This window comes from Haemaphysalis longicornis, unplaced genomic scaffold, assembly GCF_048455015.1.
Source record: "Haemaphysalis longicornis isolate Haplotype H1 unplaced genomic scaffold, Haemaphysalis longicornis Haplotype H1 scaffold_2, whole genome shotgun sequence".
Taxonomy (NCBI): Eukaryota; Metazoa; Arthropoda; class Arachnida; order Ixodida; family Ixodidae; genus Haemaphysalis; species Haemaphysalis longicornis.
This window is the reverse complement of record NW_027526295.1, coordinates 97,432,383-97,720,740: the sequence shown is the minus strand read 5'-3', so window position 1 is coordinate 97,720,740 and position 288,358 is coordinate 97,432,383. Positions and strand designations below refer to the sequence as shown.

The window sequence follows — 288,358 nt, the reverse complement described above, 5'->3', positions numbered from 1 at the left end:
GTCTCGACAGAGTGTATGTTTCGTCAGAGATTCTGCCGGAGTGTGATAGCTACCGAGTCTCCCCTGTTTCCTTCAGCGATCACTGCCTTGTGACCGTAACCGTTGGTAGAATTGCAAAACCAGGCAACGCGTTCTGTTGGGGGCTTTGGAAGCTTAATAACAAGCTGCTGCAGGATGAACTTTTCACTGAGGCCGTTAACGCATGCGCACGGACGTTTTTCTGTGGTGAAGAGAACCTTAACTTTACGCTCAATTGGGAGCTCTTCAAACAAGAAGTTAAGTTAAAGGCCATTGAAAGATCATCCGCAATCAAATACGACGAGAAGCAAAGAGAAGTCTGGTTACGAAGTACCCTGGACGTTTACGTTAAGGAAGAGTGTGAATCGCCTGGGGCGTTGAAGGATGACATTAGAGGACTAAAAGCGCAGCTCGAAGTAATAGATAAAGAGAAGTATGAGGGTGCGCTTGTGCGCGCAAGAGCTGAACGATTTTTGCACGGGGAAGCGCCGACTAAAAGAGCGTTCAGCGCGGAAAAAAAGTATGCTCGCAGAAATGCGATAGTGGAAATTGAAGCCGAAGGTGTGGTTTATAGTGACCAGGCTAATATAGAGCGTTGTTTTTGTGACTTTTATAAAAATTTGTTTTCTCGTCATCCTGTCAATGCCGTCAAGTTTAGAGAAGAGTTTACGTCTTTGTTACCGTGCTTAGACGAGGAAGTTAAGGCGCATCTCGAAAGAGATATTACAGTAGAAGAGATACGCGGCGCTATCGACGAGTTGAGCCCAGGGAAGACGCCGGGCCCTGATGGCCTGAGCGCCGCTTTCTACAAGGCGTTTAAGGGTGACATCAGCCCGGTTTTATGTAAAGTTTACTCTGAGGCGTACCACATAGGTGTGCTGCCACCTTCTTTTCTTGTGTCTCACACTGTGTTTATACCGAAATCGGAGGAGGTTGCGAAACTCAGACAGATCCCTGGGTATCGTCCTATTAGTCTGACAAATGTCGACTATAAGGTTTTAATGAAAATATTGGCTAGCCGCTTACAGACTGTCATAAAGGACGTGGTAGGGCCGCATCAAACGTGCGGGATCAAAGGGCGGTCGATAGTTACAAATATTCATACTGCCCGAAGTGTTCTCGAGTGTTGTGACGCCATGCAAGGGACTTTGGCAATGCTCCAGGTAGACATGGCTAAAGCCTTCGATCAGGTGTCTCACGAACTTTTGTTAAATATGTTGGAACACGTGAATGTTGGTTCTGTTATTCTTAATGGTGTGCGCATGGCGTACACTGGGTGTTCTACGAGGCTTGTTATTAACAAAACGATCGGCACACCCGTTCCTGTTCAACGTGCCGTTCGTCAGGGTTGCCCATTGTCTCCGTTGCTTTTTTGTTTGTACATTGAAGCCTTTTGTTTAAGTGTAATCAGGAGCGAAGACGTCAAAGGTTTTAAACTTCAGTCGTGTGAAGTGCGGGTGTTAGCTTACGCTGACGACATTGCTCTCTTTTTTGTTGATAGGAGAAGCATAAGTATTGCTGTAAACACCTTGAAAATGTTTTGTAAGTACAGTGCCAGTGGTGTTAATTGGCAGAAATGTCTAGGCTTCTGGCATGGCCAGTGGGACAGTACGCCTAGTGTTTTCGAGTGTATCAGCTGGCAGACGACGCCGGTGAAGTACTTGGGAGTGCCCCTCGAGAACTATGTAGACAGCGACCCTTACTGGCGCAGTCAAACAGTCGAATTGCGTGAAAAGGCCGAGAAATGGAAGGGTAGCGGACTTTCAATATTTGCGAGGGCCTCAGTGTGTAATGTGTTTTTAATTAGCAAACTGTGGTACGTTCTACAGGTGTTGCATTGTTCGCGGGCACATGTACAGGCCTTGCACCGAGTTTTTGCGGTGTTGATTTGGGAGTCGTCATGGGAGAGAACCAGCCGTACGAACCTGTTTCGGCGCGTGCGTCTTGGTGGCCTGTCATTATCGCATCTGTTTTTGCGTCAAGTGGTAAATCGTTTTTTGTTTCTTCGGGATGTGAAGGACCCCTTTTTGCGCACTGTGTGTCAGGTGAAGTTGGCCAGAGCGCTTCCTGATTTTGTTGTAACGTCAGCTTCTTTTTCGTTTGGCGCAACGAAAGGCTACTTCCGTGAGGTGGTACAAGCCACCATGTTTTTGCGTGCACGCTTCACGCTAGAGTACTTATCTAGTGTGACGCGTAAAAGATTGTATAATGACCTCGTTGATTCCGTACTTCCCGTTCCATTGTATAGATCGCTCTACTGTGTAGGGCCAGGACAGGATGTGCTTAAGCGTGTGAAACGTATGGCGATTGGCCCATGGGTTAAGACGTTTTTCTTTAAACTTCACGTGGGCGTCCTTGATGTGAAAACGTGGCAGAAGGAAAAGGGAATGTTTTTGCCGGGTGGGGTGGACTGCTACCCGTGCAGAAAACCCGAGACTGTAGAACACGTGTTTTTGGACTGCTGGGACGGGGTCTTCTTTTGGGACGTGCTTCAGCGGACCCTCAAAAAAGATTTCCCTCTGGACGCTCACGGCATTAGGTTTTTACCGATTGAGAGTGACGAAATACCTTACGACCTCGTGATGGTCCTGGCCCTACATGCAATTTGGAAATCCCGCATGGCCATACGCCATAGGGACGTGGACGCTAAATGGTCAAGGGAATATTTCGTTGATTCAATGCGCATGATTATTGAAGTGTGGAGGGCTCAGCCTGAGCCTCCAGAGTGGTTGCCTGTGATGGAAACACTGACCAACCTCAAACAATTTTAATCGTTTTTCTGCTGGCAAGGTGATGACTAGCAGTTTTATCGTTGCAGTTTTTTTGTTTGATGGTGCTTGTTTTGTGCTGAAATATTGCAATAAAAAAAAAAAAAAAAAAAAAAAAAAAAAAAAAGGGCTCGTAGCTCAATCGGTAAGACAACGGGCACTCGCTTTCTTAGTCTATAAGTTCCAGGTTCGATTCCCGGTGGTTCCAGTGAATTCTGTTATTTGTTTTTTTAAACTGAAGTTTTCTGGTGACAACAACGGTCGCGAAAGAACCCTTCGAGGGTAGAGGTAAAAAGCTTTGCTTTAAAATGTTTTTACCCAAAGTACAAAAAGGGCTCGCGACTGAGTCCAGTAGAACCTCGATAAACGGAAATCGCCTAAACGGAATTACCGCTAAAACGGAGCAGTCAGCTGTAAGTTGGTTGGTTTTGTATTCAGATAACGTAAAAAAAAAACTATCTGTAATCTGAACTGAAATTTCGCGTCACCGTGCAGACGGAACCAGAAATGGAACTTCTTGTGAAGCCCATTGGCACGAGAATCAGCTTTTTACGGTTTCGGGTGTTTCGTTTTTTGTTGTTGTTGTTTTGTTGTTGTCTTTTTTCCTCCACATTTTTTTTTTAGCCTCGTCGGCCTCGTAAGCCTCGTCTCGTTAGTGGTCAGCCGTGTTAGCGCAACGAATGTAAAATCGCAGTTCTTGTTCCAGTCGTTCGGTCTCGATTCAAGGCGCCGGTGTTACAGGGCTCAGCTCCTGCCGCCTCGTTCGTGCCATCGTGGTGCTATTCGTACTTCGTTACCACGTTGCCTTCTTTCAAATTCGGTGGCCTGTAGGAACTCGCGAGGTTGAGGCCTCTAGCCTCCGTGAAGATGCAGTTGCAAGGACTTAAACAAAAATAATTGATGCATTTTGTAGTGCACCGTGACTCATTCATGCCAAATAAACTTTGTGAATGCTGTGCCTAAACCTCTTGTAGTTTTCTTGCTTTCTGAAAAACTATCAGCTACATTCACCTTCTAGTGCTTACAGCTCCATGAAATGGTATTGAAAGTGTGTACACACAAATTTTCACTTTCACACATGTCTCAGTATACGGAACTCCTGTTAAACGGAACTAATTTTTACGGCCCCTTGAAGTTCCGTTTATCGAGAGTATACTGTATACTCCTCGTGTTGGTATATTCCAAGTCCAACCGAAACGAAATCTTCCAATAGATGGCGCGCAAGCCGTGGAACGCGGTAACATTGAATTGACTTGAGCAAACCTCCACTGTGTTTATCACGGGAGGAGCAAGACGGGGCGGGGGAAAAGCGTGAGAGAAGAGAAGAGAAGACAGGCCTTTGCGCGGCAGGAGTGGCAGAGGACTATCATCTTTCGACGACATTTGCAGCGAAGTAAGCAGATATGCGGCAAACATTTTTACTGCTCTGGCTTCTGTTTTAATAGCGGAGCTGTTTAGCAAATCGTAATTTTCCGTGTCCGCAGTTAAAAATACCGCGACATTGCCGAGTGCGCGCGCGTCAGCGTGGGCCTCGTGGCGACCGCCCGGCAGCTAACAAAACCGAGAAAATGCCGAGTCCTCGTGTGTGCGTGCCTCGCGGCGACCGCCCAGCGCCCCCTACGCACGTTTCGCAAGCCAACCACACCAACTTACGGAGATTGGCCAAGATTTGCCATAAAATAAAGCCCCAGCGTTCGCCGTAATCGTGGCAACACTTGCTCGGAACGAGAAAGACACGTGATAGTGTACGCTCCTCAAAGGTGATGTCCAATGATTATCACTTTACAAAAAATGAAGGAAGCTCACACTTACAGCAACAGTGATGGAGTGCAGGTCGTTGCGGCAGCGAAAAAAATGCAAATCAACTGCAATCGTGGACTTAAACCGTTGTGATGGTCGTGAAGGTTGCGTACAAGTCTTACGCGTTAGTGTGAGCTCCCTTCATTTTTTTTCTAATTAGGCGGCTTTCAGCATCTTGTTTACGGCGCTTTACGTTTGGAACGTTTCTCAATCTCGGCACGGTACTTGGTGAAGTTTCGAAAGTGGCGCCAACTGACTGTCCGCAGCACCGCGTGATGAGCGCGTGAACAACTTGATTGGTGTATCGTGCGGCGCGTGCAGTTTAGTGTGGAGGTTGCGCGAAGTGGTCTGCAGGGTCTTGGGTTGTTACAATTTAATCTGCGCTTTACACCGCTGCTGTTGAGGCGGCATGCAGTCTACGGGGTGCGCCGTACTCTGTATCTTTGGGAAGAATTATGCAAAAATTTTATTGCCCGGAGAGCTAATTCAGGGGAGGAGTAGTGACCGGAGGAGGAAAGTCTCCGGCTACTTTGGCTACCCGAGCGACGATGACTTCTTGCACCGAATCCGAGCTGCCCAACGCCCTCACCACCCCACAAGCGGGGCAGTGGGGTGAGGAGTACAGAGCGGGGTAGATGCGAAGATATTTGGCACTGATTCTCCCTTTTGAACTTGCGGATTGACTTAAAACGCAACGGCACGCCTTGCTGAGGTTTCAGATGCTCGGGACTCGACGTTTTTTGCACGCCGGTGATGTGTCTCGGCCGCGCACCGTGCTAACTGTGATTTCTGTTCTCCACAGGCATTGCATGTCTGTCGCCCCTTGATTGTTCAGTAGCCCCGTCACCGTAATTTCCATTTCTGCGTCTCTTGCCTTCTACTCGTCCCTGCAATTTCTTACTCCATTTTTCACTACTCATCAAGGCGTACAGAAGATGACGCGACACGTCCAAACGCGCTGGAATTGTAGTTTGACATTTTGAGGATAAATATCATAGAAGTTGGTCGATATTGGCGTCCTAGTCCGAAGACGAGTAACCCTATTGACCATTACACCTAATGGTTAAATAAAGGTCCGTACTAAAGTGATTCGGAGAGAGTAGATCTCAGACACTGATGCACAAAATGGGCAGCTAATTTAGCAATAAAGATAAACTGCGTCCTGTTAAGCACAGGGTCATAGGCTGTCGGGAAGATGTCCAAGTGCAGTATGTATGCGATAGGTATAGTTAGCAGGGGCGGAACACGCGCTTGCAAATATGCATTCAGCATGGCCGCACTCTTAGGTAGCTCCAAGCAGTGCTGAAGAGCTCGGCGCTCTGGAAGAACGAACCGCGGGCGAAGTTTATATGCAGCAGCCCCAGAGAATGATGCACTTGCAAACTCTAAAACAAGGGGAACGTATCCGTATTTTCTGTCAAAAAATAGGAGAGTATCTGCGAATACCTTCCTTTCTGTGTCTCATCCGCCGCACCATTTCAAGAATGCGTGCACCTTTACCACCAATGGGTGCTACATGTGAGTTCAAATGTTCCGTGCGGGGAATTTTGGGCTGCAAGTTTGGCCAAAAGGGAAAAAGGGTACCCTTAATTGATGCAGGGAATTTTAGGAGTCATGGAGTAAAACGGAAAATAATGTCAGCACACCGGACCGCGTCATCTTGTTTTCCTTTAAAATGTTTTATGAACACTTCGTTCGATTTGTGTTCAGATATCCGCAGTCAAGTTCCCGCAAGCCATAAGCATGCAAGACCACTTCCAATGCTGTTCATAAAACAGGAGAGAGCATAAAATAAAGAATGCTCCGTGAGAAAGAGTTAGTAAAGCGTGAAGTTGTGAAGCAACTGCTGAAGCAACTGAAGTCACGACTTCCTTTTGAAAACCGGCTGATGAAGGAAATGTCACTCCTTCAGGCCGACGTTGCCTTGTCTTTCCAAGGCGGGGGGCAAGTGACTAAAGCTAACACAGAGCTGACTAAAGCTTTCGCAGAAAACATAAACAAGCATAATGGGCAGCTTGAAAGGAGGCAGCTGCCAAGAGTTTCATCAGAAGCGCGAAAACTACTCTCTGTGCTCTGGACACAGTGGTTATCTGGAGGGAAATTGGAGACATATATGACTTCAACGGATTTTGTAACTGCAGTTCCAAAATATTGCGAAGGGTGCACAACTTTGTCTCTCGATCCCACAGGTAAACGCAGACGCAGAGCGTATTTTCTCGTGGGCTGTGCTAGTGAAGACGCGTAAGCACAATATAAGGCTGGCGAGCGAGACTCTGAATTCCATCATGGTAGTGCGCTCCAGATTCTACTCCAATAAAATTTGCTGCAAGAGCTTCAGAGTTACGTTAAAGCACATCGTTCTTCACACACAAGAGAAAACCCGAGTGGGCTAAATGCACAGTTCATTTAATTCGGTACTACGTCAGCATAATACTGAATCTAAGTCAATAAAAAGCCTTATTTCCAGAAAAATGTCCGGTTCTTTTTCATGCGGGCCATTTTAAACTAACGCTTTAGCTAGCAAAGTAAGCATGCTGTTTGATACAAAACGTGAAATGTATTGTTAATGCTACTGAGTGGCAGATGTAGAGGAATTTAGTTCACGCTGAAACTCTGATTCCATGAACGGCGTCTGCGTCCAGAAGGCTACGGAAAGTAGACATAGGTGATGCTGGCCTACCCCCAGAACCGAACAAGAATCCACGTAAAGATCTATCAGCTTCAAAAAGAAAATGCGTGGTATTTTTCGGGGAATTCTTGAAAAACCTTCGGGAAAAAGTCCTAAAAATTTGGGATTTTTGAACCTAGAAATCGGACATTTTCTGCCGAGGACGGAACATCACTGGTTCAATTAGGGCCAATGATGTGTATAGAACCCCAACATATTTTAAAGAATCATCCTGAGAAATGACGCACTGGCGGTAACAGAAAGTTATGTAAAGTGTGGTAGGGGCCGGAAAGGGTAGGAGAGCTTTTACTATCATTAATGGAAAAGCGAATACGGTGCACCCAATAGTCAAGAATATTCAGATATGACTGCATTATTTAATCAGCTCGAATGTCAGACGCTGATACGATTAAGCCACTAGCATCGGCACAGACACGAGTATAGAGAATACAAACCTCAGGAACCATGCACACTAGACAAGACGTTAGAAAGAGTGGGTGACACAACTGCCTCTTGCGGCACACCTCTTGTTTGTAGACGGAAATTTTCACCCCCCCCCCCTTAGCACTATATATAGCAAATGTTGCTATTTTTACGTGAAATTCTATGGATGGCTGCGCACAGAGCAGCTTTACAATAATCCCTCTCCTTTGATAAGCGCAGCGTGCACGGTACCTGTCAATACAAGGCACGAGCAGTCTCTCCTGCAGGCATAGGCATGATAAGGCGGTATGCAGCGGTCGGCCCAGGTGCAAGCCCAGCACGCATGCCACCGTATAGGGACACCGACGCCAGCATGCGCGGTAGGAGGAAAGAGTGAACGGGCTATGCTTGGAGGACGACGCGCAGCCGCTCAACTCGTTCGTCTTCCGGTTTTGTACTGTGACCACGATTCTTTTCCTAATGAGGGTGCAATGCTTCCTGCCACCCTGGCTGCCAGAGCTAAACAGCTTCTCGTTTGACTCCCCCCATCTTGACTCGGGCTGCCGCTGTCGGGCGCTAACAGGGTGTCAGAGCATTCCTCGGAAATCAAAGGACAAGCCTTGTCCGCCCCTCCGCGACAGAGCTTGCGAAAGCTGCGTAACAGCCGCCAGTTCACCGATGGCGCCGCAGTTCGGTGAAGAGTTTTCATGACACTGCTCCAGTCGGCCAGTTGATTAAGGTGTGAGCGTGTTCTCTCCTCGGGAAGGAAGGGTACCCGGACGACTGGAACGCAGAGACTATTTACCCCTTGATTTATTTCGTCTTCGGTTGTTGCAAAGAAAAGGCTCTTAAACAGCCCATGATTAGATGTTTCGATCAGGGCGGATTATCCATGGTTCAGAACATTCAAATGAACCGGGAACCCCGAACTTAGTCTCCCCCCCCCCCCCCTCCCCACACTTTGAGAGCTAGAAAAATATGGTTGACTTCATGGTTTGGTGCGAAATAGCTTGTCTCCAGATTTTTCCTTTGATTGGAACAGAGATTTCAGTGATGAATGCTTCGAAAAGGCTCCTCGTTGCATAATGTGCAAATCCTGAAATCAGCTCACGGTAAAAAACTTAAAAAAGTTGTACGTTGCACGGACCCCAAACCATGTATCGTGTGAGTGACGGAGCTGGCCTAGCTAATGGACACGGAGAGCAGCCGGACTTGGATTTCTTGAAGGGTCAATTTTTAAGATCTCATCAATAAACTTTCACAGCAAAAGGGAGGGAAACGTGTCTTGAAACGCACATTTTTTTTTCTTTTCTTACAAGATGGGTAAAAAGAGAAAACATGGTAATGCATATACCGTTTCAAAGTTGAATTTCTACGACAGGCATAACCTATTTTTTCACACTTTTTTGAGGTAGACAACATTTCTTAAAAGTAAATTTATTTCGTAGTTTAATAACAGAAAAGGCGTGTGCAATAAAATAAGTTTCTTGCTCTTATAAAACTTGATATTTCTTGCAAAAATGCAAATATATTACCTGTATAAAGTGAACAATCTGTGCATAAATGATAATATGTATGATTGTTTCTGTGTATAAATGAAAATATGTATGATTGTTTATTAGAGAGTGTTATTAAAACATTTGTGAAAGTTCGGTATCGATCTCGTTTTCTATAGGCGCCACCTTTACTAAAAGATTTCGCTCTGCGCATGATGAAAACGTTTGAATAATAAACCATTTACCCATTTGCTTGCTCAGTCAGCATATACAATATACATAATTTCACTGTTTGTATGTAAAGGATGCCATAGGAGAGCTTTAATTTGTGTTGCTGTATGAAATCACGAAATATCTCGACGATTGGTAGCATATTTACTGCAGGGTTGCGCGAACAGTTTCTGAAAAAGGCCCACCCGTTTACTCCGGCAGTGCTCACACGTAGGCAACCAAGGCGTGCGCTGCCGAATTAGGGAAGCAGATAGAGGAAGCCATTTTTCGCGAATTCGCTTCCTGATTTTTGAGCAAAGATGATTCCTTCTGAAACAAGGGTAAACTGCGCTAATGGTTAATACGAGTGGAAGAAACCGATAGGACACTTAAAGTGCCCGTCTAATTAACGGTCGAATCTATTTCTTCCTTTTGTCTAAAGTTATCGCACAGTTTACCTTTCTTTAAGTATGAACCAACTAGCCTAAGAAATCTTAATGTGCGTCTCTTCGTACCCTTGTATAATTCGACTCCGACGGAAATTCCCTCTACGTGCTGTGGAAGAAAGTAGACGCCCAGGCGATGTTCATAAACACTCTGGAGATTATGCGAGTGAATACGGCATGTGTTGTGCGTAGCAAATTCTAAAAAGCCTCAATTCTCAAGAATGACCAGAGGGTAAGGCGGGGGGAGGGGGGTCCCCCTTGTTTTCTTGAAACGGGCCCTCAGCACTGTAAATCCGGCCCTGGTCTCCAGGGTCTGGGGCCTTCGACATGTACCAGCAGTCCTTTGCTATAGTGAACTGGTCAGCAGCGCGAGCTTATATGGTTGCGTGCTGTGTCTTATAACCAGTGAAATATAAAAGATCCGGTGGCTAATTGAACCTGCCAATTGGCGGGATATTATGCTCATGATAGGCCCAGTAATATAAGCCTGTATTAGCTTACCGAGCTGGCAGAATTGCTGTACCATTATGCTCACGGTGTTCCAGTGATGCAAGCGTGTACCAGCTAACTGAACCTGCCACCTGCCAATTTCCGGAATATTATGCTCACGATGTGCCCAGTGATGTAAGCGTTTATCAGCTTATTTAGCTGGCAGAATTTTTGTACCTGATGCTCACGATGTTCTCAGTGAAGCAGGCGTTCATCAGCTTATTGAACCTGCTAATGTCGAGAATATCATGCTCACGATGTGCCCAGTGATGTAAGCGTTTATCAGCTTACTGACCTGGCAGAATTGCTGTACCATTACGCTGACGCTGTTCTCAGTGAAGCAGGCGTTTATCAGCTTATTGAACACGCCAATTTCCGGAATATCATGCTCACGATGTTTCCAGTGATGTAAGCGTTTATCAGCTTATTAAGCTGGCAGAATTTCTGTACCATTATGCTCACGATGTTCTCAGTGGTGGAAGCGTTTATCAGCTAATTGAACCTGCCAATTTCCGGAATATCATGCTCACGATGTGCCTAGTGATGTAAGCGTTTATCAGCTTACTGACCTGGCAGAATTGCTGTACCATTACGCTGACGCTGTTCTCAGTGAAGCAGGCGTTTATCAGCTTATTGAACCTGCCAATTTGCGGGATATTATGCTCACAATGGGCCCAGTAATGTAAGCCTGGAGCAGCTCACTGAGCTGGCAGAATTTATGTACCATTATGCTCACGGTGTTCCGTTGAAGCAAGCGTGTATCAGCTAACGGAACCTGCCACCTGCCAATTTCCGGAATATTATGCTCACGATGTGCCCAGTGATATGAGCGTTTATCAGCTTATTAAGCTGGCAGAATTTCTGTACCATTGTGCTCACGATGTTCTCAGTGAAGCAGGCGTTTATCGGCTTATCGAACCTGCCAAATTCCGGAATATCATGCTCACGATGTGCCCAGTGATGTAAGCGTTTATCAGCTTACTGAGCTGGCAGAATGTCTGTACCATACGCTGGCGATGTTCCCGGTGGTGCAAGCGTTTATCAGCTAATTGAACCAGCCAATTTCCGGAATATTATGCTCACAATGTGCCCAGTGATATAAGCGTTGATCAGCTTATTAAGCTGGCAAAATTTCTGTACCATTATGCTCACGATGTTCTCAGTGGTGGAAGCGTTTATCAGTTAATTGAACCTGCCAATTTCCGTAATATTGTGCTCACGATGTGCCAATTGATATAAGCGTTTATCAGCTTATTGAGCTGGCAGAATTTATGTACCGTTATGCTCACGATGTTCCCAGTGATGTAAGGGTTTATCAGCTAATTGAACCTGCGAATTTCCGGAATATCACGCTCACGATGTGCGCAGTGATGTAAACGTTTATCAGCTTTTGAGCTGGCAACATTTTTGTGCCATTATGTGCACGATGTTTCCAGCGACGCAAGCGTATATCGGTTAATTGAACCTGCCAATTTGCGGGATATTATACCCACGATGGACCCAGTAATGTAAGCCTGTATCGGCATGCTGAGCTGGCATAATTTATGTACCATTATGCTCACGGTGTTCCAGTGCAGCAAGCGTGTATCAGCTAACTGAACCTGCCACCTGCCAATTTCCGGAATATTATGCTTACGATGTGCTCAGTGATGTGAGCGTTTATCAGCTTATTGAGCTGGCAGAATTTCTGTACCATTATGCTCACGATGTTCTCAGTGAAGCAGGTGTTTATCAGCTTATTGATCCTGCCAATTTCCGGAATATCATGCTCACGATGTGCGCAGTGATGTAAGCGTTTATCAGCTTACTGAGCTGGCCGAATTTCTTAACCATTACGCTGACGATGTTCCCAGTGATGCAAGCGTTTATCGGGTAATTGAGCCCACCAATTTCCGAGATATTATGCTCACGATGTGCCCAGTGATGTAACCATTTACCAGCCTATTGAGCCTAACAATGTCCGCAACATTATCCTCCTGATGTGACCAGTGATGAAAGCGTTTGCAGCTTAGTAAGCTTGATAAAATTTCTTAAAACGTATGCTCATGATGCAGAAAGCGACCAGCGCCTGTTGCTGTAAGCTATGTCCTTCGACAGGTACTGCCAAAACATGGGGGATTTTGCGGCTTAAATTATCGCTATGTATGGCTCGGTTACCCACATGTGTGCGTTTCAAAATCGCTCATGAGGGTTTTTAAAGGGGGTGGAGCAAAAGTGAAGCAACTGGGTAAGTTTAAGTGTATAGTTCTGACTTTTAACTTCACGGAAAGGTTTTCACTCACGGACATTGTCGCGGATAAAATTAAACCGCGAACCCAGTTCCGCATCGACACGAGAACACGTTTCAAAAGCATTCCAAACAAGACAAGAAGCGTAGGACGACAAAAGCCGCATAGCTAATGCTGATTGAAAGTTGTTCCTTGGCCAATTCCCTGGTCGGTCACACTAATCTTTGATATAAGTGAAACATTGCCAGCTTTTTGAATACTGCTTTGCGGGGGCACGTCTCATGTAATCCATTCCTGATGCTGGGGTGCTGTTCATACTGTCTCAAAGCCCACGTGAAGTCGAGCTACTACTATGGAATGTAACTTCTAATTTAATTATGCAATCAATAATTTCTGGTAAGAATAGGCGCAATCTAATGGTGGTAATTTCTTGCAAGCATTGGGGGATGGCTGATTCTCGGTGGACGCCGCCCTGACATTTGATGCTAGAACACGAAAAAAAAGTGAGTGTAACTACCGCCCTTTTACGAATTGTCTATTGCTCAAACTCGGCAGTTTAGCGGAAGGCGTTGTGGACATGAAGGTAACTGCATTGTTACATATATTTTCATGTGAAACAGCCTCGTTTTACTAAAACATCACATGGCGAATGCATCGTTTACCCTACCACAAACAAAGCGATTAACAACTTTAGTAGGTTTATTTGGCTTTATTGTAGAAGCTCCGGCAGCCGGCAGCATTTTGTGGTTCACGCAAGAGCTTCTTAAACGCTCTTTCATTCAGTTCCCTGTGTGTATATTCAGTTCCCTGTGTGTATAAATACAGGGCATGGTGGCAGTGGGGCCAAAGGCGTGGTTAATATAAATATGACCCATGGTAACAGCAACCACGAAAGGCTTTATTCGAACTTTCGGCCGGTGTCCGTATTTTGTGACTTCTTCAACTTATTAAGCTGCAGTTTCGTTAAGTACCCTGCCTAATACCTCTTTTCGTAGGTTCGTGCACATCGCAGGATAGTTTAGCCTGAACTGGTACCAGTCGAGAGTAGTGTTCCTTGCGTGTGCGCGAGTAACAAGTAATATAACAGGGATGCCACGACAGAAAGAGCGAAACTTCGCGCACATTCCGCATCGCGGCAATTTTTCAACGCTTCGCTCCTTGCATTGATTCGATATTCTTTCCCTGTACAATGTAGGTTTCTGTACATCCCAACCCATTGCACCATTGCTTTGTCGCACTCATGAGGACAAAATGAAGAAAGTGAGCTTATTTTACAACGTAGTGTTATTTTTTACTGTTTGGTCGAAGCAATATTGTACACCAGAAATTGGGATTTCACTAGTGCTATCTTAATCTCCTCGCCCTGCAGGGTGCCGTGCATAATCTGCGCCCTCCATTTCTCCTTCGGGCTAATATCCACATGTTCAGACACCAGGCCGTGCCTGCGGCCGACCGCGTGCTACGAGAAATAAGCACTGTAAGGTTGTGTTATTCAACTGAACCTGTAGTGAAGATCACCGTTTATCCAATGGTAAAATTCGATGAACAATTAAAAAGTTGTTAATACTTCATCCATGCGAAATCCACGTTGCTTTGGCCCTAATGCGAAATAACAACCACCCGAAAGCCGGTCGTCTTATTAAAGATTTTTAAGCGTGCTGACGTTAGTCGCCTATATCTTTTCACAGAGAACCATTTCACCAGCGAAAAACGGACAGGGACCTAGAAGGAAGTAGATGGGACAATCACTAGCGATTTTGTCGTCTACTTTTAGGTCCCTGTCTGTTTTTCGCTAGTAAAATGGTTGTAAGTCAACACCAACTAGCCCAACTTTCAGCCTTAACTTTTCACAGAGGCTATTTTCCTAAGAATGAGCACACGAACGAACATTACGAGAAACGCGAAAAAGTATTTTGCATAATTTTATACTCACGACGAACACAATCCACAGAAATAACTAAACCAGTGACGTTTGAAATTCACATTAACGGCCACAACTGACAGCCGGTGAGCTGCTGCTCGTAGATAAATCCCAAGAGTTCACTTCATCGCATCATAAGCCGCCCACCGCTTTTCTGAGTGAAAACGCGGGTAGTCTCGTCTCTTCATTCCACGTAACCATCGCTCCAATACAGTTCATCACAGAGTAATCAATCACCTTCACTGGAACACTTTTTTTTCGCTGAATACCAACTCACGCGGCACGAGATGAACAAATCCACCAAGGAATGCTGTCACCAGGGAGCGAGTCGTCGATGCAAGTAACTACGACGAGCGTTTGATGCCTCAGACCATTTCACCATCCTCAACCGTATTCCTCTGGACCACATCATGCCTGGTGCACAACCCGGCTATTCCGAGACCGTGCACTGGATCGCACCTTCTGTCTTCGTTTGCGGAGTATCCAACTCGTTGCCTGTTCTCAAACGACCTTCTGGAGCGGCACGCCCGCAAAGACTCCAAGACACACGACAGGGCTCTGGAGAGTCACCTGTCCGGGACACTGTCACCCGCACCATCGTACCATGTCCCGCGACTGCAGCAGGCGGTCGTGCCTAAAGCGAGGCTTCTCAAAGTCTGCGCTCTCGGCGACCGAGAGCCGCTGTCTCGGGAGCATTTCTGCAGAGTGCGGCCGTCGCAGCGATGGCGGAGGATTGTGGCTCTCCTTTGTGGAGTCCTGGCCATTCAACCAGGTACACAAAGGCCGCTGCTCTCTAGGGGTTCTCGCTTGCCGCTGCATGGCGACATTCACTCGGCCACCACAAAAGGCACGCCGCCGCCCGCTCTCAGAACCAGTGGCGGAAAAAAAAAGCCGCCTTCCACCTTCCCCCGCCGAGAAAAAAAAAAAGGAAAGAAGACCTTCCATACATGGCCGCATTGCCTCCATGATGCGGCCACTGCAGTCACCGACACTCGGGCCCCTTGTATGCCTTGTGTGTGCACGGGGGAATCCAAGGTACATCCTCCCCATCCAGCTTCGAACACACGTACTCTCCCCCCCGCCCCCCTCACTTCTTTTTCCTTAGCCCAGACCCCCGTTCCATGAGGCTCTATTATTCTCCTCCTTCAATACCATACCCATACACATGCGCACGCGAAAACGCGGAGCGCTGACGGCACAAAACGCCATTTCTTTTGAATCAAAACTATTCACGGCGACGGCGGCACAACGCGCGGCGGCGCCGTCACGTTTCTGTGTATACCCCCGGTATTATTATATAAGAGCCCTCCGCCTTCCTTTGACTGCCTCCATTTTCGGCGGCGTCCGCCAAGCGAAAGTGCCAATTCACGGCACAACATGGCGCCGGTGCGAGTCAAGTTTTCCGTTTCCTTTCTTCTCCCCCTCCCCTCCCCCCGGGACGGCTTTTCAATTGGCGGACCATTGGTGCATCCTCAAAGCCGCCCTTAGTTGAAAGAAAGTGACTAATTTGCGTGTCCCTGCCCTTCTGTATACGTAAGTGCACGCAACTGAGTCCACGGGACCCAACGGGGTCTGCATGAATGGTGAGAGATAGAGGAACTATTACTCTCTCTCTCTCTCTCTCTCTCTCTCTCTCTCTCTCTCTCTCTCTCTCTCTCTCTCTGCAGTTACGGGCATCGAAGAAGTGAAGCGTGATGGAGAAACGCGTGAATGAAACCCAACCGTGCGCATCATGGCAGAGACAGTCATTGAGGTATCATCAAATCTTGGGCGCAAACTTGAGACCCGGACCTGAAAGGGAGCAGAACCAGCTTTTTCATGTCTGTGTCTGTTTGGAGCACCCTGAAGTTTTGAAGATGCTTTAACGCCAACAAGCCCATCTCTCAGTGCATTCTACTTCAGTCGTACGGAGCAGAGGTGAAACACCGTTTAAACATATTTGGCTGTGCAGCCTTCTGTTGCGTTTGTCGCCGTCAGTTAGAAAAAATTTAAGAAAAAAATAAACGCACGACCGTAGGAAGGGTGCAGAATTGAGGGAGACCATTTTACATAACATACCGCTGATACAGTAAGCAAGCAAGCCAACGCAATAAACTTTCTCACACCCTTTGTGGCCATAAAGGATGTAGCATAAGTGGAAAAAGCGTGTTGGGAGTTTATTACACTCTTTTTCTTCAATATCAACACCCGTATTCGTAGCTCTACATCTTTTTTTTTTTTTTTTGTGGAAACATTCTTATGCCGCTTATCTTGCAGGGGAGTTTTTTCCAGCCCAATTTTTTTTGTTTCTAAATCCTGTCCGACCATTAGCGTAAATCTCCATTTACACGTGCACAGTTGGAACTTTTTCGAAATCTGCATTATTGTGGAAATGCATGGCGTTACTGTTCGCCAGTTTTCGCATTTATTTGATATTTTTTATTTTTTTTTAGTTTTTTTTTCAAAATTACGTTCGACCAGCTACCTCCATTTACGCTATTATAACGATTACAAGTGGAAATGTCGCGAAATCTGCATTATTGTGGAAATGCCATGCGTTATACGTTTTGCCATTTTTCCTAATTTTTATGTTTTTCTTATTTGTTAGTTTTCAAAAAAAATTTCCGACCAATTATCTCCATTTACGTTATTATAAAGATTAGAGCGGAACTTTCGCGAAATATGCAGTATTATAGAAAGAGAAGAAACTTTATTTAAGAGTCGTTAGTTGCGAACTCCACACTGGACGGAGGTGGTTCCCTGTTCACGGGAATTCATATGCTGCCCTCGCCGCCTGGCCCCTGGTGACCAGCAGTAGCTGATCCTCCAGGGCGTGGCTGGTCAGCAAGATCCTCCATCTCTCGTTAAAGGGTTCAGTTGGGTTGGTGGGTAGAGACTCGGGTAAGGGGGGCGGGTGCTTCGGGCTAAACCTCCACTCTCCTATCATGTGCTGGAGAGTGCCTAGTTTTTTACAGATTGGGCAAGCTTCTTCGAATTGGTTTGGGAACATGCGGTTGAGTAGACTGAGTAGACGGGGGTGTGGAAAGGACTCTATCTGGATTTGACGGTATATCGTTTGCTGTTCCTTCGTGAGTGGTGTGTGTGGTGCTGGTAGCGTCCTCCTTTCGTGCCTGTAATAAGTGGTTATTTCCCTGTAGGTAAGCAATTGTTGGTTTTTTGCCTCTACTGCGGACGTGGCCCGGTAAGTCAGTGCTCGGGCCTGCTGGTGGGCAAACTCGTTACCCTCCACCGCAGAATGGGCCGGTACCCAAACTAATTATATTGTTTCCTTCGGAGGTTTTTTCTCCTTGAGCACTCGGAGGGCCAACCGGGGCACCCAGCCGCACTAGAAGCTCCTGTAGGCTTGCTGGGAATCCGTGACCACCTTGGTCTTGTCCGGTAGAGTAAGGGCCAGAGCAATCGCCAGCTCCTCTGCCTCTTCAATGCTCTGAACTACAGCGGATGCACACGTCAGCATCTCTTTCGTGGTTGTCACCGTTGCTGTTGACCGGTTCGTACCGTCATTCATGGAGACGTCCGTGAAGATAGCCCCTTCTTCTTTTGCCAGAAGCCTGTTGAGAGCACGAGCTCTTGCCTCCCGCCTGCCGCCATGGTACGCTGGGTTCATGTTCTTGGAGATGGGCTTGGCTTTGATGGCTTCCAGCCATTCATCTGGCAGCTGGTCTCTGTCCTCAGATAGCGTCGCCTTCCAGCCGATTTTCTGCAAGATGCGTCTGCCCGCTTTTGTTTGGCTCAGCCTTTGTTTCTGATTGGCGAGATGGGCCTCAATGAGCTCGTCGACCTAGTTATGCAAGCCCATTTCCAAGAGTTTGCATGTAGACGCGCTCATAGGAACTCCAATAGCTTGGTTGACGGCTTTGCCGATGATGACGTCCAGCACCTGTGTGTCCGCTTTGTTCAAGAGGAGGTAAGGTGCTACATAAGTTATTCTGGTTACCACAAACGCTTGGACGAGCCTAAGTGTGTCCCTCTCCTTGAGGCCTCGGGTTCTTGACGCCACCCGTCGGAGCATATGAAGGATTTGTTCCGACGTGCGCTTTAGTTTTGCAACGGGTATAGATGCCCTGTTGTCGGCCTGGATGACTAATCCGAGAATTTTTGTGCTGGGGCGTGGGAGGATGTATTCGTCGCTGACTTTTATGTCCTCTTTTTGTTTCTTAGGCGCCCTTGGCCGGATGATCACCAGTGCTGATTTAGCTGGGAAGCATCTAAGGCCACACCCTTTGGCGAATTTGTCCACAACATCTGCGGCTGCCTGCAGCGTGTCTTGAATCCATCCTAAGAGCCTGCTTTCGTCGTCCAGAGCGAGATATCGTCGGCATATAGCGCATGCCCCAATCCTTCGATCACTCCGAGCGCCTTTGGCAGGCCCAGGAGCGCCATGTTGAACAAAAGGGGTGACAAGATGGATCCCTGGGGGGTCCCCTGGCTACCGAGTTTCACAGGAGGGGATACCTCTTCCCCACTCTTTGATTCTCGCCTGGCGGTCAGTCAAGAAGTCCCGTACATAATTGTATACCCGTTCTCCGCATCCGGGGGCCCTGGAGGTTCGATAGGACGCTGGCGTGAGAGACGTTATCAAATGCGCCCTTGAGGTCAAGCGCCAAAATGGCTGTGGGCGAATGTCTCGTGGCCTGCTTCATGACCTCCTCTTTTACTTGTAGCAACACGTCCTGCGTTCCGAGGTGCTTTCGGAATCCAAACATGGTATCCGGCATCTGATTGGTGTTTTCTAGATGCTTTTCCAGCCTATTTAGCATCATCCGCTCCATCACTTTACCCACACAAGACGTGAGGGAAATGTGCCTTAGATTTTCAATGTGCGGGGACTTTCCCGGCTTCGGTATGAACCTGATCTCCGCCTCCTTCCATCGCCTCGGTAGGTTGCCGCTCACAGGCCTCGTTATTGTGCCGCAAGAGATCCTTCCTGGCTCTGTCGCTCAAGTTTTTAAGCAGCCTATACGTGATGGTATCTGGACCCGGGGCACTATTCTGACGGCTCTCGGCAATCGACACCTTAAGCCCGGCAATTGATACCTGTTGCGGTTATGCCTGCCGGAGGCATGCCAAAATGACATTTTAAAGCGGCAGAGGACCCGTGCACGAAAATCCGCTGGTTCGGGCCGTTTTATCAGTCCGATGAACAGTCTTCAAGGCACAGAGCAAACCAGCGGTACTCTCCAACAGGGTGCATGCGTGTTTTGACAAGCTGCACCGACGTCTTGTCGGGCGGCTTAGAAATAGAGTTTGAAAAATGCGTGCCAATCCAGCCTGTGAATGTAGTTCGAAAGCAAAGCTTTAAACGACACCCGCAACGATTTCCCGTGCGGCGTCACTTAAATTCACTCACTTGGGCACCACATCTCGCTTCAATGGCTACCAGGTCATTCCGGCATCCAGGGGAACGTCATCTCTGACGCAGCAGCGAAAGAGGCGCACAATCTGCTTGTGTCTATTGGAATCCCTTATTCCAGACAAGACGGAAGTGCGGCCGTGAATGCGCTTGGATGGAAACTTCAGTTATCAGCTTGGCAGGACCCTCTTAAGATACCCTTGCCTGTGCACGCCATTGACCCTCAGTGCAATTTCCAGTTTCCGCGAGGTCTGCAAAAGAAAACTGAGGGTGTCCTTCACCGACTACGCCTGAACGTTGCCTTCACTGGTAGTTTTCTTTTTAAGATAGGCTGGGCGGACTCGCCATTGTGCTCTGTGTGCTCTGTGAGAGACGACATACAGCATGTCTTGTGTTACTGCCCAAAGCATACAACTCAACGCGAAACAGCTAAAAGAACTCTGGTGCGACTGCTACGAGGACACTCTTTAGAGCTGCGTCACTTTCTTGGTCCGTGGCAAAATCACGCTGACGCGGCGCGAGGGACAAAGGCTCTCTTAACTTTTCTGTCTGACACGGGACTAACCGATGTTCTTTAAACTTGGGATCCTCAGATTTTTTTCTCCTAGTGCTGTAAATTTTTTCTACGTTCTGAACTGATTTTATTTTCTTCTCCCTCTTATTCATTGTTGGTGCGCACTTCTTCCCCTCTTTTTTTTCACCTCACTATGTTCACCCCCATCTGAAGTAGCAAGCCCCGCCATTTGTGGGGCTAGCCTCTTCAGTGTTCATTAAAGTTTTCTCTCTCTTGGGTCTACATATACCTAGTAAAACTAGAGAGAAGTGAAATGCACTTAACCACACCATTTATTACTTCAAAGAGATAATGTTTCCTACGGTTAAATCAATGCATGATTCATGAACAGTGGTTGGTTGAGTTGTATTGGTGAAGCATATGAGTTGAAATTCTGTTTTTATCAAATTAAAGGAAGCTCGAACCCGGTGTAAGACAATTTCACTTCTCCGTCGCTGCCGCCGCCGGCGGAGGCGACGAGATCGGCGGCAGAGACGGAGGAAAAGGGAGATGTTGCGGGTTGGTGTGAGCTTCCTTTAATTTTTGCAACTCCTAGTACATGCGCAAGGAGCGATCACGGCCGCTAAACGTGCCGTGGCCGGAGCGCAAAGCGGCGCAAGGGGCCGCGTGACGCTATCCCTTGGCGAAATGCCTACGCTGGAGCGCAGTTCCCTGCGAACACGGATATCGACACAGGTGCGCCCGCACGTTGGGTTCAGTACAAAAGCCAAATATCCCTTCTGAAAAAATGGTAAACGCACACGCATACGCTGATTGAGACACAACGGTAGCGTAGCAATAAGTAAATTGTTAGTTTGAGACTACCGACATTTATCCGACCCGCCGCGGTGGCTCAGTGGCTAAGGCGTCGCATTGCTGAGCACGACGTCGCGGGTTCGATTCCTGGCCGCGGCGGCTGCTTTTCTGATGGAGGTGAAAAGCGAAAACGCGCGTGTGTTCGAGATTTTGGGGCACGTTAAAGGTCCCCAGGTGGTCATAATTAATCCGGAGCCCTCCACTACGGCTCGCCTCATCGTCTGCGTTGCGTTGGCGCGTTAAACCCAAGAATCAAAATTACGCCCATCTTCCCGCGAGGGAACCCTGATGTGATGCGACGCATCAGGGGGGAGCGGTTGGACTGACACTGGTATTGGATTGCGTCAGTCCACTCGCTGAAGGGACTGTCGCTTCCATCACGTCTTCATCGGAAGAATCAAGCCAAGCAGGAAGTCCTCAAGCAAGTCACGCGGAGTCGAACGAGAGCGAGCGCTGACTGAACCGCAGCAGCGCGCTACCCGCCTTATATTCACAGCGCCTGAAGGAGAGGAGACGGCGGAGGAGAGTCGCGCATGCGCGCACTTGCGCGACGGGAGCGGAGCGAAGCGAGTGAAGCGCGCGCACGCAGCTGCTGTTTATGATAATGAGACGGAGTTAGAGCGTTGCGCACAGCTGTCGGAGAGAACAGCGGAGGAGAGCCGCGCATGCGCAGGTGGCGTGCGGACGCCGCCGACGCCGACGCAGGAGGGACATGCCTCAGAGCAAGAGATGCGTGGCATCTAATAATCAATCAACATCTATCGGCAAGCGGCGCCCACACATGGTTGCGCGCATACAACCTTTAGAACTCGGAAACCTGTTTAGGGCCCATTAACTCTGATAGACCAAAAATGTGGTGTCGTGGACAAAATGGCCCACCAAATGGCTGACAAATGGACCCAAATGACCGAAGGCTCGAACAATAGAGACAGGTGAAGGAATGCTTGAACACGAAGTATATCAAGACGGCAACAAGCTGCTAAAACTGCTGGCACGGCTTTTACGCATCGTTGGATGCATGGGCTTTTTTAGGCAAAACATACTCAAGAATAGACAAAGACGGGAGCTGTGAAACATACACATACAGAATGTGCACGTATTTATTCTTTCTGATCATATTTAGTAATGGCAGTGAGGCTTTCCTATTTCCAATGGAACTTTGAAGGGCTCGAATTTTATCCGAGCAGACGAACCTGGGTCTGTCTGTTTACGTCCGTATACGCTTTTTTTCTTTTTGTTGTACTGGGAACAGGGGTGTTCTGCCCCGAACAGCATGACGAAACACTGGACCTGGGTTCCCGCAAACGTGAGGAGAACAGCCGCGGATTGCTGGCCCACGCGTCGGCAGACGTAGTCCTCGAATATGTTTGATCGATGTTCGATAATATATCCGCTTAGGTGAACTACTTTCGTACCCCTCGGATCACTCCCTTGACCGAGTTGTGAGGCGCTATATCAGGACAGCGGCTGTGGTGTTCTCGATATTAATTTGGGTGAGTCGGTGTAGGGCCTTGGCCGCATCAATGGATGGCGCATACTGATGGTCGCGGTCTTCTGCATTACGCCGACGCGTATTTAGATTGACGTTGGCTTGGCACCACGTCGTGTTGCTTGCATTGAACAGGGCCAGTGAAAGCGTAGATGGTATACATCCCCTAACTTGAGGCCGTCACTTACAGCCGTTTTTACTGAGAAGCAGATACCTCTACCAGCCAAGGGTTCTGTCGCGACCGTCGGCGTCAACAGAAAACTCCCGAGAACAAATAGAAGAAATCACTGGCCCCGCCGGGAATCGGGCCTGGACCCGAATATAGTTAAGGAGCGACAGCCCGTCGTCTTACCGACTAAGCTACGTCCACACGAGGAGACAGGGGGACAGACGATGCATCAACGAGCACAGCGGCGGCCCTACAACCTGAGTTCATACAAAGCCCTCGTGTGAAGTGCAAGCCGCATAATGTATGATAACGGCGTTCACGTGGTTTTGATTAGCGGCGGGCGAAACAGCGTCTGGTGAGGGGAAAGGCGGGAAGGGCACTTTTTGGCGGCGATGCATGAAACACAAGTGAGAGGAGGCAGTGAGAGAGATGACGGCGTAGCCACGCGTTCCACCACCCTCCTCACCCTTTGCCAGACGGTCCTCTCCCTTTTAGGTGCGGAGTACCTTAGGACCGAACAATGTCCGTCCGCATCCGTGCGTATAGCATTTACAATCGCAAAGCATCGTACAGGCACCGGCAGGATTTGAGCCTGTGTCTGGCCGACCAGACAGAGTTAGCGTCAGTCGTCTTACCCATTGGGCTACGACCGTGAGTTAGTACCTGAGAGTCAAACGGCTTACTCCCTCGCCTGTAACGGTGCGCAGTACCTTATGGCCTCCCAATGTCCGTCCGCGTCCATCCATGCGCACACCATCATCAAGCGAAAATCAAGCGAAATTCGATTTGAGCCGTGACTTGCAGTTTCATTTAGGGAATAATCAGGGTGCACCCGTTCACGGCTCAAATCGAATGACGGTCGGGGCGCAAATCGGATGTCACTCGGGGCGCAACCTGAATGTCATTTCGAGTCCCCGTATTCCGCACCCTCGCCATCATCTACGGAGTGGAGATGCTACCATTTTTCTTTTTTCCGTCGCTGCTTCGCGTTCGGTCGTCTTTGGTTTCACTTTTTGTAGAGCCAGGTGTGTGAACTCAGTTAACGTCGCATGGGTAATCGTTGAGGATGTCATTTGCAACTTCGCAGTCCAACCACCGTCACAGCGTGGATTGGAGCCAATTTTTTTTAGATGCAAAGCAGCTTAAGGTCGAGCCTGTTCCCTTCGCCGTTGTGTGGGCGCCGTTGTGTGGCGTCCACACCCACACTGCGCACGCATCGCCAGGCACCGCTGATGATGATTGTGGCAGGATGCCCCTAGGGATTGGCCAACCAAAGAATCCATCACGGAAGAGCTTCGCGTTCAACCACCGTCGTCATCTTCCCGTAGGGGAACCCTGAGTACCACACCCCCACTGCGCATGCCTGGCCAGGCACCGCTGATGATGATTGTGGCAGGATGTCCCTAGGGATCGGCCAACCAAAGAATCCATCACGAAATAGCTTCGCGTTCAACCACCGTCATCATCTTCCCGTAGGGGAACCCTGAGTACCACACCCCCACTGCGCATGCCTGGCCAGACACCGCTGATGTTGATTGTGGCAGGATGCCCCTAGGGACTGGCCAACCAATGAATCCATCACGAGAGAGCTTCGCGTTCAATCACCGTCGTCATCTTCCCTGGGTAGTATGCGAGGCATTCCTCCTCTCCTCTCCGACGCTCCTCTCCTCTCCGGCATTCCTCCTCTCCTCTCCGAAGCTCCTCTCCTCTCTGGCATTGCGCAACGAATGGCAACACCTGCGGCTCCGCGCGCGATAATGCGAAGCAGCTTAGGGTTAGAGACGCGACGGTAGCCGCTACATACTCCCCTGCGGGCGCCACTGCAGCTCCGCGGTGTAAATGACGCGCGCGCGCGCTCCGCTCGTCATAATTGTCATGGCAGCAATGCGAGAGGGCGAAGCTTGCGTGGGGGAGAGGTGAAGCGACCCCTCATGCCGGTTAGATTCTGCCACACCCCTCCCCGCCCCCTATTCCCGCCCAGCTTAAAGGGACACTGAAGTGAATATGTCAAGCTCCCGTTTTTGCTTGCACTGTGTAGACTGGCTCAAATTAACACACTATTCATCGTTTATCCGGTTGACAATTCGGTAATTATTTTACAAAGCGCGAAAGAAGAAAAACTACTATGCGCGGTTTGCGGCGGCCGCACCAACAAAAGGCTGTGACGTCAGGAGGGGGGGGGGGGCACCGTGATTGGACGATGCCCAAGGTTAGCAATCAAAAGTTTCGGTTTCGGTTTCGGTTCTGAAAAACAACATGCTTGACATCTGATGGCGTTGTTGGATGGGCATTCTCGATTTCTCAATTATCGCCGTACCGCGCTTCTGCCATGTTGTCGGCTGTCAAATATCTAAGATAAACCTCCCAGGGCGGCTTGGAATCGTAGAAATCACTAGACGAGGCCTACGCAGTGGATGAACGCCCTCCGCGTCACCGCAGACTCTCAAATGCCATGCGCTTTTCCCGCATATTCGGGGCTTGCCTTACTCATGTCTGTTCGTAAAAAGCTAGTTCGCACCAGGCCAAGGGTGTGCTGATTCAGGCCTGGGACCACTGCCCGCAAGCAGTCGGTGCTTGTGGCAACAGCACGCCAACGAGAACTCGCTGGCGCGTCATTGTCAGTGTGCGCGCGTTCTGCGATCTCGCTCGTGGAGCAGTGAATGTTACGGCCCAAAAATGGTGAACTCAGTTCAGAAAACATCGGCCGCACACGAAAAAATCAACTTACAAAAAGAAACTACATACACCCTCGGGGATTCGAACCTGCGACTTCAAAACAAATTCCAGCGCCTCAGACCGCTAGGCCACGAGCCGGCGGTGGCCGGTTTGGATATATAAGGTTTATAATGTATGACCACTTTACACTTTTATTTATTTCAAGCATTTTAAGTACTTTATGTGACTATTTGTTGTATATCACTCCTGCAGTAAGTGTCCCCCAAACTTCCACAATATCTCACGTCTAGCAATTGCATTTCTTTGACGGAAAAGCGTTCGCAGATGTGCGGTCGTGCTGCTGACCGCTGTGCTTGTTTACCCAGCGCAAAAAGTGCTTCCTGCTCCCTAGTTTTGCGCTGTACGGTAAAAGTTTCAGGTGATTTTATTTTCTTAGTACCTATATTGACTTCGCTGACTCTTCTCCCGCCTTCAATTGGCCTTAGAATTTCCTACTAGCGTAAAGTCAGCGAAGCGTCGCATGTGCACTTGTGTGGAGCGACCCGGACCCTGAGTTTGACACAGTGTACAAACTAACAAAGTAAGGAAAGGCACATTCTTTCATTCACAAAGGTGTTGTGGCTTAGTTTCAATTGAGCGAGCGAATAGCGACGACCCGTCGGCGGCCGGCGGACGAAACGCTGGGCCGACTGACTCGATCGGTAGGTCGGCTGGTCGGCGAACCGTGCAGTAGCGCAGCCATTTTCCAGCTCATCTCCTGCTGACGTCACACGAAAACGCCACAGAAAATGGGCGAGCGTAAAGAGAGGAGGACAGCATTTTCGAATTGATTTTTCTACTAAATAAATTCGCGTAAACGCGGCCAGAGTGGTCGAAACAATGCCTACGGACTCCGAACTACAATTTGCGCTAGTAATCCCGCAATGTTTACAAATCACTTCAGTGTCCCTTTAAACAAGAGTATCTGCAAGCTACTGCTACCACGTAGTCCGTCTTTCGCTTCGCCAATTCCACAGTCTACAATGCTTGAAGGCCTCACAAGAGTCACGGAATTATGCAGCTGAACTTTTGGGCCAAACAAAAATGAATCACTCTACAAAGCACGACACGTTATCACCTAAACAAGACAACCAGCCCTTCGCCGACCCGGACAGTGTTCGCGCGGAGTAAGTGAATAAAACTTACTTTGCCCAGTTTAGCGGGGGGTTGCTGAGCTGTCTGATGCGCCCTCCCGGTCATAACTGCTGAATCCGAGTCGAGGAACACGCACATTTGATGTCCTTAGAGAAGTGTATACCTTTTATTAAGGAACCATTTATTTAAACAAATACTCCCCCTTCTAACGACGACGATCGTTGAAACACGAAGCCTTGTTGCATGCAAAAATCATATGGCGAAGTGCCAGTCAGAGCAAGAAGGAATGCACTGAAGTAACCGCTGACGGCAGAACTTCAACATTTTTAAATAAAGGCACGTATTAGAGAGATTGCCTCTATTGAATCGAGAACTTTTCATCATGTATACATGTTGGTACTTGCATCGACGATTTTTCAATTGCACAGCATGGAATTGTGATCGCTGTACTTCGCTTTATACCATTGCGCTCCGTGTCGACCGTATGCGAATGAAATAATTGACTTAGACGTCGGCTTCACAACGCGAGAGGCCTATAGGTTCTATTCTGTTGTGTTTGTTTTGTTTTGTGGTGGCAAGCGAAACCAGCTGCACGCGCACCTATTTCGTTTTGGCCCTGTGCGCCTCGTTTCTACCCGAATCTGTAACCCTTTTTGGACAAATCCATCTAGACTTTGCTCTGGATGCCAAGAGTTGAATAAGCGCTTGTCGCGATAAAAGGTGTTGTTCTCCGCCCGACCCCCGTCCATGAATGGTGCTAAGCCGTGCGCGCTCGGGTTACTACAGATTCTGACCACGTGAAGTGTTTTTTAAAAGACGATTGTCGTCAACGTTGTCGAACAGGAACAAAAAAACATTACGCAAATATGAGGCAGAAAATCAGTACACATGTGATACTTGCCGTGTTGCTTTATAAAAAAAATCATGGATGCTTCATTCCTGTGATAGCAAGTGAAATACTGCATCCACTGCATACAAAAATTTCACTCCGTCGCCTGCTATCGTCCGCACCACTACAGCTTCTAGCGAAATTTCACGAAATCAAACGGAAACAGTTACGAAAGGTCCCACTAGATAGGTTCCATGTTCCGCTTGGAACGCACGTGGAGAAGGGCAACGTGGTTAAGGGCGCCTCGATGCACGCGCGTCTCCGCCGTATACGGCAGCGCTGGCATCGAGGCAGCCGGCCTGGAGCAGTGGAACGCGGTAAATTTAAATTGGCTTGAGCAAACCTCCAGCGCCTTGGGAGGAGCGCGACGGGAGAGGAACAGCATGAGGGGTGAGCGGGAAAGCGGAGGGAGGCATTTACGTTGCAAATGTTGACGTCGACGTCTTTCGTCGACATTTGGAATGAAAGGAGCAGATACGCGGCGAGTTTTTTTTTTTTTTTCTTGAGGAGCTTGTGTAAAGTGGGCTTTCCTGTAGCGCATTTTGCCGTGCGCTGAACGCCATCGGTGAGGCACAGAAAACTTCGCTTTAGAACAGTGTTGAATCTCAAGTGAATCATTTTTACTGAAGACATAACTTTCGCTGTTTTACTATGTGCACGTATTGTTTCGGAAAATCAGAAACACAGAGAGAAGTATTCTCAAAGCAGCGAGTTAATTTATCGGTTACCTCAGTTACTTTTCAAATTCTAGTGTTTAGAATTTTGCTCTGTTACAATTTAGCCCCCTACGCTGCAACTTTTGGTGACGTGCGATGAAGGCAAAGGGGCGATGAAGGCAAAATACAAATTTTCTCCATTTGAAAGAACCAGCTTTGGTAACTCACTCAGCTTCTTCCTAGCCACAAAAAACTTTTTCTTTACCGAGAAAATAGGCTACATATTAAAAACCTTGCAAATTACCCGCTACCGTGACGTAATATTGGCAGGAGTGACGTAATATGGGCTAGAATTAAACACAGTTACAAGTGTGTCAAAAGGAGTACTGACAGCAAAAATTTTTGTTACTTTTTTGTTGACTTCGTCAATGCTTAACGGCCTAGAGAACCCGAATTAGCACTTAAAATACTTGAGCGGGCGATAATTAATTACATTGAACGGCCTGAAAATCATCCGTTTTGGTTTCCCGTGCTTCCAGCCCGGAAGGCGCGTGTGACAGAATCACGGAATGCCCTAACCGTTTTGTGCGGGCGTCAAAACACTGCAAAGGCTGGAGCAGACGTTGTTTCGACAGCCCCGCCGCCGGAGCTGAGCGGATGAGCTATATAGCTGAAGGCGTTAGGCCCAGCATTGCGGTTGAAATTTGATGACCGCTTTCAATGAATCAATTAAAGACCTGTTGGCGGCTTCTGTTGCGGTTCTGGGCTTTATTATCGGCTCCTTTCCCGCGTGTGGAACTTAATTTTTGGCAAGAGTGCCTTTCTGGGCAACGCTTATGCCTGTAGCTATGGCTACGTGTCTCACTTCATGAACGCGCCAGCGCCCAAACGCCGCGCGCGTGAAGGGACGTCAGGAGTTTCTGACGAGCGGTGGACGCAGACGGCTACATACGTCACTTCCCTCTCAAGGAGTGATGTCACGCTGATGTCCATTCGCTGCGCACCGCTCCGCGTGCTGTTCCGTCGCCGCGATAAATCCAAGGAGGTTGTATAAAACTTCAACCTCCTTGGATAAATCAGATCAAATTGAAGTACGTTTCACGCGTCGCAGGCCACTCACATTTCGACCAGGGTGTTGATTCTGTTGAGTAAAGGAAGCGAACTGTGTAATAATATGAACACCAAAAATTGGCGTCAGTACCCCTTTAAAGGAGCCATGAAGAGAAAATACAACTTCGTTTAATTTGAAGGAACTAGGATTCAGTATCTCACTCAGCTCCATTAGAGCCACAAAAGATGTTTTTTAACCAAAAAAAGCAAGAGGTATTTAAAAACTTTCCAATTTCGCGCCACAGTGAGGTGTTATGAGCAAGAATGACGTCATACGGGCCAACAATAAAATATAGTTTGTTTTCAGTGCGTTAACTGCACGTTAGCATTCAAGTGATGCGGTCAAATGGAACTAGAGGCCCCATTAGAGACGTCCAGTCGTGTGTCGTCGCGACAGGTCAGTTAGGCGGCAGCCAATCGCACAAACAAGGTTCCGTGACGTCATAGAAAAGTTGCCAAGGAAATTGGCTAGGAGGTCGCCACGGCTTCACACGTTTTCTTTAATATCTCCGTTATTTGTTCGAAGATTGCGGTGATATTGGTGTCATTGTTATCGGGACTAAACAGTCTTTCTAATAAACCCAACTTGTATTTTGTCTTCATGGCTCCTTTAACTGCACGTCAGCATTGAACTGATACGATCAAACGGAACTACAATCGCTCAACCACCTTTCTTGGGGGTGGCCTACAGGTCGGCGGCCGACTATCGCACAAACAAGATTCTGCGACGTCATAGAGATATCGCCCGAAATTGGCAGGGGAGTCGCCAATGGTTCATATGCTTCCCTTAACACCTCCATTATTAGTTTGACTTTGCGATTGGGTTTCCCACAAAGGAGTCATTTTAATAAAGCAAACTTGTTTTTTGTCTTAATGGCCACTTGAAATGCAAAGGGTAAGAGCTTGCCGTAGCTGGAGCTTCCACCGTGCCCGCTTACAATAAGCTTGTAACGAGTCTTGCCTTTATGGATGGTGAGGTTAAAATGGGTGGCCGATTCGCGAGTATATCTTTAGCGGTGCTTGAATTAACGCAACGCGTTGCAGTTATGCCGTAAAGATTTTTCGTTGCGTCAGCGTTGGAGGCTCAAACCGGCCGGTTTCGTTTGTCGTGGTCGGCGAAGCCCCCAGAGCGGGGCAGCGCGCCCGGGTAGTGGGTGGGCGTGACGTCCCCGGCAGAGCGCCGGCGCGCGGGCCTCGCATCTGAAGCGCGCTGTGCGCAAGAGTATGACGTCGCGTGGCACGCATGACGTCGCGAGCGTTGGTCCTCGTGTCGGCACGTTCGGCGAAAGGGCACGAAAATTGCAGAAACTCCCAAAAGGGCATTGCCGAATAAATGTTTCTCCCAGTCCGCTAGACACTGAGCCCATTTAAACATGGCTTTACTACTACCCGCACGCCCATTCCTAGCGAGACCTTCCTAAGTCGTTATAGTACATTATGAAAGTAAAACACCCAATGTCATTGAATTGATTGATTGATTGTGGGGGTTTAACGCGCCGACGCAACGCAGGCGATGAGGCGCGCCGTAGTGGAGGGCTCCGGATTAATTTTGACCACCTGGGGATCTTTATCGTGCGCCGAAATCTCGTACACACGGGCGTTTTTGCTTTTCGCCTCCATCAGAAAAGCGGCCGCCGCGGCCGGGAATCGAACCCGCGACCTCGTGCTCAGTAGCGCAACAATGTCATTGAATTATTGCCTCCATGAGATCCCGTGCATTCTATGACACAGACACACACGCGTGCGTGTGTGTTTGTCTGTCTCTGTCGCGACGTCCTGGGCGTAGCTTGCGTCAAGGAAAGCTAAACAACGCCGCAGCCGAGAATAAAGAGCCGCGAGACGCCGGGCAGAGGGTGCGCGAGTATGCGGCGGCTGCGCAGCCCGGAAAACCGAAACAACGCACGGTGCGAGTGGGTGGGCGTCACCTGGCGACCACGCCTATTCGCGGCTCAGCGGGAACGCCCACCGCCGATCGGGTCTCCACGGCACCGCTCGGCACGCGGGCACCGGCCAGCGAGCTCGGCCGAGAACGAGGACGGACGAGGGAAGAGCGTTGCGCGTGCAGGGATCACTGAGAGGGAGAGACGCGTGATGAAGAGGCATGATATCTCGTCTCATCTTTCTCTCTTTCTCCACCCCCCACTCTGTCTCTAGCTCCATCTGTCTCACTTCCTCGTTCCAAAGTCCTCCTCACCACCAGCCGAGCCGGGGGGTGGCAAGGGGAACCCGGGCCTCCGCGATGCGGGTCGCCTCTAATGAATTTCCAATATTATCTCACCGCTCGTCGGCGGGGCGGGAGGCGCGGGGGCCGAGGAAGGCAGTGAACTCGCCCGACGCAACACGGAAACCGCATCACGGAGGCGGCGGCGAGGCACCGAGAGACGGGAAAATAGCGCGCAGAAAGTGAGGAGGACGGATGACGGGGAAGGGAGAACGGCGGCCGAGATGCGTCGTGTAGGGCAGAGCGATCCGAGCCACCGTACCGACGGCGATTGCAGCCGACGAGAGCGCTGCGGCGGTCGTTCTCTCGTGCTCGCTTAGCAGCGACGGTCGGCCGATGTCCTCTCGGCAAAACACGTCACACAAAACAGACCGCCCTTCTTTGCCCCCTTAATTTAGCGGAGAAGAGAGGGCTGTGCGTTTATCGCCCCCCCCACCCCCCCAACACCCCCTTCAGCGGGGCCGTTGTACGTAGCACCGTCGAGGCAAAGTGAGCTCGTGCGCCGGCAGTGAAAGAGGGGACGCGAGGGGGAAGGCAGCATTACGCCGACGCAAGATTGCGGCGGCAGATCAGAGAGCAGCGGCCTATTAGCGGACCATTACCCCTCGTCGCGCGCAGCGTTGCACTTCCACGCTTCGTAAGTATTGTATTTACTTGCCCGCCACCATCTCTTCTACATTTCGGGCCCCGCAAAACAGCGGTGGTGCGCGCTGAGATAACTGGCGCCGATGTGCCGACAACAATGAGGAGGTGCTAACGCGCGCCGAACGCTATAACGTCCTAATGAGTTCCCCCGTGCTTTAAAGAGGAAACAAAAAAGTGAGAAAGTAAATCGCGAGAGGAGCGGGAGGACGGTAGAGAGGGGGAGGAGTCGGGTCAGACGTCGTCTGAGGTGTTACAGGGCCGCTCGCTCGAGATACGGCGGCTGAACTGTGAGCGACGCTCTGTCGCTGCTGTATAGTCACTTCAACATCGACGTTGCGCGTGCATGTACGGTACAGCATTCGGCGCCCCTTTCCGATTGCGGACCGGCGGCTGGCTGTCATTTGTAAAGCAGGCATGCGTGTATCCTCCACCTTTCTTTCCTTTTTTTTTTTTTTTTGCGTTTGGCTGGGTGAAAGGTGGCTTCACAGTCAGGCGTCGGATGGTGTCGATGGGACGGGTTCAGTTTTTTCCCACTTTTTCATGTCGGCGGGAATGCGGGTCCTGATCCTGAACGTTCCTCCCTGCCGATCGGCGCTTCGAATTATAGTTTCTTTTTTTTTTTCTTTTTTTTTTCTGGTACATGTACAACTTGTAATGCTAAAAATCCGCAGTGTAAAAAATATAGGTCAGGGGGGCCACGTTTGCCGTTAGTTATTGAGTTCCCGCTGCACGCCGTATTCAACAACAGTTTAACGAGCGCACAAAGCTTTGAGCCCTATCTGACCCTCATTTCCGTGTACCTGTAGTACATGCTCGTATCACCGCCGCTACTGCCTTTCATTTTCTCCTCAACACTGGAGTGGGCAAAAAATCCGAAGAAACCTGAACACTTCTTACGAGGTATGAAATTGAAAGGTTTCACAATGTCCAGTTGGAGGCCGCTGAGTGCCCCTTCTTGTTTTGAGCTGTGAGTAATCGTGACTCTTGCACCGCGTTGCGCTGGGTCAGCGGGCCGCGTGCTTGATTCGCCGCAGAACGCTGCACCCCCGCTTTTCACGTGACCCGGTGTTAGCTAACCGCGTGGTTCTTCACTTGTGTTTTTATTCTATTGCGAAGATCGCGCATTGGGACGCCTCGTGCTGTGGAGCGCCACATGCTTTGGAACGTTCCTCAATGAGCCGTTTTTCTGTCCAGACGCCAACGCCGACGACGGCTTTTTCGCCCAATGGGTCGTTTAATACTTTCGATTTCAAACATATGCGTCCCAAACAAAGCTTGTTGCTGAGCTAGTTGATACATACTTAAAGAAAGAAGGAAACGTGACGCAAACTATAGACGTGGACGAAGGCGACAAGAAACAGCAGGTACAGGCTCTTAAATATATGTGTGCCCTTGGGAGCCCACTGAGCACACGTCTTATGAGCTTGTTCGCGATTCTCACCAGCGTTATATAAGCGAAAGCGTGTACTACGGGCAGTAGCGGTCCCAGAGATTTGGTTGGGGGGGGGGGCGAATTTTTTTTTGAGGTGGGGGGGGGACGATAAAGAACCGCTTCCCTCCTTGCGCCAGTTCTGCGGAGGAGGTGATAACCATGCAGGAGTGTGCGCGTATGCGGTGTAACCCGCTTGTGCACAAATCACTTAGCGACACAGTAGTGTTTGGCGCCCCTTGGGCGGTGTAACGGCTGGCTCGAGTACTCATTTCTGACGGTCGCAACACGTTTGTGACCTTGCGCAAGTGGGATTTAACCTCGCGCAAGTGTAATGCTTAGAAAAAACAAAAAAGTAAGAAGCTGAGGACCTCTTTGGGGGGAGGGGGCGATCGTCCCCTTCGCCCCTCCCTTGGGACCGCCACTGACTACGGGTGAGAAACCTTCGCGTAATATGCTTTTGCGGCCCCTGGAGCACTTATGACGGTGCGGTACGGGCGAAAGATTATATTCATGGCTTTCTAAAGGCCTCATGAGGCCAGTTTGTGAGACTCCTTTCCACTTTCTTTGTGTTTGTGTAGGGTGTTTGAACTGGAAATTCTCTTAAATTTTGTTTTTGCTCGCGTTTATGAACTCCTTTCCACTTTCTTTGTGTTTGGGTAGGGTGTTTGAAATGAAAATTCTCTTAAATTTTGTTTTTGCTCGCATTTATGGTTGCGGTATTTCCACCAACCATTTGGTAGAGCTAGACCAGGCAGTAGGCTACTAGTGTTCCTCCTCTGGCAGCGTACACAAGCAGCGCGGTGGTAACGAACCAGGGTCCTACCCTGGAGACCAGGGTTCAATTCTCATACGAACTCAAATGTGTTTCGTGTTTACTCTTTGCAGAGTCAGCCATTTTCTATGCTGACCAACAACTGCAACAGCAACAACTCCGGTTCCTTGAACTCAATCTGGACACTCAATCCGGCGCAGATGAGCTCAGCAGAAACAACTGGAACACCGTCTGCAATTTTCTTAACGCACACTGTCCAAACGCACTTGAGATATACTTACGATCGCTAATGCAACTACAGACAGACTCAGGCCAACAATATCGGCAGCTTGGCTGACAGAAAACCCATAGCACAACAATTCCAGCATGTCCTGCTCCACGAGTATAGGTTCTTAAAGCAGACTACCCAACTTATAAGCAGCATACTTTCAAACCGCATGAAGGAGATACAGCGCTCACTTTGAACGAAACAAAACGTACCCTATAGACCATTTCAACGAGGGCGGCGCCATCTTGAGTGCGCAGCGCCCCATGGTAGCTAGCCTATTTGCTGGCTTGGGCGTTTGCTCCGCGGCGCATGGGCGCCAGCGGCGGCTCGGTGAATTTTTCGTTGTAGCGCGTTGTATGTTCTTTCCCGTAACATACTTTGAATGGGAAGTTGTTGCATAGGACCAGTTCAAGAGATCGGGTTTAAATTGGCGGATGTTTGGGCCGCGGTGGAGCTGAAATTCGCCTCGTGGTAGCGTGGTCCACGGTGGGTAAACGATGCCGTGTGTAACATAAGTTTGCAATACTTCGTCAAATATTTTTTTGTTTTCGTGTGTGTGTCCGGGATCGTGTGTAGCGGGTATTTTTATCGCTTTACAGCAAAGACTGGTGTTTGTTAAAACGGTATAACCGTGATATATATACCCTCGACGCCCATGGGCAACAAGCAGAAGCGCGTGTAACATACTTCTGGCTTCATATCCTGCGGGGTTTAATACTGGGAGTTTTGGGTGCACTAAGTAGCTATTTAAAATTTTGCATAGTTTGTATTAAATTTTATCGATATATCAACACCTCACCCTCAGCCACCACTGCCGCCCACTATAAACAAAACTTCCTCTCTCTAGAATTTCAAGCTGTCCTCAGAACAATTTAGCCGTGCAACTAATGTACAACATAAATAAAATAACACAGCTCCTGGAGAGCGTCATATACGGGCTTATCAAGCGTCCCCGCCGTCGGGCAACCAGACAGGCGTTCGATTTGCGTTGCTTAGTTTGATGTTGCCGACAAAGAGACATCACATTCGGGTCATAGACTGAACTCTTGGCTGGAGTGAATGAGTGAGTGAACCTTATTTTGCCCGAGTCGGGGATGGAGGAAGAAGGGAGGTGGAATCCCCTTCAGTAGCCCCCCTCCCCCCTTTTTCTCAGATTAGCTGGGGAAACGGACAGCCTAGAGAGGGAGTAGTCACTGTGAAAATCGCCAAGGCCTACGTGATACTTGGAGCTGGGTATGCCGCAGTGTGACCGCAGCAACGGTGGAGATAAAACTAATACCATCTTCGACGCAGGTAAGTTTCAGTGACCCATTTTAGATTGGAAAGAAGGTACAAGAATTTTCTGCCAAGGTGTATACAGAAAGAACTCAGAACAAAATTGCCAACAATCTTGTGTGCTTTAAGGTGCGCAACTCACAAGCTGCTAGTCTGGCTCATTTATGAGCAACATTAATTTAAAATACTGGGTATATTAGTGCTAAACCCGAACGCACGATGCCTACAAAACGTAGTCAATGCAAAGAAGCAGCCGCGCCAGGCCCGCCGTGATCGGCGCGCGCACACTGCAGAGAGGGGGAAAACCGGGCGCGCGCCGGGACCGCTGAGTGAGAGAGTACGTTTCCCCTTCGCACGATGGAACGGCCTATAGTACACCTTAAAACAGCAACAATATTGTAGGATCGGATACCTGGAAACGCGCTGAAGAGAGTTCAACAAAATGTTGGAAGCGGAAAAAATAGGCGAAATCGACTCACCTGCGCATAACCATCGTGTCTACTTCACAGATTTCAGCGTGTCCCTAACCATTGCAAGCGGTAACCTGGTTGTGTCCCATCATTTGATGTCACACGTGTTTTAAGTAGCGGGAGCGACCAAGTGAAACGAGAGATTTGTGAGGCCTTTCATATTCACAGAGAGACAGATAACTAAAAAGCGTGCCTTCTATCGGAGCTATAGGCGTTCTGCAAGGGCGAATGCGCGAGACGTAGCTGGCTGAGTGCTTCACGCGACTATGACTGTACATTGGTTGTTTGTATATTTGTTTATATTTCAATTTTATCCTCGATTGATAGTGTTATCATGTGTTACGTGCGCCAAATAAACTTTTCAGTTGGAGTCTAGCGATCGTCCTTTCTGCTTCTTCTTGGTCCGTGTATCTTTCGCTGGTAATATGGTCTCCTTAAACAGCATCACGGGGAAACATCGAGGGCATCCACCACCTTCATTCCATAAACCAGCCGAAGCTTTTTCCTTGTCGAACCTGAGGCCAACTTCAATGACAGGCTCACGGAAAAGGTAAGGTTGAATTGGTTCAACCCAAATGAGACGGACGCATATATACTCCGTTCATAAATTTAGAACCAGGTCTGTCTCGAACAATTCAAGGAAGAAATCCTACATCATAATTTTGCGGTCCAAGTGAGGGTATAATACTCGGCCTAGAGGCCTCGCTACGGCCTTCTATAAACCGTGCCATATAAGCACATCCTGAAACAGCACCAGCCCATCTGAAATAGACTGCGTGCTGAACAAAAATATGCAACTATGTGTGGAACCTCATCATAAACCCCAAGGTCACGATTAGAATGCGACGCTAAAGATCTCTCTCCCAGTTTGACGGTGCACGTCTGAGGGCTCCACTATGTCACCCACCCTTCACAGCCTTGCTATGAACAATCTACCAGATCAACTAGAAATACCATGACAGGGCATAATCCCTCCATCACTTCATCACCCTGCGGGTGCACACAGCCTTCCAACCACCAATCAAAATTACACTGCAGCTGGCACTGCAGGTCACACAGGCATACACCACGAAGACTCACCTCGGCTGTGAAGCGAGAAATGTCTCAGGTATACCCTTGGTATCGCCCTCGCGAGAGAAGTCCATCAGCCTAAATCCCAGCCCTGTCTCCACCTATATGAATATTACGTTAAATACTAGATCTTATTATACAACATGGCCAAACTTAATCACCAACAAACTTATGATCAAACGAAACAAATTTAGACAGGAAATTTCTGCGTGCACACTTTTCATATGTGTGTGATCTTTGCCATGTAGTCCACACTTTTCGGGCGCAAAGAGCAATATGGCACTCGAAGTTCATAAACACCCCAACCCTGTACACACACACTCTTCTCTGGCAGTTCTCGCGAGCGGTTTACGTTTTGTGCTGTGAGCAAAGTTTTGTTCGCGCCGCAAGGGAGGCGTCGAGCCTTACGTGGGATGAGTGATGGCGCGAAACTACTCAGGAATGCGGCCAATATGTGCGGTGAGGCGAGACCGTCGAGGAGCCGAGCTGGGAAAATTGGCCTGCCCCATGGCTGGCGCACACCTTTCTTATTTTATATGCTGTGCGCTATGCAGTTCCCCTAAATAGGAGCTCGAAAGTTGTGCATCTGAGTAACACGCGGGGCAACGCTGGGCTGATGCCCCGAACCACAGGAGGGTGCACAGCAGAGCCAGCAATTAGCGGCGAAAGTCGATTGATTGATTGATTGTAGGGTTTTAACGCGCCGACGCAACGCCGGCGATGAGGCGCGCCGTAGTGGTGGGCTCCGGATTAATTTTGACCACCTGGGGATCTTTAAAGTGCGCCGAAATCTCGTACACACGGGCGTTTTTGCTTTTCGCCACCATCAGAAAAGCGGCCGCCGCGGCCGGGAATCGAACCCGCGACCTCGTGCTCAGCAGCGCAACGCCTCAGCCACTGAGCCACCGCGGCGGGTAGCGGCGAAAGTCGGCGGTAATGAAGCGAAAACGGGTGCTTTATTCGCGCCTGTAAGGATAAACATATGCGCAGGATTACAAGTGGGAAGTTGTAATAATACAATGCCTAAAAACTTCACCATATATAGGTACTCGAACACATAGAATATATAGTCAGAACTCGATCTAACGAAACCCGATATTACGAATTTCCCGATGTAACGAACAAATTAAGATTCCCCCGCAGTTGCCTATACGGCTCAGACTCGACTTAACGAAATAGATCCATCGCCATTCCCGATTCAACGAAGTATTTCCAGGGAGAGATACATTTAAAAAGGAGAAATTTTGAAAGTGTTTCTTTAGAACGCCACGAAAACTGTTGCGCCACTTCGGGGGGAAAAAAAGGAAAATAGCATATAGTTTCGTTTTTACTGAGCTCTACGAGATAAACTCAGCACTCTCGTCGCCGCAGACCACGGCGTCCCGGCCAGCACGCTTTCCACAATTTTGAAAAGACGCCATCATACCAGCCCGCACGAGGAAGTTGGAGGAACTTAGACACGATGGGCATGTCAAACACGGTGGGGAATGTCAAACACGGGCATGTCAAATATGGGCATATCAAACACGGTGTCAAACATGAGCTTGGACCTGTCTCTCACCGTTTGCAGGGACTTGGCTTCCCCCGCTTCCGTTCGTCGCCACGGCCTTCTCCCTTTAGTTCCCGCTCTGGTCAACGGGAGCTTGCGTGCCCGGGCATTAAAAGTTGTAGTCCTCCACCGACTAGCAGGAGCTCTCAACCCAACTCTTGGCAAGCATCATGTATACAGTCGAGTCCACTTATAACAATATTGAGGTGCCATGAAAATATCATTGTTATAACCGATTATTGTTATAAGCGGGTTATGCCGAAAATAACAAAGAAAACGTGACAAACAAGAGCATTTAATGAGGGGAACATGATAAACAAGAGCACTTAATGAGGGGGAAGTTGCTTAAACTTTTCACTTTTTAGCAGGTAGAAAACCGTAAGCAGTCAGCTTCGACTGCTTACTGGCCATCTTATTGACATCTTTTTGCAAAGCGTCCAACTGCTGCGCGTGGCCGAGCGGAAGGTTTTTAGCAAACACAAAATCGCGCAGGGAGTCGATGATTTGCCACGCTTCCTGATGCGACACAGCCTGCATGGGTTCCGGTTCCTCCTCGTCGTCACTGCTGTCGTCTTCCGCGCCGGTGACCGCAGCGACGATCGCCTCGTCGGTGAGGTCCTCATTTGTTGCTACTGCGTCGTCGGCGTGCAAAAACTCCTCAAGTCCCGACGCGTCTCCATCACCACCGTTCACCGACGACCAAAGTTCGGTCATTTCTGCGTTCCAGGGTTGGTTCCAGTGCCCACATTTAATTGTTATAACCGATATTACATCATGACAGCATTGTATATAAGCGGTTTATTTTGCCATAGAATACAATGAAAAGCTGACGGTGCCGCGGCTGTCCATTGTTATATCCGATATATTGTTAAAACCGGTATTGTTATAAGTGGACTCGACTGTATATGTATTCTAATATTATTCCGAATCAAACCCTAAAATTGATTTGTTACATCAACTGCACCCTTTCTGTAGTTCAGGGGAAATCTAGTGAGCTACCTCATAGGGTAGCTCTCCTACCTTATATGGCCATTCGGCTCCAGCAATTTACCAGGAATGTATGGCAATTCAGGTTCACGTATTTGCATGACTGGTGACACAAACATCGACCTTTTAAAGAACAAAAACCACAATGTGGTAGAATATCTAAACACTCTGGCGTAAGTCGGTGTCGAAGCTGCCATTAATCTTCCTACCCGCATTGATCTTTTTTGCGCGAAAAAGTTGTTTCTTCCTGTCTTGACCACGTTAATGTCCGACAGCATTTATTGTCGAGCAAAAAATGTCTGATCCTATTGGCTGTCATCTTTTATCTCCTACCGTGGCTACGTGACAAGGCTCCTTGCACTCCTATAGAGTAGAAATAATTGACAGAAAGCAATTCGACTTGGCAGTTAAGCACCGTGATTGAAATTCCCTCCGGTATACATCCCCAGTTGATGAACTTTACAACCGGGAGTGGCTAAGGCGTTCCGCTGCTGAGCCGAGGTCGCGGGTTCGATTCCCGGCCGCGGCGGCCGCTTTTCTGATGGAGGCGAAAAGCAAAAACGCCCGTGTGTACGAGACTTTGGCGCACGTTAAAGATCCCCAGGTGGTCAAAATTAATCCGGAGCCCTACACTGTATACGGCCCGCCTTATCGCCTGCGTTGCGTCGGTGCGTTAAACCCTACAATCAATCGATCAACTTTACAACCGGGTTGTAGAGGTCTTTCAGCTCATTCAGAATTCGTCGAAAAAATCAATTTATATTAGACAAAGACAAGTTGAATGTCCTTGTATTAATATTGCTGTGCCATCTGCCATTGCAGAGCGCGAATCGGCTTGGGCTCTATGTAGTCATGCTCCAAACAATGCTTACTTAAGATCGCTACACAGAACCGCCCGCAATAGAGCAAACGCCTTGATACGTGCAAAAAAGCGTAAGCATTGCAACACAAAGTTCAGGCTTTCTAGAACAAATCCGATTAGAACGTGGGCCACCATTAATGAACTGCGCGGCACAAAATCCAGAGACGCATGCGCTACCTTCGCTCGAAACTTCGGTGCTGCGTCAATCACGCTCCCTGACCAATTTAATGATGTATTTTCCTCCGCTAGCCAAGCAACGTATGCGCATTGCCAACCCGTTAACAGGCTGCACTCAATATCTTAATCCGCGTTTTTACCCTCCTGTACCGAAGATTATCTTCGTTGCATCCTATTTAGTTTAAAAACAATAAAGCTGCAGGAATTGACAGCATTTCTGTTGCAGTTCTCTGTAGGCATTTTGATCGCCTTAAACATGTATTACTCGCTATTATCAACAATATCATTGATACACAAATTGTACCTCGGTGCTTAAAAAAGGCTCTTGTATGTGTCCTTGACGTTGAATGACAAGCATCGGAACTTCCAGTAAGCAAATAAACAACTGCTTTAATTGGACTAAACGCTGCGCATACAAATTCACATCTTCTTCCGTCGCGTTCCTTTTTGCCTCTGGCCGTCCGTCCTACACTTCCCTCGCTCTCGGCCAGGGCTCAGAGTCCGATCGCCGCCGGGCGGCGGGCTCTCCCTCTCTCTCTGGGTCATGGGGCCCGATTTGGGGGCTGTGCGCGAGACGTTGTGTTTAGGCGACGGGCCATGTTTTCAGCTGGTCGGAGGCCCCTATTTGGGGGCCGCTTTCGATGTCTTGCGCGGGAACTCCAGGGGCCGTATGCTCAAGATTGTCTGGCGCTTCGTTCGCGACACATTCCCCCCCGAAATGACGATGTCATTTCTCTCAGTCTCTCATCTCGAGAGGGTAGAGCACTTGGATGGGGCGCCTGACTGTCGATCCCCTGGATACCCGCACCGTACAGGATCGCACTTTTCCGTCGCGGCCAGGGAAGGTGTGCTCAACCCGTCCCATTTTCCAAAGTTGTCTGGGCTGCAGGGACTCTTTCAGTAGCACCAAGTCCCCACTCTTCAGGTCCCTCGGTGTTCCTCGGTGAATTTTAGATCCCTGCAGTTCGTTCAGGTATTCTGATGCCCACCTCTTCCAGAAGTCGCTTAGCAGTTTGCTTCGACTGGTCAGCATTTGTTGTAGGTTGCCGCAGGAAACTTCGGCGATCTCCTTGCGCTGTAGTCCTGGTAAAGATGTTAGCCGTTTTCCGGTCAAGAAGAAAGCCGGACAGAGGGCATCAGGCTCAGATGGTTCGGTGTAGACGTGGGTCAATGGACGGGAATTGAGCATGGCTTCCACTTCACTCAGCGTTGTCGTGAGTTGCTCGAAGGTGAGGTAACTAGTACCCAACGTCTTCTTTAGGGCTTGTTTAGTCAGGCCAACCAGGCGCTCGTAGAATCCACCCCACCACGGTGCACGCTCCACGATGAATTTCCATTCAACACGGGTGTTTGCGATAAAGCTCCTCACATCGTCGTTTCTTATGACCCTCCATAGCATAGCTAGGTCCTTGCTGGTTTTCTTGAAGGTGAGGGCGTTGTCACTGTAAACGGTACTTGGTACACCGCGGCGGGAAATGAATCGTCTGAAGGCGAGAAGAAAGGAGACCGCTGACATATCGCTGACCAACTCAAGATGTACTGCTCGCGTGACACCGCAGGTGAACAGCGCAATGTAGCACTTTGTCGTAGTGGCACCCTTGACCAGCAGTGGCCCTGCGAAATCAACACCTGTCACCTCGAAGGGGGCTGCCTCAGAGATGCGATCGGCTGGAAGCGGCGCGGCAACCTGAGTGGCCGGCCGTGAGCTAAAGCGCTGGCATGTTATGCATTCCCTCAGTGTCTTCTTAACGAGTGGCCTCGCTCCAACCACCCAGTACCTTTCTCTGAGCTGCGCCAACGTATCACGGATGCCTCCGTGAAGCACTTGACGGTGGCACTGGACGACCATCTGTTTTGCGAGGCAGCTCTGTTTAGACAGTATAATAGGGTGCTTTGCGTTGTAGTCGAGTTGACTTCGTTGTAGTCTTCCATCGACTCTGAGAAGGCCATTGTCATCCATCATAAGTGACACGTTCTTTAAGGGTGAGTCTGTAGGCATTTTTCTTTGGTTTTTGAGAGACTCGATTTCTCTTGGGAATCCTTTTCTTTGTTCTTGAAGGACCCAGTACTGTTCAGCCCGGTCCAACTCTTGTGCTGTCAGTGGTCCAGGTTCGTTATTTTCTCTCTTGACTTTGCCAACAAAACGAAGCACCCATGCAGTGATTCTCAGTATCCTCGTTAACGAACTGTAGTTCCGCGCGTCAATAATGGCATCTGTAGTCGGTGGTGATGACGCCGTCGGTAATACATTCGCTTGCTTTTTTTGCTCAAGCTCTGAGTCACTGAACACAAAGTCGAGAACATCATGAGGCCACTCGCTCTCCCCTAGGCATATCCAGGACGGCCCTGCCCACCACAGTTTTGTCGTTTTCAAATGGGCCACCGGCAGCCCGCGAGTCAGGAGATCCGCTGGGTTGTCCTTTCCAGGGCAGTGCCTCCATGAAAGATCGCCGGTCAGTCTTTGGATCTCGACGACTCGGTTGCGCACAAACTGCTGCCAGCGGTCCGCGTTCCCAAAAATCCAGTGTAAGGCAATGGTGGAATCTGTCCACAGGTAGGCCGTTGCCGGTCGCTCGTCCAGAGTGTTAAGGATGTAGCGGCACAACCTGGCTGCGAGAAGACACGCCATCAGTTCCAGTCGCGCCAGGGTCAACTCTTTCACTGGGGCAACACGTGATTTGCTCATCACGATGGTTGACATGGTACCTTCGTCGTTAGTGACTGTGATGTAAGCCACTGCTCCGTAGGCGGCTGGGCTGGCATCTGCGAAGACATGTAATGATACCGATGTTTGTTGTCCTGAGATGTCCGCTCCGTAAAACCGCGGCACCTGGATTTCAGGGAGGTGTCGTAGTTCTTGGATCCACACGTCCCAAGCGTCAGCAATGGCACTCGGCAAAGGGTCGTCCCACTGGATACACTGGCGCCACAGCTGCTGGAAGAGTATCTTGGCACGTACGATGAAGGGTGACAACCAGCCAAGCGGGTCGAATATCCGTGCCGTTGTTTGCAGCATTGAACGCTTAGTGCTGCACCCAGATATGGCGTTGTCCAAGCAAGGCGAAAATGCAAGTACGTCCGTTATTGGATCCCACGTCAGTCCCAGGACCTTCAGCACACCGGACAGATACCCGAGCGGCTTAGATCCACGAGAATCTTCTTCAAACTGCGAACGAAGCCTTTCGTTGTTGGATGACCATTTGTGGAGCTTCATGGAGGCGTCAGTGAACATCTCGTTAGCCTCGTTGTAGAGTTTCAAGGCCGCTTCCTCGTCGTTGGCTCCCGTTAGGAGGTCATCCACATAGAGGCTGCGTCTCAATTGATGTGCAGTGAGGGGAAACTGCTCCTCGCAGCCACTCAGGTGGTGCTGTAAAGTGGCCGACAAGAGAAATGGGCTTGCCGTCGTCCCAAATGGAACACGTGTCATTCTCCAAGTGTCAACCGGAGGCATCGTGTTGCCAGGCTGGGGTGTCTCACGGAACCACATAAATCGGAGGGCATTTCTGTCGTCCTTCCTGACGCCTATTTGCAGGAAAGCTTGTTCAATATCCGCGACGAGAGCTATTCGATGTCTGCGGAAGTTGAGTAGCAGTCCGACAAGGTCGGCCGTCAAGTTCGGCCCAGTCTCTAGGTTTTCGTTGAGGGACTTCGAGTTCTTGTGGTGTGATGAGGCATCAAATACTATTCGGAGTTTTCTGGACTCACGAATCACTGCCTGGTGTGGCATATAGTAGACGTTCTGCCCATCGTCCACTTCTCCTTCGACGCGTTCTACAATGCCTTGAGCAATGTATTGTCTGATGACCGCATCATATTCTTCAAGCAGTTCTGGCGACTTCAAGAGCCTGTTTGTTAACTGCTGCAGCCTTTTCGTAGCGATTTCCTTGTTGTCGTCAAGAGATATCTCCGTTTTCCAAGGCAGTGCCACTTCGTACCGGCCGTCGACCTTCGTTAATGTCTGTTCGAAGACCTCCATCGCAGCGCATTCGCCTGGCTTGCATTCTTCCTTGTCAGTGATTCCGATGGATTCCAAGGTCCAAAATTTGCTCAGGACATCTGCCGTCTTGTCTTCAACGACCGATGTCCGCAAAGTAACAATCTCAGTACACTGGTTTTGCTGAGATGTCCCTTCTATTGGACCCTGCACGCTCCAACCGAACACCGTCTCAACAGCCCTCAGACTTTCGCCGAGTTTTCTCGTTCGGCCAGTTGTGAGGCCCCAGATGTACTCGGAGCCGATGAGTAAACCAATGTCCTCAGGAGCGTCGCCGTTGGCGAGGTCGGCGATGTCGCAGTCAAGGTGTCCAAGCTGATGCGCGACTGACTGTGGCGGAGCCGGTATTTTATGGTCGCAAATGACGTCGGTTTCTAGCACCTCCAACTTGAACCGGCGTCCCTGTTTTGTGTTCAGCGTCACCGCTACTCGCTGGAACATCTTTTCTTCTTGACGACCGCCGAACACGCCAACTGTCAATCTTTCGTTTCCCACGACTTGACATCCGAGCCTTTTCGATGTGGCAGACGTTATAAACGAGCGTTGGCTTCCTCCATCAAAGAGCGTGCGGATTTCAGCGTTGTAAGTTTCTCCGCTGCACATAACCTTCGCTGTTGGAAGCAAGACGACCGTCGTCTTAGCTGCAGGCACCCCATCATGGGTTACGGTTCCTAGGCTCACGTGCGAGTTGTTGACAGGCTCCGTTGATTCGAGCGACTTTCTCGCTGTATACGTTGGATCGCACATGGTGGTGGCATGCTTCTTGTTGCATTTCATGCATTTTACGTTCACACGGCATGCGCGTGCTTGGTGCTTCCCCGTCGTGCAACGAAAGCATCGTCCGGCAGAAAGCAACATCCTCTTCTTTTCCTCGATAGACTTTCCAGAGCTGCAGTTCTGGGTGGAATGCGCGTTGTCGTCGCAGAAAAAGCAGCATTCTTGACGTGCACTCTGGGTCAACGTTGAAATGGAGGATGCATGCCTCTGAGGTCGCTGTTCAGGTTGTTTCTGGCGATCTTTTTGCTCATGCTTCACTTCCTGCCTTACGTCCATGCGACGGAGAGCAGCCAGGTTCTCCCGACTTTCCACTTCTACTCTCAAAAAGTCCAGAAGCCGACAAAAAGACGTCACGGTACCTTTTTGCGAGTCAGTGGTAGTCTCGGGCACACCCTCAGTGTGAGGCGTTTGTCGGCTGTAGTGGTCGTCGTTCGATGTATCGAGGACGCGTTTCCGACTATAATCGAGCAGTAGGTCCCCTGGCAACGCCCTCTGTGCGATGGGTAGCAACATAGAACTGAAGGTCTCCAGCTTGCGCCCGAGTGTCTCCAGGCCTCTGATGTGGGCTGCCAGGGTGTCGTGCAGTCGACGCAGTCCGCGCACATCTTCCGACGACCGAACAGGCTTCAAATCAATCAGCTTTTTGAAGTGCTCTTGTATGAGGAGTTCCTCGTTTCCGAATCGTTTTTTTAGTAGTTGCACGGCATCGTTGTAGCAACGAGCTGTCGGTGGAAGTCCAGCGATGGCGGTGGCAGCATCTCCAGTGACGGACGCCCTGAGGAAGTTGTACTTGTCGATAGACGAAAGGTCTTCATTTTTGTCGACAACTTCCTCGAAGAGCTCCCAAAAGTGCTGCCACTCGTTGCTTCGCCCGCTGAACTTGATCAGCTCCAGTTTTGGCAACTTGATCTTAGACCGTTGCGTTTGCTCTGTGCTGACCACCTCGTTGATGACCGTTGATGGGGCAGCACTCGGCACTGAGTCGCCATCTATGCGTTGCTGGAGTCTTGTGAGGCACGATAAGATGCGGTCGTTGTAGTCCAGCACCTGCGCGCACTCGTCCTCGAAGTCTTCATCTGGCACGAGCGTCTCGATTTTGTTGTCGAGGGTCTCCAGGTTTTTCGTTACTTTTTTCAGCCGAGCGTGCAGAACTGCAGCTTCGCTTCTTAGGAGGTCCCTCTGCATAGCATCTTGGCACTCGTTCAATATCCGGGTGACTTGAGAGCGGACAGCGGCACGTTTTTTGAGGCAGCGTTCCATGGCGTTGAGCCTACCAGAAGGTCCGATGTCGTTCGTTGGCGGAGCGTCCAAATCGTTGTGGAGACACGCAGTCTATTGAAGCCAATAATTGGACGACTCCCGGGTTTCGGCACCAAAGTTTTTGTCCTTGACGTTGAATGACAAGCATCGGAACTTCCAGTAAGCAAATAAACAACTGCTTTAATTGGACTAAACGCTGCGCATACAAATTCACATCTTCTTCCGTCGCGTTCCTTTTTGCCTCTGGCCGTCCGTCCTACACTTCCCTCGCTCTCGGCCAGGGCTCAGAGTCCGATCGCCGCCGGGCGGCGGGCTCTCCCTCTCTCTCTGGGTCATGGGGCCCGATTTGGGGGCTGTGCGCGAGACGTTGTGTTTAGGCGACGGGCCATGTTTTCAGCTGGTCGGAGGCCCCTATTTGGGGGCCGCTTTCGATGTCTTGCGCGGGAACTCCAGGGGCCGTATGCTCAAGATTGTCTGGCGCTTCGTTCGCGACAGTATGAAAATGGCCTGAAAAATTTCGTTACGAACTATCGGGGTATTTCCTTGCCCTCATTTTAGAAAAACACATTGCTACAGTGATTCTGAGTTTTCCTGATGCACATGATATGATCTCACCCAACCAATTTGGTTTTGTCAGAGGGCGCGGAACATAAAAAGCCCTCGAAGAAGTTTCTTATCTTTTAAACAATGGTTTATAACATTAGGAATTCGCCTGTGTCATGTTTCTGGATGCTTCAAAGGCATTCTATTCTATTAATCACTCCGTGTTATCTGAGAAAATGTTCCAGTATGATGGGTTCAGATGGCTGTTTCGATCTTTAATTAACCAGTACCTATCAAATCGTTCTCACATTGTTGTGTTGCGTTCGATCAGGAGCAATCCACCGCATTTAACCTCAGGCGCCCCTCAGGGGTCTACTCTTGCTTATATTTTATTTAGTATATACGTCAATGATCTCAGCAGTTCTTGCACTCCTTGCAGAGTGTTTCAATATGCGGCCGACACGGTTCTTGTATCCAGACATAATAACTAGGAACGAGCAACGGAATACATGCGCCATGACTGTATGCAAGTAATGCGGCGGTACAGCGATAATTTAATTAGAATAAACGACAAGAAGTCACAATTAGTCTGTTTCCATAACCCAGCTAAGCTTATTCCTCACCACGTTACAATTTATTTGCATACTAGTAATTGTGTCCACTGTGCATGTACCCCTATTGCCCAACTATCTACTGTCAAATACCTATGTTTATTGTTTGATTTTGATATGTCTTGGAAAAGCCATGTAGCGCACCGCAAGGGTGCTTGCCTCCTGTTTACCATTAAAGCCTGATGCCCGGTATACATACCTAAACAAATACCCCATGCTCTTTCTTATAGCGTCTTGCGGTATGGCATTTGTAGTTTTTACTTTTGTACCGCCTTCTGGAAAAACAAAATCAACTCTGTTGAAATGTCTGTAATGCACGGTGCATCGCTTGAGTCGCATGTAGGCGTTTTTCAGTTGTCAAGAACGCCCGATTTCTTTGTGTTGTTTAAACAGACAGTGCACAGTTGAAATATATTTGGTCCCATGAGCACTGTATACTGTACACGCCGCATCGTGACTTCCGTTTACGAGATCGCTTTGTTGTGCCGAGGGTTCGCACTAAGTATATGGTGAGCGGCTCCTTACTGTTTATGTCCCTTCTATCCTCAACTCTCTTTCCTCCGAACTGTTTTCTCTTAGCTCCCATGCTCAAGTTAGAGACGCTGTTTTTGTATTACATGGTTGAGTGTTGAATGGTTGAAGCTGTTGAATTTATTTTCTGGTGCTTTTTTATCCCCCAACTCTTTTTTGTACATTCTTTCTACTTTCTTCTTCTCTCTCTGTTTTCTTTCTTTCCCTTTCCTTTACAGACGATATAATGTTCGCATCGCTGCGTCCGTGATGTGTAGCATTGGCGGGCACGGCCCCACATGTGTGGGCTTGGGCTGGCCCACACATGTAATCAGTGCCTCGTGAAATAAAGATTGTTATTATTATTACCCGGCCCACACATTGGCTATAATATACCATAAACATTCGTGTCCACGAGCCTTCACCAGGCAGAAAGAAAATGGCGGGTACACAATGGAGCGGCCGAAAGGTGCTTTCCACTTTAACCCAATGAACCGCTTCACTCACTCCCATTCAAAACATATACACCTAATGTGCTGCCTATTGGCCCCAAATACTTGAGGAAATCGAACAACCTATGATTAAATTTAATCATAGGTTGTTCATAAGCCTTATGTTCAATATGCCGAAGCGCTGTTAATTGTGCAGAGAAAGAGGGAAAAAATTTATTTGCCCTTTTGGCTAAGACCTTCTCCTCAATCCAGGGAACCACTGGATTTTTTTTATTGGTGGGTCTTCCAGGGGTCTTGCCTGGAAGGTGGGATGCCTGTGATCTTCTGGAGAAAGCCCGCCACCGTTATATCGGCTGCTGTAGCGTCACCGGTTCAGTCAGCCACTCCTTGCGAATATTGCTTCTGTCAGAACCAGGCTTCCTGGACTAAGGCACCTGGCGGTCAGTCCAACAACATTGACTGCTCGATGAAACGTTTATTCCTCCTCCTACATTGGGGCGTAGACATAACATGTTCTCTTGATTTATACGTCCGTGGCATACATCACACAGTCGGGGAAGCTTTTATACAGCCTAATACTTTGTCGGCTGTGAGAAGTGTTTGCGTTTGCGCCAGCTTTATGGTGGTTTGCTGTTGCCTGGGCAATTTCTTGTGTGGAGGAATTTGCCTCTGCTGCCTGCATATTTTTAGCGTTGTTTTGGCAGGGCACAGGCTCTTTTGGGTTTGGCCGCAGTTGGCAGGTGCCCGGAGAAGCGCTTCGCGGGCGAACAGGTTTGACCTATCGTTTCCTGCCAAACCAATGTTCCGATACCCAGTGTACCCTTAACGTAGCTTTGAGGTGTTTAATTTCTTCCAAAGCCGGTTTCGGAATGAAGCCCTGTGTGAGAAGGGTGCAGACTTTCTTGCTGTCAGTGTATATGTTAGTGAGAGTGCGCTGTCTTACAGTGCAGGCGGCTGCCTAAACCGTGGCCCATGGCCTGGACTGCTCGTGAATGCGATGATAGCTACAGCCTTACACTGCTGCGTGGGTGCGAACATGGATCTGGTGCGCGTCTCTGGTGGCTTTCTTGGCATAAAATTTGATGAGCCAGATGGGTTGCGTTCCTTCTCCACATTTCTCGGGATTGGTGTGGTTTGAATGAGGTGCAACAGTTCTGGTGGCAGTTCTCCGGTCGTGGATCGCCAGGGGTTGTATACCGCAGCGCGTATAGAATGTGCTGGCCTTTGGGGATTTTTGCAGTCGATCGTTTTGATTGTGTTTGTGGACTGCCAATAGAGCCAGGAAGCTCGTTCCTTGCGTCGAACTAAAGGAATACATTCAAAATGGTTTGGAATTTTCGCACAGTCCAGCAAAGCGGCGAACGACCTAAAAGGCCACGGTTACGCATGAAAATCAGAGTTCTCGTAGAGATTTGTAGCGCACTGCAGCAGAATTTGTGCAGTATTTTGCGCTTTTGTGTCAGTCTTCTAACACCTGAACGTTCTCACCCAAGGGTGGACTGGGGCGCGAGCCCGATGTTTTGTTAACGTCGACCATCCACATTAATTTCCCGCAGCCTTGATCTCGATCAGCGGGTGTATTGCGTTCGAAAAACATGACTCGGACTTTCGAAGGAGGAGCCAACTGACCCCTGGCTTATTTGTACGCGGCATCAGACTACAGATCAGCATCGAACGGACAACGATAATGCGGAAGCGTTAAATGGTCCACTGAGCAGAAACGCCACCGTCCGGGGTCTATAGCAGCAAAATGCCTCCTAAAAGTGCTGAAGGCGCATAGAGATCAAAATAAATTGGAAAAATGTGGGACTGGGTGAGAATCGAACCCGGGGCATCCTGAATGCGAATTGCGCAAGCACTCCCCATACAAGCCTGGACATGACTCTAGCTGACTAAATGCTATAGAGAACGCGATGCGGTCTTCGAGTTAGATAATGTCTACAAGCGGTTTACACGCAGCTCCAGGTACAACGAGTTTGACGCTGCTTCGCACCTCGTTAGGCTAACCGTTGAGGTGACCGCAAACGTTAAGACTCAGTATAGGCCCCTGGCAACATATCCACTGAAGTGGATTGGTCGGTTACGATGGTAGCTGGTGTCAGCGCTAGGCGCACGGCCGATTCACCAATTCCAGTTGGCAGCGACTTCAGCGTATACCCACAGCATGGAGAACTCAGGGACGTTAAAGTGGACATCAATTCTTTCAGATTCACAACTAACAAGATGTGTTTGGATGTCCTCGGGCTGTGTACATTTGGGAATAATACCCGATATAGCATTACTATGCGACACTGAGTGCCTTGCAGACACGTATACATGAGGCATAATTTTCTTGATTTATTAGGCGCAGCGAATGCACTCATCACGACGAAGGGTCTTCGTTTCGCACAACGTCAGCGCATACATATATATCCAGGTTTGGTGCCAATGCTATAGGGCGAAAGCAAGAAGCGACCATCTTGCCAAGAGTGAACGACAACGCGCGTGATTTTCTCCACCGGTTAACATATATCTTCATAAGATGAAAGCCCGTCCAGTTGCCCTGTCAATAAGCACAACAAAACAAGATCAAAAAGAAAAGACTAACGAACACCTGTCCCTGCAGGTTTCTTTCCACCTCGCGAGAAATCTTCATTCGATTTCGAGATTATCCCTGATTGTTTGTTTCTCTCACCATTGCAGCGGGTACGCATACACACAAGGCCGCTTGTCTAAGCCTGTATCTCCCCTACCCTCAGTCCTGTTCCCCCTACACTCCTCTCTATGTTCGCCCATCAGTTTTCTCACATCTGCTGTGCCCATATATAATCCCCGCCAACGGGGATTATATATGGCCGCTGGACATATGAAAGCCGAGCTCTGCGGGGAAATCCGCGAGTTCATATATTAGAACGCATTCGGCTGCGCCGTCGGGCTGTGCGCACACTGTGTACGAGTTGGCTGACCACGTCGCCGTCTCCTCCTTCCTTAATCCTGATGAAACGGAAAGGAATTACGCTCCACTTGTTCCGAGGTCTCTTCGCTGCGTCCTTTTCGTGTGGCGCGCACCCCTGCACACGTATCTGCAAGTTCTACAGGCGGAATGTGCTGACGCGAGCCAAAAAGAGGACAGGCCGGAAAATGAAGGAAAATTTGTAAGCTGAAAGAAAAGAAGGGAGAAAAACTAACCGCCCACGGAAAAAGTAGCAATGCCCCCAACATTCGAAAACCGGTCTACCAGTGGCTTAGATTCCCAGAACGTTTTTTTTTTTCTGTTGGTGTTGTTTGTAGAGCTTATATCCAGTCGAAGTGGGCGATTCCTCAGTATTTTTGCCAACATTTGCCTTGGTAGAACTGTTCAGTCTCAAACCGAAGATTAGACGGAACGTTGTCTTGCGGACGGGAGCGTCCACTGAACTAACAGTACGTAAATTCAGGTGCTCTCGAGGAGCATCCGAGAAGAAAGAGTTGAGTCACTGAAGAGACGCAGCTTAATTCGGTGCTTCCAGTTCGTGGTGTAAATCAGGCTGCAAAAATTGTAATCTCTGTCGTGGCAACATACCGAACTAAAACCGCCGGTTTCGCGCATATATTGCCTAAAGGCCGTTGCATACCGTTACCCGCGAGGTCGAAAGTTTGAATTTCGGCCGGAGCTCAGCATTATAGATTGCAAATACAAAAAAAGTCCTTCGATAGTACTTGGACGCACGCCAAATCCCGTCTTTCTGAATTATAATTCGGTCACAGGCCGGCTCGATCAATAAATAGATAGCACAAGTGGGTGCACTTTTGCGCATTGAGCTCCAATTTCAAACTAAAATTTGAACCGTACTTGTAGGATCCACTCACTTGACACTACCCGCAAAAAGCGTGGCCAAATGCATGGGTCACGCTGTATGTCGTCGCTATGGACACGGGAAACAGCACAATCAAACATCGATCTATAGCGAAAACGATGTGAGGGCAAGGCACGCAGAAATTTCGTCTCGTAAAATTAGTGTTGCAGGCTATATAGGGAGATATTCTGACGCCAAACAAAACTGGGTGGACCGGCTCGCGAGGTTTGACCTCCATGCTGACAGAGCGGGCACGAGAAGCTAGCAAGGGACATGGGAATCCCAGACTTTAGAGGACGCACGCATAGGGCCGGTGCTCTCGCCCATACAGTTTCATACAATAATATCTAGAGATGAGTGTCAACGCTAACTCCGAAACACCGCTTACGCTTCCATGGGAACGACTAGTGGAACCGGATTGGCTCGAAACATTCCTATGAATCGGCATATTGTGTTTTTTTTTTTATCACAAGAGCGCAGTTTGCTATTTTCAAATTACATTGTGCACAGGAAAGCCAGTCGCTGAAGACTGGTATTGTACTAAATAAAACGGCGCGTTTAAAAAAAGCAGACGCCGAGTCGAGGAGGTTTGCGGAGTGCGTTTGCCATTTCCCGCCAACTACAGCGGGACGCGGATTTCTTTAATTAAAAAATATTTGTGAATGTTTCGGTGCTTGTAGTTTTTATTATTAAGAAAAAGTTTGGTACTCCGAAATAGAAAGGAACCGTTTACTTTTGGGAAGTTATTTTAACCCGAAGTAGTGACATTCAGCAATCTCCGTCAGTTTCGCAAGTACACTGCTCTACCGAATGAGCAGCGCTGCAACTCCTAATTCGCAGGCAACTTTGCCGCTTACAGCATCGTCATTTATGTTTTCGTGCTCGCTGGGCCGGCAATGAATTGATAACCCACCCGATTCACAACTTTGGTCATAGAACACTTCCACTCCGTGCGGCGTCAGCGACTGCGCGACCTTTAGTCAAAGGAGAAACGTATTTTTAAACGCTTATTCGCAACACCCCGCCTAGGCAAAGGCATTCATGCAAGACCGCGAAGAAAACGAAACTGGCTGCACTATCTAATCTATAATACTTCCCGCGAAGCCAGTGAGTGCCAATCCGAATCCACTACCACCCATCACGTCCATCGCAGCGGACGATCGCAGCGCCAGGTTCCTCTCTAGCTATTATTGTATGAAACTCAATGCTCTCACCGTCTCGCCCCGACTGGCTATTAAGGATGTTTATTCTATCCCTCGCCGCATTTGGCCCGTATACATTCAAAACATGCAACCCTGCTTGGCGCACGTTTTTCCACGTGGTAAACGATGTTCATTTGTGCTGATGCTGCTGGAAGCCTCCGTGCACAACGTTATTTTCAGCTACGCGTAACAGGAGCTCTTCGAAACCATCAATCCCTCGAGCAGTTATTTTATTGAAGCTGCGATACGAGGGGAAACAGAAGAGCCCGTGGCAAAGAGCCTGAAAGCATGCATGTAGGGATATCCGGTGACCACTGTCAAAATTGAAATGAAAACAAAGATAAGCATTTCGCCGTAAGACCCCTTGAAACTGAATCCTGTTTCCCGTAGGCCTGCAGTGCGGTGAAAGTTTCGTTGGCCGCCACCAACAAGAAGGAGCTCTACGTATCGAAGGAACCGTGAAAGCACGCTCAGCGCCGTAATAAACGTCTGTCTGTCTGTCTGTCTGTCTGTCTGTCTGTCTGTCTGTCTGTCTGTTTGCGTGCATGCTTGCGTGCGCGTGCACGTGCGCGTGCAAGTATTCGTCCGCACGCAGAATGCGCGCGGGCAAGCAGTTGTTAGCACTGTTACAATTGAATGCGTTGGGTTGCCGTCGCTAAACGTCGCCATAAAGCTTTCCGGCTATTTAGGAGAACGAATCGATCTCAGTTGTTTCCCATTCACGGCGGTTCCTAGTGTGTAAAAGTTGCTCAAGTGGGGACAGTGCGTCAACTTATCGCGGGAAAGCGACATGTAGGGACTTTACTTTCAAAACGGCCGCTTTTATGACAGCGCTGGGGGTGGTTTGCGAGCGCAGCTGCGCAGCCCAACACACAGGACGTCATTCCTCATACGTCCCATCTCTATGGCGGCGTTCGCGACGGCACCTGTCGGTTAGTTCCTTGGGACGTCGTATGTGCAGGTACGGAACCTTTTCACATGCATAGCCCAAAAGTTAGGAGGAGCCGCTATGTCTGCCTTTAATGCCTTCACGTTTCTTCACCGCCCCCTCTTTTTCTCCTGGTCGTGTAAAGTACTGCTGGCAACTGTCGCGTGCCATAAAAAAGTCTTACGGCTTTTGGGCGATAGCCCACACGCTATGCAAAGAAGGCGGCACTTCCCTTGATGTGACAGCGCACGGAAGAAAGAGAAATCGGCAAAAATGACAAAAGCAGCAAAATCATATACTTTAGGAAAGAGAAAGACAAGCAATAGGTTCGTGCATCGCTAGCTTTCTAAAGTGAGCCTTCAAACGCCAGCACTAAAGAAGCCGCCGAAAGCCGCGGCATTCTATAACTGCTGCAATTTGAGCTTATTTTCCACTTCTGCCTCCTTAAAGAAGCCCATTCAACTCTTTCGACGCGGCGCTTTGGACGCGACAGGAGTGAAAAGCCGACAACTAGTTGAACGCCTTGCGGCATCCCAAAGGCACGACGGCGAGGACAGCGTTTAAATTTACGCGCTTACCAGCGCCCTATACCGCTTTCTTCTTCTTCTTCTTCCCAATCTTGTTTCTTTTTAGCTGCGAAACATTTACCCCTAAATTATCCTAGTTTACAACGTTTGTTAGAATTGGAATGTTCGCACTCCTGTGGAACACACAGCAATGATGTGGAAACTGCGTTCCGACCTCCACGTATACCACGTACGCATCCGTCCGCATACATGTTTGAGCTTCGAATTGTAAAGCTCGTGTCCTGCATTGACGAAAAGAAATTAACTAAAGGGATGCGGAACATAGCTGGCTGAACACTTTGAAGATGACAAATTTTATTGATGAATTCACCTGGTATAGTGTTTGAGCAGAATTTGCCGTGCCGTCTAACAAAAATTATAATTTGTTACCGGGGTGACAGAGAGCGAACGTTCTGAGCTGCCAAACGCAACCTCTATACTGGTACTCACAGCATTTCAGTAGTTTTGCGTGCGTGAAATATGACTCTTGTTGTCGATAAACTATGTAGAAGCTGTCAACACGTACACGTTCACGTTCACGAATTAGGCAGCGCGACGTGTCTTTCTTTCTTTTTTCATGATAGAGGCATGACTAGGCAACTAATCAAATATTTACGGTTTGCATGTGCCCATGTGTGTGCTTCAGCGTCGGTATTTGTGTCTCTTCGGGTGTATTGTTTATGTGCTTGCAGAAATTCCCTAACGCCTTTAAAAGTGGTTGCAAAGAAGCATCACAAACCGTTAATGACAAGTGTAAACATGCGCGTATTCCAGGTGATAAGCCGGTAACGACAAAAATAAATTATGTACTACTTCTGATATTCCTTATATATGCTGCGTCGTTTATATGTGAAATGATCCTTGAATTGTGTATCCAGCAGCGGGCTACAGGGTATAGCAAATCTAACTAAGGTTTTAACTTGACCTAGTTGGTTCTTTTGCATATTTTGACAAGAAACAGCGCGTACACGAGGACGAAGAAAAAAATTTACGAACTGCACTGGTGTTTGTGAATGTCTTTCTTCGTCCTCGTGTACTCGTTGCTTTTCGTCAAAATATGCTAGAGCATCGAGTAGGAACTATAGATAGTATACGCTACCTATACAATCGGTGCTATCGGTAGTTCATTTATAGTCTTGAATTACTGGTGATATTCTGTGTTAAAACTCCGCATATTCCTACAGGTAGTCCTTAATGGTCAAACTACCATTTGTGTACTATCGATTGCCGGCTGTTATACAGATATATGGACCCTGTACTACGAGTACAAAGCCGTAGAAAATCTACAATTATGGCGACCATGATACACAAATAAGGAAGTGAGGTTCGTACCAAGAAAGTATCGCCTCAGGGATACATACTGGTAGTATTATATGGTTTCATGACAGTAGAATATTGCACCAGCAGAGCAAACGTCCACATAATGAGTGAGGAAGATTGTGACGATCATCGAACAGCTCATAAATGGTAGAAATTAATTTTTCGTAATACACTGATACCTTGTAATCGAAGAAAACTAACGCTTGTGAGTAATTTATAACATTTATGATAGGCAACATCTGCTCAGCATATCTTTGTATGAACTCTCATGAAGACACCATGTTTCTGGAGAGCGCGAACTACGAACAGGGACAAAAGAAAAAGAGGACGACGACACGAAGTGTGCGTATGGAGAAGTGTGGCAAAATGAGTTGTGGTTCCTGTGCAATCATTGTAACATGCTAGAACAGACAATCGACAATCGCGCCCGTCATTCCTGCGTCTGAAAAATTATGAGTTGTCAACTTCGCGAAACTTAACCAAGAAAAACAAAATGTATGAGCTGAGATGCACAATGCCCATGCACGCGCACGCACAACCTACCTTTATCGCATTATCTATCGACACATATTTACAATAACAAAAGTTTTGTTAGTAGAACCTCTTTAAAAAGCCCGCGTGGCCCCGTGTGATGTTACGGGGAGTTCAACATTTAATGAAGGCGGAAGAGGCAAGCCTAGTCCTCCCGAGGGGTGTTGATATGCACTGCCAGGAGGACGGTGCGCAACAGCGTGAGCAAGGCAACGTTTTAGGGAAGGAATATTTTAAGCCAACCTTCAAACAATTATGCAACATCCCCTCGTACGCCTAACACCCGCCGCCTGTCGTCGCTATACTTCTCCCGGCCGTCTAGAAAAGTTGCTCGTCTCGAAGAGGGCCTTAATTAAATCCCGCCACGTGGCATCTTTGCGGGCCCGGATTCGTCACAGCTGACGCCTTCCCGTTAATCCTTTGCGCCGGCGGCGGCCGCGGCGGCACAGCCGCGTGGCTTGACTGTTGCAATAAGCGTGCGCAGGAAGGGATCTCTTAGCATGACAAACGTCAAGATGGCGACTCCACGGGCCCGGAGCGGGCGAACGGAACCGCGAGCACGCTCCGACGGTTACTGCTACCCCGACGCTGATCGGCCGCAAAGCCCAAGGCTAGGTGCTTTGCAGCGACGAAGTAAACCAAAAACAAAAAAGGATGCCCTGCGAAGGCACAGTTAACGATTGAAAAGGCAGAAAAACGAAAGATAAAAAAAAACGTAGCGAGCCACTCGAACGGGCCTTTGTCAGTGCGAGACCACGGTGGCAGCAGCGCTCCTCTTCGAATCACAATGAACTCGCCACAGCTGCGGTTTCTAATAATCGCATTAGCGACGCCCGGGCGGGCTTTTCCCGCGCTTTTGTGATGCAAGGTGGCCGCCGCCAGGGGGTGTCTATGAACACGCCACTTCGGCGGCGGAGGGAGGGAGGCGCGGCGTCGGTTGTTTGTAGCGTTCGCACTGCCGCGCTCTTCCCCGCGTCTATGAACTCTCGACGCCAACTCAATTAGTCAGTCTGGCCACCGTCTGGCCCGCTGGCATGCAAAGGGGGCCGCCCGCAAGGTGCGCGTGTTCTGCTTCTGGCGGTATTTCGTAGCGTTGCATGGGTGTGCGCGTGCCGCAAAGGGCTGCTGCGGGCATGCAGAGTATACATAGGCAGCAGCTTGCCGTATTTCCGCTCTCTGCCGTCTCCATAATTAATAGGCAAAGATTTCCAAGCACGTGGCTATGGTAGCTTATAGGGAATGGGTAAGCACGAGAACATCGCGACATATATAGTGCCATTATTTCCTTTCACTCTGGGATGTGTTACTGAAGGAGGCAGCTGAAACTTGCTGCTATTTTCGGCATTGTTCCTGCTGCTGTTGTTGTTAGTAGTGAACAGGCTATAAAGAACGTCTATGTGTGAAGCAGTTAGACCGCAGCCTCCTTAACCCTAACTCAGCCCCTGGCTTGGACGGTATTACTACTGCTATGACACAGCTTTTAATTACCCACATTTCCGCTTTCCTCCTAAATCTGTTTAACGTCTGTCTTCAGCTTGGGAATTTCGCGTATCAGCGGAAAATCCCCCGTGTTACATCCATTTCAAAACCTGGATGGCCACGACATCAACCCCCGTACACAGGCATTATAGGCTAGAATTTTAGTGCGGGAGGGTGCAGATGCTAGTTTTCTTTTAAGTGCGAATGCACTTCTTAAGCGACCCTGAATCACGCGTCCACCGCTGTCCGTCCGTCCGCACCACATACCCACTTAGGGCGATTGGCCAAGAAGAGTTCCTAATTTCTTTAGCACATACCCACTTAGGGCGATTGGCCAAGTAATCTGAATCACGCGTCCACCGCCGTCCATCCGTCCGCACCACATGCCCACTTAGGGCGATTGACCAAGAAGAGTTCCTAATTTCTTTAACACATACCCACTTAGGGCGATTGGCCAAGAATCGGGCGTGAGAAGGGCTAATGCACCCGCTTAAAGGAGTACTGACACGAAATTTCAAAGCTGAGATCCGCTCTAGCAATCAAGTACAACGACAACACAAATAGGTGTCTGTGCATGGCACATACCCACGTGGGGGATTGGCCAGGAATCGGGCGTGAGAAGGGCTAATGCACCCGCTTAAAGGAGTACTGACACGAAATTTCAAAGCTGAGATCCGCTCTAGCAATCAAGTACAACGACAACACAAATAGGTGTCTGTGAATAAATTCATCTTTCTTTCTTTGTAGTTGTGTGTGTGTGTGTGATCTCTCTTTCGCGAACATTACCGAACCGCGCAAATTCAACTCCTGCATTCGCACTTTCACATTCTTCCCCTCGGGGAAATGCGGGGAAATTTTTTAGAAACCATAACTTACGTAAAGCGGAAGTGGTAATGTCAGATATGTGGGTTGACCAAGTTGGCTTGCTTGTGAAAGTGACCGCCAAGTACTTATATTTGTCTACATTATTTATGTTGGTGACTCTTAGAGTATAGTGGAATTTAAGTATATGTATATGTATATGTATATGTGGAGTATAGAGTATAATAGAGTATATGTGGTTGAGTATATGTATATATGTAAAGAGTATAGGTGGTTGAGTACAACCACTTAGAGTATATGTGGTTGAGATGAGGCTCTTTCGGATTGCTTTCGACAATCATTTAACCTTTGTCGCGCACGCCAATCACCTCCGAACCGTTGTTGAAAAGCTTGCGGTGTCAATGATACGCTTCAGTCGCACGCACATCATTGTACATTCACAGCACCTTCGCTTATTACATCATTTGGTTGTAATGCCGGCCGTTTCGTATGCAACTCATGCGTGGTGGTATACGAAACAGCATTCCATTCTTCGGTCAATAGTACGCTCGCTCCTCAGATCTACACTGTTTGCGATCACAGGGGCGTACACGACCACAAGAACGGCTGCTCTAGAGGTAAAAGCTAATACCTTGCCTCGAGAGAGAGAGAGAGAGAGAGAGAGAGAGAGAGAGAGAGAGAGAGAGAGAGAGAGAGAGAGAGATATTTAATGAAGTCTGGCGATGTTAGCTGGGCTAAAATGCCTAACTTGCTACGCCAGTTGATGACGTGATGAAGATGATGGCGATGATGTTCAGGAACTTGATGCGCCCAGAGACGGCGAGCTATTCACAGTGACTGGTCTAGACCTGTGTGTTGCAGGTACCCTATCAGAGCTTTGGTAGCCCGTAAAGCACGTTTGGGACAAGTCCATGGCCCTAAAGCGTCCTTTAGCTGCATGTCCACGGAAAGCGGCAGTTCCAAAGCCACTGCGAGGGACACTCTTTGAGCACTGAATCGAGCACTTTCACAGAGCAGGTGCTGCAGGGTTTCTCGCACATCACAGTGTGGGCAGAGTGGCGACGTAGCCTGTTTTATCTTAACATACCCCTAGACATTCAAGTTCATATGTTTCTCTTGTTTTCTGAGCGACAATCCATCATGTTCAACCCAATTAATTGTGAACCTTTCGACGTAGAGTTTCCCATTGGCTCGCTCACTCATCCAGCCAGATTACTTCGAATTTGCAGCGAGCGGCTCACTGCTGCCGACGCTAACCAAAGATTTCGAATCCCTGGCCTACACGCCTATACAGGCACATCCCATACCTCTACTTCAGCTGGTGTTGGCTTTGTTATCATATCTGGGCCTGATTCCATTACAGCAAAGCGCCGTTACCGGCTCGTTACCCCAACCGTTTTGTTCGACGCAGAAGCAATTGCGCTGAACAAAGTACTTCAGCTTTTACATGATAATCCACCTTCTCCGGTTCACGTCTACGCCGACAGCCTCTCTGTCTTAACCGCTATTGCTAACCCGTTTAATCACTTGACCGTAGTTCGCCAATTGAAAATAGCCATCCTTCCTCTCGCGAACACTGTATCTGTTCATCTTTATTGCGCACCGGGACAATCAGGTGTTTGGGGTGACGAGCCGGCGGACATGGTGCGGCAAGTGCGGCTACGAGAGGAGAAGATGCCCGCAGTAAACTGACCAAACGCATGATCAGATAGATATTAACGAAAGAGTGTCACTTGCAATGGCAGCGAAGGTTGTCGATGGAAAATACCGACACAGAACTACACAGATGGATACCCACCATATTGGACATTCCCTCCTTCTTCCCTCCATCAAAAAAAGCTAACGCATATATGATCAGGGGACATGGACGGTTCCCACATTATTTTTGTAGGTTACAAGTGACGGCAACCTGTCGATGCTTCTGTGGTTAGGACGCTTCTTCCGTTTCTCACTATTTACAAGAGTGTACAAGAACAGTTTTCCTTCGACAAATCCACAGCGTAATAAGACAAGCCCTGGAACCACCTCACTTACGGACAGTATTGAACGACAGTGTAGCAGTTAAAATTCTAACGTAACTGGTTGAGTTTATTTCGAAGGCTGCCTGAAGTGTGACAGCTATCACCATGAGCCAAGAGGTACTTTAACGCGTATGACGTGCCTAACTTTTTTTTTTTTCATTCATCAAGGAAACGTGCCAATGTGTAATTTTTAGTGTGAGCGGTTGTTGTTCTTAGCAGTGTGTTGGGCTGCAATACCGTATGAGTAGCATTTTGTAGTATCGAGTGTGCAGCGTGCGGGCTGCAGAATAATGTGATTTAAGCACATTGGGGTAGCTACCATATCCTGATTCGGTGTGCGGGACTGGAATTCTGTCGTACCAGCGGAACATGCCCGGACTGTTTTCGCTCTTTTCCTGCAGTGTGAAGTGTGTAGGAACATGCTGTTTCTCTCCGCTTTTGAAACGCTGCGAGATATGCTTGGACAAACTAATTACAGGTGCAATTTTGTTGAATGGTGTCGGAATATCTAGTATTCTTAGGCCGTTCCTCCGCACTGCGCAGGGCTACATAGCACGTGCGCTGGTTATCTTGTCATTGCGCAGTGTGCCAGGCTGCCTTATTGGGTCTGTTTTATTTGCACTGATTCTGTGTTAGTGCTGTCATTTGTGCTTGACCTGTTCGCCATTAGCCTGCTGCCTGCGATGTGGGTACCTGTGGAGACTTATTTTGTGCTTGGCATCACTGCTTCTTTTCTTCTTATCTACAAATTGGTTTTATGAACACGCGGACCTCTAGTCTTGCAATGTGTGCCATCAATTTCGCCGCCGGGTAATTGCTCCGCACCTTTTTTAAAACTATTCAGGGCAAACCAGCAGGAGTCGGAGGGTTTGTGTCCTTGAAAAGCTGGAGGTGTCTAGGCGCAAGACGTTTCGCCTAGAAAGGCAGTGTCAGTTCGGGAATAGGACGTCCTCGAACACTGCATTCGAGGCGCTCTCCTTCGAAGTTTTTTTCACAAAGCTGGTGCACTACACCGCATATTATGCGCAGTCCGCGGAAATATGCCTGACGTCACCTGATGCACCATAAATCAGACACAGGAGCGGAGATCTTTCATCTTACAAAGCCACGCTGCTGTTTGTGCTGCATCCGCATTCATGCGGAAGTGGTGACGCGTCTGCCCTTTTCGTCCCTTTGGTGACGCAAGTTTAGTAAAGTACGACAAAAGGCCTTGAAATGGTCGGTAATGGTGTGCTTTAAAGTCCACCGTTCACCTGGAGCCACTTTCAAAAAGTGAGTATATGAAAGCGCTTCTCGGGCAAACTCCGAGTCAGCAACTCTGTTTCCCAGCACTCCTACGGGTGAAGGGAGCTGCCGGAAACGAACACTAAGGCCATTTTTATTGAGATGCATGCAGACGTAAGTAGCGTTTGCGTGTCCTGCCTATGGGAAGCATGCTGCAACAGTTGTAGGGTTGGCTTGGAATCCGTTAGAGTGACTGCACGTTACAGTATAAGCAATTCATTATTTTCGAAGGCCGCCTCAAACTCAATACAAGGAAGAATGCCAAGAATCGATAGTTGTTGCAGTTCTCGGTGAAGGTGGTATTATGAAAGTTAGTTCCCCTGTCAACGTCTGTCAACACCCGTGATATGTATGTGGTACGGGTTGGGCTTTTATTTTACTTTATAGCCCTTTATTTTGTCTGTCTATCAACGCCTGAAGCTCTGCCGCCATACGTTGGGCTCTGGTATACATGATAGGTCCACAGGCTCGCCCTCTGAAGATCAACCTTAGCCAGTCAAACGGCCTGAAGAAACTTCATATTTTGAAGTTGTTTGAGTAACCATTGTGGTTGGGGGTACAAGGAAGGCAACATCAACAGGCCAGCTTCATTGAGTGCTACGCGCGTTGCCCATCGAGGATGGTGGCCAGTCATGGTGGCCAGGGTGGAGTCTCTAGGAAGCCACACATGACGTGCGGTCAAAACAAGGGATATAGTTACAGTAATCACTTGAGTCCGATTTCATGCGCGTGCTGTGGAAGGTCGGGCGCACACTGGTGTAACTTCACGGTGGGAGCACGCGTATTGCGAATGAAGGGTTACGTATCTCGACCCGGGATTATTTTAAAAAATCATGCACAGTTACCAGGCAAACCACAAGCGAGCATGAGGCACAGGCACGGAACAACTTAAAATTTTGTCGGTCCTCACCGTCCGTTAAAGTATCCAACTCGTAAATAACAAAGGGTCTACAATGAAGGAATTTGCAACCGGAACTGAAAATTCGCGGAACACCATTTATTCATTGGTACACTCTTTAATCTTATTACGCCGTGTGCTTTTTTTTTGTTCGTTTGATTTTTTCTTCCCCGATCTTCGTGTTTTTGGTGACCAGGTTGGTATCTATAGTACAACGGTTAGGGCAATAAACCTTTTAGCTGTTAACCAGCGTCTTTTTTGTGCCTATTTTAGTCCTCGTGGTTTTTAGAGGTGATATTAAGCAATTTATTATGACTACTAGTAAAACAGACCCGTTGTGTCATTCTCCGAATTAGTTTCAAAGCTGGAGACACTCGCTGTGTTGCCGACCCTGCTCTAGCTTAGCACATTCCACTGAACGCCTCACGGCGCACCCCGAATGCCTTGTCGTCACTTACTTCCAGCATCGCGTACGGCAACTAATCATATACACTACTGTGTACTCTGTTTTAGCAAAGGGCATCCTAATCTCGGTGAAACGTCCAAGGCAACAGTTTCTATGTCTGGTGCCAGGTAGCATACTTATGCGTATTTATGCTAGCACAGTGCCCTGTGAGTGCAGTGTGTGTAATGCGACTGGTGTAGCGTAAGTGTAGTGTATGCGTATGACAGTGTATCCTACGCGTGGGGGTGGTAGCCCGCGCCGCTGCGACAACTAAGGCCCAGAGTTGCTACTCGAGGGTGTACGACTTAGTTCGGGCCCAACCGAAAACGTAGGGGTCTTGTCGAAACCTGTGTACGCACGTACGTACGTACGTGCATACGTATACGTATACAGACTTGCATAAATACATCCATACGTACATGCATACATACATACATACATACATACATACATACATACATACATACATACATACATACATGCATGCATGCATGCATGCGTACGTACATACGTACACACATACATACATACATGCATACGTTCTTTCACACATGCATGCTTGCATGCATACATGCATACATACATGCTACACACATACATGCATGCATGCACACATACATACATACATACATACATACATGCATGCATGCATGCATACATACATGGGTACGTACATATATACATGCATACATACATGCATACATACACACGTACATACATACATGCGTACGTACATACATACATATATACATACGTACATACATACATGCATGCATGCATACATACATGCATACATACATACACAAATGCATACAAAACATATATACACATATATGCGTACGTACATACATACATACATGCGTACGTACATACATGCATGCATGCATACATAATTACATACATATATGTGTACGTACATACATACATACATACATACATACATACACACATAAATGCATGCATACATACGTACATGCGTACGTACATACATGCATGCATGCATGCATGCATGCATACATACATACAAACATATACACATACATGCATGCATACATGTATACAGACATCTATGTATGCATGTACATACGTACATGCATACATAGATACTTACATACATGCATACGTACATACATACATACATACATGCATGCATACATACATACATACATACATACATACATACATACATACATACATACATACATACATACATACATACATACATACATGCATGCATACATACATACATACATATACGCATACATGCATGCATACATATATACATACAAGTATACATAGATACATACATGCATACGTACATACATAGATACATACATACATACATACATACATACATACATACATACATACATACATACATACATACATACAGACAGACATACATACATACATACATACATACATACATACGTTTGCATAATTTTATCTCCTCTGCAGCTCATGCTTCAACCTCATACATAGTTGGAAAGATGGTGCCTCTACAAATAATGGCGTCCAGCGAATACATGGCGACATCTGGACACGGTTTTATAGTCACCCATGTTAGTCCCTACGTTTTTTAAAATCTGCAACCCACCTCGAGCGATGACAGATGATCCGCCACTGCCGGTGGATCAAAGCGGTGGTCTCGCTTATGTAAAAGTACATGCCTACTCCAGCACAAATCAAAGCCGCGCAACAATGAACAGGCCATGAAAAGGGGACGAAAACAAAAAACCTCAGCCCCAATAGCGAAAACTAGATGTCCGTGTCAAAAAAGGCGGTACAACCGCGAGCGTGTATTCCGTATTAGAAGCGCTACCGCCCCAACGACTCTGAAATGTGTGTCAACCCCGCGCTTCGCCGTTCATGTGTACACAATGCGGCTACGGTGAATGAGCCACGCAGTCGGCGGTGGGCACAATCGACGTGGCGGTCGCGAAGGGAGGGATTCCATTTTGCCGAGCAACATCCAAAACCGCCCCTCCATCTCTCCCCTTCAAACTGCACACAGAGTGCGCCGAAACATAGCCGATTCATACGAATGACTGCGTGCGTTTTACTCTTTTGACCCCCCTTGTGCCACGGAAAGAGGGAAAAAGATGGAAATAAATAAATTTAGTGCCTGCAAAAGATGCGCAGAACAAAAGCCGATATGCGTGAATGGGGCGGTGAACGCTAAAGCGAGGGGGAAGCTAGTAAGAGTCAAGTACTACTTCCAACAGAAAAATAAGGTGGGGGGAGAGCGGAACTGACGAGCTGCACGACTCCAAAGCCACAGGATTCTTCCCCACTGCCGTTCCATTGTGCCGGCCAAAGTTCGTGAGTGCGTGGCTGCCCGCGGGTCGGCTGCAGCTCAGTATTCGGTCACGACGGGCAGTGAGTGCACCGTGAACGGCGCGGCGACCTTGCCAGTCCGTGATGCACGTCCGACCGGGAGCACACGAACTGGTGCAGGCAGCGAGTATTGGCAACGTGAGTGAGCTTCGCGTAGACTCGGAGGGCTCCGCTGAATGATGTGCACGCGAGTAACCCGGCGTGTTCCGCTACTCGACTGGCCTGCACCTGGCCGGACAGCGGGCGCTGATATCCGCACTCTAGAAACCCTGGATCGTCACTATGCGGCCTTTATATTGAACGGACGCTGTACTGCCAGCAGTGCTGGCGGGGGAGTTCCCCGAAGGAAGTCAACTGGTGTTGTGTATCAAGGACACTCTTGGGACTGGGGCTGTGCGAATTTTCTCTGGCGGCCCAGTAACAACGCCGATTATTATCGCTCAGAAGTTAGTTTTTTTTTCCTCCAGAGACCAGACATCGGAAGTCTGAAGGCGCTCGATGCGGTGTCTCAATGGCTAAGGCGTTGAGCTGCTGTGTCCAAGGACGCGGTTCTATCCCGGTCGCGGTGTCTGCTTTTCTGGTGGAGGCGAAGAATTAAAAAGCCCGTGTGGCGAGGCTTCGGCGCACGTTGAAGATCCAAAGGTGGTCAAAATTAATCCGGAGACCTCCTCTACGGCGCGCCTCATAGCCCTGGTGTATCTTCGGCGCGTGGAACCCCACAATCAATCATCAATGGAAGTGTGGTCAGTGATTTATACAAGGGGTGATACAACCATAAAACTGCAATAAGAGCCCACTGCGATTACACAATATGCAATTTTATGGAAGGTTTGGAACAAATAATTACAAATAGTAGACAACGCAGTAATTAAGACAGATCTGATCGAATCGCTTGTCAAAATAATACGTCACCGTTAGAATCCCCTGCGACGTTCTGCCCCTCCTTAACTCATTTTTTTCTGTTTTTATTTTCACATTTTGAATGCGTTGCGATAGCTTCCAGTCAACAAACATTGTTTTCGTTTTAGATGAAAAGCAGACAGTTTTTGATAAATACCGAAGGACAAGCGGATGTCAGTTGGACACCTCGCGCTCCCTTTGACATACAAATGGCCGAGGTAAGTACATATATGCCATTGATGACGAAAACAACAGCGCAATAGAAGAGGACGTAATCGTGGCGGATAATAGACATAGCGGATCGCGTAGGTTGAAACAAAATGTAAAATCTTCTTATTCCCACTTTTATAGAGACAGAAAACCGATTTTTGTTGAGTATATGCTCCCTATCCCGAACGAAAGGGCATCACTTAAAACAACTCGAACCGGAACGGTTTAACTGGCAGGGCCCTAGAACATTTGAAAGCGGAATTTGTAGATCCATCAGCCTTAAATATGCTGCCAAAATATATGCTGGCAACCATGACAGCGATCCGCGCGGCAATATACTTTTAGCAGTACGGGGGACGAAAAGAATACGTGAGATAAAAAGAAATATTTAAACACTTGCCCCAGCTAAACCAACAATGTAATGCAGCCTTTCCTATTACTTTATGCGATTATCGAATCACGGATTGATAACGACGGAGCTGTTTCTATCATAACGGTTGTGCCACGTTTAAGAACTACATGGCGCCACTACAAGCCAGATCCCAACGTGCTGCCAGAAAGTTGATGCCATCAGCGCGTGTAACGAAGCATACGTCATATGCTTGGTGAAGCCCACATAGCACCACTATCAAAGTCACATTGAAGAGGGCTGGGGCTAGGACGCATGCTTGTGGGATGCTGGTATTCTAGTTGAGAGAGACGGCGTGCGTTCGGCGGCGTCAGAGTGCGATCTACCGATGACATGGGTAGATCTCAGAAAGGCCAAGTTAAAGATAGTGAAGATCACCAGCTCCGCAGTTTCCTCAATCTTTGCATCTCAAGTGCGAAGATGGCCGAATTTTTTAAGTCTCAAGAAAACACCAGTGAAACACTCATTGGCAACGTAAAAAAGTGCGCCTGTGTAAATACTACCGCTCCAAGAATGGCCATGCCCAACGTGGTCTTCGGAGGTTTTACGCCAGCAGAGACCACCATTACTCATGTCCACCTAGAAAACCTCACGAGTGATATCTTACCCCACCTCCCCCCTGCTATCGTTGACTTGCGTCACCCCACATTCCTTTTATACACCCTAACAAATCGCAAGCGGGCCATTCGACCACAAAAAGGAGCATTGGCGGGCCACCTTTTCCACAGGCCACAGTAGCCACTGTCCGCATCAACAAGCACCATGCATCAGCCGTGCTCGCGTCACTGGTGTAGGCCCATGTGTTGGTTTCCCGCATGTTACTTGCATTTTTGCGTCCCTGAACTTCAGAGCTACCCTCAGGCACTTGAATTGCTGGCCAGGAGGACGTCGAACGTAAGTCATACCACCACGTATACGGTCTCACTTCCATTAGGCCTTGCTCATTCCGCGAAGGCTGTGCTGCGGAAGGTCCACATGGAGTGTCCCTTATGTCAACTTGGGACCACGTTTGTGAACTGGCACCGAGAAACCTGGTGCCCGACCTGCTGGGGTGCATCAACCACAGCAGACGTCGGACACCTGCTATGAACTCCCCATGACACGAGCCATGGGGAGTCAACAGCAGGTGCCGGCGTGTAGCGCAGGGATGAGAGGGTTGCGCATATTGCGCAGTTTTGCTACAAACTTGCTTTCCTGCGCCCGGCTGCTCTAAAAGCTTATAAATTGCAAAAATTGCGCCAAACTACTCCAAAACAGTCTGACAGCCAAGGATTTTAACGCTCCCTTCAGGTTCAGCGGAGAAAAATACTTACAGTTGGTATAATTTTCAGCATCTAGATGCTGTTTTAAAGGTTTATTTGATTAATCATACAATAAAAAACCCGCATAAAATTGCCCCCGAGATAGTTTTTTCGAAAGTCACATGTTATGTTCTGTGAGTTTTAAAAGTTTTCCCATCGAAAACCATTGCAAAGTCCAGTACAAAAACTACTTATGTGTACTGAGGCGACAAACTACTTGTGCGAGTTGATGAAAAAACTAATTTTCGGAGCGCCGTATCTCCGAAACGACATTACTAATTACTGGGCGCCGCAATCTTGGTATGATGAAGATTGGAAAGCATGCCCACCGGCCGAAGCAGCTCCTCGTGCTTCAGGTAGAGTGCTAGTCCCCGATTTCTACCGTGGTTTTGGTTATAAGGGTGGCTGTGTTTACATTTAGTCGTTTGATCAGTTGCGGGAGGTTGCGCAACTCCAAAGAAGGGAGTTCATCAAAGCCCGCGAATTCGCCGCGGCATGTTTTGGCCTTGAGTGTGAGGCGCGGTGCGGGCTTGAGGTGACATTTCAGACTCATTGCGGTGTTGTAAAACGCCGAGTTATTGCTGCCTTTGACAGCGAGATTGGGAGCGATGGAAATGGGACGATCGACACTGTAGGAGTGGCGGCGCAGGCTACATGTCGCCGTGTCCGTGTCCAAGCAGCGTCCGATAGTGGGACGGGCTACTATTGCATGCTAGTATTGTATTTTGTATCGTATTTATTGTTCCGCTTGGGCAGTACAATACAGAAATGACGGCGAGGCAAAGCAAAAGGAGGTATACCCTCGTGACCAGGCTTCACCCCGCTTGAGCAGCAACAGAAGCAGCTGTAGTGCACAAGCTGCATACAATATACAAATAGTCTTCAGACATGTGAAGAAAGAAAAAAAAACACATTTCACTTCAATACCCGTAGGATAACGTAATATATAGCAATAATATAGTAATGGTTCATCTATCTGAAGTGAAATTTAATGCCAAATGGGGCGTGGGTAAACATATACCAACGTTACTCAAATTACGATCATATTGAACGCGCACCTTGGGGATTGAAATGGGAGGGCTGGTGGGGTGCGACGACTGTCATCTTGTTTTGCGCAACTTTTGCCGTGACTCTACACTTGTGAGTACAACCGAGTGTGGGATTACAAAAATAATAATTTCGGCATTCACATGATGATAAAAATGCACCATGATTGCGTAGTTTTTTCAATTCGATATTTTCAATGGCCCTCCACGTTATCTATGCACGGAGCCTAAGAATTAATTTAAAAATGGTTTGTAAAAAGGTAGTGCAGTTCGTAACTTGTGATACTCTGGTAGAAAAAACTTTATTGAAAGGATGTTTCAATGTTATGTACGTTCAAAACCAATTAAAAAGTGCCCTCACCCCTTCCCCCCCCCCCCCCCCGAGTTGCCAAAAATTTGATTTTTTAGGCTCCTAAAGTGACATAATAAATGTTCTTCTGCTCCAAATCAAGATTCTTCTGCTAAAATTTGAGATTTCGCTGCTCCAAAAACTGCTCCCAAATCTGATTGAGCTGTCTCACCCCTGGTAGCGGCATGTGTATTCAAGCAACGAGAAGGATCCATTACTGGTCTTAAACTCGGAGGGACACTTTGCTTCCGCGGATAAACTTCATGGCTAGAAAACGAAAATATAAAGACCAATATAACGCTGGCCTACATATATTGAATAAGCTATTTTCAATGGATATGTGAGGTATTTTTAAAGACGATACTTTCTTGGGCTACTTAAACGCAGAAATATTGGTCTGTTTGTATGTCTGTCTGTCTATCTGTCTGTCTGTGACTCGATGCAGCCACCCGGCCAAAGTGAAACGAATGCTGCGCGATAGTCTTATATACTCACAGCCAAATGTAAACGTCAAAGTCCGCTGTGAGTGTTCATATTTGTCAACATTGTTGAACAAAAACAAGACACTACGCAAATATGAGGCAGAAAATCAATGCATGAGTGATATTTGCAGTGTTCCCTTATAAAAAATTCGCTGGTGCTTAATTTTTGCGGAATGAAATACTACGTGCTCTGCAAAAAAAAAAAATTCACTCCGTCGCCTGCTCCCGCCCACGCCGCTGTAGCTTCTGGTGGCATTTTAAGAAATCAAGCGGAAACAGTTATGAAAGGTTCCACTATATAGGTACCACGTTCTGCTTGAAACGCACGTGTAGTAGGGCAGAGTGGTTCTATAAACGTTGAAGCAGGGCGCCTCGATTCACCCGCGTCTTCACCGTACGGCAGCGGTGGCATCGAGACACCCGGCCTGGAGCAGTGAAACGCGGTAAATTTAAAATGATTTAAGCAAACCTTTGGCGTCTTTACCTTGGGAGGTGCGCGACGGAAGAGAAACAGCATGAGAGGTGAGCGGGAAAACGAAGGAAGGCGTTTACTTGGCAAATGTCCAGGAAAGGTTATCTGTCGTCATTTGCGACAAAATGTGCAGATACGCGGCCAATCTTTTTTATTCGATTTTACCGCGTGATTTTGAACCACGCACTTTCGAACTATGCTGACCTTCTCTGTGGGTTTTGATAGTTATGCCGAGAAAGCACTCACCACTAGCCTCAGCATTGCTCAAGTTCTCCCACCATAATTCTGTTGTCATGCGAATAAATCAAGGTTTCAGAATAATTTGTGGCTATATGCAGTTGCAAGTTTGGCACTGTTATAGCTACCGCAGCGCTATTCATGAAGGTTAAATACTACTTCTAGCTTCTTAAAGGAGTACTGACACGAAATTTTTAAGTTACGTTTTTTTCGCTGCTATGCGTGCCTACCAGCCCACTAATCATAGAATGACAAATTAGACGGTCGAGCGCAGCGTAAACATTCATTTACGGCGTCGTTTATTCGTGCCAGTTTCGGTTTCGACTGAAAAACGCCGAGCGGCCGCCATGACAGCATGTATAACATGACGTCACCATTCTTGCCGTATCGCTGCCTCTCTGGAAGCGCGCGCGAGCGAGCGCACGCGCGCGCCCAGACCGGCCGAGGTTTTCGCCGTCCCCACAGGCCCGGGCAGCATGACGTCAGTCCCAAAACCATGACGTGTACACACGCCCGAGCAGCGCGCGCCAACCACAGCCAGCGCGTCGGCTTCGTCACGGGAGCCCCGACGTCGGCAGTTTGGGGCACGTAGCAGATGATGTCACGTCGGCCCGCTCTGGGCTTTCTCGTGCGGGCGAAGATTAAAATGGATTTTAAATATGTTTCGCTGAACGGTTGCTGTTGAAACTTGCTGGGAGATATCTCCTGATAAAAAGGAAGCGTTTTACATAGTTATCTCAGCTTTGAAATTTCGTGTCAGTACTCCTTTAAGATTTAAACTTCCAAGAAGTATGCAAAAGGCTAATTGCACACAGGGAAAACACCTTCCCGTGAATTCCCATCACCTATGCATAGTGCCTTGGTCCTGCAACGAGCCATGCGGACGTGAAAAAAATGAGAATACCAGCGGTGCTCGCTGCCGCCGGTGGAGGCTTGTGGACACACGTGGAGGGCCACTCACGATCCGATATCGTTTGCACACGAGCGCGCCGCACGACCTCATGCGCTGTAGCTATCCTGTGGTTCCTGTGACGCGCACAACTGCCAGAGCGCGTGCGTGCAAGCCGGGAGGTCACTGTAAATGAGATCGCCAGCCTTGTAGCAAGTTATGCCCTGATTTGCCCGCGCCCAGCTATGACACGTAGACAGTTAATTGCGTGCAGGGTATGAAAGTCTGCAATGCGCCGGATTGTTTCTAGTGACCGACGGTTAAAGTACAGCACGGTTTTTAATGCATACCAGTCTTTGCCGATTACCCCACAGTCGGAACATTGTAGCGCCCTGCATTTCCACAGAACTTCATCATTGGCGGCTACAAGTGGCGCAGAATGCTGCGCAGTAGTACACAACTGTTTGAATTTTCGCGCATTTGCCTAAATAAAAAAAAATTACACCATCTTCCCGTGGGGAACCCTGGTGAGGATGCGAAGCATCGTGGCGGTTCCGTGTGGTTCCATTGTGTTGCCGTTATGTTGAGTGATCTGGTTTTTACTAGCGCCAGAGGGAATTCCGCGTCCGGTTCCACAACGGTGGCAAAGGCACGCAAGTGCTGTTGTGTTACGGTAGTAGGTGGTGGTTCTCGAGGCGCCGGAACTCGTCCATCATGTTCTTGTCGATGTTGTCTCTGTGGTAGAATCGGTAGTCTCCGTCAGCTTTGGTGAGGCAAAGGTTGTTGACATTGGTGCACCGGCTGAGAGCAATGTAACGCCCTCCTCTTCGCAGCTTTGTTGTTGTTGTTGTTGCTGTTGTTCCTTGATATTGGCGCATACCCAATCAGGGGATCGGCCAAACATCAGTCGTTAATTCGAATGAGATTACTGCCTAGGTGGATGATTCAAAGAAAATTAGAAAAATTTGGAAGCTTTTTTTTTTTCTTGTGTTGGATTAATTGAGTTTGGAATTTGGTCAATATTGAAACAAAACAAAAAAGGAAATAAATAAATAAATAACTAAATAAAGAAAAATAAGAAGAACAAGGAGAAGAAGAAGAAGAAGAAAGGGAGAGGAGGAGCTTTGTCTTCTCGTTCTTCTTCTTCTTCGGCGGTTCCCCTAAGGGAAGATGACGACGGTGGTTGAACGCGAACCTATCTCGTGATGGATTCTTTGGTTGGCCAATCCCTAGGGACATCCTGCCACAATCAGCATCAGAGGCGCTGCGGACGAGGCTGGTTGAGCTGCAAGGCGCGTACGGCGCTTCCCGCCCCAGCTTTCCCACGGGAAATTCAGCATCCCCCTCTAAAGTTTTCAGTTCGTCGTTTCCGTTGACGTTCAGCTTCGCGTGCATTCGTTGTATCAGTAGCTTCTTGACGTAGTTTGAACGAGTCAAGGACATAAGGCGCGTTCGTAGCACTTGCTCCTGTCCTGGATTTGTAGCGTAGTGGGAAGAGCACCGCGTACCTCCCGTTGCGGACAGAGAGTCGTGGGATCGAAACCGGGCGCCGCTAACTATTTCTTTTTTATATAGTGTAGTATCGCGGAGCTGTGGGTGTAAGGAGGAGAGTTGCGCATGCGCAGTGAGCGTGTGGACGGCGCCACCATCAACGACGGAGGACCAGGCGACCCTAAGAAAAATGACAGGCCTGTTTGTGACGGCCCAGTGAGTTGGCGTGCGGTGTGTACGTAATCAAGAGGAGGTGTTCGTTTTGTACTTGTAGTGGTGTTTAGTTTTAATGGATGATTTTCAGACCACTGTGTAGAGCAACGTTTGTGTTGTCTGCGTCACTGATCGCAGCCACAGTGTTCCTCCCAAACCATGTGACGTGCCCATTCCGCATGTGAAACAACACAAGCCCTCGAAGAGCTCAGGAACATCGCTCACAGAAGTCGCCTCAGAATATTTGTGTAAGAATACATGGCGTGACCCTGCCGGATTTCGGGCGCCATGGCGAACGGAAACGGTACGATCGTCGAAACGTTACGCCAACGTATGGCCTACTACATAAGCGCCATATGAAATCGCCCCACCTTCAGGGGCATCCTTGAGAAATTCTAAGAATGCAACTTTAACAACGAAGCTGGTGGGGTTGCTCCCGCCGGCATGCTTCGTGTCTGTCGCAAAAAGAAAACGGGAAACGCCGTGTGTAAGCCTATATATATTTCCGGGTGTGTGCTTCCGGACTTGCCTGAATGTAGATCCGTAAGGTTCATCCTAATGACGTACCCAATGTCAAATGCATATACGTCAAACTGCGGCTACGTGTGAAAAGGAAGCTAAAGCACTTTAAAAAAAATGAGTTAGGGGTGGGCATAGTTTCTCCCACGATGACTCCGAATATAACATTGAATTTTATCATACGTGAGTCCAACCGTAATTTATCTTGCAAGACACGCACTTCCACTTGAAAGACGCGTCCTCTTCGTCTTTGACGCCTCTGATTGGTGTATTTTCTATTTACTCTATAAAAACTCAACAGGAACTGAATTCAAACTCAAAATACATTTTTGTAAGGGTTTACGCTGTGCATCTGGTGTGCAGTGGTACGGGGAACTCTGACATCTGTGTCAAGCTGCCTCCTCCTTTTCTGAACCTCGGGCCATAATAATTTCTTCCACTTTTGACCTGTGCCCGCTGCTTGTTTCTATTAGGAGACTCAAGTGCTGCTGCGCTTTTAAAGCGTTTATTTTAAATGTAAACTTTTAACAAAGTGCGAATAACAGAATAAACCAAGACGGTGCATGCTGCAATTTTCTACCGATGCATCTGTGATATGTACAGCATCAAGCTTACCAGTGCACCAGAAAAACTCATTCGTTACGCAAGAATAAAACTAAAAAGGCACCTTTCAGTGAAGCTGACCTAAACATGCTTTATCGAGTACACGGTCGTAACAAACACACTAAATTACTTAACCAATAAATATGTATATCACATTCTAACCGGCCAACATCGTGGGCAATGTTAAAGTCGAAGCCTCGCAGAACAAGGGCGTTTCACCTCAAAGAACAACGACAAGAAGCTAAACAACAAGAAATTTGTAATGAATCAGTTTCGATTAGTTTGTAATGAAAGAAATTTGAAGTTCGAGAAATTTGTAATGAATCAGTTTCGATTTTTCCAAAAGTGGGTGCACCCAGTAAATGTCCGAAGTGAAACTACGGTTTTTCAGAAAAAATGCCGGGGGCAGAATTCGCTCGGTAAAGGTTTCCAGGGGTGGCTGGCTTCCGTCATTTTTTATGGCGTCTATTTGAGTTCCTGCCGAAGAAAACAAACAGAAACGCCTACTACCCCGCCTTTCTTTTGTAGCGTAAGCTTACACTGGCCGACGTTGAGCAGTTTCGCGTGGACCTTGAAGGGCCGTGCTCCGGAAGCGCGAGGAGCATTGGATTGGATTGGATTGCATTAAATTGGATTGTATCGGACTGAATTGGAAATCCAATGAAATTGAAGTGCTGGTATGTAGAGAATTGGGTCTGCACATTCGCCGGTCTGCGCATTCCAGAGGAGTGACGTCATAGCCGCGGCAGACGCACTGGAACCGGCGCGTGCCCAGCTGTGCGCCTCCGTTGCGGAGTAGAGAGTCTGACGCGGCGCCGGAGCCGCTGGATAGCCGTTTCGCGTGGCTCCTGGAAAGACGTGCTACGCATGCGCGAGGAGCCGTAACTGGAATGTACTGGACTGGACTGGACTGGAAATCATTTTAACAGCAGTGAGCATGATTATCAAGCTAATCCTATTGGCGGTGAGATCTTTGAGTGGCGCCCCCTGGCTCTGACGTCGGCTTAGGGATTCGCGCCGCTGTCGTCTGCTACACTCCGCTTGTGAGGGGCAACAGTGCCTGGGCTAGAAATCGCCCGCTTCGTTGCTGTAGTGCGTTAAAAAGCGTATTTCTAGCGACTCAGTTATTTTGCCATTTTCTGACGCATCTGATAATTTGAAGCTGTATCACCCACAAGTTTTCAACACACGAAGAGATAGAGAACAACTTTCTTCAGAGTATCGGTCAGAAGATCGTGTGTAACTCGTCGTTTCTTGCTTATTCGCGAGGATCAGCGATCAGACCTTCTCGATAAGTACTCAAAAGGCTTCCCTGCAGTATATTTGAGATGCTCCTATGAAGACTCAACAGTCTAATACTACGTACCAGGCAGCGGCCTCTACACGCTCCTCACACACCAGGCAATAAAGCGGCTTTCTTCTGTTTCTTTCGTTGTTGTCTTGTATCGCATTAATATTTCTTGCTTTTTTTTTTTCTGCCCAACGCATTAATTTTTCTGCGCCGTCCCCAACTTCTTATTAGGAGGTTTCGGGATGTTTGGGAGCCTCACAAAGGTCGTGTGGATATTTCCTTCATTTTGTATGGCATACATTCCCTTCTTCACAAATTGGCTTTCATTACGGCTGCGTGCAAGAAGGTGCATATCCGCAGCGTGCTTTCTTTATTCACATGCAAATACAATGAGAAGGTTTGTGCTACGCCACCGCGATCGCGCCCTAAACAACGTGATCCACAGTACTCGAAGGCGGCTTTTGTGCTCCGAATTTCTATTGTAATTATATCGTTATCATAACAAAATGACTCTCAACTCGAACAATGATGACATGATTACGGTGTTGAAGGCATGATATACTCGCTAACTAACGTAATAAATATTATACCTGCATATATTACAAGACTCGAAACCGAAGAAGAATTCCAAGTAGCTCTTTATTGCTTTTCAACCCTTCCAGGCGCGAAGAACAAATCCTATTCTACTCGGGATGGCGTTCTATGATTTGACGAAAATTACTTTTACTCTCTTGTCCTGGACTAAGGACCCGGCCCACTAACCAGATCGATTTAATTGTTAAACAAAGTTTTCCCCTCCTCCCCTTACTCCTCCTCGTCCTCTTGAGTGCAGTTTTCCTATAACGCATATCCGAATATCGGGAAGATATGGCTGTGCAAAATGTTCCGAAATATCCCTCCAGGTCTTAACCAACATATATGTGTTACTATAAATTTAACAAAGACGTGACTCGTTTTGCTCAATAAACCTACATACTGGTTAGATGCCTGGTATAGAATCAGCACGCGCGTATATACACACTGGGTTATTTGGAACTCAACCTACAGTTTTTGCAGTCTATAGTGCATGTCGGCAAATTTTCGTGTCTTGACAACGTAAAGTGATGTGACAAAACGCGTTCTAGCGTTCGGCAAGGTTGCAAAAACTGTTTCACCTTACATATGATTACCGGTAATCGTGATGCCTTCTGCCAAAGCCGACAGCCCTGAAGGCCTAGAATTTGTTTTGGTCTTCCATTTTCGCTGTTGTCGGTTATTAGCAGCTGACTGTTCCTTTTGTTCGAATGCTGACATGAGAAGCTGACGCCTAGCTCCGACTCTTCGCGCTCCGCACAGGACCGACTTAGCAAGGAATGGGGTGACGCCGGTAATGTTTCTCCCGTAGCGGTATCCAAAACTGTACTTTAATTGATACCATGAGCTAGTGTATGCGATTTTAAGCCTATTATTATGATAAAAAGTTACCCACACGCCAATTCTGGTGCGGACAAGCATCAGACGTTGACCGAGCGCAAAGAAACAGCAGGGAGAGCGATCCTGAGTGAAGCAGACGACAAATGCGAGAATCCCTAAGCTGACGTCACGGAGGCGCGCTTCGCAGCGCCGCCTGTGTTCGCGCTCACCGCCAATAGACAGCCAGGAAACCTAAGAATAACCAGCTGAACCTTAGCTCACGCTACGTATATCCTGGCATAGCCAAACTAAGCCACTGCTAATTTTTTGACATTGGGGTCGCAATAACGATTCGGAAAAGTTTTTGATCCCCAATCTCAGCGGGAATACAAGCAAGCACGAGGGGAGCAGTGGGGCCGTGCCGACGCCCATGTGCGGGACTCTACTTCATAGCCAAACTAAGCCACTGCTAATTTTTTGACATTGGGGTCGCAATAACGATTCGGAAAAGTTTTTGATCCCCAATCTCAGCGGGAATACAAGCAAGCACGAGGGGAGCAGTGGGGCCGTGCCGACGCCCATGTGCGGGACTCTACTTCATAGCCAAACTAAGCCACTGCTAATTTTTTGACATTGGGGTCGCAATAACGATTCGGAAACGTTTTTGATCCCCAATCTCAGCGGGAATACAAGCAAGCACGAGGGGAGCAGTGGGGCCGTGCCGACGCCCATGTGCGGGACTCTACTTCATAGCCAAACTAAGCCACTGCTAATTTTTTGACATTGGGGTCGCAATAACGATTCGGAAACGTTTTTGATCCCCAATCTCAGCGGGAATACAAGCAAGCACGAGGGGAGCAGTGGGGCCGTGCCGACGCCCATGTGCGGGACTCTACTTCATAGCCAAACTAAGCCACTGCTAATTTTTTGACATTGGGGTCGCAATAACGATTCGGAAACGTTTTTGATCCCCAATCTCAGCGGGAATACAAGCAAGCACGAGGGGAGCAGTGGGGCCGTGCCGACGCCCATGTGCGGGACTCTACTTCATAGCCAAACTAAGCCACTGCTAATTTTTTGGCATTGGGGTCGCAATAACGATTCGGAAACGTTTTTGATCCCCAATCTCAGCGGGAATACAAGCAAGCACGAGGGGAGCAGTGGGGCCGTGCCGACGCCCATGTGCGGGACTCTACTTCATAGCCAAACTAAGCCACTGCTAATTTTTTGACATTGGGGTCGCAATAACGATTCGGAAAAGTTTTTGATCCCCAATCTCAGCGGGAATACAAGCAAGCACGAGGGGAGCAGTGGGGCCGTGCCGACGCCCATGTGCGGGACTCTACTTCATAGCCAAACTAAGCCACTGCTAATTTTTTGACATTGGGGTCGCAATAACGATTCGGAAAAGTTTTTGATCCCCAATCTCAGCGGGAATACAAGCAAGCACGAGGGGAGCAGTGGGGCCGTGCCGACGCCCATGTGCGGGACTCTACTTCATAGCCAAACTAAGCCACTGCTAATTTTTTGACATTGGGGTCGCAATAACGATTCGGAAACGTTTTTGATCCCCAATCTCAGCGGGAATACAAGCAAGCACGAGGGGAGCAGTGGGGCCGTGCCGACGCCCATGTGCGGGACTCTACTTATGTTACCGGTATATGCATAAGCTAAGAAGGGGACTTGCTGCCCGATGTCATTTGTTCGTTGTCCCCCACCCCGCTCCCTTGCTCATCCTTACAAACACACTCACACGCCCTCGCGCACGCTCGCAATTCTGGCAGCGGCGCTACGGTGCCTCTTCGATCCCTGCACTTGTTCAATCAGTGGAGACTTCCTGTTTCGCTTGCATTCGTTCTTAAAACCTACTGGTGCCTCCGCAGCATTAGGGGCTCTCATGGGGCTCGATTTTCGCATGTGCGTTGCGCATTCTGCTATACGGCCAATACGGCCACGTCGTTATAACAGACCAGCCGGGCAGCGCAGTTAGATTGTAGCTACGTTACTTTCGGCAACGGTCACCAAGGGTTTGGGATAATAAGTTGTTGGCCTGTATCACCATACCTGGATTTAAGCGTTTAAGCGTTTAAGATTTAAGCGTTGGGCAAGTCGTACAAAGGACTTATATTAACTCTTCGCCTCTGCTTTTTTAGTCTCAGTGATTTCTGGGCCATTTTGCTTTGGGTGTTTCCTACCGACGAATATGGCTGGAGTACATCTATAAGCTGCAACGAAAACAAGTGCCTGCCAACAACAACAAATTCTAACGCAGTGCACCTTGGACAAAGAAGCCACAAAGAAGCCCTTAGCCACCCGCCAAATATTGCACTGTGGTGATTCGGAGCGGTATTTCCTTATTCCACACAAATATCTTCTCGCGGAATGTATACTTGCCCAATAAGTAATGTTGTGGTCTTGGCTGGTTTACTTTTAAGAAATCCTATTTACCTATTAGCAGGGAGAGAAGCTCTATCAAGACTGGAACTTTGTTTTAGTTTCCCTAAAAGTTGGGCTTTCGAACAATGTTCTACACCCCGTAGGAAAAGAAAAACGACGCGTTTGAAGAAATAGCTATTTCCTGAACAAATGTGACATTTTTCCCCCCAGAACATGAGCGAAACATCCCGGGCCAAAGTACAGCAGTATTCACCGTCGTTCCTATATCTAGCATCAGATTCAGACCCGTCGGTGTCAAAAAGCGTTTTACAAAGCATCCAACGTAGAATTGTATATTTTCTGTTTCAAGCACAGCCGCCTCAGCTGTCGCTTCCTTATGTTCTGAAACGTCCCGATATATGGTATTATCCTGCTGATGAACACGGCATAGTAACGGACGCCTGCTTTTGAGTTAGTGCATACTTTTTGAACACAAAAATTGTACTCAAATCAACAACAACAACAACAACAACCGGATGACATTCTCCCTCTGGCGAGCGTTTCGATGAAACACGGTGAAAAGAGCGTGGCACAGGCGGCCGCTCTGGAGGGAAGTCAAGTATGGCGTTTTCCGGCCGGTTTTCGCCTCCCCTCCGGCATATCGCGCAAGATGTGGGCGGAGCGTGAGGCCTCTTTTGGTTGCATATTTCGCCGCTTGTGCTACAGGTGTTGCGAAAACATTTCGCATTTCTATTCAATGTGTACTTGCTGCTGGTCAACTTTTATTTTAATACTAAAGCCTCTTAACTTTCCCTTTAACGTTGTTAGATCTCAAAGCGGCCGATAGACCTCTGCCAGCACGTGTTGAAGGTTTATAGTCGTTTTTCTGCCACGGACACCGAGCCGGATTTTCCCCACAATGGGCCCCATAACAGTTTCGCCATGAAACATTTGTCGCGTATCTGCTCACCTCGTTGCAAAACGTGGTCGAAGGACAATCTTCTGCCGCCTCTGCCTCGTAAATGCCTGTCTTCTCTGCCCGCCCACCTCTCGTGCTATTCCCCTCCGGTATCGCTCCTCCCACGATAAACATAAAGGAGGTTTGCTGAAGTCAATTAAAAAAAAATGGCCGCGTATCTGCTCCTTTCGTTGCAAATGTCGTCAAAAGACGATAGTCTTTGTAGACATTTGCCAAGGAAATGCCCCCCTTTGCTTTCCCGCTCACCTCTCATGCTGTTCCTGTACCGTCGCGCTCATTCCAAGGTAAACAGACTAAAGGTTTGCGCAAGGCGATTTGAATTTACCGCGTTCCGGGTTCCTCGATGCCAGCGCTTCAGTACGGCGGAGACGCGCGTGAATGGAGGCGGCCGACTACAAGGTTTATAGAACCGCGTGGCCGTGCTCCACGTGCGTTCCAAGCAGAACGTGGAAGCTAGCTAGTGGAACCTTTCGTTGCTGTTGCCGCGTGATTTTTCATATGCCGCCAGGAAGCGGCGGTTTTCTGCAGTAGATGTAGAATATCATTTGCTCTCGAAAAACCAAGCATCCATGAATTTTTTTTAATAAAGGAACACTGTAAATATCCCTTGTGTACTAATTTCCTGTCTTATATTTGTGTAATGTCCTGTTCTTGTTCAACAAAGTTGAGAAGTATGAACACATAAACCGGGCTTAGACGTTTACATGTGGCTGTGAGTATATAAGACTATTGCGCAATATCAATATTAGTTTGGCCGTGTGGCTGAATCGAGTCACAGACAGACAGACGGACAGACAGACATACAGACAGACCAAAATTTCTGGGTTTAAGTAGCCCAAGAAAGACTATCGTCTTTAAAATATTCCGCGTTCCACAGCTCGCGCCATCTACTGGACCTTTTTTACGGTTGCACTTGGAACACTGCCACAAGGTCCTGGCTCGGGCGAGCTTCTTGTATTTTTAAGTCAAAATATTGTTTGCAACGTGTATTCTTTATTTGCCACATTTACTTTCATTAAATCGCCCCCTTCTGCGTACAGTTAGTGGCCTTCCTCAATTCACCCCCGAAGGCATTCTTCATCAAATTGTACCCTTCCCTCCCCTGGTACTCTCATCGAAGAGACCAAGCTACGTCTTCAGAAAGCAGTCCCCCAAGGCAAGGCTATGGGCTTATGAGACGATACGGACAGTAAATTCGACCCCAGTAGTTACCCACGGTCCCTTCCACCCTGGGAGAGTGGGTAACCACTGGGGTCGAATTTTCCACCCTGGGAGCACGCTGCGATTGGCATCCCTCGGCGTCACCCTATACCTCGGCGGCAGGCGACAGCACGCGAGTTATACGTTCATACCAACCAGAACAAGATGTAGAACGAAGTAGACATCTTCACGGACGCTGCCATGCGCGGCGATGAGGCTGCGATCGCATGCACATCTACGGACGTCCAAGTGCCAAACGGTTCCCGGTAGATCTCCAATACATATGGCCTAGCTGAGGAAGCCGAACCCATGGGTGTCCTGGGCGCTGTCCACACCATCCGCGACCATTGTGACTCTCTCAGTCCGGAAATTTCGCATCAATACGGATTCTCACATCGCCCTTGGCGAATTGAACAGAACATTTCCCCGTAATTATACGGTCACGAATATACTATATGCCATCCGATACCTTCAACTGGAAGGCATCGCCATCCGCATCGTCTGGTCCCCGGGGCACACGCCTGGGGCACATGGCAACCACACGGCTCACACTGCCGCCCTGGGAAAGACTTGACACACCTCCACTGATTTCCAGTGCCCCGTTGCAACACCTACCCCGGCCACACTGGCAACTTTACCTGCGGAAATTCAAGTCGCAAGAGGCTTTAAGATACCACCCCGCTGGGTGTACTAGGCCCGCTCAAGACGCTCACACGCTCGGGGGAGGCGATAGCTAATAAGATCTATGATAACACGGCATACGCCCTCATGTAGTGAATAAATGGACCCACGGAGCCATGGCACAACCTACGCTGCCCTTATAGTGACGAGGCATGCATCCCTAACCTATATAATTTGATATGGCACTGTGCACACTTCACGGCTGGTCGCGAGCAACTATTGGACCTCGGCTCAGATGAACAAGCGCCATCGCAACGCGTTCGAGCCGACCTCTCAGCGCTAGAGAAAATTATTGAATACTCACTGACCAGTGGTCTCTACAAGTTGGTGTGATAACCTGGACCAACTCCTGCCACAAACGTAGCACCTCTCTCTTCACGAAATCTACGAACCATATCTTCACGGAACCATAGACTTTAAAATGCTATCCACCATTTTAAGTGATTGCACCTTCAACAGTGATATATTTTCGATTTTTCCCTCCCTCCCTCCGTGTCCCTCTCCTTCCCCACCAGGGCATTAATGCCCCATCGGAAAATAAAGGTATTCCTCCCCCTCAATTAAAGCAACACTGCGAATACCAGCTGCGCAATAATTTGCCTTATACATGCCTAATGTTTTCTTTTTTCCTATATAAACTTATCGTTCAAGAATTGTTTTAACCTTTGGCCGAATGGCTGAATCGAGGGACAGACAGACAGACAGACAGACAGACAGACAGACAGACAGACAGACAGACAGACAGACAGACAGACAGACAGACAGAAAGATAGACAGACCAAATTTTTGGGCTTTACGAAGCCGAAGAAAGACTATCGTCTTCAAAAATGCGAGCATAAAGATCCCTGTCGTCTTGAGCCACGCGAGCGCGTGCTCATGTTGCCGACTTCGCGTAAAGAGCTCGCGCTGGCAGTTTGGAACCTATATAGGCGAACGCGTGCTCACGGGACCATTAATTAACAAATCATCGGCGTTTTCGAGCTTTCATAATCATCATCATCATCATCACATCCTGCCAGTGTGCACTGCTGGACGAAGACCTCTTCCATGCGCCTCCAGCCGTTCCTGCATTGCGATGCCCTTTTCCACTCTTTGCCTCCGAATTTTGTGATTTCACCCCTACCCCGAGTTAGGGGTCTTCCTGTGTTTCTAGTCCTGTGCCTCAGAAATGGTGGATACGAACCTTACCTCACTGGCACCTACCCCACGTATGTTTACCTTGGTGTTCCAGTCTGTACGAGCAGCTTAGAACAGTTCACTTTTAAAAGGGCCAGGCAACCGATTTTCTTGGAGTATATGATTTGCATTCCAAATGAAACATCACCACTTAAAAGAGCACTGACACCAGTTTTCGGCGTTAATATTATTACACAGTTCTCCTTTGCTCTACAGAATACCCTAGCTGGCTGAAATATGAGCGGCCTGCGAACATACTTTAGTAGAATCTCATTCATCTCACAGCACGCAGAGCGGCACTCAGCAAATGGACATCAGCGTGACATCATCCCGTGGTAGCCAAAAGAAGTGACGCGGACACCGCTCGTCAAAAACTCGTGACGTCACTTCACACGCGCGGCCCCGCGAGCGGCGACTGGGCGCTGGCGCATTCACAAACGGGTGCACCTAGCCAGAGCTACAGGCATAACCGCTGCCCAGAAAGGCACTGTTGGCAAAAATAAAGTTCCACACACGGGAAAGGAAGCGATAATATAGTCCGAAATCTAAATAGAAGTCGCCATCAGGACTTTTATTGCAAGTGCTCATTCAATATCCACCGCAATGGTATGGCCTAGCACCTTCAGGCAGCTCAGCCGTTCAGCTCCGGCGGCGGCGCGGTCGAAACAACGCCCCCACCTGCCTCCGCAGTGTTTTGACGTCCGCAGAAAGCGGTGAGGTCATGCCGAGATTCTGTCATATGCGCCTTTCGGGCTGAAAGCGCGGGAAATTGAAACGAACGATTTTCAGGCCATTCAATGTAATTAATTATCGTGCGCTGAAGTATTTAAAGTGCTGTGTCGGGTTCGCGAGACCATTAACTTAAGCATCGATAAAAGCAATAAAAATGGATCACAAAATTTTCGTGTCAGTACTCCTTTAAAACCCTTTGAATTGAAACGGTTTTACTGGTAGTGTCTTAGAACTTTTGGTAGCGGAATTTTTAGTACTACGAGCCTTAAGTATGCTGCTGAAACGAATTCTAGAAACTATGACAGTGAGACGCGCTGCGACATACTTTCAACTGCATGTGAGATGGGAATAAGTACTTAAAAACTTGTACCCAGCTAAAGCAATAGTAAACTGCAATCTTTCCTATTCCCTTATGTGGTTTTCTAATCGCGCATTGGAACTGACGGAGATTTTAATATACGCACGGTAGTGCCGCATTTACGCACTTCATGGCGCCCCCTACCAGATATCAAAAAGTTTTGTGCCACATTAGAATTATTTTTCCACTCCATTTAGAAGTTGCCCGTGGCTTCCCCCTTATTTAAACACCGACTTTCATATAAACTACATGACATTCAGTCTAAAGAAAGTAGTTGGTTGTCTCTTTAAAACAATTTAAAGCTAAAATATATATTATATATCTGTCTGGAACCAAGCCGATAGTACAAACAAGGGCTTCATCTACATAAAGAACAAGCACAAAACGGCTTAAAGCGCTTATAATATTGCGTGTTTCCGTATAACAGGTTCCCGTAGGTGTGGAAACGGTTGAAAAATGACATGGCCCTATCTCAATTCCATAATCGCGACTGAAGGAGGCTGGCCTGATTAGACATTTACGTCATGCAGCTGCACTGTAAAGAACAGTAACTGGACAGATAAAAATCAATGTTCCTCGATAAAGGAAGTTTTCGAAGGAATTTGCAAATTTTGTGTTAGAAAACAAAACCCCATAAACATAAGCTTGGGCAACCAACCATGTGATCCAAGATGAATGTCAGCCGTTATTACAGCAGTACCACAATTCTATCTTGATGTTTTTGTCGAAGCGCAACTACACGTCTTCTTCGCTTTTACCTTTATTTCTTCTTACCAGACCAACCTGTTCTTCAGGAGCAAATTGGCACCCAGGGACCATGGCCTCCCGTGCCGAGCAAGCCTGCCACAGGCGACGACCTCACACAATGTCTGCTTTTCATTAAAATTTATTTTTATTATCACCCTGAAGGAAACCATTTCATGGGTTCAATTTCACGTACTGCGTTTCGTACACCAGTCCGTCGGTTGGCGTCGTTGGGCAAGCGCTATTTGCGAGCAAAGTTGATGCACAAGAGTGGAAGCATTACCCGCGTGTCATAAGCGGGACTTGCTGATTCCGCTCCTGGAGGAAGACAAACCTCATGGATTCCCGGACTATGGAACCACTCCCATTCCAGAAAGCTCAAATAAACGTCTCTCTCTCTCTCTCTCTCTCTCTCTCTCTCTCTCTCTCTCTCTCTCTCTCTCTCTCTCTCTCTCTCTCTCTCTCTCTCTCTCTCTCTCTCTCTCTCTCTCTCTCTCTCTCAGTTACGTTTCATTCCCCGCCTGAACAGCGCGGAGCGGGATTGTGATGGGGACCGCACAACCAGTAGTAGCGTTTCATTTCATTTCCACCTACGAGAGGAGCAGGGAAATGAAATTTGGGACGAAATCCCACAGACGCGCACACACACACAAAACAAATTACGAAGTGCCTCGACAAAGTTTCTCGCTTTAGAAAATGGTCCCAACTCTCATTTTTAGCTTCGTGGCCAATCCCTTACATTGGTACGCGCGATATTTTCAGGGAACCAAACCAAATGAGCCAAATCAAAAGAAAACAAAGTGAAGCGCAGCAAGCAAAATGGCCGGCCGTCGTAGTCCAACCGTTCCCGCCCTCTCAACGTCGGCGTGCCTGCGACCTCGTTCAGCTACGCGGGAGCAAGGCGGATGGTTCCACTCGCTTCCCAACATTCGTTTGGCGCCGAGAGAACGCACAGAGTCGGCTAATGATAAGCAGCGAACATCTGCAGCCGACGCGACCGCTGGGACACGACCGAAAGTTTCAACCACCAGGTGGACGAAAGCCACGCAGTCGCGGGACGTACAGTTACCGCAACAGTTGGAAAAGGGGCGAACACGTCTCTCCGTCCAGGTACACTCGCAACACAGCGGTGTAGAGGAGGGCGCCAGAGCTTGCGGCGCCGGCTCCACCAACTCGCAGCTGGCGGCCCTCACGCCATTATCAAAATCCAGGCCAGTGGTCGCAAATATTCCTGGCAAGAAAGCCAGCGACAGACGTTCGAAATGCAAGTCGAAATCGGTAAAGGTTGCTAACCTGAAGACGTCTCTGCGCCTCGTGCCACAACAGCTCGTCTTCACGCCGATCGGTGGTGCTGCGCCGGCTGGAGTGAAGGGCCGGAACTCCTTGGGACGTTCCTGTGGCGAAGGTTCCAGCGCGGGGGTATCCGAAGCCAGCCGCACCTCCAGCCGATACCGGGAAAGCGATAAAGATTCTCCCCAGGCGCACACCACTCAGTGGATCGACAAGGGGCCCGTCGTGTCCCCCATGTACGCCATCGTCCTCCAGAGCCCGCTGAGGCTTTGGAAGAACGCGTCATTTGGGGACGCGCAGGCGGATGACTCGACAGGTGAGAATGAGACCAGCAGCTCTGCCGCAAAGTCTTCGACGCTCGACGACAACAGCGAATCTGGCTCTAACAGCAAGGCAATGGGACGTGGCTCGTGTTTACCGACCAGACACGTCCGTTCGCTGCCTCTGCTTCTCATGCTGACAGTCATTGCCATCCTGTTAGGCTTGGCGTTATATGCGGCGAGGGATGACAACGCCGCAACAAACGCAAAGTTTGGCGGAGTCTTCACGCAGGAAGGGGAGTACATCACCGTGCCTCCTGGGGACGATATCACGACGGAAGTCAGAGGGCAACGTCGTCACCCAGCGAGATCAGCCCAGCAAGACTGGCCCGTATACGTCCGCGACCGAGAGGGTCTTCTTAAACGCGCCGAACGGGCTTTCAAGAACATCATCGAGGAGGCCGACGATCATGACAACGCGACAGTGAACGAAGGGCATCATACTACCTTCTGACGACACCATGTCTGTCGTGTTGTGCTGGACACTTGCCTCTGGAACAGAAGTTCCCCGCGTTTCGGTCAATACGTGGCATGGCCTTACGGGACGGTGCACACCCGGCCTGCCCGATCCCTGGATTGCATTGCTGCGCAAGCGTGTCGACGAAATCGTTATTGTAAATTGCATTCGCTGTAAGATTGGTACTGGTGATTAATAAAGTGCGATTATGTGGTCCGAGCGCCGCGACTCACGTAAGAAATTCTGCTAGCTTCGCCTGCAGCTGTTGGGATGCACGTAAGGGCGAAGCCGTGATTTCCGCATGAACCGCTCTATACGGGCATATCGTTACAAACTGGACATTTAACCTCGTTGGTAGAAAGGTAATAACGTTGGCTTTATAATAATAGCGTCTAAGCCTTGGCCGATGCTTAGACGCTGCATCTACTCCATCATCAACGTCTCCTCCAGTCAATCGATGGTTATTGAAGAGAAGTTTGTGAGGATGAAAAAGTCGGGCCTTCTCACAAGGATCTGTTTGAGGCAACTGGCAGGCTAATGACTGCCCAAGTGGCCGGTTCATGGTAATGGCGAGCGAAATAGGCTCTTGTGTCTCCGTCAATAGAGAGTTTTAGCTAACCCTTTTTGACTCTCCACTATGCTCCCGACGGCCCGCTTAGCACAACCGGAGTGTCAGTGGCAGAAAGGCTTTTAGCTAAGCTATGACCGTATCTCCGGCGACGGGGAATGATCCGCGTCACTGGTCGTGCCCTGTGCGCGTGCAAACCAAAACGTCATCGGAAACTTAAACGAATTGGAATTTGGTCGCTCACGTAAAGTAAATTGCCGTGTTTAGTGCATTATTTCACCTTTTTTATACAATATATTTGCTTACACGGTATAGTGGTTCTAAATTATTTTAACGAAGCCGATAAACTTTGGAATAGCCAAGACAAGGCTGTTTTTCTCAGCGCTGCATAGAAGCAGCCCCGCGCTTTAGTCTATGTTTTTTGCTTCCGTACTAAAGCTCGTTGAGGAGTATGGCACATTTGCTTATTTGGAAGAGCTTTCGCGATTTTGTCGCTCGCGTTTCAACTAAAACGGAGTTCGCGGGAGCAGCGCTCGCATCGCGGGGCAGCCATGTTGATTTTCTGCACGGCAACGTAAGCTGCCGCGACGGTCCGCCAAGAGGCCCCAGTTAGCGGAGCGGGGCCCCGCTCCGGTATCGCCGCTAGCAGCCTAGCGCGCCCCGCATGCGCAATGGCGCTCCCGCTAGCTATCGGAGCGGAGCGGGCCGTCAGAAACGGTCAGCTAAAACTCTCCAATATAAACCGAAGCCCTATGCGCACGCTGATCGATTACTGAAATACGGAAGGGAATATTTAGGAGCAATAATCAGTTGACAAGAGAAATTTCAGAAGCGGCCGAAATGGCACGTCTTAGTGACGCACGCGTCAGTATGCCATCCCTCAGCCTATCTGAAAAAGAACTAAGTTATCTGTTCCCCACGGTGGTGTCCCCCACTCGTTAAATCGCGCCCTCACTTGTGTCTCGCTGACGTTTCCTAATAGAGTGTTTTTTTTTAAGTGCAGTGCCTGCCGTTTTCCTCCAGTCTTGTTCGCGAAGATCGGCGTATATGTGAACACTTGAATATGTTTTTTTTTTTTCAAAATATCAGTTGGAAGCATAGCCCGTGTCCGTGTCACCACCCTTCGTCCATCGTTCCTTTTTTTGCGCTGTTAACTTTTGGTCAAGGGTATCCACTGCCTCGTATTGACTCCTCGGATCGTTTGCGTCATGCCAGCGTTCATTTACTTACGCAGTGGCTATTGGCAGATCGAAGAGGATGAACGCGACCGACCGTGAGAAGACTGCCTTTATTACTCCAGATGAACTGTGTGAATTCAAGGTGTTCCCGTTTAGTCCCTTTCAAAGAATGACAGTGTTCTTTCGAAACTGAAAGGCAGTCATGTCTTGACGCCGTCATTTTCTCTCAGACCTTTGACAAACATCTCAAGCGTTAGACGCCATGCGTTCGCCTGAACTCTCCCTCAAACCAGAGAAACGCCACTTTGCGTTCGAACAGCTGAAGTTTCCTGGTCATGAGGTGGGCTCCGAGGATGTCGGCCAAGACCCTCACAAGACGGTTGGGGTAAACGCATTCAAGATACCCACTGGTGAACGGGCTGTACGCCGATAATTGGTCATCTGTGCCTGCTATAGGTTCTTCGTGGCTAACTTCTCAAAGATAGCTGAGCCCCTTGCTCCTCTAATAAATCATTAAGTGTGATTTGTTTGTGCCCGGAGCAGTGCAGCGCGTTTGATGAGCTGAAGACAAGTCTACAAACTGCCCCGGTACTCGTACAATTCGACAAAGACGCCGACATCAAACTTCACGCACATGCGAGTAACGTTGGTCTCGGCGCAATCCTAGTGCAGTCGCATGATGGTACTGAATGCGTAATGGCTTACGCTAGTCGCACTTTATCACCAGCCAAGGTCAGCTATTCTACAACTAGAAGAAGTGCTTCGCCGTGATCAGGGCAGTTACCAAATTCTGCCCGTACTTACATGTCACACTGTTTCGAGCCGTCAGCGACCACCGCTGCGTGTGCTGGCTCGCCAACCAAAATTATACTTCTGGACGTCTCACGCGGTGCAGCCTCCGGCTTCAAGAGTTTGACGTCACTGTCTGGACTGTGACTGACCGACGCTGATTGCCTACCACGAGCCCAAGCTTGCAACGGCAGTATGACAACCAGGAAGAGGATGCAGCTTTTCTGGGAGCGTTGAAAACGTCAGCCCTCACCCAGAAACAGAGGAAGGACTCTAAGCTTCGGTCGCTCGTTGAGTACCTCGAGAATCACAGCTCGCATCCTCAACGACTCTTTATGCACTCACGCTTGTCCTTTTTTCTCCAAAACGGTGTTTTTTACAAGAGGGGTTCTGACCCTGAAGGAGCCACCCACCTTCTTGTCGTGCCAACGTAAGGCGACGGCACCCTGCATGCTTCTCACGACGCACCTTCGTCTGAGCACCTTGGTTTCATTCGCACACAGGCACGGGAAGGAGTATTACTGGCCGAAGCTGTCTGCGACAGTCATGCGTTACGTAAGAACGTGCCGTGACTGTCAGTGGCGGAAGGCCCCGCCTACCAGGCCAGCTGGCTTCCTTCGGCCTATAGACCCACCGACCTGCCATTTAAGCAGGTCGGCATGAATTTTCTGGGGCCGTCCCCAGCGTCATCAGCTGGAAATAGGTGGATTGTAGTCGCTGCGGACTACCTTACTCATTATAGCGAAACAAAAGCATTACCTAATCAACGTCAACTGAAGTTGCCCGATTATTTCTCCATAGCACTGTACTTCGACATGGTGTTCATGCAGTCGTCACTTATCGGTCGTTCGGCAAAGAGGTAATGAAACTATGCTGCGCACACTATGGTAGGACAACTGCATGCATATCACCGCCAGAAGGACGGGCTGACGGAACGGCTGAACAAGACCATCGCCGATATGATTTCTATGTACGTTGACGACGACCACAAGAACTGGGATGACAAACCGCTGTTTGTGAGATTTTCGCACAATACAGCAATACAAGAAACGACACGTTTCACTCCTTTCCTGTTTATCCACAGCCGCAAAGTGCCGACAATGTTAGATGCAATGCTGCTTTCCGTTGAATTGGGCCAGTTTATTTCAGACTCCGCGGGATATACGCTCACCTCGCCGAAAGGGCCCTGCAGCTTGCACGAGAACGTAACTGGCGCCAACAAACAATCGACACCCGACGTACGAAAAAAGAAGTGGCCTTCCAACCACGCGACCAAGTTTTGTTATGGAGCCCTGTGCGCCTCCCACGATGTGCTAAAAACTTTTGCGTCGCTAGTTTGAACCTTACAAGGCAGCACGCCAACTGAGCGACGTCAACAACGAAGTTCTCCCCGACGGAACATCTCGCTCATACCGAAGGAGGAGAAGAAAACTCTTAACTGTGAGATCTAGCTCGTAAGTGGGCGGGGTCTTCAGTCCAGGACTCCGTTGGTGCGGCCTGCCGTCTTCGCCATTTCAGCGAGCCAAAGCTGCTTGCTTTGGTCCGAGCTGGCAAGTTCACTTTCCCATTGCTTGTATGAAGGATTGGGAGTTGGTGCGAGGTCTGGGTTTGAAGGGAATGCCCAAACCGAATAGAAGAACATTGCTGGCCTGCCGCAATGCATGCACAGGGCGTAGTATAATGTGGGGTGAATGGCGTGTAGCCATGTGGGATGTGGAAATGTGTTGGGTTGAAGCTGCCGGAGGGTGACTTGTTCTTTCGTTAATTTTTCTGCCGGTGGCGGGAAGGTGCGTTGTGTGAGCATGTAGTGCACTATTCAGTGATGTCTTTGTATGTAATAATCGAGTGTCTGGTCCTCTCGTCGTCCTCTTGCGGTGCCCGGCGAGCAATATCTCAGGAGTACACTTCCTGAAGTGGTTCACGTGGCCAGAATGAAGCCGTGCCACTTACGTTGACTGTCGTCCCCGCAGAACTTCTTGCACTGCCGGCATGCTTGCAACGGTGTCCCCCATTTGATTAACTAACCGAACTATGAGTTTAAAGATCATTGTTTCATGTTTTTCAGTTCGGTTTTTTTGTTCCTTTTTGTGACTTTTCTATTGTCTTCGCACCGAGACAACGCTTTAAGGAAGGGGGAGGGGGGTTAATGCCACAGTAATAGGTTAACGGTGCTGCCGCCGCAAAGTGGCTTCTGTGTTTGGAGAAGGGAGCGGCTCGACCTGCAATTTGTTGTTGTTGTTGTTATGGTTGCGCCTTAAAGGGACAGACAACCGATTTTTGTCGAGTATATATTCTCTATCCCAAATGAAAGGGCATCACTTAAAGCACCTTGACGAGAAACGGTTTTGCTGATAACGCTCTAGAACTTTTTAAATCGAATTTTTTGATCTACGAGCCGTATGCGTCCCTCCCAAAACTAATGCTGGCAACCATGACATAGAGTAGCTCGGCAACATACTTTTGTCTGTATGCGAAATAAAAAACGATATTTAAAAACTTGTTCCGAGCTAAAAAACTTTGAATCGCAGGCTTTCCTGTTCCTTTATGTGTTTTTTTTAATGCAAGGGTCTATTTTGCACGAATGCGCCATCTGTTGGGATAGACGATAGGTAGAATCTGGCTTCACGTTGTGGACGCGGAAAGTTCGATTCTCCCCGGGCGCGACGTTTTTTTTTTTTTTAGGCTGCCGTTGGCGTATTTGGCGACTGAAATCAAATATTTTGGCAGAACAAACGTCCCTGACTCAGACAGAATCGTCAAAGCTCTTTCGCTGGGTCTGTTTACTGAACGCTGCCGTTGATTCTGGGCATGGAGGCTCAGTTAGCCACACTGAGAGCAACCCAGCGGCAGCGGGCGGCGTGTCTTTAGAATTTTCAAAGTAATGTTTAGAAATGCATATACCATTTAAGCTTGTACAAATACTTGTGTTAAAAGGTTTTTAATACGTAAACAAACGCTTCAGCAGTTACAGTAACTGCTAGGTTTGCAGGTCACGTGGCAGGGACACATATTGTAGTGTCAAGTTTCGACACTACGAACCGCCACCCTTCCGATTTCAGGAAGTTTGCTGCCAAATTAAAATTATTTCCGCCAGTTTGTTTAAAAATTGCTTGTGGTTACCGGGCTATATAAAACGCTGGCTTTCATATGAGCTAGAGAACATACACGCGACAAAAATTGGTTGTCTGTCCCTTTAAGATATGGCACATACCAAATCAGGGGATCGGCCAATCAACAGGGGACGGTTAAGATATATGGAATTCTTATCTAATTACGAGACGCTTCGAAAAGATAATTTCGACCGGTTGGAAAGAGTTTTGATTCCATAAACGACCGAAAAAAAATCTGGAAAATCAAGGCGAGGGTGGCTAATCGTGTGTGGTCTCTTCTTCTTCTTCCTGGCTTGCTCCAGGCAGCGTTTCGCCTATTAAGGCCCTCTTTAATAAGGAAACGGGTACCTGCCGTGACAATATTCACCCCAGCGCCATTAGACGACGTCATGTGCCTTTGCAACGCCAAAAAAGTGCATCCGGTCTAGATGAGATATCGTAAAGCGCCCTTGCGGACCTACCCCATCAATGCAAGGCAGCTCTGCTGCACTATTTCAGCGACATCTGGACGGCACGACTAGGTGCCCCAGTGGCATAGAAAGAGGCATGGGTCAAGCCAAATAAAAAGTGGTGGACTGGAGTACGCCGTTGACGTTGTATTTTTAAAGACGATAGTCTTTCCTGGGCTACTTAAACCCAGAAATTTTGGTCTGTCTGTCTGTCTGTGACCCGACTCAGCTACCCGGCCACAGTAAAACAATGCCTGTGCAATAGTCTTATATAGTCACAGCTAAATCTACCCGTCTAAGTCCGATGTAATGTTCATACTTGTCAACATGTTGAAGAAGAATAAGACATTACGCAAATAATATGACAACAAATTAATACAGAAATGATATTTGCAGTGTTCCTTTATAAAAAATCATACATGCTTGATTTTTGCGAAATTAAATAGTTCATCAACTGCAGAGAAAAAATTCACTCCGCCGTCACCTGCTGCCGGCCGCGCCACTATAGCTTCTTGCCCCATTTTAAGAAATCAACCGGCAACAATTACGAAAGGTTCCACTAGATAGGTTCCACGTTCTCTTGGCAACGCACGTGGAGTAGGGCAGAGTGGTTCTATAAACGTTGAAGTAGGGCGCCTCGATTCACGCGCGTCTTCGCCGTACGGCATCGTTGGCATCGAGACACCCGGCCTGGAGCAGTGGAACGCGGTAAATTTAAAATGATTTAAGCAAACGTTTGACGTCTTTACCTTGGGAGGAGCGCGACGCGAGAGGAACAACATGAGAGGTGAGCGGGAAAGCGAAGGGAGGTTTTTACTTGACAAAAGTCGATAAAGACTATCGTCTCTTGTCGACATTTGCAACGAAAGGAGTGGTGGAGCCGTTTACGCTGTATTTTTTGGGATGTCAAGCGACGCAGACAATGGTTGTTTATCAGAGACAGGTGTGCACATGTCGGGCACAAAAAAGGCCGGCGGCACGTACGTGTTTCGAGTTAGGGATATGGGTCCATAGTGGACACAAGTGCGGCTGACCCTGAACTTTAAATTTTTTTCTCACCTGAAACAAAACTTACTCGAATGAAATTTTATAAATTGAAAGCTGAAGTGCTGATGCGTATAATGAGCCGTCTCGTGTAATTTTACCTCGAGGGCATTGGTGCTTTTCTTGGCTCTGAAGTTTGGCAAAAACGCATTTTTTGCATCTTTGTAAGCAATTTGTTTAGAACGTACGCTCTCTAATCGAGTTACATTATTCTTAGCAGACACGGTTGAAGCTTTTGCGACGCCTTGGCGAAAAATTCCTGAGGACGGGCCAGTTTTTACGTTTTTACTGAGCTAATACGCCAAAAAATCCCGTCATTCTACCTTCTTTCCCCATGCTTCCACCTCTTCCCCCTCTCCACTTCCAATTATTCATATTCCTCAGCCTGACCCTGACTTGGAGCTACCTTTTACAGTGGCCGAGTTACGCATCGCAATCCGCCAGGGACGGCTTCATTCTGCGCCCGGTCATGACGGTGTCACGTGGCAGCACCTCCGAAACCTCCCGTCTGAGGCCTTGGAACACCTTTTATGTCAGATCAATGACCTCTGGGAGCACGGACAAGTGCCAGAACACCCTAAACTAACGCTTATTTTCCTTATCCCCAAACCCCACAAGCATTCCAGTGAAATCAAGAACCTTAGGCCGATATCCCTCACGCCCGTTATTTGCAAATTGATTGAGCGCCTCATCAACAATCGGCTCACACATTATTTGGAATATGTCCAACCGTATTTTCACCCAGCCAAAACAGGTTTCCGGCCCAATGTTGGTACGCTTGATAGCCTCTGGCTTCTGCGTAGGGTAATTAACCGCCCCCACTACCATCGCGGCACTCCTGACCTGATCATGGCGGTTGAGCTGCGAAAGGCGTTCGACAACGTTAGCCACCCGGTCATTCTAGAGGAACTTGCTCGTGCCTACCCCAGTGCCCGCACGCAAAATTGGATTCGAGCATTTCTCCAAAGCCGGCCTGTACGCCTTCACGGTTCGCACCCTGGATGGGAACCTACGACTTACTACCTCGACCGCGGTGTTCCCCAAGGGTCGATTTTAGGCCCTCTACTTTTCAACCTGGCCATGACCAGAGTAGCTCGACAACTTGAAATTGACACAGGCGCCTTTCTTTCGCGCATTTTCGCGCATTTTCTTAATTAAAAAAAAAACAACAGGTTTCTTTGTGACAGCCCAGTGAGTTGGCGTGCGGTGTGTACGTAATCAAGAGGCGGTTTTCATTTTGGACTTGTTGTAGTGTTTAGTTTTAATGGATGATTTTCAGACCACTGTGTAGAGCAACGTTTGTGTTGTCTGCGTCGATCGCAGTCACAGTGTTCCTCCCTAACCATGTGGCATGGCCATTGCGCATGTGAAACTACACACGTCCCCGAAGAGCTCGGGAACATCGCTAATCGAAGTCGCCACAGAATATTTGTGTAAGAATACATGGCGTGCCCCGGTCGGATTTCTGGCGTCATGGCGAACGGAAACGGTACGATCGTCGAAACAGTACGCTACCGTATGGCCTGCTACATAAGCGCCATATGTAATTGCCGTATACGTTCAGGGGCATCCTTGAGAAATTCTAAGAATGCAACTTCCACAACGAAGCTGGTGGGGTCGCTCCCGCCGGCATTTTTCGTGTCTTTGCCGCAAAAATAAAACGGTAAAACGGGAAATGCCGGGTGTAAGCCTATATATATCTGCGCGTGTGTGCTTCCGGGTTTGCCTGCCTGTGGAGCCGTAAGGTTCATCCTAATGACGTACCTAATGTCAAATGCATTACGTCAACCTGCGGCTACCTGCGAAAGGGAAGCTGAAGCGCTTCTCAACAACAAAAAAAAGTGAGTTAGGGGTGGGCTTAAGTAGTTTCTCGCACGCTGATTCCGAATATCACATTGAATTTTATCATACGTGAGTCCAACCGTAATTTATCTTGCAAGACGCGCGCTCACATTTGAAAGACGCGTCCTCTTCGTCTTTGACGCCTCTGATTGGACTGTTTTTTATTGACTCTATAAAAACTCAACAGGAACTGAATTGAAACTCAAAATACATTTTTGTAAGGGTTTACCCTGTGCATCTGGCGTGCAGTGATTCGGGGAACTCTGACATCTGTGCCAAGCTGTCCTGCTGTCTCCTCCTTTTCTGAATCTCGGGCCATAATAATTTCTTCTACTGACCTCTTCCCGCTACTTGTTTCTATCAGGATACTCAAGTGCTTCTGCACTTTTAAAGCGTTTATTTTAAATGTGAACTTTTAACAAAGTGCGAATAACAGAATAAACCAAGACGGTGCATGCTGCAATTTTCTACCCATGTATCGTTGATATATGTACGGCATCAAGCTTCCCAGTGCGAACCAGGAAAACTCATCCGTTACGCAAGATTAAAACTAAAAAAGCACCTTTCAGTGAAGCAGACCTAAATATGCTTTACCGAGTACACAGTCGGAACAAACACACTAAATTATATTTAACCAATAAATATGTATATCGCATTCTAACTGCCCGAAATCATGGGCAATGTTAAAGTTGAGGCCTCGCAGAACAAGAACGTTTCACCTCAAACCACACCACAAGAAGCTAAACAGCAATAAGTTGGTAATGAATCAGTTTCGATTAGTCCTTTGTCCAAAAGTGGGTGCACCTAAACGTCCGAAGTGAAACTACGTTAACGGTTTTTCAGAAAAAAATGCCAGGGGCAGAATTTGCTCGGTAAAGGCATCCAGGGGTCATATTTTCTTCCGCCATTTTTTTATGATGTCTACTTGAGTTCTTGCCGCATAAAACAAGCAGAAACGCCTACCGCCCCCCTTTATTTTTGTCATTGGGGTCGCAATAACCATCCGGGAAAGTTTTTGATCACGAACGTCAGCAGAAAAATAAGCAAGCACGAGTAGCGCAGTGGGGGGAGGAAAAGGGGGGGGGGGGGTTGGGGTGCCAAGCAGCGAATACCACATGGCCTAAATTTCGCAATTCACTGAAGCAGCCATTTAGGCGTATCCAGCACGGCAGGCTTGAGATAGCCAAGCACGACTAAAGAGCTTCTTAGACTCTTTGAAGCATCTAAGCCTAACGTGCGAGTACCGATTCCTCAGAAGCCGCGTAACTTGGGTCGTCACTGTGACGCAAATATTTCAGCAAGCCAGTATTTGAGGAGTCGCGGCAGGTGAGCAGAACGACACGCTCGCGGCTACAGCGCTTTTTTAGACGCAGGTAACTCAGGGAGGTTGGGGGAGGGAGTGCTGGTGTGGCTTGGGGGGCGAGCAAGTGCCCCTTTTGCACCCCCCTGCCGATGGACAGTACTTCTGTTACCGGTATACCGGTACTTATGTTACTAGTACTTATGTTACACGCACTCGCGCACGCTGGCTATTCTAGCTGCCACGCTCCGGTGCTTCCGCGATTCCTGCACTTGCTCGATGAGTGGCGCCTTCCTGCTGCACTTGCGTTTGTTCTTAAAACCTCCTGGGGCCTCTGCACCATTACCGGCTCCAGTGGGGCTCGATTTTCGCATGTGCGTTACGCATTCTGCTATCCTAATACGGCCACGTCGTTATAACGCAGTTAGACAACGCAGTTACATTGTAGTTATGTTACTTTTGGTAACAATCACCAAGGGTTTGGGATAATAGGTTATTGGCCTGTATCGCCATTGCTAGATTTAAGCATTCGCTGCAAGTCGCACAAAGGCCGTATATTCACTCTTCGCTTCTACTTTTTTTTTACTCTCATCGTGCTATATGGGCCATTTCCTGGGTGTTTCCTACCCACTAATATGGCTGGAGTACAGATAAGGTTCAACGAAAACAAGTGCGTGCCAACAACAACAAATGATTGCTCCTAAGATAACGCAGTGCACCTTGGGCAAAGAACTAGGCGCCTTAGCAACTCGCGAATTATGGTACTTCAATGATCCGGGCGGTATTTTCTCATTCCAGACAAATATCTTCTCGCGGATTGTATACTTGCCAAATAAGGCATGTTTGGTTCTTTTACTTTGTAGGAACACTTTTACCTATTATCCGGGGAGAAGCCCTGGCAGGATTGGAACCTTGTTTTAGTTTCCCTAGAAGTTGGGTTTTTGAATAATGTTCTACGCCCCGTCGGAAAAGAAAACCGACGCGTGCGAAGAAACAGGTATTTTCTAAACAAATGTGACTTTTTGCCCCCTGGAACATGAGTGAAACATCCTGGGCCAGTATTCACAATCATCCGTATATCTATCATCAGATACGAACATTCACATCCGTCGGTGTGAAAAAAGAGCGTTTTATAACGCATCCAACGTAGGGTTGTATATTCTCTGTTATCAAGCACAGAAACCTGAGCTCTCGCTTGTGTACGTTATGAAACATCCCGACATTGCATTATCCTGCTTAGGAACGCAGCATGGTAACGGATGCTTGGCTCATGCATGCTGTCCGAACACAAAATTTGTACACTAAGTGCAATCAACAACAACAATGACAATAAAAACCGAATGACATTCTCCCCGTGGCGAACGCTTAGAGTAAATACGGTGAAAAGAGCTTGGCACAGGCGGTCGCTCTAGCCGGAAGTCCATCTATGACGTTACCCTTCCGGCGTTTCGCGCAAGATGTGGGTGGAGCATCGGGCCACTTTTGTTTGCGTATTGCGCCGCTTCTACTGCAGGTATTGCGTCAATATTTCGTACACGGGAACTATTCAATGTGTACTTGCTGCTGGTCAACTTTTATTTTAATACTAGAGCCTCTTCACGTTCCCTTTCATGTCGTTAGACCTCAAAGCGACCGATAGACCTCTGCCAGCACGTGTTGAAGGTTTATAGTCGTTTTGCTGCCACGGACACCGAGCCGGATTTTATCGCTCAATGGGCCCCATAATGGTTTCTCCATAAAAAATTGGTCGCGTATCTGCTCACTTCGTTGCAAAATGTGGTCGAAAGACAACCTTCTTCAACCTCTGCCTCGTAAGTTCCTCTCTTGTCTCCCCGCCCACCTCTCGTGCTCTTCCACTACGGTATCGCTCCTCCAACGATAAACACGGAGGAGGTTTGGTGAAGTCAATTAAATTTTCCCGCGTTCGACGGCTCGCGCCATCTACTGGGCCTTTTTATGGTTGCACTTGGAACACTGCCACGAGGTCCTGGCTCGCGCGAGCTCTTCTTGTACCTTTGGGTAAAAATATTGTTTTCAACGTGCATCCTTTATTTGCTATCGCAAATATCAGGCACACATTTACTTTCATTAGATCGCCCCTTCTCCGTACAGTTAGTGGTCTTCCTCAATTCACCCCCGTAGACATTCTTCACCAAATTGTACCTCTTCCCTCCCTTGATGGCCTCATCAAAGACACCAAGCTACGTCCTCAGGAACACTTGAGCAGTCCCCCCAACACAAGGCTACAGACTCATGGAACTATATAGACAGTGAATTCGACTCCACTCGTTACCCACTGTCCCTTCCACCCTGGGAGGGCCCTGCGATTGGCATCTCTTGGCGTTGCCCTATACCTCGGCGGCAGGCGACATCACGCGAGCTACATGTTAGTACCAACCAGAACGACAAGAGGGAGAATGAAGTCGGCATCTTCACGGACGCCGCCGTGCGCGGCAATGAGGCTGCGATCGCATGGACACCTACGGATGACCCCTTGCTAAACGGTTCCCAGAAGATCTCCAACACATCTGGACTAGCTGACGAAGCCGAATTCATGGGTGTCCTGGGCGCTGTCCACACCATCCGCGACCATTGTGACTCTCTCATTCCGGAAATTTCGCATCAATACGGATTCTCACATCACCCTTAGCGATTTGAACTGAACATTTTCCCGTAATTATGCAGCCACGAATATACTATATGCCATCCGAGACCTTCAACTGGAAGGCATCGCCATCCGCATCGTCTGGTCTCCGGGGCACACGCCTTTGGCACATGGCAACCACACGGCTTATACCGCCGCCCGGGAGAGACAATTCACACATTTCCACTGGTTTCCATTGCCCCGTTGCAACACCTACCCCGGCCAGACTGGCAACTTTACCTGCGGAAATTCAAGGCAGAGAGTCGCAAGAGGCTGCAAGATAACACCATGGTGGGTGTGGCCCGCTCAAGACGCTCACACGCCCGGGGGAGGCGATAGCTGATAAGATCTACGATAACACGGCATAACCCCTCATGTAGTGCATAAATGGACCCACGGAGCCAGCTCGCACAACCAACGCTGCCCGTATAGTGACGAGACATGCATACCTAACCTATATCATTTGATATGGCACTGTCCACACTTCCCGGCTGGTCGCGAGCCACTATTGGACCTGGGTTTCCCACCCGCAGATGAAAAAGCGCACTCGCAACGCGTTCGAGCAGGCCGCTCAGCGCTAGAGAAAATTATTGAATACTCACTGACCAGTGGTCTCTACAAGTTGGTGTGATGACCTGGACCGACTCACATGTCATAAACGTAGCACCTATCTCTTCACGAAATCTACGAACCATATCTTCACGGAACCATAGACTTTAAAATGCTATCCACCATTTCAAGTGATTTAACCTTCAACAGTGATATATTTTCGATTATTCCCTCCCTCCCTCCGCGTCCCTCTCCTTCCCAACCGGGGCATTAATGCCCCACCTGACAGTAAAGTCATTACTCCTCCTCTTAAAAGAACACTGCGAATACCAGCTGCGCATCGATTTACCTTATACATGCCTAATGTTTTCTTTTTTCTTATATAAACTTATCGTTCAAGAAATGTTTAACCTTTGGCCGAATGGCTGAATCGAGGGACAGACAGACAGGCAGACAGACAGACAGACAGACAGACAGACAGACAGACAGACAGACAGACAGACAGACAGACAGACAGACAGACAGACAGACAGACAGACCAAATTTTTGGGCTTTACGTAGCCGAAGAAAGTCTATCGTCTTTAAAGAGAGAGAGAAACTTTATTGCGTGTCCGGCAGAGTGAATTAGGCCGTGGGGGTCGGCCCCGATCCCGGGCGGGTCGAGCCCGTAATGGCTTGCGCCACCACAGGTCCTTCCCGCTGTCGGGTCAGGGCTTCCTCCACCTGCCGGACGGCCTGGAGTTGTGTGTTGTAGTCTGAGGAGGTGATGGCTTCTCGCACTTTTGGTGGCAATTCTTGTGCTTCAGAGTGTGTTTGTAGGTGAGTGCAATCGTTGAGGACGTGCGCTGTCGTATCGGGGGCAGTCTTGCAGATGATGCAACGGTCGGTGTTGTATAGCGTTGGGCAGATGTATCTGGCGAGCACGGGTGTCAGGATCGAGTCCGTCTGTAGCTGGCCGTATAGCACGCCTTCGCGGCGCGTTACTTGCGGGTGTGGGGCAGGGAGTCGCTGCCTGTTGTGGCGGTACCATCTCAGGATGTCTCCGTACGTCTCCAGTGGTGCTGGTTCGCTTTAAAAATGCCAGCATAAAGATCACTGTCGTCTTGAGCCAGGCGAGCGCGTGCTCATGTTGCCGACTTCACGTAAAGAGCTCGCGCTGGCAGTTTGGAAACTAGGCGAGCGCGTGCTCACACGACCATTAATTAACCGATCATCGGAGTTTCGAACTTTCATCATCATCATCATCATCATCATCACATTCTGCCAGTGTGCACTGCTGGACGAAGACCTCTTCCATGCGCCTCCAGCCGTTCCTGCATTGCGATGATCTTTTCCACTCTTTGCCTCCGAATTTTGTGATTTCACCCCTACCCCGAGTTAGGGGTCTTCCTGTGCTTCTAGTCCCGTACCTCGGTAACGGTGAATATGAGCCTTAGCTCACTGGCACATACCCCACGCATGTTTACCTTGATGGCCCGCTGTACCAGCAGCTTAGAACAGTTCGCCTTTAAAGGGGCAGGCAACCGATTTTCTTGGAGTATATGATTTGTATTCCATATGAAACATCACCACATGAGGAGCACTGACACCAGTTTTCGGCGTTAATATTATTACACAGTTCTCCTTCTTTGCTCGACAGAATACCCTAGCTGGCTGAAATAGGAGCGGCCTGTGAACATACTTTAGTAGAATCTCATTCACCGCGCCGACAGAACAGCACGCAGAGCGGCACTCAGCAAATGGACATCAGCGTGACATCATCCCGTGGTAGCCAAAAGCAGTGACGCGGACACCGCTCGTCAAAAACTCGTGACGTCACTTCACACGCGCGACCCCGCGAGCGGCGACTGGGCGCTGGTGCATTCACAAACGGGTGCACCTAGCCAGAGCTACAGGCATAACCGCTGCCCAGAAAGGCACTGTTGGCAAAAATAAAGTTCCACACACTGGAAAGGAAGCGATGATATAGTCCGAAATCTAAATAGAAGTCGCCATCAGGGCTTTTATTGCAAGTGCTCATTCAATTTCCACCGCAATGGTATGGCCTAGCACCTTCACGCAGCTCAGCCGTTCAGCTCCGGCGGCGGCGTGGTCGAAACAACGCCCCCACCTGCCTCCGCAGTGTTTTGACGTCCGCAGAAAGCGGTGAGGTCATGCCGAGATTCTGTCATATGCGCCTTTCGGGCTGAAAGCGCGGGAAATCGAAACGAACGATTTTCAGGCCATTCAATGTAATTAATTATCGTGCGCTGAAGTATTTAAAGTGCTGTGTCGGGTTCGCGAGGCCATTAACTTAAGCATCGATAAAAGCAATAAAAATGGATCGCAAAATTTTCCTGTCAGTACTCCTTTAAAACCCTTTGAATTGAAACGGTTTTACTGGTAGTGTCTTAGAACTTTTGGTAGCGGAATTTTTAGTACTACGAGCCTTAAGTATGCTGCTGAAACGAATTCTAGAAACTATGACAGTGAGACGCGCTGCGACATACTTTCAACTGCTCGTGAGATGGGGATAAGTACATAAAAACTTGTACCCAGCTAAAGCAATAGTAAACTGCAATCTTTCTTATTCCCTTATGTGGTTTTCTAATCGCGCATTGGAACTGACGGAGATTTTAATATACGCACGGTAGTGCCGCATTTACGCACTTCATGGCGCCACCTTCCAGATATCAAAAAGTCTTGTGCCACATTAAAATTATTTTTCCACTCTATTTCGAAGTTGCCCGTGGTTTTCCCACTATTTAAACGCTGACTTTCATACAAGCTACATGATATGCACTCTGAAGAAAGTGCTTGGTTGTCCCTTTAAAACAATATAAAGCTAAAATATAGTATATAGTCTGGAACCAAGCCGATAGTACAAGCAAGGGCTTCATCTCCACGAAGAACAAGCACAAAACGGCTTAAAGAGCTTAAAAATATTGCGTGTTTCCGTATCACAGGTTCCCGTAGGTGTGTAAAAGGTTGAAAAATGATATGCCCTATCTCAATTCCATAATCGTGCTTGCAGGAGGCTGGCCTGATTAGACATTTACGTCATGCAGCTGCACTGTAAAGCAGTAACTGGACAGATAAAAAAATCATGGTTCCTCAATAAAAGAAGTTTTCGAAGGAATGTGCAAATTTCGTGTCAGAAAACAAATACACTCTCAACATCAGCCTGGGCTACCAACCATGTGATCCAAGATGAATGTCAGCGGTTTTTACAGCATTACTACAATTCTGTCTTCATGTTTTCGTTGAAGCGCAACTACATGTCTTCGCTTTTATCTTTCTTTCTTCTTACCAGGCCAACCTGTTCGACAGGAGCAAATTGGTACCCAGGGACCACGACCTCCCGTGCCGAGCAAGCGTGCCACAGGCCACGACCTCACACAATGTCTGCTTTTCATTAAAATTTATTTTTATTATCACCCTGAAGGAAACCATTTCGTGGGTTCGATTTCACGTACTGCGTTTCGTACACCAGCCCGTCGGTTGGCGTCGTTGGACAAGCGCTATTTGCGAGCAAAGTTGCTGCACAAGAGTGGTAGCATTACCCGTGTGTCATAAGCGGGACTTGCTGATTCCGCTCCTGGAGGAAGACAGATACGTTTCATTCCGCGCCTGGACAGCGCGGAGCGGGATTGTGATCTGGACCGCACAACCAGTAGTAGCGTTTCATTTTATTTCCACCTACGAGAGGAGCAGGGAAATGAAATTTGGGACGAAATCCCACACAAAAAAAAAAAATCTACGAAGTGCCTCGATAAAGCTTCTAGCTTTAGGAAATGGTCCCAACTCTCATTTTTAGCTTCATGGCCAATCCCTTACATTGGTACGCGCGATATTTTCAGGGAAACCAAACCAAATGAGCCAAATAGAAAGAAAACAAAGTGAAGCGCAGCAAGCAAGATGGCCGGCCGTCGTAGTCCAACCGTTCCCGCCCTCTCAACGTCGGCGCGCCTGCGACGTCGTTCAGCTACGCGGGAGCAAGGCGGATGGTTCCACTCGCTTCCCAACATTCGTTTGGCGCCGAGAGAACGCACAGAGTCGGCTAATGATAAGCAGCGAACAACTGCAGCCGACGCGACCGCTGGGACACGACCGAAAGTTTCAACCACCAGGTGGACGAAAGCCACGCAGTCGCGGGACGTACAGTTACCGCAACAGTTGGAAAGGGGGCGAACACGTCTCTCCGTCCAGGTACACTCGCAACACAGCGGTGTAGAGGAGGGCGCCAGAGCTTGCGGCGCCGGCTCCACCAACTCGCAGCTGGCGGCCCTCACGCCATTATCAAAATCCAGGCCAGTGGTCGCAAATATTCCTGGCAAGAAAGCCAGCGACAGACGTTCGAAATGCAAGTCGAAATCGGTGAAGGTTGCAAACCTGAAGACGTCTCTGCGTCTCGTGCCACAACAGCTCGTCTTCACGCCGATCGGTGCTGCTGCGGCGGCTGGAGTGAAGGGCCGGAACTCCTTGGGACGTTCCTTGGGCCAAGGTTCCAGCGCGGGGTTATCCGAAGCCAGCCGCACCTCCAGCCGATACCGGGAAAGCGATAAAGATTCCCCCCAGGTGCACACCACCACTCAGTGGATCGACAAGGGGCCCGTCGTGTCCCCCATGTACGCCATCGTCCTCCAGAGCCCGCTGAGGCTTTGGAAGAACGCGTCATTTGGGGACGCGCAGGCGGATGACTCGACAGGTGAGAATGAGACCAGCAGCTCTGCCGCAAAGTCTTCGACGCTCGACGACAACAGCGAATCTGGCTCTAACAGCAAGGCAATGGGACGTGGCTCGTGTTTACCGACTAGACACGTCCGTTCGCTGCCTCTGCTTCTCATGCTGACAGTCATTGCCATCCTCTTAGGCTTGGCGTTATATGCGGCGAGGGATGACAACGCCGCAACAAACGCAAAGTTTGGCGGAGTCTTCACGCAGGAAGGGGAGTACATCACCGTGCCTCCTGGTGACGATACCACGACGGAAGTCAGAGTCCAACGCCGTCACCCAGCGAGATCAGCCCAGCAAGACTGGCCCGTATACGTCCACGACCGAGAGGGTCTTCTTAAACGCGCCGAACGGGCTTTCAAGAACATCATCGAGGAGGCCGACGATCATGACAACGCGACAGTGAATGAAGGGCATCACACTACCTTCTGACGTCATTGTGTCTGTCGTGTTGTGCTGGACCCTTGCATCGGGAACAGAAGTTCCCCGCGTGCGTTTCGGTCAATACGTGGCATCGCCTTACGGGACGGTGCACACCCGGCCTGCCCGATCCCTGGATTGCTTTGCTGCGCAAACGTGTCGACGAAATCGTTATTGTAAATTACATTCGCTGTAAGATTGGTACTGGTGATTGATAAAGTGCGATTATGTGGTCCGAGTGCCCCGACTCACGTAGAAATTCTGCTCGCTCCGCCTGCAGCTGTTGGGACGCACGTAGGTCGAAGCCGTGATGTCCGCATGCACTGCTCTATACGGGCATATTGTTACAAACTGGACGTTTAACCTCGTTGGTCGAATGTTAATAACGTTGGCTTTATTGCCGCAAACTGGTTTTAAAATAGATGCAGCAGGCCTTGGCCGATGCTTAGACACTGCATCTACTACATTCTCAACGTCTTCTCCCAGTCAATCGATGGTTATTGAAGAGAAGTTTGTGATGATGAAGAAATCTGGCCTTCTCACAAGAATGTGTTTCAGGCAACTGGCCGGCTAATGACTGTCGAAGTGGTTGGTTCATGGTAATGGCGAGCGAAATAGGCTCTTTTGTCTGCGTCAATATAAACCGAAGCCCTATGCGCACGCTGATCGATTACTGAAATACGGAAGGGGATATTAAGGAGCAATAATCACTTGACAAGAGGACTTTTAGAAGCGGCCGAATGGCACGTCTTTGTGACGCACGCGTCAGTATGCCGTCCCTCAGCCTACCTGAAAAAGAACTAAGTTATCTGTTCCCCACGGTGGTGTCTCCCACTCGTTCAACGGGCCCTCAGTTATGTCTTGCTGATGTTTCCTAATAGAGAGTTTTTTTTTTTAATTAAGTGCAGTGCCTTCCGTTTTCCTCCAGGCTTGTTTGCGAAGATAGGCGTATGTGTGAATACTTGATTATGTTATTTTCCAAAATAAATATCAATTGGAAGCATTGAGCGTGTCCGTGTCACCACCCTTCGTCCTTCGTTCCTTTTTTGCGCTGTTAACTTTTGGTCAAGGGTATCCACTGCCTCGTATTGACTCCTCGGATCGCTTGCGTCATGCCAGCTACTTCATTTGCGTCATGCCAGCGTTCATTTACTTAGGCAGTGGGTATTGGCAGATCGAAGAGAATGAACGCGACCCGGAGAAGACTGCCTTTATTACTCCTGATGAACTGTGTGAATTCGAGGTGTTCCCGTTCAGTCCCTTTCAAAGAATGACAGTGTTCTTTCTGACCTGAAAGGCAGTCATGCCTTGACGCCGTCATCTTCTCTCAGACTTTTGACAAACATCTCAAGCGTTAGACGCCATCCGTTCGCCTGAACTCTCCCTCAAACCAGAGAAACGCCACTTTGCGTTCGAACAGCTGAAGTTTCTTGGTCATGAGGTGGGCTCCGAGGATGTCGGCCAGGACCCTCACAAGACGGTTGGGGTAAGCGCATTCAAGATACCCACTGGTGAACGGGCTGTACGCCGATAATTGGTCATCTGTGCCTGCTATAGGTGCTTCGTGGCTAACTTCTCAAAGATATCTGAGCCCCTTGCTCCTCTAACAAATCATTAAGTGTGATTTGTTTGGGCCCGGAGCAGTGCAGTGCGTTTGATGAGCTGAAGACAAGTCTACAAACTGCCCCGGTACTCATACACTTTGACAAAGACGCCGACACCAAACTTCACCCAGATGCGAGTAACGTTGGTCTCGGCGTCATCCTAGTGCAGTCGCAGGATGGTGCTGAATGCGTAATGGCTTATATACGCCAGTCACACTTTATCACCAGCCAAAGCCAGCTATTATACAACTACAAGGAGTGCTTGGCCGTGATCAGGGCAGTTACGAAATTCTGCCCGTACTTACATGTCACACTGTTTCGAACCGTCAGCGACCACCGCTGCGTGTGCTGGCTCGCCAACCAAAATTATACTCTGGACGTCTCGCACGGTGCAGCCACTGACCGACGCTGATTGCCTAGCACGAGCCCAAGCTTGCAACGGCAGTATGACAACCAGGACGAGGATGCAGCTTTTCTGGGAGCGTTGAAAACGTCAGCCCTAACCTAGAAACAGAGGAAGGACTCGAAGCTTCGGTCGCTCGTTGAGTACCTCGAGGATCACAGATCGCATCATCAACGACTCTTTATGCACTCTCTCTCGTCCTTTTTTTTTACAAAACGGTGTCCTTTACGAAAGGGGTTCTGACCCTGGGGGAGCCACCCACATTCTTGTCGTGCCAACAACGTTAGGCGACGACACCCTGCATGCCTCTCACGACGTGCCTTCGCCTGGGCACCTTGGTTTCACTCGCACACAGGTACGGGAAGGAGTATCTGCGACAGTCAAGCGCTACGTAGGAACGTGCCGTGACTGTCAGCGGCGGAAGGCCCCGCCTGCCAGGCCAGCTGGCTTCCTTCGGCCTAAAGACCCACCGACCTGCCATTCAAGCAGGTCGGCATGAATTTTCTGGGGCCGTCCCCGGCGTTATCAGCTGGAAATAGGTGAATTGTAGTCGCTGCGGACTACCTTACTCATTATAGCGAAGCAAAAGCATTACCTAATCAACGTCAACTCAAGTTGCCCGATTATTTCTCCATAGCACTCTGCTTCGACATGGTGTTCATGCAGTCGTGACTTATGGGTCGTTCGGCAAAGAGGTAATGAAACTATGCTACGCACACTATGGTAGGACAACTGCATGCATATCACCCCCAGAAGGACGGGCTCATGGAACGGCTGAACAAGACCATCGCCGATATGATTCCTATGTACGTTGACGACGACCACAAGAACTGGGATGACAAACTGCTGTTTGTGACATTTTCGCACAATACAACAGTAACGACAAGAAACGACACGTTTCACTCCTTTCTTGTTTATCCACAGCCGCAAAGTGCCGACAATGTTAGATGCAATGCTGCTCTCCGTTGAAATCGGCCAGTTTATTTCAGACGCCGCGGGATATACGCTCACCTCGCCGAAAGGGGACGGCTTGCACGAGAACGTATCTGGCGCCAACAAACAATCAACACCCGACCTACGAAAAACAAATTGCATCATCTTCCCGTGGGGAACCCTGATGAGGATGCGAAGCATCGTGGCGGTTCCGTGTGGTTACATTGTGTTGCCGTTATGTTGAGTGATCTGGTTTTTACTAGCGCCAGAGGGAATTCCGCGTCCGGGTCCACACCGGTGGCAAAGGCACGCAAGTGCTGTTGTGTTACGGTGAGTAGGCGGTGGTTCTCGAGGCGCCGAAACTCGTCCATCATGTTCTTGTCGATGTTGTCTCTGTGGTAGAATCGGTAGTCTCCGTCAGCTTTGGTGAGGTAAAGGTTGGTGCACCGGCTGAGAGCAATGTACACGCCCTCCTCTTCGCAGCTTTGTCTTCTCGTTCTTCTTCTTCTTCGGCGGTTCCCCTACGGGAAGATGACGACGGTGGTTGAACGCGAACCTATCTCGTGATGGATTCTTTGGTTGGCCAATATCTAGGGGCATCCTGCCACAATCAGCATCAGAGGCGCTGCGGACGGGGCTGGTTGAGCTGCAAAGCGCGTGGCGCTTCCCGCCACAGCTTTCCCACGGGAAATTCAGCATCCCCCTCTAAAGTTTTCAGTTCGTCGTTTCCGTTGACGTTCAGCTTCGCGTGCCTTCGTTGTATCAGTAGCTTCTTGACGTAGTTTGAATGAGTCAAGGTCATAAGGCGCGTTCGTAGCACTTGCTCCTGTCCCGGATTTGTAGCGTAGTGGGAAGAGCACCGCGTACCTCCCGTTGCGGCCAGGTAGTCGTGGGATCGAAACCGGGCGCCGCTAACTATTTCTTTTTTATATAGTGTAGTATCGCGGAGCTGTGGGTGTAAGGAGGAAAGTTGCTCATGCGCAGTGTGAGTGTGGACGGCGCCGCCATCAACGACGGAGGACCAGGCGAGCCTAAGAAATGCTCCGCATTTAAAAGAAGTGACCTTCCAACCACGCGACCAAGTTTTGGTATGGAGCCCTGTACGCCTCCGACGGTGTGCTAAAAAGCTTTTGCGTCGCTACTTTGACCCTTACAAGCCGACCCTTTGACCCTTACCCTTACAACCCTTGACGCCGACTGAGCGACGTCAACAACGAAGTTCTCCCTGACGGAACATCTCGCTCATACCGAAGGAGGAGGAAAAGGAGGAGAAAACTAGCTGTGAGATCGAGCTCGTAAGTGGGCGGTGTCTTCAGTCCAGGACTCCGTTGGTGCGGCCTGCCGTCTTCGCCATTTCAGCGAGCCAAAGCTGCTTACTTAGGTCCGAGCTGGCAAGTTCACTCTCCCACTGCTCTATGTAGGATTGGGAACTTGGTGCATGGTCTGGGTTTGAAGGGCATGCCCAAACCAAATAGAAGAGCCTTACTGGGCTACCCAAATGCCTGCACAGGGGGTAGTATAATGGGGGGTGAATGGCGTGTAGCCGTGTGGGATGTGGAAATGTGTTTGGTTGAAGCTGCCGGAGGGGGACTTGTTCTTTTGCTAGTTTTTCTGCCGGTGGCGGGAAGGTGCGTCGTGTGAGAATGTAATGTTGGGTGATGTCGTATGTAATAATTCAGTGTCTGGGCCTCTCGTCGTCCTTTGCGGTGCCCGGCCAGCAAGAGGGTACTTCCTGAAGTGGTCGACGTGGCCAGAATGAAGCCGTTCCACTCACGTTGACTGTCGTCCCCGCAGAACTTTTTGCACTGCCGGCATGCTTGCAACGGTGTCTCCCACTCGCTTAACTAACCGAACTATAACTTGAAACATAATTTTCTTTCATGTTTAAGGAAGGGGGGAGGGGGGTTGATGCCACAGTAATAGATTGAACGTTTTGCTGCCGCCGCGAAGTGGCTTTTCTGGTTGGAGAAGGGAGCGGCTCAGCATGCTCTTTGTGTATGGTCGCTTCTTCTTCCTCCTGGTTTGCTCCGGTTGTTCAATGCAGCGTTTCGCCTATTAAAGCCCTCTTTGACCGGGAACTTGTCTGAAAATATTCACCCCAGCGCGATTAGACGACGTCCTGCGCCCTTGCAACGCCAAAAAAGTGCATCTGCAGGTCTAGATGAGATGTTGTAAAGCGCCCTTAGGGACCTACCCCATCAAGGCAAGGCAGCTCTGCTGCACTATTACAGTGACATCTGGACGGCAGGACTAGGTGTCCGTGGGGCAAGGAAAGAGGCGTGGGTAAAGCCAAATAAAAAGTGGTGGACTGGAGTACGCCGTTTACGCTGTATTTTTTGGGATGTCAAGTGACGCAGACAATGGTTGTTTATCAGAGACAGGTGTGCACATGCCTGGCACAAGAAAGGCCGGCGGCACGTACGCGTTTCGAGTTAGGGATACGGGTCCATAGTGGACACAAGTGCGGCTGACTGTGAAATTTAATTTTTTTTCTCGCCTCAAACAAAATTTACTCGAATGAAATTTTCTAAATCAAAAGCTGAAGTGCTGATGCGTATAATTTTTATTTATTTATTTATTTATTTATTTATTTATTTATTTATTTATTTATTTATTTATTTATTTATTTATTTATTTATTTAACGATACTGCAGGCCAGTATTTTGGCCCTGGTAGGAGGGGCTACACAGAATACATACAATATAATGAAGATTAGTAACAACAATCAAGACAACACGAAAACTATAGCAACGTTCAACCATCAAAATTTAAAATGTGGGACTCAAGCTCTTTCATAAAATCAGCAGATTCAAAAACCTCTCGTGGCAAAGAATTCCATTCAGACACAGTTCGGGGGAAAAATGTGTACTTGTGAGCGTCAGTTCTGGCGAAAATTGGTGGTAATGAGTTGGGTCATCCAGAAGTTGGGTCATCCAATAGAAGTTGGGTCATCCAGAATTTTATCATCAACCCTGACTTTTTTACTCTCCTTACTCTGGCTGAGGTAGCGCCAGAACTTTCTATGATCATTTTTAATGAATTCTGCAATAGTGTTGCTGAAAAAATTGTTTCTCGCTTGCTTAACTTTACTTTGCAGATCAAGCTTTAGCGCCATAAATTGTGGAGTGAACGTTTTGTTCTTCTTTCTCATGGTCTGTATTATCTCCCGATTAATCCAGGGGTTTTTACGGTGCTTTTGCAGTCTTTTGGATGGAATGAAATGTTTAATGCAAAAATTAACTGCAGAATGAAACTTCTGCCACAAACTTTCAACGTTATTGGTGGTAACAACAAGATGCTCTTCTAGATAATCAATTACAGCTGCATCATCGGCTCTGTTATAGTCTTTTACTGTAGCTGCAGGAATTTTTTCTTTTTGCATCTCGGTATATCATCTCGGTATATCTAGACCAGCAGAAGTAAATTAGGCTATGGTCAGAAATCCCAGGTTCAACCTGCACTGTTCCCGAGCTCAATTTTTCCGAAAGAAATAGGATATCCAAAATTACATTCCCGCGGGTGTAATCTCTCACAATCTGATCAAGATCAAATGTAAGCATTATATCAACTAGAGCGTCAGCCGCTACAGAATACCCACATTGTCTATTATTCCAATCAATCGATGGTAAGTTAAAATCTCCTGTTATAATTAGGTGTTTTTCTTGGAATTTTAGCAGGCGGTCGTATAGCCTACTCAAAAACAAGTCATCGGCATTCGGAGGTCGGTAAACAGCACAGACGAAAAACGTGTCTCCCTGCACCGACACCCTTAAAAGCAGACTTTCATGATGAAAGACTTGGTCAGCAACCGTAACTTCAATATTATCTTTTGTTATCACCGCAACGCCACCACCGCGGGAACCCCTATCACGTCTGTAAATCCTGTAGCCAGGCGGCACGACTTCGTCGTCACTAATTTGATCATGAAGCCAAGTTTCAGTTATAACACATATTTGAGGGTCATGTGACAAAAGAAGCGTTTCCAATTTATCTATTTTATTAACGATGCTCCTAGCGTTAATTACAAGCAGACGAAGTTTGTGCTCTTTGAGTCGCTAGCTTGTTGACGTAAGGTTTTTCGTCTTCGGCATAGCCTTGCGGAAGTTAGAATGAGCCGTCACGCGTAATTTTACCTCGAGGGCCTTGGTGCTTTTCTTGGCTCTGAAGTTTGGCAAAAACGCACTTTTTCCATCTTTGCAAGCATTTGCTTAAAAACTACGCTATTTAATCGACTTAAATTGTTCTTAGTTGACACAATGGTAATATTATGGAAATTATGGAAATATTACGAAAATATTATGGAAATTATGGTTGAAGTATATCACTTTTGAAGTATATCATTGAAGTATATCACGGTTGAAGTATATCACTTTTCCTTTTGTAGCTCACGTTACAAAAGGAAAAATGATATACTTAGTTACGTTTGCGAATTCGGGGGCCGTGTAGTAGCACCAAGCGCCAATCACGCAGTTTTGTAGCGTGAGCTACACTGGCCGAGGTTAAGCAGTTTCGCGTGGCTCCTGGAGAGCCGTGTTGCGCATGCGCGACGAGCATTGACGTCTCACGGCGCACAGCTGGCGCGCCTCCGCCACGATTGGATTGGATTGGATTAAATTGGATTGGACTGGATTGTAAATCGTTTTAGCAGCAGTAAGCATGACAATCAGCTAATCCTAGACAACCAGAAAACCTAAGAATAACCAGGTGAACCTTATCTCGCGCTACATATATCCTAGCATAGCCGAGCTAAGCCACTACTACTTTTTTTTCAGTGTGAAATATATCCTTGTACAAGGGTGAGTTCAGCATGACTGATGCTTAGCATATTGGTTTTGTTTCTGCTTCATTCCTGCAAGCTTTAACTCGAAACCTGCAAGTAACAAAAACTTCGATATAGCGAAAAAATGCGAATGTTTGTCAACTTCGTTTTTAGAGGTTTAACTGTGGCCCCACCAGACGTGGGTTTGATTCAGCGGCACCGACCAGCGTGCATTTTCCGGCAGGTGTGTCAATTTCTAGAGCTGAAGTATATCTTGTGTGGAGAGAATGTCCGTATGTGCTTGTCGAAGGATTAGCTATTCCTGCTTGGTCAGTATGAAATGAGGTCGTGGTGGAATCTGCTTATCGGCCTTGAGTGATATGGTGGGAGGGTTAGAAGTTTGGACGTGATCGCTGATGGCGGAAACCCGGAGAAGTGTTTCGCGGGTTGGAAGTTGAGCTCCTCAATTCCGACACGGCGGTGAGACCAGGTATCTAGTCCACCCTAAGTGATTCCTTGAAGGCTGAAAGGGGCAACGAGTTGAAATAAGCGGTGTTCGGGCCCAAGAGCTTACATGTTTTCTTAGAATAAGCAACTGTGAGAACCATGGCGAGAGTTTCTGCCTCCCTTTCCCTGTCAGGGGCGAAGATCGGTGCTCACTTCGCCCTTTCATGGTTTACGTAAGCAGCCAGTAAAGTGTTGCCTCAGTTGGATGCATCGATGTAAACATTTTTATTGCGGGGTTCTCTCATCTTCTTTCTGCAATAATAGCTGGCTGGAATTTTCCGGCGTGTGGGTTCCTTTTCCGCTTCCATTTGTCGTGGGAATGGAAGGGAAGAGGGGGTGTTGCGGTACTAGTTGAGGAATTGTGGTTTTATCCTAGCGGCACATCTGATTTGAGTTGCATCCTAATCACGGCTTAAGATATACTTTCCTAATTCAGTCATTATGTAGCGTCCAGAGCCTGCGTGGATTCGAGCCAGCGCGACTGGCTATACGTATGAAGTGCAGTGACGTCTTCAACCTTGTAAACTGTTCCCTTAACGTCTAGCTTTGGTGTAAGTTAGGCCTAACGCTCGTTTTCTGACTTTTGTGATTAGCGTACCAAGTCTGTTGCGAGAGGTTTAGTATAGGTTAACATAGATGAATTGTTATCCTATTCCAATGGTGACGAGCGGGTCTCGTAGCAAGAGATGATCGACTTCCTTTTGGCCGTGATTTTCATGAGCGACTGGCCACATCACGTGAAGGACTTGCTGGCCTGCTTGGGTATGTGGTTGACTGCTGTGCGTAGCTTCAGTCTCGCTGTATGTTGTCACAGACGACACGTTGATCCACTGCCTTAGCTTTATTGCCGCAAGATGACTGTAAAGTTGATGTAACGGCTGAGCGTTTGCCGAGTTTGTGCAAGGTGCATTTCCTCCGGCCGTCAGTCGACGATGCCTGAAAAGGATTTTTTTCTGCATGTGGTTCACGACAGATATCTCTTTTGGGGTATAAGGCGGGCACCAGGCATTTGGGGGAGTGGGCTAAGCTTTAAAGGATGGGATAAGGTGCAGTGGGCTCTTGAGTGGCGATGGTACATTGGTGTTGTTATGGGATTTTTTGGAAGAGTAGTAGCCTCAAGGATTAAACGACTGTTTTAGCCAAAGAGGCATTAAACGCTTCACCTTATAAATATTATCGACAAATCTGGACATACCTGTTTCAAATCTTTCAATATGAGCAGACGAAGATAAATGTTTACTGAACACAATACCAAGAAACTTGTGCGACGTAGCTCGTTCAATAATTTCGCCATAAAATGACGAGAATTTGCTGATTTATGCGTCTCCTGACATGGCTCACTTCAGATAAAGTTTTGCCTCTCTCTTTCTCGCGCAGGGCACAAATATAGCATATTTATTTTTATGATAATTTACATCTATCTATGATAATTTACATCTATTATGATAATTTACACTTAATCAGCCTTTATCCAAGAAAGCCAACTCAGCATCTCATAGCAAGGCAGAAGGTTGCTGACACAGGTATTTTCTTCTTTTCTGATGTGAAATGCTTCAATTATTTCTCTTGTTTCTCGCTTACGGTGTTTGTCAAGAACGATGGTGTGTGGTAGCTCCGGATGGCACGCGTATTCCTCGTGGTTTTGTTTTTCAACAGTGAGCGTGAGTGGCAACTCCGCACCGTGCGTTTTTTCCGGGGGTTTGAACACGTGCGGTTTGGTTGTATGCAGTGTATTGGTTGGTTGTTCCCCGTGACTGTGCAAAATTGTAGATTGTACTGTACATTTTGTGATGGCGGTGCTTAGATTGTGTACATATATTTGTGTGTTTTGACGATTAAACGTTTCCGCTTCATCCCGTTAGTCTTTCTTGTTCAAGTTTTGTTCTGCGCTGTTTCCAATCACGATTTATGTTTATTTAAACATAAATAGGCCTAGAACGAATCCCTGTGGGACACCATACTTAAAGTTTCGCGGCCTAGACATCAGGTTGCTAAGGTTGCGTATTGAAATTGGTTATGCACGTAACTTCTTATGAGACCGTGTGTTCAATATAGGACTTATTCCTCCTTTATGCACATACAATATAAATCATGAACTGCACTAAAACGTGTGCTAACCTGTATTTCAGGTAAGCAGGATTGGCTAAAAACACGCAGTGCAGTTCATGTATGCGGAACCTCATCACGCTGCAATTACACTGCAGACCGAGTGATTTTTGGCCCCGGCGTACGCAGGTACGCATGCGAAATGCTGGCGAGGAGGGGCATGGGTGTTAGCGTAATGAAGCTCTATCTCATTAAAAACAGAGAAAACTGGAAGCGCAGCACGGAGCAACTGCACCGGTATGATTCCTCGCCTCCAGCACGTGCGGACGGGGAATTGCCGCAGAGCTGCAGGAGAGGACGCGTGGAGGCACCCGAGTGGCGGTTTCCTCCTGCCTAATAGACTCATCAGAGACGGGCCGCTTCATTAGGGGGACCGCGCCCGGCCATTAACCTTCGCCGCTGCTCCCCGCGTTGCGCACGCACGACTCTAATTGCAACGAGGCTCGCTTAATCACGGCTAACGCGACGGCCGTCCGCGCGGTATACGGATCTCGCCGCGTTCATACACACCGCGTCGGCATCGTTTGGCGGGACGCACCGCGCCCCTCATCTGCCGATCCATATGCCCTCGACCCCGCTGTACCGGGGAGCAACGCTACGGCCCGGGCACGTGTGCATGCAGCGCCTCGGTCATTACAAGGGCTGCCGCTCGTCATAAACGCCATAAACGCAATCAGGGGCTCCCGATGGTCTTCGCTTTCATGCATGGCAAGATGCTGGCTTGTTGCTGCTTTCTCGTCTGGCTCGTGCCGGACGTGTTGATCGAGAAAGCGGCAACTATTAACAGCACTATATCCATGTTCCATGACCATTTCTATATCGTAGATCAGGGCCCTTTACACCCCTGTATTAAGCCCTTTTAAGAATATCATACTCATACCATACATATTTTAGCCACTAAAGTGACACTGAAGAATCGCTGAGTACACTTGTGGCGCTCATTGGCCTTGCCCTTGAGTCCTAAACACATGCATACACACAGTTTCCGACAGGAAAGCGACTCATAACACTTCCCCAGTGTCCACAGGGGTCAATAATGTGGGTGCAGTGTCTATGGGGAGGGACATACCAGACATGAATTGACCGCGTGAACGTTATTTGTAACGCCTCCCTTCACAACCACCTTCCCCTTTTGGGACCAGATTGGCGTCATTTTCGCAATGAAGTGGTTCATTCATTCAGTTATAGATCACATCGGTTTGGAGGCGCCGCCAGGTTCACGTCTGTGCTAATCACTGAAGTGCAGGGAGGAGGGCAGTGGAGTCGGATGGCGTGGTATAGTCGCCACATTCACCCCGAACACAGGCGCGGCCACCGTGAAATAAGAATCGCATGCCTCCGACAATACTACTTCAGCCAACCAGGGGCCTGGTACACAGACGTTACCCACTCTCTTTCCTCCACCAACACCCCTGTGCGGCTACCATAGGTCGGCAAAACAGAAAGAACTCACTCAAACTCAATCACAATTTTTTTCATTCACGCTGTACTCAATCAAACTCAGACTCAAAAAGCTGGTCTGTTCACAAAATCACTCGTACTCACTCATCAAATACTCATTTGTAATCATACTCACTTGTACTCAAACTCATTTGTCCTCACGAGTATTCGTACTCAATCTGTACTCATGAGTACTCACCCAGTACTCATGAGTACTCAATCTGTACTCATGAGTACTACTCATTCTGCAATCATGAGTACTACTCATTCTGCAATCATGAGTACTACTCATTCTGCAATCACGAGTACTACTCATTCTGCAATCATGAGTACTACTCATTATGCACTCATAGTACTCAATCTGTACTCATGAGTACTTAATTTGTATTACTCGCGAATAATCAACTTATCTGCACTGTTAGCTAGGTCGTATCTCGAATGAAAGACTAAATAGAAAAAAATAAAATGTTTAATTGATTAGAAAAACACAGGATCGGGCTCAGGGGAGCTCGGGGCTTGTCGGTGCGGCCGTGGCCGTAAACTGCTGTTTTCTGCGTGTCTTCGGGTGGCAGCTTTTGTCGTCCGTTTTCGTTTCCAGGTGCGCTGATACTGCTGATACTCTCCTAATCGTGCTCCAAATCAGAATTGTGCCTTCCCCCAGGCACAATGAAGCGTTTCTGTAGATTAACGTCCGTTCGTATCGAGATCACTGTCCGCTTATTCACAGATGCTCGATGCTGGCGTTTGTTTTTTGTTGTTCCGGATACTAGAAACTTCATTAGGAGGGTGTTCGTCTCATTGAGCTTCGGTGAATTTCAAATCTGCTTTCTTTTATTGTGTGTGTGCCATGGGATTCACTTCGTCAAACCTGAACTTGACAGTGTTTACGGCGTTGCGTTAGTCGCGCCGCTTCCGTCGGCGATTGTGTTCGTGTAACTCGTCGCGTGCTTGATGCATGTGGGGGCGTAGACGTCCGGTGGCGAGCTGCGCTGTGTAGGGATGGCATAGTTCGGCGTGTTGAGGACGTTGCTTGAATTGACGTGTGCGTTGCGTATGATGCGGGAGCCGATTGGCTTTTCGTTTAGTGTGCGGTAGCGGGGCGTTTTCGTAGGGTGGCATGGCTGATCGGTCAAAGTCATTGCGGCTCCGTGCTCGCAGTTGCCGTGGTTGTTTCGGAAGTGAAACCATTGTGGTGGGGAAGCGGGGGTAGTTCGTGCCGTCCGTTCGGTCCCACATTCCTTGGCGTCGCAAGCGTGACTTCATTGTTAGGGCATTCGATGCCTTCGTCTGGATCGGGTTCATTCGTTGTCGTTTTTGTTGTGTCCGTGTCGTCGCTCAAGCCCTCGTCTTTTGCCCGTTGTTTCGAGAATGCTATAATCGCTATCTCTCCCATACAAGCAGGCCCCGTTCGTCCCGAGTCCGCTTGCTCGCGGTTGCGTCCTCTTGTACGAAATAGTGTTTATCGTGTGAGTCTCGGTCGGAGCGCGGATGCCGGGGATCTTGTTCGTTCTGGCTCGGACATGCCGCATGCGCTGGCCGTGTCATTGCTCGTCGACGGACCTACCTGCACGAGTGTGATGTCGTTCGTCCACTGGACTCGGGCTCAAGCAGCGGGTGTCGGAGAGCTCGTACGTTCCGGTAGGGTTGAACCACGTGCGCTGGGTCTTTTGTTGCTTGTGGCCACGTGATTTCTGAGGTTGTAACATTCGCTGGCCAAGTCGGGATAGCAGCAGCGCGAGCGGAGGATGTCGCGAATAGCAGTTTCTTCTGTGTGTGCTGGCTTGGTGGCGTTCCATGCGCTGTGCATTTCGTTCGCCGTGGTCAGCTCGACTGGTTCAAGTTGGATGTCGTTCGTCACCTCTGGTGCGTTTCGTGCGCTGTGCGCCTCGTTTTATCTAGGACACTCCCCTATAATTGGTGTGCGGTCGTTCGGCACGTATGGTGCATTTCGGGCGCCGTGCGTCTTGCTCGCTTGTCGGGGCCATATCTAAAAATCCGGATGCGATGTCGTTGGCTGCGTGGACCGGCGCCGGGACAGCACGAAAGAGGAACGGGCGAAAGAGGAACGGACGACACTGCAATACCTCGCGCTACTCAGCGCGAAGTTGCAAGTTTCACGGCGCAACCGCCACAAGTACTCCCTCCCTGATGTGTTTACGTCTTGGCTAACGCTTGCGTGTTCGCCGATCCACACGGCGGACCAAAACGATTATTTGGACCGCGGTCCGCGCATCCCGTGATAAGACGTCACCACTTCGCGCGCCGCCGTTGGACCGCGCAGGACCGCGGCCTTCGCGGTCCAAATATTCGCCGAGGCTTTTCGGCCCGCAGTCCCGACGGCGGACCACGACATCATAACAGCGGCCGCGTCGCGTGGGCGGAGCCGCATCCAGTTGCGCCAATAGAGAATAGCGCGGGCAGCGCTGCTGTTTCGAAGCGCTCAAAGGAGCCTGTCAATCACCCGCGGTTGGATAAGCAACGGGCTAGGCTTACAATCGCGACGCATACTTCATTCGCGCTTTTTCTTGAGTCCTGACTCTTACTAGTGCGATGTTAGCTATGATTATCACTTTGTTTCACGCATGTGGACCTCAATTTAGGGAAGAGTTCGGTTCCAGCGAGCGGTGACGAGCCGTATGCAGCCCGGATCGCCCCGCCGTCGCCGCTCGTCGTGTCGCCTTCATGCGAACGACGGCGGCGGCTGCGTGAGCACGCCCGCCCGGCTTGCATGCGGGTGGCCGTTATTGTGGGGATGAAAGGTTTCGTGCAGGCTCGTGCTTTACAACATGTTGTCGCGGCCAAACGGCGCCTGTGTTCACCCTTCTGGCTTGTGAGTTCAGACGGTCGGCCATTCGCAGACCGCTCAGCCGGCCCGCCGTGTGGATGCGCTCTGCTTTGGATCGGACCGCGGCGGACCGTGACGTCTCATCACGTGACCGATTGGACGGCTGACTCGGTCCGTCGTGTGTTCGGGACGCAGGGAAAGGCGTCAGGGTGGCGCGTCGCTTCTTTCTTTCTTTCCAGGGATGCTATCACGGTGCCAGGAAAGGAGCTGAGGGCAACAGGCAATGGGATGCCTCTCATTGGTCGATGGCGTGGGTTAACCGAGGTCAGCAAAACAAACAAACAAAAAAGCGGATTTTTCGCCGCCTTGTGCCACCGGTTGCACACTCTTTCTTTGTACTTTCACGCTCGCGCTCCCGGTGCCGGCGCGCCAACGAGGCGGCTCAGCGAAGAGGGAAAAAAAAATCGCCCTTCAGATGCATTTCTGACTCCGTGCTCTGGTGTTTATTTTTTTTTTCTTAGTTTCATGACGTACAGTTCCCGTAATATCTCGAAAGCGCGGCAACGTTTAGTCGTTGTGTGCTCCATTGTACATATAAATAATGCACTGTCGACGCCCGTAGCGTCAGAAAGCGCACGGCTGTTAGCCAAGCTTGTATGGCTACGGTTCCGTGTATAATTCATGTCTGTAAATAAGAACTCCCGAGACTCCATGTGTCTTCGAAGCGCGCGGGGTTGTAGCCTGAGACTTTCACTTTCATATCACTTTCGTATTTATGTCTGGGTTCAAATATCCCTGTTTTATTTTTGTTGAACAAAGCTGATAAATAGGAAGCATGGTACCAGCTTTAGTAGCGAGGGAATATTTTGCCAATATGAAGCCCTCGATTAAGGATTCTTTTAACTTTTGGCCGAGCGGCTGAATCGCGGGGCAGTTGGCCAGTTGTAGAGAGGGCACATTATGTACATAAAGCTACTTAACGGTGACCCCAGTAGCTCCCATGTATACAGCGGGGCGTGATATTAAGTTGCAATAATAAATTATCTTTATGACAGACACAGACAGACAGACTGACAGGCCAACATTGTCCCGCTCAAGTGGCCAAAGAAAGGCTATCGTCTTTAAAACCAGCTGGAAAGAGACGCTGCCGCCACTGTTCCGCATTCAGCGAACATTGCGCAACCGTACCCCTCGCAAGCGCCGCCAGCCCGCAATGTAACAGATAAACAGAAAGACGAAAACCGGCTACCGCGCGAAAAGCCAAAGAGGGAAGTCCCCCCGCGAGAAAGGGACAGGACAGGGGCGCTACGCGTCGTTGTGTCTATTTCCGTTAACAGCACGGTCAAAACCCCCACGGGTCTGACCTTAATCACTTATTTTTGTGTGCGTGTGTGTGCGGTTAACCAGAGCGCCCGACACAAATTTGCTGCACCTGGCGACACGACGACGGTGGGCCCGATTCGCGCCTCGGTCAAACAGCTCGCGGCAGACGTGCCGCGACTTGGCGGCACACAGCGCCGCCGAGTCTACTCTCCTTTTCCCATCGAGACGGCCGCACCAAATCATGCCTGGGACGACCGGCCCGAAAAAGACATGCAGCAAGTAGACCCTGGAGACGGCGCCGCTGAGTAGCCTTCCCTTTCTTGTCGTGGCTCGGCTGACGCAATCCCTTCGCTTTCAAACTGCGGCAAGTGATAGTCCTGATTGGAAAGATTCGAACTGCACGCGGCTGCGGCGGAACCCCGGGGGATAAAACCAGCCCTGAAGCAGCGGCTGTGCAGGGGCATTTCATTGGAGGCACTGAGTTGAGAAGGGCTATCGCCTTTGTGCGAGCCATGTAACACTCTTGCTACCTTTGTATATAGTGTATATAAATGCAGCTTAAAATCGCTGTCGGCTCGACAACTTCATCGCTCTGCTCTGCACCGCGTCGATGACGGACTGAGCAGGGCAACGTCGCAACAGTGGTGACTGAGCAGGAATGGCCCAGTCCAAACAGTGTGCGTGTGTGTTCGGGGGGGGGGGGAGGGGGGGGCGTGGAGGGGGTATCGCTCGCAGTCGAGGGCCGCAGGGCACCCAGTTGCTGCCGGTGCTTGGCAGCCGTTCCAGCAGTGTCGAACTGCGCTGCCGTGCTTCGTGCACTCGAGAACAAAGTTTGCAGACGCGTTTTTTGGAGGCGTGATAGCTTGCACTGACGTCACTGTATTGCCGTGTTGGTTGGTTGGTTGCACCGTGGAAATCTGCAGCTCTTATCTCGAGCAGTGCGGATGAAGCTGGCAGCGATCGATCAAAAAAAGCGGTGGCGTCGTTATGTGCAATCCACATGTTTTACGAGATGTCCCAGCGTCTGGCGTTGGCGTTCATCACTTCAAAACGATTCCTTCACGAGGCCTCCCACAGTGCGAGCTTAAACTCGACAGTAGCTGCTAGCGAGGGGTGTGCGCCCGCCTGTAAACAGTAGTGAAGGGTAGGGGAATAACAACCACCGAAATTCATCATCATCGTCAGCGTCGTCATTACACGGTGGCATAAACGAGAAGCGGCGAATGGGGTTGCCACTCGAAAGTAAAGCCATTCGAAAGCAAAACGCTCCTCCAGCGGCAAGATGCCAGAGCTCTGCGACAAAATATGTGAGGCTAAACAAGGCGTCTCACGCGTTCAACTGGATATTATGATGTCCGATTCACAACTCACAAACGTACTTAGGTGTACCCGGATATTTTATTTCCATTGCTGGGGCAAATTCCAGCGCCGCGGTTGCACGGTGGGGCTGTATGCTCACTTGTAAATGGCACTACACGAGACCATATTACTAGCGAACCTGAGCAAAATGTTTCAAAACGGGAACCTAATAAAACCATATGAGCGCACGTACATCAGCCAAATTGTCGCTTCAATACACACAGCGAAATGGTGCGGACAATTTCGGTGAGACAAACGTTACAAACCACGTAGTCGGTTTGACGCGAGTTACGTAAACTAACTGCGACTGTTGAAATGAGCGGTTCGGTTCACAAAACGACTACACAGCGCGACATGCGTCTACGGAAACTTCTGAAAACCGAAAAAGAGGGATTTCAGTACGCCTAATGCGTCCATTGTTAGCAGCCTCAACCACCTCTCCCCTAAAACAACTGGAAGGGAGCACGCGCAATGAAGCCGCCATGCGTTCACAGGCCGCGTCAACAAAAATAACTGCGGCAGTCAACAAGTGCCGTAGAAGAGCAACTGCGACCGCGTTTCCCGCCGGGCCCTCACCCCCTCGTTTTTCCCTCTTCACCGTGACCCCTTTGCAAGCGACCGCCGCGAAACGCTTACAGCACCAAACATGGACCGGGAAAGGGGGGAGGTGCAGTTTTCGTTGTCTAATTTTGACATCCTTGACAGTTAAGCTGCACAGCGGCACTGCTAATGTTTGCGACTCGTACACGCGCGTCCAAACTCGAGCTCGTGATAAAATTTGCTTGCTTGCAGTACTGTACTCACGAGTGCACATAATCAAGAGTGCAAGCTGTCGCAAAACCAGTATTCATGAGTATTGTACTCATGAGTACTGTGTACTCATGAGTACTATGTACTCATGAGTACTGTGTATTCACGAATACTGTGTACTCATGAGTACTGTGTACTCATGAGTACTATGTACTCATGAGTACCTGTGTACTCATGAGTACTCATACTCATTAGTACTCAAACTCGTGAGTACTCATACTCATGAATGATGTACTCATGAGTACTCATACTCATGAGTAGTGTACTCATGAGTACTGTACTCACGAGTAGTTGACTTACCCCTGTACTCACTCGTCATCATACTCACTTTTTTTTTCTGGGTGTGTACTCACTCATCATCGTACTCACTCGTGAGTTTGAGTACAAATGAGTACAAATGAGTGTACTCACGAGTGAGTACGCCGACCTATGGCGGCTACCGATGCTCTAGGGCCACCTCCATCGACCAGCCTCGCACAACACTCAGTCACTACTGCAGAAAAGACGGAAATTGATTGATTGATTGTATGGTTTAACGCACCGACGCAACGCAGGCGATGAGGCGCACCGTAGTGGAGGGCTCCGGATTAATTTTGACCGCCTGGGGATCTTTAACGTGCGCCGAAATCTCGTACACACGGGCATTTTGGCTTTTCGCCTCCATCAGAAAAGCAACCACCACGGCCGGGAATCGAACCCGCGACTTTGTGCTCAGCAGCGCAACGCCTTAGCCACTGAGACACCGCGGCTGGAATCGCGGGGCTTAATTATCCTCAGCTACATTGTTTTCTTACTTTTAAAAAATTAGTTTAGACACCGCTTTGCGGTCAACGAACGCACGTGGAGCTCGACGCGTGACGCTAAGCATCCGTTTTAGTTAAAGCACTTGACCGATCTGTTCTCTGAAACTGTTGCGATACAACAGAGGCATGACGCTACGCAATCACGAGCAGATAAGGCCACCAAACAAGGACCCGGCTTATATGCGCTAACCGACTCCCTATTCATCTTAGCATGCTAGACAGCCACTGTATGCTAGGTAGCCGTTGTGCCACGTACTATGGCTGTCACACTTAGCGGTAACTCGGGAGCGCGTGGCGCGAGCTACTACTAGATAATACTAGCGGTGCCTCGCGGAAACAGCGCGCATGTGTGTTACGGGGGCAAGAAGTACAGACCTCGTCGCGCGCATCGCGTCATCAGGCGGCATACTGCGTCATCGCGTCATACTGCGACGCTGAAAAAAGTCCAGAGATTTATTTTACGCGCAGACAAAAAGGTTGATGCAGATAGAGAGAGAATCAACTTTTACTGATCCCTTTAAAGAAGGTGTGTGCGCGCAGGCACCAGATGGGGTGGTTCCCTAGTCACGGTACCCATATGTGTCCAACAGCTCCTGGCTCCTGGCCACCAGTCCGTACTGAGTGGCGAGGTCGGGGCTTGACAGCAAGGTCTCACATCGCTCGAGGGGGTTGGGGATAGGGATGGGTGGAAGGGAAGGTGGGGGGGGGGGGGGGTCTTGAGTTTCGTGCACTCCCCTATGATGTGCGCGAGAGTGCCTCTCTTCTCCTTGCAGAACGGGCACGAGCTGTCGTGCTCGGCCGGGTACATCCTGCTCAGGAGCACAGGATGCGGTAGCGACCCCGCTTGCATGCGACGAACGATCGTCTGCTGTCGTCTGTCCAGCTGCGGATGCGGACCGGGAAGCCTACATCGCTCGTTTCGGTACATTTGGACTATGTACATTTGGACTATGTACATTTGGACTACGTGGCGGGGTGCGGTAGCTCGTCCTCGGCCCGGATTGACACTTCTCGGGCGTGGTGGTCGGCCAGGAGGTTGCCTTCCACATGCGAGTGAGCCGGGAGCCACACGAGCTTGATCGCTCGTCCCGGTGGTATTCGTCTGTTCAGAATGGCTAGTGCTGCGGCAGACTCTCCCCCTCCGGTAGCGCGCGTATGCCATCTTGGAGTCGGTTACCACGGTCTTCGCCTCCGGCGTAGCAGGGCGAGGGCCACGGCTACCTCTTCTGCTTCGGCCGGGTCCTTTGTGCGCAACGACTGGGTCGAGTCACACATTATTTAATACTTGCTGTCGGGAGTATTGAAGACCACGGCAAGTCCACAGAAGATGGTGAATGTCTGCGGTCGATGCCGACGTGAAGCAATATGGACATGTCCGGCCAAACGCAGCCCGTCGATCCGGGGGCCAGGTGTGGGTAACAGCTGGTGCAAGAGCAGCCCCGACGCGAATCTTTCGTAGTGCCACCTCCTCACGGCGGGTGAGCCCACCAGGGAGGTTTGAACCACACGGTGGAATAAGTGCGCGTGTGGAGCGCAGAAGGTCTTCTTCGTCACTGACCAACTTTGAAATTGCGTCGACTGGAAATAAGGGCAGTGGATGCGTCGTGGGAGGTATACGAGTAGCCGCATCCGCCTGATGTCCAGGGGTCGACGTCCTCTGGGCCCAAGTAATCTTCACTCGGAAGCTAAGGGTCGCAGCCTTCGCGTGGATGGTTTCGGATATGGGCACTTGATGAAGTACCTTACCTAGGTCTCGGACGGCTTGCATTGAATTAGTAAAAATGTTGACAGGTTGTTGGTCTGGCCTCAGCAGTCGCAAAGGCGTCGGAAATCGCTTTGAGCTCAGCAAGTGTTCACGGGGGCCTCTGAGGGGCGTACTAATGGTCGGTTTGATAAAATTGCAAGGCTGGGTTTACGACGGCTGTGGTAATCTTACGTTTTTCGCTCAGCTTCAAGTCTAAATAGTTTTACACTGTATATGCCCCCGGGGTCAGCAGCGCTCTATAACAACACCAGACCTATTGCCGCACGCGATATCCAGCAAGTGATCTGGTACCAACATCCGGCCCACGTGCAGCGCGCGTCTCCTTCAGTGGTACGAATACAAGAAATGTCAGGGCGCAATTTCAAATCTCTGGTTAAGAAACACCAGCCTGCGCTAGCAGCAAATCGCGGGCCAGGTCGTCGCCCCATACGTGCGTTACAGAAACTATTAGGACAAATCATAATGCACTTGAGCCAGCGACGACTGCTTTAGTGATGCTTTTTTTGCTCCCAAATAGACCTTCAAGAAACTGCGCTGTAGTTTCTTCAAGCACGTCGGTTGAAGTTATTGCTACGCCTGTGCAGCTGCGACTTGTCTCGCAGGTCGTAGTGGCGGCTCGTGGTAGCGACCTTCACGGCTGCAGAGTGACAATGCGCGTTGTGGGAAAGACCGTGATTCGTTCTTGCTTCCCTGCATTAACCGTTTTGTCTGCGCGGAAAAGAAATCTCTTATCTTTTTTTCAGCACCGTCGTATTTATTTTTGGCGTTCACGGCGACCACTGGCAACGCCGACTTACTCGTGAGCGCCGGCTGCTGGCATGTAGAAGACGACGCGCTGCCGCCTGATGACGCGATGCGCGCGACTAGGTCTGTATTCTCCTTGCCACAGCAACGCGCATGCGCGCCGTTTCCGCATGGCGCCGTTAGGATGCTCTAGTAGTGGCTCGCGCCACACGCTACCGTGTTCCCGCTAAGTGTGACCGCCATGGCACATACCCGGGGCCCCTGGCGTTGCCTTGCAACGTGTGTGTTCTAACAGCGGAGTAGACAGAAGAAAAGAACAGAACGGGAGAAGAAAGATTACGAACTGCAGCATCATAGCCCGTCCGAGAGTCCAGTATCCTTTAGAAAGTTCAGCAGGCACGGAACGCGCTTTCGCGAATTGTAGGGCAACAGCCCGGGAACAACAGGTTGGAAGGGGTGCATGAAGGCAGTCCACATTTCCAGTGCGATGGTGTAAACGCGGTCCGAGCATGGGAATGTAGCGCACATCCGCGCAGCGCAAGTGCGAGTATCATCCTCTTTATACATTGACCCTCGTACACTAGAACCCTCTATGATGGCCTTAATTGCACACTTTTCTCTAAAAAGCGGTCTAGTGCGAGCAGTTTACAGTTGTGAGCCTGCTCTCCTCACCCCACGCGGCCTCTCCAGCCTTCCCAAGGATCCCACCTGTTTTCGGTCTAACTGTACGCGTTTAAGGTGCCCCGAGCTACAAACACCCCAATTTCTACTCCGACTACCCCCCCCCCCCCCTTGACGTAGAGTCTTCCCGCCACAATAAAGGCTACCTCCTGCTCCTCCTCTATTGCAGGACGGTGTGGGCAAATGGGTGCGGTAGCAATGCCAAGCCTGTTACCTCTTTCTGCGCAGCGGTGACAGTCCATTTGCAGACGCAGGAGAGCGTGGTTGACTCGGGTCATTCCCCTCGAATGAAGCGGGTGAGGCTGCTTGCCTAACGCAAGTCAGGGTTTGGGTTGGACGGCTTGGAAGCCCCTACGGATACGATATATCTACAATCTAAGAAAAAAGGTAGTCAGTACTGACTCCTTTTACGGCCATTGGCTTGCTACAGAATTGACTACCTTTGGACTCTTATGAGGAGGGTCACCAGACTCTCTTTCAGAGTCCTGGGACTCTTAGGGAGGGAGTTGTGAAGAAGAGTCAAAAGTGGGTTTGCAGGACTCCTGAAGATGTAGTCATGGTGACTCCGAAATCTTAAACAAAAAGAGTCCGCTTGACTACGTTATGACCCTGTAGTAATAAGAGTCGTCCTGACTATGTTTGGAGAAGTCTTGTGACTCTGTTAGATCAAGTCAAAAAAGAGTCTGCAGGACTCCGTAAGACGTAGTCACCACGACTCCTAATTTTCAAACAAAGAGAGTCGTAATGACTACTTTGCGACTAGTAAAAGTAGTCATACAGACTCTTCTTGAAAAAAACTCCCCCCACCTCCCCGAAGGGGATCGTGCGGAAATTCGAATGCATTGGGTGCACCGATGAGTGCGCTGCGGCAAGCAGTCACGAAGAGAGGCGCGCGCTCCACTGCATTTATATATATTTTTACGAGCGCAGCGAGCGGAGAGAGGGTACGCGGAGAGGAGAGAGAGACCCGCGCAACACGCCCGCCCCGCGCGCGAGCTCTCTCCGCCGAGCTCCGCGATGCGAGCGCCCTCACACGCCCGAGCGCGCTCCTCCTCTCCACTCACTCTCCGCTACTCCGCCCGAGCTCCGCGATGCGAGCGCCCCCACACGCCGAGCGCGCTCCTCCTCTCCCTTTGCCCTCCGCTACTCCCGCCCGAGCTACTAGTACGTGCTCCGGTTGCTAGGCGCGCCACAGCTGTTGCTAGGCGCACGCCGGCCAACGCACGACAACCCCCGACTAAGAAATGCATTCGCATTTAAAAGAGTGTCCTGACTCTACCAGGTCAAGAGTCTGCATGACTCGGTAGAATGTAGTCATACCGACTCCGAATCTGCGAACAAAGAGAGTCCGCTTGGCTACTACATGACCCTAGCGAAGTTACCCTGACTTGCTGAAAGGGAGTCCCGCGACCCCTGAGATAGAGCATGCAAGACTCTGCAGCACAGTCACCGAGACTCAAAATCTGCAAAAAAAAAAGTGCAGTCCACTATTTTGCGCCCTATTTCGGGACGTCCAGGGGCCTGATAGCCTTACTCATCGAAGTGGATGGGTGATGCGCTCTTTTGCCAGGGGATCAAAATACCCACTTCTCTTGATTCCAGCGCGAGCTGGGAGGCACATCAGGTGGATGCTAAGGCCTTTGGCGCTGAGGCTGTCCAGGTTGCAGGCGAGACTTCGCACAGCAAGACAGAGTAAGGCCACTTTGCAGTTGGCAAGAGTCGGCTCTCAATCCTGAATCACATCCGCAGCCAGGTGAAGGCCCGCGACTTCCACCGTTGTGGAGAGAACCAACTTGGGGAGAGAACCAAGTTGGGTCATCGACGAGTGGCCACTAGCGCAATTGGAGGGGGCCGGTGACCTGGGCTGCCCGTTCAGCGAGTCCTTGCTGGACCCTACGATCCGAGCCGAGAGGGAATGAGTTGTGAGGGCATTGCCAAATGATATGAGCAACTGTTTCATGGGCTCCACAGTCGGGGCATTGGGGAAAGGGAAATATAGATGGATAAACTGCGTGTATCCTGGCGCGACAAGGGAGTGTATTGGGTTGGAGAAAGCGCCAGTATCGTTCCTCAACGATAGAGAGTGACCAATTGGGTGGAGGGTAGCGCCGGCGAGAGAAGCGGTAGTGGCAAGGGATTTCGTGGAAAGACAAAAGGCTGTAACGGGTTGATTGGGCTCTATTAGAGCCACTAAAAAGCTACGCTTAAACCTGATCTAGTGGCTCCAGGCTTCATAAAAAGGGCTGCTAGCCACGAGCAGGCGGCATTGTCTGGCTGAAGCGAAGGCAGGAGCAATGGATGCTGCAGCTGCTGCTCCCTGGCCTGGTGTCACGAGCCCAACCGTGGATATCAGCAAGTGTTCCTTTGAAGTTCTCCAAGCACGCCGCTGATTCATGCCGAATTTCGCCAGGTGGAGTGATGCTTTTTGATGACACGTGCGGTAGAGTTGGGAACATAGTGATCTCACTCAGTGAGTGGGGTAGAGGAGGCATGAGATCTACAAGGGCAGGCTGATCACCGGCGTCACGGCCCCGTTTTGTTTCCAGGGCCGCAGAGTCGGGACGGGCACGCTCTCGTTCTTTCACCGTCGCTGCTCGCGGCGTCGTTCTTCGTATCACCGCGCGATCTGCTGTCAGAACGTTCCCTATCCCTTTGTGGCTTGCTATGTTCCAAAAACGTAGACATAGCTCATTTCGTCGCAAGGGGCCTTTTTGTTCTTTGGCACCCCTCGCACTCGGTTTTTCTCGCGCATGCGCACTCTATGCTACGTTGGGTTTTCTGCTCGCTCACACGAAGGCGATTAGCCGCAGCCATAGACAGCTTCGCTGTGAGCTGTCACTACGAGGAAAATATTTATTTTCAAAGAAATAGGGTTAGGGAAATGTGATGACTGGCAGCCGCAGCACGCCGGTGAGTGCGCTGACCTTGGCTGCTCATTCCATTAGGCTCTTCTGAATCCACAAGTCTGAGATGCCCGCCGCCGCCTCCGAATGCTCGCCACTGGGTATTATTGGCTTTTCGGGGCAGTTCGATATGAGGTGAGCGATGGCATCTTGTGCAATCCATGCAGGGCAGTTGAATGAGGTGCAGAGTGTGGGATAAACCGCACCCAACCTGGCGCGATATGGCAGTGTGTTGGTCTGCAAGAGGCACTTGTCACTTTTCAGCATTAGTATACTTACTATTACCGGTGTGCAGGCGGGTATAGTCATCGGGTAAGGCGGTATTGCATAGTAATTTCATGGTAGTTAAAAAAGCTGCCGCCAGCTGGCTGGCTTTATGGAAGGGGGCAAGGCTTGGTCCTGGTTGGATAGCAAGCTCTCGAGGCGCAATGTTGACCAATTCATGGCCCCCTCAGCCCTGGGTGGGCAGAAGACCATATCAGCTCTGCCTGGGCGATAGGACGACTTCGAAAAAGAATTTTAAGCACCAGGGGAAAAATTGTCCCCTTGGCAAAGTTCTTGTGAGCCATTTTTGAATCACAAAACAAGATTTTCTGGGTCTGCTGATGCGACCAAGCGAGCAAAAGAGCAGCTTTTTCCGCCAGTGTCACGTGGTTTGTATGTATGGAGATGGAATTGATGGGGGTAAGGTCATGGGGTCGAATAATGACATCACTGCAAATGGTTTGTGACGCACGCAACCAGCAGCACCTACATTACCGTATCTGGCCCGATGAGGTACCTTTATTCAGCCCATGTTTGTGCACTATGTTCTCTCCGCTTTTGATTGTGCACTGGATGCGCACTGTGTGGGAGAAGGCGCACATTTAGCAAGGTGTGAATTTCTTGGGGAATGGGGGCATGTGTACCAGTTATTATGGGGCTTTGATACCAACCCTGTTTATGATGTGTCAGACTGTTGGCGTTGCCGACAGCCGGGAAAGCTGGTTGTCTTCAATTAGGTGTTCCTTGGTATTGCAGATATTGGTGTTACCCAGCTATTACAATCTTCCAGTGAAGTACTTTGAGGTATTTGGATTTAGCTACGAAGTTGAGACATGCGGCCACCATCTGGTCAGAAGAGGCTGGCCACCCCAATCTGATACCGCCCTGCCTTAGAGCAGGGGCGGTATCAGATTGGTTCTTTTTGCGGGTACTTTACTAAGCAATGGTCCTTCCTGCTCCTTCCTACTATTGGCAGCCAAAAAAAAAATGCGCCAATTATAAACTGTGTAAGGCCAGCCTCTTGAGACTGAGGGGCTGGTCATGAACTGTGCATTTTGTAGTTATAAATTGGCTCAGATTTGCTTTACTAGATGGCGCAGCCTCACAGCCGAGACTAGCTTCATGGCAAAGCCAGTAACATGCGATGAAGCAAATGGTAATGTAGCCCCCACGTTTCCCTCAGAGCCCATGTAACTGACACGACAGCCCTTCACATGACTCCATCGAGCAGCGTAGACAGAAACGACTTGAAGCCACCACACTGATAGGACGTGTTCATTATGAGGTGACGTAACAGTCAGTCTATCATCTGTGCAGCGACAGATTAAGAGGCCGCACAAGTTGACAGCAGATTAAGAATTGGAGTCTCGCAGTACTACCCACACAACTTACAATAAATGAGACTTTTCAACAATCTAAAAATATTATTAGTCACGAAATTGGTCGATACAAGATCGCTAGCAAACAGGAAAAAAAGAATGACACACAAAAAAAAGGAAACGAGGCAGCAGTGGGTTACATTACAATCATTTCTACTCTGTATAATATGTTCTAACTGTTCTTTAGGACAATGTATGTGCAGATATGGTTCCAATTGTAGAAAAAAAAATGCAGCGCTTAGAGGCTACACACATACATCCTGACTTTAAGGAGTAGAACTGCAGCGATGTTTGATATAAAATGCCGGACGTTTCAGCTTTGTACTGTATCACACAATTCTACAATAACTATATGTGACCATCAATCCTATTGCATAACGTACACTGCACCATTTACAGTTACAAGGTAAAAAGCGTGGAAATAGCAGTTGAACATATATGCCACTCATCCACTTCACAGCTTCGAATGTCTTGCAGTACCAGTACTGAGAACAGAACCACTTGTTCCCATCCTATAGACCATCTCTATTACTGTTGCCGTCAATGACGCCAAGCTTGCCTGATGCGAGAAGTTTGAGGAGCTCTTGCCGCCAAGGGAAAAGGTGTGCCTTACACAAGGCACACCTCAAAACACAGGCCACTCTAACTCACAAGGTAATGCTCAGCGCCATTTCAGCAGGCACTTTCCACAGCATCATTTTCCTGAACAGGGCGGCAGGGTTTCACAGCTGGCAGGACACGGCCAAAGGCACCATCTAAGTGGACCAAGTTCCAGCTCCTACCCTATAAACCTGTACCTGTCAGACCAGTCGACGTTATAGTCATGCAAACAGGTTTTTTTCTCAAACAGGTCAAATGCAGTCAATGTCACCCACAGCTGCTTTGCAGACTGAGGTTGTGGCGAGGTTAGTGGAGAAGAAAGGTTTCTGTGTCTTCACATGTGCTAGCCCTTAGAGAATGCTTAGTGCATGCAAGTGTAGAAAGACACCGAACGGTTACGGACAAAGCAGAGGAGTGCTTTCCATATGGAACTCCATTCATTTTGGCATCACGGAGCTACCCTGAGCGAAACGGCACAATCACGTGGCCGAGTGTTTGTTTTGCTAACAGTGCTTATGAAAAGAGACAACTCCTGCACATTGTAGAACAGGGTAAACACGGACATGTAAAGCAGACAATCTGAAGCACTCAGTGCAGTGGCGGTGCCCACACTGCTATGTGCAACACCTGGCTTTTTTCCTCCTTATGCTCAGAAAGACCAAATTATTCGAAACAAAGCTGCTGCCTGTAAGTAGCAGGAATACTGCATATCAACAGTACACTGACACTGGCACAGGAAAACCGCGCACCTTGCATTATACCCAAAAGACGCAAAAAGAGAAAAATGAAAGCGACAAAACCACTTGGACCGTAGAATAAGCCCATTTGGGCGTGCGCACACAAACAGAGCAGAAGGCGTTTTAAAGCATGTTCAGCTAAGAGAAAAATAAACACATAAAAAAGGCAGGGCCAAAGAGGAAAGGCACAAAGCCTGGCGGAGAGAACATCATTGGCAGAGAGAACAAAATGAAGAGAACATCAATGGTGTCTTTTCAAGCAAGTCACAACAGTGCACTTGCTTTCTGTCAGCTTCTCCAACCCAGCATGGGAAAACGCAGGGCGGCTTTGGCTCCTCTTCTGACGTGTGGTTGGCAGAGGCAGTGGTGGCCCTTGTGAGCACCAATTCCGACGATTTAGGTCCTCGCTGCCACAGAGAACAAGAAGTCTGCCCACAGCCAACCAAGGACCAGGGCGTGTAGCACACAAAGTCCCAGCATTTCCATCCTTCTGTTTTCTCCTCATGCCTGCTCTTGCTGTCCAAGCTCTCCCAGTCCCACCGGCCGCCAGTGGCCATCTAGGAAAGCTACTTGACCTTCTTCTTCTGGAGTCGCTTATTGGTGGCATCCCAGTAGAACAAGACCTGCAATAGTGACAAAACGTGCACTTGAAGTTGGCAATGTCCATCATCACGCTGTGCACATATGCCTGTGTTCTCGAAGCACCTTCGAGAAAACTCCCAAGTTTTGTGAGGGATGTAGCCATTACAAGTAACTGCAGTATATACTCAGTTTTCACTAAAAGCAATGAATGGATCCAGATAGGACACCATAAAACAGGCACATATCTCTTCCTACATCTGCAGCTGATTTTGACATCACATATCACAACAGAGGTATAAATATAAAGGAGACAGCTTTTTGGGTGCACAACACGTAGAGCATAAGACACAGTCAGCGCTGTACAAAAAATGCCCATAGCAAGTATGGGTGCAGTATTGCAGTTCGTAATATGGGTCACAAAGTGCAATGTGAATGAGAGCAAAAATGACAGAGCAATTAAGTTAGCCTGTCTGGCTGAATTCTTGCCTTAAATATGTAGCTTGCACTCTGTCTCGTTTGTTTTTGGCATTCACAACCATGTGAAATTAAAGAGTGCCCAATGGCGCCCAACGTCCTTTTTCTCCATGTCAACCTTTGCCACACTCAGATAGGAAGCCACTTTCACACAGTATTTCATACAAATTTTTGGTGAGGATCAATTCACTTTTGGCCTCTGTCTGCTTCGGCAGCTTCACTTGTTGCGGTTGGCTCGGATCAAGACTGTGGCCGCCTCAAACCAATCAGTGAGCCCATCACGGCAGACGTTTTGAGAAGATGGTCCAATTGCAAGAATTGCAACTTTTAATTGTTCACAGAGAAGCCCACACATGTTTCCAAGCTTTGGGAAATGAAAAGGTTCTCTATTACGAAGAACGCTGTGTGTCGTACCTGTCCAAAGATGAGCGCGTTGACGGCGGTGGCGAGACTGAAGCTGAGCACCATGAGGGGGTCACCCGTCTCGGTGAGTGAGGTGAAGATGCGTGCCAGGCCACCCAGGAACAGCAGCGCTGTGGTGATCACGGACAGTTGACCTGTGTGGCCCTGCCGGTAGTTGCTCCACACCTGCATCAGCTGTATGAAGAGGAAAGGCATACAGTGCGGCTCGAGCAATGCAAACACCCAAGTACGGAGGAGTATGCGCACGTGCAAGTGGAGTTACCAAGGGCGTGTCACCATCACCATCACCATCATCATCATCAGCCTATCTACGCCTACTCCAGGGCAAAGGCCTCTCCCATAGATCTTCAATTATCCCGGTCGTGGGCTAACTGTTGCCAATTTATCCCCACAAGCTTCTTGATCTCATCTGCCCATCTAACTTTCTGCCACGCCCTTGCCACGCTTGCCTTCTCTAGGGATCCACTCTGTTACCCTTAATGACTAACAGTTATCATGCCTTCGCATTACATGCCCTGCCCACACTAATATGTCCTTAACATGCGTTTATGCCCTGACCCACTCCACACTCTTCTTGTCCCTTAATGTTACACCCATCATCTTCTGTTCCATTGCTCGCTGAGTCATCCCCAATTTAAGTTGAACGAGTCTCCAGGTTTCTGCCCCATAGGTAAGTACTGGTAAGATGCAGCCGTCACACACTTTCTTCTTCAGGGACAATGTCCCAAGGGCGTGTAATCACTTCAAAATGTATACTTGAAAAATAGGACGCGTGCCAATCCTGTAGCAATGTGGCTGAATTGTGCAACTTGCAAACTTAAGCGTGCTGGAAAGAATTGAAGGGCATTTTGAGAAGCTTCGGAGGAATCTAAGATGCGATTATCATTGCAGGCAACAAAAACTTTCTGAATGCAGCCAATTCGCAAATGCGGAAGAGACTGAAGCCTCGACGATTTGGATTTCATCCGTGTTTTTTTTTTTAATTTTAAGGTGATGCCTGTTTTGTGTCGTCCTCTGTTTACTAATCTACATTCCTTACATCAGCTCTATGTGCAGCTCTGATGCCTCCTGCAAGAATCCGGTGATAAGACATTGCAGTTACTTCCTAGGAGTAGTAAGTGTTGCAGCTAAGCAATCTCATCTGTATCAGAGCCTCCATTCATTTGGATATCCATTTGCGCTGGTTTCCTTCGCTTCTACAATTTTTGTGGCAGCCCGTTTGTCGAAGCCTTAGCCACTGAGCCACGAATGCAGCGATGACTGGGGAATGGAATGGCTTCACACTGGCCACATTTGAGAGCATTATGGAAGATAACTATGGGTCGCAGTGAGAGGAAGGTCATATCCAGTGTACACTGCCCTCACCCCGAAACACAGCACAACAATCTAATGAAGTTGATTAGCTTTATTCAACATCATAGGCCCAAAAGCCTCTAAATACAGGCCCTTAGTGACAAGTAGCTCCGTGTGAAGTAAACAAGTTGCATTTACAGACTTGTCATCAGTACGGTAATAACCTCGAGCCTGGATGAGAACACAGGAACACGTTCGTAACTGCAGGCACAGTCGTCAGTTTTCTAGACCAAGCTGGAAGTGCACAGGCAGCAAAAAATTTGATGCATTAGCTTACGCCGCGAGCCAAGCAGAAAAGTTTTATGCCGGAAAACTAAAGAACCTTTCTTTATTAGTGTCATAAGATGTCTTTCTCAGAGTTAAAGGTAAAGCCTATCCACCTAGAAAATTTTGACAAAGTGTGTACATTATCGTGCCTGGGCTGCTTCTAGAGCGAGTGAGCAAGGAGCTTTGAGGCACAAAATTTGGTCAAACGGACGAAAGCAGTATACTTCAATAAATGCTGCATTTGCTAGTTCCTTGCCACCCTGAAATTGATTTCCAGAGTTCACGCGCGTCGCTACTACACTAGCTTTCGTTCTTTGGATGTCAAAAATTTGACCAAGGGATGTACACCATTTGCCACTGGGAGCCTCTAAAAGAGAAATCGGCGGATCCCACGCACGGGTGGGAATCGAATTGACGCGAAGCTTCCATCGTGGCCTACCTGGGCTGAAAGGAACTTGCGTGTGGTATTGTTTTTAGAGGGTTATTGTGCTCGGCATAGGGGCTGATTTTTTCAAAATGGTGAGCTGTGGCTAGTGGGTCGAGAAATGCGAGACGTAAGGAGAAACGTTCAACGTCTCGATTCCGCTAGCGAAGACGCCACCAGCTCCAAGCGCAGATAACTTGATACCCGAATGGACGGGTTCACCGGCCGGCCCCTCGGGTGCGGCACAAAGAGACAAGCGTTACATGGCGTAACTTTTCACAGGCCTCACAGGCGGGTTACGCGGGGGCCAGCGTTATCTGATGAAAGATAAAACCATAAAACCCAGGGGCGCACCAGGCAATGCTGCTCCCCTCCTCCTCTTCATCCATAAAACCGGGAGATTAGTGAAAAAAAAAATTGTCTCCATTTACGTTATTACAAAGATTACATTTGGAACTGTCGAGAAATCTGCATTATTGCGGAAATGGAGGGAGTTACACGGTTCGCCGTTTTCCGGAATTATTCTATTTTTTCTTATTTTTCTAGTTTTTCACAAATTCGTTCGACCAATTATTCCCATTTACGATATTATAACGATTACAGGTGGAACTTTCTCGAAATCTGCATTATTGCGGAAATGGAGGGCGTTACACGTTTCCCCATTTTCCGTAATTTTTATATTTTTATCTTTTAGTTTTTCAACATTTCGTACGACCAGTTATCTCCATTTACGCCATTATTGCGACTACATGCGAAACTTCCGCGATATCTGAATTTTTGTGAAAATGCAGGGCGTTACACGGTCCTGGTTGTGGGAATACTCGGCAAAGAATGCTACGCATTAAAAGCTTCGCTTTGAAAATTGCCTGGGTCAGTGTGAACACTTTGGCAGCATCATGAATACCACTCGTATAGTTTCGCGAAACCGCGGAGCCAGAGAATTTCAGGAAAAGAAGAAACGCGGCCTTTTACGGCGAACATCGGATGACGCCAAATGGGTCCCGAGCAAAACCACGGTGGCGACATTCGGCGGCTGAAGAAGAAAATGTTCCAGCTGCCTAAGAAGCCCCCCTTCGAGTGGGCCTGTCGCAAGTAACCCGGCGAAAAGCTTGCCCCGGATTGCCGCACCGAGCTTGAAATTTTATTATGCTAAGCTCAGCACTGAGCGCACACGGCGTGAGTACGGCCAGATTAAAACTGGGTAAGCACAACGCGTTTCGCCTCGCAATGACTGATTTAGTAAATTTCGAATAATGGGGCATCAAGGGGCCGATGATAGGGCACCCCTAGTACGTGCACCAGAAAAATTTGCAGAAAGTCCCAAAAGGGAAATGTCTCGGCTATATAAACACCGAGTCCCTTTAAAGTTCGCTTCGCTACTAGACCGGCATGCAATGCTGAAAGGCCATTCTTACGGGCGCCACAGAAACGGTCGGATACCAACGAAGGAAGGCTCTAAAGGCACAGGGGATTTTTATTAAATGCCCACAAAGACTGCTTTAGACTTATGAAACATTATATACTAAGCACCTTCCAACTGGGCTTCACTGCTCCCCAAAAAAGCATCGCTGGGCAGACTCTTTTTATCGAGGGAGGGAATTTCGCATGTTAGCTAGTGTCACCTAATTCGGGGAAACCACTCTTTCAAACATTGCGGGTTCGATTCCCGGCCGCGGCGGCCGCTTTTCTGATGGAGGCGAAAAGCAAAAACGTCCGTGTGTACGAGATTTCGGTGCACGTTAAAGATCCCCAGGTGGTCAAAATTAATCCGGAGCCCTCCACTACGGCGCGCCTCATCGTCTGCGTTGCGTCGGCGCGTTAAACCCTATAATCAATCAATCACTCTTTCAAACATCAACAGGCTACTCCTGCTGCAGAAAAAAAGTTGTGCGCGCAACCTCTAACGCACCACTCAATGCCCACACGGAACCACTTTTCACAAAAACTCCCAAGCATTTCCCCGAGGGTGAACATGGTTAAGTGCGAATGCACGGGGTGATGCTATGAGGGGGAGTAAAGTTAAAATCCGTTGGCATTCGCCCGTGAGCGCGCGCGAGCCGACCCACGGAGGTCTGGCAGTTTATCGCTGCATATATAGGGGGGTACGCCGCGCCGAGCGCGCCGAGCCAGGTGGCTGAGAGAGGAGGCGAGCGCAAGGGGAGAGGGACAGCGGCGCACGGCAGCTGCAGCCGAACGAGGGGGAGAGGAGAGAGTGTGACGTCACGGTGGAGAGAGAGGCGCGGCAGCTGCTGGGGAGAGGAGGCGCGCTGTGACGTCATACCATGACGTCACGGCGCGAGGAGCGGTGCGGGGAGCGGCGCGCACCCGCGCAGCCACGGCGAGGAGGCGGAGCGAGCGCGGTCACGTGGTGAAGTGACGTCACCGCGCCGTTGCTACCGACGCTCCTCTCCGCTCCACGCCGTTGCTAGGGAGAGGAGGACTGCGGACGCCGCCGCCGCCGCCGGCGGTGGAAGGTTTGAGGTCGCTTATAAAGTGCATTCGCACTTAAAACACGGCATTCTTAAAGTTGGATTTATTTACCAGAATATGCTGCTTGAGCATTACCATGCTGGGCAAAAGAAGACGACAAACTTTATCGCGCAGCTATCTAATCTAACCGGGAATAGCACCAACTATCACACGCGCCATAAAGAACCCTGGAAAATACCTCATGCGCGCAGAAATTACGGTCTTCAAATGCTCGCGCATACCTTGCCACCCCTACTAAACGCATTAGATATTTAACTTCAGGTCGTGTTCCTTTTTGTGCATGTGTGTATTTGTACCCAAGTGCCTGCCTTTAGCTTAACTTTTTATATTGTATCAATTGTAACAACATCCAAGGGGTGAAATATTGTACCGATTATTTATTGCACAAGTTCCGGATGCTCTGTCTTTTTTCTTTTGTTATTTTTATTTCTTCTGTTATTATCAGTGTATAATGATGTACCACTGTTGATTATTATGGGGTTGAACGCGCCGACGCTACACAGGCGATGAGGCGCACCTTAGTGGAGGGCTCTTCAACGTGCGCCGAAATCTCGTACACACAGGCGTTTTTGCTTTTCGCCTCCATCAGAAGAGCGGCCACCGCGGCCGGGAATAGAAGCCGCGACCTCTTGCTCAGCAGCACAACGCCTTATTAGCCATTGAGCCACCGCGGCGGGCGATGTACCGCTGTCCCCGCCACTGCGTAGTCAACTTTGGTTGATTTTATAGGGTTGCCAGTTTCCTGAGGGCGTACGGATAAAGCCAAGCCGATCCTGTGAAGGTTTTTTTGTCCGTGCTCCCTACATCTCGGAGAACGATGTTGAAAAAAAAAATATTTTATTGCATTCGATTTCGTACGAGATGAAAATGTGATGGTCACAGGGTATTATATTAAATGCCTCCACAAAACTCAATTAATCCAATAGAGAGCGCTAAACACAAAACACCTTCAATCGTCTTCACTACTCCGCACAATTAACGCACTGCTAGAATATAGGCCTCCTGCGCTGCCCAGGGGGCGCTGCGCAAGCTGCTTCCGGGCAGTACTTCCGGGTAGTACAAAGCTGCGTGGGTCCCATAGGATCCCGCGTTGACAGAAGCAAAATGAGCTCGGCGTTCCCGATTATTTTGCGACGTGGTCACCAGCTCATCCCCGACGCGTCCGATCTATTTCAGCGATCAACTTGGCATTAGGGGAAAAAGCTTTGCAGCGCTAAACACGTTTACAGCGCCGACGAAAGTGCCGGGACCGTGACGGCGTCTGCTACTCGCAGGTTCACCGATCGATGGTCGTACGAAGTGAAAGTTTAAAACTTATACTCTAGGTGACAAAGACTTCTCAAAAACAGCCAATAAAAAAAGAAGAGTGACGCAATCGGCGATGATCGCGCTTTAAAAAGGCAGCGAGTCCGGCGGACCGCAGGCTCGCCTGCTGCGGTGCGCCGCTCTTTTGCGTACCTGCACACTATGCGTGCACGTTCATTGAACAGTGCTCGTTTGCGTCGCCGTTACGAATACACGGTGCAGCGTTAGCTTGCCGTTTTGTTGCGTGTCTCAGTGACAAAATGCCGCGACCGTCAGAAGCGTGAAATCTGTTTCGCGATTCCGAAATTAGTGGCCGTAAAAAGTGGTCGGGCAAACTAAGAGGCCGCTCGCTTTCCTTGCTTGCTCTCACTTTACTTAATTATGCTCTTGCAGCATACATTCCCAGTTCGCACTTAATAGCCTAGAATGAGGGTCAGCAACGGCCGAGTTCCATGCAGCCGACACGGCGGAGGGCTGGACGTCAAATCAGGGGGGGAGGGGGTTGAGGAGGGGGTTTTGAATGCAAAGAGAAAAAATTTAGCAAATTTCTAATAATATTTGACAATAATCTGGCGAAGTGGGAACATTGGGGGGGGGGGGGGGGCGGTAATTCAACTGGAGGACGCCAATTCTCTGTTCTTGTCTCGCTGTCTAACTCCATTTGAAGTCAAAACTGTCGTGTCGGCGTTCAGATTCGACGACCCCTGCACTAGAAAACCAACACAGTCAGTGATGATCGTACGTAAATATTCGGGGCCCCGCGCTGTGTATGCGGCTGTGTTATGTTATGCTGTGCGTGTGATTTGGTGCGTGTTTTGCGTGCTTTAATAGCGCTTAATTTGTTTATTTAATTGGCGGTATTGCCCCACCTACTCGCTAGTATACATGTACCCTGCCGTTCGTAAATCGTGCGGCGTAAACCGTTACGCAAGAATAATTTAGTTTGCGAAAATACGAAACAAAATTTCCACTCGTTTCAAAGGCGGTGCCAGGCCAGCAGTGTCAGCTGAGTCGGCTGCGCAATTCTTGCGTTCGCTTAAAGCTCCCGATGAAGCAACCTTTTGCAGTTACCTCAGGATGTAAGATGAGCAGCGTTCCGTGTTTATGCTACTCGTGAACTTTCCTTTATCGACCGCACGCAAAAAGAAAAAAAAACTGTAACTGTCGTCAAACAGTTAAACCACCCGATCTAGCGATACTGTCCCACGCCGCGACCACCGCGACAGCTCGCTCAAAAGAAAGCCGACAAATCGGCTTCTTTTAGCGGATATTATTTTGTTTAACCTCTGCAGCTAATTTCATACAGTATGCAGTCATTTAAACACGCCGCAAAGCGCCACAACCAACTTTCACTCTGGCTTGTAATTGAAAACACATGGAGGGCGGCGAGGGTCGTCTGCTTTTGTACTACCCAGAGGCGTCGGCCGCTAGGGGCGCTGCATGTCACCAAAACTCCAGCGCAGGAGGCCTATATCTTAGGAACGATAGGACAAGTCTGATATCAAAGTATGATGGCCCAAGGGCTTTATATTAAATATAAATACTCCGTAAGAGCACACGTACGCCGGAAAACGCCATATGCCTAGCGCCTTTACAGACGCCTCCCGGCTGTACACAAATGCATTGCTTGGAATAAAACTTTAGGGGAAACGAAAGTACGATGGCCTTGGGGCTCTTCATTAATAGAGCTTCCGTGTGCGGCGAAAGCGTGACACACGAAGCGCTGCAGACGGGCACACGGGTTTACTCGCAGAGCGCACACAGAAATGCGTAGGCATTTAAAACCCGTCCACTGAAAATCAACGCACACTCATTTTCAGCGCCATCGACGTGCTACCATTCCAGTGAGGGGAGCACACGTGCTCGTTAAAGGGAGACCGCCCCTCGCAACAGAAATATTGCGCATTGTCGGCAGCTCCCAAGTGTCGGGCGGCTCCTGATCCAAAGCGCTAACGAAGAGAATCGTATGCGACTTTTTTCTTTTGGCCTTCATAGGCGGAGTGGAAGCGCAGGTGCACAGGCCTAGCTAGCTCCTCGGCTCGAACAGCAGTTTTTTGTGCCACGGTTCTCCCATCATTACTCCCGATTACCCGTTATACCTCGGTGGAACGGGAAGGGTTTCAGTTCTTGAGCCCGTTTTAATAAAGTCCCGATTAGACCACCGTACAGAATCGGGGCGACGGAAAAGTTATTGCGCTTTTAGCGCTGGATGCACCGAAACTGCAGCGAACCGTCGCGTTTCCACAGCCGACCAAAGTGGGCTAGCCGACCACTTCCCAAGCAAACACCGGACGTCCGCCGGCCGTCCACCTACGTCTATTCCGGCTCTACCAGGCGTCCGTAAGACGTCCGTTTCAGGGCCGATGGACGTACCATGTACGTCCGTGGGACGTCCGAATTTAACACTTCCGTAAGTTCAGTCGAACGTCCGAAATTGGATGTACTTTGGATGTTCAGAAAAATTTCCAGAATCCCATAACGACAACCTGTTCCTTCAACGAATACTACACCGCACAACACCAACGCACTACAGGGCAGACAGGCATACATGAACACAGTGAACCTGCTTGCTCCACATGTTTTGTTAGCGGTTCTTTTCTTATATATCCTTCCCCAAAGAGATCATCGTTGGAATCGGTGAGGTGCTTCAAAAAAGTAAAAAAAAAAAATTAGGCGTAATTTCAGAAATATGCAGATGAAATTTGCAATATATAAGTCAGGGTGTTGATGTACAAAATATTTTTAATTGAAAAGCAAAGTAGCTTTTTTGTTTTTGCTGTTATATTCAATTTAAGCCATTATTTGATGCTTTGTAGTAACTTTGTACGTCCACTGGCGGATGTCACTCGGACTTGTACATCCGTTTCTGGATGTCCACTGTGCGTCCGGAAATGTACTATTATGAGCAATATGAAAGGGAACACAGGAACGCGTGGCAAACAGCCTCGAAACAGACTCGGAGCCATACGCGGATGGCGCTGTGAAAATGGAAGGGAGAAAGGTGGGCGCTCTTGCACTAACTGTTGGCACTCCCACCACGATGGGATTTCTACAAAGCAGCAGCTTACGTCATTTCGCCGATAAAATGGTATCGTCCGACAGCCGATAAGACGCACAGCGGGAATGGGAACAGTTGTTAGAACAGCGTCCCCCTTTCCACTTTGTTTCCGACGGCGGCCGCTGCGTATCACGCATATCTGGGTCTGAGGGTGTTTTCTATGCGTTCCCGTGTTCCCTTTCATATTGCTCATAATAGTACATCCAAATAGGGCATTGGATGTCCGGCTGTATTTCGGATGTCCCACGGACGTCCGTGGTTGCTTGGGTGGTTGCTCGCCCCACCAGAACCACGGAACAGCGGTCCTCTTCGCTACCACGTGCGCCATTAGGGCGTGCGCCGTTCCAGCCGGACACGCGGTCAAGAACAACGCCCACGCCTGCTGAAGGGTCGCGCCGCATCATTACACGCGCCGAAGAGGAGGCAGGCGTACGCGGATTGTGCATCCGCCAACACACTCCCTTCCTCTGTAGGACAACACGTCAGACTTCTGTTTTGCAGTTAACCGGCGCAGGCACACAGCGTGTAGTTCTACGCACTAGTCGGCACACTGCGCCCGTTCAACACAAAGCAAACTTTTAAAGCGGAAGCTTTCTTAGTGGTGCCGACGGCGCCCTGTCAGAAAAACTAACGCATTTCCACATAGACCGATTGGTCGACCGAAAAGCTCTGGTAAGACCCCTGGACACACGGCGCGTGCGTGAAACGCGTCTTCCACTGTGTCAACACGGTTGCTTGAAAATCGCGATAAAGGAACGGTTCCGGGTCTAGATAAAATACCCGCATCACTCATGAAGAAGCAGTATACCTTTATGTCAATCCACCTATCGGCATACATTTAGATCGTTCGTAGATGCGTTTACATAGTGCGCAATCGTCGTATGGGTTCATTCTTCGTTTGTTGCGACTTGGGTCTTTGAAAGTCTGGCGATCGATGGGACGCACTTTTAGCGAGGGTTTTGAGGCACTTTTGACAAGAGAAAGCTTTCGCGCCTCCCTCAACTTTTCCTTATGAAGGGATATGGTAAAGTTTTTCGTGGCTTTTCTCTAATTTACTCAAAAAAATCATTGATTAATTATGGGGTTTAACGCGCCATAGTGAAGCGCTCCGGTTCTATTTTGACCGCCTGGGTACTTTCAACGCGCGCCGAAATCTCGGCCCACGGACGTGTTCGCCTCCGCAAGAAAGGATCGAACTCGCGTACACGGGCTCAGCAGCACAACCACAGAGCAGCCGCGGCGGGTATATTTACCCAGAAAATCGATCGTGTTTGGGCCGGCGAGTGGCCAAAACTAGAAGACGCACAAGTCGGCACAGCGTACGCGTAGGAGGGATGCTACCCAACAGGCGAGCGGTATACACAAGCCGGTGACAAGCGTCCTTTACCCTCAGCTCGCAAAGCATTCCGCGGTGCCAGCAACGCTACGGTCAGCGTACTCCCACAAAATCCGCGCTCGCACACCGGATGATGTTTCTCTCCTAATTTTCTTTCTGTTGGTTTTTGGCCTCGAGAGCGATCCTCATGCAGCGAACGGCCATTCAGGTAAACATTAGCCGCGGCCACCCACGCAAAGGGGAAAACACGGGGACAGCGTTCCCCGTAGCCCGCCGCATCTTCAAAACGATCTGTGGCCGCGCCGGTGAAAATAAGAGACCCACCCACGAAGAGCCATGACGAAGGCCCCGCGGAACTTGCGGGTGAGCGTTAAGAAAGGAAAAAACGAACGAAAAAAAGACAGACAGATAGACAGACAGACACGGTGCTGTGCACGACTTAAAGATAAACGGAATAGAAAATCGACGTAACTGCACAGCAATCGCGAAAGCGATCTCACTACAAAGCCCACAAACAGGAAGACCACAGAGACACCTTGGTAACAAGACAAGTTGCGTGACCATCACGCAGTGCGTTGTCTACGCTCTGTCTACGCCAGCAGAAGTAAAATGCTGTTCCGCAACACACCCCTGTCGCGATCACATGAAAAATAGAGGTTAGAGGTTAGAATAATCATCGACGATTCGCCAGCGGAGACAATGCAACGACTCAATCTGCCCCAGCCGAGTACGAGGACGGAGACTACGCGTGCCGACTCCTCAAAGGGCCCAAAAGTTAGCGCGCCGCCAGATACCACAAAAGGGCCCAAGGAAAAAAGGCCCCACCACAAGCTCGCAGAAAGAAGCCGGCAGCTTGCCACAGAAGCGTAACAGAGACCGCATCGAGCGGGCCCGGGTTTTCGGTCGGAACAAGAACGGCGACGCGAGCGCACACGGCGAAAAGCACGCGATCACACTAATGAAAGCAGAAACACGCGACAGGAGAAAAAAAAAAAAGACACACCCAAGAGACGTCGACGGAAGCGTACGAACGCACGCGCGTGTCAGAGCTCTGGAGCGCAGGCCGGAGGAGACCTTGGGCCGACGCACACACAGACAGTAGTGGCGTGTACCAGGAGGGCCCGCCGAGCACGCGCCAGGCGGCGGCGGCGGCGGCGGGCCGCTGGCACGCGCGTTCCGTCGTCCGCATTCAAACGAGCCCTGATGGATGGCTCCGCGGCCCCCACACTACAATCGGATCAGCTGGGGGCGCTTGACGAGAGGAGGGGGGGGGGGGGGAAGGGGGCGGCATGTCGTCGTCGGGCCTCATTAGGCACGCGGCGGCAACGCGACAGGGCCGCCGACGCCGCCGCAGCGGCATGCAGCAGCAACCCGTCGAGACCGCCGAACTCGCCCGATAACCCCCTCCTCCCAGCCCTCCTCTCTATCCCACCGGTTCGTCAACGCCGAGCAACGGCCGCGGTGGGTGCGCACGGCGGCTACGTCGCCAGTGTGTCTCCTTTAACGCATAAACGAATTAGTAACATTTCGGCTGCCATGAACAAATCGCCGGGGATGACTTCTCAGCAGAGGTTGCTGCTGTAACTGCATTCCGGACGACGTGCTACTACTAACACGCAGTGGTACGCACGCAAAATCGCTGGGCCATGAGAGCCAAGGCACGCCATAGTGTAAGGTTGCGGATTAACATTGACTCCCCGGGGCCCTTTACAAACGCGCGCCGAAATGACACGGGCGTTCGCGCTTTTCGTCTCCTTCAGTAAAACGGCCGCCGCGACAGAGAGTCGAACCCGCGTCCTTGGGCTCAGAAGCAGCCACTGAGCCACGGCGGCGGAGAGTGCTGCGCGGAGGAACCACGCGCTTTACGTAGTTGGCTGCCCCACGAGAAAGAAAGATCCTGGGCTATACCCACACACCATGCCCTGCAACAAAAAATACAGGGCATGCTTACAAAACTCAGGGAGAATGTTAAGTCGAATGCCTAGTTGGACCTTTTTCTTGATCTGCTGTTGTACGTACTTTCTGTTAAACTTAGCGGCCGCGCCCGCCCCCACTTGACCAGCCCCCTGGACACCACCCCCCGAAGCTCGTTCCGCTCGCTTGCCATCGCCAGGAGTATCTCGTACGCCCCCGTCGGACCTCCCAAGGCGGCTCGTATTGCACATGCGGCCGCGTTCTACCTTGCTCCGGCGCTGCTTTTAAAGGAGCCAAGAAGACAAAACACAAGTTGGGTTTGTTAGAAAGACTGCTTTGTCCCGATAACAATGATACCAATATCATCGCAATATTCGAACAAATAACGGAGGTATTAAAGAAAACGTGTGAAGCCGTCGAGACCCCGTAGCCAATTTCCCGCAACTTTTCTATGACGTCACGGAACCTTGTTTGTGCGATTGGCGGCCGCCTAACTGACTTGTCGCGACGACAGATGACTGGAAGGCTGTAATGGGTCCTCTCGTTCCATTTGACTGCATTACTTGAATGCTAGCGTGCAGTTAACGCACTGAAAATTATGTTTTATTGTCGGCCTGTATGACGTCATTCCTGCTCATAACACGTCACTGTGGCGCTAAATTTGAAAGTTTTTAAATACTTCTTGCTTTTTTTCGTTAAAAAAACATCTGTTGTGGCTCTAATGGAGCTGAGTGAGATACTAAATCCTAGTTATTTCAAATTAAACGACGTTGTATTTTCTCCTCATGGCTCCTTTAAGTGCAGAGAACGTCAGGGGCCGTCGCACCCAAACAGGGGCTTCGAAAACATCACCGCTTCCCGCGGTCGCGATCCAACCTGGGTACCTCGCGTTACGTAGCCAACGTCAATCGCACTGCGCCACAGAGGCACACGGTACTCACATCCAAAGTGTTGGGGATGATCTTTGCGCTTCGCCGTAGCCACGGAAGTTTCCGTTGCTAGACCGCAAATAAGTACACCATAACAAACAGAGCTCTTCAATGTAGGCAGTTGCGAAACTCCGCCTCAAAAAACGGCCCGCACCTGGACCCCCCTCCTTTGGATCGTGCGAACGGTGGCGCCACTGCGGCCACCGCACGCACTATCCAAAAAACAAACTAAATATTCAAACTGACAATTTAACCTGAAATTTTGTTTTTAATGCGCATATTTTTTTTTTTACTTCCTTAAGTTATTCATTGCTTTCATAACTGCGGTTTCTTGTGGAGAATGTTTCTGCGTCTGCGCAATTGCCTCGGCGGGTTGGCGCTTGTGCGAACACTCCGGCCCGACATAGGTCCTACCTGAAGTACTAAATTTGCAGTTATCGCTCGGCCTACATCACAATGTACGCCAAAACTAATACAGTAGCTGATCAGTGCCTCTAAATAACCCTTTCAAGCTTGCGTGAAGCCTTCGAAGCGAATTTTTAACTTTTTTTGCCGCCGGAAGACCGCAGATGACGCGCAGCAGACGACACTGCGCAGGCGACAACGCATCTTGTTTAACACACATACGCAATTTTTTACTTCTCTGCGTTCGAATGCATATAAAACACTTTTGTGATTGAATACCTTGGGCTTCTTCGGCACGAAAAATTTACGTAAGCACCCAAATACCATTTTTCGGCCAGCTCGTCGAGCGGCGACCCATGGTGTATAGTTTGTTTTGTCACCAAGAGATGACGCCACTGTAAAACAAGATCCAAAACAGTGGACCAATCGTGGGGCCACTTTTTGATGCATGCGGCCTATGGGAAGTTTCGCAACTCCTACATCAAGTAACTGTGATAACAAACAATAAGGAAGAATCGTATATTGATGCATTAATTACACCAAATTAATGAAAACTTGATCCAGTGTCTCTTCATAAGCCTCTTGAGGGGCTGCAGCGCCCTCCCTTGACCACTTTCGGTATCAACGTCAGGCTGATACTGAAACTGCCCAAGAGAGGACCCCACAGACCCTTTGGAGAATCACTGCTCTCAACTTGATAGCTTTTAGGTTGGGTGGAACTGCTTTAATTTTTAACACGAAAGTGTTTTATTCCGGGATTCACGAAGATTCCGCTGACGTCATATCCGTCACGGAAGTGACGCCAGTACAACGAAGCAAGCTGCCTGTAAAGGGTGCATCCCTGCACACAGGGTCTTCTCGCGGAGAAGCAACCTTTAGCACTAAAGAGTACGTTATACTTAGGGTTGTTCGTTTTCGGGTTTTACATTTTAACACGAAAGTGTTTTATGCCGAGATACACCAAGATTTCACTGACGTCATCCGTCACGAAAATGAGCCCAGTACGCCTTTGCCGAAGCGACCCGCCAGCAGGACGCCGCTCGCCAAGCACACCCACAAGACAGCCAAAGAGCCGCAAATCATGCTCAGCTGCAGATTTCGCTGCACATTTCACTTTCGTGTTTTACCGATTCCTGTGACAGAGGAATCAACCAGTTTTTTTTTTTTTTTCCTTTCCCGGCTCGCACTCCTGAATATTATATACGGCCAATTTTCTGAGTGCCGCATAACGCGTTCCATGAGATATTGATATCTAAGACTTTCGCCTTAAAACTAAACAGCCCAAAATAAACGTTTCACGCAAGCTGCCTCGAGATGACTGCACTATCCCCGCAACCGCCCCCACTTCATACTGTCGTCTACAGGTTTAAAATTGAACCAGTTTTTTGCAGGCAGTTGTACCGCGCACGTAAGGTCCATTTAATTACCAAGAAAAAATAGCAACAAACGGATAGCGCTGCAGAGCTGGTGAACGAAGCTTAATTCTGTGCACACACCCGGAAGTAGGCGCCTTTAAAACTCCCTTGAGGGCCACTTTCACTCGGACATTTCGATACTTAATCTGAAGGGTTCTTTCATTCATTGCTAGGAAGGTTGACATCACTTCCAGTTTTTTCGTGTGTTTCCTGGGCCCTCCTAAGCTGTCCCACTAATTTTTTAGAGAGAGAAGCAACATTGATTGACCCAGATCTGGACGTCCGGGTCGGAGACGCGTGGGACGGTCTCCCACTCCATCTCGGTCTTAATTAATAAAGAAGCACCTAAGGGATTTTTCCTCTGGGGCCATTCCCAGATAATATGGCGTAGGTCTGTCCTGCTCGTACATAGCTTACATTCACTCGTATAGAGCAAGCGGTAACAGTAGCTGTACATGACCGGATTGGGGAATGTATTTGTCTGTCAGGGACGCCATAACGATGGCCCCAAACAACATACCGATCGGGAACACGGCCAATCGGTACGATGTGTGTCTTGACATTCAGTACCACAATGTCCCAGTTCTACCTGTCGCCTGAGTATAGGTGAAAACTAGCGCACAAAGGTGAAAACTCTGGTGCATAAAGAAAGCGAGAATCAGGACCCCTGAAAACCAAAGCATTCTCGTAGTGTTTTTTCTTTTTGGACAGCAATCAAATATTTCGCAGTCCCGACAACAACAACACACTATTTACGAGGCTGTCCTTGAAAGACCCAAGGAAGAGGGTGTAACTTGTGCGGCCGTTATTTCGCGCACTTTACTGCTGCGTAATAAAGCTTCACGTCGCACGGCAATCTCTGTGAACAATGTATTTCATAGAAAATTGCATTTTGGTTCTACACGGTTCTACAACCGTGCGACTTTTTAATTCTTAGGGTTCAAAAGGCAATCGAAAGGGTGCCATTTCGGTATTCTCACAAACGAGCTTTTAGAAACCCACACCCACCGACTTTCAGCAATGTTACTAATAAAAACAACGCATCCGTTTGTGCGTAAGTACCGAAGAAACTACTTTGCAGAGGAGTGGATAACCTTGCTTTCAGAAACAGACCTAATACCACAGCTGAAAGAAAATCAATATTTTTTTGCCCCACATTGCCCATCTTTTAAGGGACAGTACAAATATAAGGTGGCAAGAGGCATTCGCTAACGAGTAGCAAAACATTTGATTTGATTGGTTGTTGGGTTTAACGCGCCGACGCAACGCAGGCGATGAGGCGCACCGTAGTGGAGGGCTCCGGATTAATTTTGACCACCTGGGCATCTTTAACGTGCGCCGAAATCTCGTACATACAGGCTTTTTTTCTTTTCGCCTCCAACCAGTACCAATACAACGTTTGCTTTCCTGAAAACTTAAGCGTTCAGTGCCTGTATGCGCTTCCCGTCGTCCTCCGCCTAGTAAAACGCGGTTTCACCAAGACGATTCCTAACCAACTATCTAAGCTTACCATTCTGCTTCACCAACATCTGGTTTACTCGCATTTGGTAAGAATCCGATCACCGAGGCGTTGACAGGAGCGTGGGAACAGGTTCGCAACCCAGCCGTTCGCGTCCTCCGCACTGGGTCGAAGTCGCGAAATCAAGGCAACCTCGAGTTCGGCTTATTCTCTTGCCAGACCAGCGCGGTCGGGTCCGATAACAAGTGCGCAATAAATCGTGCGTGATAAACTATAATATAAGTGGGGGGCTGGTGATTAATTCGGACCACTTGGGGTCTTTAACTTGCGCCAAAATCTCGATACACGGCCGTTTTCAATTTTCGCTTCCATCAGAAAAGCAGCCACCGCGACCGGGTACGTACCCGAGTCCTTGGCCACTGAGCCACCGCGGCGGGAGATCCCGACCGCTGTGCGACACGGTGATGCAACGACGCCTCCACCTTTAAGCTTCATAATTTCAGGAGCGACGTAGGTAAGATGAAATTTGTTGATGTCAGAAGTGACACACACAAGGAATCCCGGGCGTTGGGAGACACCTTAAGCGCGGATCCATTACACGCAAGCGAAACGACAGGACGTCGGTGCCGGCGAGCGTATACGCGAGATTAAAGCCAGCGGTCAACGAGGGGCTGGCGCCCGCCGAAGGACCGACGAGACGCAGTCGGACAGAGCGCGGGGTTATGGGCTAAGAGAAACGGGCACCCGGGCGCGGCTCTCGAAGCCGGGAAACGAGGCGTAAACGAGCCAAAGCCGATGTCCACGAATCGCTTCGCCCTTGCAGCAGCGCGGAACGCCGTTAATCGGTTCAGCCGGCACCACTCGCTGGACTGTCCCTTCTCTCCGAGGGGTGCCCGGCGTTGCGCGTCGGATCAACCGGATAATCCGAAACCCCACCGCGAGCGGCCGCCATCGGGATGCTGCAGCCGAGCGCTGGGCGTGCGCCACGTAGGGGCGCTTCGAAGAGAAATATGGGGGGGTTCGCTGACTGACCGCGCAAATCATGCCCCGGCCGCCACCAGCGGCGGCTTGCGCGTGCCACGATGAGTCAGGCAATAGCGTGCGACAACAACGCTCCGGGGCCGGCAGCAAAGGAGACCGCTCTTTGATTGACAAGGCGCGGAGAGGGCTTAATTCCGCTGGAGGAGATCGGCGACCAGCGAGCAAGGGTTCAGCGGCCTCCTTCCGACAGGCCGGACCGCGCCTCGTCCACGGCGGCGAACTTGCAAGGACGGACGCACCACTGCGGCAGCGGGCCCAAGGGACAGTCGGCGCGCGCGCCCCTCGCGAACTCTGACCCGTGCAGCGTCTGTAGCCGCCGCGGTGTCACTCCTGGCCACCGCCGATGCCACCGCGGTTGCCGTCACGCGTCAAGGTCGCGCGCCGGCCGAACCGATCCCGCAAGTGAGTCGGTTCGTGATGCGCGGCAGCTCGTCACCCGCCCACGAACAGCCGCGACCGCCACCAGGCCGCCGCAGCAGCCGCTGGGCACCTCAGGGCGGGCGGCACGTGAGCACCGCGTTAAGCCTAACGAGGCCGCCGCGACAGGTTTTTCCGGGATTCGTCACGGCGTCGCTCGGCGCTTTGGCGGGAAAAGAAGAGAAATCGCGGGTGCGGTCGCGACAGACAGCTGTCGCGCCGGTCGCCGCCACTTTCGCTCGCGGCGATTATTGCGCCGATGGGGACAACCAAGCCGGCGGTTACTTCGGAAAACTTCTGTGGATTCCACCGCCCACTCGGCGGCGGATTACCGATTGATTCGGCCAACGTGCAAGGGCACACTCAAACACCTCGAAATCACAAACAGCAAGCAGGCAGAACGGAGCAATACTGGCGACAACACCGGGTATGTTCGTAAGCGAAAGTTACAAGGCTACTAGCCACACCTTGCGAGAGTTGGCGCCAGCAGCCCGATTCAGAACTATTAATACTAGTGCTGTATAGGTTGATATCACGGAGACACTTGTTCCCGTGTAGCCTGGTGTACTGCCTTAGTTACTAGGACAAAGCCCCCTGGACAGACGACTTACGAGCCACAAGGGACGCTCCACTTAATCGTCGAATTTCGTAGGCTCTGCGCTTAGAACATCCAAGCAGTGATCTAACGTTCCGAAGCGCTATTACGGATATAAAGCCAGCTATGGCAAACAGACAAATTTCGGACACACACACGTGTTCTAATCGTGTATCAACGATAGCACGTTGTGCCTCAAATATTAAGTAGTAGGGGAAAGCCGACTGCAATTTCAAGCTTGTTCCACTTAGTATTGGTGCCGACTGTGTTTTCCGTTTTCTTGCTTGCATTCTTCCCTGAGTAAAGGTGGGACCTTTTACTTGACACAAAAGGCCCTGATCAGCCATTAGTATACCTCATTAAAATACGCATATAACTCGCATCCCGCACTGGCTTTGGCCAATTTTGAAGAAAAGCAACGGTTTATGTCCGGAACAAGCGGCGCTTTAACAATGCATCCGTTATACCCAGATGCTCAGCCAGATACTACAGTTAATCTCCCCACCGCCATCCTCGCTAATTAGCTGACCGGTTAGATGAAAAAAAAAAGAATGCTTTTTGTGCGTGAAGAGCAGCCGAATATCGGATCCCTGCTTCCGAATTGTCACAACAGCAGCCTTCGCTGCTTTCTCGCCTTTTCCTTTTTATAGCGGCGAAAGACGCTCCTTGCACTTTTTGAAGTATTCTTGTAATAAATGAACACCGCCTGAGACAAAAATTTAAGGCGGATTTTACAGCAGAAAACGCACACACCGCGAAGAGGGAAGGGTGCTTTGAACAGAAACTTGTAGCCAATGTCCAACTAGAAGCGAACTAATGCTTACAGCGGGAACAGGTCGAAGGACGAAGACAGTGGCGACACGGGCAAGAGTCTGTCCGCGTCGCCACTCTCTTCTTCCGTCGTGCTTTTGTTCGCGCTGTAAGCATCAAATCAATGGAGTACCAAACTCGCCCGTTGACGGAAGCAGCGATTACACGCAACTTGGTCCATTCCTCGACGGTATCCCGATGTCTCGATAATCAGGCTGAAGACGGACTTTCCCGTTTCCAGAAGACGAACTTATCCGCATTGTCTTAGGCTCCACACGGCAGCTCAGTATTATCATGTTTTCACCATATTCACCCAACGTATCTGGGGCAGTTGGTACTCAAGTTTGGTCCGACAAATTCGCGCGACATCCCACAAATCACATGCCACGGTAATATGCTAATTATAAGGGCAAAGTTTTAGAGAATTAACCATTGACATCTTTTAGTAAAGCACGGACAGATGAAAGTTCTCCCCTTCGTGAACCGAACTAAACAGGGATCTGGCTCGATCCGAGCCTGGCAAATATAAATGCCGGAGCGTTCACGAGAGCAGCGTAGACGTGCTCAGACCGTGGTGTCGGGTGGCGGCCGGACAATCCACGGACGAACGTCCGGCAGCGGAGGACCATAGATCACCGCTCTTCCCCCTCTCTGCATCGGCCAATTTCGGGTGCACGACGCCGCCGCCGGGATCCCAACACCCTCGCGGGGGCCCGCCCACCGAACGTAATTAATGGAGTGGCGCTTAATTGCCTCCGCGTCGGCACGGGCCCCGTGGGCCTGCAGTAGGGCGCATGCGCAGCACCACTGGAGCGTCACCACGGGCGCGCCGCTCACAGCTGTATGCCGGCACAGCCAGGACAGCAGCGAGGAAAGTGACAGAGGGACAAGACGAGCAGCCTGATATTTACGGGCTCCATTGAGAGAGAGAGAGAGAGAGAGAGAGAGAGAGAGAGAGAGAGAGAGAGAGAGAGAGAGAGAGAGAGAGAGAGAGAGAGAGAGAGAGAGAGAGAGAGAGAGTATGTGTGACTGTCCAGGGTGCGATGTGGTTTTTCACACCGTGGAGATTAATCGTAGGAATTGGATCGAAACGTCGAAAGACAGTCTTCTGCCGCCAGGCCGCCATCGTAAATGGCTCTCTTAAGACCCTTCCTCGCCATTGCACGCTCTTCCCAACCCGTCTCCCTTCTCCCACGGAGGAGGTTTGCCCAAGCCAATTCAATTTTCCAGCGTTTCACCGCTCGCGCGCTATCTATTCCAACCTTTCGTTACTGTTGGACTTCTTAGAATGCCGCCAAGAGGTCTGGGAGCGGGCGCGAGTCCTCTTTGTATTTTTTGAGCCAACATTTTCAATGCGTATTTTTTATCTATCGCAAAAAATTAGGCTCACATCTATTTCCAATTAGAAGATGACTGCTAGTACCAGTTATCCATTGATGTTTCGCTCAAATATGCCCAATGTTTTCATTCTGCTCAACAATGTGCACAAGTACGAAATGTGGTACTAGATTTAGTGGCTTGGAAAGGTTTTGCCTACATAAACTTCTCATTTCAGAATTCTTATAACTTTGAGCCGGGTAATTGAACCGACAGACAGACCGACAGACAGAGACACAGACAGACAGACAGACGGACAGACAGACAGACGGACGGACAAACCAAAATTTTCGGGGTTTAGTAGCCCAAGGAAGACTTGTCTTGAAAAAAGAAAACGTGTATGTCGGTAACAAGACTTCAGAACGCGACTTTCGTGTTGTAGACTTCAATGCCGCAAGGTAATGGTACACCTGAAGAGATGTCCAAATTTTAGGTGCTTTACGCAACGAGTCACCCTTTCCCCCGAGCAAACTCACTCATCGGCACCCTTCTCAGTCGTCAGATGAAATGAACAGCTGCGTATCTCAGTTGCGGCAGCACAAGAAAGCAAAAACAGCAACGCTCCGGCAAAGCACGCAAAACGAAACGCGCTCGCATAATTGCCGTTCCTGGCCACAAAGCTGTTGAACAGAAAATGCCATTCATAATTTTCAACACAAATTACAGAAGTACGGGATGTACCAATGGACAAGTTCACAGTATGATTAAAGGGCTTTGAAGCTGTGAAGGCCGTTAATATACGCAAGGACTAGCCTATATTAGCGCAAAAAGCCACAGCATTTTCAGCACTCTTTAGGAGCATTGCGAAAGTGAGCGTATACTGACGTTAACTCGACTTTCACTCGGCCGCTGGTTTAGCGCTAATTAACACAGCTGAATAGCGCACAGGGTACCCGCATTAGCGAATACCCAGCTCGCCAAGCGCATTCCTCGAGCAACGCCGTTAATCACGGCGAAATGGACGCCGTCCATTCTGGCGTCCATTCCGGCGTCCGGTTTTGTATCTGCCCGGGCACGTATACACGACCATCGCAGAACTGAGTTGCTCGTTCGCGAGTTCGCGAGTGGTGTGCCTCCACAAGTACGCGCCGCGATCGGAATGGAATGCCCGTTGCTGCCGGCCGTGTCCGCACACCGGCAATTAATCCGTTGCACGACGCCTTGCGCCGTAGCACGTTACGGACGTGGCCACCCGCGAGTCGGCCATGAACAGGGAGGCGTGTGGAATGGGTCAATACGCAACACGCACGCTCAGTGAGCACATCGAAGCACAAGGATATACAGAACCAGAGATTCCCGAATAAATTACAGCCCCTCAAAACGCTGCTTCGGGAATGAGGCTGTTTCTTACAGAAAACGAGAGGACTTTTATGATAACCACTTCGAAAACTTTGCACACATTTTTTGCGTTATCAGTAGAAGGAGTTGCAAAAATGCTGCCGCGATTGAACACGGCTAAATCAAGTTTGTCGAGCGAAAGCCTGGTTTTCGCCCACCGCAGTCGAACTGGCAGTAAACTTACTTTAATGCGTCCAGCACCCCCTTGTATTATTTTCCGACAGCATGCGCCCCTGCTCTTGCCCTCTTTTCCCCTTTCCAAACCTCTCCCCTTGGGACGAACGAACGATTAGACGCTCTAACTCCGCGCAAACGCACGAAGCGCTGGCTTGACCTTGACTGAGCTTCGAGGACAAATGGACGCTACGAGCCGTTTTCTGGTGCAGTACTGCCTGCAGTCATATAGCTTTCGCTCTAAAATGTGTCGCTCCATGCTCAGTGCCAGTAAGGCCCCTTACGTGCAAGGGGTCGTTGCGCCCACCGATCTGGCACAAATGTTCAGTCTCAATGGCAGCAGCATCGGCGAACGCAATATACGCCGTTCGTGAATAGTACAATTGAACTATGTATAGTCGATTGCGTGATGACAAATGATTGCGTGATGACGTGGCAAATGTCTGCAGTGCCTCTTCCTTCGTTTATGCGGAAAGCCCACGGCAGTGTTGCCACCTGTAAGGCGCCGCGTGTAGCGTGACGCTACCGTTCGGCCGATGGCTATAGGAGCATGAAAGAACGGCTGCGGCGGGCCCATGAGCTGTTTGCACCCTTGAGAGTGGCACAACATCACAGTCATGTGGCGTAGCCTACACTGGTGTCTTGGGAATTCCTCATCGTGAGAGGGAAAAAAAATTGGCCGCGTATCAGCTGCTTTCGTTGCAAATGTCGACAAAAGACGATGGTTTTTCGTCGACGTACATTTGCCAATTAAATGCCTCCCTTCGCATTCCCACTCACCTCTCATCCTCTTCGGTCACGCTCCTCGCAAGGTAAACACTCTAGAGGTTTGCTCAAGTCAATTTAAATTTACCGCGTTCCCCTGCTCCAGGACGGGTGCCTCGATGCCAGCGCTGCCGTACGGCGGAGACGCGCGTGATTTGAGACACCTTACTCCAACTTTTATACAACACCGTTGCCCTACATGCGTTCCAAGCGGAACGTGGAACCCATCTATTGGAACCTTTCGTAACTGTTGCCAGTTAATTTCTTAAAATGCCGCCAGAAGCTATATTGGCGCGGGCGACAGCAGGCGACGGAGTGAATTCATTGGATGCAGTATTTAATTTTCTACCGCAAAAATCAAGCACCCATGAATTTCTTTATAAAGGAACACTGCTAATATCACTTATGCATTGATTTGCTGCCTCATATTTGCGTAATGTTTTGTTCTTGTTCAACAATGTGCGTAATGTTTTGTTCTTGTTCAACAATGTCGACAAGTATGAACATTGCCGCCGGACTTAAACGTTTAGATTTAGCTGTGGGTATATAAAACGATTGCGCAGCTTCAGTTTCCCTTTGGCCGGGTGGCTGAATCGAGTCACAGACAGACAGACAGACAGACGGACGGGCGGACAGACAGACGGACGGACGGACGGACGGACGGACAAGTACCGCCATCTCGAGGAGACCGACGTAACCAGTGACGGCGCACTCACATGGTTCCCTGCATGCGTGCCTCGCCAGTGAATACAAGCAATAGGATATCGCAAGCCATAAAAAGTGATCGTCAGTAGTTACTTCATCACAGGTGGAGGCAATACCCTCGCCTACTGTAGCTCGTCCCTCCATGGACAAAACTTTCACGTGGGGAGGGTATGCGGCCCCTTCGCACCCCTGCCCCTTGCCAGTGCACCGTTTATTAGGAAGACATAAGCTTCTTTACAGCAATAAAAAAGATGCGGGATGCATTTTTAATTCTCATTAGTATACAAGGCTACCCGAAAGAACTTGCATAACCGATTTATACGTTCATCCGAAACAGCCTGAGCAAGGTCGGAAACACAGTAATAAAAACAGTACACATCTTGTCACAAATAATAAGCTTCATGAAAGACAGATTCGGCCGCCACAATCCAAAAAAATACAGCAAGCCAGCCTTAAGGCTCTGTCTTTTCAGCTATAGCACGGCTACATTGGCATGGCGTTTCACGCAGCCTAAATGACGCGCTTCCCAACGCGACTGGCCTTTTGTGAAAAGGCCAGTCACAATAGGAACAGTTTCCCGGCAGTGCTCGAGGCAAGCAGGACGCGGGCCGCTTGTATATGTAGCCAACATAAAAAAAGAGATCATAATATCTTCTGACATGTTTGCGAAGCGTCTCTTTCTTATTAGTGTTAAACGCGCTTACAACTGCAAGGCATCCTGCAATGACGTCACGAGCGCCGTTAAACAGCTAACGAGTCGGTGACCTCGCCATGGGCCTCCCTTGTATACACCCCTTTACCGCCGATGCCGTGGCTTCACGAAGCCGAGGTCCCGTCGCCTACAATTATGCTAATCGCTAGAGAGAGGAAGCCCGTTCCACCGAATCTGGCAAAGGTCGAGCAGCGGTTACATATCATAAACTTTACCTTCAACGTCACTGTTGGTTACTTTTTTTTTCGCATTGATGCGACAGAATTAAGTGGACCATGGAGCGAAGAGGCCGGCGTCGGCCTTAGCGTCACCCCAGTCTCGGGCAGCAAAACGACTCTTTGGCAGCGTTCCATGACAGGATGTGATCCATAGCTGGAGGCGTTCCATAGAGCGAGCTTATAAACTCGGCAGTACCGAGAGGCGGGCGCCCGCGCCAGTAGAGCGCCCACAAAAGGGGAGGAAGACAAGCAGCGTAAATCCACCCCCAACTGTAACATTATGCTGCGCCAGGCATGAGCAGCGGCGTAACCCGTAGGAGACAGATCGAAGCCACTCGAAAGCGTTCAGGCGCATCGCAAAGCAATGCATCTCAAGCGCACGATTTCGAAGCCCTTGGACGGGTGTATTACGATTTCCCCACGTGCAGAAGCCCCGCCGCAAAAGCTCCACGACGTTAGCCCTGTGTCTCAAATGCCCCGTGAACAGTGGCCCCGCGCCATAAGCCCGCGCGCCAAAAGCCCCGATGCCATTTTCCCCGAACCGCTCTCCCGTGGCGATACGCAGAAACGTCATTTTTTGGTGCCTAAAAGCTTTAGAAATAGCAAGGTAATGTTCCACGACCATATAAGGGAAAAGGCAGAGGGAGCAAACCGAGCTTGGAACGGAAGAGGGAGGAAAGCAGCGGTAACACTGGGATAGCATGCCTCCCACCACCCGTAGCAGCGCTAATTTGGATGCGTAGTCTAGGTAGGGTGGGCTTGAAGCCCCCTGCTGCGGAAGTGATAACCACGCAGTGAACTCCGTTATGCCCGCGTCCATGGCGACGCCCATTGCGACCTCCCGAGGTCTAGGGTGGTGCCACTTCAGCCGGGCCACACTGCAGCCTCGTCGAGTGAGCGCGACACTCAACACCAAATGAACGACGTTGCCAGGTAGGTTCTTAAGACCCAGGAAAGGCAGAACGTACTCTTCATACGCGGCTACGAGTATGTCATGCCAACACGTATATGACTATATTATCAATTAAATTGATAACTGCAACGCACGAACTCATATAGGACGAAAATATCCACCACTAGACGACCCAGCCATTTCGGTCAAAGTTTTCTCTTTTAGTTTGTTCCGTCCTCACGTATCTTTTCAATAGCCGCACTAAAAATCACAAAGACAGAAAAAAAAAATGAAGAAACAAACCGGGAATACCGCGGGCTTAGTTACGAGTGCGGCGCTTAAAGAGCGCGACTTTCGGCGCGGGGCGAATGAGACGGGGCAAAAGAGACGGGGAGAATGTGTCCGGAGCTTACGAGCACGGGGCTTACGAGCACGGGGCTTACGAGCACGGGCTTTTCGAAAACGGGGCAAAAGGCGCGAGGGCAAATGAGACGGGTGCGTTGAAATCGTGAAATTTCGTGCACAACCCCCTCGGACAACGTTACGCGTTTGCAGGACGTCCGAGGCCTTCAAGTCGACATCAACGCTTTCGCATCCACAACCCTTATAAGCAGCGCTACGCGATAGGTGCCCTCATATCGAACTGGCCTCACCTTTCCGCAGATGATGACGGGCAGGCTGAGCAGCTGCGCGGACCAGAGCGTGGACACGGGCACCACCTCGGCCACCAGGACGGCCAGCAGGCAGGCGTACGAGGCCGTGAAGCCCAGCACGCGACCCGTCTGGCCCCGGTAGCGGAGAACCAGCGCCGCGATCAGCGCAGTCTCCAGCATCAGGAACAGGCCCTCGCCCCACGCGCTGCAGAGGCACAGAACATTGCGAGGAATTGGGGAAGAGGGGAAATTAGATTCACAGCAGACTATGATAGCGACACCTTAATTCCGATGCGAAATTTGAACTCGGCTGTTTTATTTGCAATGTAATTTGAGAGTGTGCACACTTACATTTTCAATTTGAGAACATGCACAATGTATGTACTCTGCTGCCCGGAAACATTAGTATTGGTAACGCGTTCACCGCATGGATCGTGCCGATGGCGCCGACGCAACACGCTCAAAGCACGAACGGAAGCTTCAAATCTAAACGTTTTCGTCACGCGCTCTTACTGCGTGTTTTCCCCATCCGCTGTGCCTTCCTCCTCGCGCTCTCTTCGCAATCACCGTCATTAGACAGTTTTAGCACTCCGTATGCTCCGTGTTGACCGGGACCCGTCTGAGCACATGCGCATTCGTTCCGCTAGGGTGGATTAATTCCGCGGGCCGGCCCCTCTCCCTGTCCGCGCATTCGTTACGGTGGGGGGTGTCCTCCTCGCCCTTCCGCGCGAGCAGGCGCAGTCAGGTCCCGGTCAACACGGTAGGAACGGAATACACGGAGCGAGTGATAAAACTCTCTATTAGAGAGTTTTAGCGGTTCGTTCTGTTCCGTAGTTTACGTAGGAAACTTTTGAGGCCAAATGCACGTCTAATTCCTAATTTTTCTTGGAGTTCGCAAGGAAGAAAATTGGCCCGTGAACATTATGCACGAATAGCTACAACAGTTCACGATGAAGTTAGAAGCACCGAAGTTCGCAGTCATGTCAAACGAGTATATAGCCTATTCTTCACCCCTCCGCCAATTCACGCGCGTGCGCAGAGGGGAGAGAACAGTTGTGCATGCGCAGTGCCGCCGACCGTGTACCGGACGGCGTAGCGGGACCGCTTCTCCGCTATGCTATAACTCTCTATTAGGTCGCAGGTGCCATTCAAGCTTTGTCACCGCAATGCAAAACGCAGAGTCATCCTTTTGCACACGGCACGATTCCGATCTGAGGCCCGCGCGCCGGCGCTCCGCCCCGGAAGCTCCGCACATATAAGTAAAAACAGATCTGGCCGATCTGGGCCTCCTGCATGCGCTTATGCACAACCATCATCATATTAGACGTTCTCATATCCTGGGATCTCATCCTGCACAGCACACGGGAGCTTTAGAAGGAACGTGATGAGTGGGGATGGAGCCGCAGTTCTTTGACGAACCCGCTTTTCTGATGGAGGCGAAAAGCAAAAAGGCCCGTGTGTACACGAGATTTCGGCGCAAATTAAAGATCACCAGGTGGTCAAAATAAATCCGGAGCCTTCAACTACGGCGCACCTCATCGCCTGCGTTGCGTTGGCGCGTTAAATCAATCAATCAATCAATCAATCAATCAATCAATCAATCAATCAATCAATCAATCAATCAATCAATCAATCAATCAATCAATCAATCAACCAACCAATCAGTTCTTTGACGACGGCCGACGGAGCGATTTCTCTTGGCCAAGCGCGCATGCGCATGATTCCATGATACTCATGTACTCGTGTTGCTTCCGCTCGGTTGGATAGTACCCGGTATGTTGCAACACTCCGGTGACATCGATGCCATTTATTATTCTCACTTACAATATTACTTTCGACAGACTGCTGTAAGATCTGAAACTAACTAAAGGCCTAATCGGTGCTGATGGGGATCTAGCTAACAGGTCAGAGAAAATGGTAAACGACAGAGGCGCTTCAACTGTCCGCACACACACTTTAGGGCAAATGCGAGCCGGCCGGCCAGCGGCCTATTAGGCACACACGCAGGGCACACTGCGAGAAGGCAGCGCAGCCGGCGATCGCCTTCAGCGACGGCCCACCGCGCGCACGGTGGGCGCCCTCATTGGAGGAAAGCGAGATCGAAGCGCGGCGGTGCGCATCAAAAGGAGCTCCGGGGCGGACCCGTGGTCGTCGTCGGGGTCCTCGTCGCCACGTGGCGGCACCACCGCGACCCCCCTCGCGGGTCTCGGAGAGAGAGAGCACCACGAGACTGAGGACAGCCTTTTCCCTCGCAAGCGAGCTCCGCATCGGAGCGTAATTAGTACGCCGCCACCACCCTCGGCCGCCGCAGAGCGCGCACACGTGCGCGCCTTGCAGGAGAGCCAGAAGGAGGGAAGATCTTTCCCTGGGGCGACCACGAGGACGACGCGCGCGGCAAATGAGCCGTGGCTCGGGAAATGCAATTAGGGATCCAGGGAAATCACGCTTCCCCCTTTCGGGGAAAAAGGGGAGAAAGCGCAAGGCGGTGTCGCAACCCGCTCGCTCGCTCCTCATCGAAAGGGGGAACGAGGGAGTAAAGGCGGCGCACCCTCTCACTCCCAAAGGGAGTCGCTTCCCTTTTCTTCCTTTTTCTCCCAGCCCGCTAATGGCTTTCCCCCCAACGCGTACATGCGCGCGCTCCCGAGGAAAAAAAAAACGCCTTTTCCCCTCCCGTAATGGGGATCATGCGGCGCTCACTTCCACATTTCGGCCGGCGGAAGCGCGGCCTCTTCTAGCGCTGAAATCCTGCCACCCTTCCGTTCCCACATAAGTACACACGAAGTCTCCTAACCCGCATTCGTTCGCGCATCGTTGAGCATGCGCACATTGTTCTTGCGGTCTTCGTCCTCCCTTTTTTTTTGTCTTTACATGCCGATTCGCGAACGCGCCAGTGACCCCTTCCGCTTCCCGAACCCTACGGGTATATATGCGTGCACTCCGGGCCATCTTCCACCCCTGGTGTGAAGATATATATGCGGAGCGTTTGATAGATACTCAGGCACCGGAGCATTACACACACACACACGCCGCAACCGGGACGGGAAGAGGGGAGGCGGCCGAAGAGCGACAATTTGTTATGGGGTTAAGGGAACGGGCGCGTGCTCTACCCCACTGTTTGCGTAAGAGCGCCGACGCGTGCCTCCACGATGAAGATCGGCGGTTCAGTGCACGCGGCGGCACGCTGATCCGGCCTGGGATAGAGGGACTGCGGCTGCGGCTTGCCTGGCCGACCGCTAGCTTCCCCTTTACTCGCGAGATATCCCCTCTTCAGTGCTGTGATATTTACACTGAGTCGCTGTTCATCGCCTTCACTTTTACAACCAATCCAGTGCGCCTATGAAAAACAAAGAAGGAATTAATGCTACGCTTATCGTTCCGGTGTTTATATGAAGAGCCGTGGAAGGCAGAAGGAGTAAAACTCATATGCACACGCTTTGATAAGGTTTGAAAGCAGATAAGAGAAAATCAGTGGCAGATGAAGTTGGTATGAATAAAATATGCCAGCTTTGCTGCTGTCATTTTTGAAGGTTGAAATATGGGTTCTCTGCCTCAAAGCCGTAAGGTAACAGTGGCAGTTTTGTTAAAAAAATGCCGTGGACAGAACAAACTCGAACTTTTCTCAAATGCTCAACAAGACGCCTTTCCGATCATCAGGCTTCGATGGCTGCGTCTGCCTACAGCTTCGAACATCGTCCGCGGTGCGTGGTCACTTTTGAATGTAGGCTCCTCGTCTCACTATCCGAATGGTATCCCGAATTCCAGGCCGTTATGCTCTGGCATTCTGCGGTCCATGTCCCGACAAACTGTGGACGTTCGGCAAGAGCCGTCACCTTTCCAGCGGAGGTATACACTGGCAGCCATACCTCGCCGTCACGAACACAGGCGACAGCTGGCATGATCAATGTCGTTTCGCGACGACCCTTTTTGATCACCCTATTTTTGAGCTCTTCGCGAGTACAGGCGTAACTGTTCGGAGGCGTAACTTTCTTTTGGGACTTTTTTTTTTTTTAAGGGAGGGGGGGGTCAGGAAAGCCAGGAGTCGCCGTCCCATATATAGCCGCGTAAGGAACGCACATGTATCGTCGGACTTCTCAGTCAGTAGAAAAAAATTCGCTGGTTACATTACCAAACAGAAGTCTAATATTGCGCTGCAGGCACGTTGTGAGTTATTCCGGTCGATTTACAGGCATTTTCCCGCGTGAAAACTGCGTTCGTGGCGCCTCCCTCGCACACTGCACCCTCGCTGCCAGTTCACCGACGTCGGCTTTGGCGAACCATTAGCAAGTCCTCAAGGATAAGATTAGCGGACTTTTAGCACGTTCAACACGTTCAAGCTGCGTGTTGATACAGAAAAAGTAGATCCACCAACCATGGGCTAAAAACAAAAATTTCAGCGCTGAGATAGCGCGTACACAAATCGCAAACCAATGTGACGTTTGCTACATGGTTTTGGCGCTAAAAAGGACGAACGTAAAAAGGACTCTGTCCTGTCCTGCCCTCCATCCTGTCCTCTTCTGTTCTGTCCTCGATCACTCGCCTGCCTTCTATTTTGTGTTTGTCCATTTCTAGCGCTAAAACCACGTGGCAAAGTTCACACCAACTCGCCCGGCAGCAAGTCCTTCTCAAGGTGACGTCACTGCGATTGTTGGCGCGCCCGCTGCGGATGGCGCAAGGCGTTTTCTCTTGTGCCATCGATTACAGAGTGGCTCAGGCTTTAGACTTCTACAAAACAGTCATATTACGAACCACTTGAGTTAAACTGCAGCATGCAGCTTCAAATAAGGTTTAGACACACTGTGCTCAGCACTCCTTTAAAGGGACACTGAAGTGAATTTGTCAAGCTCCCGTTTTTGCTTGCACTGCGTAGACTGGCTCAAATTAGCACACTTTTCATGGTTTATCCGGTTGACAAATCGGTAATTATTTTACAAAGCGCGAAAGAAGAAAAACTACCATGCGTGGTTTGCGGCGGCCGCACCAACTAAGGCTGTGACGTTGAGAGGAGGGGCGCCGTGATTGGACGATGCCCAAGGTTAGCAATCAAAAAAGTTTCGGTTTCGGTTTCGGTTCTGTAAAACATAACCAATGGCGTTGTTGGATGGGCATTCTCAATATCTCAGTAATCATCGTACCGCGCTTCTGCCATGTTGGCGGCTGTAAAATGCACAAGATAAGCCTCCCAGGACGGCTTGTAGTCGTAGCATTCACTAGCCGAGACCTACGCAGTGCATGCACGCCCTCCGCGTACCCGCAGACGCCCAAATGTCATGCGCTTTTCCCCCATATTTGGAGCTTGCCTCCCTCATGCCTGTATCGTAAAAAGCGTGTTCGCACCAGGCCAAGGGTCTGTTCATTCTGGCCTGTGCCCACTGCCTGCAAGCAGTCGGTGCTTATGGCAACAGCACGCCAACGAGAAGTCGCTAGCGCGCCAGTGCCAGCCTGCGCGTGTTTTGTGAACTAGTTCGTGTAGACATGAACGTTGCGGCCCAAAAAAAGGTGAACTCAATATAGAAAACATTGGCGGAAAACATAAAAGTTAACTTACAAAAAAAAAAAAAAAGCACGTACCCGCGGGGATTCGAACTCGTGACTTGCAAAACATTTGCGGTGAACTACATAACGCCTCAGCCCACTCGGCCACGAAGCCGGATCCGCAGGCCTTCCTAATATAGGGTATATATTGTACAACCGGTTTACACTTTTATTTAGTTTTGGCATTTCAAGCAGCTTAGGTGACTATTTGTTGTACTGCGCTCGTGCAGTAAGCGTCGCCCGAGTTTCCACAGTACCTCACGTGTAGCAATTGCATTTCGTAGACGGAAAAGCGTTCGCAGATGCGTAGTCGTGCTGCTGACCGCTGTTCTTGTTCGCCCAGCGCAAAAAAGTGCTTCCCGCGCCCTAGTTTTACGCTTTACGGTAAAAATATCAGTTGATTTTATTTATTTAGTACCTATATTAACTTCGCTGACTCTTCTCCCGCCTTCAAGAGGCCTTATATTTTCCTACTGGCGTACCCTGACGCGAAGCGTCGCATGTGCGCTTGTGCAGCGCCTGTGTGAAGCGACCTTGACTTGGAGCTAGATACAGTGTACAAACAAACCAAGTAAAGAAAGGCACATTCTTCCATTCACAAACGTGTCCTGGCTTCGTTTCAACTAAGCGAACGAATTGCGACCAAGCAATTTTTTTTAACCTCCTTGATTGCGACGACCCGCCGGCGGCCGGCGGACGAAACGCTGGGCCGACTGACTCTGTCTGAAGGCCGGGGAGCCGTGCAGTAGCGCAGCCAGCCAATTGCTACCTCATCCCCTCCTGACGTCACACGAAAACGCCACAGAAAATGGGCGAGCGTAAAGAGAGGAGGACAGCATTTTCGAATTAGTTTTTCTACTAAATAAAATCGCGTAAACGCGCCTAGAGTGGTCGAAACATGGCCTGGGGACTCCGGACTACAATTTGCGCTAGTAATCCCGCAATGTTTACATATCACTTCAGTGTCCCTTTAATTGCACTCCCTGTCGACTCCGCCCACTCGATGCCTTGAGGGTAGCGGGCGCTGCTCAACGGGTCAGCGAGCTCCAAATTTGAGCACTTAGTGAAGGGATACAGGTGAACCCAATCTCTATCAAGTTGGAAGTCAAGGAGGAGGCAGGAGGCCTTGAGAACAAAATGCTGTCGGGCACAGGACCTTGGAAGCAAGAAGGATGCGTCATTGATATGACCGAACAAGGAGAGCAGTGATCAAATACATAGGTCCCAAATAAGAAACAGTGTGAAGTTGCGCCCAGAAGAAAGCCCCAACTCACCACAAACGAATGCTCCCAAGCAATTCGAAACCCACAATATTTCTTCCCTTTAGCAAGAGTCGGCCAGAATCAAACGCAAGATTCCTTTTCAGCAATTATAACCACCACCTCTTAAGTTAAAGAAGAGACGACATCCATTATGGCAGAACCATTTTGATATATACTTGCGGTAGTGTTATCACAATACAATTCAAAGGCTGGCAGCCTTTCAGTCTTTTTTTTTTTAGGGGCGAAGCTCCTTAAGTCATGGGTCTGTCCATCCCTTGTGTCTCGTGGTACGTGACCGCCGCATGCTTTCGGAGATGTCGCAAAGTGGGCCGCGTTGCACGCGCAAGAACCGGCTGCAACCGGCAGCGCAAACTAGGCACCGGGAGCGCGAGCTTGTCTGTGTTCGCCAACGGAGGCGCGAGCGCACGTGCACTGCGAGGGGGAGATCACGCAAGAGATCACGCCACGAACGCAGGCAGTCGTTCTCGGAGATCGAACGAGACGCAAGGACCTTTGCTCGTTTCCTCTAGTCTTGTTCGGGCACAAGTTCGCCCTAAATAAAAGTTCTTTTTTTACCATTGTGTCCCATCCTACGTGACAAATTGTGGTGGAGGTGCGGGGTAGTCCTCGATGGCGCGGGGTCTTTCACCAGGTCTGGGCCTGGGAGCATTGACTCCGAAAATAAAAGTTGATTTGTACAATGTACGCACACAGTCTTACGTCTTTCTTAATGATGTAATGGGCGAACTTTCACGGGAGAGTTACGGTTACCGATGATCTCCCCCTCTCGAGCTTCGCCCCACTTATCATTCATTCCGTGGATATGGCGTGATTTTTTTATTTCGCCGTTCGTTCCATTGAAAGCTCGTACGAATGCTCCCCATAAGTATCGCATTTCTACACCCTGTTTTTCGGGGCACTCGGTTGGTCGCGGCCTCTACGAGCACTGGGCGCCGCTGTTGAGCAGCGAAAGCCCAAAGTTGTAGCAGGTCAGCACAACGCTCATCAACCACCTACCTCCTTACACGTACGCACAAATGTAGTCTATACCTCCCATCTATCTATCCATCCACCCTGCACCCAACACACACACAGAACTAGCGGCGCAGCTAGAAATAGGCTTCGGGGGGGAGGGGGGTGTTTTATGCCGCCGGAAAAAAAGAAGACATCCTGAGCCCCTACAAAATTTGTCACTTTCGTGTTAATAAACTGACATTATTATTATTTTTGTTCTTACATTACAGTACACCAGTTTGGTGTGTAAATAGCGTTGGCGAAAAAATGGCCACAAAATTCTGACACCCCCTTCCCCCCTTTTTCCCCTGGCTACGTCCCTGCACACAACCCTTCCCTCCTGCGGTTAGCAAGGTGGCAGGGAGCGACAGACAACTGCAGGGTCTCCTGAATCAGGCCGCAAAGCTGTAAAAAGATGTAGTTGTACTGTTAAGAAAATATGCATTAAGAAAATATGCATGGCAAATTGCGAGGCCATTTCGTGCCGCGCACGTGAAACGCCGACATCGCGTCATTCCCAATCCCCTGCATCTTCTTCACCGTGTCCTACCGGAACCCGGAGGAGAGCGGAGGGGATCAGAAGGGTTCGTCACCCATGATTTGTGGATAACGGGTTCATCCTCATCCTCCTCATCGTCACGTGTGTGTGTCTACTGCAGAAATAATGTCTCTTCCGCAAGCTTTCAAACGCTGCCCCCGAATGTTCTTGCTTCATCCCTCCATGGAGTTAACGGCCCTCCGCATTTCTCGTTCCGTTCTTCAGTAACCATTCTGTTACCCTGCATGGCGGTCGACCTGTTGTCCGACATCTGCATTACATGCCCAGCCAAGTCCACTCATTTTCATACGAGCTGTGCTGAGCTAGAGGGGTTGTTCCGCACTCCAAAACGCCCGTCTCCTGTCCCTCATTTTCCTTTACATGGCACATTGAGCTGACCTAGGTTTTGTTTCGACGTAATTACAACAAGCTCACGAGTTTAGAACCGACAAGTCATCACCGGGCAGGGACAAGTCATGGGGGAGTGTATCGGTATCAGAACACACCCCGAAATTTTCTGAGCGGTGCATCCCACCCCCCCCTCCCCGCATTTCGGCCTTTTTGTCGTCTATGCTGTTAACACTCAGCATCGTTATGTTATTGCGTAAAAGCAAAATCATATGCAGCTTTCCCGCTCATGGCAGTCCTTTCAACAGTGATTACTCTGCAATTTTTTAGCGAAATGAAAAGTTCTTTTGCACAGCTAATATTTGGGGTGAACACTTGCTTTGTGCACAGTTTCAAGTCGCGCACGTTTCGCGACTGGGTTCCTGAGCCGTGGGAACTATCCCATAGAAATGCATGGGGAGTTAGATTTGACAGCAAATTACACAAAAAAAAATATTCAGAAACCTGAAATGTTATTTTAGCGTTTTAATCTTCACGTTGACATCTAGCTTTATGCCAAATATCATTTTCCTAAAGTGGTTTTTCTAGGTTCCCGAGAGGTTGTAATTTTGAGCGAGAAAGCTGGGTATGTAAGAAAATTAGATAACAAAATGAAAATGAAATGAATGTTGCGTGCAGGACAGCTTTCCGTGTAGGCTTTTTTTTTTTTTTTTTTGCCGGCGGCGTATCATACCCAACGAAAAATATTTCTGGCTACGCCCCTGCGACCGGGAATACGCACTGGTTGCACCTTCGCCCTTCAGTGGAAAAGGCAGATTATGATCACTATTTGGGTGTTGTCACCGTAAGAATTTCGACCCATACTTATTTGACACGTGGTTTCTTTATCGCGGTTTCGACCAGCAGTGACAACTTGCCCGCGATTGTTATATTCATCGCCCACCTTGCAGTATTAGCGAGCTTTAGCTGACCGTCTTTCACGGTCCGCTCCGCTCCGAGAGCAAGCGGGAACGCCACTGCGCATGCGTGGCCGCCGATACCGGAGCGGACCGTCGCAAACGGTTAGCTGAAACTCTCTATTCCGTTCCAATAAGCTGAAAGGGGCAACTAGATGTCTATATAAAATTACTTTCGATTTATCGACATTTATTTTACCTCTACGACTAAGCTCCATATAAGTACCGTTCCTGAAGCATTCATTTGCAGGTTTTCCTTCGAGTCACTGAGCAGGAATCGTGGCCCACGGGTTACTGAAAGGGGGGGGGGGGGTAAGCAACCTGCGGGTCCTATGACACGGGAACGAGAGGGGAGGGACCACGGAGCAAGATAAAACTTGCTCCGTGGGAGGGACCATGAGCGGGAGATGAGTATACAGGCGAGAGGGATCACGCGGCAGGCGTTACTTTTAGGGACGAAGCCCCTTAAGGGCTGAGGCTGCTGGCGTCTCCTGTCGTCGTCGTCGTCGTCGTCTTTAGTAGTCACGGTACTAAAACACCGGGAAACGTGTTTGCGCCTCGCGCTAGAACGTAACTCATTCTTTCTTGCCGCAAACCTCGACCGAATGGAACCACCTTCCCGGTGATGTAGCATCAATAGCAGATTTAAATCTTTTTCGCCGATCGTTGTTCGCCTTTTTCGGGTGTAGTGATTCCACGTGAATTTATTTCTGTTCATGTTGTTGTTATTGTTTGTTCCTCATTTTCATTTTCTCTTGTATAACTGATGTTGAGCGCATGTTTTTTGCAAAATTCTTGAGTATAGTACTGCGTAAACTTTGTGTAGTTTGCCTTGTAGCCGACAAATGCTTTCCGCTTGTTGTGTACAATGCGAATATTTCTACAGATCTATCCAGAAGAACCCCTAGCGTATTTTTATGTACTTTTGTTGTTTGTACTACCAGCATATATAGTCTATGTTACATTCTTGCCGCTTTGTTACTTGTTACTTGTATTTTTTTTTAAACCCACTCCTCTCTTCAATGCTCATGCGATTGAGGGTACTTGAAATAAACAAATAAAAAACAAATAAATAAATAAATAAAACACCAGGACAGTCGTTTACGCCTCGCGCTAGAGAGCCCCGTGCTTCAAAGACAAGAGATTTTTACAGCAAAGCTGTATACCTCTACCCCTCAACGGTTTCATATCCGTTGGCAAAAACGCCAAGGAGTTAAGAGTACACTTATACGCTGCATGCTTCGCCCCTCCCTAGGTTTCACGTTAGGGGAGATGGCCCGGGATATTTTTTTAAAGTTTCACAGAAATTTGGGCTAGAAAAATAGTGCACAGCTAGCCGAAGAAGTTCCTTTCGGGCTAAAAAAAACTCTACCGCCCCTTCACAAAAAAAGTTTTTCTCGCATCAAAACTGAGTCAAAAGTGCGTCAAAACCTTCGCTAGAAGGGCGTCCAATCGATCGCCAAACCCTCAAAGACCCAAATCGCAAACGAAGAACCAACGCATGCGACGATTTTTCGCGCACGATAGTAAACGCACCTACGAACGATCTAAATGTATACAATGATGCGTGGTTTATGCGATATAAATGCATTCTATAATGCACTTCTTTTTCGTGAACGATGCGTGTATTGTCTAATCTCGAACCGTTCCTTTTTCGCGATTTTCAAGTAACCGTGTCGACACGACGGAAGCCCGGTTTCCCGCGCGCGTCGTGTGTCCGGAGACGTTATCAAAACTTTTCGGTCGATCAACCGGTCTATGACGCAATGCACTAGTTTTTTGACAGAACGCCACCGGTCCCAATAAGAAAGAATTCGCTTTAAAAAGAAAATAAAGAAAAACGCACACTACTAAAGAAGCTGCGCAGGACGTGTATACGCTGCGTGGCTGTGGGCCCAAAAGCGTTGGTAAAAGCAAACTTATTCACAGTATACTTTCCGATGTTCACCGGCTGGCTGCGCACTTGCCCGTGGCGTGGCATTGCAGCGTTCGCCTTCTGGCGCTCACGTGACCGTTTATCCGGATACGACAGCACCGACGTCGCCCTTGAACACCATGTTCACCGTGGCGTCTGCTTAGAGCAAAGGTTAAAGGAGCCATGAAGACAAAATACAAGTTGGGTTTATTAGAAAGACTCCTTAGTCCCGATAACAATGGTACCAATATCATCGCAATCTCCGAACAAATAACGGAGATATTAAAGAAAACGTGTGAAGCAGTGGCGACGCCCTAGCCAATTTCCCACAACTTTTCTATGACGTCACGGAACCTTGTTTGTGCGATTGGCGGCCGCCTAACTGACCTGTCGCGACGACACATGACTGGACGTTTGACCGCATCACTTGAATGCTAACGTGCAGTTAACGCACAGAAAATTGTGTTTTATTGTTGGCCCGTATGACGTCATTCTTGCTCGTAACACGTCACTGTGGCGCAAAATTTGAAAGATTTTAAGTACTTCTTACTTTTTTTTTTCGTTAAAAAAAACATCTTCCGGGGCTGTAATGGAGCTGAGTGAGATACTGAATCCTAGTTCGTTCAAATTAAACGAAGTTGTATTTTCTCTTCATTGCTCCTTTAAATCACTTTGCCTGCAGTCACCGGGCGTCCAGTTGGGTCCGATCCTTGTCCCCGCCACAGTTCTCTTTCAAAGCGAAGCTTTCTTGGGCTCTTCTCCCAATTTTAAAAGGCTGCTGCTTCTGCATTCTTGCCAGGTGCGCCGCTGGGTGTCACCTACAGCAGATAACGCTGGATCCGCGTATCATACACACGCGGCGCCGGGAAAGCGACTCGCGGGAAGGCACCCGCGGGGAAGCCTCGTTAGTGGGCGTTTCAGGTTCTCCGCGCACGGAGCTGGTGGCATCTTCGCCAAGGAGATCTTGACGTTGGACGTTTTAACAGCGAAGCTGTTTAGCAAATCGCAATTTTTCGTGCCCGCAGTTAAAATGCCGCCAAATAGCCGAGCGCGCGCACGTGAGCGCGGGCTTCGCGACGACCACCCAGCGTCCCCTGCGCGCGTTTGTCAAGCCAAGCACGCCCGGTTAGGGAGATTGGCAAACATTGGCAAAAACAAACAAACAAACAAACAAAAAACTCCAGCGTTAGCCGCAATCGTGGCAACAGTTGCTCGGAACGAGAAAGACACTTCATAGCGTACGCCCCCTCCAAGGTGATGTCCAATGATTATCACATGCAAAAAAAAAAGAAAAAGAAGAAGCTCACACTTATAGCAACAATGACGGAGTAAAGGTCGTTGCGGCAGCGAGGAAGAATCAAATCGGCTGCAATCGTGAACCTAAACATTCCTGATGGTCGTGAAGGTTGCGTACAGTTCGCTATACCTTCAAGTCTTACGCGTTAGTGCGAGCTTCCTCCATTTTTCTCGTTACGTCTCGTATTTCTCGACGCATTCATCACTGCTCACAGTTCTGAAAAATAAACTCCGCCAAGTACAATAACCCCTTAAAGGAAATGCCACATGCTATAGTACCTTCCAATTCAGGCGTGCCACGATGAAAGCTTCGCGTGAATTCGATTCGCACCCGTGCGCGGGGTCCGCAATATTTTTCTCGCCTACCCGCCGCGGTGGCTCAGTGGCTAAGATTCCTCCACCGTGGCTAAGGCGTTGCGCTGCTGAGCACGAGGTCGCGGATTCGATTCCCGGCCGCGGCGGCCGCTTTTCTGATGGAGGCGAAAAGCAAAAACGCCCGTGTGTACGAGATTTCGGCGCACGTTAAAGATTCCCAGGTGGTCAAAATTAATCCGGAGCCCTCCACTACGGCGCGCCTCATCGCCTGCGCTGCGTCGGCGCGTTAAACCCTACAATCAATCAATCAATCAATCAATCAATCAATCAATCAATCAATCAATCAATCAATCAATCAATCAATCAATCAATCAATCAATCAATTTTTCTCGCATGACCTAATATAGTTGTTATCGTTTCTGCTTCGGTGTGGTGGCGTCAGTTCGGGCACGACTAACGAGCGCGCAAGTTTTTACGCAAATGATTGATTTGATTGATTGACTGACTGATTGATTGATTGTGGGGGTTTAACGCGCCGACGCAACGCAGGCGATGAGGCGCGCCGTAGTGGAGGGCTCCGGATTGATTTTGACCACCTGGGGGTCTTTAGCGTGTGCCTAAATCTCGTACACACGGGCGTTTGCGCTTTTCGCCTCCATCAGAAAAGCAGCCGCCGCGGCCGGCCGGGAATCGAACCCGCGACCTCGTGTTCAGCAGCGCGACGCCTTAGCCATTTACGGGAATGAGCCTAGTAACGCAAACGTAAAAAAATAATTACACGCATATATCTGCTCGCTTCGTTGCAACTGTCGTCTAAAGACGATAGTCTTCTGCCGCCCCTGACAAGTATTCTCTTCTTCTTCCCATCTTATCTTTCTCGCCCATGAACCTCTCCCGCTCTTGCCTTCCCGTCTCAACCCTCCCGCGTTTAGAGGGACACTGAATTTTGTCAGACCTCTGTTATTGCTTGCATTGCGTAGACTGGCCCAAATGAACACACTTTCCGTCGTTTGTCCGGTCGATAAGACGGTATTTATTTTATAAAGCCTCAAAGGAGAAACACCGCGTTCTCGACGTCTCAGTAATCGGTATATATCGCGCTTCTGCCATGCCCGCGGTAAAATGCGTCAGATAAGCCTGCCAGCACAGCTTGGAATCGAAACGACCACTTTATCCGAGGGGTACGCAGTGGATGAACGCCCTGCGCGTCACCGGAGACGCTCAAATGCGGCATGCGCTTTTCCCGTGCCTGTATCGTATGAGGGGTGTTCGCACCAGGCCAAGGGTCGGCTGATTCGGGACCCTCGGACTGCGCCCGCAAGCAGCCGGTGCTTACGGCACCACCACGCACAACGAGAGCTCGTCAGCGTTATCAGTGTCAGTCTGTACGCGTTCTGCGAACTCGCTCGTGGAGCAATGAGCGTTATTCAGTATAGAAAACATTGCCCAAAAAACAAATAAATCAACTTAAAAAAAAAACATGTGCTCTCGGAGATTCGAACTTGCGAATTTCAAAACAACAAATTTCACAACAAAGACAACGAGGCAATTCAATTTTCCCGCATTCGCACTACTCGCGCGCCATCCATTCGAACATTTCGTTGCTGTCGGACTTGGAATGCCGCCTCGAGGCCTAGGCTCGGGAACGACTCCTTTCTGTAATTTAGGACAAAACGCTTTTTTGCGTAGCATTCTTTGCAGAGTAGCCCCCCCCCCCCCACCCCAGCCACGACCGTGTAACGCCCTGCATTTTCACAAAAGTGCAGATTTCGCGGAAGTTCCACCTGCAATCCTTATAATAGCGTAAATGGAGATAATTCGTCGGAAAGAATTATGGAAAACCAGAAAATAAGAAATTTTTAATAGAAAAAAAATAGCGATAATGGCGAACCATGTACCGCTCTGCATTTCCACAAAAATACAGATTTCCCGTAAGTTCCGTCGTTAATCGTTATTATAGCTTAAATGGAGACAATTTGTCGGACAGATATTTTGTAATATATATATATATATATATATATATATATATATATATATATATATATATATATATATATATATATATATATATATATATATATATATATATATATTAAAGCCGTTTCGCCCAATGTGAAAGCTGTCGGAAGTGCAGAGCAGTGATTCTCCATAATGAGTGATGGCGCCGTTATCCGGTCACTGCCACCACCCATCACGCTCTTCGCCGCCCTGTCTCACTCGTCTCTTGATGAATATGCAATCGAAATGTCCCGCCCTCGCAGTGCTCGAGCGCCCCCTGCCCGAAACTGCGCCAGCGGGAGTTGTTTTTTCTGTGCTCGCTTTAATTTCGTACGCTGGAGCCATTTTGCGTCATTTCGAAAACGGGCCATTTTTTTGTAGCGTGAGCTACATTGGCCGAGGTTGAACAGTTTCGCGTGGCTCCCGGAGAGCCGTGCTGCGCATGCGCGAGGAGCAGTGACGTCACACGGCGCACAGAACGTTGCTCGCTGCCCGGCGTCTCTCACACACCCCACGCGCCCAGCGTCTTCGCCGACCTCCGTTCCGCACGTGGCAGCCCGGTCCACTTGATGCTCATGCGAGGGGTGGCCGGGTGTGGAACCGATGGCTCGTGCGTCGCAGCAACCCCGGCGTGCGCCTGTGGAACCAGCTTAGCTCTGGGGCGATTGGTAACGCTGCGCCGGATGCCGCTCGATAAATATACATGCGTCACATAATGCGTATACCGTGTGTGCGTCATTGAAGCAGCGGTAAGCATGATAATCAAGCTAATCCTAGACAACCAGGAAAGCTAAGAATAACCAGCTGAACCTTAGGTCACGCTACGCATATCCTGGCATAGCCAAACCTGAGTCCTTCAATGTAAAGCATTGAAGGACTCTGGCCAAACTAAGCCACTGCTAATTTTTTCTTGCGCGGCTGGAGCATTTCTGCGGCATTTCGAACACGCCATTTTTTTTTTCTTGCGCGGCCGCTTTTTGCGCTTACTATCGTAAAAACCAACCCAACGGGCGTTCCTAACTAAATGAACGGTGGGGGCTACAGGTTATATACACAGATTTTGCCTGAAATGTACATGCAGTTTTCTTTGCGCTAAACAACGGGGAGATGTATGACAAGCGCCAGCGGTTCCCGAGATTCGAACGGTTATGACTATTTAAAACGCGTGGTTTTCGAAGCCTCGGCGTGACCTCTTGACGACGGTACACCAGGCTCCACTTGGGTCCGTTATCTCGCTGCGCCGCCTGATTCCGGCAGTCGCTTGACATCGAGCGTTACAGCGAGCTACGACGACAAGGCGAGCCCATAAAGTGCTCTGCACTTAAAAAAAATGGACTGTAAAGAGCTCCCACGCGACTCTAGACAAGCGGAATGAGAATTCTACGCATTAGTAGACGATTCTCTGAATTTCTGCATATTTTTTAAAATTTGCTATCGCAAAAATCGAGCACACCCACGTTTAATTGAAAGAACAGTGCTAGTATAAGTTACGTATAAATGGTTTCTTTTTGCTCAACAACGTGGACAAATATGACGTATGATACAGATATAGTAGTTTGGAAAGGTTTTGCTTATATATACTACTTGTTCAAGAATTCTTTGAACTCTTGGCCGGCTGACAGACAGACAGACAGAAAACACGACTCCACAGTTGTAGCGGCGTCTTTAGCTCTGTTTCATGGGATCACTTGAACGCTAACGCGCAGTTAACCCAGTGATAACTATGCTTGTATTTCCTTCTATTGCACCACTGCTGACGTCATGCAGCGCGAAATTTGAACGTTTTTTTTTCAATATTTTTTTTCGGAAAAAAAAAAACACGTCTTTTGTGGCTGAAGTACAGCTGAGTTGGCCAAGAAAGGCTAGCTAGTTCTATCAAACCGAACAGGTTGTATTCTGACTTCATGGCCCATTTCAAACCATCGACGGCCATTTCGAATAGCCGTGCACCAATTACTAACATTTCCAGAACGCACGAATAAATGAAGGTTTGGCTGCGTAGTCACGATAAAGTAGTAATCTAAAAATCCCGCAACACCAGTTGAGGAACATCGCAATTGCAGTTTCGGAGAAAGAAACGTGCGGATCAGCTTCAACGTATTCTGTACCCTCCTCCTCCGCCCACTACCGAGTACCGTGTAACGGGAGACCGCTCCGTGCTCCGTGAGGAGCGAGGGACACGATGCGAGGGAGAGCGCCTACAACTTTTCGGTACACCCGGTACACTAAAAATACAGGGACCTTACGGTACACGGGGACGCTGCGCCATCTCTCGACAGGGGCGCCATTCAGCCTACGAGGCAAACAACCCGGGGAAATTCGAACGAAGTGCGCGCAGGAAAACCGGCGAATATTCTATTTAAAACTTAGTTCGAACAATTTTCTCAGACGACCGGCCAGCGCAATCGGTTGATGACTTGCAGAAAATGAGGCACCCTTTCCTTGCTTAAGTAAATGCACTATAACTGCCCGTTTACATTCCATGAAAAAGCATCAGGCACATTATATACTGTTTACAGCGACCGTCATCAGTTTGGCTGACCTTCAACAGGTGACGCTAACGGCGCACTCGCAATAAGGTGCCGCCGGTCGCTGCCCAGGGTAATTTAGGGGCCTTAACCTCATCTAGAGCCACTAAATAAGCCTTTATTTAGCGACGCTAACCTCATCAGCATAGCAGTGACATCTGGTGTATTTTATGCTCACTAGAAATGGAAATGGTTCAAGCATAGTCTCCATGCGTTCGCACAAGCAGAACAGCTGTGCTGGGTAGGGCCAGTATGGGTAAGGTGGCTAGAATGGGTGCAGAAGTGGCGGACAGCCTGCATGGCTGATAACTACACCAATGCAGGAGAGATTCCGGACAGGCTTCTAACACAGCAGGTGTGGCAATACGGGGGCTTGTCAGTGATGCTAGCTCAATGAGAGAGGCTCATAGCTCCACTTCAGATCTTATATTATCCGCAGCATGGCCGCATGAGTTCTGCTATGAAGCCAGTGATTTAATAGGTGTAGCAAAGGAATTGAGAGAACATGGGACCCTAGGCCTGTTGTCCTACTAGTTCCCCTTGCCTTTGCTCCCCTTTCTCTTTATGTGCAACACACTCCCTCAAGAAAATATAGTCAAGGAAAAGGTTGGTATAATAAAGAAAAAAAGACTGAGTAACCTATAGAGCCACTAAATAAAAGGTTTTGCGTAGCTTGTTTAGTGGTTCTACCTGGAATGATCAGCAGGGTACCATCTCTCTTTTCTTTGCCTGCCTTTAACCCTTCGCACATAGTGCTCGATTTTTTGCCCCGAGGACTGCCCCAGAACACTGGTGCTGGCAACACAATCCTGTCCAACTAGCAAATAAACCGCGTCGGATAACCTCGTCCATCTCATTTCAACGCGGTATGATGTGAAGAGAGAGCTTTTCCGATTATTCTATGCTCAAAATGTTTGCCCGAGTACCAACAACTTTGCCAATCCAGTTCCCTCTTCTTTGCACCGAGCAGTCGCTCCTGCCTGGTCGTGAAGGCAAGAATGCTGAAGGGAAAGAACTTCTCATGAATGGCTACTGCCGAATCCTCACTGTGAGGCTGCTCATCTTTCTTGGCCTTGATGGAAGCAAAGATATTGAACACCACATGGAGGAAGTGCTGGCCCCTCATGGAGCCACTCAATAAAGTAGGATGCTGTTAGTGGTTGCCGTTGAACTTGTGCTAATGTTTTGCACCTCGACACGATCACTGAAAATGTGGCCGACAGGGATGTTGAAAGATCTCCTTGGGTAAAAACCGAAAAAAAAAAAAAAAATAATAATAACTCCTTCCCTCCAGAAACAGGATTGCACGTGAAGCTTGACATCAGTTAAAACAAAAATGACCAAAATCGAGACGCAATGACCACCAGAGAAGAACGAAAACACTTCTGCCAAAATAAAAAGGCAACCACCGAAATGAAAACGCAAAACCATCAATCGACCAAAACGAAACCTTTTCATTTCGCTGAGCTTTACCCAAATGCAAATGTTTGATTTATGCTATGTAGATCATTCTTCTGCAATTATTGGAAACGTTTCCGTTCTTCAATAGCTGCCCACTCTTCTGCGAAGCGAACACCGCATGGCCAATTCATGCTGCGCTAAAAGGTGAACTGCCCAAGGAGAGCGGGCGACCGCGCCTGCAATGTGACATGATGCGAACGACGATGCTGATTGGCTCCCTTTGTGGCTAGATACAGGGCACCACCTGTGCACGTGCGTCCACACAAGCCGTGAACGGTGAGCGAGAGCTATGCCTGGGAATCCCCAGGAGGGTTTCAATCTATAATTCAATCTATAAGACTCAACATGGGCACAGTCAATACTTAATCCCTGGCCCATCCCTCCCGAATGGGTATGTGCCAAACACTTCAAGGACATCATCATTATCATTGTCATTAGAGAACGTGGATGTTGGAGCAGTCAACACTTTATCCCTGGCCAATCCCACTGAGTGAGTACGTGCCAAACACTTCAGGGGCATCGTCGTCGTCATTAGGTTATGTGGATAAAGTTAGCTTTGCCGCAAGGTGTTTTGGTGTATGCCACCCCCAACGGTGCAAGTCAGCCAATACAAGCTTCCCTTGAAAATCGTTGATGCAGCAATCTGGGCTGAAATATCGTGGACAAGAGACTTCGTAGCTTGGCTACTGCAGCTTTCATTAGAACTGAAACACAGAGCCAACACCGTACCCTGTGGCAAAGCATGCATCCACTAGCAACATCGATTGCCCGGTCAGTAACACACACTCTGCAGCTGAATAGCCAAGCTTTCAGACTCTGTTGGCCTCCAACGACGAAAATGCAAAGGCTCTGTTTGCGTATCACAACACTGCAGGTTGCGCTTGACGTGCTGCTCCCCTGGCTCCATTGAGTTGTGTCATAAGTTGGGGGCAATAACCCGAAACGAAATCAAAGAGGAGGAGCTCACAAGAACAGAATTTCGGTGGCACAAAAAGAAGACAAGATAGAAAATTCAAATGTGGTGCCAATGGCATGACTAATAGGGCAGCGCCCTGCCAGAGAAGCTGGAGATGAGATAGAAAGACCAATGAAGGAATGCCACAATAGGCCTGACGAGATGGTTGAAGGCCGCAGCTCAAGGTAGAAAGTAGGCAGAGGAAAACCAAACCCACAAGGAGTGCCAGGAGACAACCAGTTTGCGGACGACCAAGCCAGGGTGACGCTGTCGGACATTGAGGTCGCTGCGGCCGCCTGGGTGGGAGAAAGACGACGGCGCAGTGGCCCAAGCTCCTTGACGCACTGCCAACCGATGCTTTGGCGGCCCCAGCCGCGATGGGCAAGTGTCTTCATGCAGCAGCATTGCACCATCGACCTTTACTGTGACGACCCCAACAACGGCAAAACTCCCAAATCTGAGCTGCACTACGCTGATCACACTACATCAAGACTACAGCACGCAGGGCTCCAGCTCTTCACAGCCACGCTGAGACTCCCCCACGTCAATGCTGGTCACTCAAGGAATGCATGTTTATGGACATTTGGTGTAGGACTTTGTGTTCACTTTCATAGAGGACCACACAGTTTTTCTTGGGGTTGAGTATTAACCTTTTGCTTAGGAGTTTGTTTGGTTTGTGTTGTTTGGTTGGTTTTGTGTGATTCAGTGGTTTTACGCGGTTTGGGATAAATGTCTGTTTTCTTGAGGGAGCCATGAAGAGAAAGTAACACTTTGTTTAATTTGGAATGAGTAGGCTTCAGTACCTCACTCAGCTCAATTCCAGCCACAAAAGACATTTCTCAGACAAAAAAAAAAAAAAAAAAAAAAAAACCGCAAGTAGTACTGAAAAATTTTCATATTTCACACTATGCAGTGACGTGTTGATTTGATTGAAGGGTTTAACGCGCCGACGTAACACAGGCGATGAGGCGCACGTACTGGAGGGCTCTAGATTAATTGTGACCACCTGGGGATCTTTAATGCGCGCTGAAATCTGGTACACACGGGCGTTTTCCCTTTTCGCCTCCATCAGAAAAGTGGCCACTGCGGCCGGGAATATCATTGTTATCAGGACAAAGCAGTCTATGATAAACCCAACTTGCATTCTATCTTCTATTCTAAGATAAAATGCAAGTTGGGTTCATTGGAAACATTCCCTAGTAGAATAACACTGACACCAACTTCGACACAAGCTTCACTAAAATAAGCTGTGCAATGAGGAAACCAGAGAAGAGGCATGCGACACCCTAGCTACTTTCGCACACTGAACTCATGACACATTATGGGCAGCTTGTTGCGGTTGGGTGAGGCAGACAGAATCCAATATAAATTAAACAAGGATTATAAGCTTGCACAATGAGATGTTCACGCTTAAGTTTACTACACATTCTTTTTATAGCAGTAACAATGGTGGGGTATGAACTAACACGTGAACTATGAAGTTATGAACTAATACGTGAACATAGAAGCACCAGAGCGTACGAGGCGCACTATGCTGCCGGCTGAAGCTGCACAGCCGTGGGATGTGTTGCGCTTGTCTACCACGACACTGGCCAACTGGTGTAAGCGACATCGCCACTTCTGTGACCCTGCTGCTCAAGCATACTCAATCTTTCATGGATGATTACTATAAATCGCAACAAAGCCAGGTACAAATCCGGACAAAAACAGAACAAGTGCGGACAGCGATCCTCGAGCATTATTGTCCCACCATCTATGATGGCGAATGGTGAACAAAGCAACGCAAAAGACTGTTTGCTATTCGCAGCAGCCATAGAGAACACACTAACTTTCGTGTTAGGTACGTTCCCTGAAAACATAATCGCTGATGTCATGAAACACTTGATTTAGCGAGAGAATTAAAATTTTGGCTTCACATGTTTAATTTTTCAGTGAATAAAGGATCGTTTGCTGGCGGACAAGCACTGGGGGCACTATAAAACGCAAAAACTTTTTGAATGAAACAACGTTGTATTTTGTCTTCATGGCCCCTTTAAGCCTGTCTCTGTTTCCCTCGTCCGTTCTTTTTTTCCCAGACACGACACGTGACAGTTATTTCATGTATGTGACAGTGGCTTCATTACACTTTCTGTGAGACCACAATGTAAATGTAAGGCATTTACACCACTTGCAAGAAACTGTTGACAGGACCTGCTACCTCGTGCGGTTCGTGTTCTTGCACGTCTGCATGCGACAACGTGGTCAGTGGATTGCTTTCTTGAACACCAAATTTCCTTGGTGAGTGCAGTGTGCTACTTGTTTAACAGGCTCAGTTGGATGAAGCAAGCCCGGTCTTGTTGTACTGGGATGAGAGCACAGATTGGCAAAAGAGGCGTCACATCTGCAAACACATTCCTTTTTTCAGAGTAGAGCTGTTTAAGCTCTTGGTTGTGCAGTCTATACGCAAAAAAAAATACCATGGAAATGCGAGCACACCGCGAGTTTGCGTCTTATCAGGAATGCCCTGAAAAAATACCAAGAAAATGCAGAGTGCAAAATGTTAGGAGATGGAACAAACCACCACTGGTGCGCTTCACCATGTTAACCCGACGTAGAAGAAGACGATAGCATGTACCCCGAGTGCTCATGCTAATCAGCCGCTCATTAAATCATCCCTTCATCTGCCTTGGTTGGTGTCTTCCATCTTGCTGCTGTGTAACATGTTTTGCCACTACCTGGTCACGGCTCCGGGAGAAGCTAGGGTCCCGATTTCTCTGCTTTACGATAACAGCGATGAGGAGTTGTTGTTTCTGCAGATATACCTGATTCAGGCGCGTAAGATCAAGTCTCTCTACTCGACCCCGTTCGCAATGGCCAGCAGTGAATTAGATGATGAAGAAGGAAACAAAGATGAGCGCAAATGAATTCGAAAGCTAAACAGCCCCTATGAAAAGATGCACAACTGTCCGGAACACACAATGCTCGATGATATTGAACAGTCTTATCGCCGCTTTGGCGTGTACAACGAGGGTCAACCACTTGGAGATTTTCATAGCCGGAGTCCGTCGTCCCTGTGTCTTGTGCAAGCGATGCCCCGATCAGAAGTGGGTCGACTCATTCAACCCCTGGATTGCTTCCGTCCTCAACTCCAACATGATCATTGAGGTCATTCTCGATCACTATGCCTGTGCCACGTATTTCACCGACTACATGAACAAGGCCGACCGTAGAATGTCTAACCTGCACAAGGCCGTGGCAGAGATTTTGAAGGACCGCGGCGACATTGGTTACCTCGAAGTGCTCAAGGTGCTCGCTTTGAACATGCTCAAGGCGGTCGAGATGTTGGCCCAGGAAGCCACATGGTTTCTCCTCTTTCGGGACATGTCCGAGAAGAGTCGGGGAGTTGTTTACATTCCCACGTGCTTCCCCGAGGAGCAAGTGCGAGTCCGCAAGGCCAACAAGGAGCTTGAATAACTTCCTCCTAGGTAAGGCTGCCAGCTCTGCTGTTTCTCCAGCCTTGTGCCACTAGTGCAAGCTGAGTCTTTCTTTTTTTTTAAAGCAAAGCTTTGTACCTCTACACCCCAAGGGTTCTTTTGCGACCGCTGGTGTCAGCAGAAGACTCATACGAACAAATAAAAGAAGTTACTGGCACCACCAGGAATCGAACCTGGAACGGATGGAGAAACAGAGTGAGAGCCCATTGTCTTACCGTTTGAGCTACAAGCCCACGTGGAGATGGAGAAGACAGACGGTGCCCTCACCGAGAACATCTGTGGGTTTACCCCCCGCATTTTTGCACAAAGCCATGGGATAGCGTCCCGCGACCTCTTGCGCCGTTGTGCCCATGGCACGTGTAGTAGCTATGTGCACGCCTTGCGCATGCGCTAGGAGTTAGTAAAAATTAAAGGAAGCTCACAGCAATGCATAGCATCTCACTCCTCTTCCGTCTCTGCCGCCGATCTCATCACCTCCGTCAGTGGCGGCAGAGATGAAGAAGAAGTGAGATCGTCTAACCCAGTGTTTGAGCTTCGACTCAGGTACTTCACCAATACAACTCAACCAAATACCATTTATGGATCATGCAGATTTAACCTTAGCAACGAATATCTCTTTGAAGTAATAAAGGGTGTGGTTAAATGCATTTCACTTGTGTCTGGTTTCACTCTTTGTACAGCCGCGCGTGTGAATTCAAGTGAAATCGCATGGGTAATTGTTGTGGGCATCGCTTACAGCTTCGCTTTCCAACCACCTTCACAGGGTGGATTGGCGCGCTTTTTTTTTTTTAATGGGGATAAAGTTGCCAGCACGGATATTCACTCCTGGCGCCTAAATCAGAAGCAGAACCTCACACCGTATGCCCTTCTCCCTCAAATCGTTCCACAATTGGATGGTCCAGTGCTGCCAACTTGGGCTTTTTCATTGATGCTGATTATTACATCAAGCTGTGCCACAGGGATGACAGCTTGTCGTCTGCTGCAGTGTCGTCTGGCGAGGGTTCTCTGAGGGCCAGGTACAAAGCCCTAGATTGGGCTGAAAGGTGGTCGCTGCAATCACAGCAGGCATCCTAAAGGTAGTCCAGCCGAGAAAAAGCATTTTGGTGACTGTGAGGTGTGGATTAACCTTTAAAATTTGTCCCTGACCTGACCTGCCAATCGCAGCTAAAGCTGTGTCTGACCAATAAGCTGCAGTGCTGTCCTACATGTGCAGAAACAAGACACACATCAGCAGCAAGCAGCTTACTGTTGACTAAAACTTGGTGCCATCACATGGCTGTTGTAGAAAAGGTCTTGTCAAACATTTAAAGATGCCGTGAAGACAAAATACAAGTTTGTTAGTTAAAAAGACTGTTTTCTCTCGATAACATGAATATCAATTTTATCACAAACTTCAAACAAATAATGCAGACCTTAAAGGGGCCATGAAGACAAAACGCAAGTTTGGTTCATTCAAAAGATTGCCTCGTTAAAATCATGCTGACACTACCTTTTAACGTAAACCTCTCTCAAATAAGTGTATAATTAGGAAAAAAGGGAATGGCCATGTGACCCACAAGGTCATTTCCCGCAACAGAACCTCTGATGTTATACCAGCCAGCTCTGTGATTGGCGGAGGTTGAAAAAAGCACACACAAATTATGCAGAATTTATAAGCTTGCCGAACGAGCTATTTCCGCTTAAATTTAGGGCACATTCTTTTTATATCAGTAAGAATGGTGGGACAAACATTGGAAGTTACGAAAGCACACGTAAACATAGAAGTACCGATGCGTGCTGCTGTTGGTACTACGTTTAGATGCACAGCACTGCGGGCCTTTGGGGTTGTCTCAGACGACACTGGCCGACTGACGCAAGCGACGGTGTCTTACGTAACCATATTTGTCGAGCGAGCAGCATGTTTCACGAAACAATTACGTGTTTTGTTCATGAACAAAAACAAGCCAGTTTCAAATATGGTCACAAACAAACCAAAGGCAGAAAACAACTTGCCGTGGTGTGGTGGCGCCATCTACGATGACTAACAGTACGCAAGTCTCCGCTCCAGACTAAGTTTAGCTGAAAGACCTGTTCTTATGATGTCATTGCGAACGTCATTCAAGCACATGTTTTGGCGCGAGAATCAAAATTTTAGCTTACACTGATTAATTTCGCAGTGAATAAAGCATCGTTTGCTTCCAGACAAGCACTGGGGGCACTATACGCCTCGAGCGCGGCCTGTAGGGGCGCCACTGAAATCCCCCTAGCGGCCCGTTTCGAAAGCAGCCGCAGGAGTCCGCGTCCCGCTCCCCGCTGTCGCCCCTGCTTTTGCGGCACGTTCACGACAGAGATTTACCATTCGCGGGCATTTGAAATCCATGTTTATGTGGAGCAGTCACTCTGTACGCAAATGGGGTGTGTTTACGAGAGTGTAAATGTTTCTGACGCGATCTTAGTGTGGTATATTCGGTCTGTATAAGCGCCAGGTGTCTGTCACAGGACAGCGTCGCGGAACCGGTGTATGATGGAGCCGATTGTAGTTACACTGCCCTGAATTTACTAGCAGTGTCTCCGTAACCACCGGTTCCTCAGATGTTCATACTACGCTACGATGTAAATCAGTTTTGTGCACTTACATATTCAGCGGAGCACTCATACCTGACAGCACGCTAGTTACGTTTGCCAATATTATACATCTGATATTAATCACCACCATTTACAAGCCAGTCTGTGTTAATTCCGGGAATATTCAACAAAAGTACAATGGACAATGCATAATTATACTCTGGGATCAGCACACGACAGAGTCGTCTTGTCGTGAGGTGAGCGCCCGCAAACATTCATCTGCTACATATATCCTCTGCAAGCAGCGCGGAGACGGGCTTAGAATATAATCCACGTCTGCGAATAAATCCTTCTACGAAATATCATCATATGGTAGAATAAAGCAGAAACGAAAATCAGAGGGCCTTATCACATGCCACACACTTCCAACGACCCCTTTCATCGCTTGTTTAACTACCTACATGTATACTTCCAAAAATGCGTCCACCGTACGATCAGCTGTTCATTGAAGTCGAAAAACAAAAGGACAGTGAACGGGAGTTTTGTGTGTGTGATTACTTAAGCATTGATTGCTTGATTCCGTTCCGCATTTGTACATTCCGTTCCGCATTTGTACACAGCCCCCTCCCCCCCCCCCATGTTTCGCGAAATAGCAGTGCATTTCGCGTATAGTTGGTCTGGTGACCCCTATCTGGCTCAAGTTTCGACAAACGTCTTTACCATGTCAGAAGCTGCACTGTTTTTTTTTTTTTTTTTTCATTTCTGTTAGAGCTATTATGTTTCTTCCACACTTGCACAGCATTTATTTTTTCGTGGTTTCATATTAGATTGCCTTGGCTCTTGCTATAAGGCGTGTGTGGGCAAATATTTAACGACGCACAGGCTTGGAATATACTTAACATTTTCCCATGTTTTATATTCTTATAAAAGGCATAAGTTATTGTCCGGGATTGGGTTATCATGTCCCCGGAACATATTTTTCTGCTACGTATATATTCGAAACGAAGCCGCATTCGTTGTCCACGCTGCAAAATGAAGTTAACCTCTCACTTCGCCAGTATCAGGTCTAAACGATGCGACAGAAAATTCATTTCTGCTTGACGTATTTGGAGGTGACAGTGGTGATATGCTGCTACCGTCGCCGATGCCTGAAACAGCCGCGACAAAGTGCGCAGAACCGCGTCCCCGGGTATACTCTTTCAGGCGATCCCGTACTCTACGAAGACGCAGCCTGCTTTTTAAGCGAACTAAACGCACCTGTAGCGGCCACCATCATCGTCATTGGCCACTGCCGCCAGCGTCAGCAGCGCGTGGCCTCGACACGCAGGACGAGCCACGCGACACAGAACATCATGGCCTCCGTACTGCTCGGCCGCACTCCACGGGCGCTCTCCGATTCTCGGGCCCATGTTGTCGTCCCCACGCAACTCTAAATAAATGTAGGCCCTGCCGCACCGCCTCATCAGCCGCCTACACACTCTTTGCTAATATACGTCACCATAACAAGTTTTTTGGGGGCCCGGAAAGGCGAAAAGAAGCAAAACAGAACCAAAACACTGAACGAGCCCCTATCAGCCACGCAGCGCAACTCCCGTCAACGCCGTGGTGAAGCGGCGGCAGGCGGCGCAGCGATCGCGAAGCTCGAGGCGTATAGAACACGAAAATGCTAACCCACTCCTATCATTTTGTTTTTAGTGCCGACCTCTATTGTGTCATTCCTGCCCATATTCCGTCACTGTAGTGCAGAACTTGAAAGTTTTTCAATACTCATTGCATCTTTTTGTTAAAATGTTGCTGGTCGATGTTGTTGCCACCAAGGGTGCTGGGTCAGATGTCATTACCAGCACAGGCTTGGCAGTGTGCTTTGGAGTGAGTTCTGCCCCACCACACAGCAATGTCAGGTGCCGGTGCAAACAGTGACTGCAATGTAAGGATCTTGTGGCCTTGCAGACGTGGGCCATGTAGTTCCTTTTGCTGCAGGGGAAGCAGTGCCTGCCCTTTTGGAATTGGCGTCACTTCTCTTGTCCTCGCATCAACGTAGTGTGGTTTGCGATTCCACGGCCTCATGCATAACACCGTAGTGGCGAAAAAACAGAGACACTTGAATTTATTGATTTTGGGTAGAACTGGGTTCCCGCGAGCGGTAGTGCCGAGTTAATACCGAAATCCTAGCCAGATGTGATAACCTCTGGAAGCGTGGTATTTCGAGATTTGGGAGGGCAGCATCGGAGACGCAACCATGGCTGGCAGAATTGCTCACCGCAAGACTGAGTTCGCCATCAGAGAAGTGAGAGGTACACAGGAAGATTGGGCAGTGAGGTGCACATGCCTGAATTTGGTTGACTGTGTTCTCGTACCCCAGACTGTTGCAAAGTTGGCATTAAAGGCCTCGTCAGTAAGTTTGGCTTGGAACTGGGAGCCTAGTGCACATATATTATCTACTTTGGGTTCTCAGGTCGACGTTGCTCTCAATTCTCTGCTCAGGGGCGGAAGTGTTGAGTACCACGGAGCTTAGCACTGTGATGGCCTTCGCAGTGGCAGCGCACAGGCATCTACAAAAGTGATGCTCACCAACCATGGAAAAGCGAGCCGGAAGAATAGGCGGGTTTTCGACCTGAGTGTTTGGAGAAGGGGATCAGACAGAACGTGGGACACAGTTTACTGACTATCATAGGAGCCAATCGAACACGGAGTAAAGCCACAGTGACAGCCGATTGTTGTTTCTGCTCCTATTTGCAGCATTTGGCATTTTAAAAGAAAGAAACTGCGGGAGCACCTAAGCTTTTTTTTTTTTTTTTTTTTTTGTATTGCGCTGCTGAGCACGAGGTCGCGGGTTCGATTCCCGGCTGCGGCGGCCGCTTTTCTGATGGAGGCGAAAAGCAAAAACGCCCGTGTGTACGAGATTTCGGCGCACGTTAAAGATCCCCAGGTGGTCAAAATTAATCCGGAGCCCTCCACTACGGCGCGCCTCATCGCCTGCGTTGCGTCGGCGCGTTAAACCCTACAATCAAATCAAATCAAGCTTTTTTGTATGATAAGAGAATGTGTGAGCATTACTTCTCGCTGAGTTGTGCCGCCAAGTTTAATATTGCTGACTCTTGTGCTGCGGAGTTTAGTGTTTCAGCTTAGTGCTGTTCAGCAGAAGTGTGCGAATATCAAATTTAGGACTGCGAATTGAATACGAAGGGTAAAATACGATTGCAAATGGAAACGAATATTTTGAATGCAAATACATACTTGCTTTACTGTATACACAGCTTCTAAAATGTAGCTACAAAAAAAAGGAGAGAAAAGAAATCTTGGGTACTAGACAAGAAAATGACACAAGAAAGAAAAACTAAATAATCAGACAAGACGCAAAAGAGTGGGACAAAATATTTGGCACATAAGTGCTGCCATGAAGAAATGCAGGTCCCTCAACATGCTGTGAATACAGGAAGTATATTTGAATGGCTCCAGCCCGTCCAGTCATTGAAGAGAGCCTAGGCACCCTAGCGGCTGGTATGGCCTGACTGAAAGCCTACAAGTACTAATAACTATTGATTTCTCACTCATGTCATGATATTGGCCAGAAACTTTTTTTCAGCTCATCAATTTTAAACAAGTAGTGTTCAACTTTCACCAACATGCAATACTTCCGTGCAATACTTCCATGTGTTACTTTTTTTTGCAAAGCTTTAGTGTTATGCTGCAACACACAGGTATGTCACGCAGTGAAGCTTGACATTCTGCATGTCGTGTGGCAAAGCCAACATTTATAGCTCTATCATTCGTAAATTTTAAATATCCAAAAACTTCAAATATTTCAAACAGTAAAGCTGTGCTGCAAATCGAATAGAATTACAGGCACCATTTCCAAAATATTGAATGTTTCAAATATTCACATACCACAACTATTTAGAGTAAGTGTCTTGTGCTGCAAATACAAATGACACTGGGAAAATGGTCACATTGCTACATGAGGGATTTCTGGAATGGACTGATGGTCTGAAACTTTGATCCACTCTTGGGCATGGTGACACCTAAAATGTGAAGATGAGGTGCATTAGGCATGGGTTGGTTGTTAATGTAAAGGCCTGGGTCTGGGGTAAGTTGTGCTGTCTTTCTGTCGTGCATTTGCTGCGTGTGAGGAGAACTGGTCTCTCAGGGGCAAAGTCAGCTCTTCCCTCTTAAAGGTGTCCTTGTGCTGTGTCAATGGACTTCCATAGAGCATCTGGAAGTGAGATATCAGTACAGAGAGCCTATCATAGGTTTGGGTAGTCATTGAGTGGGAGTGGGAGGTTTTCTATGGTACATAAAATTGAAAAGCAGGGGGGAATAACTGAGCCCTGAGGAGTTCTTGTGGGTTTAACTTGGAAGGTATTGGATCTGAAATGCCCAAGTTTGGTCGGTCATAGCAGCGCGATTGGAGAGGAAGGCAGTGACGTAATCGTAGTCGCTGCCCACAGTTGATGGACGCAAGGTCTTTGAGAATGGCGTTGTGCAAGATGTTATCAAAGGTTCGCTTGATGTCGAGTGCAAGAATGGAGCGCTGATGTTGGTTGGTCAGGTCGCTGAATATGTTTCCATTGAGTTGTAGCAGTATGGGGAAAGACGGGGTCAGGAGCCGTGCATGGTAGTATGGAAGTCGTCGTGGTCTTCGATAAAGTTCAATATGGCCTCAGTGCAGCTTGGCATGACCTTTGAGCAATGAGGATAGGCTTGAGACGAAGGCAGAATAACTCTGCCCATAACAAAACAAAGTTGAGTCCGTGGACTTGCAGTGGCATTTCAGTAAGTGGCTTGCTGTCAGAATGGGTCCAGTGTGTGAAAAGCAGCGTGTAGTCGATATTGAGGATTAATAAACACTATTACCTTGCATGCAAAGTGCGTTCATTCTATGACTAACACGTTAAGTGAAAAATTGGCAAGCACTTTCTAAGTAGAGGACACAAACACACTTTCTTTACGTGTTTGCGCACATTTAGCTTGCTTTTGATTACAGCAATTCCCTATGATGCAAATATTCTTCGCTACCTACACTGTAGTACAGTGCCACTACACTATGAATCTTTGCAGTTCTCACAACATGTCTAACAAAGTGGTCTACATTGCCTAATTCTTTGTAACATTTTTTTTTGTTGAGCACTACTACACACTACTACTACTTTCATAATTATGCCGCATCAACTTGATTGTTTCAATTCAACATGCACCAAATTCAAACTTATCACCTCAATACTGCTCAAATTCACAGCATAATTTTTTATTACTTGTGGCCATAAACTTCACCCAGCTGGCATGTAAAATATATCATATAATAGCTTTGACGGTGCTGCTTTAAGGTTTAGTAACAAACTTCCGCTTGTTTCTGAAATTAGCGTTAGGTGGAACCGGCTCATTTTGGAGAAAAAAAAAACGCCTCAAATGACGTTAGCTGTGAATGCCCATTAGTTTGGCGCCACACGACAATACTAAATGACATTTACCCAAATGGCATTCAGCGATTGAATGAGCTCGAAGAACACATTCACATTAGCTTCTAAGCAGAATGAGTACTCTCGACAACAGTCGCCTTTCCCCAAGCAAGAAAGTTTGAAATAAAGCGACGAGCACAGTGTCAGAACAGTATCGGTAAATCAATTCCTTTGAATGTTGCTTTTACGCAGAAACAAAGACAAACAGCAGCTTCGCAAAGCTCTGCCATGTTTGCTGCTACCCAGATGTGGTGTGCTTACTTGTCTGAGCTGGTGATGTAAATGTCACGTAAAACCGAGCTGCACTTTCTTCATTTAAAAAGTTGACTCGAGTCGTCTTACTTTAAGAAGTAAAAAGATCAAAAACATTATGAACATATTTACCATAGAACACCTAGTAAGTGCCCCCCTCAACGTGGGGATAGTTCAGGGTATTTTGGGGAGGGGGCCCTTGTTCGGAACTGCCCTGGAATACAATATGGTGGCACAAAAATGTTACTCCCTCCCAAGTAAAAAAAAATAAATAAATAACGCAGTGCTTTCGGAGAAACACATTTTTAATAAAAAAGATGGTGCAACCAAAAGCCTTATTAGAGGACATTCGCTCTAACCAATCTCGAAGCCGTCCAAAGAGTCTTCCATTTCGGATCTAAAGACTACGCCTAGGCACTCTCTTCGCAAGCCCTTACGCTGTTCTGGTGCCAGAGCACCGATGTCAGTGAGGTCATCATGCAGCTCACCGTCCCCGGAACTATCCAGTGTGTTGGAAATACCCTACCCTCTGAACAACGACGCTACCGTCTCCTCTGTGATAACAGCCATCGACTTTGGAAACAAAAGTCGGTGGCATCTCGTCGCAACGGCTTCTGCAGGCTGCCTTTCAGCGTTCCATGTTCAGCCATTCCATGCCTTCGACTTTCTTATTAACTGTATACGAATGCATGTCATGAGCACATTTGACACTGTCAGGCGACAATAACAAAATGGCGAGCATGCGCGTAATATACGGCATGTAATGTGTTCTTGGATTGAATTTTGGATTAGACGAAAGCGCAGCCAGAAGCGCTCCTCAGCGGTTCTGGTTTCCGTAGCTTCAGTTGTCAGAGAGTGGTTGCAGGGGGAAGGGGGGTTTGTTCGGTAGTATGCGAGAACTCCAAATACTCAAATTATGGGCTAGCAGCAGCACTTGCATGCACGAGTGGAAGTGCTTGATCGGTATTTTGCGGTACACTATTATCTTGCATTCCTGCGAGTTTCCTAATCGTCAGTGCTATCATTGTCAAAAAACGTTTATTTTGCTGCGTAGACCAGCACGGAAAGCATATATCGTTTACAGCTAATGAAATTTGCTTTGAATGACATTAGGTTTGCCGTGTGAGAGGGGTGACAAAGGTCACATTTAAGTGTTGCCCAAACTGCGTGAAAGAAGGCGGTTCAACAGAAGGGATCTTTGCTCCAAAATGCAGGAACTGAGTCGCGACACAAAAGCATGGCACAAATGATGAGAGGGAATCAACAGAAAGCCAAGCAAACTTTGCAGACTTCCAAATCAAGTTCCTTCGAACTTTGGAATTTTTACAAGCTGAAGTGACACCTCGAATACGAGGTACGCCGTTGTGTGGGGCTACAAATAAGACCTCCCGAGGATCTTTAACGTGAACCAAAATCTTGACGCATGAACGTCTTCGCTTTTCATCTACCTCGGGAAAACAACTGCTAATGGCATGAAAATGTACATCAAGCTAGAAGACATGCAGGACGAACTTCCCGTCGTCGCTGATGTGTTCAAAACAACCGAGGTGTCCATAAACTTCAAGTTGTACAGGACGACATGCGGGGATGATTAGCCGACCACTATGCCTGCACGGCAACGCGGAACTACGCCTGTGCAGTGCACCGTACCACAGAAATTTCTCTGCACCACTACCTGCACCACTTCTGAATCGAACAGAGCTATTGTCGCAGATGCTCTTAACCACGCAACCTTACGACTGCGCAAGTTTTTTTCCCACGTATAAAACCTGCGTGAGGGCCCTTTTGACAAGACCCCATTACTGATAGCATATGAGTGCTCGCTATTCGCACTCTTAAACGAAATGATAACATTATGATAACCCTTATCAGTGTTCCCTTATCAATGATAACCCTTATCAGTGTCTAAATGGAAACGCCAAGGCCACAGCCACATATCGGAGGCAGACTGGTGTCATGAGACACCAAAAGCATCGCCACACCCTCAGTCTACATATTGTCTCGTCGCATTCACCGTAGCACCATTTATCCTCATCCAAGAAAACCCTCAGACAATTAAAAAGCACGAGCACGAGGCATGTTCTCTCCACGTCCAAAGGGCCAAGGAGTTAGCAGTGCTGGGGCCCCCACAGACAGCGTGGCTCTCACCTGAAGGGGTAGCGCTGTGCGTAGCTGTAGGCGGCCGTCGCCGTCATGCCCATCAGTTCCATGAGCACGGAGGTGACGCTGATGCCCTCGCCACTCTGTGTCTGCACTATCTTCACTATCTGGGGGACCTTCACTGCACGGTGAGGGTGAAAAGGGGAAAAGAATGAGGAACAATAACGGCTGAGAGAAAGTCACCCAAAATAAAACAGGCAGCACTCATTTAGGAACCATGCAGACTGCACGCCGCATGCACGCACTGTTCTGCTTGGGCTGGACCTTTCTATGCACACTGTACCCCTCCAACCTGTTTAGCTTAGGCACCTGAGGAATATGGTAGCATTTGATGTAACTAAACAATAAACAGCGCACCTAATTACTTATAGCTCCCAATTTCTTGAATAAAGTAGTAACGACCACAACGCTTACACTAGTAGATTAGCTACAGATGAAACAAAAGGTGAAAACCAGAGTCCTGCTTCAACATTTCACCCCTCAGCACAAAGAATTGAATCATTCCCTGAAGGGGTAGAAGGGGAGGTACGAAAAAGTGCAGGGAATGAAATTTGGAGAATGCCGAGAAAGAAAAGGAGGCATTCAGCTTTTACAAATGGATCTAATTTTAACAGCTGAAGCTTCTTGTGACGTCGCTAGTGCTGGGCAAGCTTTGCACAGGTGCGTTGCTGTGGCGTGCTCAGTATATTCTGTTGGCCATCTCCAGCAACAGCGATACAACTTGACATGGAAGGGCCACTTGTCATGGGAGGGCCACTTCATAGGGTCCTCAAAACAACAGATAGCCATATCAGCATACATGAATGGAAATCTGCAGACTAAATGCCCGACACCTCCCAACTCCGAACCAAGTTGCTTTTTTCTTCCAAATTTTTTTTCCCGACTGCACCATTAGGTGATCTTCTCTTTCAGCTCCAACAGCTGGTAGACACACACTGTCTCAGTATGTGCACTAGTTTAGTACATGCTTGTTGCCAGGCTACACCAAAAGGCAGTGAATTTGTCTTAGTAGACGCTGAAAAGGGCCTCTGTTTTAGTACACTGAACTTTCATGCTACAACAGTAACACAATTTTATTGTAAATGAAAAATACTGTATGCGTGGATACCACTGTAAAAAAAATTTACCATAAGTTCCCAAAGAAAATTGACAGAAGCACGAAAGCTTTCTCACTTCAAAACTGCATCAAAACCTTTGCTAAAAGTGCATCAACCTTTACTGAAAGTGTGTCCGACCTATGGTCAAACCATCAAAGGCACAAATTGCAAATGAAGATTGAACCCATGTGACGATTTTTCAGGGGCAACACCCCGTAGGGGCTGTGGCTGTTGGTGCCTCCTGTCGTCGTCCGTCTTCATTGCAATCATCATCTAATGAAGTCACGGTACTAAAACACTAGGAAAGTTGTTTACGACTTGCGCTAGAACATAACGAGTACTAAAAAAAAACACCAGGACACTCGTTTACGCCTCACGCTGGAGCACTTTGTAATGCGTCCTAAAAAAACACAGGGACACTCATTTACGCCATGCGCTAGGGAGCTTCGTATTTCAAAGAGGCTTTTACAGCAAATCTGCATACCTCTACCGCCAACCGTTTCATCTCCGTAGGCAAAAACTCCGAGGCGCCAAGAATACACACTCATACACTGCATGCTTCATCCCTCCCCAGGTTTCACGTTAGTGGAGATGGCCCGGGATTTTTTGCACACTATGTAAATGCATCCACGAACAATGTAACGTATACCAATACGTGGTATACGGGATAAAGGTATACTATTCCACTCCTTCTTCATGATCGATGTGTGTACTGTTTTATCTAGAACCGTTCCTTTTTCGGGATTTCCAAGTAACCGTTTTGACACAATGGGAACCCGGTTTCACGCACACGCCGTGTATCCAGACATCTTATCAGAGCTTTTGGGTCGACCAACCTGTCTATGGGGAAATGTATTAGTTTTTTGACAGGACGCCATCAACCCCACTAAGAAAGTTTCCACTTAAAAAATCACCAATGGCAGATCCATTGGTGGATTTTTGAGAATGCGTGAGCATCTCGTCCCTTTCCCTCGTGAACATGAGGCTCAGTCCAATGCTCACAACCCATTCCAGCACCAGACGCTTGCAATGCGAAGTCTCTCATCTGCCCTGTGTGCACTGAGATTAGCACTGTACTGCCCCAGTCGCGACTTTGTTATTGGCATTTCGTCGCCGCTGTTTCCGTTCCTTCCTCTTGCCCCACTGCACTGGCTGCACACTCCATTTAAAAACGTGTACAAGTGGTGACAGAGAGTCACAGGACCACCTGCTGAGACGGTGTGTCGGTAGAGGCAGGTGGTGGGCTCCACTTTGACTCGACGTACCCATGGCAACATCGGCAGCGGCACAAAGGCAGCGTCACCGCAGCCACGTGCTCTTTCACTCCCGGTTTTTATGTGACTCGTTCTCTTGACGGATTGATGGTTCACTGACATGCCCCACCTATCCCTCATGCAATAAAAGGCCCCTTGAGAGACTGCCACCACCCTCTTTATTATCGGCACAGGAACCAACAAGTCTGTGGGGCATCATTAATATTGATCCCCATTCCGTAACTCTAGACACTTCTGCCTTTTTTGCCCGCCGCGGTGGCTCAATGGGTAAGGCGTTGTGCTGCTGAGCCCGAGTATGCGGGTTCGATTCCCGGCCGCTGCGGTTGCTTTTCTGATGGAGGCGAAAAGCGAAAACGCCCGTGTGCTCGAGATTTCGGCACACGTTAAAGATCTCCAGGTGGTCAAAATTAATCCGGAGCCCTCCACTATGGCGCACCTCATCGCCTGCGTTTCGTCGGCACGTCAAACCCTATAATCAATCAATCAATCATTTCTGCCTTCCTGACCCACACTACAAACCACCTCCTAAATCAAGGTTTGCAGGTGTTACCATTCGGTCCACCATTGTGTTTTCCTAAAGTTGGCTTTCCACGAACTCGGAAATAGGAAACAACGCCTATACAAGTTGAAGAATAACTGTGCTCAGTGGTGCTGGCTGGACAGCAGCTTTTACATGCTGACAGGGGACAACCACAGGGGGTAAGGTGGTCTTCCACAAAGGGAATGAAATAAAAAAAGAAAAAGAAAAACTGGAATACTCGCCTTACGCTCACTAGCAACCATTGCCACGAAGTTACTGGGAGAAAACAACTTGAAAAGTTTCAGGCGAATAAGGCCCACACCAGAAATAGAGTTGCACCTGACAGGTTTTTTATTTCCTTATTTCTTACGTCACCGCAGAAACACGCGAACAGGAAGATACAGCTTGTATGAATTACGAAATGTCTATACTGTGTACCACCCAATAAATGTGGCTTGGGGCATAATTCTTATACAATTTGACTTGCACGCTCAGTCCATTGTGCCCGTTCCCCGAGTCAATAAGGAAAGCCCTTTCTATGACGCGCTTCGGTTTTTCCCACTTACCTAGTGTAGAGCCAACTATGATGCCGTAGCCTAGACATTTGCTTAGCGCTATCTTGAGGCAGTCCACTGGAAGGGAACAACGCAGAGAATATCAACAGTCACCGACACATCCCGCAGGCTAGATGCAAAAACAAAACAGTGAAACAACAGACGCTTCTTCGAATTCTGTTCGAGGGTATTACTTGTTACTGCCTGAACACGTCAACACAAGCAAGTAAATAAAGGAGTAATATATTTTCAGCTACGTGATCGAGACCAAATTGCCTTACCTCCGCGTTGAAAAGCTTTTGAGCAGCGCTTAGATCTTTAAACCAACGTCAGTATCCGTCTGTTTTCCTTGTCAAACACCGCAGTTTCAAAGGAAGGCAGCTTTTCTACTAAAAATCATACGTGTCAACACTTTTAGAAAGCATGGGTGGCGCGATATTAAGACGCTTTGGTTATCAGTGCTGGACATACTGCGGACTATACGAGAAGAAATCCGGCATTCGTTTTTTACATGTATTTACATGCAGAGTCCTCGGACTACCAAGCGGGCTATGCGCTGCGACTTTGCTGACAAGTGAGCCGCACAGATAAATTTTTTGCGGATGTACTGATAACAAACAGCCGTAAGCTTGACGGTCCTGCACCTAATTATGAGGAAGTGAACATTTTAGAGACTCATAGAAAGTCGCCCACATGCGTGCCTTTCGAAGACTTTTTGCCTTCGTTATTTCCTCCAACGGAGTTCTGGAGCGTACAACACAGCAGACGACCTGAGCGATAGCGCACGGTGCTACTAGTAAAGTAGGCGGCTGCTTCTTCAGCTGTAGACTTACCATTCGTGAAGTTGTTGCGCACTACTATCTCCTCGTAGCACTTGCCCGGGAAAAACGCCTGTAATATTCGCTTCATTATTGTGCCCATGATGTGCGGTTACCGCCACGAAAACTCAACCACGGCGATTTGGCGACTCGGCCCGACTCGGCTGACTTGGCTCTGTAGCTGTGAAAACCCTAGCGCGGAGAGCGAAGAAACAGCCCAAGGCCACCCCCAACCTCGCATGAAATTTGTTAGTGTTGTGGCTGTTGCGGAATTGTCATAACAATCCAGTGGCTATTGGACATTTCAATACGGTTAAAATTTAAAGTTTTACATTTCTATGTTTTATTGTTTTCGCAAATATGAAGTGTACGGCAGAGTACGGAAGATTCTCTACTATTCAAATTTTAGGGCCACATTTCAGTGTTCGTTGACTTCGGTAACTACGCCGCAACATGTTATCCGCGTGGCTGATTATGAAGTATATAATTTTGTATAAAAAAGTAAAAAAAAAACAATATGCTTTTATGTTAGTTACGCACATAATTTTTAAGGTCTTCGTAAGCTTGATACAGTGAGACTTCAAAAATTTTCAGAAATGTCAATGTGCTTTAGAGGACACTGATTGCCGGCTTGTATATTTTACACATTAATGTAGCGTTTTTAATCTAAAATTAGCCCAATAAAACAAGAAACCACTGTTTTATTGGTTGGTTTATGCCTCCAAGCTGTCAACATTGATGGACACAACCTTTGTCGAAGAGCGTTTGGAAAATGGCGACCAGTGCCGACGAAAACTGTCATGACGACCCAAACTTTGCGGTGATCTGCTCGTTTATCCTAAATTTCGGCGAATTATGTGGCGTCAACATCTCCATCTCCGAGCTACAGTCCATGCTCGAGGATACCAAAAACGGTACGTGGCCTCTTGCAGCGTCACACTGGCGCCGACCGTGCCCCCTTTCCCCCCTCTTGAAATTACGGCCCGTTAGCGTCGTATTGTTTTGTGTTAAAAACTGCGCACCATCGGCCCGCGTTCGTGGATCGCGAAATAATGCCTCGTCGGTGATCTGCCTCCAAAAGAAAAGCGCGTACGAATCGCGTAGTCGCGCGTCGCTTTTCTAATACCCGCATTCGCGAAAGCGACCTCCATGGATCGGGGCTGCTTGCCCGTCGTTGAGATTGCGCTCAGTTTGCGGCACTACTTGCTTGCTGTGCGCTCGCAGCCGCTCGCAAAATCCGCCTTGTCCGCCTCCGATTTTACTGTGGTCAGCACGCCAAGGCGAACGTGTTTTGCAACGCTAGCTGACTTGTCCGGGTTTGCGGCGGAGGATATGCGTGCCATAATGCCGATAAAGAGCACCAACGCCGTCCATAGCCGTGCGCTGCAGCAACACGCACTGCGCTGACAGCGCTGTTAAAGGCCTCTTCGCGTGATTGTTGCCCCAGCCTTCTTGGTAGCAGGGTGCTGTTTTGCTTAATTGCAGAGGCCTCAGCCGCCGCTGTCAGTGCCGAGAGCTATTGAGGCAGCCGATTGGAAAGAGGCCCGTTTATTCGGCGCTGACCGGAACATGGAAGCTGGCGGCGAGCAGAAAAATAAGCGGAAGCTGCTCCCGCTGGCAAGGGTTGGACTGGCGCCCCCGCCAGAGAACGAAAATGCTTCGGGAGTGCGTAAAGTTTATCTCGGCGACGTGATCGCCTCTAACAACCTCGCGATCGCGCGCTGCCCGGCGGACTTGGGTGATCTTGAAGTGGATTTTGTAACGATGTCGGCAGCTCCGTTTTCTCCCGCGCCGTAGTGGCCGTGCGGAGAGCTGTCTGCGCGCGACGGCGTTTTGTCGTCTGCACAGTCGCCGCCGCGCCTTCTCCATGTGGCGGCGGCGTCCGTCGATGCTTTGCATTTCGTGTTTGCCTTGCGATTTCCTGGTCTTTTTTTTCTTTCTTTTTTTCCGTTCGCGGCGCTGTGTAAGCTGTGCACTTCTCGCAGACGGAGGAAAAATAGTTTCCCGATGGCGCCAACAACTAAAAATGCAGTTTGCGGGCCGAAGATGTTGCACGCATGTGGCGGCCGGGCCCGATTTGATTGATTGTTGCGTAAGAATGCGCAGAGAAAAGACATGTATTTTTTTTTTATCAGAAAGTTTTTGTGTCGTTGAAGTTTCATTTTTATCCGTGGCATTGTCGACTTACCTTTTTTTCTTTCATGCGCCCGCTACGAAAACCGTAGCAGACGATCTGCAGTATTTCTTTTTTGTACAACTTCTGATCCCAAAGATCCTACTGAGAGCACAAAAATTGCGTGGTTTGGTGCCCCGACTGCACGTTGTGCCGTCATTTGCCAACTTCCTTGAAAAATCGGCTAGCGAGAGTGCTGTCATTGTGAAGTTGATGGGCTGCAGACACCAAGCAAGAAATGTCAAGAGTGCAACAGTGTATGGTGCTTCCGCTGATATAAAAATCGTTTTCACGTTCACGCATTAAAGTCAATTTGTAACCATCTTGGGTGCTGAGTGCGTGTTACAATATAGAAATCTTTTATTCGAGGTTGTAGGTATCTGAAATTACATGAATTCTCAGAAAACTCTCAAGACACAATGGCAGCAATATTCTTTACTTGTATTTGACTATAGTAATTCTTTTTGTAACAAGCTAAAGCCATTCCCATTGTAATCAAGTTTCGTATTAAGCGTTTTTCTATTTCCTAAATACATTGTGCCCCCCCCCCCCCCCCCCTGTTTCATGATGGAAAAGCTGTTCTAGGTGAGCTTGGCAGTATTTGTGTTCCAGTATGTACAAGATACAACCCAAGATATAAAGCGAAAAAAATGAGTCATGATATGGGCACAAAACCAAAAGCATTTGCTCTGGAATTGGGCATTCAACCATTTTTCCTTTTAATTTAGTGCCCAATTACCTAGTTATAGGAATGATTTCATCCAGTTATTTTGCTTTCATTTCGAGACATCACAAGTTGTGACATCAAGCCAGCGGCTCATTCTAGCTGCAGTCGTAAAAGTTGCCCCAAGGATAGTGCCAAAATGAGATGCATGGCTGAAAAGAGCGCGAAGATGCGCAGTAGAATTCTTTACCACAACTGCTTTTTCAAAAAGAACTCACAAAGCCAGATGTTGGCTTGTGATTCTCATTAAGCTCAGAATTGGTGCTTTCAAAGCTTCCTACATTCTGTGCAGCGAGTTTCTACTCTAGCTGGCAAATTGGATGTTTTTACAGCTTTCTTGCCATTTGTTCTGTGAATACACTTTCTACTTCCCTCTTTTGTTTCCCTTCTTTCTTTTCATGACTTAACGCAATATTCTTGCGTAGAATTGTGTAATGGCCGCAGGTTCTTATTCCAGAGTTGAGGCGAAAACCACACTTTCGATATATTACACTGAGTCAAACGAATTTTTACTTTCAGTAATGGGTTTTTAGGAATGGATGTTAGACTTTGCATTTGTTAAGTGGAGACATAAAAGCAGTTTCATATTCTGCTTTTATGCCTTTGTGCGCTATTTCTATAGCTGCGCTGCATAAAAAACTACATTCTTTGAAGAACCATGAAGGCAACGTAGAACTTAGTTTCAGTCAATAAATTTCCACGGCGGAGTGGCAAACCTGCCAAATTTGGTTGAAGACTTTAAAGGGACCATAAAGACGGCGTAAACCATTGTTTCATTTGGCAAGTCGCATTGCATCACCCATTAAACTTGATTCCAGCCTCCAAGAGACATTTTTTTTTCACGAAGAAACGATTGTTAGTGTAGACCAGCTTTCAAATTTTACCCTATGTAACGTCACCAGTGATGTCATTGGTGATGTACTAAGACCAGTGCTGTCGGTGTGTTAATAACTCCTCGCCAGCATTCGAGGGACACAATCAGATGAAACCAGAGGCATGAACAACCATGCTCGTTAGCGGTAGGTTTTGTCATCGCCTGCAAATTGCACAAGCGATAAGTGTATATCTCAACATCTATAACTATAGGTGTCTGTGATTAGGAGTGGAAGTTGTTTCTGGATGATTTTCACCATGATTTTCTTGCATCAGACTTTGCTGCTGTTTCAAACCAGAATCAGCCCATCCACTTAGCCCAGCAGGGAATATAGAAATAACAATTAATATACCGTGTTTTCGCGCGTATAACCAGCCCCTGCATATAATCCGCACCCCACGTTCAGCTTGCCGGAAAAGAAAAAACATACAGGAAAGGCAAAGGTACTGCTCAAGCAACACATCACATATAATGCAGACACAAAAAGCGTACATTTAGCAAGTGGAATACATTGACTGCAAGGTGAAAGTCACAATTCACTAATGAAATTCAGTTGTTAGAGTGCGCTCGTCTTTGTTTTTTCTTCCTTGTCTTTGTACGTTTTGAGCAATTGCTGCCGTGGAAGGCTTAGTCAGTTTCACTGCGTAGGAGTTTCACGGCACAACGGGCATTTCCATGAAGCTGCACTAAAGGAAATACCCCGCATATTATCCGCACCCCTACTTTGCCACTGAAATTTTCGCATTTTCGTTGCAGGTTATTCGTGCGAAAATACGGTATATAAAAATCTGCACGTCAAGTTTGTATGCTGGAATACATATTTGTAGTAATAGAGATTCATAATTGAGTTGTATTAAACTACTTTTACGATTTGTGACATTGGAAATATTGCATAAGAGAAGTTTGTGCATCGTTGTCATTTTCTAGTTTATCGAGGCACTGGTACTGCCAAGCTTCTAAAAATTGTAAACTGCGCTCATTAATCTTTCATTCTCGGCCAACTTGTTTTTTGCCCTTTAGGGCCCTTCTGAGAGCATGTGCATTCTGTTATCATGCTATTAAAGCAGCATGAATTGTTACCTTGCACCAGCCTTGCAGCTGATCAGCTGTATCAGCTATTCCTGCACTGGCAAGGAGGGGTACTGCGGCAAGTTGTGTTGCCCTAACTGATGAATCTCTCTGTGTTTAAGTGAGATGGGGCCAGAGAGCATTGTGGGTTGTAGAATAATTATGTTGCACCTCGCCTCTTACTTCAATTCTCCCCCTCCGCTATGGGACTGCAGTGGACCCGACCCTGATTGACCTACATGTACACCTCCTGAAGAAAGCCAATCGCCGGGTGCCTCGGGAGAAATGGGAAAACGCACTCATAAAGGTATTAAAGACCTCCCTCATCACTTTCCCGTTTCATTACGTCAGTACGAGCTCAACAGTGTGACATTGCATCTCTTTAGCATGCTGTCTTGTAAGAGCACTTTAGCTGCTACGGTAACCAGTCCTCAGTCATCATTGCTTAGCTCTTACTGGAATATGTGAACCTTTCAATGCCTTTGCTGCTGGACACTTGTATTGCAGGGGCTAAAACTTAATTTGTGGCAGTGTTGCACTTCGGAAGTTTATTTGTGGCGTGCAGGTCACAGTTTTTAGCTACAATGGATGAGGAAAGCTCCGAAATACAGCTGTGTGGGCCATTTGGACAGACATTCTTCTCCTGTGTGATGTTGTTCACACGTTTGAGTTCGCAGCGGCATAAAAATGATTCAGAATTAGCTTCAGAAATCAGTGCTGATTAACTGCAATAAGACAAGCTGGTGTCAGCAAGCACTGTTCTCGTCTCACGTTTATTTTTGACTCTCCCTGGAGCACAGCACCGAAGTAAAGCAAAGTGCTTTCTTTCTATGCTGTGGCATGGCTGGGACAAACAGTTGTTAATTTGCCACAAGTTTTGATGACTAAATTTGCCTCTTGCTTCTTGTTCAAGTGCTTTAAAATTGAGTGAAAGGATATAATGCCTTTGTGGCTCCCCGCCATAGTGCTATTGCTAATGATCATTACTAATACCAATTAATGAGAATTCAGCTCATGTTTTACTGCCAGTGTCCATGAGAGCTCAGCCCAAGCTTTTGGGGACTGACTGTCAGTGGGCACACGAGCATTGCTGAGCCCTTCAGTATGGCGTGCCTCAGGGTGCAAATGTTGCTTCAATGCTTTTCATTTCCATGGAAAAATTGTGTTTGTGCCCACATGGCCACAAATTCTTTTGGAAAAAAAAAAAAACTTTCTACAATTGGTTTCAGAATGCTGTTTTGGTGGGAAGCTGTTTTTGAGTTGGCCCCAGATAGGGGCTGAAGCATACCCCCTCAGAAGGGCTTTCATGTCAAAAGTTGCGCGTCCATGACGTAATATTACAGGAGTTTTGTGTGTCAGGCTGCTTTGGAACCAGTGTAAAAGAACTGAAGACCCAAGCATACAGAAGCTGAGAAAGGCAAAAATCTGTCGAACAAGCATTGTATGCCTGAATAAAAAAGCGGTTTGCATACAGACAGGTCACTGGGTATGATTGCGACTGTTTGCTGCATACTGGAAGTTAAGTGGTTGTGAAAGTCATGCCTTTGGATTATTATGCACCATGGAAGGGAAACTCATAGCGATGATTTTGAATAATTGCGAGCAAGATACTGCCAATCGGCGACGGTTTTTCTCTTGCATTGCGTACCAAAGGCTTGCATGGGAACTAAAAGCGACATAGAAGCCAGCAACCAAGATCAGGCCACCATTCATCCTCTCTAAGCGATCCTCAGGTGACAGGTCCAGTCTGGAGCTGTTCATTGTCTCGCCCGTTGGGCATTAGGTTACATGGGGCCTTTTCCTCTTGCCTTACATGCAAGCCGAAACCACCAATGGCTGGCTGCTTCCTTTCATCCAGAGCAGAGCCATACTCTCTCTGGCGCAGTTTCCCGGGAATGGCAGATAGAGGCTAATCGCACCCTGGTGGAGTTCTGGTGCACGCGTAGCTTTCACTATAAAAGTGCATTGCGCGTGCAAAGCGCGTGAACGTGTTCACTGAAGGTAAGTGGCCTTGTTTGGGTGCAGTGCTGTGTATGCCTAGCTAACACGCCTAAGTCGTCACAGATACAGAAAGTGCCCACCAACTGTCACGCTAGCTGGAGCTAGCTGGAGCTAGCACCTGAGTGAAGTATTTCTGGGCTCAAAGTTCAACCTACAACTGCACTTTGATAAAGAGAGGAAGATGGGGATGTGCCATTTGTCTTTTTTTTTTCTTTCTTTCTGTCTTTCTTTCTTTCTCTTTTTTTTTTTTTTTTTGTGAGCAATGGTTGCTGTAGACACAGATTCGTACAGAATCCCATAAAGTGGGCTGCTTTCTGTGGTGGTAGCTAAGGAAGAGACGTTATTAGTTGGTGTACCTGACACTGTAGCCAGCCAGTTTTACACTTTAAATACCGTATTTACTCGCATAATGATTGCACTCTTGTAATGATCGCACCCCTGAAGTTTGTCGTCAAAATGTTTTTTTTTTTTTTTTTTTTTTTTTTTTTTTTTTTTGATTTTTCATGCAATGAACGCACCCCGAACTTGCCGCAGCAGTATGTGTGCCAAGTCTAGCTGATGATATGATGATCATGCTTACCTCTGTTTCATTCCATTTCAAAGCAAACATGGATGCGTTATTGCCGTAGACTTGCCGATATTAGCGATATCGGCAAGCATGCGTTCAATATATCTCACTATATGGACATAATGTACTCACAAGACAAAGAAAAAAAATGCTCTCAGCTTGCTGCGTCGGCCCCCATGTCTGTTTGGATGTCCCGAACTGTGACAGCGGCAGCCACTTATTGGTCGCCCTGTTGTCACCTCGCAGCAAACTCGTTCCGGCACGTTCCGTAATTCATGAGAACACTGCATTTTGCGTCACTTTGCAAAGCGGCTGGCGGTGGTGTGGGGAGTTCTTAATATTTTTTATTTATTATTTTTATTATGTCCCCATGAGACCTGTCATCGTAAAAATTTTGACCCGCAATTTGCTAGCCTTTCCTGTGCTCAAAAGATTTTCGTGGAAAATTTACCTCGCGTAATGAACGCACCCCTAAATTTGCATCAAGTTTTTTGGAAAAAAAGTGCAATCATTACGCGAGTATTTAAATACGGTACATCGCACCATTCCAGCTACTTTGGCTTAGAATGTGCTCAGCTCGGTCGTGCATGTCGCGGCATATTGCACTTTGCAACTCGAATCCACTCTTTTTCTGTGGAGATGTTCTATTGTGGCTGTCTTCTTACAGGTGTCTTTTTCAGGGACCTTTGTTTACTTCGATTTTAAACAAATATTTCTCGGATGGCTGAAAGAGAGTTTCTATGCAGCCTGGTGTGGCCTACGTTAATGAAAGGTTCACAAAATGTATTTCTTCGAAGGTTTATGTTTACACCAATGCCCCCTTTTGTCGTCCAAAGAAATTTGTAATGTACACTTGTGTCAACTGCTAGCCGCATGCTTGATTTCTCATCAACAGGCACTGCCTGATCATCCATATAACAGATGGGTTTCTGTTTTGTTTCCAAAGCCTGCCCGTAGGGACATGGAAGTGCGGTCGTTAGGCCTAACCGCCGAACGCAAACCCTCTCCCTGCTTCCCCACTTGCAGTTCTGCCACCAGGGCCGGGCAGACGTGGAGGGCTGGGAGCTGGAGCGGTTCGGCTACCGCAAGGCCAAGCTGTCGGTGAAGCTCGGGGTGCTGAAGCGGCTGATGGAGGTGCAGTTCGACGCCAACGGCAAGTTCAAGGCGGAGCTGAACCGGCGCGAGGCGGAGGCCCTGCGGCTGCAGCCCCTGGGCAGGGACGTGCGGGGACACCTGTACTGGCTGCACAGGGACGCCCAGCTCAACCTGCGCCTGTACCGCGAGCACCCGGACGACGAGGGCTCCTGGGCGCTCGTCTCCCGGTGGGTTTGGCTGGGTGGGGTGGTCAGTTGGTTGCACTCGTCTTCCAGTGGGTGGGTGGTCGGCCGTACTTGTCTCGTGGTGGGTGGGTGGTCAGCCGGTCGCACTCGCCTTTCGGTCGAGTGCCGGTTGAGTGTCGAGTGTCGATCGAGGCCGGTCGAGGCCGGTTGCAATCGTCTTGCGGTTGCACTCGCCTTTCGGTTGCACTTGTCTCGGTGGGTTTGGGTTGGGTGGTTGGTTGGTTGCACTCGCCTTTCAGTGGGTGGGTTGGTTGTTGGGCTGGTTGCACTTGCCTTTCAGTGGGTGGTCGGTCATTTGCACTTGTCTCTCGGTGGGTTTGGGTTGGGTGGTCGGTCGGGTGCACTTGTCTTTCAGTGGGTGGGTGGGTGGTTGGCTGGTTGCACTCGCTTTTCGGCGGGTGGTCGGTCATTTGCACTTGTCTCTCGGTGGGTTTGGGTTGGGTGGTCGGTCGGGTGCACTTGTCTTTCAGTGGGTGGGTGGGTGGTTGGCTGGTTGCACTCGCTTTTCGGCGGGTGGTCGGTCATTTGCACTTGTCTCTCGATGGGTTTGGGTTGGGTGGTCGGTCGGGTGCACTTGTCTTTCAGTGGGTGGGTGGTCAGCCGGTTGCACTCGCTTTTCGGCGGGTGGTCGGTCATTTGCACTTGTCTCCCGCTGGGTTTGGGTTGGGTGGGTGGCCGGCTGTAACTCGCCTTGCGGTGGGTGGGTGGTCAGCCAGTTGCACTCTCCTTTTGATGAGTGGTTGGTCATTTGCACTTGTCTCCTGATGGGTCGGTGTCATGAAAAACACCTTTTCATAAAAGAATGAGGTCAGTGCATTTTTCATCAAAAGGATTTGACTTGCGCATCTGCCGCATGAGTAGCGAGATCAAATTCTGAATGCAAGAAGTATGTGCCTGTTTGCACTTTATTCGGTATTGACATTTTTCGCCACTTTTAGCACTATTGCATTTGAATTTAATTCAAGCATATACTTTACTGTTCGTACACATTACAGTAAAACCTTGTTATAGAGACACTTAATTAAGGGACCTGGGAAGAAACATATCTCTTGCAACCATGGACTCTTGTATGCAATGTTGCCAACATGGCGAACATAGGAAAACCAACCGAACAGTTTTCGTTGAAATGTCTCTCATAACCAAGTGTTTCTTGTAACAGTGTCTCTTGTAACGAGGTTTTACTGTGTACCATTTGTACACTGTGTACTACCTGTCCCATCTTAGAGATGGCTTTAAGGATGCAAATTGAGCATGGGAAAATGGTGCCAGCATTATGACGAAACCTGGGTTTATGGTGTTCTTTTCAGAAAAAGGTAGTTGCGTTCGGCATCACATAATTGTTTGCACGCTGTACATGTAAATGCTGGCTGCAAACCTTAGCTGATATACACTGTTTATTTATTTATTTTTTTTCCTTTCAGTGTTGTCTTGTGAAACTGTTATCTTTTTTGGAGAGAGGAAAATAGGGGGAAGGGGAGCTCATTTGTAACTATTATCTGCCTCCCCGCGCATCAGCGGTGAGCGGATGCTCTTCAGGTTTTTCCACAAAGGCCAGGGTGAGACACGCTTAAACTGCTCAGCTTGTTGTGGCCGGGGTCGTCTTGCGGCATGGTGAGTTGCGTGACTCGACGGTGACTGGCGTGTGTGCAGGTCACGTGAGGAGCTGGCGCAGCTGATAGCCGACCTGGAGGGGAGCTGTTCGGTGCTCAAGAAGGAAGAGAGCTCCTCCTTGGACAGCGAAACCGGCGAGAGCAACCTCACCGAGTCAGACGTCAAGGCCGCCTCTGAGGGTGAGGGTGTTGTCTTGAAAGAAGGGGGGAGGGCAGTAGGGGAAACTGATGGGAAACCTGGGGAAACCTGCATTAAGAGCACAGCAGCCACCCCTACCCTTACAAGTGGAGATCCGGGGTGGAATTATAAGTTGTGTCCGTTTCGAAGGTGTCCACTTAAAGGGGCCCTGAAAGGCATTTTGAGCACACTAAATGAACTAGCGCAACCGTTGGATTGGGTCGTCAACGTCATCTGTGCCAAGTATTACTCTTTTAAGCGCAGCGGAAAGCTCACACTTTTGTTGCAAAGTTTGTCGTTTTTTTTCTCACCGGTCCCTTCGTGTTTTTGGACGCCGCCATCTTCACATGTCTACATCATCGATTCCCAGATGTTCGTCATGAGCTAGACATCCTGCTATTGGGCGGCTTTTTCACGTACTTCCGGCAAAGAGATGAGTCGTCTGCTCAGCGTCGGCTCTCCGGCTGATCTGCCAGCGAAGTGCCGGAGTGCTTGGGCATTTTACGACAAACGAAACAAGTGTAAAACAAACGCTTAACCGTTTGTATTGAATGCAACACGGCCATAGCACGACATGGATATTCTGTTACCTGAGTACGTTCCATAAAGAAAGCGTTGAAGCCCCGTGGCACTTCTTTCGTGCAATCGCAGAGAACGCCCTGAGCCGAATGCGCGGGTTTGACGCATACATTTTATTCAACTTCAAAACAATCCAGAGATGCGTTTCTAACGAACACAACGTCACAACATGCGTTGCAAGTCTGAACCGCGATTGACAGAAGATGGGTTGCCTCCTGCCCGTCGTAAATTCGGTACTCACCTCGCGCGCGGTTTGCGGGGACGAACAGCAAGTCACTTAACTCTGGCGCACAAGCCGATGGCTTTTAGCCACGCACACTACACATACCCCACGCGAGGTTGAGTCGTACGTCGCTCGAGAAAGATAATCCAGACCATGGGAAGCACTATCCACCCGCAGAAGCACAACGTCGCATTTCATCGCAAAACAAAGGCGTCCACAACACATACCATCGCCTCCTGTAATGCCAAACGCATCTCGCACTTCCCAATGGGAGTGAGTAGTGCGCCTTCAGTGCCCACATGTCGCGAAGTGGGGCCCCAAGCTGAACCGGGATCACGCAACCGTAACTGACTTCTGGAGCGGTTTGTGCCTTGTTGCCAAGGCAACCGATGTTTGAAATTGTCAAAGAAATGGCGCTCGCTCCAGCGCTGGAAAGCTAAGAGCCACGGCGCAGCATCTTTTGCCAACGTTGCCGCTCTCCACCATGCGTCGCCCCAAGCTGAACTGGTCACAGGATTGAAGCGTTTTGTGCACGGGTTCTGTATCGGTTTAAATGACTTTTTCACATGCCGCCGGCAGGAATTACCACCGCCGCAAAATAAGACCCGGCACCAGCAGGGCCACATCTGATACGGCGCTTTTTGGATAAACAGTGCGCGGTGCATCAAGGGAACGAGTGCGCGATCCTCCCCGTGCGGCTGCGAGTTCGCCACTGATAAAAAGTCATGTGCCGCCAGCAACGTACACCGCGAAAGGGCAAGGCCAGGCCGCCGCATACATGCGGCCTGATTTTTCGTTCGGTTTTCCAGCCTTGAGCGGAGTGCGGGATTCATGGGGTCAACAAAGTTCGCCCGTAGCAGACGACAGTCTGAGCAGCGCAATAGCGGAAGTACGTCACCGCGGATGAGCGCAGCATCATGGGAGGCAAGGCTCGCGCGCCGTCAACAGCGGAGAGTAAGTCGAAAGGAGGAGGAAACGCGGAGCGAAGATAATGCACGGTTTTTGATTTACGATTTCTCAGCTAATACTCATCGCTTTAACGAAATTCTTGCGGGAGGAGATTGCTAATACATTGCTTTATTTGGTTACATGTACATCCATGCATCGGCGGAAGGTATTTCAGGACCCCTTTAAGGGGGGACACTGGTCTTGAGGACATTCTTGTTATTTTTTAACGTATGTGCCTGAGATTTACACAGTGAATGTATTTTAGCACCCTGAGCACAAATATGCGGTCAGTTTTCTTCTATGTGGTGTAAGTTCAAAGTTGAGCAACATGTTATGCAATTACGTTTCAGGCAATTTCTTCATTATCTACCTATGAGTCACTCAAATACTTCTTATCTCTTTGGGCTCTAGAAGTACCAGGCAGTGCAACTATACCACTGCAGTAATTTTAGCTTTATTTCTGCTATTGCTGTAAACTTGTTAAATGTCAGGTCATCAATTTCTGAAGTTTTCGTGAAGCGAACAGCACAAAAAATTGTGCTAGAAAAAAGATGCTCTACATTTCTGTGATTTTTATTGCACTATTCAGTCCATAAGCTTTCGGATGCAGCAAAAATGATACAAATCCAACCAGTACATCCCAAGATATTGTACCCGACAGTTGACCCCAGGGGAAAAAAGTTGGTCCTGAGAAAACAAGGCACAAAGTTTGGAAGCATATGTGAAAATGGTCATTTAGGCAACTTCAAAGGGTGACAGCTTTGTAAATACTTATGTTACAGCTACAGTGGAATCTCGGTCATACGAATCTCAAGGGGCGCCAAAAATATTCGTATCACCCGAAAATTCGTATCATCAGAAAACGAGAAAAAATGGAAATGTGCTGCGCATGCGACAGGCGGCGGCAATATGGCGTCGGCTATTGCCGCGAAGAGGTGCAGGTAGCTTCAGCAACCGCTTCTAACCTTTTGTTAAAACGGAGCTCAATGTAAATTAAATTGCTCATGCGGGAAAGGAGCTGACAGTATGGGAGAAGCACTATAAAATGTCATCTACGCCAAATATCCACCGCGGAGGTGGCCCAGCCAGCTGCTGCTGGCGCTCCGAAATTGCCGCAATCACAATGAGGCGCGCGTCTCCCTATTGGCGCAAGTCGTGAGGCTCCTCCCAATGCAGTTAGCGGTAACCGAGGCAGAGGCTGGCGCCTGGGTGCCGGGCTGAATCGTCAGCGCGGGCGTCAAAAGACGCGCGCTCATCGCCGACGCGACGCGCGCACACGAACTCAAGCCTGAACCGCATGCCATTCGGGCGCGTCGGCGTTTGCGCGCGCGTTCTTTTGACGCCCGCGTCGACGATTTCGCCCCCACGTCAGATTTTACCTCGCTCGTAAAATGACGCGCGACGCGTGCGGCAGTGGGAGGAGCCTGCCGACTTGCGCCAACGGGGAGGCACGCTCTTCATGGCGGCAGTTTGAAAGCGCTCCGGACAGCCCGCTGGCTCCGCCGGAGATGTTTAGGCTTACCACGGTGGCGGATATTTGATAGGCGCTTTCCCTAGCCGCGCGGACGATGCTTTACAGTGTCGTTTTCGGACTCATCAGCTCCCTTACTTCATAAGCAACTTCTTTTGTTCTTTAAAGAGCGGTCAGAAGCGGTCGGTCGAGCCAGGGCCGTACCCAGAGGGGGGGTTTGGGGGTTCAAACCCCTCCCGAAATCTTTTCCAGGCAGCGCGTAAACAATACTTACTGTTGCTTTCAGCAAAACTACCCCCTTCCCAAAATTCATAACCCCCCCGAAAAAAAATTCTGGGTACGGCCCTGGGTCGAGCCACCCGCCCTACTTCGCGGCCGTTGACGCCGCCATGTTGCCGCGGCTTACCGCGCCGCGCGCCGCATGCGGGTGGTATTCGCGGTGGCGTCAGCGCGCCTGTGGCTTGCGCGGCGCGTTTTCGTGAGCAGAAAACGCTCCATGCAGTTCACGCTTAATGATTTTGTGCCTGCGTGCGACCAAGGCCACACGGCCGCACAAACACTCCCGCCTCCCGTCCACGCCGCAGTCATCTGCTCGCGGCTCGCGTGTTCGTATCACCCGCACCGGGTGATAAATGCGACCGGATCATCCGATTTTTTTTACATTGCGTACAATGCATTTTGGCCGGGGAATTTTGAAAATTCGTATCACAACGAAATTCGTATCAACCGAATTCGTATCACTGAGATTCCACTGTATAATATTTTGCAGGTACATTCTTCGGGACCTGCAGACTGCAAAAAAAATTAATACAGAAAATGGACTTTTTTGGAAAATTTTTGGTCCTCAAGACCAATGTACCCCCTTAACGTCCGTTTCAGTTGTGACATCGGTGCACTTGAAAAGGCCTCTGACCAGTGGATATGCTGCGTCACATCCAGTTGTCTGCTTTCAGCCAATCAGGGCTCGCTCGAAATAGACACTTCTAAATGGACAAAAAATGGGCAAAATTGAGAATTCCGCTCTAGGTCTTGTACCAGCCTGCATTGTCAATTCTTGTTTGAATCCAATTTGTCAAAACTCGAAGGAAAGAGTCTGGGCAACAATGTGTTGAACCTGCGTACTGAACAAGTGTAAGAGAACAATTATGGGCATGCTTAGTACAGTAAGCTGGTTGAACGACGCAGCATGAGCATGCAGTGATGACCGCAAAAAAAATGACCTTGGCGCTCTGTTATTGTAAAACAGTTGCGTAATTGGGCAAAATCAATCTTCTGTGCAAATCGCGATAGAAGGGTTGGTTCCCTGTGTACAATCTTGAAACGTGCCTGCCTGTTTTGTGAGACCTCTCGGAGCAGTTACCGGGAACATATCAGAGAGGTTTCATGCCTTTAGTGAAAAAGAAATAGGCAGCTGCAGATCAAAGCAACCACCAAAAAACAAGACTGCGTGATTGTTGTTTTGTCTCGTGTTTCGTAAATCTTGGCGATATGTTTAGTCAACGTTATCTAGGAAAAAGAAGTAACTAACAGCATTTTTTTTATATGCATTTAGCTGCATATAAAGCGATAGTGGTACCAGTAGATGCCATTTTATTTTAACCCATTCACTGTCGGGTGTTTCAGGCCGTGACGCACCCCCAGTGTCAGCTTGGTTTCCGAAGTATGAGGGGAGGAACATTGCGATTTATTTGACTATGATAGCGTCCGGAACGTAACGCATCGGAAGGAAAGAGCGTGGGTGAGAAATCGCCTTTCTTCCAGACGTTTTCAGTTTGCCGTGCACGCTTCCGGGGGGACGACGACCGCCCCGTTTCAACATCAGAATCTGACGATGTGGAACTCGCACACCTTCCTCGGATGAGAAACTCTCAGAATGCGAATCAGGGATCAGCTCGTATTGTGATCGGAATCAAAGAACCATCGCTCCTGTCCGCAGTCGAAGGCCCCGCGCGGTCAGCCATCCGAAAGTAACTGCCCGCACGGAGGGATCACTTTCAGCAGCCCGTTACAATGGACAGAAATGAGCCAGCAAAAGCTGCGACAGAGTCGTGTTCCAGTCTATTGGAGAGGCAACGGCACACTGAGCTAACCTGGTGTGCCGTAGAAGACGCGGGAACAGAATAAAAAAAATACCTAGAAACCCGTTGCGGATGGCACAACAACCCTTGCTCTTGTAATTGCACGCGTGCCGCATGGTCACTCATCCCCACAGTACTGCGCACGGAGCAACCAAGCGCCCTGCAACGAAGGGTGGGGGCGGTTGCTCCATACTCCCCAATATACCTTTGCAGAGAGCTAGCGAGTGAAGATACGAGCTACTAGAAAGATTGAACAGATGGTGCGAACAGTCCAGGCTATGTGCTATGTCGCGAATTTTTGAACGCACAATGGAGAACGTATTGGTACGTCAGTGAGACTGCGGAGGGGAAATGCGGAAAGATACCAGTACGTCAGTGACAGCGAAAGGGTTAAGTCTCCAGCGGTCATTGCGGTGCGCTGCTTAGAGGATAGAGGAGAAGCTTTTTTTAAAAAAACAATATTTATTGCAAAATTAAAACCGCATTTGTGGTCGTTCAGTATGAAATTTATTTTTCCAAATGTGGGGCAGAATAACTCCTTCAAATGTGAATTCGGCCTCTGTTTGCGCGGTTGCGCTTTGCAATGCAGATTTATGCTAGGAGAATAGTTTATTTGCAGCTAGGTGTACCAAGAGAACTTGGCTGTTTTCTGGATTTGGTGAGCTGAACTGTGATGAGCTCAAAAAGGCGCGATGCCTTTACCTGCTCCAGTGGTGAGCGTCTGTAGAAAGTGAATGCGGCCTTGGGGTGGTTGCTTGATGAGAAATAATATTTCATGTGGATGCTTGGCTGCTGCTGTGTGTTTTTCGCGGAAGCCGTGTTCATTTGAAAAATTGCTTGCGCAAAAAAAAAAGCAGAAGTGAGTGGGGGATCCCATATTGCAGCATGTCTCTACCCTCCTGCACTCCCCTTGCCTTTGACGTCACCTGTACAGTTTGGTCTGCGAGTCTACCACTGTTCTTTCACTCTTTCACGTGCAGAAAAGCCGGGTCCTGCGCTGGCGGACGACGAAAAGCCGGCAGTAACAGACACGGGCCAGCCCCCTTCTGTGAAGAAAGAGGAACCCCACCACGAAGAGACGCTGTCCATCACCTTGTCAGCCTCGGGAACCAAGGAGAACGCTCTTCCCCTACCCGTTGTCGTCATCAAAAAAGAACCCCTGGAAGACATTGCCGTCGCATCGGAAGGTGCGGCCAAATTGAGTGAGAAGGCACCATCCGTGTCCCGGAACGAGCCTCGGCAAAACGATGCCAAGAGAAATGAAGACGATCGTGAAGCAGCGACTGATTGCGCTCCGGACAGTCACCAGGAATCGAAGAAGCGTGCTGTGTCCCCCAAGAGCGGGGAAGCCGAAAAGCCGGTGCAGAGCAACGCCGAGGATTTGTGCACACGGGCGGCGGCCGACGACGGCGAGTCTAAGACGCCCGCCCAGCCGTCAGCTGTGCAGAACCACGCTCACGCGACGGCGAACAGGTGCGTGCCACCCTTCCCGGACAAGCCGGCCGCAACACACGGTTTCGGAAGCGCAAACGGGAACGGAGTGGCGTTGCACGAGAGCCTTCCGTGCGACCTCTCTGTCGCCGCACACCGCGAACAGGAGAGCGCGCCGCCCGCGGGCGAGCCCGCTCCGTCAGCGTCCGCGACGGACGCCCAGCAGCAAATGGCAGAGGTGAGACGGCTCGTCGATGTTGGTGCGGAAGATTTACGAACGGGAGAGAAGCCCGACGAGGTGCGGGTGTCCGAAGAAAACGGTCGGCCCGAGTCGCCGGGAAGTATTCCACACGCTCACGAGGGCGCCTCTCCGCCTACGGTGACCTCCACGACAATGAGCGGCCGGCAGGACGACCGTGTCGCGGAACAGTCGCTAGCGTTGGATCTCACCCGGGCCCCTCCAGAGGCACATCCAGGCGACGTGCCGAGTACTCCGGCCGCCTCTTCGGCCAACAGCGAGTCGCCGGCCAAGAACAAGTTACCCTCTCAGGACTCTTCGACAGCGAAGGCATCCCGCAGAACTTCAACCGCCGTTCACACCTCTCACGACACCCCTTTGCCTGCTGGTGACCCTGTTGAGGCTGTTTCACATGCTGCCGTCTCTGCGGCATCTGTTATTCATGCCACCGGAGAAGCGAAAGTGCCAACGCGCGCAGTGGACTCGTCGAGCGGTTCGAGTTCCGCCACGTGTGCCGACAGTGCGGTGTCATCTGTGCCGTCTGATCTTAGTGTTTTGAGGACAGGTGGTCGTGGTTCGACCGCAAGTGTTTGTGGCGATGCAACTTCGTTGTCTGCGAGCAAGTGTGCGCCTGTCGAGACAACGAAGGTTGAAGACAAACAAGGTGGTGTAGCGAAGGAAGTGGTCGCCGATGCAAAGCCAACCGAAGGAAAGCCTGAACAACTTGTCAGGGAACGTCTGTCGCAGTCGGAGAGTCTGAAGCATGTCGAACCCCCAAGCTCGAAAGGCAGCGTTGACAAGCCACCCAGTACAAGGGAAGTTACCGACACAAAAGAGATTCCTGAAACAACGGAAAAAGCGCCTGTTACCGAGCGTAAAAGGGCTTCTGAGGTTTCGGCAGTAGCTGCGAGCGATCAGGCAGGAACTGTTGTCGACGAAAAAGAAAGTGCCAGTATTTCGAAGCAGCTGTCTAAAGAGCAGCTAACCAGCGAAAGAATTAGAGAACCTAAAAAGAGAGATGTTGATAACGCAAAAGGTGCTAGTGGGGCCACAAACGAGAAAGGCGCGTCCGCGAAAAACACTGAAGCTAAAATTGTCACAACCCCTGAGAAGACCCAGAAAAGAGAAGAAGCAGAAAAGAAAGCTTCGTCAAATAGAGAACTGTCAAAAGCAGAAAAATCCCCCCAAATCAGTTCAGAAGTCCATAAGGACCCAGAAGCATCATTGAAAAAACCCATTATTGAGAAGAAGCCACACTCATCCGATGAAAGTCAAAAGGACTCTACAGTAACAGAACCAGAGTTAGTGAAGAGTAAATCACAAATTCCAGGGGATCCAGTGGTAACAGAAGACAGTCCGACGAAGAGCAAATCGGAAAGTTTGAAGGATTCCGTGGCAGCAGAAAAAACCCCAGTGAGGACTGAGTCAGGGGACAATCTTGATAAAGAAACTAGCAAGTCTTCGGAGAGTCATTCTACTGCTTCTTCTTCTAGCAAGTGCTCTTCATCATCTGAAAAGGGGGAGAGTATCGACCAAACGCCAACACTGGCATCAGAAAGGTTAGAATCGAAAACTTCTAGTACAGAGTGTAAACGGGATGACACCTCTGCAGACAAGCTGCAGGTAGTGGAGACAAGTGGTCCAGATTGCAGTGACACCTGTAAAAAGAGAACGGAAGCAGTCACAGAGGATGCAAGGTTTGAAAAATCCGCAGATGCGAAGAACAAAGACGTCCTGAACGAGTTACCGCCCAGTGACCAGCCGAAAAGTGGGAGCGACAGTCGGCACCCTGAAGGTACGCCAAAAGCCACAAAATTGAAGCTCAAAGACGCTGGCAAGACGTCTAAAAGTTCAAAGCACGACTGCATCGAGAAAAGTACCGACGAAAAATCTGCAGAGTCTGGGGAGGCCATCGTCTCGCCGTCCACCAAGGAAGACAAGGGGCAAGAAGAGGTTGCAGGCGCTGCAAAAGACGACACCCCGAGTGTTGGACCATGCGTCACTTCCAAGTCCAGTCCGCCCAGTGTAAGAGATAAGGAACAACAAGATGCCAGCCAAGCAGGTCCGACTGACACAAGCAAAGTGAAGAGTGCTGGAGCTAGTGACGCCCCTGAAGAGAGCAAAGTTGAAGAGGTCAATAGTGAATCGAGTAAATCGCTTTCCACGAATCTATCCAAAAGTGGGAAGCGCGCAGAGGATGCACTCAGCAGCAGTGCCTCTAGCAAAGGTGTTTCAGGCCAGCCACAAGCAGCTGACGAATGTCCCAGAGTTGGCGGGGTTGCAACAGAAGGCGCATCTTCTGTGTCTCCCCCAGAAGCAGCTGAGGAAGCAAAGCCTCAGCCGGATGACGATAGCGGATTGCAGTCCGAAGAGAAATCGGGTGACAAGTCTGAAGAAAAATTGGCCCCGGGGTTAGGCAAGAGGGCCAGGGGCAAGTCTCGTTCAGCACTGTATAGCAAGCTTCGGGAAAGCAGAAAACAAAGAAGAACCAGAGGAAGCGTTGACTGCTCGCAGGATGGAGAAGAGGCAGTTCTCAAACCAGATGGTGACAACCTGGCCTCACCGGTCGGCGATGCCGCAAAGGCTGATGTGCTTGAAGCACCTGCTGGAGTAAAGTCTGCAGGTGACGGCAAGCCGACCACCGCACTCACCACTGGTGCAGAAGCGAGTGAAAGCGAATCACCAATTCCTTCCATCCTTCAGAGCAGACTTGAGGGCGTCGTCGAGAAGGATGGCAACACAGTGGCGTCAAGCAACAAAGAAAAAGGATCGGACTTGGGGACTATGTTAGAAGCCGAGAGCACTCTCAAAACTCAAGGCAGAGTCAAGCGTCGCCGAGGTGCTGACGCCAAAATGGCTGCTAGCGCAGCTGAGGAAGTGCAGCGCGAGCTTGATGGACAGCCCGGTGCTGAGTTGAAAGAACTGAAAGCCGACCTCGGGCCCAGAGCGCGCAAGAGGCTTCGGGGAGAAAGCAGAGCAGCAAAAGAAGCGGCAAAGGTCACCGAAGAAGCGGTTCCCAGTGCTCAACCGGACAAAGTCGAAGCAGGTGCAGACAAGGGCGTCGAAGAAGGGACATCCTGTCCCACACCAGCGGTCGTCGTGAACGACAGTGAAGCACCCGGCGACTCCGAGAAAGGTGGAGGCGGGGAAGAGGAAACTTCCGAGCTTGCTTCGAAGCCTGCGCCAGGCGACGCTTCGGAAGGGCCGAGGCCAAGTGGCACGAGAGGTCGCGGAAGGGGTCGTGGCCGGGGCAGGGGTCGCGGACGGGGACGCTGGAGCCACGTGAAGCGGCGCAACCAGGGAGGCGGCGCCGAGCCCTCGCCCAAGAAACCCTGTGAAGGCGCGGGAGACGCGGGCGGCTGCAACAACACAGTGGGACCGCCCGCGGACAGCGACCTGCCGCCCGCCCCTGTCGTTCGGGGCAGGGGAAGGCCACGGGGGAGTCGGGGCAGGGGTCGAGGCGCTGGCAGGGGCCTGGGTCGCGGGCTCGTCGGAGAGCTGGGGGCGGCCGCGGTGTGCCTCCTGGGTGTCGTGGAGGAGGGCGTGGCGGCCGACGAGGACGCCCAGGGTCGCCGTCGGAGCTCGCGCATCCAGCGGGAGCAGCAAAAGCGGCTCTCGGAGCTCACCGAGCAGATGGCCATGGAGCAGCAGCTGGAGGAGACCATCCTGCAGGAGGAGGCGGCCGCAGCCAAGGGCAAGGCGTCGGCAGAGGCCACACCGACCAAGAGCCCCAAGGTGCGTGGATTTGGATTTGGGCTTTGTGGATTTGGGGTGGCGTTTTAAGAGCAGAGAACTTTAGGGGCTCACTTTGTCGTCGTAGCTCGCTCGCTGGACCCAAGTAGAGCCACACGGCGTTCCGTCGTCGCGGTGTTATCCCGAGGCTTCGTAAGCCAGGTGGTTTATATATTCATAAGCATTTGAAATTCGTGAACCGCTGGCGCTTGTACTACATCTCCCCGTTCTTCAGCGCAAGGAAAACTGGTGGCGCATTCGAGGCAAAATACACGTGATTTACCGGCAGCACCCACGTTCCTTTAGTTAGGAATGCTCGTCGGGTTGGTTTTTATAATAGTAAGCGAAAAAAAGTGGCAGTACAATGCTGGCACGTGCGTGAGGAAAAGGAAGCCCCCCAAAAAAACAGAACTCCCGCTGGCGCTGTTTCAGGCAAGAGGCGCACAAGCCCTGCGAAAGCGGGAAATTTGAAATGTGTTGGACAAACCTCTGTTGAATTCATCAGGAGAGGAATGAGACATGGCGGCGAAGAGCGTGATGGGTGGGAAGAGTGAGCGGATAACGGTGCTACAGCCCATTATGGCGAATCACTGCTCTGCACTTCTGACAGCTTTCACATTGAGTGAAACGGCGTTATTTTTTTTTTTTTTTTTTTTTCTTAGCGTGAAATGCTAGTTGGGGTACTTGCATAGACATGAAGCACTTTGTGTTAGCGGCGCCATTTTGAGACCTTTCCCGCACTATTTTGTGCAGAAACGAAGTCGTCAGGCTGACAAGGACTACGTCCCTTCGGTGAAGAACAAGCGCAGGTCAAAGGTGAGAACGACGCGCTTGCGCCTGCCCTGCAAGTGAAGCACTAGCAGACCCTGAGGGGGACATGATTCTAACAGATAGTTGAAGCATCTTTCGTGCCGTATTTTCGCATGTATAACCTGCCCCTGCATATAACACGCACTTTCAGTCCACAAATAAAGTAAATAAATATTCCCGCGTATTGCCCGCACATTTTATGCAGGAAAGGCTGGACCAAGGCTACTAAACCAACATGGCACATATGTTGGTGAAAAAAAAAAAAACTTACCTATATTTTGCATATTGAATACATTTTCAGCACGGCCTAAGCCGCAATCACTCATTGCATTGCTCTCGCTGGAGCTATCGCATCGGCTGCAGTCGTCACTGTCACACACAATATTATCTTCAGTTCCGTCCATGCTGTTTGTAACGCAGCATTTCGTTTAGCCCTTGCAAACCATCTCACCTGGAATCGCCTTCCATGCTTGGACGATCCACTTACAAAACAGCACAACATCAGGTCTACGGACACGGCCTTTCGGTGTTACGTCATAGAGCCCTGCAGCCATCCATTCAGCGTTGGGATGCTTGACGTGTGCTTTGGGTGGTCTATTCACTGAGACATCAAGAGACTGAATGGTCTATTCAACGAAACATCAAGAGGTGTCGTCACCTACCATTCTTTTATGAATGCAGAATACAATTATTATACAGCAAAAAGGTAAAAATTAAAAACCGTTTACACTAAACTAAGCCTGTAAAAATAAACTAGTGCGGCAACAAAAGCCACCGCCTCATCTCAAACAAAATTCAACTTTTACCTATCATCATCATAGTATTGACCAGTGTTTTCATGGTGTTTTTGAGCGTTAGCATTTCTACTCTCATCTTGAATGGCACTTTTCCGTTGTGGAAAACTCTAGCTGACTTGCCCAATATTTTTTCTCAAGTTGTTTAAGTTTTGAGCTGTATGTTGAAAATGAGCCTTATCAGTGAGATAAGAGTGAATTACTAGCTATTTCTGCTGTAGGGGGCCTCAGAGCACAACATGCATTGCAAGCTGCACCGAAGGAAATACCTCTCATATAATACACGCCTCTACATTACCTGTGAATTTTTTGCATTATTGTGTGGGTTATACAGTAGAATCTCGATGATACGATTCTGGGTGATACGAATTTCGGGATGATACGAATTTCTGAAAAGTCCCGGCAAAATTGCATTGTTTGCAATGGGAAAAATTTCGGCTGTTACGAACGGACCTGCGCGGCCCGGCGGATGATACAAACGAGCCGGCGAGGCGCCCAACTGCCGAACAAGCAAGTGACGGCTCTCTCTCTCCATTTGTCACTCTTCTTTCTCCAGAAACGGCCGGGCTGTTGTTTTCTGCTCGCGAAAACGCGCCCCGCACATGCCCCGCACGCTTCATGCGCGCCGCGGCCGGCGGCGGCAACATGGTGGCGGCTTCGGCCGCGAAGTGGCACGGCCGCTTCAGCGACTGCTTCTAGCCGCTCTTTAAAATGCCGCTCAAGGCAGACACGAAGTTTCTTGTGCAGTAAAGCAGCTGATAATGTTGGCGAAAACGGTACTATAAAACACCATCCGCGCCGCTAGTGAAAGCGCCCATAAATTATCTGCCGGAGTGCTAAGCCTAAACATCTCGGGCGGAGCCAGCGGGCTGTCTCGAGCGTTTCGCAAGTCGTCAGCGTCTTTTTCTGACCGAGGTAGAAGATACCGCGGGCGCGAAATCGTCAATGTGGCCGTGAAAATACAGCGCGCGCAAAGCCGAGGCGTGCGAATCGCGTGCAAAAACGCACCATGCGGTTCACGCTTGACTGTTGCGGCGTGTAGCGAGCTTTGAGGAGACAAGCGCGAAGCTAGGCCACAGAACAGGGAGGACTGCTTTGTCACGTGGGGGTTGAAAAAAAGCAGAAAAAATCACGGATTTGTTCACGCGAAAGTAAGAAAAGAAATAAACGAAAACTTTTTTCAGCGCTCAATTTTTTGGTCTGTGTTGGTTCATACGAATTTCGGATGATACGAATATTTTTCGCGGTCCCGCGAGATTCGTATCATCGAGATTCTACTGTATGCATGAAAACGCGGTGTTTAGTACATGTATTACTGATTTCTGAGGTGCCCATTCTGGGGGTGGGTGTTCTCTTTGCACTCGCCCAGAAGGACGAGGCCCACCAGGGTGGCAAGGCCAAGCGCGGCAAGGGCGGCAAGGATGAGGACGCAGAGGCAGAGGCAGAGTCCAAGAACAAGGCATCCAAGAAGAAGAAGCGGAGCAAGAAGAAGCGCCGCCGCAACGGCAAGTCCGGTGGCGGTGGCTCCGGGGTGAACGGCACGTACCGGCGCCGGTCGCACCACAACCCCTGGGAGGCCTCGTCGGACTCGGACTCGTCCTCGCAGCTGGAGGACGAGGAGGAGCCCTACGAGGAGGAGGCCTACGAGGAGGAGGAGGAGCTGCACTTCGACGACAACGAGGACGAGTTCGCCTGCGAGGAGGAGGACCCCAACGCGGAAGTGGTCATTGTCAAGCGGGCACGCACCGTCAAAAAAGGTAGCGTACGGCCCCTTCATGCTGAAACAGAAACTCTGGGCATCTTACGAGTGGAGAATGCAAAAGCATTATTCTCTGATTGAACGATGCTGAGCACTCCTAGTTTCACATTGCGAGTAATGGTGACTGTTGCGCTGCTGTGCGAGGTCGGCGGGGCCGTCTGTCCTCGGCCCCTCTACACTAAAACAGAAACTCTGGACATACCCACACACCTGTTACGAGTGGCAAATGCAAAAGCATTATTGTCCAATTAAATGACGTTGAGCTCTTTTTCTAGTTTCGTGTTGTGAGTAGTGGTGACTGTTTAGCCGCTGGGTGAGGTCGGCGAGGTACGTGCTGGATATGGCGTGTCGGATGTCAGCAAACACCGCACTCTTAGCCATAGCTGCACACACTGCTTTCAACATGACTCCACACACACCTAAGCATTGTCTAGCAGCATGGTCCTTAAAACTTGTTCTTTTATTAATGCGACGCTCATGCTGTGGAACGTTTCACGATTGCGTGGGAGCCATTTCTCGGTTTCTAAAGCCATTACCGGCATTTCAGTTCTTAAGGTACACTGTGGCCTTAGTCAGTTCAATGCCGTGGAGCTTTTTTTAAATTCCTTTTTGGTGAATTTGCTGGCTGAAGTCGAAGGTGTTTTTGGTTGCTTGTAGATTCAATTGAACCTGAGACAAGCAGGGAACGGAGCATAGAATGGCTAAGCCGTAAGAATTAGCTATGTACGATGATCAGCAGCACTCTCGCATGCCTCTACTGCTCAAGCTTCTGCCTCCTAGAATTCATCATTGACTCTGCAGTCTGTTGTAGCCTTGTTCTGAGGGATTCAACGTGATAAGCTACTTGCATAGGTACCTTTTCCCAGCAGCTGTAAGGACTGTGTAGTCACGGTTGCCCTATGTAACCCCTTCAGCTTTTGAGGTATAAAATGTGAATGCCGCTTTTGCTAACCTTTGAACATTGCTAGCAGGAAAGCAGGGGTATGGTACAAATCTAAAGGAAGGCCGCTGGTTACAGTTCATGAAAAGATATGTCTGTACCATCGTTAGGGCATTTCTGAATCCTCCTCATTACGTTTCTATAAAGCGAATCTTTATATGGCTAAGGTTCTGTTCATGTGCGTGTGAGCAACCTTGCAGCAGGCCAATCCTATCGCGAATGCTCGGTCGAAAGTGGCTGTAACTCTTGTTTTATCAAAAACTTTCCCAACAAAAAGTATATTAGCCTTGGCCGCTGAAGCGGCTCTACCATTACTTTGAGTTTCGTTCACCTGTCATAGTTAGTTCACTGTAAAGTTGTAATATTTACACAATGCCCATCTGCTGTCATTACAAGGGCATGTACAGGACACGTATGGTTGCAGAAAACTGCCGTGATGTGTGCTTTATCGAAACTTTCCCAAAAGAAATTATACGATAGTAGGCTGCTAAGGCAATTCTGTCATTACAAATTAGTTTCATTTCCTTGTCATGGTTAGTTAGTCCGTAATAATAATAAAAGAGTTTGTACTTTTGTTCAAAATTCTCCGTCACACCTGTCATCTGCTAAACAGCTTCGCTGGTCGTCCACCTTTGCCAAGTTGAGTGGCTCGTGATTTTTTAAGTGCAGAGCACTTCAGGGGCTCGCATTGTCGTCGTAGCTCGCTCGCTGTACCCAAGTGGAGCCACACGGCGTTCTGTCGTAGCGGCTGTCGTCACGGCGTCCCACAGAGGCTTCGAAAGCCAAGCGGTTTACGTAGTCGTAAGCGTTCGAAACTCGTGACCTGCTGCCACTTGTCATACACCTCCCCATTGTTTAGCGCAAAGAAAACTGCAGGTACAGTTGAGGCAAAATATACGTAATTAACCGGCAGCGCCCAGTTAGGAACGCTAGTTGGGTTGGTTTTTACGATAGTAAACGAAAAAAGTGGCAGTGCAGCGCCGGCACGTGCGGGAGGAAAAGCAAGCACAAAAAAAAAAAAAACAGAACTCCCACTGGTGCAGTTTCAGGCAGGGGGCGCGCGAGCACTGCGAAGGCAGGAAACTTGAATTGCAGTGGGTGGTAGCAGTGAGCAGATAACGGCGCCACAGCCCATTATGGCGAATTTCTGCACTTCCGACAGCTTTCACATTGAGTGGAATGGCTTTACTTTTTTTTTCCCCTGGCAGATAGAAGTTACCTTCTTTAGTGAGTGTACAGTTCTTCTGAACTCTTTCTTGGGTTTGCGAAGTCAGGGGTGCATTTTGTGCGTGGGGCAGGCTTCCTTCTGCTTCCACGTTATACAGTGTAGAATTGAGGTGGGATCTCTCGGGATGCCCCCGTAATCTTCCATTCCCCTCCTTGACGCAGTGTGTGAAAAGAAGGAGAAGAAGGGGACCAGCGACGGCAGCAGCAGTGCGGAAGAGGAGGAGGAGGAGAGCGAGAAGGAGCAGGATGAGAAGCCCTGCGCCAAATGCGGCAAGGGGGACCACCCGGAGTGGGTGAGTGGGGGCAGCGGAGGAGAGGGGGGGATTCTGGGGCAGGTGGAAGAAGCCTTAAAGGTGCCACGAAAACAGAATGCAAGGTTGGTTGGTCCATCAAAAGGACTGCTTTGTCCCGATAACAGCAAAGGCGAAGAAAGAGACGCATACAGCAGCAAGGAAGCCGGTCAAACTATTTTGCACCCAAAAAAGGAGAAAAGTGAAGGAAAGTAAAGAAGTCATTGATGAGTATCACCGGGCTTTCACCTTCGAAGCACGTAAGCGTACTTAAAGGAGCCATGAAGACAAAATACAAGTTGGGTTTATTGGAAAGACTGCTGAGTCCCGATAACAATGATACCAATATCATCGCAATCTTCAAACAAATAACGGAGATATTGAAGAAAATGTGTGAAGCAGTCGCGACCCCCTAGCCAATTTCCCGCAACTTCTCTATGACGTCACGGAACCTTGTTTGTGCGATAGGCGGCTGCCTAACTGACCTGTCGCGAGGGCGCATGACTGGACGTCTGTAATGGGGCCACTAGTTCCATTTGACCGCATCACTTGAATGCTAACGTGCAGTTAACGCACTGAAAATTATGTTTTATTGTTGGCCCGCATGACGTCATTCTTGCTCGTAATACGTCAACTGTGGCTCAAAATTTGAAAGTTTTTAAATACGTCTTGCTTTTTTTTCATTAAAAAAACATCTTTTGTGACTGTAATGGAGCTGAGTGAGATACTAACGAAGTTGTGTTTTCTCTTCATGGCTCCTTTAAGTGCCCTGAGAAATTTTCACAACATGGTGCGACGTGTGGATAGCTCTGAGCAGGAAAGTGATCGTAACCATATTGAGGGATGACCTGCTTTCTTGGTGAATGCGCGCTGGGACAAAGGGGATAGGATTCTCACCGAGACTGCCGTACCTGTCACCCACAGCTCGCATTACTGAGGGGTAAATTGAGAGTGCCTGGTGGTGTGCATTGGCATTCACCGTATTTGCGCAATCCCAACGCGCACCATTTTTGTTTGCTTAAGTTAGCTTTCAAATTTGTGTGCGCGCTACAATCGAGCTCAAAGCCGAAACCAACCAGCTTCAAAGTGGCCAATAGCATTGCCGCTGATACTCGCTTCTCCCAAAATATAATTCTAAATCTTTGCAGCAGAATCAGCGTGATTTTTTTTTCTAATTTTCTTACGTAAACTTTCCTATATAAACTACGTAAACGCAGTACAATAGGGGGCACATTCTAATTATGCAGATATGGTATGGGCTTATTTGTGAACACATTTGCGTCGTCGTATTCCGTGTTAGCTATTACTTGGAAAGTTGGAAAATGTCTGAAACCGAGAAATTCAGTGAAGAATGTCTTCTTCCTTTCCTTTTTTCCTTTCCAGAAGACAGTGAGTCATTCTACGCATAAATACGTGTTGTGTGTACCTAATAAAGTGCTTGGGGAACGTAAAATGATGGCTTGGGATGTGAGTTTGTACGCTGTGTTGTTCTATGTTTCTGGACAAGTAATTGGCTAAGAGGAAAGTTTTGAGCAGAGCCTGTTGTTTCTACAGCGGAGAAAATGGCAAAGTGGCACAGGTCAGTAGGCAAATAAAATGACCACAGTATGCGAAATTTCATAGGTGCTGTTGGGACAGACATTTCAGATTCAGTCATTGGGGTGGTGTGTGACGGACAGTGCTTCAGAATAATTCATGGTGGTTGGCGACGTGCGAGATGTTGCGGAGCATGAACATGAATTGACGTGTTGCTGGTGTACCTTTCCTAGAAAGGGTGACGACATGGCAGCGTTCAAAGCTTGCGGGTGTTGCAAGGATTTTGTTCTGAGCTGTGCCACAGCTCTGCATAACAGATACGTGTACCCCACAGTGCACATTCGCAGATGTTCTTGCCGTGCTCTATTTAACCCTTTGGGGTCCGGAACTTTTACCCACTGTCCGGCCATTCCGGTCTGCAACTATTTTGCCAGCTCCTGGCGCCATGCAGAAAAACACAAACTGTGCAATAAAAACTCGCAGGATATTTATTTTTTCTCTTGCATTCTGCTCGCAACTCCTTTACTAATATCTGAGCAACCAAGCTCTCTCCTGGGTGCAGGCCAGGGTTGTTACTGTAGGTTTTGCAGAAAAACACAGTTTTCCTTCAGCCTACTTTTTTTTTTTTTTTTTTTTTCTATCGCTACAACCAGCACAGTCCTTTTGGGAGCTTGTAGATGAAATGGCTTGTCCCATCTAGCCTTTTCTCGCACTCCGTATGTGCAGACGGGCCCCGCTTTTTGGTTCGAGCCCTCAGATCACCCACCAGCTGTTGGATGAGGTTGTGGTGGTATTTCAGGCTTCGCTGCTCTTTCTCGCCATGATTCTGCAGCTGTGTGCGCCTCCAAATAGCACTATTGGCAATGGACACCTCTTGGAAAAAAGCTTTCGCCACCAATTCATAGTCTTTCGGCAAAATGCATAGCTCACAGTGAAAAAAAAAACTGCGAAATTTAACCTTGAACGCCAATGTCAGGTATACCCTGACAGCGAGCTGCTACGGCCATGTTGCATTTGCGGGCAGGGCCCGAGAACGGGCTGCAAAGGTTTAATCACGGAAGCAGGTTTGCATCTTTAACTGGTAAAAGGGAATAGTATGTAAAGGGAATAGTAGAGCTTCACTTGCCGACAGGTTCAGTGTAGGTTGCGGTCGCAACACACGTAGCAGCCACTGCTTTCCTGGCTGCCAGCCTAAGCGCATGTGCTGCTGGAGTAGTCCGTGTGAAGTAGCCGTGTAGAGGTGGCCGTACTGAAAGCAGCCTTGCCTTGCAGATCCTGTTGTGTGATGTTTGTGACGCGGGCTACCACACGTCCTGCCTCAAGCCTGCGCTGATGATCATCCCCGACGGTGACTGGTTCTGCCCACCCTGTGACCATGTGAGAATCTCTCTCTCTCTCTCATGTGTGTGTGTGCACTGCAGTGTCTGCTTTGTAATGTTGGGCGTTTGTTACGGTATCAGGATATAGCGAGACATCTATAGAGTAAGCCCCAACAGTACAACGAAATTTGTGGTGTAATGCATTCCCTTCGTTTTCCAGCCTTGGCCCTCCTAAAAATCCCCATGCATTTTCAGCCTCTTTATTTCTTTAATTCTTTCCCCACAATGTAATAAAGTCTTTGTATGTCATGTGTTCTCTCTTGAAAAGCAGAGAAAAAGAAAAACATCACGCGCCTCTTCTCAAGCAGAAACATGCCATTCACAGGGAGCGTTCTAAGAACCTGCGGTGTAGTTTGCATTGCTGAAACATAGGAACCGGGATTTGCCTAGAAACTTGGTACGGTGGTGAGAGTTCCCAAACGTGTCTACAACTGCACTAGAAACCACCTGTTCATGAAACTTAGCGTGGTAAAGAGGTCGTTTTAACCAACAACTGTGGCACAATTTGTTTTACTGTACGTGCATTAGGACTGTGGTGATGAGGCAACCTTCCTTCTCTCATGTCACGTTTGCGCATGTGGTAGGGGTGACACTGCTGGGATAAACCACCTACACAATTGAAGGGGCTGCTTCTCTTTTTTCTTTCTTTTTTCTTCTTTTTTTGTGTGTGTGTATGTGTCGCAATGTCTTGGGCATTGTGACCCTCCTTGAGGGGACACTGGCTGTATGGCTGTGGTGACAAGTTGTCTGAGTCTAAGCCCACACGCAGCTTACCTAACTCTTCTTTGACCGTGGGAAAATTGACCGATCTTTAGGAGTCCAAGAAAACATTTAGTTTTTGCTAGAAAAATTGGTTAGGTACTAATTACAGGAACATGAAATGCAGATTATTTAACGGCCTTTCCAATAACACCAGTTTTTAAAATGTTTTGATACTTCATACTTCAAAAAAATATCAAAATCAAAATTTTCGTCAAGTTGTCGAAGAAAATGATAAAAAAAGGAGTTATGTATACCAAACCGCCGGTAGTAGAAAAAAAATTAGAATATACATTTTTGTAGGGAAACATTTCAAAAACATGCCCTGGCAAAAATGTCGACTTGCGTGGAGCAGTTTGTCAGGTATAAAAAAAATTATCACGCGTGGTGCTCATGCCATGCGGTGAAGCTCAACCTCCATTTCAAAATGTGCAAGAAATCTGGCAGTTTGACATTATCAGAGGCATCAATTTGCCCCCATGTAACGTAAAAACATCTTGTAAATGAGACTTTGTAATTACGGCCAGCACAATATTTGGGACAAGCACGTGATGCGAAAAAAACATGCATGAAGTTGAAAACGGAACTCTGTGGTTGATGCTTGTTGACGTTCACTGTCTGTTACCTCTCAGAACATAAAGTTGCGCCTAAAAATCATCGTCTGACTCGCTGTTGTAGCCTTGCTTGCAGGAATGAGGTGCAGTGCGCTAGAATCATGCCCTGCAAACTTTGACCAAGTAGCTGTTGCGCAATAAACAGGGTCAGCACTATGAGCCTCCTGCATTGCATCGCCAGCTAACATTTTTGAAATGAAACAGTACAAAACTTATTGGAGACTGCGTCCAAATAGACAGTTCAACTAAGAAGCAACACTAGACCCCTGGAGATACCCTCGTAAGGAAACGAAACTGGCAGGTGAACAGCTGGCAGTGTGTAAGGCTGGCTTGAAGGGCTCTCCTCGTCAGAAAAGATATGTGGCGACTGGATGTTATCTTTTTGGCTTGCATCGGAAGTTCTTATCACAGAAATCGGGTTAGGGTTGGGTGAAATCAGGAACGGCATGCTTTTTTCGAGGATCAGTCGCGGACGCTCAAGGCGCCATGGCATGTAGGCTTTGAAGTTGGGTAACTGCACAGTAGCGCCAAATGTGAATTTCACAATGCAGAAACGGAACCGAAACTATTGTAAACTGTTCGCAAATGGTCCTGTGGTAAGTAGAACTACAACACAATTTATAACAACATGCGTAAAGGCAATAACACTGCCTAAAATCGTAAAGTAGCATTGCAAACAGGCACTGCTTGATATTTTCAGCCGATTTCAGGGATTATTAGTCAGAGTGTAAGCCTGACGATTGAAAATCATTTGCTGATTCACCATTTGTGCCCTGATGACAGAAACCAAATGCTGATGCACAGTAATTGCAAGTGGCACGCATTCTTCGTTGGTAACAGTGATGCCCGATGACCACGCCTCTTTTCCACGCCTAGGTGATGCAAACGCGTGTCAGAAATTGTGTTTTTGTTGCAAAAATAAAAACAAAACTGATTTTGAAAGGGCATTTTCTTAGCTAACTCCAAATAGCTTTACTTGTTCCAGCAACGCATGGAACGCTATAAAAAGGGGCTCCCAAGGTATAATTCAAATTGAACGATTTTGAATAGGCACGGTCACGAAGGAGTTAACAACCCAGCGGAGCATTTTGTCTCCACTGCGGGTGAGGTTCTTCATATGCTTGCATATAATTTGTACCTCCCTAGATGGCAAACCCATTTGTTACCTTTTTGCAGTGCGAGCCTTTATGTGGTGCGAGCAGCACTTGAAATTTCTTTGCGAGTACTTGTTACAGCGCTATGCAGTGACTACGGGTTTGTTTCTTTTCTTCTAACCTAGCTAGCCACAAATGTAGCTGACTATAGTTTACTGGACTCAAGTCGTATCCATTTTCTCGGACCGTATCCATGGCTTGGCTATGTGACACGTTTGCTTAATTAAAAACTGCGAAAGGACGAGGAATTCAGGTTCATCAGGCAGCTCCTCAGGGTGGAAATGGAAGAAAACTGCTTCTTCCGTCCTGTAATCTTACAACAGATGTAAAAGTGTACCATTTGAGATGTGTGTATACACATGTGTGCTAGCAGGTTGGTTTGGGACCGTGCGAACTAACCACCGTCTTTTTTTTCCCACTCCTGCAGCGGAAGCTCTGTGAGAAACTGATGGAGGAACTGAAGCTCTACGACCAGCTTTCCAAGAAGAGGGACCGAGAGGAGCTCAGGTACCACGGCACTTTCGTGTGGGAGGGTTTTGGTCGAAGCACAAACTTCGCCAAGCTCCGAATCAATCTGAGTTTATCGAAAAGAGGCTTTAGACATTGCCCAATGTTTTTAAAATGTGCTTGTGCGCCGTTGGGGCACTGTTGTTCGGAGACTTCAAAAGAAGCGATTGCAATTGTCGTTAAAATACCTCATGCCGACTTATTTCTCGCAGGAAACAGAGACTGGCATATGTGGGCATCAGCTTGGATAATGTCCTAAAGCCGGTGAGTGGTGTGCACATGTTACGAAGATGTAATTTGCACGCGGAAATCACACTATAACCAGTACTGTGCCCCGAATGACTCGGTCTTAAATTGTATGCCTAGACATCGACTTCTATGGGAAGCTAACTGGTGGTCCCAAAAATCTGCATTCTATCCGATCCTGCAGTGTAGGTGGTTGGTTATGTTACAAATGGCCTCCACTCTACTGCAGTGCAGTAGGAGAGCTACCATGGAAAAAAACCTTGGGCCATTTCTACTAACGTGAAACCTGGTGAAAGGTGAAGTGTGCAGTGTATGAGTGTATTCTTTGCACCTTGGCGTTTTTGCCAGTGGAGGTGAAACCGTTAGGGGGTACAGGTATACAGCTTTGCTGTTAAAGTCTAAGCTTTGAAGTACGGGACTCTCTAGCGCGAGGCGTAAACGGGCGTCCCGGTGCTTTTCTTTTTTTTAATATGTGTTACAAAACGCTCCAGCGAGAGGCATAAACGAGTGTCCCAGTGTTTTTTTTTTTAGTATACATTACGTCCTAGCACAAGGCGTAAATGAGTTTCCTGGTGTTTTAGTACCATGATTACATGAGACGGACAACGATTACGATGATGACGACAGGAGACGCCAACAGCCCCAGCCCCTAAAAAAATTCACCAACAGCAGATGTTTCCATTGTTGAGTAGTGGCTCAGTGGCCTAGGCAGAGGGCTGCTCAGCCCAAGGTGAGGCGGGTTTGATCCTGACCACAGCGGCCACTTTTCTGATTGACCCGAAAAGCGAAAACTGGCGTTGCCGAGATTTCACTGCACGTTAAAGACTCACAAGTGGTCAAAGTTAATCCGTAGCCCTCTACTACGGCGCACCTCGTAGCCCAGGGGTAGCTTTGGTGCATTAAACCCTCATTATTTAAATTTTAAATTGGGCAGTGCAGTAACATTCAAGTTAAAAGAGGCGCAGGATCAATACAGATGGCAGCTAATCCATCACGCCCACATTTCTCGTGGCAGCCTCTTTCGGAGTTCAGTGCATGGACGTACTGGGTGCGCAACGAGCCCTGTTGCGCGACTGCCGTGCTTTGCAGGAGAAGAAGGAGGAGGAGGAGTCTGAGGAGGAGGAGGAGGAGTACGAGGAGGAAGATGACGAGGACAGCCGGCCGCGGCTGCTGCTGCACAAGCGCTCCTCGCGCAAGCGCAAGGCCATCAGCTACCAGTTCAAGGAGTACGACGAGATGATCCTGCAGGCGGTCCAGCCAGACATCGTGGCCGCCGCTGAGTATGCCAAACGTGAGCACCTGCCCCTTTTATTAAGGGCAGAGCACTTTAGGCGCTCGCCTTGTCGTCCTAGCCCGCTTGCTCGAGCCAAGTATGTAGAGCACCAAGGTGGCATTCTGTCGTAGCGGCTGTCGTCGCGGCGTAACCCAGAGGCTTCGAAAGCCAAGTGGTTTATGTAGTCATAAGCGTTCGAAACTCGTGAAACGCTGGCGCTTGTCATCATCTTCCTGTTGTTTGGAGCAAAGGAAACCATAGGTACATTTGAGGAAAAATATACGTAATTAACCAGCAGCACCCGCATTCCTTTAGTTAAGGATGCCTGTTGGGTTGGTTTTTACAATAGTAAACGCAAATTGTGGCAGTGCAACGCCGGCACGTGCCGGGAGAAAAGCACAAAGAGAACAGAACTCCCGCTGGCACAGTTTCAGGCAGGGGGCGCGCGAGCACTGCGAAGGCGGGAGATTTGAATTGCGTTGGGTGGTAACAGTGAGCGGATAACAGCGCTACAACCCGTTATGGTGAATCACTGCTCTGCACTTCCAACAGCTTTCACATTGAGTGGAACGGCTTTAATTTTTTCGCTTCTTTTTAAGGACGGTAGTCCTTCTTGGGCTACTTAAACTGGAAATTTCAATCTGTCTGTCTGTCCCTCATTCAGCTGCATGGCCAGAGTTGAACAAATTCTGAAAGGAGAAGTTTGTGTCGGCAAAGCCTTTCCAAACCACTAAATCTTGTACCATATACTTCATGCTCTTCAACATTGCGGGGCATAAAGAAAACAGGCATATTTGAAGCAAAGCATAAATACATATCTGGTACTAGCACCGTTCTTTTCATTTACAATGGATGTGCGCTTGATATTTGCGAGAGCAAATAAAAATATGTGCATTGAAAACAATGTTTCAACCCAGAAATGCAAAACACACTCGCGCCCAAGCCTAGTCCTCGTGGCGGCATTTCAGGTGACGAAAGGTTCCAACAGATGGTGCGCAAGCAGTGGAATGTGGGAAAATCGTATTGATTTGAGCAAACCTTCACTGAGTTTATCGTGGGAGGAGCGAGATGGGAGAGAAGAGAGTGAGGGAAGAGTGAGTGAGCATTGGTTATGTAGACAAATATCTCGATTACAGTCAAATCCTGCTACAACGAAATTGACGGGACGTGCGAAAAATTTCGTTGAAGCGAAAATTCGTCGAGGCGAAATCTGCCCCAACACACCACGGAAAGGCCAGGAAAATAGCCCCGTATGTTTCCGCGTCATTGGCAGCATAATACAATGTTTAGAAAAAGGAGTGACGCGCAATAACGTCATGTTTATTCGGATAACAAACATACCAATGGTTATCTGTTTTTTCACTGCACGCCAAGAACGCGTTACGGAGGGGGGTGAAGAAATGTAGGCGCAAAACGCATTGCTGTACTACAAGGCGTGTCCACCGAGCTGATTTCTTGCAGATAGCTGCTAGGCTGTCGGAAGCCCCCTCTCACTTGTGGCAGGAGCAATGCCGTTATCTTATCCTCTGACAGGGCACGGCAACTACTGACCTTGGCAGGCAAGACGCACGCTAGCATTTAACGCGATTGTGTGCTCGCGACTAAGATAAGATGATATGGCTTCAAGACCAAACACGCAAACATGATTTTTGCTCTTGGCTATGAAGAATGGTAGAAAGAAAACGGCAAGGACAGCTGCTCACAACGCATAAATGACGGCGCCGCGCCAGCAGCGGAGCACATTCGTGGAATGTAACTGGATACGTCGTATTGGCTGTATTGGTATTGGTGAACCGGGCCTGCGCCTCATGTAAAGACGGCCAGCCACATCGTTATCACCATCAAACAGTAGTGTCCGCCTATGTTTTTTTTTTTTTTTTTGGGTGGCGGTGTGGGCACACCGCGCATGTTTTCGGTGAAGCTAAGCGTCCTGAATGTATGAAAAGTTACAGATAGCTGGCGCTATGCGTATTTAATTGTAAAATAATTGTTCAAACCCAGCCCAAATCATCAAAAATTTCGTTGAAGCGAAAGCAAGCCTGACAAATGGTTCGTTGTGGTGAGGACTTTGTTGCACTGACTTCTATGGCTAGCTGATGGGGAATCGGAAATATTTCGTTGAAGCAGAAATCTCGTTGAAGCGGAGTTCGCTGTGGCGGGGTTCGACTGTATTTGTTTGAAGTTTGCAATAAACTTGGTGCATTGTCATTGGGACGAAGCAGTCAACTTAACGAACTGAACTTTTATGTTGTCTTCAGGCCCCTTAGGGCTTCTTCCAGCTTCACACAACCTGATGTGTCACATCTCTCTCGTCTTTCCCCTCGTCCCCCTGCAGCTCCGCGTCCAGTGCCTCCGCCAGGGGTAAGTCGAGGCAAGGACATGTCCAACTTGCTGGGCCCAGATGACGAGGAAGAGGAGGAGGGAAAGGGCGAGGGCGATGGGGATGGAGAGGGGGAGGAAGAGGAGGAAGAGGGAGAGGGAGGAGGAGATGCCGCCGACGCCCTGGCCGCGTTCGGGCCCAAGAAGCGCAAGCGGGCCCGCAAGTTGACCAGCCTCGACTTCACCTCCGAGGAGGAAGGGGACGACGAGACCGACGAGTACCAGGGATCCAGGTGGGTACTGCGCCACGACGCGGTTTCTTACTGGAGTTACCGGTCTTGCTTGGCTCAAAGTGACTAGAGTAACAGCACCAGAGCTACTCAATGTGCACCAGTTTCGAAACTCCCCATAGGCCCCATGTATCAAAAAACTGCACTGGACCCACCGCGGTGGCTCGGTGGCTAAGGCGTTGTGCTGCTGAGCACGAGGACATGGGTTCGATTCCCGGCTGTGGCGGCTGCTTTTCTGATGGAGGCGAAAAGCAAAAACGCTCGTGTGTATGAGATTTCTGCGCACGTTAGAGATCCCCAGGCGGTCAAAATTAATCCGGAGCCCTCCACTATGGCACGCCTCATCGCCTGCGTTGCATCGGCACGTTAAACCTTACAATCAATCAAAAACTGCACTGGGGTCAAACCTGCACTGAACCTGCACTGGGTTCAAACAGGGGCAAGTTGACAAGCCTGCCACCTGTCAATGGAAGCTTGAAGTAGTATGCTCAAGTGCTTTCGGCTGCTTCAGTAAGCCATGAAAGAAAAACCGTAGAAACATGAATAAACAACATTACCTAATTGAATGCTTCCTAATTTGAAAGGCAAACTTTATTTTATCGAGTTGTGTTTTTGACTGAACACCTCCGAAAGCTTGCCCAATTACACCCATTCAAATATTATTACACACTGGCATCCAACGAATACATCGTAAGTCGCGCAAGTTTTTCTAGTGGAAGCGAAAACAAATTCGAAGTATTACAATATTACAATATACAATATTGTATATTGTATACTCTTTTTTCATTAGCACAGCCAAAGATTGGAACGATCTTCCGCAGGAACTGGTGCAGATTAGAGACTCGTACAATTCAGGCAATCGCTGTCAAAAATACTAGCCGATTGACTTAGCTTACTTCGCGTGCATTCTTGGATCAACGCTTTTTCCCCGATGGCCTCTCGCACGTCTTCCATCATCTGCATGTCTTCAAAATTGCTTTAATCTTTCCTTTGGTGTCTCAAGCTTTCTTTTCATTCCTTCCGCTTTTTATTTTTCCCCTTGTGACCCACCATCCCCTGCACTTTTTCAAATCAGTTGTTTGTCAAGTTCTTTGTAAATATCTCGCGTGGTGTTTACCAGTGATTTTTTCTTTGAGCTCACCCCCCTCATGTCATTCCTGTTGTCCAGGCCTTTGAGGTATAAAATGAATAAATAAATGAACAAACATTTGTTTAGCAAAGTTCAATTCCTTGTCCCGTAGGTGCTGCAGAGGTGCTATCACAGCCCAAATTCTGAAGCAGAGTTTTGCAACTGCTGTGTATTGAAGAACTCTGTGACAGCACTGCTCCCCAGTGCTTGAGTTACCGTGCTGGGTGCAGTGTTGTCTTGCCTTAGCGAGACCGTGGGTGTCATTGTGCTTGTTGGTGGGGTTTTCTGCCTCCTACCAGGTGATGCCTTGAGTAGGGCCAATGGGATGCTGGTGTGTGTGTGATGGTGGGGCTGTTGAAGCGTGCTTCGTTTTTCTTTTCGCTGGTGGTTGCGGTTGTTTTTCAGTTTGAAAGAGATGCGGAAGTGTGCAAAAGAGGTTGTCCTGCATCTGCGCATTGTCAGTACCGTCACTGTTGTTAATTTACACTAAGGCAGAAATGCACATTCCCTGCGCAATACACTGTACAGGTTGGAAAAAGAAAACGGCTCTAGTTACCAAAAATGGAGGCATAAAATAAGCTGACCTTTCTGTCATTTTTTTGGCTTCAGAAGGGAAGTAATTCTTTATTCGCGAAGTCGGAAAACAGGTATTGCTGTGCCATATACTAGTGCTGCGCACCGCAATTTGTGACGTCGGAAATAAATTGTGAAAGAGGAGGTGGGCTTGTTAAAGCATGCCCAAGCCACGTTTTTTTTTTTTTTTTTTTTTTTCCATATAGTTTTTATACGGTGCAAGTACTATATGGGAACTTGTGCTAAGGACATGTCTCGACGAGTTACAAACTTTAACTAGTGGACATCATAAAAGAGGTTCCCTTCACTACCCGCCCTAAGCATTGTGAATCATAGTGGCGGCACAAAGTAAGGGCAAGGAACCGGCAAAAAGTTCAAATAGAGGCGAAAAGCATAAAAGCCTTCTGCGTGTTGATATTTCGGGACGCGTTCAAAATCCCCCAGGTGGTCGAAATTAACCTTGGAGCCCTCCGCTATGGCGTGCCTCGTAGCTCACATGTAGCTTTGGCACGTTAAACCCCACAATCAATCAATTAGTCAATCAATCAATCAATCAATGGGTTAAAGAGATGTGCTGGTTCCGTCTGTGTAACATACTTGCTTGTACCACCCCTGCATCGCACTCTTCGTGCTGTGTGCAGTGGGAGCCACTCGGAGGCGAGTGCGTCCACCGTGGTGAGCGAGGGTGCCCCGTCCTCTGGCTCGGACTGGCAGGCCAGCTCGGCGAGGCGTCGGCGCCGGAGCAACGCGGCACCCGCCCGCAAGAAGGGCCGCCGGAGCGCCACCACACGCTCGGGCTACCACCGGGACGACTTCGGTGAGCTCTCGGGGCAGCAGTGGCTGTGCAGGGGGCTGTGGGGAAGTGAAATTCCTTTCCAAGGGAGGTACAGGCCCAGCATTTCCAGTGCAATGCAGTACGTCAGTTTAGCGTTAACAGTTTACAGCGCAGACACGTGAAGGACGAAAGAAGAACGGCTCACCACAGGTTGTTGAAATTATTCAGCGCTAGCAGTTTGCCATTCTTCCTTAGTTCTTTGTGCATCTGCGCTGCAGATTGTTGACATGAACCAACGAACCCAACAGGTTGATAGTAATTTAGCGTGTTGATATGCCTACCTATGCCTAACCTACCTAAAAGATACCGAAACACTCTTATTTATGATAATAATGCACAGATTTGAGTGAAGAGAACATTTTACACTAAAAAACGTCACAGTTTTTTTAAAAGAATATTGCCGCTGCTGGGCCTTGAACCCTGGCGCTTTTGTTCCAATGCCCCACAATTCTACCCTTAGGCGACTTTAGCAGGCCAGCGGAGCTTTCGTAGCAGTTGCAAAAGAATAGAAAGAATAGAACCCCCCTTCTGTTCTTTTGTAGCAAAAGAACAGAAGGAGTGTTCTGAGCGAAGCGTTTGATGGTAAAGTGGAAGTCTGGGCCTGTTGGTTCATCGTGTTCAGGGAAAAAAAACCAGTGAAAACACGCTACACAAGAGGAGAGGCAAGACAAGGACAGTCACTGGACTTACAACAAAAGTTTGTTGGAAGAACTCCCATAAGTACTAAAAAACGACGCATGCGCAGATGGGTGACCCTCTCACACCGTTGGCATCTTAGTCGCATTAAGAAACGCGATCTCTTTATCAGTTAATGCCACCGAAGGCTCACTGACGCATTTCTCTCCTCCTTTCTCGATCAAGAAGGCCTCTACCGGTTCTCGCTCATTCTTCGAAGCACCCCGCCCCACAATGGAAACATTTTCCAAATCGGGAATGCACTTGCAATCACACATGTGCTGCGCCAAGTGACTTCCTGTGCCATTAATGAGGCTCCTAGAGTGCTCACGCATGCGGTCGTTAAGACATTGGCCTGTTTGGCCGATGTAAACCTTTTTGCACGATAAGGGAATGGAATAAACCACCCCTTGTGCGCATTCAGCGTATTCGGTGCGGTGCTGCGCGTGACAGGCAACTTCCTTTGGCTCCTTGTCAATGCGAGCAAACAAGCCTGCAAGCTTCCTGGGGGCTGAAAATACCAAACGAGCACTGTGCCTTAATGCTACCTTTTTTAGGTTGTGTGACAAGGCGTGGTAGTAAGGCATTACCACGGTTCTCTTACCCCATCGTTCTCGCGAGATTCGGGCGCTCTTGGGGTTCTGAGGGTTTGCTTTAACTTTCTATGTAGCGTTTCTGCCACCGCTTGCAGAAGCTGGTAGTGCTTGGCGCGCACAGGACACGCCGAGCTTGGCCCACAAGGGAACGTAATCTCGCAGCGGGGAAGCCCATCTTTCTCATGGGCTTCTACACAATCGTGCATGCACAGCTTTAGCATAGCTTCCTTCCACCTCAGAGAGTGTCGCACAGTCAAACTCCGCTACAACGAAATTCACGGGGATCGCGAAAAATTTCGTTGTAGCGAGAATTTCGTTGTCGCGGAAAAATCAGTAAATAAAGAAAACAGGGCAGGCGTCTAACTGGCGTCGTGAAATCTCCCACCTACCTTTTCGCTCCAATGTTGCCAACTTGCTTGGAGCTCGCTCCGCCAAAAATAGCACCCTTTTTATAGCACGGAGTTTATATCGTAATTTGCGGTCACAACGCGTCTCGCGGCGCTTAGACCAGCGTTGTAATATGCGCGTCGTACTCGTGGAGATCCGCGCAAAAGCAGGCGTCGTAAAATCACAGCGCGGAGTCTATATTTTAATTTGCGGTCACGGATATGCACAGGATATGCACGACACTCTGGGAGCATTTTATTTCCAAAACTTGAAAAAATCGCTGATTTTTGACTGTTTGCGCTTTCGCACGAGCAACGGGAGAATGCGCTGCTCACAGTCTGCGAGGAGCTGCATGGCGACATCATCGTCATGGGCGCCAAGAAAACTACGTAAAACGTCCAAGGAGTCTATGACCTGCGACGCGGTCACTGACGTCGGGACCGTCGGAACACCATGCCCGACCTCTTCGTCGTCGGATGAATCGGCGGCGGCGGCGGAGGCGGCGCGAGCACTCTTGAGGATCTCGGCATCACTCAGCTCCTCGTAGACGATCACGTCCGCGTCGGCATTTACGTAGTCGCTCAATGCTACGTTCTCAGGAACGATGCCGGCTTCCTCGAGAGCTGCCCATGCTTCGGCCGTTTCCTCCTCCTCCACCGCCGCCGCCGCCGTCGGCGGCGGAGGAGGCGCCGTCGGCGCCGGTAATCCGGACATCGAGAAGCGGCACCTTCTCGATGTCCGGATGTTCGGAGAAAATGTTGCTACTAATAATTTACATTGTTAGAACTTATCAAAATTAGTTAGAGTGGTTCAGTCCGTTGCAGATCGAGTGACTTGTGTCCCGGGAAAATTTCGTTAAACCGGGAGAACAATAAAAAAGTGGTTCGTTGTGGAGGGAGTTTTAATACATTGGGGCCTATGGGATGCGGGCGGGGAATCGAAAAACCTTCGTTGAAGCGGGAATTTCGTTGTAGCGGAGTTCGTTGTAGCGGAGTTTGACTGTACTAGCGTATGCCAGAGGGAGATCTGGTGCCAGCATCTAGACGAGCTACACTTCAGCGAGCATGCTGTCGGACATGTTCCACTTGTCCTTGGTGTGGCTCACGATCAGGATGAAAACCTATCACTGGCTGGAAAAAGTAAAAAAATGGAAAAATAAAATTGATGTAGAAAAGTTTTGTTTATAATAGAAAAGTGTAGCCCCAAAAGTTTTATTTGTCAGGGATTATTTGTCAAGCTTCATCAAAACAAGCAAGTGAAAACTTTTGCCTTTTTTTCTTCTTCTCGATTTCGGCTTTAAGAGTGAAAAGGCAACATGTGGCTAGACAAGCCAAGCTGTGCGGAGAATGGCGCAAGACTGCGGTGACAGATTCCCTCAAGTATATAAAGTGAAACTGATGAAGTACTTCCTGTTTTACCCTTTGGATGGCGTTAGCTGTCCAGAAGTGCTTGGAGAGTGTGCGCGGTCACGAAAGGGTTAAGACATTAGCATTCGAGCCAAGTTACTCTATTTCTCGGGCCACTCCCTCACCAAAAGCGAAGGGGAAAATAAAAAAAAACAATCTGCAGACATGCGCACACCCACTGAGACTGGCAGGCATTTATAGACAACTGCTGAATCAGCTGGAGCTATTCGCAAGCACAGACATACCCTGCTTGCTGTGTACATAATCAGGAACAGGCTTTCTCTCTTGGGTGCACAGTTTCCTGCGTGCTGCTCCAAAAGAAATATTGTCAGAAAAGAAAGTTTTGCAGAAAATGCAGGGTGGGAATGTTATCAGATAAATGCAGAAAATGCGTAAGCCGCCCTGCTGTGCAGTGAACCTCTCTAAAGTTGCCTTCACAACTTTACACAAATGAATTGCTGGGAAGGCATTATTCTCCTGGGATATATAAGGAGCCTGATAGCGAAGTGTGATGACCCTAGGGATTTTCAGTGATAGCATTTTCATGTGCGGTGAAGGTGTGACGCATGAAGCATACAGACAAACTGGTTTCGTCATGGAGTGCTTGGTCATTTCAAGAACCTGTCTTATATTACGGGGGACTCGCCAGATCACATTTCTATCTGATTTACTCATTCGTGACCCACGGGCTTAAAAACCATTGTGCTCCAATAAAAAAACGTTTTACAGTTTCGTGGAAGTGTTCCTAACAACCTAATTTGCTTAATATAGAAGTAGGTCACTTGTGTACTGAAACAACAAATTAAAGCTCTCGCCAGAGAGCGAGCGCCGTCGAGTGTAAACTGAACTAAACAGTGTTTCTTGTTTATTTTTATTATTTCAGTACAGGAGTGATGTATTCCTAAAATAAGCAAACCACCACACGGTTAGGAACATTCCCATGAAACTGTGGCACTTTTCTTATTGAAGCGCGATGGTTTTTGAGCCCACGGGTCATGAATTTGTAAATCTCGTAGGAATGTGATCAGGTCAGTCCCCCTGAGCAATTTTTTCCCGTTTGCAAAGAATGTGCAACATATAAGTGTATAGTGTCGAGTTGTACAAGAGTAAATTTCCTTTGCAGGGGTGATTGTTTCGAACAGAACTTTTTATTTTAAAAAGAAGAGAGAGAGAGAGAGAGAGAGAGAGAGAGAGAGAGAGAGAGAGAGAGAGAGAGAGAGAAGCCACACAGGAAAGTTTTGGGACAAACACAAGAAAATAAGCAAAAACGTCGGCGTTGCTCCACAGACGAAAAATACACAAAAATTTCAGATATGCATTTTGTACATATACTATCATGCAAAACTCCTGCAAATATCTAATGCCAAAATGTAAAATTTCTTACCTTTCAAAAAGAATGCTTGGGTATCGTGCCACTGGGCTAAGCAGTTCCTCAAAACATAGGTTGGCCACACATGCATCGCGGAAAACATTGGTTTTCTGCTCACTTTTTTTTTCCCCGTACCACAATACACAGTTTTGATACTTACGCATTTTTGGGGGCTTGCGTTGAACAGGGGTATTAAGTTCTGGGCTGGTTTGGTGCACTGTTGCCTCCAATGCTGAAATCCGATGATGAAAAGTTGTCCTCAGAGTCGGTGCTGCTAATGTCACCCAGAAAGTCGCATGTGGAATTAATTGTCCAAATCACTAAAAATGCGGCATCTCCGAGGCGCCGTAGTGTGCGATGTCAACACCGCCTTGGTATTATCCGAGCGCCCATCACGTGACATCGGCAGGGCCTAAAAAATTACGGCGCACAGAAAGGAAAAAAATCAAGGTGTAACTATTTACTACTCAGAAGATGCTGCCAGCTCTCAGAGCACAGTTGGAAAGCACAAAATTCAATTGGGAAAGCGTTGACAGTATACTATCGATTTGAATAGTCATGGGCAGGAATGTGTTAAAGTTGCCAGTCTGGCTGTATTGTCCTAAAGTTGCCTCTGTGATGTGTGTTCATCCCTGTCATGTTTGGATTTGGGGGGGTGGGGTGTTTTGGTTGGTAGTGTCTGGTGTCTGCAGTACAGCACGTTATCGACAGATGAGTGCAAAGTAGGGGGCTGTAAGCAGCTTTGTTCCCGTTCCCTGCCCCCCTCCACCAGTGATGGACGATGACTACGAATCGGAAAGCGACGGCAACTACGCCACGCGCCGTGCAGCGGCCAAGCAGGTCAACTACCGGGAGGTCTCCTCCGACGACGAGGAGGCCCCGACCACCAAGAAGAAGAACATGTGAGCTCTTTCTCCTTGATCACAAAATGAAGAGTGGTGCAACTTCTAGTGCCAGCTGTTAAAGGGGCCGTGAAGACAAAATGCGAGTTTGGCTAAAAAGACTGTTTTGCCTCAGTTACAATGATACCTCTTTTATCGCTAGCCTCAATAAATCTTCCACCTTTTAAGGATAGGGGAAAGCCAGTGCCGGGAAAAATGCGTGTCAATTGTAGTGGTACCTCTAGCCGTATTTGATCGTATCACTTGAACATTATCATGCGGTCAACACTCTGATAACCATGTTTTCAGTGCTGGCCTCACTGCACCGCTACTGACGACACGCAGTGCAAACTTTTAACGTTTAAAGGAGCCATGAAGACAAAATACAAGTTGGGTTTATTAGAAAGACTGCTTAGTCCCGATAACAATGATGCCAATATCATCGCAATCTTCGAACAAATAACGGAGATATTAAAGAAAACGTATGAAGCAGTCGCGACCCCCTAGCCAATTTCCCGCAACTTTTCTATGACGTCACGGAACCTTGTTGTGCGATTGGCGGCCGCCTAACTGACCTGTCGCGACGATACATGACTGGACGTTTGTAATGGGGCCTCTAGTTCAATTTGACCGCATCACTTGAATGCTAACGTGTAGTTAACTCACTGAAAATTATATTTTATTGTTGGCCCGTATGACGTCATTCTTGCTCATAACACGTCACTGTGGCGCAAAATTTGAAAGTTTTTAAATACTTCTTGTTTTTTTTGTTAAAAAAACGTCTTTTGTGGCTCTAATGCAACTGAGTGAGATACTGAATCCTAGTTCTTTCAAATTAAACGAAGTTGTATTTTCTCTTCATGGCTCCTTTAAAGTATTTCATGTGTATTTTTTTTTACGGTTAAAAAAATGTCTTTTATTGAATTAATAGACCTGAGTGGCTTGCCAAAGGCCAGTTCTTTCAAATTGAGCAGGGTTGTATTAGATGCGGAGCATCTCATGCTCGGGGCTTTGTCCCTCCCTCCCTTGTCCGCCGTCCGCACTCTACTGCGCATGCGCGTCTCTTCAGTCCCATCAGCATTTGGGCTGACGTCAGCGCAGTCCACTTTAAAAAGAAATAGTTAGGCGGCACCCGGTTTCGATCCCACAACTCTCTGGCCGCAACGGGAGGCAGGTGGCGCTCTTCCCACTGCGCTACAAACCGAGACGAACGCGCCTTATGTCCTTCCCTCATTCAAACTACATCAAGAAGCTACTGATACAACGAAGGTGTGCAAAGCTGACCATCAACGGAAACGACGAACTGAAAACTAATGGGAACTTCAGTCTACCCCATGGCTGCTTCGCATACTACCCAGGGTTCCCCTACGGGAAGATGCTGCTTCGCATACTACCCAGTGTTCCCCTACGGGAAGATTCTGCTTCGCATACTACCCAGGGTTCCCCTACGGGAAGATGCTGCTTCGCATACTACCCAGGGTTCAAGATTCTGCTTCGCATACTACCCAGGGTTCCCCTACGGGAAGATGCTGCTTCGCATACTACCCAGTGTTCCCCTACGGGAAGATTCTGCTTCGCATACTACCCAGGGTTCCCCTACGGGAAGATGCTGCTTCGCATGCTACTCAGGGTTCCCCTATGGGAAGATGGTGTAATTTTTTTTTGTCTTTACGGCCCCTGTAAAAAGCCATGAAGACAAAATAGAAGTTGGGTTTATTAGAAAGACTGCTTAGTCCCGATAACAATGACACCAATATCAAACACAATCTTCGAACAAATAACGGAGATATTAAAGAAAACGTGTGAAGCAGTCGCGACCCCCTAGTCAATTTCCCGCAGCTTTTCTATGACGTCACTTTGATGCACCGCTTGGAACTAATTTTACAGCTCATTACACTTTGGTGGCACCAGTGGCAAGGAACCACTTCAAATGCCCATTTCAAACACGAAAGTTTAATGAGTTGTAAAATTAGTTCCAAGCAGTGCATCAAAAAGCCGATTCTCTTATTGCACTCACCAGGGTTCATAGTAGTGGAAAATACAAACATTAGTTTTATGGCTAACACTGTTTTGTCTACTGTTCCTCCAAAAATGACTAATTATCTCATTAATATCTTTCAACCTTACTTATAACTGCTGGCTTTATTCCTTTCTGCCACAACTGCGTGCATCTGTACTGACACATTCCAGCCAGGCTTTCCAAGCAAGGCTGCTTCCACCTTCTTTTTGTCACCTACTGCTTTTGTTGCTTTTGATGAAAATGATGATGGCACCCAATGCTTTTGTCTCTGCATTTTGTTTCAGCTGAGAAATAGTGGCCGCCGTAAGTAAAACAAGCCGCTTCTCGTCAGTGGCAAACTTGATGTTCTTAGGAAACGCGCAGATTTTGCTGAAATGTGGCCAACTGGCTTTCTAACGCTCAGAACCGGTGAACAAGCAAAGCACAAAAAGGGCTGTCCGGTATTGCCTACTAACACTGAGCTTGGTAGTAGTGAGATATTGGTTATTAGCAGGACAGCTGCACACGTGGGTTGCTCAATTATTTTTTTTAGCTGTTACGGTAGAACCCCACTGATACATTTTTCGCAGAATCTGAAAAACTAAAATTGAGAGCCAGGAGGCGCAAGACCCAGGAAACTGAAAAAAGAAAAAAGTAATATCCGCATTGGTGAAATGCACATGCCCTTATTGCTTGCTAATCACTTAAAAAAATCGTGCAGCATTGTCTGCTGCATTTTGTTGACGCTGCAAGTAAAAAAAAAAACAAATGCACGCTTCAACGGCAGACAAGTTTCCAATATGCCCGCGCATGAGAGATAAGCCACTGACAACAGCCCATGCACAACTGTGGTGAAGGGCCTATCAGACACAACACAACACAACACAAAACAAAGCAGCCAAGGTGGCGGAAACTCCAAAAGACAGCAAGCGTAACCAGAGCAACAATGAGCACAAGTACAGTGACTCAACGAACGCAACCATATATAAAAACGATGATCATAGTACGACCTTCTTGGAAGTCCCCTGCAGTTTTACCCTGTCGCAGCAGCACGCCACACTTTGCATGCCTAATCTTGTATCCAAGCCAGGCCAATACGAATAAAAAGTTGACATGGTTGTCGGCGCTCGTCAGTCAGGCCAGATCAGAGTGCCAGTTTTTTATGTAGCATGCAGGAACCTTCCTGCGATTATGATGTAATAGCAAGGTTTCTAATGCAGGGGATCCTATCAGGGCAATGCTGGGACCGACTGGCACAGCACCCTAGAACGTGGCAGTGGGGTTCTACTGTTATTATGGCACTCATTGGTGTGATCTTTGCAAGAGTGCCTGTAATTACAGTACATAAAAAAGTTTTTTATTTCGCATGGTTATTGTTCTTCAATGGCAACTGAAGCGGAGTACAGCTGAATCTTGTAATCCTCTGATTTCACTCGTTAAAGGCGCAAACATCGGTGCACCTGATCAAAATTCGAAATACAAGATGATGTTTTCTCACTCAGTTCCTTCTATGGTTTCAGCTCCAGGCGGCGGCGAGCCAAGGACAGTGAGTCGGAGGACAGCGACAAAGAGTGGCGCTGCAGCAAGAAGCGGAAAGGGCGCGGTCGCCGGCGCACGTGGAGGGCAAGCTCCACATCTGAGGAGGAGGCCGAGTTTACAGTGGAAGACGACAGCTCGGACGACAACCGCCGACGCAGAGGCAGCAAGCGCATGCCACGCTCCTCGGAGGAGGAAGAGGAGGAGAGTGAGGAAGAGAAGAGGAAAGCCCCACACAAGCCGGAGAAGAAGAAAGAGGCCAAGCCAGAGAAGAAGCCGGAACCGGTGAAGAGCAAGAAGAAGGCAACTCGGAGCAGCTCGGAGGATGAGGAAGAGACTGAGGAGTCGGGAAGCGAGGAAGAGGAGGAGGGCGACGAAGAGAGCAGCAATTCCAGCTCCGACGACGGTGACAGGAAGTTTGCCAAGAACCGGTGCATCATCCGGTCAGATGACGATGACGAAGACAAAGGTGCCGAGGAACAGAAGGCAAAAAATACGGGGGAGACTGCTGACAAGGATGCGCCGCCGTCGGCTCCTGCAGACGCGAAGGCAGCTGAGCAGAACAAGAGTGCAGCTGTCGAGACGGCGACTGCAGATGCTGCTAGCAAGCCCCCACCGGGAGAACTTCCTCCGGTTCCTACCAAATCGGAGGACAAGAGTACACCAGCAGAGTCCAACAGCAGCAAGCCTGTTGCCCCACCCAGGCAGGACTCTCCCAGCATGAATCGGCACCTGCTGTCCGTGCAGGAGGCCTCCCGCAGCGTCTCATCCTCTCCGTCGCGGGCCGGCGGTGATGAAAAGGGTTTCCCAGAAGACGAAGAAGAGGAGGATTCGAATAAGGGATTCCCACCCGAGGAGGAAGAGGACCTGGAGGAAAAAGGGTTTCCCGAGGAGCCCCCACCCCAACAGGTGCCTCCTGCTGGCAAGGGGGGCCTCCCACCCCCGCACGGCCACTTCCCGCGACCACCATACCCCTACATGGCGCCCAGGCCACCGTACGGGCCCCAAGACCCGTACGGGGACTGCGTACCAATGGACGGCGCCTATGGGAGGCCACTCGCCCCTGCCCCGGTTGACCCATACGCGCACGGATCACCCAGCCCGCCTCAGTTCACCAGCCTCGACGGCCCACCCCCGCATCAGCCGCCACCTGGTGCCGGTAGGGGTCGCCAGCTTACGCCTCTCGAAGGCAGTCCATACCGGGGCCAGTACAGGCCTCCGGATGCGTACCAGCCTCCGCCCGGTTACTACGGGCCCCCGCCACCACCGGGTCCATACCGGTACCCGCCACCTCACCCCCACCACCACCCACCGCCACCGGGCTACCACCCACATCCACCACCACCGGGCTACTACAACCGCCCGCCCGGCTACTACGGGCCACCCCGCCCGGAGGAAGGTGGCTACGGTCCGCCGCCTCCGCATCCACCGCCACCGGGCGGCTCTTACGCGGAGGGTCCCCCCCACGACCCCCCGCCACAGCCGCCACCCCCGCAGTGGGGGGCAGGCCCCCCACCGCCCCCCGGCGCGACCCCCCAGGGCCAGGACGGCGGGTTCACCATCACTAACATCTTGCGACAGAGGAACGCGGCCGACGGCGCCGAAGAGGACGACCTCAAAAGTGTCACGGACATTGTCTCCTACATCACTCAGGAGTAGTGGCAAGCACGTTTTGCCCGTCTGTTCAGTCTTGTTCGTCCCTCTCGTCTTTTCCTCGAGGTGTGATGCCTCGCGTTCTCCGTTTCTCCCGTGGATTGTGGACTTTTCTGGATCGGCTGTGCGGATGCAGGGTGTTGACCGGTGGCTCAACTTTTCCTAGGTGGTGCCGGGCACACAGCCAGAAAGCGGTGGGCTCGTGCATTGCAGTCAAGGTTTTGTGGGGGATACTGGCTGTGCTGCTTGTTGTTTGCGCGTTTATTGTCGATGTGTCATGCACCATCAGTGCACCGTTCCCACTTCAACCTCAGATAGGGGGAAAGAAGAAAGGGGGGTGTTGGGAACAAAGCTATCAACAAGAGTTCCTTGAGGCAGAGAGGGTGGATGCCGAAGGCATATGCTGCTGCTTTGGCTTTATTCCAAATGGGGAAAAGTTTTACCCGCGCAGCCAGTTTTATTACCGCCGCAGCTGACAGCTTTGCTGGGAAATGGTTTTTAGGAAAGTGACACCCTTTTATCCAGCTGTCGGTACATATGTGGTCTCTGTCTACACCATAGCTTGGGCCACTCGCTGTAATGGAAGGTGTGGGACGTCGAGTAGCTTCAGCTCCTGTTGGTGACTCCTGTCGGCACACTTATTTAGTTGATGCTTTTTCTTTTAGTGGGGGAAAGCAGGCTGCTACGGTACATGAGCCAGCACGGTTTAAGGGGAGCATTAACAAATGATCACCGTTTTTAACTATTCTTAACGTTGTTAATTAGACAGCAGTACTGCAAATGCGTGTAGTAAAGCAACTGACTCCGACATGATTTAGTGCAGCATGTTAGAGCGCCGGCCCTTTTCCTATTGTCGCAGGGCTTGCCGCATAACTTTTGAAGCTTGAACTCATTGGCTCTGAAAAGCTTGCCACATTGGAACAAGAGATGGCATTGACCATTTTGCTACCAAAACCAGCTTTACACACGTTAAAACTGCCACATATCTCGACTCATCCGGTGATGGATTTCTTTGGGCAGAGATCTTATCGACTGCAGGTCCAGGTTTTTATTCCTCGTATTTCAGAAATAACCGTTTGCATGCAGTGCCTGGAGTGTGAACGTCAATGCATTTCCAAAGCCAAGCGTAGGGGAGTAGGTTTTCAGTGTTTTTTTGTGTTGTTATTGGTCGTGAACCTGTACTGGCGGTAATGTATGGATTAGATTAGGCATCCCAGCCTAAAAAACCGATCGGGTGTTTGCCACTCTTGTGTGGGCTGTCCTGGTGTTTATTTAAACCAGCATGTGTTTCAAAAGGAGCAGCCAGTATTTCCAGCAGGGTTCCTTTTCAATACTCCAAACTACAAGTGCTCTCGGAGAACAAAAAGAACCTCTGCCGACGCCCGTTAGTGTGAAGGGGCAAATGCAGTATTACAGCATGGGCATTGTTGGCAGCATCAGGGCTTTGACCAACCAATTCTGAACTAGGCCCGGTTTAAGAAGATAAAGATAAGGCATTCTGTTAAGGGGACCTGTCTCGGTGCCTGCGTCGAATGCGAGTGAAATTGAGTCGCTGAGGTCGGATAGCCTCCACAGACTCTTTAACAAAATAGCCGCTGGATGTAGCGCTTGTGCGTGTAGCGATGGGACAACTAGCAAGTGAACCCCCCCTTTCTCATTTCTTGAAATTGTCCTCTCATCCTCTCTGCAATTGGCATCAAAGTTGTGGTAAAGTCTGTTCATAACAGTGCCCCGAACTATCTTGCAAGCTCTGGTAGTCTGAACAGCCCACGTGTGCGTGACAGGGTGGGTGAGGGCAAAGGGGCACCAGCGCTACATTCAGCGCGTCGTTACTTAACAGAAATCAGCGCCCCGGTCGACAGACGCTTCCCCGCAAAGCTTGTACTCCACGGCCCCTTCTTTGTCCCTGGCTTCTCTTTTTTAACCTTCACGCGACTCCTCCCGTGGTGTTGTCGTCAAATTTGGTCTCTTGCTTGTTTGCAAAGTGACCCCTGTTGTCAGAACAAAAATGAATTCCTCATCCAATTTTGCCACAACAGTCGCATTTTACATCGGCAATCACACGCGCATTTGCTTATCACTGCTATCGCTGTTGGGCCTCTTCTTTTTTTAACAAATGCTTATGTACATACTATTCATCCTTCTTAATTAAGTTATGCATACTTTTTTTTTAAACTGCATGTTGCTTGTTGTGCCTGCAATCCATTTTGCAAGTTGCTGGCAGTGCAAATTAAAAAAATGAAATCTGCGAAGGTGGGGGATTGCGTTGAAATGCTGCAAGCCTTGATTGTCCATTATTGTACCGCCCCCAGTGATTTGCAAATAGGGTCTCCTCGCGGGATGACTGCTTTTTGAATCTGACAATTGTGCTTTTGCTTCAGTTTCGATTGCAGAGGTGACCAGTTTTTGTTGATGTGTCAAGCGCTGCAACACTGCGCATGTTTTTTCACAGAATGAATTGTTTCTTTTTTTCTTTTTTTGTGCCGACTGTGTTGTACTGTTTTGTCTTCTCTGTGGTGGGTGTTTGGCAGCGAGAATGGTGTGAGAGATGGTTGTATGATGGGGGTGGAGAGATTTTTATCGGTGTGGGCGGTGCGCATGTCATGTCTTAACTCAAATCATGGTGTCGCGGATGTGCGGCGGTTGCTCGGCCAGCCGCTGTTATCCGGCCGCGAACTGTACAGTCATATCATCACTCTCCATCGATGGCGGGGCTTGATCATGGGCGCTACGGCGGGTTCCTCCCCGTCGCTGTAAGAAAGCCGTTTTGTACATAGATGCCTTGTCCAGTCATGTAACCGAAAGCATGTCATTAAAAGAGAACATCTTTTCTTCACGTCTTCTCTTCTTTGGTGCGTGACGATGCTGGGCGCGCTGAAAGTGGCTGTGTTGTCATTTGCTGTGGTAGGAAGTTCTAACCCAGACTGACGTTTACTACGCATTAGAAATGCGTTCAAACAGGCATTAACTGTTTCACGACGGCGCCATAGGCAATCGGAAGCCGGTGTCCGATGATTTCAAATCTCCCGCAAAATCTGAAACGCACGCTCCACAGACAACTATCGCCATCTGGTGTGTTAATTGGAAACTTCTCTTTCAATTTCGGTTTCTTTTGTTTATGTGTCTCATGTGGTGGCGGTGTAGCGAGAGAAATTTGAACCGAAGGTATAGGGGAGCAGGAGAAAAAATGGTGTCGCGTTCGGGCCGCGCTCTGCACAGTCGGACTGCTGTAGCGAGCACTTCGGCAGCTCCTGCTGTCGATTTTTCTGATTCCAGCAGCAGTGAGGGGTCAAGCAATGATGTGGGATCTTCAGAGTTCAGTTCGGACGATGAAGCTCCGGTTCAGGTGCCTCGCACTTCAACAAGCGCTGGCAGGTAATTTCGTTGTGACTCCGCGCTGTATTTATAAACAAAACATGCTTCTTATCTGACGTCTGCGGTTTTGATTTTGAAACAAAAAAAGTTTATTTTTACAGTTATGATGTTGAAAATTAGGGGACATATGTAGTTTCCCATTCTTGATATAAATTTTGTTTTCATGTAAAACGACTATATCCTAATTTATTCGGGTTCGATTTTTGAGAGCTTTTGTAAAAAAACTGCTGGAGTGATGCAGCTGAACAAGGTACCAATGAACTGTGCACAAATCAAGGAGTGCAATAAGACTAAAATTATCATTCCATCTGGTCTGTAGCAGAAGTTACGACCGTTTGAAGTTTGGGCTTGAAAGGTGGGAACCAGAAAAACCGGTTTTGCCTTCCAGGCCTGAACTTCAAACGGCCGTAACTTCTGCTACAGACCAGATGGAATGATAATTTTAGTCTTATTGCACTCCTTGATTTGTGCACAGTTCACTGGTACCTTGTTCAGCTGTATAACTCCAGCAGTTTTTTCACAAAAGCTCTCAAAAAAGCGAATATAGTCGTTTTACACGGAAACGATTTATATCTACAATCAGAATGAGTAACTACGTGTCCCCTAATTTTCATCATAACTAAAAATACTTTTTTTCATAAGCGGCTTAGGTCCCAGTTGCAAGTTCGTGGCACCTTTAAAGAAGATAAAAGCTTTTTTTAACCAAGAAATAAGTCTTCTCGTGTCTTTTTTTAAAATGATGTTTGCAACAAAAGGGATGACATGCTCGTGCATTCTTAATTAAAAAGCGACCAGTGAATCTGTAATTACATTTTTAATTGTACCAGGGATGGAACAGGGTAAATGGGTTTAGGAGCAGTCCTGGGAGCAAGAAAAATTGCCCTTTGTAGCAGGCTTGGTGCAGCCAGTGCTAGCCCCCTGCCAATTGAATTTAATCTACTTATTAACTATATTAGGCATTCTACCGTGCACTAAAACCTACTGTGAAGCACGAATGTAGTTGTTTCACTATATCTAACAATTTACAGTAGGTATGCGGAGATATTTCTGGCCCCAGGGAGTCCGCTGTGTTATCACCGTGCAAAGGGTGATAACGCAGAGTCGAAGGGGATCAGATAACAGGCCTCGCTTCGTGTCCGGTAGATGGCACAGTTAAGCGAACTCGTGTAGGGTGCATAGCGTGAATCGAGGCACCCCAACTCACGGCGCACTCCGTAAAACAAGGCGCTTGCATTTTTTCTATAGAACAGCGGTTTCAGTGCATGCGAAGCAGAACATGGCTTTGACTGCCTGTCACGGGGTTGCGAGAATCAATAAACGTACCCTACATAATACGTCACGACAGCGTGCTAGAATACATACTGGACCATCCTCCACACAAGCAAAGATAACCGCAAAGTTTACTGGCAGAAATGAGCAATCACCTCGCAACAAAAGCAAACAAGTGAGGGCAAAGCATCCAAGACCCTGATCCCAGGCGGCACAAAAAGTGTGTCCCAAGACCGGCCCGTCTATGGCCGCTTTCTGGCATGTCCGGTCAGCATCCAGGTTCTGGCAGCCACTGATCATACGACGAGCGGCCAATATTCAGCAACCAGCGCTTCGGTATTTCTCCGGCCGCCCGTGTTCAGACACACAGCAGCAGCTACCTGGCTGCCAGATATACAGTTCACTTTCGGCTGCCGATGTTGAGAAAGAGAACGGCCGAAGTGCGGCTTTAGGGCATCCGTTTTTCCTTCGGAAAGCAATGTTCAGCCGAAGCACGGCAAGCGACCGGCCACAGAATATCCGTATTCTTGTGGCAGTTGGTGTTCAAAAGGAGACCGGCCGGAGCGCGGCTGCCTCGCATTCACTCTTTCAACAGTGAACCGCGCGTCCGGCGGCAGAATATTCGTTTTCTTCAGGCGACTGGTGTTATACATGAGACCGGCCGACGCACGGCCCCAGAATGTACATTTTTCATTCGGTTAGCGGTCCTCGGCTGACTTATGGCAAGCGGACGGCCGGAAAATTTTAGCAACCGGTGTTCAAGAGGAGACCAGGCTGCGTAAGGTCTCAGGTTATACGTCATCCTTTCGGTGAGCAGTGTACAGCCGAACAACGGCACAGGTCTGGACGCCGAGAATTCATGCAGACGTGTTTGGAAGGAGAGCCGCCGGTGTAGGACCAGTTTTTCCCTGGGTGAAGAAAGCCGTTAGGGAGCCGAATGACGCAGACGCGTTTTTTATCCGTTCGGTGTTTCTACGTTTTAAATGAACAAACTTCGTTTGTTAAACAGTAATGAGTGTTCTGGGTGAACGGGAAAGGTGCAAGGACTCACTGGACATTACCAGGGAACCTTTTAGGTCATCGGAATGCTATTGCCACAAGAAGACTAAGCCACAGTGACGGGTGAGCTAACCCTCGCCAGTAATAGCCGCTACACGCCTCGCTCGCCGACTTCGTCGACGCATCAGCTCGAGGCTATTCGCCCCCTCAAGAAATTGAGACCATTGGAGACATCGACCCGGCAGAGATGTTTGACCCCAGGTGGCGGTGGTTCACCAAAATAAGTGGTGTTAAAGGGTGTAGAGCAAGCGGCCGCCACGCAGGAGCTTAACCGGCGCCATGTCAAGGACACCCCACCAAAGAAAGGCAAGGGCGCACAAATGCACAAGTTTGAGGCTATTCTTCTTACAATAATACTGCGAAAAACAATGTTGCACTATTTTGTTGGTGATAAACGTAGGAGTCTAAGCTCGTGCATTGGTAGGCTCAACTTCGTGCCCTGCTTCATGGGATTTTATGACTGTCTATTTAGAAACACGTGTTATTTTAAATTTGCAAACAACAGAGCCTTGTGAATGACGAAGCCTGGATGTTAATTTAGTTGCGGTGTTTGAAGGTGAGCTTAGCTACACTTCAAAAATGGCTCATTTGTTTAAGAATATTCGCCAGCATCCTAGCAAACACGGATTTCATCGGGTTTTTCTTGCTCAATGCAGCTTGTTTAGTTCACGTACGATTTGGCTCTAGCAATAGATAAGCTTAAAGTATTTGACTGTATTTTATTGTACTGCAAAAAAAAGCATTTGGAGGTGTTCCCTATCAACTTTTTGTTAGTACATTCCGGGCTATCAACTGAACGAATGGGTTATTGCATGGATAGCCAAGTATAAGACAGCAGTCGGTCGTTCTCAATGGTAGTTCGTCCGGATATGTTCCCATGACCTCATGAATTCCCCAATGGTCAGTTGTGGGCCCTCTTTTGTTTCTGTTATATATAAATGTTATTACTATTGGCTGCAAATCTTTGTTCAAAATGTTCGCGAATGACTGTGTAGTATACAGGACTATAGCAAATGAACGTGATTCCGAATAACTGCAGCATGATTTAATTTAATAACATCCTGGTGTGCTGATTCAAAAAAGTCATTGAATGTTAAAAGTGTGTTAACGTCACCTTTACAAAAAAACCTTCATTCCAATTGAATACGTATACCATAAATTACACTGCTTTAAGAACGGCCGGGGAATATAAATAACTAGGAGTTTATTTAATGAGAGGTTAAATAGGCACGTTCACAACACAAAAGTTACGGCTGCACGTGTTTTTGGCTTTCTCAGATAAAATTTCAGCGAACCTCCACCTACCTCAAAAGAACCATATTTTACTCATGTGCACTCAATGTAGGAGTACGCATGTGTTTTCTGGGATCCCTACACCAAAGAGCTGGTTGATACGCTCGAAAACATGCAGAATAGGGCAGTGCGATTCGTATTAGGTAATTGGCAATGGCAACTTAGCATGAGGGAAAGTAAAAGTAAACCTGAATGGTAAGATGGGAAAGATCAGAGACGAAACCTCAGGTTGAAATTTTTTCGTAATATCATTCGAAAACTGGAAATAGAAGGGGAGAAGTGTATCCAAGCACCATTCTACTTATCCCAAAGTGGGACCGCTAGCCTAAAGCAAATTATTAACTTTACTTTAAAGGTGACGTCTCGTGCGATTCATTTTCTTAGATCAATGCGAGAGTGTAATTATCTTCTGCGTATGATTGTACCAACTGTTTATGTTCACCACGCTTTGTGGAAATATTTTGTTTGGTCTAATATTTCGTGCTTAGTGCTATGTATCTCCCTGCTGTAGTAAAGGCAACCAGGTATCAAATAAATAAATAAATAAAAACCTTGTGGAGCCGCAAGTTCACCTCAGACGGGTTGAGAACCTTACGCATTCAAATTTGACCAATGAAATAATCATTGTTCTATTCGTTGCAGTATGCAAGTTTTGCTGTATGAATACTACCATTGCTATGTTATTGATCTTAAACATATTACGAAACTCGTCTTACGCCTTTCCTTGCGTGAACACAGAGGGATACAACTGCAGCCACTTGAAGCAAGGCGGCATTCGCAACGCGTCTAGAATTTTTTACCGTAGTACGACATTAGAGGAAAATTAAGTCTTTTGGGCTATTGAGTGGTGTGCACGTAACTCATGAAAACAACATAAAAAAAGATTTATAATGAAAGCACTTGTTCGATCTCTCCTAGGATCAGCCCTGTGAAAGATCATAAGAAAAGTTGATCGAGTAGAAAATTTCTTTGCAAGAAAAATGGACAAATATGGGACATACTGTTGGTGTGATGGAAATTATATTGAATGCTCCTCAGTTTTTGTGGAGTACCAAAATGCTTCGTAAAGGCATTCGCTTCGGTTTTATATACAACAAAACTGGTCAAGCAACTGTTGTAAAAATAGTTGATTTAGTCAGAGCATGAAAGTGCTCAGGAAGATTGTCCGAAATGAAATTGGCTAAAAGCGGCCCTTTCATCTTTGTGAAATTCAACAGCCTACCCACCCCCTTTCCCCGTTTATTGCAGCTAAGCCGCCCCACAGAAGGTATCAGGACATGGACAATACATTTATTCCAGCTCTACAAAGAACTGAATATTTTCTGTATTTGACAGTAAAAAAAGCATAGCAATTAAAGGAACGACCATTTGTAAGCACTGTTTAATAAATGAATTTTGGAGTCGACTGACGCTGATAATTAAGCAAGGCTGCGCTAAAAGCTGGACGGCTGGTGGTTGCGCGCGGGCTCACTTTGACGTGGCTGCACTGGACCCAAAATGCTGGTTTTGTGCTGCTGCACAGCGCAACTGAGTCATCTGCTTGCGCGTCATGCAGTGACTGGCCTCAGTACAGTTAACATACTGTGGCTGAACTCCAATGCACGGCCGTATTTCCGGCAGCTTTAGTTCGGCTGGAGTCCGACAACCGCATCTCGGCTGTCCTCCGGTTGCCGTGCTTCGGCCATACACGGGTGGCTTTGGAATGGCCGGAGCCCTACGGCTGGAATCTGGCCGTATGAACGTAAGCAGCGGTCGACTGGCCGACAAACACGGGCTGTTGGACAGCCATGGGAGTACAGCCGTATACAGCCAAAAGGCCCACATTTGGACACAAACCGAACATGGCTACCGGAAAAAGGCCAGTCAGAAAATCACCGGCCAAAGTACACCGGCTTGGTTGAGGCCGAACAGTCCTGTGCTGCCTGGGTGATGTTCTATGCATGCAGCTATGCTCGTCAAAAATGGTTGAATAAATTCAAGTCCACCTCCACTAACTTAAAATCTTTCATGCGAATGCTATTTTGTTTTGTATGTGTTTTCAACGCAACACAAAAGCATTTCACTCACTTTTGGTCATTTTCAATTGATTGTGGTGCAGCGGCCCGCACCGACAAAAAACCGGAAAAAGCGACACAAATTCAAAGTGAAGGCGGAGAAGGCATGTAGTGCCTGTGCCCTTACAGCTAAGCGAAAGCCAATTTTCATAGCCGCTCATATATTCTTGATGAAACAGAAACCACAAAAAATTTTTTTCAGCTGCCAAGTTTTCAGGCACAAGGCAGCATGGCGGTCGTATCCCGCGGCTCAATTCAAGCTCTGTGGCGCAGGGCGGCGCTGATAAGCGATTTTGGCGCAATAGGGGCGGTTCGGCGCAGGTAAACAAGTTTGGCGCTCAATGGCACAAATGGCACAGCTGTTCCACCCCTGTTGTACACTAGCCTACGTCGAACACAATGCATTTTAACTCCGACAGTGAACTGCAGCATTTAGAAAAGATGCCTGTAGTCATGTGTTTTGTGACTGCAACAAGATGTTGAGATGAGGTGTACAGTGGTGTTTAATGGCTACATGCAGTGTGCTACACTTTTTTTTGCTGTTTTTAGTTTTTGCGAATCCAACTTCAACCTCGGTTACTGGAGGGAGTGGATTTCTGTCGAGCGGCGGCAAGAGAAATTGAGCAGACTGTCCGGTCAATTTTCGCTTGCAAACGCTTTATTTGTTACAAAAGAGTTGCACAAACCACAGAAGCAGGTCATTTGAGAGATACTGCCAAAATATCGCCTGACATACAAGCTCAAATTGAACGTAATTTTAAATTAGGGGCCAAAAGGGGTTCACAATCAAGATGGTGGCGACGATGATTGGGAGGAAGAGGTGGCACCTGCGGTGGCCACATATGCTCGGGCCATGGCTGGCTTAGAAAGGATGCGGAGTTACTTTCGCGCAAAGGACAATCCCAGTGCGGACAAAAGTCTGCAATGTTTAGAAACGGAGCTCTTGCTCTCGAAGGGCTGCAGCACGCGACAGCAGACGGTGACAAACGTGTAAAAGTGAAAAAAAACGTAAATGCTCATGTTTGCCTTCTGATTGCTTTTTTTTACTGCATACGTTTCCCCTGGGAGCGTTCTATTGCGTACATTATCATACGTTTTCCCAGATGGTACGTTTCTCCCCTGCGTTTTTGTTAAAAACGTATCAACAAGGTTCTACTATGTAAATAAATCTAATTTTGGCGCCATAAACAGGAGAAAAAAATTCTAGAAGTGGGAGGCAACTTGATCAGCACAAGCTAGCAGCTCTCGCAGAAATGCACAACAGATGATGATGATGATGACGAAAACTGTGCCATGCACAGAAATACAGAGATTTTTTCTTGGAGCTAAGCATATTCCTACTATATGGAGAGCAGGTCATGTTGGGAAAAGAGGTCTTGCTCCCAAAGATGTGGGTTCGATTACAGCTGTGGCGGTTGTTTTTCTGATGGAGGGGAAGAACACAAATGCCCGAATGCTGAGATTACAGCTCACATTAAAGATCCCCAGGTGGTCAAAATTAATGCAGAGCCTTTTACTACGGCACGTCTCAGAGCCCAGGTGTAGCTTCGGCGTGCAAAACCCCAAAATTTAAATCTTTGGAAAGGTTTCGCTAAATGCAGCCAAAATGCAAAAAAAAAAAAAGAATAATCTAAGCCGTTTTCCATCCCTAACCTTCTGCACTTCATCAGCTGATGGACTATTGTACAGAAGGAGCTATCGCAAAGAAGTGTGCACTTATAGATGGACACAGGACACGAGAAACCGCAGGCACTCGGTCCATAAATGCTAACGTTGAAAACGACGTCAAAAATTACGTCCCCCCCCCCCGCCTCATTTTCACAAGTAGCGCTTGGTTCATTTCACAGCTTTCATAAAAGCCCCCACTCACCAACAACTATCAACTTCTAAGGCGAGCACTTCTGCAAGTCGCCTTAGAGTGCCTTTTCAGCTGGGAGGAAGGAGAAGGAGGGGTGAGTAAAGTGCGTTTGGCAACACTTCTGCACAACACGTGGACCGTGCCTGGGCCTACACAAGGCCACGTTTTGGGGGCGGGGAGTGGCATAGCATGCCCGTCCCCATCACCTCTTGGCAAAGAAGCTTGAGATGCTCTTCATGCCCGTCTTGTCCACCTTCTGGAGTTTCTTCTGGCTCACGCTCAGCTTGGTTGCTGGCTAAAAACATAAAAGAGAAAGCTGGTTGCAAGAAACTTGCACTGGCTATGCAATCAGCGCCCCGCGTTCTTCAATATGCGGTCGAAACTCGTTATAGCGAAGTAGTATTGGGACAGTAATATAGTTTGTTATACCCGATATTCGTTGTAACAGTAGAGCTAAAAATCAGTTCAAAGCAATCTGTAATCTGGCTCCCGCAAAAATCTTGATACCAAAACACATCAGGCTTGCACGTTTCGACATCTGCGATGCTTCCTTAATGCGAGCTACGCGATTACGAGAGCCCATGGCGCACTCTTGGTATTCTTGGCTTGCACAGAAGCCCACATACATGGTTGCACTCGTACGCTTGGCGGTAAGCTTTAACTACTTCTTTACGTTGCATTTCCATTGGCAAGGCTTCTCGTCATAGTTTCATAGCTGACTAAACCACCGCACGTTCGCAGAAGTTATAATTAATAGCTACTACAGGCATCCGTCGTCCCCTTTGATTCCACAACGGGCACAATTGCAGTTAGTAACTGGTGGCACGGCATCTAAAGTTGAAATGTCTGTTACAAGCGAGATTGTTGACCAAAATTCAAGGATAACTTGTTTTTTATAACCAACTATTTTCTACATCCGATGTCTGGTATAAAAGAGGTCAACCTAATCAGAAAGATAGGGAAGCCATCCATGTGTGTGAATGGTGTCTCTTATACTTGATTGTCTCTTACATCTATGCCTCTTATAACGAGGTTCAACTGCAGTTGTTTTATAAAAAATTGTCCAATATACCTCTGTAGATATGCACCTCTGTCGATGAGCTTTATTTGAGTTGTGGAGAATACCTACACTTTTGTGGCTTAAGAAGTGGTTAAGTTACTATGGCTAAAGGCCTTGGCCAATTGTTTGCGTTAAAACATCCATATACAGAACTTCCAGATCTTGTATTTTTAAATATTGGTAAGTGAAAGTCGATACCTTGGTGGGGCCATTTTTGGGTGTACCCTGGGTATAGTCCTCCAGCGGTTCAACTTTCTCGCCCTTTTTTTTCTGCAAAGAGAAGATCCGTGGCTACCAGGTTAGTCCCAATGTCAAACACTCCACCAAAAATAATGCACGAGACAATATTCTAAGATGCCGGTTCTTCCACGACAGACTATCTTGCTTGCTATTAGCTTATTTTTTTCTTCACATTTTTTGCTTAACTTGCTAAACTCCTACAACATTTAACGCTTAGAGCCCATAAAGAGAACAAAAAAGTCGTAAGGCATAAGAATACAAAGCAAACGGCAAAAGCTATCTGCCTAATGATCATTACCTGCACAGCTCATTCAAAAGACAGGCTGACTTCGTGTTCGACAATTTTTTCAATTAAGGGTTAGCATTCAATCAGCACCGCAGAAACAAAATAAACCTGTGAATGACAGCAGCACACCTTTTCGATTGGGAAAAAGAAAAAATGAATTGAGCCTGTAACAAAGTGTAATGATAACAATTTTATAATATGACAGTGCCTCTGTGCATGACCTGCACCTCTATATGACTTGCCATGACTTGCCTTTCTTTTCTGTCAGCACAACTCAGTCTACTTTAGTATGGGCACCATTGCATGATGGCGTTTACGTGAAAATATTTCTGGTTCATTGCACTTGACGGTCTGTCACAAATTGGAGCTTTTTCTGCCCTTTCCCCAACTTCTCTCTTACCAGATTGTTATCTTAGATGTAGATATGGACACACGGATAACAGGTTAGGTGGCACTAACAGAGGTCAGCTGGCTCCGCAAACGCCTTCACATTTAGAAAATGCAGAAAATGAATGCAGGAGCAACGCAAGAGAGCAGACACAATACAATGTCCGTACCTTGGCTGGCGGAGAGTGCGGTGGAGAGCTCGGCGCCGCATCTTCTTTATTTTCAGCTTTTTTCACCTTGTCATTTGCCGGCTTCTTATCCAGACTGCAAAAGTTAACAGCACACGTTTGCTGCACAGCACCAGCATGACGCCAACACAAAGAAGGCAGTTTGCAACATTGCACCGTTCATCCCCATTACATGAAGTGCAGGACACGTACCCAAGTGACGACTTCAGCGCAGAGCCCAATGCTGGGGGCACGTAATCCGCAACAATGGAGTGCGCTGCTGTCATGTAATCCTCTGCAAAGTGTGTGGGAGAATAAAAATGTAAAAACCGTAATGGCAACTTAAGACGGCATAGAGCTGTGCTCTAAGCTCAAGCAGATATGGTTGGATCAAGTTCCACGGGCGAAATACTTTGTTGTGTGTAAATTTGCTGGTAGGGAAATGACACTAGTAGGATGAAAAAAAAAAAACTCAGTTTCACTCTGGAAACTATAAACCAACAGCTTCTAAAATGGAACCAGGTACCATTGGAACAATACGTGCAAAGGCAGTCATTTCGTTCAAGCTTCTTTCTACATTAGAAGCTAAGGGGTTAAAATTTGTACACAATGTGTGCAGTATTTTCATGCCCCTGCAAATAATGTAGTCACAGGTGTCTCTGTGTTACACTTCCATGAAAAGTATTGGCAGGGCAAGTAGGAATGGGGCCTGGAAGTTTGTGCTCACTCAACCGTCTGCTTTCGGTTCTGAATCAAACTAGATTCACATACATATAGGAGAAGCTGCCCTCTCCACTGTGCTGGAGGGTTTTACACAGCAGCAAAAGATTACACAGACACCTCAGCACAGTGATAGCAAAAGCACGAGTGTCCAATGACTGAACGTGTCATTACTATCACGATTTCTTTCGTTTTGCATCTTTTTCTTTTCATGGTTACTATGACGTCGCACATACACACATTTGCATCTCCAAACACTGAGGACATACAGCCGAGACGCACTCTGCAACTCGCTTAATTGCTGCTTTTACAATTAGCAGGCTCAAACTACTCATGTGGACCTCAGTTGATGTCTCCAACACCAATTCCAAGTCAAAAGCCACAACACATTCCCTGGGCATGTGTATTTATTCAGCTAGAAACGCCAAGCTGTGGCAGCATTGGAGATGTCTCTTACAGGTTTTCCTGCTCAATTTAATCCAATCGCCATCCAATTTAATCCAGGTGCCAGCCAATTTTACCCAAGCGCCATGTAATTTAATTCAAACGCCAATTTATTCCAGGTGCCAGCAAATTTAAACCAAATGCGAACCAATTTCATCCCGTCGCCAACCAAATTAGTCAAGCTGTCAGAAAGTTCTGCAGGAGTGGGTTGTGCAAAATTAGGCACAGCTTTGCAGGCTTTGTTGCATGTGGTGTGGTGAAACATGGTGTTTCTTGATTCATTATGCGCAAAGTGCACACAGCTTAGCGGGCTTTTCTTTATGGGAATAAATTGAGCAAGAAAACCTGTAGTCTTCTGTATCGGAGGTCCCCTGTTCAAATCCCACCCAGACCCAAATTAACCCAACTTTTCAACTAAATTGCCTAATTTTTTTATTCTTTGAGCTGTCACACTTAGTGTGCCGGGAAAACCGGTTTTCTCACTTACTAAGCTAACTAATGCTTCTGAATTAATAAACGCGGGTCTCACCGTTTGTGGGTCGGCTGTCGCGTTTGCTCCGGACGAGGGCTGCACTAACACACGCGGCCCCAACCTGGATGTCTGCAGACTCGAGCGCAGCTGCCACGGCCTTCGTTCGCTTGGTCAGCCAGCTCAGGCACTTGGACTCGTTGAACCGGTACACCCGTTCGTCCCCGCCCAGCTCTGCGAGACAGCACAGCATGGTTAGTTAGCGCGAAAAAGTGGTGTAAATATAGATGATGCTGGACTATGCTCCCAAGTGCAACTAGGCCTCAGGAGGTGATTAATCACCACTCACACTTATCACCCCTGCGACTGAACGGGAACATGTTAGACGGGTCCGCGACGATCCCACCACACTAGAAGCAATCACCGAGTACGCCCTTGAAAGCAGACTACAAATTAGTGTAACGGCCTGTTAGACTTCCCCGTTCTACCTACAATGTGAACTGACTGCAGCGGGCACTGTTTTCAGTGTGAACCGCATTGTCTACAATATGAACTGCACATTTAAGTGCGAGCTGTGCATTTTAGTGCCCCTGACTGACTTTAATGGGTTCATTTTGTGATTAGGACGCCAATACTGCAACTGTGTACATTGTGCGAGTTGTGACCTTCCCCTTTTCCCCTCATCCTTTCTCCCCCCAGGGCCCCAAGGCCTCTCGTCTAATAAAGTTTTTTCACTTCTTCACTTATACTGTCACATCTTATGTGCCCAGAGTTGCTGCATTTAGGCACTCTTTCGTTGTCAAGTCAACTGTTCAGTGGAACAACTTGAAATTGTGTGTATTCAATTAACAACACCACTGACTCATTTGAAGTAAATTTGAAAGCGTTCTTTACGTGAACTTGTGTTCTGTATTCTCACCCAGCAACAGCCCAAGACAGTTTGCAGTATTGGAAATGGTAGTAGCATTAATTAGAAGTAGTAGTAAAGTAGAAAACTTTATTATAAAGTCAGACTATTTAGCTCTCAGAGGGTGGTGCCCTTAGTCCAGGGCCCCATTTGCTGCTCCAATCCGTCTTGCCCGGTCGATCAGTCCAAGCTGGACATCCAAGGCTGAGCTGGAAAAAAGCGCCTTCCCATCCGGAGGGGGAGGGGTTGGGTATAGGCAATTGGGTCGGGGGTTTGGTGAATTCCCATGTGGAGTGGCACAGGTTCGGGTGTCCTCCGCAGGATGGGCATCTGTCTGGGTACATGGTAGGGTAGAATGTGAGCCAAAGCGAGAGGCTAGGAAATGTGTTAGTTCGTAGCTGGCGCCATGCAGCGGCTTCCTCACGGGTGAGTTGCGCATGTGGCGGAGGAAGTGTCCTACGGGAGAGTCTGTAGTGTTGTAGTATATGTGTGTATGTGAGTGGGATACTTTCTGTCTTGTCTGGTTTGGGTTGGTCTTCCGCTGGCGCCCGGAGGGTGAGGCTTTGGGCTACCGCACGAACGCATTCATTGCCAGGGAAACACGCATGCCCAGGTGTCCAGATTAGACGGACTGGTAGAATCTGTTGGTTTCGCTGCAGGATGTGATAGGCGGTCGGGGTGATACGTCCTTGCGCATAATTTTGGCATGCCTCTTGTGGGTCGGGTATGATACTTATTGGGTTCCCTGAACGGCGAGTGCTGATAGCGAGTGCTATTGCACACTCTTCCACTTCCATGCTGTTCCCGGAGCGTATGGTGGCTGACGTTACCGTCTCACCCCTCCAGTCGCTACCGCTGCCACCTTGGCATTTATGGCTGGATAGTCTGCTGCATCCGTATAGAGGGTATCGGGGTTACTGCCGTATATGCGGTGCAAGGCCTTAGCCCGCGTGGCACGCCTGCCGGCATGATGTTCTGGATGCATTTTTCTGGGTATGGGTGATACTGTTATTCTCGCTCTAACTTCCGGAGGTATTGGTTTGCGCTTGCGAAGGGCAAGTTCAGACGTCGAGTACCCTAGTTGTCGGAGGACGTGTCTCCCTGTAGGGGTGCGTTTCAATCTTTCTAATTGACTGATTTTTTGTGCTTCGATTAATTCCATCGTGGTATTATGTAAGCCCAATCGTAATAAAACAGGTTCGTTGAGGCATCGACAGGGATGCGTGTCGCCGCCTTTACGGTGGTGCACATTAGGGTGTCCAGCTGCTTAGTCTCTACCTGGGTAAGTCGGTGGTAAGGTACACGATAGGTTATGCGGCTTATGATCAGAGCCTGCACGATGCGTAGTACGTGCGCTTCTTTAAGGCCGTGGCGGCGGTTGGTTATCCTTCGGATCATGTGGATTATTTGATTTATTTGTTTTTTTAGTAGTCCCAAGGTGTATGTGGCCTTCGCGTTCGTTTGCACATGCAGCCCTAGCAACCGTAGCCTGCCTACTCTGTTAACTGGCTCGCCCTCGACAGTGACCATAATGTCGGGCGGTGGGTTGATTTTCCGGCGGCCTTTTCTGACCATGAGCAGTTCTGATTTTTGTGGGCTGCTGGTTAGTCCCCCTGTCCTTGCATACTGTTGGGTGGCATTCGCTGCTTCCTGTAACGCATCTTGTATTTCTCCATCAGAGCCGCTGGTGGCCCAGATGGTAATATCATCCACGTACAGCGCGTGTCTGATTCCCGGAATGGCATCTAGGAGGGGGGGCAGTCAGCTCATTGCTAATTAGAAAGACGACGCACAAAATTCATGTCTCCCTTAGTGACCGATGGTTGTACTTTCCACGGTTCAATATGTTATCAGCTACTGCTGAACCTTAATATCATGAAAACTTATTTTACGAATACCTCTGAATTACTAAACAAATTTGACTTCCGTAGCAGTTTTTTTGTAAGCTCAATGCTTTCTCGATAAAACGAAGTTCTCGGTTTTAACAAAATAATCACTATTTTGTTAAAACCGAGAATTGTGAGAGCATATGAGTGCCCTCACAATTTCGAACCAAGAAGTCCAAAAATAAGTGGAACTGTGAAGGATAAAAAATCTCTCACGCAAGTTCCGCATTTGAATGTTTTAGTGGGCATTAGTGGGCACTTGTATCAGTTGCGTTATGGCTTGGTTTAACAAAAGCTCACGGCACACAACAGCAGGAGTGAAATACACTTCGAACTCGACATTACAAAGCCGTTAAAATCATCCGTTTAGTACTTCATTAAATGAATTCAGTTGACAACAATTCCAGGTAACCTGCCCATTGTGAGCACTCATCCACAATGTCTGTGGAAAAAATTCATGATGCCAATTTTAAAGGCGATAGTCTTTCTTGGGCTACTTAAACCCAGAAATTCTGGCCTGTCTGTATGTCTGTCTGTCTGTGACTCGATTCAGCCACCCGGCCAAAGTAAAATTGATATTGCGCAATAGTCTTATTTACTCACAGCCACATGTAAACGTCTAAGCCCGGTTTATATGTTCATACTTGTCAACTTTGTTGATTAAGAACAAGCCATTACGCAAATATAAGACAGGAAATTAGTACACAAGGGATATTTACAGTGTTCCTTTATTAAAAAATTCATGGATGCTTGGTTTTTCGATTGCTAATGATATTCTACATCTACTGCACAAAACTGCCGCCTCCTGGCGGCATATGAAAAATCACGCGCCAATAGCAATGAAAGGTTCCACTAGCTAGGTTACACGTTCTGCTTGGAACGCACGTGGAGCACGGCGACGCGGCTCTATAAACCTTCTAGTCGGCCGCCTCCATTCACGCACATCTCCGCCGTACTGCAGCGCTGGCATCGAGGAACCCCGCCTGTAGCAGTGGAACATGGTAAATTCAAATCGCCTTGCGCAAACCTTTAGTGTGTTTACCTTGGGATGAGCGCGACGGTACAGGAAGAGCATGAGAGGTGAGTGGGAAAGCAAAGGGGGGATTTCCTCGGCAAATGTCTACAAAGACTATCGTCTTTTGACGACATTTGCAACGAAAGGAGCAGATACGCGGCCAATTTTTTTTAAATCAGTGGAGCTCCACGTTCGTCAGAGCATGTGTGATGTTTTGCTGCTCACCAAATTCTTGTACGCCAGCTACAGACACACACACACACAGTCACCTGAACTGCTTTCGTTCGCAATTTCAAACGCTGTTCAAGCACACAAACTGGAAAGAAAAAAGAAAACTGAGAGGAAAAAAATTACGCCCACCTCCCCTCGCGGGAACCCTGGTGTGATGCGACACTGAGGGGGGTTCAAGCGCAAGCGGAGAGTAACCGTCGACCGAAAGGCCACCAGAGAGCGGCACACCGGTTATATGCGCAGCGCGCCCAAAGGACAGGAGACCGCGGAGAGAAAGAGTACTGCACATGCGCAGCACCGCGCGCAGCGCCGCCCACCGGCGTAGTGAGAGCGCGCTGGGCAGCACACGCTCTCACCTGGGCACGCGCCGGCGCCAGTGCGTCTGCCGCGGCTATGACGCAACACAATCCAACACAATCCACTTTAATCCAATCCAATCCAATCCAATGCCCCTCGCGAGAGTGTTCGCTATCGGGAGGAGAGGGGGAGAGTGGCTGCGGACAACGGACGCACGCAGGAAGGACAGGGCCGCCGACAAGAGATGCTCTGAGCGTCGCATCTAAAAAAGTATTTTTTGTGCCACTCCGCAATCCCCCCTCTAGTAGCTCCTGGATTCTTTATCTGTAACAGCTAATTGGCAAAAGGGTTGCAGGCCTGCACCTACTTAACTCTGCATGTGTTATTTGCACTGATCAGAGGTCATAAAACTCTTACATAAACAAATCACCTCTCCCTGGTAGCAATGCACGAGTACAAAATGTACGTCCCAGCACTAAGCATAATCGCGTAGTCTCATCAGCCAGGTTTGCGTGTAAGCCTAAGTTTCGAGCTTACTTCAAGCAACACTTTTATTTTCACTGTCTAGGACCGAAAAAGGCGAAAATTACCCGAGTGAGTGAATAAAATTTATGTAGATGAGCTTCAGGCACTGATGGTTGGGCACCTGCCCGGAAGGGGCCTCCTCTAGTCCGGGAAGCCCTGGTCAACGCTGGTTGCCCCAGCGCTCTCCACCAGGCTACGCTGGACTGAGAGGTCGGAGCTGGCCAGCTGACCCACCCACTGCTCGTACGTTGGGTGAGAATTGGGGGTAAGGGATGGGGTTTTCTGACACTCCCATACCATGTGGCACAGGGTGCCAGGTTGGGGACAGAAGTTACACGTAGAGTAGTAGAGGGTGGGGTACATGGCATGGAGGACAGTGGGCTGAGTATAGGAACTTGTCTGAAGTCGACGAAAGGCAGACGCCTCTGCTCTGGATAAATGGGGATGTGGTGGCGGGAAGCGTCGTCGTTCGTAGCGGTAATGGGTGAGGATGTCTCTGTATGAAGTAAGAGTAGCAGGCCTGGAAAAGCGAAGGGGCTGCGTGATTTCGCCTTCTTTAGAAACAGCCCAGTGGGCATGAACGCGGGCAGCCGTGTGTCGCCTCGCTTCCCTCAAAGTACTCGTGTCCGGGGGTCCAGATCATGTGCATTTCCGGGTGATGGCGCACACTTTGCAGAATTTTTGGGGCCGCGGGTGTTATGCTAACTATAAGGAAGTTGCGGCAGGCAGCTTGTCAGTCTGTCATTACAGTGAGGTAGTCACTTTCAGTGGTGGCGGCTAGACCGACGGCAAGTTCTCCTGCTGCCTCAATAGACGTCGTGGGAACTGTAGCGGCTGTCAGTTCTGCACTGTTGGCATCGGTGACACATACGGCATGAGCAGGTTGTTGGTGGTACGAAGAGGCATCCGTGTAACGAGTACAGGGAGAGTTGGGGAAGCGTTTTCTAAGGGCTTGTATCTTGGCTTCTCAGCGTGCCTTGTTATAGATGGGGTGCATATTCCTAGGAATGGGTGCGACTTTGATGTATTGTCGGATGGCTAGAGGGATGCGTTGCCTCTGTTCGCAGTTTGGGGGAAGCCCGCAGCCCAGCCGGGTAACTAGCCCTGCCGGTTGGCGTGAGCTTGAGTCGTGTGAATTGGAAAATGCGATCTTTCATTTTCCCAGACTTGCTGAACTGCCCCAGAATACTGGTTTTCCCGACCGGTAGGGGTCTGGCAAGCATGTCTTTGAGCTGACTGCATGCAAGTCGAGCCTACACCCAGGGAACATGCCTCTAACAAACCGACCAAGGGACAAGAATTATGCCTATTTATCTGCAAAAGAAAAGGGGTAGGATATTACTTAAATTACTGCATGCACAAACTAATTCTTGTTACCATTATTATCATCTCACATCATTGTTTTATTGTGTGCTCATTTCAATGAACTCTTTCTTTTTTTTTTTTTCACAAACTAAGTAGGCGAGCGAGCGAAATGTGCAGGCAAGCTCCTCTTCTCCATAGAGCTAAACACTGTGCCCAGCTAAGATCTTCAGCATCATCAAAAATGCCCCTTCCTTCTCCCTTCCAAGAAAAATACCCTGAAGTTTTATACCCTGTGTAAGCAAGTTCAAGCATGTTTTTTTCAATAACCACACTACTGAATATGCTCACTTTTCTCAAGAGCAGCTGTTATGAGTGAATATTTGTTTATATGTCCACATACTCTCTGTATCGAACAAGTTTTCGAAATGCGCGAACGGTGAATTGAACTACTTTTGCGTGAATTTTTTTTAGTAAAGGCTGTATTCCTAAAAATGAAAACATCAGTGCCGTTTTTCAAGCCACAAAGATGCAAAAAATGCGATAAAATTAAAAAGGCACAAAAACAAATGGGTGTAAATAAAGGCAAAATTTGCAGAGAAAAATAAACCCCGATAAGCACATGCTAAACTTGTATAGGCACTCATATACTGATAAATCTACATACAGGGACTGATATACTTATACACACCTTTGATGTCAGCTATGTGCTCCAATCGGCCGCTGCAGAATCGGATAGCAGTGACTAGCTCAGGATAAGAGTTGTCCTCAATGAAGTCCTCGAGTGGCCGGAACTTGTCACCCTGCCGCGAAACAAATTCAATTCAATTTGCAACTGAATTAAAACACTGTAGCTGGCTAAACATACGTGCCAATTCAGGCCAAATGAATCCGAGATTGTGCAAAAACGGGAGAAAAATGTGCATGAAGGCGCTTGTTTTAGACAAGAAATTCTGTCTTTGTGTTCCATTGTACCTCTCTGCCAAAACAAAATGACAGCAAACAAAAGAAATTGGTGGTTGCGAAAGGCAAATTTAAAACTTGCGGCATCTGTTAAAATTGAGGTAAAAAAAAGAGTAAAACTGGTATTGAAATTTAAAGCTTTTCTTGCTTTTAAAAGTCCCACTGTTATACCAAGCACTATTTCGCGTAAAATTAACTGCAGTATCAAAGTAACTCAAAAAGTATCTAATCAGAAATTGATTGGTTTATGAAAATTCATTTTCCAAATCTGAGCAAGCATGCAAGACAAGTTGCAATTCACACATCTTGATTATATGAATTCAGCCGCAATACCACCTGTCATTTTTACAAACTAGATAAAATACCGTATTTTCGCACATATAGCCTGCCCCTGCACGTAATCCGCACCCCCACTTTCAGTCTGCCGGGGAAAAAAAAGAAAAGAAAAATCCTCGAGAATTGGCCGCACATTTGATTCAGGAAAGGCTGCACCACAGCTACTGCTCAAGCAACACATCACATACCACGTAGACAGAAACAGCGTATATTTAGCAGCTAGAATACAGTGACTGCAAAGCAAAAGTCACAATTCACTAACAAAATTCAGTTGTTACAGTGCAGTTGCACTTGTTTTTTCTTTTCTCCCTTGCCTTTGTATGTTTTGAGCAATTGCTGCCGTGGAAGGCTTGGTTAGTTTTACTGCGTAGGAGCTTCACGGCACAATGCGCGTTGCCGTGAAACTGCACCAAAGGAAAAACCACGCGCAGTATCCGCACCCGTTTTGCCACTGAAATTTTTGCATTATTGGTGCGGGTATAGTACACTCAAAAATACGGTACTTCTTTTCGTTGCGAAGCTAGTCACTGCAACGATGCCTTTGCCAGCTAGGGCAGTGCAGTGTACAGTGCTGGGACACCTGTAACACCTTGCAATGCCTCAACAAAGAACTTTTTAAGTGTTAAAACACACAGAAATCCAAACACAGTGCTACGAAATTCTTTCGCGAGTCACCCAAGGCTTGGTGCCAAAGTACGCACTTGGCGTTGCACCGGCAGAAGTCTTACACGGCGTGGTGCAAAGATCAAACCAAGTCAGTCACTAATAAAGGCTGGTATAGCACTCAAGTACAAGTGCTCAGTTGGAGTCCAATGCATTTCAAAAGACGTGTGGCTGCCGAAGAAAAAAACAAATTACTCAGGGGCAATTAAGTCTGCTTACATGGTTTGAATGCAAAAGCATCACGGCAATCGAAATTGGTTAACTGAACGTGAGCATCTGACGACAGCCACCATCTTTACAGTCCAATCCCTCGCAAAGAGCATCCCTGGATTGTGGGTGGCTATGTTGCGATTGCTGTCAAATGGTAATGGGTGAATGGGACACGAGCTTCTGAAAGAAGCCGTCGACATCACTCACCAATTTCCTTGACCAGGTACGTGACCAGTGTATACTATACTGGGAAGCTACGATACTGTATTATGGTGTCTTTATAGAATGACACACACGCAATAAGGTACTGCCAGGGCAAGCCACAATGCTTTTGCACTAAAAGCACGAAAGCAAACTAAAGTGTACCTCAAAAGCCATGTTCCGTGTAGCTTATGTGCAGGGTAGGTTATTACACGTGCATGCCACTGCGATTACACGAGCTCAATTCGGTCTCGAGAGCAGTTTATTTTTATTTTTAATTGAAGGCACGAGAAACTTGGTGTCATCCACTGCTCATGTCAGGTTTTTCGCCTCACGAAGAGCATAATGCTTTTGCATTAAAAAATTAAAACGAGCTAACCAAAAACATGGCTGACACTGTCATCCTTCAGCTGAACAATGCACACTTTCTGAAGAAAAAAAAGTTGTAAATTATAAACTTACTCTCCAAACACCATGACCTTTTACAATACTTTCAGCAGTGTTTGTGATCCAACATCACTACTTCCCGCTAAAAGATCAATTATGGCTTTCCCTCATTAAATAACGGGGGTGGGGGGTCCTGAAAAGGAACTGATGCCAAGGCTACAAAATGACTACAAACCTACAAAATGACTACAAACCTACAAAAGACTACAAACCAAGATGACTACAAACATGGCTACAAACCTTTACAGAAATATGGCCATACGTTGTGACAATTCAAGCACAGCAGCAGTTGTTGTGGTGTGCCTGGAAAACCTACTTGAACCCACTTAAAGCTTTGGAGAGACCCGCCGCAAACTTAAGTGTGCTCTGGCATGCTGGTAAGCACACTCTTGAAAAAAAAACTGCATCCCGTATTTACAGCTGCGACCATAATTTTGCAGAGGACCAAAAACAACTGGTACGAAGTGATCAGTGTCCTATGCATAATAGAAAGGATAGAGTTAAAGAGACACAGAACACTGGCTCAATGATAATTTGGAGGTAGATTGCGTTGTCCTCCGCAACTTAGCAAGCTCCTACCTCGTTAGCGACAATGGCTGCACCTGCTTTGAACTGATCAACAAAAACGTGTCTTTCCCACGTTGCAAAACACAGGGCGCAAATTGAAGGTGCTGTAAACATGCAGTCTAGGATTTGTATTCGGTAGGTACAACTATTGTGGAATTGAACCACGATGAATTGAACCGCATGAAATTGAACCACGAGCTGTGTAAGGACACACTCTGCAGCACCGGTACCTTATGAAGAAGAGCTGCCGCAAAGTAGAGGGGATCCATTGCAGTGCCAACATACAGCGATCCATCTGCACACATAGGGGAGACAAGAATTCCCAATTCATAATAGCAGCTAAGCACACATTTCTTATTAGAGATACACATTCAGCAATGCACCAACACTACAACGAACACCTGGAACTAACAAAAACACAATACAACGTGCCGCATCATTATGTTGCTAATTCTTGTTGCTGCTTTAGCGCGCAACCGACACTGGCGTTGTAAACAGTGTTTCACTTCCGCCTCGTCCACTTATTCTTTGAATTTTGCAACAACACCTTTCAGACATGCTATATATGACCTTAGAAGAAATCAGGCCACCCTTATAAGAGTTCTGGCTATATGTGAAGTCGAGGGTTTGACGAACATCAGAAAAAACGTAAGGCAATGTTGGGAGCACGCAAGCTTTTCAATGGGCTAGGATTCACTTTCAAACTGTTCCAGACTCACTTCGAGGAAACGATTCTGTGTGTACATGCACATGTTAACACTGCTACTGGTAACTTAAGTATTATTCTAGAGTACTCTGTTTAACGACCATTTGAAAGCAAATAACAACAACAAAACGTCGAGCGTGACACGATAAACGATAGTAACAGACACGGCGTCATGAAAAGCATTGTGTGGAAGACATTAAACTTCAAATAAACGAGAAAGACTGACTGTAGAGCAGCAATAATGAAGCACTCCATTACTTAAATTCCTTGTGAACAACAACAGTGCTATTCATGCTAAGTGAAAATAGTATATACCAAGCCCCTGGTCAAATATACTCCACTCGATCAAAAAGCGTGGGCTTAGTTTAAATTACGATGGAATAACAACAAACCCACCTTGTAAGGTCCCACTGAAGGGTTACACCTTTTTTTAAGACAACTAAAAAAATGACGTGTTAGTGCCAAGCATGCTCTAAATGGTACCTTCATCATGTTGCGTGCAACAATGTGTGGGAATTAAGTCCGCAAAGACAGCCCTACTATGCCTAATTTTTCATTATTTGCACACAATTAGAAAAAATAAACTAGCAAAACTTCGCAATGATGTGAAACTTGTTATGAATGATGTGAAAATGTGAATAATGCTCGCAATTACCTGGCTCCACAAAATCATCCACAGTCCAGGATCCATGTTTTTCCTTGAGCTTAACCAATTCCAGGTATGCGCCTGCGTCAGCTTTGAGAAACAGCGACGATGCCCCTGCGAAAGACGTGGGTAGGCAGTGTCATGTTTTTACGATGGAGACACCAAGTGATCGCTGCCAGCTTTGTTACACTGCCACCTGTGTTGTTAGCTATGTAGCCAACACGGAAATATGCAATACAGGTAGCGTTAACAGAACGCGGAAGTAGGCTCTTTTTCCTTTTTCCGCTGAGAAAAGGCCACAGATTAGCTGAGCACTTCAACCAGTCAATCCCCTGATATCTCCATTAGATTATAGAAGCCACCCTTGCAACAACTGAATCAAAAACACAACTTCTGCTTCAGTTTCTCTCCTCGTAAAAGCACTGAAACAAAAGTTCGTAGCGGTCAAACTACGAGGAACAGAAAAATCCTCGAGGAAAAAGAGCTTGAATCAAAACCGTAAAGCAATGCACCTGTTTTTGGATGAGGCAACGGGACGATGCTATGCGTGTGCTCATCGTCAGTCGCGAACTCCTCTGCAAGCAGAAAGGTAGGTCATGGTAGATAGCGGCGATGGGCTGGATACAGTGCGGCTGTAAAAGCTACACAATGCGCTCAATTTGGTGTGTTTAACGAGTCAGTTTAGAAATAAACGGTCGGCTTGGAGCTTACAGCATGATCTTAAAATAACAAAACAGGTTAAACTTTTGCTAAACACACCAAGCAAGAAAAGAAAACATTTGCGTGCTAACGAAGTATCCGAAATGACATTCAAACTGACTTACTTGGCAGCACGAAAAGTCTTACAGGCTCCTGGGAACTTTCAGACGAAGCCGCGCCACCTTTACGCTGGCGGGTCATCGTTATTTGGCTTCGATATTTGATAACTCGCGCGCAAGCGGCAAAATCGTCAACGTGCGATCAGCTTTTTGCGCGCCAATAAATCCACTAGGATTGGCTTGATTTGGATTCGTACTTGTAGAAATGTGGTAACACACCAGAGTGTAATTAGTTTTCTGGAGTGATGAAGTTTTTGATTAACACTGAAAATAACAAAATTATTGTGATCTGTTAGGGTGTGGAAGTCTAGGACAGTTCATCGTATTGCTTTATAATGCTGCTTATCTATGGACATGCAAGCTAATGCAGCTCAACCGATGCATTTATATTTTTATTTCTTCACAAGCCTGCTCAGTTATTTGAAATATTTATACCCATTCTTTCTTTTTCAAACTACTGAAACACTTTCTTGCTGAAAACAAAACAAAGATGGTTCACCAAGAGGTTCAGTGAACCTCTTCCAGTCCCTCTTTTCTTTCAGCGCTCCTTCAAACAACTGAACTGCTGCTGTATGTCCTAGCTGCAGCCATGGGCGTCGGCAGGGGGTGCAAAAGGGGTACTTGCTCCCTTCGCTCCCCCCACTACCTTACCCCCACCTAAGCCATTCCAGAACTAAGCCTCACCCTCGCCCTCTTTTTGCCCCCCTCAAGACAATATCCTACCGACGACCTTGCCTACAGCCACTAAATTTTGCGCATTCTTGAGGCAAATGTTTCCCATGGCTTGCCCTTGAAGCCCTGACATCAAGTGTTTCAGCTTTCACAATCTCGAGCCTGGAGGCGACACGTTGAAAAGTGGGACTTGTTTCTCTTTCGTGCCCTCATGGATTCTAAAAAGACATGTGCACAATTGTAAAAGAGCAATGTAGTCTGACGGTGGACACCCCGGTCTCGATCGCTTCCTTTCAAAAAAGAGGGCATGGAAGCGTTGGAAGTGTTATTACCTGGCTATCTTTTTACGCCACTAAACAGTCTGAGAAAAATTATTTCAGAAGAGACAAGAGCTCGCATATTCGAATTTCAACACAGCGCACTGGTACGGTACACACATTCACAAATCATGCACTTTTCCTGGCGATGTCTTCAAAAACGTATGCGCGTGCTCAGTGATCGATAAGAACCCCAGATTGTCTGCGCCTTCTTCCTTCGAGACTTGCAAGTGATTCGTGCTCCGCAACACGCAGGGGTACTATAGTGCCCTAAATTTGTATCGCTTAAAAATTTCAGACACTCCGCGGATTTTGTCGTATTAAATTATTATTGATGTTTAATCATTTGGTATACGCAGCTGGCCATATCATGCGAAATATTTTTGGTGATACATGCACTCGAATTTTCGCCGACATCCTAAAATCCCGAGCTCTTTCATTTAATTAAAAAAAGGCTAGCTAGGAGAGCAATAATTTGCATAATACCCAAAATTCCGTTTAATGTAACGTATGTAGTTACGCATCACAATTAAAAAAAAAAAAAGAAACTGTGTGAAGCAATACACATATCCAGCGGACAAGTCGCAAACAGCAAGCTGGGAGAAGAGATTAAACGGAAGAATTAAAGGATTAAGCGGAAACAGTCTCGCTCACAAATTAAACATGAAAGTAGACTGAATGACAAATATAGCAATGCAAACTGAAAAGTTTACATTTAGACCAAATTAACGGTCGCAGGGAGAAACTCGGCAGCGTGTGGGGGATGCATGCTGTTTGTAAATGCCAGATTTGGTGATGCGGTGGTAAATCTAGACTAGTACTTGCCTGCCTTCTATGTGTGGCCTGGCTTTGATTTCCGGCCGGCGAAGCTTAAGTGGCCGTATTTTCCCTAACATTTGTAGTAACCTTCATTGCGGTCCATTACAGTTTTGTTCACGTCTGTCACACGCCTTTTAAATTCGTTTTATTTTCTCCCGCTGTTCCAACATTTTCTCCAATGACATGACACGGCGCAGTCAGTATATAGCTTTTTCTCTGCATAGTAGATGTCCATTCTGTGCACTTCTGTTTACCTCTAAAAGCAGTCGCGGTAACTTATTGAGCATGGAACATATTTTCTCTCAAAGGAAGCCTACAAACGTGCACCTGCGTCTAATAGATTTGGCTTACACGTGTGGATGTCAGCCACGTCCGAACCGTTACACGCACGTGAGCTTGCAGCTGTGTAATCTTACAATAGCAGGCTTTTCTGCCATTTTGAGGGCGGTGCGACGCCACGTGCTCTCATCTTCAGTTGCAAAGTGTCCCAGAAATGTCAACCAGGGTTGTTCGCGTTTATTTTCCTGTACCTTCTTTAAATTTGGTCACCCACTATTAAGGCAAACGGCAGAACAGACTAAAAGTTACTGCGTAATAAGTTTACTGGATTATACAAGTGTAAAAATTATTGTGACATTGTCAACATTGCATACATATTTTGATGTGCTAGCCTTCAGTCACCGGTACCACACGCCATGTTGTCCTGGGTGCGGTAGCCAAGCGCGACGATTCTTAAGCATACTTACCTGGTGCCGGAGTATCCGTGATCATCCAGGCGGAGTCCGGTGCTCGACCTTCGGCCACACAACAGCAAGCTGCACGGCAAAATGCAGGCGGTGCCGAGGCGACCACGCCACGGCTGACTGCGTCAAGCCACGAAGCTTCGCTGAAGTTCTCGCCGGTCGCGAGCGACGGCAGCGAAGCGTCGCCATGGAAGAAGATGGCGGGAACGACGGAAGCACGCCCCCTTCAAGCACGGTGTCAGCAGAGGAACCTGCGGCACCGTCTCACAACGAGGCTAACCCGGTCGAACCCGAAGCGCAAGCGTCCCCACCTCCTCTACACGTGACAGCCACCGATTCACCGCAGGCAACCCCCACGGGAACGGAACACCCCAGCGAGAGCAGCTCGTGCAGCTCTCCTCAGCCCCTCGTCATCGTGGAAGATGAGTCCTCTATGGAGACCAACGAAGAAGAGGAGCAACTCCACCATTCCAAGGCCGACGATGGCAAGAACGACGAAGCCATGGACTCGGACTCTTCCGTGTCAAGCAGCGAAGTGAAAGAAGCGCGAGCCGAACTTCGACGCGCACACCAAACAAAAAGGATGAAAAAAGAACTTCAACAGCTCAGCGATGACGAAGACACGTAAGCTGAAGGCTCCGCTTCCAACCCTTCTAATCATGCTGCTTAGAATAGGAACGCTTAACGTTCGGGGATTTAAAGACGAAAGTAAGCAGAATGACGTCATACATTTCGCTCGCCGTCAAAATATAGATATTTTATTGTTACAAGAAACGAACTTGTCAAGAGCGGCAGAAGTTTACGACCTGAAAAGAAAGTTTGGAGTAGATGGATTTTTCAGCCTTACGACGCGTCAGTTTTGCGGCACCGGTATCTTAATCCTTAGAAAGGATTTGCTTCATAAGCATTTCTTCCACCAAGACTATTGCGGCAGAATACTAGCCTTAGACCTGAAAGTAAAAGGCACGAGCCTACGCATAGTAAACATCTACGCCCCCGTTAAAGAGAGCGAACAAAATCCTTTCTATGAAAACCTTAACGCGTACATGACACACAATATGCCAGTGATACTAGGGGGAGATTTTAACAATGTCCTCAATTCTGCCCGAGACGCAAAGAGCCCGAGACAGGCACCGCGACCAATGTGGTACACGAGAGAGCTAAGGAAGCTGATCAGTAATTACAACATGGCGGACGTGTGGGTCAAACTGCACGGGCAAACGTACGGCCCCACGTGGGAAAGGGGTCCGGCTAGCTCCCGCATCGACAGGTTTTACGTAACACCCGATATAGCGGACATCGTAACTTTTTCGTCAGTGGAAAACCCTAGACCAAACGCACCGCCGGTATCGGATCACCAGTGCCTAAAAATGAAAATCGCCATCCCCTCGACCGATGTTACGGATCGCCCTTGGCGCCTGTCTAGTAGCTTGTTAATCGATGGAAAAACGAAAGAGAAAGTGGGAGAGTTTCTCCAAAACGAGCTACCAAGAACGGAACCCACTTTAGCCGCCTGGATGACAATTAAAGAAAACCTAAAACAGACGCTCAAAAAATGCGGACGCCGCGTCGCACGCGAACACACCGCACACATGAACGCTGTAGCGACGAAAATACGCATTTTGGAACGCGCGCCACAGAAAACCGCCCTTGTAGGACAGGAGATTGCAATTTTAAAGCAAAAACACACGGAACTTATGCGGGAAACGTCGCTCGACGCGAGACTTAAAGCTTTCAAGATAAACGCCACGGGAGGCCCCAACGCGTATCAGTACTTTCACCAGCGCCCGAAAGCGCCGATCGCCAACATGACAGATATCGACGCGTTCACAGACTATTATCGCGAATTATTTGCTCGAGCCACCGACGACGAGCAAATCTGCAACCTCGGCGATCTTTTGCGCGATGTGCCGACTGTTGACCCAGACTTGCGCGAAGCGTTAGAGGCACCTTTTAGCACAGTCGAATTAGACGATGTTGTTAACAAAGCGCGCACTGATTCATCCCCAGGTCCAGACGGCCTACCATGGGCCTTTTACAAAGTTTTTTGGCCACAACTTCGTGCCTTTTTCACAAAACTTGTGCACCACGCAGCATCAGACCGAAACTGGCCCCAATCGTTCACATCGAGTCTTTTAGTCCCGATTCCGAAAGACAACTCTCGAGCAGACGATCCAAGTACATGGCGGCCAATCTCTCTGCTAAATGTTGACTATAAAATCATAATGTCACTGATATCGAAAAGGATCCAGGCGGCGCTGGAAACGATCATTGACAGATCACAGCATTGCAGCGTGCCGTACCGAAACATGTACAGCCATTTAAGCGCGACCCGTGACATACTAAGCTACGTCACAAAGCGCAATGCAGCTGGGTACATAGTATCACTAGACCAGAAAAAAGCCTATGACAAGGTCAAGCATGAGTACCTTTTCGCCACTCTCAGAGAGTATAAAATCCCGAGCACATTAATCGCAGTACTTCAAACAGCCTACACCGCAAATGTGGCTAGGGTCTGCATGGCCGGTATACTAGGAGAGCCTGTTCAACTCGAGAGAGGAGTTCGACAGGGGTGCCCCCTTGCCCCCATACTTTTCATTATCGCCATCGACCCGTACTTGCGAGCAGTACAACAGGATAGAGTTTTCCGGGGAATTCCCCTTCCAGGTAGCTCCTGCCTGAAGGTACTCGCATACGCTGACGACGTGACACTGTATGCGCGAGATGAAGTGGATGTGAAGGAAGGTCTGAAATGTTTCCAGAGTTACGCGAGTCTTTCGGGCGCAGAATTAAACATCCGAAAATCGAACACTATGGCACTTGGACATTTCCGACAACAGCCACCAATATTAGGTCTACCACTCAACGACAGGCTAAAAATATTAGGTGTCACGTTCAATGAACACGGGCCAATCCAAGAGAACTGGAACACCATAAGGGACAACATCGAAAAAGCTATAAATCAAACACCAACAATCAACATGTCCATGCACGAACGTGTACATGTAGTTAAAGCAACACTTTGCGCGAAAGCATGGCACTTATCCCGCGTACAATTACCTTCACCACAACAGGTCAAGAAAATCCACAAAATCCTCTTCCGATTTATATGGGCAAGCCCCAGGGAACGCGTGCCTCGAGAACAGTTACACAGCACCGTGAACACGGGAGGACTGTCAGTACCGAACCTGTACATTGCCGCCCGGCAGCTCGCTTTGAGAACAATGTTCGACATTCTAGAAGTGAACGACGAACCAGCCGCCACCCTCCTCCGGTACTGGATTGGCCCCCTAGGAAAGCACATAGAGGACATAAACTGGAACCAGGTTGCCAAAAGCGAGACTCCAGGTCGCCACCAAGCCACCGTGGTAACCTACCTGAAAAAAGCCAGGCAACATCTGCAAGACGAAAACCTACGCGAACTATCCCCCATTGAGGCATCAGAAAAGCTCCCCACCACGCCGTTTGGCGTCATACGCCCACCGACTACCCGTCGCCGATCGGAGAAGCGGTGGAAAAGAGCGTGTCCCCCGTGGTTGCCACCGAACCTACGAGAGCTACAGTGGAAGATCGAGGCAAGTGCCATGGCGACCCGCGACCGGCTAGCCAGGTGGCGCATTACGCGCGACTGGTGGTGCACTTACTGCGGGCAGCCAGAGACGACCGACCACGTCTTCGCCCAGTGCAGAGTCCCCAAGGCCTTCTGGCGACGCCTGTCGTGGATCACGAATCTTCACCTCCCACTGAACCCCAAAAACGACCAAGATAGAAATGCAGGAGCACGTGAGAAACTGCGGCTCCTGTACACCGCTCTAGGTCGGCAAGAACTGTGGCGGAACAGGTGTTTCGTTGACTCGTTCCGCGGGAAGCATGCACCGATCATCCTCATGGTGAATAATGTGTCCGGGAAAGCCAAACTCTTCCTCCAAGGCCAGCTCGACCTAACCAACCAGGAATCCTTCCAACAGTCGTGGTGCTTCAGCGGCGTTGTGTGGTTGCGGGGAACGGATCTGGCGGTGCGCGGCACGCGTGCCGGGGATCAACCGTGAACGACTCATCCCGACGAACCGTGCACGTGATGTGCAAGTGTGAGGCACGCGTGTTAGTGAATTGAAAACGAGTCAACCCAACGAAAAGTGTGTGCGTCGTGTAGGTGCCCGAAACACCAACCAGAGTGACAATGTATACAGAACTATGTGTGTGTGTGCGTGAAGCACCCTGGAGGAGATGAGACACTTTTGTGCCTCCAGGGTGGCGACTGTCGTGTGAAATCCCCAAAGAGGATATAATTTTGTAAATAGTCATTTCTTCTAGCGGGGCAATCCAGCCCTCTCGATGCAACATGGACGCTCAAGGAGGCGCTAACGCCATCCCGTGTCTTTCCATACCCATCCTGTATACATGTGTCACGAATAAATATTTCTGCCCGGAGCTCCCAGGGCGAGACGCGGGCATTGCACTGCGCTCGTGTTGACCCCTGCCACTACCCCAAACTGGGGCAGATGGGGCATGCAATTTTTGGTAGTGGGGGACTGCGTTCGCGCTATCCCCCTTCCTAATCAAGTCCAAAATCAGATCATTGCACACGTCTCTCTGCGTCGGTGACACCTTCTCTCTATACGATGGTAATCGTGGGAAACGCCCCGCTGAACGTACTGATTAAACTTCGTGGAAATTCAGGTTTACCAAAGCGTAGGTAAACGTGTTGCGAACTCCACACCTGCGAGACACCATTTTGAAGTGAAATGCTATGCCACATAGTTAAATTATTGATATTGGTCGTCCTTAGTATATGTCATTGTAGCAATTATATTGTTATAATTACAATATTATAATTCTAATTCCTTGTCACTTCAAACACTCGCCCGTGCAATACACCGTGGCTCGCAGCTCACTGACTCTTTGTACCTAAAGCCACTTCATCTAGTGGCTCTATTTGTACCCACTCGTACAGCCTTGGCGTACAGCCCGCTGCAAAACTTTTACAGAGCAGGCTCAGGCGACTGTGACTCATAGCGTGTGGAAGAATGCGTTCGTTATCTGTGCAAATTACGCAACTCGCGAGCGACGCCTGGCAGGGTATGTAACGTGCCGCTTTCGCCCCGCCGAAATAGCTCAGTTGGGAGAGCGTTAGACTGAAGATCTAAAGGTCCCTGGTTCGATCCCGGGTTTCGGCAGGCTTCTTTTTTTTTTTCTTTTTTTGGACAATGCAGCTTTGTCCTCCATCGTCTCTTGTTTTGTTTCTCATAGCCCCCATAAATATGACCAGAAACAATGTCCGCAAAACCAGTAGTATCTGCGCAGTGGCAAGTATCTGATAGGTGTCGGCAGAGTGGCACGTTCATCGCATACCTCATCCGTTAGGCCTAACGCTTGTCGGATCCATAACATCCCGTTGTAAGACATACCAGTTCTTACTTGTTGAGGAACGGACTTGGCGTTTGTTTGTTTTAAAAGAAGTATGGGCTTTTTCGATTGCGCAGATCATATGTTGTAGATTATTACTTACTGTACTGATCGAATATTTGCCATGTTTCGAAAGTTCGCATTTAGAAATTGTGCCTTTTCATGTTTTTGTTTAGTACCTCTTTCATGGAATACTTATCCTGCACGCCATTGATTTCTTTCTTTGCACCAGCTTGCCGTTACTTTTTTTTGTTTCTTTGTAAGGTACTTTAGATTCCCTTTTTTATTTATGTGGGTTTTTATAGAAGGTCTATTAAACACTATAAAGATCATCCTCTTGCCGCGGGTGAAGTCCCGTGACTAATAAAGATTATCTTGTTTATTCTAGTTATGTCACTGGTGTTTTCAATGCAATCTTAGTGGATATGCGGAATAGATGGAATGCATGTGCACAGGCGTTACTGGCGTTGCAAATGCAAGCCCTTTTCGGAATTCAGCCTATGCCGCGTACAATCTGGTTTGTAAACGGCGGCACAAACAGCAATAATGCCGCAATGATAAACCGAAATTTTATATTCGAAGCCGAAAACAGCGTCCAGAAGCTTTCAAGAGAGCTTAGTGCCTTCGTATTTTGGGGAGCGGCACACTACAAGCGGCAGCAGCTGGCGGCTTCAAGTGAAGTCTCGTGATTTTCTGGCCAAGGGGTCATATGTCTGTCCATGGAAGGATGTTACAAGGATAATCGGAACACTTTACATTTTTAAAGCAAAGCTTTCTACCTTGACGAGCCAACCGTTCCTTCGTGGCGTGCGCGACATGAAACTCCCAACGCGTCTGAGGGGGAGAGCGCGGTTTTCACTCACAGAGCACAAGGTAGAGGGTGCGGCGAATGGTTACCCAGCTTTGCCCGCGAGGTGCTGACACCCGTGGGTGGGTAGGCGGGGACGGCTTTGTCGTCTGCTTTAGCGACGGTTGTTTTGGTATTGTTCTGGCACAGCTTCACGTCCTTTGCGCGCTTCCTTCTCATGGCTTGATTAACTTGTTCGAGAGCACCTCCTGGGTAACCCGGACCCGACGGAATTGAGTGGTCGTGCGTCAGAGATGCGTTAAGGATTGGTTTGCAGGGGCGGAAAACAAAATCTAGAGACCACATACAAACATCTGGCCGGTGAAAACGCTACCTTTTGCGCACTGCTTGCCATGAATAGGACTCTGTTTTCTATATTAGAGAATACCGATTCGGTTGTGCTTTAACAGGTATTACAAAAGGCGAAAGGAGCAACTGCTTCTGATAAATAGCGATTATAAAAGTTCCCTCAGCTTTCTCGCAATTATCGAAATTTCTAAACTAACTAGCTTAAATCGGTATAAATTGGAATCCCTGAGCTCACATGCCGAATCGTTTCGGCGTCCGCGCTTGTGACGCGCAGTGGTGCAGCGCCCCCAGCTAGCACATCAGGATGGCTAGGTTCCGCTGTCTCACCCAGACGTTCCTCCGTTTTCTTTGAGCTAACGCACGGCAGGGCTGGGCTATTACGTTTCGTCTACTTTCCAACGGGGGCGTGGCCTTCGGGGCCGCTGACATCTCTGACGTCGCCAGCGCGCTGCCGTCACATCCGCTGCACGCTGTTGCGACCGGGCGGGGGCACCCGATCCGAGCTCCGTGGCCTCGGACATACGAGTGGTAGCGTGTATGATGCGAGCGGCCAGCCGCTGTTGCAGCCGTGAAGAAGTCCAGAAACCGTAGGCTAACGTAACTGTCTACTTCATAGCGAGAGGTGAGCCGAAGCCAAAGAACAATGCCCCGACGGGCGAGGTTACAATACAGGACTCGAGCAGAGCGACAGCATCGATTCGCTACTCAAATAGGAATGGTTTACAACGCTTGCGGGGGTCTATTTATACCCAAAAGCGGTAACGGTCAAAACGCAACAAGCTGTAACACGCCACGAACGTCACAGACACACACAACGCTCTTTCCAGAGTTCGTAAGCCGTTCATAGCCTCGGCGCACGTTGAGTCCGGGAGAGGGGAGACAGGAGGACTCCGCTGAGTCAACACCATCTAGAAAAGGTTGGCTGAGTTCGCGGGGCCTCTGTGTCCTTGAAGAGCGTGGAGACGAGCCTCGCCGGCAACCGCCGAAGTTTTGAAATGCGCCGAAAACGAAGCGTCTGACGCGGCTTGTCGCAACTTGTCACCGACATGGTGGCGCCTGTTTTCGAAGGCGCACGCAGTGGCTTCGCCGCACAGCCGAGGAGAGATGCGGGACAGTACGGCGGCGCTGGCGGAGTCGTAACAGCTTCTGCGCCGGGGGTCCGAGATCCCGATAGATAAGGGTCTTCAACCGTTGTCCGGAGGGATGCTTTCGAAGTGAAGTGCTCGGCAGACGCTCGACTCCAGGCCTTGGCTGTACGACACCGTGCTGGAGCTTCACCGGTCGGGTCACTGGACGAGTAGTGGCTCCCCGAGAACGTCTCTGGCTTGGTCAGGCAAGCAACAGAACAACACAGGAAGACACAACCGCATCGCCGGCAAGTGCGAAGACAAATCAACACTGAAGATCTACC

The 288,358-nt window shown here is 48.6% G+C and overlaps 3 protein-coding genes, 1 non-coding gene and 1 pseudogene across 4 annotated transcripts; 3 read left to right on the top strand and 2 right to left on the bottom strand.

Moving 5' to 3' along the window:
• Window positions 1-134,152: 134,152 nt before the first annotated feature.
• On the bottom strand, window positions 134,153-201,518 carry LOC144169046 (mannose-P-dolichol utilization defect 1 protein-like). Its single transcript, XM_077698043.1, has 6 exons — window positions 201,277-201,518; window positions 200,456-200,521; window positions 196,987-197,119; window positions 162,996-163,200; window positions 136,935-137,117; window positions 134,153-136,087 (listed from the first exon to the last, which is right to left on the bottom strand). The coding sequence occupies exons 1-6, from the start codon at window positions 201,362-201,364 to the stop codon at window positions 136,031-136,033; spliced, it is 732 nt and encodes a 243-aa protein (XP_077554169.1). The 5' UTR covers window positions 201,365-201,518; the 3' UTR covers window positions 134,153-136,030.
• Window positions 201,519-201,997: 479 nt separating this feature from the next.
• On the top strand, window positions 201,998-254,269 carry LOC144169045 (uncharacterized). Its single transcript, XM_077698042.1, has 16 exons — window positions 201,998-202,175; window positions 206,316-206,407; window positions 209,696-209,991; window positions 211,660-211,799; window positions 218,077-222,500; window positions 223,251-223,313; window positions 225,471-225,858; window positions 228,190-228,320; window positions 231,126-231,230; window positions 234,187-234,266; window positions 234,479-234,530; window positions 235,602-235,803; window positions 238,121-238,397; window positions 240,738-240,913; window positions 246,137-246,266; window positions 249,765-254,269. Exons 1-16 carry the CDS (start codon window positions 202,034-202,036, stop codon window positions 251,437-251,439), a joined length of 8,373 nt encoding a protein of 2,790 aa, XP_077554168.1. The 5' UTR covers window positions 201,998-202,033; the 3' UTR covers window positions 251,440-254,269.
• A 6,854-nt stretch (window positions 254,270-261,123) lies between these two features.
• Window positions 261,124-278,053, bottom strand: LOC144169044 (ribonuclease H2 subunit B-like). Its single transcript, XM_077698040.1, has 10 exons — window positions 277,841-278,053; window positions 277,529-277,591; window positions 277,026-277,130; window positions 275,895-275,959; window positions 272,969-273,080; window positions 266,175-266,348; window positions 264,695-264,776; window positions 264,485-264,578; window positions 263,600-263,671; window positions 261,124-262,636 (listed from the first exon to the last, which is right to left on the bottom strand). The coding sequence occupies exons 1-10, from the start codon at window positions 277,914-277,916 to the stop codon at window positions 262,544-262,546; spliced, it is 936 nt and encodes a 311-aa protein (XP_077554166.1). The 5' UTR covers window positions 277,917-278,053; the 3' UTR covers window positions 261,124-262,543.
• A 6,748-nt stretch (window positions 278,054-284,801) lies between these two features.
• LOC144171238 (U1 spliceosomal RNA) lies at window positions 284,802-284,938 on the top strand (annotated as a pseudogene).
• A 551-nt stretch (window positions 284,939-285,489) lies between these two features.
• On the top strand, window positions 285,490-285,562 carry Trnaf-gaa (transfer RNA phenylalanine (anticodon GAA)). The gene has a single exon. It is a non-coding gene; the product is annotated as a tRNA-Phe (tRNA).
• Window positions 285,563-288,358: the final 2,796 nt, after the last annotated feature.

Bases quoted from the DNA above. Each gene is read 5' to 3' on its own strand.
- LOC144169046 (XM_077698043.1), bottom strand. From the start codon at position 201,364: ATGGGCACAATAATGAAGCGAATATTACAGGCGTTTTTCCCGGGCAAG. The intron at 197,120-200,455 runs GTAAGTGGGAAA...CTCACCGTGCAG, and splicing joins CATAGTTGGCTCTACACTAG to TGAAGGTCCCCCAGATAGTG. The intron at 163,201-196,986 runs GTGAGAGCCACG...GTGCCTCTGCAG, and splicing joins GCACAGCGCTACCCCTTCAG to CGCGTGGGGCGAGGGCCTGT.
- LOC144169045 (XM_077698042.1), top strand. From the start codon at position 202,034: ATGGCGACCAGTGCCGACGAAAACTGTCATGACGACCCAAACTTTGCG. The intron at 225,859-228,189 runs GTAGCGTACGGC...TCCTTGACGCAG, and splicing joins GGCACGCACCGTCAAAAAAG to TGTGTGAAAAGAAGGAGAAG. The intron at 240,914-246,136 runs GTGAGCTCTCGG...CCCCTCCACCAG, and splicing joins CTACCACCGGGACGACTTCG to TGATGGACGATGACTACGAA.
- LOC144169044 (XM_077698040.1), bottom strand. From the start codon at position 277,916: ATGACCCGCCAGCGTAAAGGTGGCGCGGCTTCGTCTGAAAGTTCCCAG. The intron at 264,777-266,174 runs GTGAGACCCGCG...CACACTTTGCAG, and splicing joins CGACAGCCGACCCACAAACG to AGGATTACATGACAGCAGCG. The intron at 263,672-264,484 runs GTACGGACATTG...TTCTCTTTGCAG, and splicing joins CGCACTCTCCGCCAGCCAAG to AAAAAAAAGGGCGAGAAAGT.